General features: G+C 43.9%; 5 protein-coding genes and 1 long non-coding RNA gene across 25 annotated transcripts in view; 4 read left to right on the top strand and 2 right to left on the bottom strand.

The window, feature by feature from the left end:
• The window catches only part of rap1gapb (RAP1 GTPase activating protein b), a 122,813-nt gene extending 47,264 nt beyond the window's left edge, over positions 1 to 75,549 (top strand). For 2 of the 8 annotated variants that reach the window (XM_030418863.1, XM_030418859.1), the window contains 24 exons: positions 9,777 to 9,812; positions 35,583 to 35,676; positions 47,622 to 47,669; positions 49,663 to 49,701; positions 49,912 to 50,097; positions 51,057 to 51,160; positions 54,758 to 54,836; positions 54,925 to 54,978; positions 55,085 to 55,168; positions 55,276 to 55,376; positions 55,803 to 55,932; positions 59,951 to 60,106; positions 60,276 to 60,347; positions 60,456 to 60,542; positions 63,652 to 63,822; positions 65,493 to 65,624; positions 66,926 to 67,003; positions 67,880 to 67,989; positions 68,715 to 68,831; positions 70,474 to 70,603; positions 71,024 to 71,120; positions 71,576 to 71,682; positions 73,089 to 73,136; positions 73,249 to 75,549. In XM_030418863.1, the coding sequence (XP_030274723.1) occupies positions 47,631 to 47,669; positions 49,663 to 49,701; positions 49,912 to 50,097; positions 51,057 to 51,160; positions 54,758 to 54,836; positions 54,925 to 54,978; positions 55,085 to 55,168; positions 55,276 to 55,376; positions 55,803 to 55,932; positions 59,951 to 60,106; positions 60,276 to 60,347; positions 60,456 to 60,542; positions 63,652 to 63,822; positions 65,493 to 65,624; positions 66,926 to 67,003; positions 67,880 to 67,989; positions 68,715 to 68,831; positions 70,474 to 70,603; positions 71,024 to 71,120; positions 71,576 to 71,682; positions 73,089 to 73,097 (2,082 nt within the window). In that variant the 5' untranslated portion in view covers positions 9,777 to 9,812; positions 35,583 to 35,676; positions 47,622 to 47,630 and the 3' untranslated portion in view covers positions 73,098 to 73,136; positions 73,249 to 75,549. Of the gene's footprint in view, positions 1 to 9,776; positions 9,813 to 27,258; positions 27,509 to 35,582; positions 35,677 to 47,621; positions 47,670 to 49,662; positions 49,702 to 49,911; positions 50,098 to 51,056; positions 51,161 to 54,757; positions 54,837 to 54,924; positions 54,979 to 55,084; positions 55,169 to 55,275; positions 55,377 to 55,802; positions 55,933 to 59,950; positions 60,107 to 60,275; positions 60,348 to 60,455; positions 60,543 to 63,651; positions 63,823 to 65,492; positions 65,625 to 66,925; positions 67,004 to 67,879; positions 67,990 to 68,714; positions 68,832 to 70,473; positions 70,604 to 71,023; positions 71,121 to 71,575; positions 71,683 to 73,088; positions 73,137 to 73,248 lie in introns of those variants that run through there. The other 6 variants (XM_030418860.1, XM_030418864.1, XM_030418861.1 and 3 more) reach the window with 6 other exon arrangements.
• Positions 1,142 to 9,061, bottom strand: LOC115582725 (uncharacterized). 2 transcript variants are annotated; one of them, XR_003984245.1, is made up of 4 exons: positions 8,963 to 9,061; positions 6,600 to 6,794; positions 6,339 to 6,502; positions 1,142 to 1,336 (listed from the first exon to the last, which is right to left on the bottom strand). It is a non-coding gene; the product is annotated as an uncharacterized LOC115582725 (long non-coding RNA). The 2 variants fall into 2 exon arrangements; XR_003984244.1 differs by lacking the exon at positions 1,142 to 1,336 and having other exon boundaries at positions 4,611 to 6,502.
• Positions 74,922 to 89,204, bottom strand: padi2 (peptidyl arginine deiminase, type II). 2 transcript variants are annotated; one of them, XM_030418867.1, is made up of 16 exons: positions 89,021 to 89,204; positions 85,461 to 85,632; positions 84,379 to 84,448; positions 84,061 to 84,122; positions 83,527 to 83,644; positions 82,956 to 83,102; positions 82,639 to 82,829; positions 81,425 to 81,528; positions 80,995 to 81,106; positions 80,503 to 80,610; positions 79,602 to 79,753; positions 79,321 to 79,468; positions 77,904 to 77,997; positions 77,727 to 77,806; positions 76,169 to 76,312; positions 74,922 to 76,048 (listed from the first exon to the last, which is right to left on the bottom strand). In XM_030418867.1, exons 1-16 carry the CDS (start codon positions 89,173 to 89,175, stop codon positions 75,815 to 75,817), a joined length of 2,091 nt encoding a protein of 696 aa, XP_030274727.1. In that variant the 5' UTR covers positions 89,176 to 89,204; the 3' UTR covers positions 74,922 to 75,814. The 2 variants fall into 2 exon arrangements, with proteins under 2 accessions (XP_030274727.1, XP_030274728.1); XM_030418868.1 differs by lacking the exon at positions 89,021 to 89,204 and adding an exon at positions 88,128 to 88,478 and having other exon boundaries at positions 75,815 to 76,048.
• A 1,818-nt stretch (positions 89,205 to 91,022) lies between these two features.
• On the top strand, positions 91,023 to 109,634 carry lrig2 (leucine-rich repeats and immunoglobulin-like domains 2). The gene is made up of 18 exons (XM_030420778.1): positions 91,023 to 91,693; positions 92,884 to 92,958; positions 93,221 to 93,355; positions 93,723 to 93,866; positions 94,094 to 94,237; positions 94,512 to 94,655; positions 94,965 to 95,108; positions 97,644 to 97,724; positions 98,083 to 98,154; positions 98,354 to 98,422; positions 99,899 to 100,062; positions 100,394 to 100,705; positions 101,329 to 101,610; positions 102,002 to 102,442; positions 102,624 to 102,776; positions 104,109 to 104,249; positions 104,664 to 104,933; positions 106,345 to 109,634. The coding sequence occupies exons 1-18, from the start codon at positions 91,506 to 91,508 to the stop codon at positions 106,575 to 106,577; spliced, it is 3,192 nt and encodes a 1,063-aa protein (XP_030276638.1). The 5' UTR covers positions 91,023 to 91,505; the 3' UTR covers positions 106,578 to 109,634.
• Positions 109,635 to 113,388: 3,754 nt separating this feature from the next.
• On the top strand, positions 113,389 to 264,292 carry magi3b (membrane associated guanylate kinase, WW and PDZ domain containing 3b). 5 transcript variants are annotated; one of them, XM_030421053.1, is made up of 22 exons: positions 113,389 to 113,587; positions 113,682 to 114,781; positions 213,065 to 213,181; positions 225,096 to 225,215; positions 231,034 to 231,240; positions 234,607 to 234,775; positions 237,647 to 237,726; positions 238,601 to 238,658; positions 240,989 to 241,095; positions 246,612 to 246,803; positions 247,588 to 248,235; positions 250,916 to 250,947; positions 251,945 to 252,110; positions 252,201 to 252,319; positions 252,486 to 252,693; positions 253,205 to 253,387; positions 254,414 to 254,599; positions 254,931 to 255,027; positions 256,345 to 256,447; positions 257,326 to 257,463; positions 259,035 to 259,173; positions 260,750 to 264,292. In XM_030421053.1, exons 2-22 carry the CDS (start codon positions 114,475 to 114,477, stop codon positions 261,844 to 261,846), a joined length of 4,473 nt encoding a protein of 1,490 aa, XP_030276913.1. In that variant the 5' UTR covers positions 113,389 to 113,587; positions 113,682 to 114,474; the 3' UTR covers positions 261,847 to 264,292. The 5 variants fall into 5 exon arrangements, with proteins under 5 accessions (XP_030276913.1, XP_030276917.1, XP_030276916.1 ...); XM_030421057.1 differs by adding an exon at positions 260,529 to 260,618 and having other exon boundaries at positions 113,389 to 114,781; positions 252,225 to 252,319; positions 260,750 to 260,891; XM_030421056.1 differs by adding an exon at positions 260,529 to 260,618 and having other exon boundaries at positions 113,389 to 114,781; positions 260,750 to 260,891.
• A 6,579-nt stretch (positions 264,293 to 270,871) lies between these two features.
• Positions 270,872 to 282,108, top strand: im:7151449 (complement decay-accelerating factor transmembrane isoform). Of its 7 annotated transcripts, none has more exons than XM_030421273.1 (13): positions 270,872 to 271,121; positions 273,114 to 273,299; positions 273,415 to 273,514; positions 273,972 to 274,042; positions 274,286 to 274,468; positions 277,554 to 277,604; positions 277,724 to 277,804; positions 278,006 to 278,077; positions 279,897 to 279,935; positions 280,015 to 280,056; positions 280,157 to 280,208; positions 281,507 to 281,582; positions 281,783 to 282,108. In XM_030421273.1, the coding sequence occupies exons 1-12, from the start codon at positions 271,040 to 271,042 to the stop codon at positions 281,562 to 281,564; spliced, it is 1,017 nt and encodes a 338-aa protein (XP_030277133.1). In that variant the 5' UTR covers positions 270,872 to 271,039; the 3' UTR covers positions 281,565 to 281,582; positions 281,783 to 282,108. The 7 variants fall into 7 exon arrangements, with proteins under 7 accessions (XP_030277133.1, XP_030277131.1, XP_030277135.1 ...); XM_030421271.1 differs by having other exon boundaries at positions 277,706 to 277,804; XM_030421275.1 differs by lacking the exon at positions 277,554 to 277,604 and having other exon boundaries at positions 277,706 to 277,804.
• Positions 282,109 to 288,358: the final 6,250 nt, after the last annotated feature.

Below are 288,358 nucleotides of genomic sequence, written 5' to 3'. Positions count from 1 at the left end.
GTTTGTACAAAATTGCAAAAAAAAAAAAAGATGAGCTTAAAAAGCAACTGGAAATTAGACACCGCTGCAGCATCGATTTTACCATCTGCTGTGCCAAGTTCCCTTTTGATTTGACTTTCCTTTTTTTTTTTTTTTGTATTATGTAAATTCAGAGCCAGCAATTACGGGAAGTAGGCAAAATGATTCCAGAGATGGTTGACTGTGGGTGAAAAGCTGTTTTTTAACACTGTGTCCTTCGCGGATTTGCTGTCAACTTCTCTCTGTAAACCTCCCACTTGTATTTAAATCCATAAAGCGTGAGAACGAGCGGGCGAGGTCAGTGCCCCCTCATAAACACGAGCTTTTTGAGAGGTTGTGATGGCAAACTGAAGACTTTGGAGAAAGCCAGTTCGATGATGCTGGTGGTTTCGCAGGCTTTAGAATTACAGCTGGCTGGGTCTGTGCCGGTGAGTTAAGGCAGCTTTAAGCCTGAAGACAACTGGCAACAGTTCAGCCAAGTGAAGGATTAAAGGATTGTGCACATAACCCACTGCTCAGTCTCCCTCGCAGGTATCATACCTGGTGTTGAGGAGGAGGACGGAGCGGCTGTGCACCCAGTACACCTTCACTTTCAGGCATTTTAGCTGTGTGTTTTTGTTTTTTTTTGTTTTCATGGTTCTGATCTCATTTGAGGTGGTTGTTGACATCTGTATTGAAGCTGCGATAGTTAGTCAGACAGTAAATTAAATCAGCAGTGATTAATTTTTTTAAGGGTGCGTTGATTCTCTCAATTTATGTAGTTGTGGGAGTATTGGTTTGACAAAACGAGACATTTTTTAAATATGCGATTGATGAATTTATGCTTTTTTTTACGTTTAATGGACCATAAATCAATTAACTGAGAAAGTAATTAATTAAATCAATCTTTAGGGAAACAATTGTTAGTTTCAGCCTTAATCTACACGCTGATGATCAGAGATGTTATCATTTTGCGCCATGACCCTGAAATTCAAAGTCGAAGCCAAATGGAAACCTGTTGCATTGATCACATCTGTCCAGCTGAAGTTGACCCCTATAAGCGGATGATTATTACGACCAAATGTGTTTCTTTATTTCTCAAACAGTTTCTAGTTGACATTTGTATATTTTTCGTAGTGTCTCTCCAACCACGAGTATTTCTGTTGCAGCAGTCGTCTCTGCTGGATGTTTTTTTGGCAGTTCGTCTCAAGCTTTCCTTGAGGTAAACAGCGACTTTTATTTTACCTGTCATGATTTCAAAGTGCACGCAGCACCAGCCTCAGGTGCCCAGCTGGATGCATGTGGTTTACTGCTCAGCATAGAATCCTGGGAGTGAAATCTGAAATAAAAAAAAAAAAAAAAAGATTAAACTTACCTCAGTTTTTTCTAAATGTATGAAAAGACTACATGTAAAGCGGCTGATTGCTGTATTTCTATATTCATGAGTAAATCAGAAATATCCAATTTGAGAAAACATTTTGGTTGATTATTCATTTAGATTTTAACGCTGAACTCTTTCATCGGGACCGTGCAGGCTCAGTTTGATGAGACTTGATCGCCGGTTACTGAACCACCCACCGACTGTCACCAGATTCTGCTTTCAATCACAATGATTCCTGGTTGGTGCTTTAGCGTACGTGACATCGCCTTTTTTCCAATTGAGACACGTCCACTTTAAAAGTGCGCACACACAGAAATGTTATGATTGTGAGATAACTAGAAAGAACGAAGCTTTATTTTGCTCGTTCTTCCACTTTTTTTCTTTTTTTGGCTTGTCAGATTTTGCTTCCAGCCCCTGTTTCCGTCAATCCGGAACTTTTTTCCTGACACTTCACAGATTTGTTTTCCTCTTCTACCTCTGTACTTGGCACATCATCAGTAGCGTTGGCATTGTGCACCTTCACAGTTATGCCAAGCAATAAAGATGTTCAATTATATTAAGTCCAAACACATCAACATACAACAGACTTTCCAGCCCCCTCTGTCTTGTTAGTCACTTCCACTGACTTGACGGATACTTTCCGGACGGAGTTGATTGAAGGTCTGCGGCTTATTGAGAATCAGATGAGAGCGCAGGCCGGGTGGTGGAGCACAAATCAACGTTCTTGCAAAAAACTGATGAAGGCTCAGATGGATTCAGGCAGATCATCGGCTGTCTACAAAACAAAATGTCCATCATTTAACGGAAACAAACGTGACACTTGATTTTTGCAACTTGGCAAAAACATAGCTCTTTAAGGAACCTTTCATTTTCCGTCTCTTTCCATAACGACTCCTGTTTTTGTCGAGAGGCAGCTTCCACGCTGTTCATTGGTCCAAATACCATAGCGATGATTTACGCCGTTGACTCGTCTGCTCAGCTCTTTTTTTCACGTGCTTTTCGAGAAGATTTAAGCGTTCGCCGTTTGAATTATCAGTAAGTTGCCAACGCTGCGTCTCTCTTTTCCCAGCAACGCAGCCAAAAGCTGCCTTGTTTCCCCCTCCTCAAGGCTCGCTGCCTGTCGCTTCCACTAAATCTGCATTCAGTATAGTCCAATTATTCCAAAAAGTTCAACGGCGGCTCGAAAAATCAAATTAGCTGGTGAAACTCTGGTTCGCTGCCATCTCTGTGGACTTCATGTGAAAAATATGAAACGGGACTGAGGACTGTACATGTTGGAACCACACAGACTTGAGCTGAACAGATCACAGCAGCCTGTATTTATCAGGGGGGAGCAGAGGAAGAGTGCTGATGTGGGATAATTACTGAAGTGCTCTTGACCCTCTTGTTTTGAAGGCCGGCGCTCCCACTCAAGGAGGGCTTGATGAATACATTTAGCCGCATCTCGTATTGATTTCTCACATTTAACGTGATTCAAAGAGCTATCTCTGTCTGAATGGCTGAATCCGTCTATTGTGTCTTCTGCTGGCAGAGGAGGAAGAGGCATGCTGCGCTCTGAGTGAGAGGTTTGAATCTCTCGGCTCTCAGTGGAAGCCGTGCGACACGAAGATAGCGGTATCCAACCCGCCGAGGATTTTGCAGCTCTTTTAACGTCAAAGATATGATACAATGCAGGATAATTAAAGGGGCACTACGTAGTTTTGGGGAAGAAATTCAAACTCAGAATATAAATGAGGTAATAACAAAAACTCAGAGAAATATATATATTTTCCATAACTGAATAAACAAGCTGTTCTCAGAGGAAAATTAGGTCCCCAGAACACTGCTTGAAGCTAGAAAGGTGGCAGGGTCCGCCACATATAAACAAAGTAAAACAGCAAGAAACTGTGTCTTGAGAAAAGGTGGCAGGGTCCGCCACATGTAAACAAAGTAAAACAACAAGAAACTGTGTCTCAGGAAAAGGTGGCTGGGTCCGCCACATATAAACAAAGTAAAACAACAAGAAACTGTGTCTCAGGAAAAGGTGGCTGGGTCCGCCACATATAAACAAAGTAAAACCGCAAGAAACTGTGTCGTCCTTTAAGGTCAGTTTGTTTTTTAGCTTATTGGAAATGGAGAGAGTTTGTTTTTTGGTTTGCTTAGGCGTTAAAAATCTGTCTGAAGATCTTTATGACCTTTAAGCTGCTCGTAAGAACATTCAGACGTGTGGAAACCAACTCTAAATAGATGTTAACGTCTTGTTTTCACTTTTTGTTATTAGCAGTTCTTGGAAAAAAAAAAAAAGGCTCTGTGTTGAATGGCTTTTTAAATGTCATAACAGCCAAGCTTCTTTTTGTTACCTTCTACCTGTTTGTGTGTCCTCCCTTGACTGACTGTCACGTGCCTCCGCTGTGGATGGAGGTGTAGCTTATGTTTATATGACGGTCTGTTTCTCACCCCTGACTGTTAACACCAAAACAGTGTGTTGCCTGTGTCAGCAGGGGGATAATCACCATGCGTGTCGCTGACTGGCAAACTAATATTTCCATTCCCAACACCGGGCAGCGAAACACAGCAAACCAGCCGCGCCCTCAACCAGCAACACGCAGAATGTCACTGTTTGCACGGCAAATACATTTTTTTTGTAGTCAAAGGTGAGTTGTGTCTGATGACAGAGGCGAGTGCTGCGAGTGTGCGCTGCAGAACGGGTTGTGTAATAACATGTTTGATGTCAGACGCACTGCAGGGATACCGTTTCATTTTCTTACATCATCTCAGCTTCTCTCACACACTTCCATCCAATGTTTTTTACAGCAGACACAAGTGCTGGAATGGGAGACGGGCCGAGGGAAGACGAGTGGGGGGGGGCGGAGCGAGATAGAGATAGTCGTGGACTAGTGAGCCACAGAGCGGCCTCAGTCTGAAGATACTTACGTGCACAGAAACAAAGAAGAGACGGTCCTGGTGAGATGCCACTTAACTCTATCCTGTCACCCAGTGGTGTCAGCAGGCTACTGAATATTCCTCCCACTGATCCACAAACCTAAGAGGCGATCCAACAGGTGAATAACTGAAATACTTTTACGAACAGATATCACCATGAATCTTCCCCGGTTGATTGCTTACATTAAGAAATTTTGTTTTTTGTCCCCTGAAATAGAAAAATGAGGCATTGTCATGTGAAATATTCACTAGTTTGCACACATTTCCATAACATGAATCTGGATAGAACCAAGTTTAAAATCAACGTTGTTGACATGTAAGAAGTAAAGGGAAGGTTGGATACTTCTTTGTGCGACTCCATGAATCAGAAAATACTGTCTACAGCCATAACAATGTCTGTGTTTGGAGCAATAGCATGTTATATAAATCAGGTTATGGATGATTTATGAAAAAATCCCTCTTCAGAATAGAGAAAGAAACAAGTTTGTTGTATGTAGGTGCTTCTGAAGTGGAGATTTCTGTTCGAAGAAAATGATGAAAAGGCTTAAAAGACTTCATTACCACAGAACTCCTCTATTAAACAGACTTTTTATATTTCAAGATTTCTGATATTTTATGTTTTGAACATGCATATAAGTCATTTTCTTATTAATATGTGCTATTTCTTCCATACGTACAGAAATCCAAACAGGTCAAGGGGTTTTATCACTCTCTAAATCATAATGAAAATAATAATGTAATGAATAAGTAATGAAAAAAAATCAGGCTATGATTTGGTGTATGCAAGTACTACCAAAGCCAAAAACCTCATCTTGAGAGAACGTCATTCAAAGATCTGTTGCGTACAATTCTTATTCAAGGCGTTACATTGAGTCTTCGTGTCTTGTGTGATTAATTTCTGTTTTTTCATGTTAAATTATGCAAATGATGCATTTTCTAATTAAAAACACTAATTTGCATACATTTTAGACAGAAAATCAAGCTAAAAACATTCTAAATGTATATTTTGGACATTTCTGTTCCATTAGTAGTCAGAAAGAAGGTGTTTTCAGTATTGCATTTTTAGTTCCTTGTATGTCAAACTCCAAGAACGCCTGATCCTATATTTTTCCACAATGCAACTTGATAGCTTCTTTCATTAGACCCTCCTTGCCTCCCAAATTCTTTCAAACTCACACCTGCAGTCTGTAATGCAGCTTCTTCTTAATGCCGACATCACCAAGGTTATTTTTTTCAGCCTTTGGAAAAGCTCCCTCCAGGGCCACGGAGGACAAGATTGCAAAGATACAGATGTCTTTACAGGCTGACTTGTTCTCAGTGATTTATCGTCTGACATAAAATTGACCTGCGGCTATTTTAATTATTCCTTGCAGCCCTTTTTCAAGCAGAAATACAAACATTGACTGTGGCCAGCTGCTCAAAAATGTGAGGACTCACAGCTGTTACGTCCTGTTATTTTGTCTTTCCGATGTCACCTTGTGCTCTGGGATGATGAAAAAAAATCCTGTTGTCCATAGTGATCACTGCACCTTGGTTGCGCCATTTTAGGGAAAATCAAGATGTGCTGTATTTTAAAAACAATCAGCGGAAAGTATTTTGGGGGGTGATGAGTTGGAGCTGTGTGGCCGGGTTTGAATTCATCTTTCGAATGTGTGAAATGGGGCGGGTTCGAGTTGGAACAAGATTGCTCTTCAGCAGAAGAATCATGCAGTGTCAGACTGTGCTCTCCACACATTATCATACATCCCAAATTCCCCTCGGCATAAATAAATCATTTTAATACTGGATAAGATGCTGTTCTATTAATACTTTATGAATGTGATGGTAAATCGCGGGGATGGGCTGCGAGTGTTGACTTTCAGACTCTCCTTGGGTAAATCTGAAATGGCTGGCGACATTGCCGGGAAAATGTCATTTATCATTTTAAAACGTTCTTTATGAGATTGAGTCGGGGGAAAAAAAGGAATAATCCATTCACTGTCTTTCTGTCAATGTCAACAGACGTTGATGACAGACTGGAGGTGAACGGAAGGCTTACATCTTGGGTTTTGTAGCACTGGATGTCAACGTCACATAAGTTGTCGTGTCACTTCTTGAGGAGTCTTGGCAGAGATGAGAGCGGAGGTGTTTCTTTGAGCGTGAGTTGACTCAGATGACCCGGCAGTAACCCAGCATGGAGTTGAAACTGAATCCTCCTGGCACCTTTACATTGCAAAAAAATAAATCAATCAATCAATCAACAAAACTTGTTGCATTTTCCCTTTTTGAAGGACACTACTAGAAAAGTGGTTTCAATTACCTTCACGTTGTTTTTCTGATGAATAGACCGAGCGTCTGAGCCCGTTGGCATTGAATGACAATGGTAATTGTTTGATTGGCTTAGCCCGTGGGGAGGAAGGGATAAGCAGTGATTATCAGTAGATTGATTGTCCTCAACCAGCGTCTACTTGGTTGCTTCTTCAAACACTGATCCAGATGGGAGATGCAGGGTGTCCTGCGTCATTTGCATGCAGGGTAAATGAAGAAAGAGAGAAGCAGCTGCTCAAAAATCCTCTTAACAAAAAGGAAACAGCCAAATCCAACCCCCATCTCCAGAATAAATGTGACTTCTCTGCAAACCACAGATATGTTGCAACTTTACACGTTCAGTTTTCAACACTGTGTTTGTGGTCCGGTTAGGTTTAGGCACGAAAAACACTTGTCGAGCATCCAACATCTCCCCCACTGCACACACTTGAAAGTCAGCGCATATACATGTATGAGACATACATGTCTGAAATGTACGTGTGGTTTGGAGAAATGCACAATGCCATGTTCTTTCTGCCAGCATCATAACTTCTTTTCCTTCCCCCTTCTTCTTGTCTTCACATCTAGTTTTACCTTTAAATTAGCATTCTTCTTCTCTCTGTCATTAATTATGTCAACCGCAAGAGCACAATTCCTGTAATCAATTCTGTAGGTAGTTTATCTTCCACGCGCTTTGTCAGCTTTGCACGCTTCCTCCCCACTAAATTTACACATTTATCATATTTTTTTGTTTTATCATATATCACATTCCTAGACTCCATCAGTCTGCCTGCACATCTTCTCATCTTTGAGGCAAACCCACTGTGGTTGCACACAAGTGGCTGGCAGGCAGAGGAGTAGATAAAGGAAGTGGTGGGAAGAAAAGGGATCAGTGGAGGGAGGCGATGTGGATCATACTCATCAGGCTTCACGGAGCCTCACTGCGGTATATGTTGCTGAAAAGAATCGAAGCCGCACCGACCAGCGTTCTTTCATTAAGGATAAGATCAGTTTGTTTATTATCCAGAATTATCACCCAGCCCTGCAATTCATCTTATCTCTGTGGAGTGTTTCACTATCTGCCGTTGTGTTTCAGTGTCATTAGTGTTGTTTCCAGCCAGAACAGGCAGCTCATGCTCGTCATTAACTCAAGTTAGCAGCGAGTTGGGGAACATATTGGGAAATTGAGCAGCAAAAGAGCCCGAGGCTTCCCTCAGGAGCTGGTGGAGAGCGAGCAGAGCTTTAAGGAGATTGTTCTGACGTCGATCAGACAACTTAAGATGAACGCAAGCATTGCTCCGTGTTGCCTGCATCTGTCACCGGCAGCTGTTTAAGAGATTTAGCACATCAACTCTCTCAGGGTGACATGTTAATTGTGATAAAGTTGTTCTCAGACAGTTTTTAAACCAGTAGGAGGCGACTCTGCCGGTTTCAAATTTAATCCGACTGTATGTAAACCTATGAGAAAATAAACCTGCTTCTCACTTAATGAGAATGAGTTAATGGTCTCAAATGCTAGTTTTAAGACTTCTTCAAGACAGCATCATGTAAATTTTGTGATGTATGGTCCCATTAAGGGTCAATTAGAAGATAAAGAAGGGTATACTCTAGGGCGTGGCTACCTTATGAATCAAACAACACACCCTTAAATCCATGAATGACTGAATAGGTCAATAGCCAGTCGCTCCCAGTACGACACGACCTTTGCAGCGTACGATCGGCAGGCAGACCAGATCTCTATCAGGCGGCCGCAGTTTGGCTGGTTTAGGTAAGAAAACGACTTGGTTAGGTTTAGGGAAATACTGTGGTTTGAGTTAGAATTGCTATATTAATAACAGAACTGCCGTTACATGACATAACGAGTTGTATCAACTTGATTAAGTTTATAACTGTCAGGTCGGGGCGAGCAGGTGGTCGAGTGGTTAGAGCGCATGCCACATGTGCAGCTGACCCCGGTTCGATTCCGGCCGGAGGTCCTTTGCTGCATGTCACATCCCCCGCTCTCTCCTGTATTTCTCTGTCTACTGCTTAATAAAGGTGTCTATGCCAGAAAAAAATCTAAGAAAAATAAATAAATAAATAAATAACTGTCAGGTCGGGGTTTAAAGGGGAAGACTATGGAAAGGGGAGTTGGACCCAAACGCAGTTACTCACAGGAGGCAAGGATATGGGGAACAAAAGGCGAGCTTTTATTTCAAAGCTGAATGATGCAAGAACAAAAAGGAGCAAGACCAAAAACTAGGCAAAACGGACAAAAGCAAAATAGCAACCAAGACAGCTAAACAAAGTGCAAACAAAAGGACAAAGTACAAATCAAAAGCAAAGTTTAAATCAAAAAGGCAAAAATGCAAGAATCAAAATCCAAAGAACACATACCACGGGGTGACTGGAAGGACATGACAGGAACAGGAACGTGAACGCGAGCATGAGTGGAGGCAGACAGATACATACAGAATACAATGATCAGACAAGGAGTGAAGGGAAGACACAGACTAAATACACAGACGCTGATGAACAGACGAGGAACAGGTGAGGAGAGAGGAGGGAGGAGGCCAGGTGTGGTAACAAGGGGGAGGAGCACATGAGACAACATGAAGGGAACAATACAACAGACAGAGGGAGACAGAGGGGAGAACATAGGAGAAACTTAAAGGACACAGAGGGGCACGGAAAATCAAAACAAAGACACAACAAGACATGATACAAAGACATAAATTCAGAGTCATGACAATAACTCACTGTGACTTTTGCTTTTCACGCTGCACCTGAAATGCATTCTCTTGGCGACCATCCATCTCCGATCTCCTCCCTTGTACGTGCATGTCTCTCTTTATACTACCTCACCTGACTTCCTCCTTTTCTGCTGTAATAGTTACTACAGCCACAAGGGGTCCCTGCTTAACAAGAAATGTGAATATTGGCTGTAATCTCAGTCAAATTTAATCAGGATAGAGGCAACTTAACCTGTCCAAAATATGGTCACTTCTGCATCCAAAAGAATGAAACAGTGATGGATACTATGACAAACTCGAGGCCTCGTAGTGGTATGACTGGGTGGCACGTGTACTGTCAGTCTTAATAGAAAAACACCCATCGTCGATTAAGAATGCTGTTTCACATGTTTTTTTTGTTTCAGTAATCTTTAAGATGGGAACTAACATTCATCTCCCAACACTTTGTTTCTCTCTAGACTTGACAAGAGCTTCTCCAGGACCAGAACCTTGTGGTAAGTCCTCTCCTTTTTGAAAAACGTGATGCATCAAAAAAAAACACAAACTACTGCAGTTGTTAAGATTGGAGGCTACAGGACTGTTTTCTGATTCCACATGACCCACCACGACTTTGATTAGATATCTAAATATATACAGTATGTATTCCATTTGTTCCGCCCATGTTCACTGTCAGCAGGACTTTCTGTTTTGTGCCGCAGCAATAAACAAGACATTTTCCATCCTCTTACAGCCAGTTGAGTCAGCATGAGCGGCAGAGAGACAGACTTTGATTCGTCCACCATTTTCGTGCTTAGTCCGATGCTTGCAAGCTTTTTCACTTCAACATTCTCAAGCTGTGCCTTTTTTCAAAGAAAACTGGAGACAGTGTGATGACCTGAGCATGACACAGTTAAAGCCACGAGCAGACCTGTGCTCCTCTTAATCTCTTTCTCTCCCGGCTCAAAGCCAGATTCTCAATCACGCACTGAATTATTTTCTCGCTTGGAAAAAACCCGCGTGCGCTTATTGCCATAGGGCATCTGCATACGATCGAAAGAGGAGATAGCGGAGTTTGGAATGTTTCGCGGCTTGGCAGGTAGTCTCACAGCACGGAGACGGGAATGTGTGGCTGTAAATACAGGAGAGAGAGCAGATGGAGGGAGTCAGGGAGCACAAGTATCTGTGCAGAACCAGCTGGCCATGTATCGGGCACATGCTTCTGTGAACTCAACCATCAAGGGGCCACGGACCCATAGCACCTCTTACATGGATAATGATTTGCAATACCTTATTTATATTCTGCTGCAGTAATGAACCTGTGCACTCACCTGTTTGTTTGCTGTGAGTTATGTAACTGTGTAATATTTTATTCATATTGTTGTTATTATAGACTATTTGCTGTCCAGTAGAGCCCTCGTTAGTGTAATTGTGGTTCTTAAAATTTTACAGTTTTTTTACAAGTGAGTTGAGGTCAAGATTCAGCGTCCTCTCAAATAAAAAATGGCCCACAGGGAGCTGAAATCTGGCCACTCGTGGTTTTAAGTGGCCATCTGAATATTGAAGATATTATAGAGGGATACAGCATCCTCAATAACCTCTAAAACCACTCCAATACTCCTTTAATTGGCCAAGCAGTTGCTGTAATATAGTCCATTATAGATGATTATGCTAATTTATACTAATTCTACTGCAGTGTTTCCCACAGAATGACCCTGTAACTGAGGAGGACCCCGAGCCTCCGACTCAAAGTGGTGGTATTTGCCGACCTGAGACTCAGAAATCAGCCGTCTTTTTCAGAATCCCTTTCAGTGTGCCTCTGTTTAATTTGCCTCCTTTAATTTGCACAAACACTGGCCTGCCTCTCCTTTCTGTGTCTCTGTCCTCTGCTCTAAACTATCCGTCAAACAGCAGTATGTTTTAAATAGCTGCCTAAAATGAGTGCGTCTACAGGAGCGGTTTAATACCAGAGAACGTCTCCCTCACTCTCTCTGTTTCTCTGCAGAACATTGTGAGTAGACAGGCGGGCAGATTGTCCACGAGTTGATCGATCGTCGATGGCGGCTGTTACGTTGAGACCCAAACACAACACATGGCTGGTTCCAAAACCGAAATGCAAGTCACTGAAAGCAATCAAAAAAGCTGACAACAAAAGGCAACAACACCAGAAGAAGCAGGCAGATGGCAAATCTTAGAATAAAAGTACAAAAAGAATACAAAAACTAAATAAAGTGTAAACCAATGAGGCTCTGGGAACACAGGAGGGAACACGAGGAGTAAAAGGCTTAAACACACAGGGACTAATGATGCATTCTAGTGCGGAAATAGGAATTTCAGAGTTGGTTTTCCCAGCTTCCAAACTAAAAACATGCTCTGAAAAACATGGATGCTTGTTGGTTTTTATTTGTTCCGAGTACATTGGAAAGCACTGGCGATAGAAAAAAGACGGGAAAATTAGAGAAAGTAGAAAAGCATGACATGACACATGAGGGGAGATCTTACACAATTAATCAGGAAATGAATTAAAAAAAAACCCTGAACATGACAGGCATCTTCCTCTTTTAAAGTCTATGTGTGGGAAACACTTGCTAACTATGCAAACTGCCCGACAAGGCACTTTTTTTTAATACAAGCAGTTCTTATGTCATGGATTCAAATGTCATCATAAAAAGCTTGTTATTTAGCAGAACATTTCTGTTTTGCATCGACTGACGCCGGACACAGTCCACTCGTGGGTTGAATAGAATGGAAATGGAGAGAGAACAAAGAGACAGAGAAGACAATAGATTGTATTCTGTAATCAGAGGGGCTGTAGACCTGAGTCATGACTCTGGAAAAGACCTACAGGATGGTGTTCTGTGAAATTGAAAGTGCGAGAATGATTCAGGCTCATCAGTGGAGAAAACACCCTCATACCCTCACACACACACCCTCATACCCTCACACACACACACACACACACACACACACACGCAAGCTCAATTTCATTAAGAGGATTTGTGTTTCTGTGTCGCAAACGCGTCTGCAGCACATGCTAATGGCAGCTCAGGGCTGGGCTGTGCAGCTTTTGCGAGCCATCCACAGCAGAAGCTCTGTGATTATAATCATTGAGTCATTATGCCAATCGTGTATTCCATCGTTCACAGGCTGCACTCCGATTAAAAAGCCCAAGTATCAACATCATACTTACAATCCTGACACTAACTCCTCGCTTTTGCCCTGGGAGTTTTTTCTTTAAGAGTTACATTTTTTTTTTCATCCAGCAGGTTTTGTTCCGGTGTCAGACATGGTTGGATCACTTTTGAAAAAAGGTTTATGAATTAATTAGGACGTGTCTCATTTACGTCCACAGGGACTTTGTGTGTGGCTCCTTCAATCTCGGATATCTCGCCTCTCGCACAGCCATTGTGTAAGGAATGGCGGCGTGTCGGTGAGATTTAGGACAGCGGCTTCAAACCGTCGTTAAAAAACTGTCTTTTCTGGATCCTCCGCCATGTGCCACTGCCTCTAATCCATCACAACATTATCCCCAACCAGCCAGGTGTAGCTCTGTGTGAGTGTGAGTGAGTGAGAGTGTGAGTGTGTGTGTGTGTGTGTGTGTGTGTGTGTGTGTGTGTGTGTGTGGGCAACAAATCCACGGCGCCCACACTTCACTGTCACTCCTGCCGAGCAGCGCCTCCGTCATCTCGCCCTGGCACGCACACACTTTACTTCGCATGTGACTTAAGTAGCCCTGACTCATCTGGACAAGGGGCTGCCCCTCGTGAAAAGGTGGGAACACACTTATTTTACTGCGCTAAACTGCTCTCAGCAGAACGTTCCCAATTAAACACTTATTAACTTGATTGCTCTCGATAATGGCAGTGCTTATCAGCCTCAGTCTAAAGCTGCCGCCGTGCAGCGGAAAGGAGGCCAGAATAAATGCCGTGGCATTTCTGCAAGAATTGTCAATCTGGATGTGGACATTTTTGTCCCTAACAGCTCGGCTCCGCTCTAATGGAGGGGAAGCATTAGATTGGCATATTGCAATAAAATGAATGTCAAGTGACGCAGCAAAAAAAGAGGAACAACCTAATCAGCATTTCGGTTGTAATGCAAAGCAGTGTGTCGGTTCTGAGATGCAGACAAAGGACGCAAAACAAACGTCCAACATCCAGGGTTGTAGTCAAGACCACCTGAACTGGGACCAAGTCAAGAGAACTGTGAGAAAATAATCATAAGGCATTGCAGAATAAGCACAAATACAAACACGAAGGAGCTGAAATCAACTTTACCAATGTTATTTAGCACTTATCCATGTTTTACCATTGACCTTATACAATAGATTTTTTTGTGCAAACATCAGGTTCTGTGGGTGCCTCTTGTCTTCGTATACAAACCCTCATAAAGAATGTACCAAACCCTTATTCAGTGCAGTGATACGTGAAAAGACGGATCTCGGGGACTACAGCACCCTCCGAGTGCCTGTCCCTTCTTCTGCTTCATCACCAGTCCACTGCCACTGCTGCGTCACAGCTTCATCTCTTTAACTTTCACTTTTAACTCGACCGAAAACCAGAAAACTCTAATTCACCGCTCTTATCCTGTCACCAAAAGGACAAAAAAATGAGATGAATTTCCCCCCTCAAGTCAGACTCTCTCTCTTCTAGTCTCTAAAACTCAGGTTTTGTCAGAGCGTCGGACCGCGTCTCAGCTGCCTGCTTCTGTGAACTGACCCCTGCGCTCGACATGGTGCTTTTAATGGCTGCTCATAAATTACAAATGTTGTGTCACATTCCATTCACATCCGACTTCCCAGACTTTTCGCTGAAGGAGTTATACGCAGACTGGTCTTGTGGATCCATAGTGTTATTTACTTTTCTTTATTTACCAAATTGTAGTAACTTTAAATAAAATGAAGGATCGTTACACCCTTTAGTCTAACTATACATTTCCCTCATGTCTTAATTGACATGTTTGGTTCGGGACTTCCCTCGAGCGGTTCGTCTTTACGATAACGTCATATATAATGTACATGCACCGCTGGAGGCATGTCTGTTGCCTTGCAGCCATGTAGTCTGAGCTGCTTCAGGGCCAAGAGTGTGAGAAACCCTTTGACTGACACGAGGAGCCGGGTGGTAATGAAGTGCTCCTCAGTGCTGAATGATGAGAACGAGCGGGGCGAAGAGGCCTCTAATTGGCCATCCGTACCTCTTCAGATTGCCATCGATGGCCGCTCTCCCTCCCAGTATAGTGGTGAGTGTCATGAAGAGAAAGCAAACAGCGAAAGAGGAGAGAGCCAACTGGAGCTCGACGGTCAGATCGAGGCTCGTATCTCGAGCCGGGGGTGAGGTCTGACTGTCATGGGGGGAACAAACACGCTGTTTGCGTTCCACACGCAATATGAGCGAAACTACAAATGGAGCCCTCCTGATATTCTGCCTCGCAAACAGTCTGCACTCACGCCATCTAATCTCGCAGATGTTCAACTGGCCTGAGATCTGATGGCTGAGCGGGCCGCTGCATCAACCTGAATTTATTCTCGTGTTCGCTGAACCGCTCCTGGACAGTCTCAGCCGGCATTAGGAGGTACAACCCTGCTGCCAGGCTGTCCCGGGGCTCCAGGTGTAGCAGTGGGCACAACTGGGCTATGAAGACACACCCACCAGCTTTTATCTTCCTGCTGCAGGTGACACATAGCAACTCATGTGTGTGCTCCTCCCATCAGTGTATATCACAGCTCCTTATTGTACAAAGGTTCATTTCTTTAAAGAGCTGTGCGTGGCTCAGTGGATATCAGTCTCACTGGGGTTCAACAAGTTTAGGCTCTTCTCTGAGTCACTTGGTCGCGTAGACCGGGCGGTCATTTGGCCGGACCATCTGTTGCTCCGCACAGTTCATTTCAGCCTCTTCTGATCTCGCACTTCCCTTCATCATCTGCGCTGATTGAAGTGGAAAGCCACTGATGATATCAATTAGAAGCAGAGCCTTTTCGCCCGGAGATAATATGACTGGGTTTCGCTCAACGCAACTTCATCTTCCTTTGTCCCAACCCCCCACTATTAGTTTTTGTTTGTCTCACATCACAGAGTCCAGTCCATAAATTACATATATTAATCACAGATCACTCTGAGAGGGGAATCATCGCAGCTGCGTATAGCCATCGTGCTCATTAGTTCTGATGATGTGTTCATTTGAAGATGTCCGCAGACAGCCGCGGCTCATACATACAGGAATTACATGAGAACAATTTAAACCTATTCCACATATGAATGCAAATCACGTGTGGTGTCCACGCGGTATTATTTACAGAGGTTTGCTGCTCACATATGTTATCTACATGAGATTGCTTCGTCCTTTATGGTCAGTTTGTTTATTCAGCAATGAAAATGAAGACTTTGTTTAGTTTGTTTGGACATAAAACTACATAAGCTCCATTGTTTTGTCCATAAAGGATTAGCAGGGTGAGCAGCACTTATAAAACACAGTTAGTGTCTGTGGGAATGGTTCACAGACGCAGAGCAGCTGAATTTGAAAGCGCCGTGTGGCTTTGGCTTTTTTTTTTTTTTTATTTCGACTGCATCAGAACCAGGCGGGGGTAAAAGTGACCCCTGCTGTGATCCAGGCGGGTGTGTCCAGTTCCTCGGCGAGCTCGCAGGGGCAAACATTACGACCCAGTGCAGTTCTAACGCGGTCTGCTTTATGCAGCCGGTGCGTGGGGGCACAGTCGGAGAGAAGCGCAGTGATGTTGGAGGTTATTTTAGCAGATGGGGTTCGCCTGTTACTCAGTGCACCTGTTCAGTCAGATACAGACTGCAGCAGCGGCGGCGGTAGATGAGAAATGAGTCAGTTTGTTTTTGAAGTGCTGTCCACCCTCGTGCTACTTTAAACTGGATCCCTTAGAAGATCAAAATGTTCGGTTCTTAAAGACTCCGTCACAGTGGGATAATGTTGCTGCTGCGTATGGAAAGATGCAGATCATTTACATTTACATGCCGATTATTACGGTATATATTCCTGCCAGTTGTGCTTCATTAGGGCCTCCCCGCCGATGGAGACGTATTCAGCCGGTTAATTGAAAAGCTCGGACTTATCGAGGTGGGTAATGTTGCTTGCAGTTGTAGCCATTTAACATCATCAGGAGGTCGACTCCGTGTAATCAAGCTCTATTACATCTCAGTTCAGGAGACTCTCTTAAATGGGCACTTTACATACTTCACTGAGTAGGATGACAGAGAGCAGAAGGAGAGCGACGGTGGAGGAAATGAGGCGTTTCCAGCGTCACTCATGGAGTACAGAACAATTATTTCACTCGGGCTTGAACGTCATGGCATCTCCACATTAAAGAAGCCGTATGTAACATTTCGAAGACATTTATTCATCACGTCTTTATCGGCCACATGTGAGGGGATTGTGACGTGATGTGAAAGATTAGACCTTACCTGTGTCTCTCAGTCGCCTTTTACAAGCCTGTGCATGATTTGGTGATGCTGTTTAACGCTCCTGTTCTCGAGTGCCTCGTCTCAGTGCTGCTAACAGAGAGCAACATTACCTAACGTTAGCGTAGAAATGGCGTCCACTAACATGAACCAGTATCAGATGCCGTTGTGCCCACATCTTTGCGGTGACCTGTCTCCACCACGACATCGAGAGAGCGCACGACTGCAGCAGAAAGAGTAAAGGTGGACTCTGTGTTTACGTCATTGATGCTTTCTGCTCAAATGCAGTCAAAGCTGATGGACAGTGTTTACCTGATGTGGAACTTCTCACGCGAAGATGCCGACCATGTTATCATCACCATCTTGTCGCCTCGGTTTACAGTCACCCTGACTCGCAACAGTAGCAAACATTAGTTTAAAAAATGGCTTTCGCTGACTTAAACCAACAAGCGGCTTCCAGCACGTTTGCACAGAGCCCCTTTAAAAACAATAGACAGAAAGAAAGGAAGTGAGTGAACTTGACAAAACATGACCTTGTTTGTGAGCGATGGTTGCTGTTTAACAAGGGAGACAATGACTCCTATGATCACCCACTACTTTGCAACTACATCTTGTGCTTTCATTGTTTAGAGACCCCTAGCATCAGAAATTATATATCATATCATTCTTCCTGTGGAACAATGACGTATATGCAATTCACGTTGTCAGCGACATGTTTCTAACCCACATTCGTAGGTACAACTTGTCACCTTCTTTTGTCTGGAAAATGTTGACGATAATGTAACATTTGGTGATAAGATTTCCAAAATGACCGTTGCGGTTTGGCTTACAAACACTCGTTTTCAGTGTTTGCTGTTTTCCCACAGCAAAACAACTTTTAATTATCTAGGTATGCCGGATTTCAGGCTTTCACATTACAATATTGCAATTATTCCTCATCTGCATCTCAGTGTGCTTCAGTCTTTGTTTGGACACCTGTGTTGTTGTTGTTTTTTTCTCCTTTTTGTGCTCCTCACTCAGCAGCCGCCGTGCCCACCTGGAGCAGCCGCTGTCAGCTCTGCATGTCCACATAATGACTCTAATCACCCTATTAGTCACTGGGGCACTCAGAAACACTGCTGAGCGGGGTTAGGTTCAATCAACTCGCCGTACAATCAATCCAGGATGAGAAGAAGTACTGAACTGGAAATGGAGGTTGCACCTCAACAATCAGATTCTCAGAAGAGTTCAAAACACTAAATGCAGCAAGCACATTCGGAAGAATGTCGAGGGGAAAAAACCTCTAAAATGTCCAAGGATAGGAAAAATAATCACATTTTACTCTTTATATTTCTCACATCAACACACATAAACTTGTCTGTGTGAGAGTAAAATGTGAGTATTTTTACTTGGACATTTGAAACAAGGAAGTGAGTCAGACTTTCAATTACGGAAATGTTAAGTTTTGGAAAGCTCGCCTTAATCACTAGCAGACTGGGGAATTAAATCGCTGCAGATTTAATTATGTGTGTTGATAAATTGATTGAATACGCAGTTGTATTATGGTTTTCCCCGGGAGCTAAATCTAAGTTTAGCCCCCAATTAGTTATTTTTGACCCTCAGATTATTTTGAAATGAATGAATTTTTTTGTGCAATTTAGCCATGACGGTCATGCTGAGATCACGTCAAGACCGTGAATGGATCATAAAGCGACAATTAAGTCCGTTGCTAATCACCGTTGTGTATTTCATCCACGTTGAACACACATGTGAGTCTTCATTTGGTGGATCCACATACATTCAACACAAATAAGTGCACGAGACAAGACAACTGAACTGTGGATTAGCTGCTGTACAGTCGGTCTTCCATATGCTACCTGCCCACTTGCTCCTGTGGATTCACGCTCAGTTTGGGGCCAAGTATATCGCTGCCAAAATCAATGGAGAGGGCCACCCAAACACAAGGTAATTATGAGAGCCAGCAGGGCTCTGGGAGTGCTGACAACACTGTGTTTGTATTGAAGAACTGCTGCCTTTTCTTTCCACCCTTTTCAAGCCGCGAGAGGAATGAGAGCCGCGGCCAAGTCCTGCACCCGGAGGCTTACGCGTGATGATTACGTTTTGATGGACGGCCATCTTGTTCCTCTTTTCCTGCATTAGTTTAAAGGGGATCACACAACTATGGGATTTAATTTAATAACACATAGTAAAAGCACTCTGCCCCTAGAGAACTCAGCAGTGGCACATGATGCAGGTGCTGTACATGTGTGGGAATGTGCGTCTGAATACAATAAAAAAACCATTTGTAATCATCATCAGTTTCATTTTCTCCCACGCTGAATTACATGTCACCTTTTCTTTTAGCTAGCAGTTTGCTGATGTTTGCTAGCGATCCACAGTATTGTTTACCAGTGTTTCAGGGCTACAGGACGACTTTTGTTGGCCCCTCGTGAATTTTTTTTCCTCCAGAGTTGATATTAGATCTTCGCCCCTGGCTGGAGTGTTATTACCACCACCCGTTGCAGATCAGCAGAGTCGTGTGAAACCAAGTGTAGGAAGTAAAATGTGCCCCCACATGCTGTATGGATCCACTTGCGTCCCTTTGCTCGTGTATGATCGTATGAATAAAATGGAGACCCACTTAAAAAACTTTGGGCCTCATTCATGAACCGTTCTTACGAAAAAATTTGTTCTTAAGTCCCACTTATGAGGATTTTACGAAAATTTTGGCATTCATGAATTTTTTCTAATCTAGGACTTTTTCTTAGGCAAGAACAAATCCTACGAACACTCAGGAGTACTCTTACGCACATTTCAGTGCCGAAATGTTGGCATGGTCGTGTTTTCTTCTCTTGTGTAGTTCAATGAAATGCAATATTACAGTGATAATTCTGTCATATTTATTCATTTATTTATGTATTTCATATTTTTGGTAATTTACAAAGAATTTAAATTCTAAAATAAATTGAATGTGCCAATGATTTAAGATAAATCAAGTAAATTGGAAACATGCCATCAATAAGTAACCCCCCCACCCTATTTATACGTGGCATTTCTCCATCCAAGGCCCGCAAAACAATGGCATATATATTGCTCCTGCAGCTTTCATAAATGTAAGAACACAGCTGCAAACAATTCTGAGGCTTACGAACGAGTTGGTGAATCTGACTTAGGGTTTTCTTAAGGAACCTCTTAAGAACAACTTAAGAAAGAATCTAAGAAGATTCTTAAGAAGATATTGGTGAATGAGGCCCATTGTTCCACAGTGCTCATATTCAAAAACTCAATCTTAAGCTAACTCTTTCTGCAGCTCTGGTTGTGTTTCCATGTTCAGTTCTAGTCTCACTGGTCTTAAAGACTCAGAGAACATGATGTGAAAAAGAAGATTGGCTCTTTTAGCAATTTGATTTCATTTTCCCTCAGCCTGATTCTTTCGGCTTTGAACTGATGCTTGAAAGGGAAACCAGGACCAAAAGTAAAAAAAAAAAAAAGAAAAAAAGAAAAAACAAGACTCCCCTCCTTATCCAACATCTTGTAATTGTGCTCGCCTGTTGACTGCAGGGCGAGTCAATATCCCAAATCTAATTCCAGTGCGAAACCAACATTTACGCAAGATCTTTCTGCAACAACATGTTTGTGTGTGTGTGTGTGTGTGTGTGTGTGTGTGTGTGTGTGTGTGTTTTTCCCCCTAAATCTGCAAAAGTGTCATCCATCCATCCACAGGGCTGCTCCATCTTTGTCCGAGGAGCATTTTTACTCTCTGCCCCTCCTGATGTGATTTCATTTAATCACAGTTTCTAGATTTTCATACATGACTTACTTTATCTATGGAAGTTAAATCAAGTCATTAATCAAGAGCATAGATGTTCAGTTTGAGAGCATGATTTCATTCCTTTTCAGTGACACAGCTCCTTCGCGTGCTCAGATTTTTTCTCCTCATGCTCACATTTTGTTCTTGCATTTAAATTTCTTATGCTTTCTTTCAAAATGTCTGCGTTGGTAAAAAATCACATGCCTGTGCTCACATTTCTCCTTCTTGCAAACAAAAATGTCGCTCGCATTCAAATGTGCCCTCTGCGCGCTCAGATCTAAGTGCACGCGCTCAGAACACACACCTGCTCACAGGTCAAGTTCTGCTCTCGGATCTCTCCTCTGCTCACGGATTTTTCTTGTGTATCAACACTATCAACCAATAGAAGGCCGGCTACTGTTGACCAATCAGATTATACCCGCTTCTTTGCGGATGCGTTCGCTGTACTTCAAGGAGCGTCGCATACGGACGGGCACTGTTTCTACCGGGTTTATCTACTTCCGTCCTCCAGGCTGTTAAATGTGGTGGTTCCCTTTATTTTTTGACGACTTTTGGAATAAAATATCAGTTAATCAATACACGAGCGCCCGTGCTTGTCATTACAGTAGCTACATCAACATAAAGTAGAACAATAGCGACTCTACTTTCGCCATATTAGCCAATAGCCAGCTACCCAGGCAGCGGGATATGTTATATAGTATAAATACTGGAGGGTTAGTAAGTTTTGTGATGATAGTGCAGCGGTTAAGAATATCAGTTTATGCTGCTTTTTGCATCATGGGACGCTGGATCGCATCCCGGCCCGGCCGGAACCCTCGCTCGTGTAATGAATGAAAAATACTCTATCATCATAGCGTATTTTTCATTACACCTTTTTAATCACGTATGTTTACCCACCATCTCTTGTTAAGCGTTTGTTAGGGGGCCCATGAAGGAAGAAGAAGAAAAAAAGAAGAAAAAAAAAAACAGCTGTCCAGAATTGCCACAGGCCCTGTTTTTGTGAATGAAATATCTGGGGGCGGGTCAGTAAGGTAACGCTGAGTGGCCTTGATGCCTGTCAGTCATAATGAGTCACGTCTCGTCACCTCTCTGATGTGTCTGCAGCTGAGCACTGTGATGCGTCTCTCTCCCCGGCCGAGCGAGCTTTCATACCGTAAAATACCAAATAATAGCCGCGGCATTTATTTGTTTCAATCACTTAACAGACCAGGCGTTTATTTGGGACAGGCGTTTAATTCCTTCCTCTCAAAATCCGGAATGAAAATGTCACAAACTTCGCCAGCTTCTCGGTGAATTCTCTGGCATCCTCCTGCAAGTTGCGGCGGAGGAAACGATTCATCCAACTAGCACTCGCTGCAAACTCCTCATCTCTGCTGTCTGTCACTCACGGTTTTCCCGAGTTTTCCTCTGCATATTTTACGACAGAAAGTTTGAATTTCAAGTCATACTTTTTATTTTGTTGCTGCACCGGAGCCATGGCGATCATCAGTGTGATACTGACTGACAGAAAGCAGCACAACGCGTGAAAAAGGCGAAGAAGAAAAACGGGCAGTGTCAGTGGTCACGTCTTCTTCCTTGAATAAAAAAGAATAAATGAATTAGACCCGGCATTTATTTGGAACCAGCGGTTATTTATCAAAATATACACCTGCATTGGTGTTTAAAGGGACCCTGCGGTTAATTGACACGCTGCTATTATTTGGTAATATACGGTACATTTACACCCAACTCTGTGCGCCGGGCCGGGATGCGATCCAGCGTCCCATGATGCAAAAAGCAGCATAAACTGATATTCTTAACCGCTGCACTATCATCACAAAACTTACTAACCCTCCAGTATTTATACTATATAACATATCCCGCTGCCTGGGTAGCTGGCTATTGGCTAATATGGCGAAAGTAGAGTCGCTATTGTTCTACTTTATGTTGATGTAGCTACTGTAATGAAAAGCACGGGCGCTCGTGTATTGATTAATTGATATTTTATTCCAAAAGTCGTCAAAAAATAAAGGGAACCACCACATTTAACAGCCTGGAGGACGGAAGTAGATAAACCCAGTAGAAACAGTGCCCGTCCGTATGCGACGCTCCTTGAAGTACAGCGAACGCACCCGCAAAGAAGCGGGGCTAATCTGATTGGTCAACAGTAGCCGGCCTTCTATTGGTTGATAGTGTTGATACACAAGAAAAATCCCTGAGCAGAAGTGAGATTCGAGAGCAGAACTTGACCTGTGAGCGGGTGTGTGTCCTGAGCGCATGCACTTAGACCTGAGCGCGCAGAGGGCACATTTGAATGCGAGCGAAATTTTTGTGTGCAAGAAGGAGAAATGTGAACACGGGCATGTGATTTTTGAATTCAAGCAGACATTTTGAAAGTAAGCAGAAGAAATTTAAGTGCGAGGACAAAATGTGAGCATGAGGAGAAAAAATCTGAGCACGCGAAGGAGCTGTGTCACTGAAAAGGAATGAAATCATGCTCTCAAACTGAAAATCTATGCTCTTGATTAATGACCTGATTTAACTTCCATATTTATCTGGCTGTGTGACTACTCGCTGCTTCTTTGCTCTTTGCTCACGCTCCGCCACCATCACCGAAACTCATGTGCATGTTGCACGTTACATTTCACCAGCCAAGTTGGAACAGAACTTAGGGCCAGGGGTGATTCATTGTGCACTTCAAGAAAAAAGTCAAAATAGTCGAGAATAAAGTCAAAATACAATTTGGTGAATAAAGTCGAAATCTTGAGAATAAAGTCAACTCTTCTGGTCCCTCAAATCCAGTTTAGGGGAGCGATTGACAGCTACGCGAGCTGCCTGAGCATCCGATCTCCAACATTACTACATCCTCTCAATTCCAGTTTGCACGAATGCGGCCACCTCTTCCATGCTTGTGTGGTTTTTCCCTCCAGACAGACAAAGTTTTTGAGACAGTCTCTTCAGAGTCCTAACACTGACAACTACATTGTGTTAATGAGCTGAAAGAGAAATAATGTCTTTGTTATTAAAGCCGATTCTAAAGTACAGATTCACCAGTTCATCTACAACAAGGCATTTTGTTGTGGCAGTCATAAGCGCCGTTTAATGTCATCTCATAAAGTCGACTTTAATCTTGAAATGTCAAATTTATTCTCGACATTTGGACTTTTTTCTTGAAGTGCGGAATGAAAATCCTCCTGACACTTTTTTTTCTCACCGCTGGCCCTAATCCACCTCCGCAGAACGCAAAGACAAGTCAACACAAAATGTTACAAGAGTTCATGTAGAATTGGGTGTTGAATTTCTGATTATTATTTTTCTTCATAGAGATGTCATTTTCTCTTAATGTAATGAAAAATGCTCATATTATATATCTTTTTTTTTTTCCTCCACACACTACTGACAACAGTTTTGACAGTTTTGACCTTTGAACTGAGGTGTTCAGCAGCAGTATATGCAGTGTTGAAAAGATTTGAGCTGCACTCACAACACACAACATCACTCACCCTTAATTAATTGATTAATTGAATCAAAGTTAAAATCGCAGCTTTTTTTGTGATACAGCCGGAGTTCTGGCTGTGGATGAGGCAGGTTTTTAAAGTTTTTTAAGCAGTAGGACTTGTTTTTGTTGTACTCACGTTGTACATGATGTCCTGTTAAAATTTATGTTTTGCTGATTCTTCTTCTGAGCTTCTTCTGTGCTGTTTGGTGGTGTGTAAATGTTAAATTTAGTCTCAGCTGCCTCGGGAGGGGACTGTGAACAGAGTGGGAAGCAGACAGTCACAATGAGAGACAGAGTCAGAGAGGGGGATGAAACTAATGAAATGAGAAATGGGAGGGGGGGGAAATAAAAAGTCAGAAGAGTCTCAGCGTGACCCACATACAGTAGAAAATGCTCTTGAAATTGCACACCGTCTGATTAACTAGACAACTCCGAATTCCTATGTACTCACTTGGAATGAAACACTGATAATTTGTTTGTTCACGCTTCTCCTGACCTGGTTTGACTCTCATTTGTTCTGCCTCTGTGTAAGGCATGATCCTCTTTCATCTCCTGCTCCACCAGGCTGGCGGCACGGAGGCTTGAAACAGGCAGAAAGGTTTTGATTGTACTTAACCTGCATGCTTCATGCTCCTTCTCTGCCTGTTGGAGCTCAGCTATGTTCGTCCTGGCCTCCTTGGGGTAACACTATCCTCCCTGGGCGAGTGGTGGAGCAGGTTATCGTGGACCTCTACTGGAAAAAACCCACAATGTAGGTTATCCGTTGTAACCCAGACCCCTTCTTTAGTAGTGAATGAAAAGAAAACGGGCTTTGTGTGTTCCCTGTGTGTGTGTTCTGAGGCTAGCTCTGGGCTACCTGTAACTTTATACACACACGAGGGTGTGGACGAGCCAACATGCCGCCAGAAGGGCTTGGCTCACATCCCCTCATGGGTTCGTTTCAAGGGCCTGCAGCCTGCACTATCGATTGGCACTGCTACCATCGGATCTTCTGGATCTCTTGGCAGAACTGTTACTGTAACCGTAGCAAGCGGCTAAATCTGTTTTTTCAGAGGCGATGCTTCAGAGCAAAGACGCAGGACGAGGGAGAATGCGTACGAGATTGTGGAGAGCGAGCTTCTCTGAGGCTGTCTGCAGAAAGGTGCAGCACGTTTGGTAAAGTCACGTGTCTTTTATTGCATTTAGATCTCTTGAGACTTTGTCTTCACCTGCATGCTGTCATAACAATATTTTGCCTGCAACACTGACTTTAAGTATTTAGATTACATGTACATTTTATCATTTAACTTTATTACATAATTTGAAAGCATGTTGAGAGAATGGGATCACACTGAAAACTTAGTCTGGTTAGAATTAATTAATGCACATTTAAACATAAAGCTTTTGTGTTTATTCAGCTAATAAGTTAAGAGGAATTTCCACATAAACAAAATGTGTTTTTCAACTGTTATTAATCCAACAAGTATTAGAGGTAAAAGTAATGCATTTATGCAGTCTCCTGTAATAAAATTACACATATATATTTCATTTATTCACATTTACTCAACATCATAGGAAATGTTAGCATTACTCTCTGTGTTCAAGGGTTACATAGAGCCTACATGCTAACATCGGATTCAAATGTGACCCATTGGTATGAACTTATGAAATAGAATTACCTGGAAAATGTTCATTTAATCAAAGCTTTTCAAATTTCCCCAGCGTTTCTTTGCGGTATTATGGTTGATGCAAGTGCAACTTGGCTAACTGCCTGGTCACTGCCAAAAGCAAAAAAAAAACAACTGTGAGAATCTCAATTTGACCTTGAAATCAGAGATCTCAGTGCAGAGTGAAATATCCAGTTGTATTAATAAGTAGGCAGGTCTTATTACGTACTGATCTAGTAGAAAAAAACGGTTTTAACCGTCTCATGTCCCAGTGTTAAGAGGAAACACACTATGACGTAACAGCAGTGCTCGTCATCGAGTGAATGCCCGCCTGTTCACTCTCATTTTACCTCTGTGTCTCTCACTCTCCCTTTTCGCATTCTTTTCCTCCTCCATCAGCGGAGTTAGTCCTCTTTTGCAGTGTAGAGTTTCCACAGATATTTCACCTGTTCCAGCGTTACCTGGGGAAAGCAACCTGGAAAAAAAAACAACGCCAACTTCCTGTTCAGGTTTCACAACAGCAGATGCGCTTCTTTTGTGTCACAATGTTTTTTGTTTTTTTTGCAGTCTAGAGTTTCAACAGTTATTCTAGTTGTTCCACCGATACCTGGGAATAGTGACCAGGGGAAACAGTGCCTCTTCCTGGTACGGCAGACACACTTTTTGTGCCATGAGTTGACCTTTGTTTTTTCAAGTCCAAAAAACCAAGTCCAGTGATAGACTGAGTAGCATCAGCGTGAAAGCAAAGTTGAGAGGGAACCACTCTATACGTGGATGATGCTTTCCTTTATATTTCATATTAACCACAGAAGTGAGAAAGTTAAAAAGCTGTCTATTTCCAGTGTATAATACATTAAGACAATGTTTTAGCAAGTGGTACAAATTTAATCTGACATCTGTTGGAGCACATCTGTCTGTGAACTGCTTCCATCTACTTTCTACATGGAAATTGGGTGAATGCCTTTTGATGCGAGACTGCTTTGTTGTGACCATACGCGTAATGTGCGGCAATGTGTCGCGCTGTCTTATGCATGAGGATTAGGGAAATGTGATTACTCAGTGCTACACTGGACAACACTGACCTGTGCTTATTCCTCTGTGGGCTGAGCAAGTGATTTTTTCCCATTATGTGAGAGCGTGCTCCAAAAAATGTGCCACATTTGAGAGCCTCTCAGCTAACTGCCTGCTGCTAATGTGTCAAATGGACAATGGGATGGTTAGGCTAATTTCTGCAGAAGGGGTTTTATGATGTTGGAACAAGCTGTCAGAGCGAGGCGGATAATAGGATAGAGAGATTTGATGTCGCCTCTCGGATGAGGTAATGTCCCCTCTGTTTTGGAGGGGGGGGAAAACTTTGCTTTCAAGCCTACATCCGGCCACAGCGTTTGTTTTTGTCCTGTTGAATGAGCAGAATCTGTGATTAACAAGCAGACTCGCTGAGGCAAAATGCTAAAAGCAAAAGACAACACCCGCAGCTTGAATGGGCAGCTCTCTTGTCACAGACAGATCAAGAGAAAAAAAGATGGGAGGTGGAGATGGAAGGCGAACAAAGGGGGGGGGAGACATCGGAAGAGGAGAGCAAGGAGACGGAGAGAGTGAGGCGCCTGTGCTCATCTCAGAATAAAAACAGTTAATTGCACGCACGCAAGAGAGGAGGAAGGAGAAGGGAGGGAAAAACAGGGAGGTTCGGTCTGAGAGGGAGGATAGAGGGAGGGCTGCGCTCAGCATCATCTGACAGCAGAGAGGCTGAGCTCCGACAGCAGGTGTTGGCGGATAGAGAAGAACTGAGTCAGACGCTCACGGACGGGCGCGATACATAGAGGAGCACCAAGTTGTTGAAGGGAGGAGACTGAGCTGCGAGTGAGGGCAGCACCGAACACAGGTAAGGACGGACGGGGATGAGCGAGTGCGCCGCTGAAAGATAGATAAACTGAGAGGAAGAGGGTGTAAGTCAGCACGGGATGGACAGATAAGAGAGAGAAACTGACATATGCGATTCAAGCATCCAAAGAAGAGACTGCCGGTCTGTCTTTTCAGCTCCGGCTGATCCGTCCTGATCTCTTCATCCTTTCACACTCCAGACCCTGAACTTTCCCTCCGTCTCCCTCTCCCTTTCTCCCCCTCTCGCTCGCCCAGGAAGCGTCTGACTGTCCTCTCCAGTAAATGAGTCTGCTTTCATTGTGCATTAGCTGCTGTACTTGATTAGATTAGTTGCTCTCTACTAAGTGGACCTGCAAACCTTAGGGGTTCATGTGTACTTATCTCTCTCGGACTCAGTGTGTGTGTGTGTGTGTGTGTGTGTTTGTGAGTGTGGTGCTGGCAGAGGGAAAGATGCAGCCAAGCAAGACATTACTCTTAAAGCAAAAATACGATTCAAATATTATCTTTTTTTGCTCCGTATTTAACGTATCTCAGGAAACTCAAAGCCCGGAGCGAGAATTTAATCTATAATGCCACTGAAAGGCAAAAAAAAAAAGAAAGACAAAAAAAAAACCTGGAGCAGTTCCAGGCGAGATGAATTTGAGAGTAATGTTTTCGTCTCAGATCGCTTTGAGCTTTCAGATTCAGTTGAGCTACACTGACGTCAAACATTTTAAAGAAGAAAATGGGGCAGAAGTTTGTGCTTTGGGCTGCAGTTTGTCTTTTGGTGACATCAAGAAAGGAAACTGACTGGTGATAATGATGATGATGATGATGATGATGATGATGATAAGCCTTTATACTATTATAGAAATAGAGTTAGAGCATTACACCCTGCAAATTAGCTGTAAGCAAAGCAAGAAATAAGAGTCCCACAGTTAGCAGAGTCCTGGTCACAAAGGGCGAATCACTTACTCCATTCAGCCCAGTCTCCAGAGCAGTACGAGCCAACAGGCTGCAATTAACCTTGACAGGAAAGTATTGCTAATGATTGACTTTTACTAGAAGATAAACATGCTGTTTTCTCGTGCTATTTATGATGTCAGGGGGGATTATAGTGAAGGCATCTTACCTCTAAATATCTGTTTCTGTTAAAAGCACCTTCATATGTCGTCAGATCTGTAATTACAGAATCTCTAAACGAAACTAAACACTGACTCACTGGCATTCGTTGGGTTGAACAGAATTAGGGAGATCCTGAAAATCAGGAAAACGAGTTTGCATTATTGCACTTCTGTTTGCCTCATCTCCTGGGGAATGGGTTTTTGGCTTCCATCGTCAGTAGCTGGGAGCCGCTTTGTTACATCATCAAGCCAAATACATGTGCTGCTGTCACTGTCAGCAAGCAGCAGCAGACACAGTCACCACTGGTGCTGCTAGATCGCAGAACACAAAAATCTGATTAATCTTTAGTGTAGTATAAAGCTTAGTGTCGGTGACGTTGAAGTCTTCCGATGATTGCATTAACGCTTCAAAAATCCTGAAAGTGTTGTTCGTTCAAAACATGGAGGTATCGTAAACATTTCTATGCCACAGAGTGTATTTTCTTTAATAATCCATAATGTAAAACATTTTTAAAAAAAGGGAACATAGCCTTTTCAGTTGAAGGAACCAGATCCTCAGAGGATGCCGTATCTACTGCCCTCTATTCAGACTTCACAAATCTTGAAAATAACAACTACATCACAATGCTGTTTTTTGACCTCAGCTCATCTTTTGGCCAGGTCATCCCTGCTGCGCTCTATTACCCAAATGTTTTAAGATTTCTTTGCTTCGTGTATATAGAAGTCATCACGTTACCCATTTGAGATATACTGTAGTTACAAAGCGACGGATGGCACTTCTAATCTCATCAATAATGCATGATGCCCCAAGGTCTTTTTGCTTGTGTGCCTGGTTGTTGCAAAGGAGTTTCCTCCACCATCAATAGGCGAGGTTACTGCACCATGCCAGCACTCAATCCGGTGTTATCTGACTCTTCCTGTTGTGCCCATGGCTTTCTTTCTTTTTTTTTTTCCGCCAGTGCATCTGTTGAGCTGGCACGCATGCAGTAGTCATCTTCCGCCAGTATGTGGCCTGGGGTCAGCAGTATTAACCAGAGCCATTGTAGAGTTTTGCTGATGAGCCTCTGAGATGAACCTTGAGTTTAACCTTGTAACTTTTCATATTTTCCATTTCAGTTATTTGGCTTCATAACAGATCTCTATAATTTCCACTGCAGTGATGGATACTATTATGTGTACATTAGCTTGTGTGGTGCAATGTCAATGCCTTTATTTATATCTAAGGTATTTACTTACACATTATAATCAGCTTAGATGGTAGACACGCTGCATATCCACCTTGTGAATTGAACCAAATACTTTTGCTATGACCAACAGCATGCTAAGGATAATTGGTAATGACTAAGCATTAATCATCACACCATACAGTTGATGACAGATACATCTGTTGCTGTTTTTTTCCCCTCATATAGTCACTGAATTTTATTTTACAGTTTTTTAAGCTTTTTAAGGAAACCAAACATTTCACTTATTAAGTCTATAGCCCAAAAGTTACAACACCCACCACCAGAGGAAACACATATCTGATCGGTCAGCAGATTGTGTAGTTGATACATATGGTGATGATTCACATCCGACTGGCTTTAAAGGGCAACTCCACCAATTGTACACATTCAAGTGTGTTTACATGTCTTGAGGAGAGGAGTATGAAACCTTTTGTTATTTCAGAAGAAGCTGCGTGGTATCTAATAAACTGCCTGTGGTGATGTCACTCAGTGGCTAAGTTGCATTGTGGAAATATCTCAGCATCTGGATTTGAAAAGCAGTCCACTGGTCAAGCATTACAACCATGAACACTTTTAAGTGCTAAGTAAAGCTACATTAAGCAGAATTTGGCATTTTCTGCAGTGTGGCGCCCCCCACAGTTTCTGAACCACTTTCATCAATACAAATCCCAGCGCTGTAACAATTAGTTAGATGTAATGAAGGTGTTAACTCCAAATAAAGCACATTACGTCATAACAATGTTATATCTTGGAGTAAACATACGTACGTAACGTTGTGATCCTACCATCTCACTGAAGTTACATAATGCAGAAACAAGTGGTGGGGGTGCGGGGACACTTAAACACCAACATGATTTCAAGCTGTCGTTTTAAGGTATAAAAGTGACATCATGTCGCTTGAAAAATTTATTATCAAAATCGATACAGCAGAACAAGAGATATCACCTTTTTTTATTTCACACATTCTTCTTCCTCTTCTAAACCTGGTGCCTACATTACCCACAATGCACCAAGCCACTGAGTGACATCACATGAGGCAATTTATCACATTAGATGCAGTTTCCTCTGAAACCTTAAACGGCTTTATACAAGTTTTTTTCACATATGCAGTAATAAACACACTTTAATGTGTAAAACTGGTGGAGTTAACCTTTAAACCTCATTGCTCCACATCAAATTACAGGACCATCCTACTCAAATGTATGTTTTAAATTCTGTTTGCAGAGCATCCTGCGTTGCCCGGCTCATTTGTATTTGCAGGTGCTGCCCAGCCTGAACTGTCGTTGGTCTTTAGTCTTATTAGAGCTCACGACCCAGCAGACTGTGGAGGCGGCCGCTGGCAACACACAGGATTAATTGGCAGATTTACTCTCAGAATTATTTAAATAATTTTCTTTTTGAGAGAGAAATAAACATAAGAAAACAATTCTATCATGAAAACCGTCGTAATCTCGAAAAAAAGGGGCTTGGAGGAGAATGCCAGTTTGGCCATTTTTCTGATAAAGAATGTACTTTTTTACATTTACAATCCATCAGTGCAGAAGCGTAAATTGGTCAGCTTACCTTGGATGATAATAGTCGTCTAATATCCTTCATCTGCGTAATGTATTATACAAGTGTTACAGCAGAGGGTACAATGATGTGGTTAAACACTTGGAGGTCATCTTTTAAAGCATTAACTCCTGAACAGTCTCCCGAAAACAGCACATTCCTTTAAAACGACTCAGGAGTTAGGTAATAATTTTTTTTCGAGGGATAGGTAACGTTGCTAGGTGACACACATTTTATACGGATGCAGCTCGAACGAGAAATTTGACCACAATATGGGGAGAAAGAAACAGGGAGGAGCTTTGTGCAACATTGTGTCTCCCACAGAGCGAAAGGTGCTAGAACCTACGAGATGAAGAAGAGAAAAAAGAAAAACTGACAAAATAAACCACAAATGCAGTGACCACATAAACACTTATCTTTTATTGACAGTTCTCAGCGTCTCCTCTGGCCCTCTGCGTCCACACGACTGAAAGTAGTTAATCAGATGTGACTGAAGAATGAACCTTTTCACCTGGCATCATGTGTGAGCAGCCTGACAATAGGCAGCAGCCTAACTCATTGTTTAAGGCGGTGCCAATCATCCTGCCGTCGTGACACGGTGACCCTGCCACCTGGCTGCCGCTTTGCACGGGACCGACCTGTGCCAGTCGCAAAGTCCAGAGCTCATTAGGACGCGCCAGAGTTGGTTATCTATACAAAGTCCAGCTCACCGCGAGGAGGGAAAGGAAAAATACTGTGCTGCAATATACATAAGCTCATTAACACACCAGGGCTTTCTTGTGCATATAAGTTGCTTTTTATATATATATAAGTGATACCATTAAAAATGAAAATGGCTGATTTCCAATCAGGAATGCCTCCAGGCCGTAGTGCAGTGAGAGCTCGTGATTAAAAAAAACGACAGAAAAAGGTCGTAAATTACTGATAAAACAAAAGCTTTATGGGACTTGTCACGCTGTTTGACTTTAAAGAATATGCTGAAGTAGGTAAATATTGAATAATAGTGCATAATTTATACCAGGATCCTGTCAGCCATGATTCACAAACTCCCCACTCCGCTTTTAATCACACATCAAAGGATGGCAGATTTCGGACTTTTAAATTGAATAAATCTTTAGTAACCACCGTCAGTCCGGACTGTTCGGGAGTTCTTTTCTTCTTTACGCTGCTAATAATTTATGGAATACACCGGTGCATCTCAGGGCATTTTCCAGCAGATGATGAATAACAAAATATTTGACTTTGATTCGAGCGTTAGTAACCATATCTTACAGTGTCATCGTGTCATGTGTCAGGATGGTGGTATTTTGATAACGTGTGCTCGCCGTGGTCGTCAGAATATGCCAGCGTCAAATCTCTCCCCTGAGTCAAACTTAACATTTACCCTTTCACCAGATATTTCTGTTATCTGCCTTGTAAATTAATGCGGTGACGGTATAAACAGGCCCACACACACAAATACACACACACTCACACGTGGCACGGAAAATATATTCATCTTCTGTGATTAGAGCCACCAAGCATGCCATCCGTAGTGAAAGTGGCAGGCTGTCAGACGGCCTTCATCTTTCTCTCTGTCGAGTCTTCCTAATCAAGATTGATTTGCACCTTTGTGCTTTGCCTTTCATTCTGGTTATGGTTTGTCCCACATGGGAGGTTTGGGTTTAGCTGTCTGCACCCCGAGGCAGTGGGCAGGTGACTTAAAGGTCTCATTTTAATGCTCGTTTTCAGGGTCATACTTTTATTTTGGCAGTCTGCAAAATTTTGTTTACACACTTTAATATTGAAAAACGCATCATTTTTCTCATACTGAGTGTTTGATCTGTAACCCACGTCTCTCCTCCTCCTGCTCATGTGGTAAAAGAGAGAGGAAATGTTCTGGTATCCCTGCCCACTGTATCCAATCAGGACAGAGAACTCCATAAAGAGGCGGGCCTCCTGATTGCTGTTATTCTTGGTGTTTACTGCTAGAGGAGGGAGTGGATTGTGCTGCAAAAACAACGACAAGACTTTCAAAAGCTTTAAGCCCCTCCTCCCGAAAGGTCCAGTCTACTCTGATTGGTCAGTTCTCACAGGCCTGAGAAGGCACCGCCCACCATCTTTTCCCATCATCTCCGCCGATGTTTTGGCGACCACGGCCGTACTCTGGGTGTAGCTGTAGGCAGTGACTGTATAGTTGTGACATCACAACCTTTTGGAAGGTTTCTAAATGCAGACTGTATGATTTTCTGTGGATTGAGCATTTTGATGCTTTAACAGTATTTATATGGTCTTTCTGATATGGTTGTGTTAGTGTTGCCTCCCTTGGCGTGCAAAGCCAATGGAGATGCAGATGGAGTGGTAGGTAGAGAGACATAGTTTGAAGCTTAAGGCCACTGACCAATCTGCCATATTTGATTAGTTGGGAGTGAGAACATGTTAAAATATACCCTTTCACATCACTTAAAGCATGTTGCAGAGGATAAATTCTCGCATGTGAGTGTTTTTCTAGTCTCTGATCTCTCCATCATTGAGTTGAGATGCTGTGACATCACAAATACGTGATCTGTCAGTTTCAGTTATGTAATTATGATCTTCCCCGGAGCAACATCAACACAGCGATATTGAATCCTGCGTATCTAGCCTATACAGCACCTAGACGTTTTATTATTATAACAATAAAAAAAGCTTTCTACAATACCTTTGCATCAACTGTGCAAAGAGTAAAAATATGATCAAAGAACTACAAATTCAAAGGAAATCTTTTATATGTGTCATCCTAAAACAACACCTTCTAAATTAGTGTGATAATAACTGTGTGTTTCATTAATTTGTGTTTCAGGTTTGATAAGTCACCTTGCTACAGTCACTCTTCCCATGCGATGGTTAAACAAGGTGTCATCTCAGTGTGCAAAAGGCAGATTTGTGACTGAAGGGGCCCAGTAAGCCTGTCCTTTGTAGGCAGATTTTAGTGCATCACTCATGCCTGGAAGCAGCATTTGACATCACATTTTCATTGTGTTCCAGCTGCACCGTATGAAAGACGTAACAAAGTTCGCTCTCCGGAGGGATGTCAGTTCTGAGAAGCCGAGGATGCTGCAGGAAAGATCTGACAGCCTTGTTCAGTCATTTCCCAGGATTCAGCAGAGATCAGAGGCAACAAAGAGCAGTGTTCCTGTGCTTTGTTGCAAATAGATTTTCTAACCTCAACTCCAGGTCAGCGGTCTGTTGTCAGAAAAAAAGAGCAGCTCTGTTTACTCAGACTTACAGATGCAACCTGGTTGTAATAGGCGAGGCATTTTTGAATAGAGACAGCTGCAGTGTCTAGCAACGCAGGAGAGAGACCGTTCTTGCAAATGATCTTATTTCAGCCTCTCCACCTTTAAAATCATACGGTGCGTGCCAAGACGGCAGAATGGATGAAATATGTGTTAGCGTTCATGTCTCAATTCCCAATTCTCACTCCGTTCTCGACCAGAAAATCAGATTGTGCCATTGTTCTGTGTCTCTTTTGCTGTAAAAAGCCTGTGTTGCTTCCAAATGCCCTCTGCTGCAGGTCTGTGAACAGGTTGCATGCACAGACGGGCTGCCAGTTCTTGCAAATGGCTGTTGTGTGAGACAAAGTGTGAAGTAATATGCTGTGACCAGAACCCTGGTCAGAATAATTCACTCCAATCACACAGAGAAGAGGAGAGGAGAGAAGAGAAGAGGAGAGGCCGGGAGGAACAGAGACAGAGAGGCGAGGGTGGCGGGTTAAGAGATGAAAGCTGAGGGTCCTTTCTTCTTCCGCTTGTATCAATTTTCACTTTGTTCTCCCGTGATTCTACACTTCTCTGTTCCTCTGTGCAGCTGATCTCTAGCGTTTCACAATCGCTCCCCAATCGCACTCATCAAGTTGCTTTCAAACTCACTGATGCAAGAGCAGAAAACTGCACACACTCCAACGACACAAGCATCACATCCTGAATAAAGAAGAAACCCCTCCGGATGGTGGCATAATTTTGACACTCCACGTGGTCGCGATGTTGAATGATCGTCTTTGATGAGATTCAATTGTGTTCCAGACATTTCGCTGTGCTCTTAACTGCTTAAATGAGAAACTCAGCTCAAGGCAAGCCATAAACTCTGTCTTTCTTTTCTCTCTCTCTCTCTCTCTCTCCCTCTCTCTCTCTCTGTCTCTCTCCCCACCCACCCCTCCGTCCTCTCTGACTCACAGGAAACAAGATGGAAGGATTCCTCGTATCTCTGATGAAGTAGAGCCCTCGCGAGCACACTCCCACCCTCCATTTCCTCTTCCCATACTTTCAAAGGTAACGCAAGACTTCGACCTGCTGCTGCACTCGTCTTTAAGGGTGCAGTTGGAATCAGATACTGAGCCAAGTGCCAAGACTCTGATCTGACTTTTAACATGCCTGAAATCAAAAGAAAGATTTTTTTTCCACAATTGATCATTTTTACAGCAGACATTTTGACATGACCTCGCAGTAAGAGCACATGTATAATTCAGGACTCATTTTGTTTTGTTCATACTGGGAAGACAGAGATCTCATTTGCTCTTTGCGCTTCCAGTGGAGATGACGGCGAACTGCCACTACTACCCAGCCGCCAAAATGAATGTCAGCAATGTACATTTCTGCAAACCAAGGATATGTTGCAACTTCACATTTCTTTACATTCAATTCTTCATTTGATGTTGTGGCAACATGGTTTGGTTTAGGTACCAAAACCACTTAGTTAGTGTTGGGAAAACGTTGTCTGAACAGGTCCCAGCATCTTGTTAAACACACTGGCTTGGCGTCCTCGTCATCTACATGTAACTACACCACCACCCCCTCCACCCTACACACATGAAAGAAAAAGCTAATATGCATGTAAATTGAACGTGATAAGAGGAAGTGGTGTAGAATTTCAATATTGTACGTATGACACATGCAAATTAGCAAATGTGACTGGCTTGCAGAAATGTTAATTGCCTAGAGTTTATAATATATTCTGGGCAGAGAAGCGCCTGCACATGTGTGTCTGCAATCTTATGTTAGCTTGGTTCCTGCAACATCCATCCAATCCATGGATGGATGGAGGTGATTGAATGATTGATACATACACTTTATGTGCTTTTGATTACATCTGCCACTGATTATTTCAGACAGGGGTGCATGTTATCATCACTGTTCTTGTGCACTATCCGAGTATTTGGCCATTTTCTACTTGAGCGTATATAGATATGAGATATGTTTGCAACAAGCTACTCAGATCAGGTAGTGACAGGGACAGAATCCACAGTCCTCACTACATACTGAAATACATTCAAAGGTTTGTATGAAGGTAATGCGAGGCAGTAGAATAGACTAACCAACTGGGTACTGGAGCTTACTTATACATTTGAATGTCAAAGAAGAAATTAGATTCTTAATATAAATGTCTAATGTTATCCAAGGTCTGCCAAGTATATTAAACTTGACTAATGAGGGATTATGTAGAATAAAAATGTATTACAGTTATTCCATATCCGATCCATATTCTAAGTTGTTCATTTAAAGGGTAAGTCTGATGATATTCTATACTTTTCTGATTGTTCACACATTCCACAAATAGGCCAAAACCAACAACAAGTTATGTTGCTAACATTATGGCATTCCATTGACTACAGATGCTGTCCAAGAACTATTCTAATGATCTAATGATTGTTCGTGCAGGGACATGTCAACATACATGGCAGTCAATTTTAATATGTAGCTAATCTTGGTAGCTTTAATCTGGCTTTTTTAAAAGAATATAAAGTAATATATTTGTGTCCTTCAGTCGGAACGAGTGCCACAGACATCTTGTAGGGAATTCAAAAAGAATTGAGTAAATTTTTTTTCATTGGATTTGTGGACAGTACAGAAATAAAGAATGACGTCAGCCTAACCTCTCATAGCTACAGGTCAGATCAGTATTTGGCACTTGTGAGTCCAGTACAAGAAGTTACACCAAAATAGTGTGACTAGTCTGTATTTGAATTCCCTACTTCTCTGTTTTCCTTCCTGTTTTGTGCTCATCATAATCCTGTAGCCGTTACACACAGGTGAAAGGTTCCTCTAATGCCCCCACCCCGGGAGTCCGTTGGCAGGCTTTTGTCTCTTTTGACAGAAGAGTTTGTGCCCTCTGTCACTGGCTTCTGAGACAAATATAGATCTGCAGCAGTTGTTCCTCTCAGTACATACCATTGGAGGCACATTGATATTATTTTTGTCACGCCTGCAGTGGAAACACAATTAGCAAGGCATTAATACGGAGCTGCACAGAATAGATTTGCTGGGAAACGTTTCAAAATCTTCATGGGACACACATTCTCATTTATATGTTTTGTTGATTCAGATGGTACACCTGATTAATAAAAAATACCACACATTATATGGAATCCAGTGAGATTTCTATTTACTTGCAGTATGTTGCAACTGCCGGTGGACTCTGTGTCTGTAGCTGTAATTTTCTCCAGTACTTACAAAGGGTTATAGGTTGCAAACAGTAGGGTTGTTAAGGCCAAGTGGTTAAACAAGACGGCCACACTTTATAGTTTTATTGCTCTAAGAATTGCCAGTGGTTCAAGTTAAAAGCTTCTTAAGTAATTCAGCCAAGTGTTTCTGAGGACAACAGAACTCAGAGCAGAGCCTTGATCAGCGTTATAGCTCAGTGCTTTATCTCACTGATCGAGCCACACATTCTTATGAGGACCCCACACATTTGTTGCATGTCTGATTATCACAAATATTCACACATTCAGTTGGTTTTAGTGGGTAACTCCGACAATTTTACACTTCACAATCTGTTTACACGCTTGGGGAGTACTACTAGCACATGTGAAAAAGTTGTATAAAGCCTTGCGGCTTCAGAGAGAGCTTCACAAAGTCTGATAAATGGCCTCAAGTGATAACACTTGGCTGAGTTTGAAACTTAAATGAATCTGTGGCTTTGGAGTTGAAAAGAGTGGGCTTACAAGACCCCTGTAGCACGGTCCTCATCTGTGCTCGAGGCTACCGAGTCAAGCGGCCTCTGGCACAACACACCTCCGTCTGAATGAGCTGCTAATGGTCAAGTTGCCTTGAGGGTAATGTAGGCACCAGGTTTGAACAAGAAAGAGGAATGCGTGGAATTCAAAAGATAACATTTGGTTCTGCTGAATCCATTGTGAGTATAACAATGAATACACTGACATAGACAAAATATTCCAGTTTTAGAAGAAGAAGAAGAAGAAGAAGAAGAAGAAGAATCTTTATTTGATCACATATCACATATATAATAAACTTATAATCTGCATTTAACCCATACCGAAGGGACAGTGGGTATGGGTTAACCCTCGCATCTGGAGACTCCAGATCTTAGCCACTGCCTTTTGTCAAGGGTACTGACTGTGCATTTTTTGCCCCTTAGTCTGAAAAAAAGACTCCCTATTATTCCCACTATGCTGTTTAAATGGCTAATGAAAATCAATATTCTGCTAATATTCACATTCATATGCAGCTGCATGCATCAAATATCACAGCTAATTAAGGCAGCAAAAGCTGCAGTTATTAACTTGACAGGACAAAGGAAAGTCTGAGCGAACAAAATGAAACTTTTAGTTCTGCAATTAATATTTTTAGACAGCTCTGATGGAGCTCTGGATTTTTTAGGAGGATGGCTACTTCATGACCCTGGACTGTTTGTGACTGCTGTTTACATGACGTGTAGAAGTACTAAATTGGTGGTGTACTTTTCTAATAATTTCATACCCTCCTCTTCAAGTTGTTAAGTGATAGGGGATACTAATGGATCCATCAGATTTATGCTAGAAGATCAAGATGTTTGCTTTCCTAAGTCCTTGATAAGGCAGTTAGTCATAGTAACGCATTATACATGCTAATAACCAGGAGATGTTGATCAAAATGCAAGAGATGTTCTGTGTTACAGTGAGGGTTTACAGTGCCTCCTTGTCTTAAATGACTGTCCACTGCTTTTACCAGATTAAAGGCGGTAACAGCTCTGCATCAGCGTGCAGAAAACTGAGAAGCAGCTCTGCAGACCTCAACCTCTGTGGCAATCAACTAGCTCGTCTGAAGCGCTGATGAGGTGGAGGGGGCCATCTGTGTGAGCTAGCTTTGTGTCCCCCAGGCCCCGGTGGCCAAAGCAAGGTCACGCTCGTCTCAGGAGTGAGACCTGATGAATGGACCCCGATGGATTTTCTCTGGCTGAAATGATAGGCTTCTGTGCCCATTGATTGACTCCCTTTGAAGTTTAGTTTCCCATTTTACTGTATTGCCTTCGAGGATGCGGCTAACCCGCAGAGCATAAATGGAGGGTGGGGGAGTGAGCAGGCGAGGGGATATGGCTTTGGATGCAAATCATTGACAATTTGTCTGTCGAAATTCAAATGTGGCTCTGGTTGTTAGGAGTGCTGGAATCACAGCGTTACCCCTCAGCTTGGAAGAGTGAAGGTCCGAACTGCATGGTAAATGGATATTAATGTCCCTCATATGCATTCACTCACATACTGTGTTTTGACTCACTTAGCCATTCACCCAACCCAGTCAGTCGATCAATGAATCAGTTGATCACTCAGCCATCTACTCACTCGCCCATGCACTCCCTCTCTCTTAGGCACACACACACACAATTTCTGGTAATCAAGTCAGAGAAGAGCGAGATGCGTAGCTCTCAACCCCTCAGGCATTTAAGCAGTTATAGTGAATTCACAGCAGAGGCTCCGTATTGTCTCGGAGCGCTGCCGACGAAATGTGAGCATCTTAAAAAGACTAGAAGAAGGGAGGACAAGAAGTCTGAAAGTCCAGCAGAGACACTTCCAAGTGAAACCTGTGAATCTCTTCACTTGTCTGTTGCTGATCTTCTTCAGTACATATTGTACATAAGATCACACCCCGCGTCGGAGCCACCGAATCCAAGCAGGGCTCCGCTGTGACAGCTTGAGCTCGAGCTGAAATGTCGCACACACCAGCGCCGCTTTCACAATCAGTATGCTTTACAACTGAAACAATGTCAGTTCTCGTAGTGTCAGCATGAATAGTAATTAATATCCCCCCCCTCACACTTTGCATTCATGTAACAATTGTACATGATCATCAGGCGGGCTTGATTAGTATTCAGCTGTCCTCTGTGGATGTTCTCAAATCCTAGTTTGGCATTCAGCTAATGTCAGCTCGGACCCGAGTAAACAGATCACCAGTAATGAAAGTAACCGCGGGGTGAGGCGGTGTTTAAACCGCCGGCGCTTCATGGTGCAGTATCTTTCCACTGAGAGCTACCTCTGTCCGTATAAAATCCACATTTTATGCACTTTTCATTCAAACAGTGTTACCTCTCCGAATTGTGTGTACCTTCCATCGATTTTCCTCAAGGGAAATCAATGCAGGCGGTTAGCTGACTGTGTTTATCTGCCATTGCAAAATAAAAAAAAAAAAAAAACGCTTAACATATATGGGGATTATCTGTCCCCTTGAAAGCTTTCAGCAGTGTGTTTTTTTTTCTTTTCTTTTTAGAAGTAGGTCAGTGTTTGTTGATATCTGATGGAGAAAGCTGCACAGAACAGACTCTTCTTTCACAGTACGACAGCAGTCCCACAATGCCTCCCTCTGCTTCTTTATCTGCTTCTAACTCTGTCTTTAACCATCTCTTACGCTCTCGTATCGTACGAGTGTTTAGCTATGCACAGATGATTTGGGAGGTGCGAAGTCCTCCATCAGGCAGTGGCATCTACACATGAAGGGAACTGGGCTTGCTTTCCTATCTCGTCTGCTTCCCCGGTGGATGTGATAACATTTTCAAATTGATGCTTTCTAACCAAGAGCATGATGCAATGAAAAGTGCCTGATGCATTCCCATGTAGAGTCCACTGAGTGCACTGCTTTTTCTGTGTTTATGATGGCTTCTCAGTGGTATTAAAGGGTAACCTGGGTCCTATATTTACCTATTTTGGTGTGTAACTGATTCATATTTACAGAATGTTGTGGAATCGGTGTCAGCTGCAACACGGCTGCAATGTAATCTTTTGGGGCAACAACGACTGTCAAAGTTATGTCTATTAAAAGTGGGGTTTTTTGCCACTTACAGTCTGAGGTTATTAAAAGTGTCTGATAACAAGATCCTCCTTCCAACCAGAAACACAAGTCATGTTCAAGGAGAAGTCTCAAGAGGCATTGTTACAGATTTTGCTTCATCTTTGCCTCATAGTCAGCCATGACTCTGGAAATAAATACTTGGCTGGCAGATCCTCTACGTAAACTCCAAACTCCTCTCTCTAACTCTCTGACTGTCTAGCTGAGATCAAAGACGAGACGGTAGGCAGGAACATCAGCGGATGAAGTTTATTCAGGATCAACGGCAGGAACGGGCAAACATGGCATGATCAGGGTAACTCAACAGGCTAACAGGGGGATGAGGTGCAGGTGGAGTGAGTCAGAGAACAACAAGGCGAGGGTAATGACTGGAAAACACCAGGAACAAGAAAGGGATAATGAGACAGATGCAAGACAGGTGTGGAGAAAAAGGCAGGTTGGTGAGGAGCACAAGAACACGGGAAGAAAACAAAGCAGAAGACACTTCAGAGAGCAAGACACCGGCAAAAACAAGCGCTAATATAGGACGAAAACTTTGACAGTCATAGTTGCCCCAAAGGATTACATTGCAGCCATGCTGAGGCCGCCAGGTGAGGCAGTCTGCTGGATCAATTCCAAAACTTTTGGGAACTATGAATCATTTACTCACAAAAAACAATCAAATATAGGGCCAAGGTTTAACCGTACCGGAATTTCCCCCTTCAGAATTTATCGTTAACATATGTCAGCAAGAAAATGTTCCTTGTTGCTTGCACAGAAATAAAAGCATAATGAAAGCTCATAGCAGCTCTTTAAATTTATATGAGCACTGGAGGTATAATTAGCCTACTTCTGAACACGTGCTGTAAACATAAAATGCAAAATATATCGATGTTTCTCGGTTTGACCTGAATTACCGTAGAGGTAAAAGAAATGGCGACACTGACCTCTTTTCATTTTCATGTATGTCTGTCTGTATGTATGGAGCAGATAAGAAGTGTTTCCGAGAGGGAGGCTTGAGAAATATGAGATGAAAGAAAAGAGGAAGAGAATAGTCTCACACTGTGATATGTGTGTGTGTGTGTGTGTGTGTGTGTGTGTGTGTGTGTGCATGTGTGTGTGTGTGTGTTTGCATTGAAAAGAGAAGATAGCTGTGCAGAGCACACAGGGAGGGGAGAAACATTGTTCCTCCCTTCGTGTGACTTCCTGCTGAACAGCTGTGTGTCAATGGGAGGGTGGGGGACATAAAAAAAAAAGGGAAGGAAAGGAAATCTCACATTACAGTATGTGCTCTTACCACACACTCACGTATGGATTCTGATGGACAGCTATCAAGTTTTCTCTCCTAGTTTACTGCCGGAGCGACAGTGAGCGCGAAGTGTCTTTGTCAATCTCGCCTTTCTCCCCGTGGCTGACAGTGACATCAACACCCTCGCTCCTGTCAGCTCGCCGCCTGCATTCGTACTTGTGGAATGATGACTGAGCTCAGGATAGCAAAGAATGCCTTATTGGATGGGCTGCTCCACAGTCCCCCCAGTAAGCCTTTTCTCAAGAGACGATGCCTCAGCGATGTGAGTATTCTTCACTTGCTCGAAGTGAGAGATTCTTCTCGCTCCAGTTATTGTTGCTTGTTTAATTCTTAAGGTAGCTTAGAGACAGAGAGATGTGTGTGTTTGAAACTGCAGAACAGCACATTTTTGTACATTGTACAGATAGATACATGCTCCACTGCCCTGGGATCTGCTTTTTAGCCCCATACAGATAATCAACCTCTGCAGTACATGCTTTTTTTCAGTTTTAACCTAAAAATAACGTGGATAATTCAATTATAAAGTTCTGTAATGGTTCTATTTTAATGAGGAAATATGCCTACATAGCTATGGTTCACAGTCCGCTGCACTCGAAGTCCACAAGGCAGGAGTGCATTGCTTCCTTTCCTTCTCAGGAGAAATTTCACAGTGCATTTGGTTCACTGATAATCTGGTCAGCATAAGACAATGCTTGTTGATGTTTGTTTTACAGTTAGTAGAGCGACGTCTCTCTGAATATCATATGTCAGTGTTTATTTTCACATGCAACAACAGACTGAGGCTACACCTTGGGCTGTACTGGGTCAGGGTCAGGTGTGTGGGTGTGTGTGTGTGGGTGGTGATATGTGTACCTTTACGAGAATGTTTTAGTACATGCATGTGTGAAAACGTGCACGCAAGTGTGTGTGTGTGTGTGTGTGTGTGTGTGTGTGTGTTTTGCAAACCCTGCAGCGCCCCTCAGTAAATTTAAGCTGTCATGTGGAAACATCAGCTTGGCACTTCAGTCCACTTGTGTTACATGGTGAACAGAGGGCTCAACCCGCAACAAGCAGTGCCGTCAGGCCAGCTGCGATCCTCTTCATCTCAGGTTGGAGCTGTTTAAATCCATAACTTGACTGTGGAGATGAGAAATGCCTCCCTGAGGATACTCTAACCTGCACCAGTATCTCTACTAATTGGACAAAAGACTGAATTATGTGCTGTGGCAGTGCATGGTCGAGGTGTATAATTATAGATCCAGTAGCTGGACTGAAACCTCTTCTTCTAATAAGCAGTGCTGCTATCAGTACTCCACCTGAGCACACACTGATTAAAAAAAAAAACAGCAAAATTGTTCCAGCCCAGACAGCAGAACGTCTCTGTAAACCACTGATATGGTCACATTTGTACGTGTCATTCACACCATATTGACATTTCTACAAATCATATCACACACACGACATGTTTATGACCTGGTTGTCATATAGAGGTGGAGGGAAGACAGTTTAAGGGAAACCAGGACAATTTCTAGCTGTTTTTGGGGTGACAAAACTGATACTTTGACAAGAAGTTTATGGCGACCTAAGCAGCTGACTAGCATTTTTAGCTCCTGTCCCTTTAAGCCCTCCCCCCCTCCTGAATACCCAGTCTCCTCTGATTGGTCAGCTCACACACGCCTGACCCAGCACCACTAAAAACAACAGCAGAGCAGCTGTGTTAAACCAATTCTTAATTGCAGAACTAGCCACTAGACATTAATGATTCAAATGTGTGACATGTTGAGGTGATGTGATCTCACTAAGTCACAGGATTATAGGCGGGACTTCTGAAAGGCGTTTCGGGAGTGGTGTTTTCTGTGGGAGAGAAGCCTAACCCTGACTTGCGTTGTTGTGCCTAAACCTTAAAAAGACCACAAGCACATCCTCGTCACAAGTTCAAAAGTGAGCTATGAAACATAAAATCGAGACATGAAGAGATGTAAGGTTTCAACATATCCATAGCTAACAGAAACAGACGTTACAAACATTTAATCCAGTGACTGTGTTGACATGAAACCCAGATCACCTGCGTCGGTTTATTTTCTGTTCCTGCCCTGCACACTCCCTATCTGCCTCTCGCTCGATAGGTTGGTAGTGTGTCTCATTCACACATTAATGAGCGTCTGTGCTTCACACCATAATCAGCGTCTTCCAGCAGATTTGGCCATCGCACGCAGTCAGATGAGTTGTTGGCTGTAGCAACAGAGAGCAGCACTGTGGAGCTCTGCGGCTCATTTTCCCATCAGAGTTGCTTGTTTACAGTGTGCTTGTCTTCGAGCAGGGGGAGAACGGTTCTCCTGGAGAGCGCATCCTCAGTGAGACCGGCGTCAAGTGGGGTTAGGGAAGCATTAGGGATTGCTGTCATAGTGAACTAAAGAATTAGGAGGTGTCAGAGATTCCAGCAGGAGGTCTTGAGACTGCACAGCCAGTTTTTCACAATGGGCAGAGATGAAGGATGAGTGAGGACAGCGATATCAACACAACTGACAAAAACCCATGTCCCTTTTTGGATCTGTGTCAACTCTCTTCCCCAGACCTCGGACCTGTTTGCCATGATCGAGAGGATGCAGGTACTGTAAGTGGTCCCCAGGCTCTGCCTCTTGTGCCCGCCACACAAACCCGTCCGTTCTTCCTTTAATCAAAGCGCATCCTCAGAATTTCACTCGCTTCAGACACAAAACTTTACCTCTATTTCGAGACTCTGCTCTTCCTGCTACTTTTTGTATTCAAGATCACGACCTTGCTACTGCAACACTTTTATGTGCGTGTCCATGCATCCTTCTCGTTGCCATTTATGTGTTACATCTACAGCAGTGACAGCCCCGAGGCTCGCCTTTACAAACCTGATGCTTCTGAATGTGCTGAACACAACCTTTGTGTTTTTTTCTTCTTCGCAGCTGTGTCGTTGTTTCTGTGTCACCAGATGTGTGAAATGTTGATGTTTTTACAGTATGCCTAGATGGATTCGTAGGATGTCGTTTGTTTGTAGCCGGTGATGTTTGTCTCTTCACGTGGACAAGAAGCAAGAACAGTGGATTCTGAATGAGCTGTCGTGGAATGAGATCCACACAGATGGACAGATAATTACACCTAAGTCTGTCTTTGATGCAATAGAAACCCACAAATTGTCCCCTTATAATAAGGGATCATTTTTTCCTCACTTTTGGTATTTTTTACAGTCTTTAGTGGTCAAAGAAAGTATAAAACTGATCTTTTAGCTTTGGCATTCTAAACACTAGAAACACCATTTGAATCTGGAAAGTTTACTATAATGATATCTTTCATTCGAGCTCTAAAACATTATGTAGGGTTTGAATGTGTGAAAACACTTACACAACAATCTTTTCAGCTGGAACCAAAAAGAATCACATGTGTACAAAGCATGCGTCCTAGGCATGAAGATACCTATTAGTCATGCATTCATTTAACAGTCTCCCTGACCTAATTTGGAGATCTTTTGGAGGGATTCAAACCTATTTTTTTTTGGGTTGTTCATCACAGAAGCAGCACTGCCAAGATGCAGCAGCAGCAATTCAATTATTAGTAATGCATACTCTTCAACATAAAGGGAAAGAAGGAGGGGGAAGCAGTGGACTTGTCTTCAAAGAATGAATTTAATGAAAGCATTTCTAATTTCCATTTGATTCATCTTCTTTAGTCCTTAAAAAAAAGAAGTCATATTTGATACATTTTAGATCATGCTGCGGGGTTTTCTACGCAAAGAGGCCACTGATCAGGAATGCTGCGTTCCTCATCTCTTTCTGTGCTTTGGGATCTGTCAGCAGAGTCAGCAGAATAAGAATAGATGGAGGAGATGAAAAGCCTTTTTTTGGAACTGCGGTTTTAAAACAAAAGGAATTACGGTTAATGATGTTAGTCAAGGTATCCAGCAAACAATTCTTAGTCGTCCCGAGGCTCAGTTTGGGCGTCCATCTTCAATTTCAGGCAAAAAAATCGACATGACTCTTGAACAAGGGCTCACAAAATCAGATTTTCGCTTACAGGATTTTTGTGGCCAGATTAATTCACAGTAATGATATTACTGAAATATCTAGGGACATTTTTGAAACTAACTTTCTTTACCTTTGTTTATTGTGTGTCTTGTATCTTTTTTTGGCCTAAGAATTACCTTCAAAATAAGAGCCCAGGGAAGTAGAGAGAGTCTGTAACCATAACTGTAAAATAAGTGTATAAAAGGAACAATCAGCTGCTCAATGACTAGTGAAAAGACATCCCCGCTGAATTATTTATGTGTATTATTAACTGATTCAGTTATATCAATATTTTTTTTTTAACATCACAGTGGATCTCGTCATATTGAACTTCATCTAGAAAAACAAAATAAAAGTTCAGTGTAATGAGTAATTGATCAGTGTGATGTTTTTAACAAGTTCAGTATATTAAAACTCAAAACATAAGAAAATTGTCTGTATAATTTATGCTCGAATTCGTCCAAAATATCTGTCTACACGTTTACCAAAATATATGATGCAAAGAAAATTCTGGAATCAATGGAAATGGACAGTGATCAGGGGAAAATGAAGTTAAATTGGTCGTTGTATCTGCGGTAGCTCGGTGGAAACACCTTTTTCTCAGAGACCTCTGCTTATCTTTCTCACCCCGCTATCTCTCGTCTTTACTTCCTCTTTCTGTGGCCCATCTGGTGATTGAGCTTGTGTTATGTAAACGTGAGTTACTGTCACACTGAATTATCTCACACTCTGCTGCAGCACCATAAATGTAATGGAACTGGACAATCACAAATGTTCCATGTCGCTGTCTCTTTGCCTTTATCTCCGCACATGTTTGATATATTTCACCTGTAGCCGATCACGTTTTCCCCCCTCTGTCTCTACAGGGTTGCAGAATGGATGAGCAGAGATGTCCCCTCCCTCCCCCCCTCAAAGTGAGTCGCAAATCCTCTCGTCTCCTCGTAGACCACGGCCTGGTATAGCATCCGTAATGGCAGAGTTATAAACCTTTTCTTATCTGCTGTCAGACAGGCTTTAGGATGCTCACCGGCAGAGTTAGGAACTCAACGGGGGCTAAGACTGCAAAATCCTGAGCCGTCCTATTACCTAGACAGGCTAGTGCGGCTGGCATTGAAGACTTGAGGGATGCTCTCGGCAGGGTGCGTGAGGTCAAGTCAGAGAGGGCACGAAATAGATTGTAATCACCTGAGAGAAGAACATAAGAGCATTTATTGCTGTGACATAAATCAGGAACCATCAGGAAGGTGAGGGTCTGTTGTGTAATGGCTCCTATTCGAAAAAATAGTGTTGAAGTACAAAGTTCCACAGTCTTGTTGGCGTGAATAAGCAAAGATGTCATCCAATAAAAATCACACACAATGCCCAAAAGGTGTTGGATGTGTCTGAGGTTGAGGGGTTCGGTGTCGGAGAGTTAAGTTCCCCCAAGTCATCCTGCAGTTTATAGACATTTCGAAGCCTCAAGGTAACACGGCCGTCGCCATCTTGTTTTTGGGGGTTTTTTTTGCCAAACGTGACATATTTAGTCAAATGGGTGGAGCTGGGGAGGATACACATTGCTACACTCATGAGAACACACCATGGTAGCAGCTTGTCAATCACGAGGTAGCTCCGCCCTGAAGCATACCCTTGTTTACCGTCTATTTTACTCCAACCGTGACCATAATTTACAAAATGGACATCACGCTGTGTTGAAGAAAACTTGAAACTAGCGATTGAGACCATAAACTCATTGCTGAGGTAATACATCCAACGAGAAGTTGGGCCATTTTCCTCATAAGCTTACATACAATCAGACTGGGATTTTTTGCAACCAGTGGATTCATTCCTTTCTGGCCATTATACAGAATTCAGTCACCTCATGATTGGCTTAACTTTTCAGACCTAAAAGCTCTGTCCACCGTACTGTCTAAGGAACAGAACAGACTTTAACCGTATATTTAAATGTGGGTCAGTTTTGTTGTTTGCTGACATATTTTACTTATTTAATGTCAGTGACTGCACAAATGTTGAGCTGAACTGAAAATGACTGGCTTTTTCAGCAACCAGTGAAACAACCAGGCTTTGGCAACAGTTTCAGTCTAGACCTGGCATTTTTAGCCACAATAGCAGAACTATGGAGAGCGGTGTCAGACTGATGGTGAGCTGATCTGTTCACCACTTTGCCCTCACTGAAATATCTCAACAGCTATTCAATGAATTGCCATTAAACTTTGTAGAGACATTCTTGGGCCCCAGGTGATGTTAACCAGTGACTTTGGCACTTCAGCCATTTATAGCCTATAACTTCTAATGGAACAGGTTCAGGTGTACTCTGCTGGGTTTGTTGAGCGGCAGTCTTGGGAAATGGAGAAAATCTCTGCCTGGAGTTGAGGAAAAGTGGGTTCGCGAAAGAAGTAAATTGCCGGATGACAATCACAAAAATGGTTTCAGGAGTGTTCATCCTTATGTGATATCGAATCCTGTTTTATTTAAGACTGCATCACACCATCACGTGCATATCCAGCAGGAGTCAATACATTATCCTCTTCAAAGTGAAAGGTTGTTACCCCTTTTTTCATGTCACCACTGAGAGGTTCCAGCTCGATCTTTGAAGGTTACAAAATTTCAGCTTTTGGCAAATGACGGATTGAAGCTTCAGATAACTGCTACTTACTCACACAAGATGGGCTGTGTGTTCACCAGGGAACAACACAAGGCATTCGTCAAAAAGGCGGCTAATGTGGCCCTTTCTTGTTCGCAGGATAAGAAAAGTAACTCTGAAAAATGTAGAACTGTATGATACTGTAGTTAATATTCTGTCACAGTGTTTTTGCTCATCGTTATTTGCCTCAAAGAGCCCAAACTGAAAGTATGACTAGAAGCGGCTGTTTTGTCAGCTTGACTCATGTTCGTTTCCCCTCCCTGCAGACAGAAGAGGACTACATCCCTTATCCCAGCGTCCATGAGGTACATACAATTCACTGTCCACACGAATAACTCACACTGCACACTATGCATTTAAATATGTCATCATCTGTAAAGCTAAAAGTCTGAACAGATAAACCAAAGTCTACAAATGTTGCAAAAACCAAAGCAATGCATTGCTTGAAGCGAGACACGAACTTTAACTTCCCGATCAGTGTTCTCTTCAACATTGTCATCATCACTCTCTGTCAGGTTCTGGGTCGCACTAGCCCTTTTCCACTCATCCTGCTGCCGCAGTTTGGAGGCTACTGGATCGAGGGGACCAATCATGAGCCTAAAGACACACCAGAGGCTGATCAACCCCCAGGCTCTGCATCCCACATCAAACTGGAGACAAACAGCACTGCCAAGATCTACAGAAAGCAATTCATGGGCAAGGTGAGGATGGGGAGGAAGGGTCAGAGGAAAAATTGTGTATCGTGGTTTGATGTCTTAAATCACAGAATTGGGTTTGTGAAATGTCTCTTGGTTCCTCCACCTCCGCCTCCCGATATCACGTTTCAGTGGTAGAAGGGATCAGTGGTTTGTTAGCCGCAGACGTTTCATCCTGGCTCAATATGATACTGATTATAGTGATGATACTGGGTTAACTTTACCCAGTGAGATCTAATGGCTGCTGCGGCCATCGCGTTTGATTCACATCATTTTCATACTCTTAGAATTGTTCAGCGGACCGTTGTGCTCCACCACAAATGTTTCTTCAGAGGATACAGCATAACAGAGGGTTCAAAAGAGGATAGAGGTGATTAAAGCCAAGCCCCCATCCCCCCACCCCCCCACCCAACCTTAACAAGGTTTCTCAAATCATTCATTCAGACTTTTGCTTTGATTAGTCACATGTCTGCGTCTGAGGTCATGTGTTCGTCATCTATCACTCATTTACCTTTATAACTCGTCACAACATATTGGCCTTGCAAACGGATGAGGACACAGAACTGTTCCCCGTTACATTAAAATCAAAGTCCTCTTGATTCACTCTGGTGAAGTACACGTCACCCACAATGAGCTGTAAGATTCTAAACTGTGAAACAAATTGCCCTCTTTTGAATACAGCATATATATATATATATATATATATATATATATATATATATATATATATATATATGTATATCGTTCCAAAGATCTGTAAAAGTAGATGCACTGTACCTTGTTTAACACCTTTTCCTCAAGGGGAAGTTCAACTACTTCTCTTAATTAAATGACTGTTACTCTCTCTCTATTTCTCTCCATTTCTAATTTATGATAGCGTTTTATTATTATGAGTTCACCCACTGTCAGCTGCTGGAGGAGTATTCTTTCTTGCATTAAAGTAACTTCTGCTTTTCTGCCCGCAGGAACACTTTAATTATTACACCATGGATGCCGCCCTGGGCCACTTGATCTTTTCCATAAAGTACGATGTCATCGGGGATCAAGAGCATCTGCGCTTGATGCTTCGGTACAATTTCCCCATTATCTTTGTCTTTGACCTGTTTTCTCTCCCGCTTGTCCGTTCCTCTACAGTTGTTCTCCTTTCTCTTTCCGTTGCCCTTTTCTCACGTTGAACCTGCAACAATGCTTCAAGTATCTATGTTGTGCAGCGATGTTTAGCATTTGCTCATCTCTCTCCCACACAGAACCATTTCACAGAAACAATTTTTCACACATGGCTTGATCGTGTGGGATGCATTATGGGGTTGATGTATGTTTTTTTTTTTTTTTTTTTTAATAGCTCAAGGATAGTGTTAAGCGGAGCAAAAGAAAATGACACACAGGAAGAAAAGGCTCCTCAGCTCTCACAGGTTGCCTTAGTGATGAACTTAAAAATGTGTTTTCCGGCTCGGTTGCTGACAATAGGCAGTGCCAAGGAGAGGCTTTGCCCCGCTGTCGGAGGGAGCCAAATACATTTTCTCATCAATTTCATATTCAATTGAATACGACTTCAGACATCTTCTGCTCATTTCCCTCAGCGTCCGAGCCATTGTTAAAAGGATTGCTTCTTTTATGAATGTACTTGCCTCTCTTGTACTGCAGCTTTTTGTGTCCGACCCGTGTTTTGTTAATTAACTTTGATCTCAGGAAGGACTATCTCAGGGTAGGGTTACTACAAAATAGGTTTACATGATTAATGTTCAAAAAAACACATCAGTTTCCTCATTCTGTCCACTCCTGCAGCTTTGTATTCCACCACCGTCCAAAGCACTCAATTTTAGCTCTTGTCTCTTTAAGGCCCCGCCCCCCCAATACCCTCTCTCCCCTGATTGGTCAGCTCGCACAAGCCTGTGCCAGCACCGCTAACAACAGCGGAGCAGCCGTGCTAAATCAGTTCTTACTTGTATGACTCATGTGGTGTCAAGAAGTCACAGAGTTCAAGGCGAGACTACTGGCGAGGCATTCAGGAACAGTGTTTTCTGTGGGAGAGAGGAGCTTCTGCTGGGGCTGTTGGACTTTGCCCTTTTTACTGTCGAGATCTTTTAAATACACAAGAACCATAAAAAACTGAAGGAAAGGGAAAAAATGAAATAGGTTTCCAATGAACACTGTCTGCACACTAGATAATGCTCCCGTGAACATTTATAACCTCCCTCCCTCATTTTTTATGTGAAATGTGAAACTTATGTTGACAACTTGGCCGGGACCTCAAGGACTCCCTGGAAAAAAAGACTGTGTATCTCAAAGGTATCCTTCTGGCTAAATGAAGGATACTGCTCCTCATAACATACAGACAATAAATATCCCCAAATAACTGAATTTTTGTATTTTACTGAATAAATAACTACTATTAGCAGTTAAACTACTTCAATAATCAATGAATCTTTTCAAATAATAATCACAGAGTGGGAAAAAGTTCTGCTTTTGTGTCAACGAAACCCACGCCAAGGACGAACTGAGCTTTATGAAAGTATAAATAAAAGTGTTGAAGGATTTGCGTGGTTCAGCGTATACACTCACGTGTCTCTATAAATGTTGACTCAGAAAACTGTGCCACAAAGTACCCAACCATCCGCACACTATTCATCCCTGTTGTACAAGCGTAATGCCTTCCACCCACCATCGCCTGAAACTCGTGCTCACTCGCTGAAATCTTCTTCACATTCTCTGCTAAAGACAGACGAGGGGGAGCGAGGCAGAACACAAAATAACCTGTGAATTAATTTTAGCACCAGAGAGACTCCACTCCAGATTTTAATAGCTGCCTTCCCTCTTCGTTAATGGAGCTCTCGAGCGGATGAGTATGTTGCGAGGTAACGGCCGTTCAGCCCACAACATTTTTCACATCCTGTGGATGGGCACCACCCACAGTCAACCCTGTCGCCCCCCCCCAGTCAAATTCAGTCACAGGCAGTGACTCACAGTCCATATTTAAAGCATCTGTAAGAGATCTACATGATGTGTCATCATCGCTTTTTTTTATTTTGCTGCTAGAGTCCAACACACTATGAAAACACTAGCAAACATGAGGATAACAGGTTGTTAAGCTTTCTGTATTTTAGTGGTGTTAGTGCTGCATATTAGTGTAAACCAGCGACCCATTTTAAAACAAATGGAGCCTTTGTTTCAGACATAAGGAGAGAAAAAAAAGTTTCTCATTTCCAAGCAGCAATCGTTGATTTTACTAGCGAGCTAATTAAGGTGACGTTAGCTCACGTTATCAGTCAAAAGCACTGTCTCTGACCTCGCCCTCTGCTGACTCATTTAAAGCAACAAAATGTAACTTATGTTTACATTTTGTCATACATACATTCATACAGTGATGGCGGTGGCTGCCATGCAGGGTGCCGACCACAATCAGGAGCAGTTTAGGGTTCAGCATCTTGCCCAAGTTTCCTGGAGAAACTTGGTTGATTGTCGGGTCTGCTACTGCGGCTTTGGGTTTCTAAAGAGAGTTTTTGACTCTACATAGAGATTGTGTTAAAGCATGTGTTCCAATTCATTGCGATGAAACAGAAAGTCGTATCTCACATTGCCAGATGGCGCGTGGCTCTCAGGAAGGAGTGGACACCTCTGGAGAGTGTAACTTACTCACTGAGGAGAAAAGTGCTTTTCTTTTATGAAGTATGGCAACCCTTTATCAATTACACAGAGAATCCCCCCGTCTCGCATGATTGAGTGAACGTCTGCAGGGTCTCTCTGTCTTCATCGCATTAATGTTGTAAAAGACCATTATACTCTCTGGTGGAAGCTGAGTTATGTCTCCATCCATCGCTCCCATTTTAACCCCCGTAACTTTTAGCCGTACATTTTCATTTGCAATCGTTTGTGTGCCGATTCATGTTGTTTGTTATTTTAGTGTATGGTTAGTTTTTATTTATTTTTGTATCGCCGGTGATTCTTACTGTTTGGGTTTGTGTAGTATATGGAGAAAAAAAGCTGTATGTTCCAGACAAAAAGTCAATTTCCTCACCAGTTTATGAAGAGGGAGTAAATAAGCTAAGTAAATAAGCATGAGAAGATTTGGGATTTGTCTGGTTTTCCTTCTGACACAACCCTGTTTGGCTTCTTAACTAACATATTGATCCCATTTGGAATTTTAGGGCAAGAACCAAGCCACAAAATGCTGATAACTGACTGAAAGTATTCTTCAAATGTTCATTTTTAGAACACTTTTGGCTATTGCATCATAAAGCTTAAGAGGTAACGAGGATGTGAGTTGTTTTGTCACGTCCTGCACAATACAGTTAGTAACCGCTGCATAATTAATTTCAACATTACGTTGAGTGCGTCAAGGGGATGATTAACGTCCAGCGCTCGCTCTGTAGCACCCGTTCTGTGTAAAGTTTTTCTTTACTCTCTGAAAACTGTGAAAACTAGTGATTCTCATTTGACCCTCTCCCAGGCAATCTTGGCTCAAACACATCAAATGTAAAGATCATTATAAACCCAGCCACACACAGCATCTATAGGAAACGTCCCCTTAGAACCGGCACTTCGCTTGCATGAATGCAAAGCACCAACGGAAAAAAAAAAAAATCATTAAAGCAGCCGGGGGAGTTCTTTGGATTAGAAGCTGAACAGCGAGCATTCTGACTTTTCAAACTGTTTCTTTGCCTTTCAGCACAAAGTTTAAAACTTTCCATGACGTGATTCCCATTTCCTGCCTTACCGAGTTCCCCAACGTGGTTCAGATGGCCAAGGTATCACGCGGAATATATAGTTGAAATATATTTTTCTGTACATTTAAAAAATGAGAAAAGCTGATTGTACTTTTTTTTCCACTTCCAGCTTGTTTGTGAAGAAGTAAACGTGGATAGGTTTTATCCTGTCCTCTACCCGAAGGTAGGCAGCAGCACTTTACTGAGACTTTCTCAGTTATTACTTTCTCCACCGACACCACATCCGCTCCCAAAGAAATTCTGTAAACTCTCAATTCTCTCATCCTCAGGCATCAAGGCTCATTGTCACCTTTGATGAGCACGTGATCAGCAACAACTTCAAGTTTGGAGTCATTTATCAAAAGTTTGGCCAGGTGAGTGCGCCTCAGAGATACCGCTGCTAATCTTTCTTTTTTTTTTTGCTTTTGAAGTCATGTGTCACTCCTCCTGAAAAATGTCCTCTGCTTTTCCCTCCACGCAGACATCAGAGGAGGAGCTCTTTGGAAACATGGAAGAAAGTCCTGCCTTTGTTGAGTTCCTGGAGTTTCTGGGCCACAAGATTGAGCTTCACGACTTTAAAGGGTTCGGACAGTTTTTCGGTGAAACTCAGTTCGCTCGGCGGCAGATTTCAAGTCTCAGTGCCGCACGCCACCTCCTGTCTGTCGGGAGCAGGTCATCATTCACCTACCTATTGATCAGAGCTGGCTTTAAATCAATCCCTGAAAAAAGCGATTTGGAGTGTCCTGATATTTGCACTGCTGCTGACATTGTGATTGAGTAGGCAGAAGAAGTGCCCTTGGCATTCGCTCAATGATGGATGAGCGTGGAAGGACCGGGAGCACGCACTCGTGTTCCCCTCCTAACACTGCTTTGTTCGCCTCTCCTCTGTCTTCCTCTTGGCTGCTCACCTCAGTCCTCATTTTGCAATTACTTGACTTTCTTTTACTGTCTTTTTTCTCTACTTTTTCTTGCCTGTGCCCTAAAAACCCCTTCTTTCTGCTGCTCCAGATTTCGGGGTGGGCTGGACGTCACTCATGGCCAAACGGGGACAGAATCCGTCTACACAAGTTTCCATAATAAGGAGATTATGTTCCATGTGTCCACCAAGCTGCCTTACACAGAGGGAGACTCACAGCAGGTAAAGTGACATTCCACTGATTAATTATCAGGGGAACTAATTGGTGCTTTCAGGGCAATTCGCTTCACTAATTGATTTGTAACGGCCTCTTCTTGTGACTCCTTCACGTGTTGCACTGCAGCGGCAGCAGCAGCAGCTAATGGGTCAAGGCTGTGAAAGGCTTTTTTAAAATGACGCTAATTAGAATCAGCAAAAACTCAAATCAGTGGTTTGAAGATTTCTAATCCCTGAAAATACACTTACTGCCTTTATCGTTGAGAGTTAGATGAGAAGATTAATGCCGCTCTCAAATCTGTACGGTAAATGTTAAACTCGCCCGGCTATGAAAGGAAAACAAAATCTTTATACCAGCACCTCTTAACTCACTTATTAATACATGTTCGTTAAATAAGTAGGAATATCAGTGAATGTTTTACAGAAGTGCCGGACCGTTTCATGGCCCTATACTATCACAAGTTGTCATTTTTAACTCTGTTTTTTAACTCAGATAAAACAAACATGACATAACATGTTGAAGGTATACTGCACAGGATTTTTCTTAAAGCAAAGTATATATATCTCAATAATCGGATACCACGATGTGTCTGTATCTGCAGAGACCCTGCCCTCTGCCTATATAATCGTATTTTTTCTCAGTATTTTGCCGTGTTAGAGGCAGGAGTGTGTAGCCAGCTGGAAGAATTACTGGCTGTGGGACTCTATGAAAACATTGTAACCAGGCTACGTTGCTGTCTCCATCCCTCTGCTCTGCTCTCAGTCTGTCATGGTTGTGGAAAGAACTGCAGGTCGCTGTCTGTTTGACCGAGGGCAGGGCTGAGCTACACACTGACGGACACACACATATGGACCAGAGAGGCAAACACCAGACGGGGTGATGCGTGCATTCTGGCTGCATTCACACAAAATCCGCAGAGTTGCGCAGAGGTGTGGCTGTGTGTGTTTGTGCTTTACAACATAACTGCTGTAAAACAAACGTGTTTGTCTCTCTGATTCACTGCTCCGTTCTCGCTAGCATCTCTAGTTCGCTCGACTGCTGCTGCTCAAGAGTTTAGCTGGGGAGGACGGGCCAACTTTGAATAGTGTGTCTATAAACAGCAACAAACAAAACTAGCATAGTACACCTGTATTAGTGAGTTTTAGAGGTGTTGGTTGGCAGACAGAGCGAGGCTAGCTGGTAATCCTTGTCTCCAGTCCGTGTGCTACGCTAAGCTAACTGTCCTTCGGTGGTGCTTTCACATTTATTGTACCGGTATGAACGTGATGGTGATCCGTTCCTTTTTACTGTCAGCAAAAAGTAAAATGAGTTTCCCTCAGTGCTGAACAATTCTCTGATCGAATGAATTTCTAAAAAACTGTTTGTCTTGTGCTTCACAAATGCAGTGAGGATAGTGATGAGCATTTTTTGCAAAGAGTAAACTTTTGTTTGGGCTTCCAGGTTTGATGTCCTCCCTCCTCCGCTGTCCAAGAGAAATATCATTTTTTTCAGAGATCTAGCATTGCATTGTTCTCCCTACTGCCATTGAAGTTTCTCCCTCGTCGGACCCTGACTGGAGACTCTCGTCTCTTTGATGCCACGTTGCAGAAGGCTGCATTAGTCTTCAGCTGCCTCTTGAACTTTGTTACCACAGTAACCCCGCATCGCACACAGACTGTCCATATTGGCGAGGCATGATAGAGAGACAGAGGACATAAATAACACCCACATGGGATGATTCATGAGGGAGCTCGAGAGAGAGAGAGGGAGGCAAGGTGCAACTGTAATAACATAGCATTATTTCTGGGCGGAGGAACCGCAAGAATTAATGAAGCCAGATCTGACTGAATATGAGCCGGTTTGAACGGATATACCGGACAGTTTTTAAAGGTTTCAGATGTCTCAATCCAGCGTCCGTGCTTCCTGAGTTTGGCAGTCCGTATGCGCAGGGAAACTGGAGTGAATATCTTTCAGCTATCTGGGTTCAGAAAGCCCCCCGTGTGAGTAAATATTAAAGCTGACAGCTCATAAGCTCGGGGATGATGCAGTAGTAACCTGGCTGCCCTCCTTCTGCCCGCCGCATGGTTCCTGTTTCACTCTCACCCCCCGCTTCAGTCTTAGAAATACATCTTAACAACAGCCATTCTTGCACAGAGATCCAAAGAAACTGCTGCAATGAAGACTTGCTGGCTCTCCTTCCCCCCCCAGTGAGTGATTTTGGACAGCAATGCCGGCGTTCCTGAAGCAATAGAGGCATGACGTGTAGCACAACAGCGCGTGTAACAGCGTGTCACTCCTACTGCCGTCTTACCTGTTTAATACAGACATCCCCTCAGCTCTGTTACTACCTCCACTGATGACAAAAGGGCAGAACAACAGTGCCTCAGTCCTTGTCTGGATGTTTTATACATTACAGCAGGGGGGATGGAAACAACAGCGCAGCATTCACGCCTTGAACAAGCTACGTAAAAATGGCAAAAAACTCGAATTTCGTCTTTGAATCTGTCGAATAAGCTCCGGTTGTTTTTTCCCCATTAATGATAATGTTATATTAACGTTATTTCACACTGAAACTTGTGTCTAGAAGTGCAATTACAAGGAGAATTAGGTGTTTTTTTGATGATGAATTAAAGTCTTCACACAGTTGTACCATTTTGACAAATGCAGCTCGGGGTACTTTCTTTATATTCGTGGCTTTGTACGACATCAGCGAATTCCGAAAAAACATCGCCGGCGCCTGAAACAGATGGCTGATTGTTCTCATGTGGGACTTTTAACAGACTGGCTGTGAAGTAATTGGACTGATAAGCGAAAAAAGGAACCCTCTTAAATCCCAGAGTCAATATTTACAGTGCACACAATTAGACGACTCTTGAGACGTTTTATTGGAGCGCCGGCTACGACTGCAGCTGCTAAATTACAGCTGATCACAACAGGTGTGAAGCGGCTTCATTGAAAGTCTGTGCTTGAGTTTGTTGAATGACCCGGTGACTGACAGAGGGCTGTCAGCACAGCCATGTCTGCTTTCGCTGTGGAATAATTTGGGCTACACTGACTTTGATGATGAGCAATCAAGGGGCTGAACAGAATACATTTTGCCACTTTCATATCCGTTATTACTACTAGTAGTATTTTACTGTTTGATTGCTGAGAGAAAAACACTTCATCAACCCTATTCATCGCGCCTCAGACAGGAAATTTGCACCCAGCCACTGCAAAAATCCTAATCACACACATTTCGACATATTAAAAGTTAGATGAATTTTTCAGAGAGGAGGGTGAAAGTCATCTTCTCTGATATTTATGGGACCTTTGCGAGTTCCCAGCAAAAGACAAAGAGGCCGCGGGGGTTGAGTCACATTTCGACAGAGGAAAGCGGCGTCCCTGATGCTTGGCACCACCGAGGGTTTTAAAAGATATTGCTTGAATAGGAAATTGAAAACTCGGAGCAGAGTCACGCCGTCCTCCAAGCGTGCGGACGTCCTTTTGGCAACTTTTTAAAGCTTTTTGGCGACCGGGATGATACGGGTCACTAACTTCCAGCGACCTGCAGAATCATAAACCATTTGTGTTTGACTCTCCGTCCCGTATTCAGATGCATTAAACTCTACACCACCAACAGCCATTAAAACCTTGGACTTAAATTATTCTGACCTCGTCCTGGCTCCAACAGATTACCTTGATTTATGGGTTTTTCTAGGCCAGCACATGCCTCGCATTCACAGATGTTCTGCACACATACGAGTTTTACTACTTTTGTGTATGGATTTTCACTTTTGTGGCAACTTTAGAAATGGATTAAATCCTTAGCACAAGCTTCAAGAGAGATAACAGACACAATTGAATTTTTTTGGCTGGTGTAAAACTGGGCTATCTAAAGAATGGTTGATCGGAGTCGTGCCCACCTCTTCTGCTGCTGACTATATTTATTCCTTGTCAAGTCTTTCATTGTAAGTCCTGGAAGTGATCCCGTGTTTCCGACTCTCCAACCGGTCATTTGAGATGTTTCCGCTGCTGTTAATTTGGTTTATCCGTGCCGTCCAGCTGCAGAGGAAGAGGCACATAGGCAACGACATCGTGGCCATCGTGTTCCAGGAGGAGAATACGCCCTTTGTGCCCGACATGATCCAGTCCAACTTCCTGCACGCATACGTGGTGGTGCAGGTGGAGAACGCGTGCACGGACAACGTCACCTACAAGGTTGGTTTTCAAGGACGCCGAACGTATTAAGCGCGTTTGACACGCGGTGACCTGTAAAAACCCATTTCAGATTCACTCATTCGTTATTCAGGAAGCTCTCAATCTTCTGTGCAGCCTTAAAAAGAAGCACATGTATTAAAGACTGCGCTCACCTGCTTTTCGCCTCCAGGTGTCTGTCACAGCGCGGGATGATGTACCTTTCTTCGGGCCTGCTCTGCCTGACCCTGCCATCTTCAAAAAGGTCAGCAGTCACACAAAATTCCCAAACTCAATTCTCCTTTTACAAGCAGACATCATAAGCCTTCATACTCTCCGCCCCTCCTTCTCTCTCTCTATTTGCCTCCCTCAGGGACTCGACTTCCGCGAGTTCCTATTCACCAAGCTCATCAACGCGGAGTACGCCTGCTACAAGGCTGAGAAGTTCGCCAAGCTGGAGGTGAGAAGAGATGAACGCCTGCAGTGTGTTTGTGCGTGTGTGTACGCATGAGTGCGCGCCAGTTCGCACAGGTGTGCATCCTGCTGGCCGTGCTCTTGATAGTGATTGACACCATAGACGATTATACCACAATGCACAGGAGCTCCAAGTGCTGGGTCCATGATATATAAACCTCCTGAGGTTCAATCTTCAATATCCACAGTTTAGGATTTAGGATTTTTTTAGGATTTTTTTCACATGCAATTAGGAACAAATGGTATCTTATTTTTAAAGAATCATTAGGAACACTGGGTTCAGTCCTCAGTAATCAAAATTAAAAAATAATGATAATAACGATTTTAGCAGGTTATAGAAGCTATCACTGATGTTTGCCTGCTGGAGAGGCTAACACTAATGTGAGCCCGTTTTATAAGCTAACACTTACGTAAGCCCGCTTAAGAAGCTATCACCAGTGTTAGGTTGTTGAAGGAGGTAACACTACGGTAAGCCTGTTGGTGGAGCTTACACCAATGTCAGCCGGTCGGAGAAGCTATCACTAATGCTACCCTGTTGAAGTAGTTAACACAGATATTAGCCTGTTGGAGAAGCTAAAGCTGGTGTCAGCCTGTTGAAGAAGTTAACACTGATGTTCGCATGTTGGAGAAGCTAACATTGATGTTAGCATGTAGCCTGTTGGAGAAGCTAAAACTGATGTTAGCATGTTGGAGAAGTTAACATTGATGTTAGCATGTTGGAGAAGCTAACATTGATGTTAGCATGTTGGAGAAGTTAACATTGATGTTAGTATGTTGGAGGAGCTAAAGCTGGTGTCAGCCTGATGAATAAGTTAACATTGATGTTAGCATGTTGAAGAAGCTAAAACTGATGTTAGCATGTTGGAGGAGCTAAAGCTGGTGTCAGCCTGTTGAAGAAGTTAACACTGATGTTCGCATGTTGGAGAAGCTAACATTGATGTTAGCATGTAGCCTGTTGGAGAAGCTAAAACTGATGTTAGCATGTTGGAGAAGTTAACATTGATGTTAGCATGTTGGAGAAGCTAACATTGATGTTAGCATGTTGGAGAAGTTAACATTGATGTTAGTATGTTGGAGGAGCTAAAGCTGGTGTCAGCCTGATGAATAAGTTAACATTGATGTTAGCATGTTGGAGGAGCTAAAGCTGGTGTCAGCCTGTTGAAGAAGTTAACATTAGTGTTAGCATATTGGAGAAGCTAAAACTGATGTTAACCTGTTGGAGAAGCTAAAACTGATGTTAGCCTGTTGGAGAAGTTAACATTGATGTTAGCATGTTGAAGAAGCTAAAACTGATGTTAGCATGTTGGAGGAGCTAAAGCTGGTGTCAGCCTGTTGAAGAAGTTAACATTAGTGTTAGCATATTGGAGAAGCTAAAACTGATGTTAACCTGTTGGAGAAGCTAAAACTGATGTTAGCCTGTTGGAGAAGTTAACATTGATGTTAGCCTGTTGGAGAAGCTAAAACTGATGTTAGCCTGTTGGAGAAGCTAAAACTGATGTTAGCCTGTTGGAGAAGTTAACATTGATGTTAGCATGTTGAAGAAGCTAAAACTGATGTTAACCTGTTGGAGAAGCTAAAACTGATGTTAGCCTGTTGGAGAAGTTAACATTGATGTTAGCCTGTTGGAGAAGCTAAAACTGATGTTAGCCTGTTGGAGAAGCTAAAACTGATGTTAGCCTGTTGGAGAAGTTAACATTGATGTTAGCATGTTGGAGAAGCTAAAACTGATGTTAGCCTGTTGAAGAAGCTAACATTGATGTTAGCATGTTGAAGAAGCTAAAACTGATGTTAGCCTGTAGTAGAAGCAAACATCAATGTTAGCTTGTTGAAGAGGTTAACACTGGTATAAGCCTGTTGGAGGAGCTATCGTCGCTGTTAGCCTGTGGACGAAGCTTACATAGGCCTGATGGAGAATGTTGCCCTGCTGAAAAAACCAGCATAGACCAGCACGATTTCCATGCTGGTCTATGCTGGCATATACTGGTTAGTGCTGGTTTAGCTGGTGGACCAGCATGAAGAAGCTGGTCCACCAGCAAGGTCCCATTAATTATGATGGCCTACCAGCATAGTCTTGCTGGTGATGTTGCTGAGGAAGCTGGTGACCAGCATCCAATTACCAGCATCCCATGCTGGTGCTGGTATGCTTTCCCCAGCATCCCATGCACTAGCATGGGAAGTTTCCTGCCCATGCTGGTTCATGTTCAATCAGCATCTTGATTTGCCACACCTGTCAGCTGGATGGCTTATTTTATTGGATTTTAACAAATGTGTGCTCAACATCTGAAAGAAGAAATTATTTTGTGTACATACAAAAGAAAAACTTGATAAAATTGTTAACTTAAACTTGTGAGAGAAATGGAAGCAAAAAACAAAGTGTTGCATTTATAGTTTAGTTTGTTTCGGGTGCCCTCAAATGAGCCCAAAATCTTGCAGGTTTGAAGCTTGTATTCAATAAACTTGGTGTTCTGTGACAACCTCTCTGACTCTGTGCCCTGTATTGGATTTTCACAGCCAAATTCACTCCTCCTCATACTCTGCAATATGAAATAAGTTGTTAACACATCCCATGCTGGTGACCAGCATACCAGCACCAAAACACAACATATGCTGGTCTATGCTGGTTTTGAATGAAATGAAAGCCTGTTTGAGAAACTACCATCTTTGCTGTCAGCTGGAGAAGCTGATATTGATGTCAACCTGTCTTTTCATGACCATTAAACTAGCTAGCCAGAGACACGTGAAGTGAGACATCTGTTTTTTACGGATACAGGCATAGCAAAACCAGTGCCGACTGAAGATTTTTCAATTCTACTTAGGATGTCTTAGGATGAGATACGAGGTTTGCGCCACGAGTTTAGGAATTCCTTCTATAGACAGAGAGAAATGTTTTTTCTGTATCTCTGAAAGTAGGACGAGCTGTTAGGATATTTCTCTGTAGTAACGCCAGCGCCGCTGCTGTCTGTCACCCTGATGTGGTGCTGTCATACACATTTCATCAGTGTCACCCATATCCCTCAATTTTATGACGATGAACTAACTTGAATTGTTTTAGATTTCAAGGTGTGCAGAACTGACTCTGGCTGTGTTGTTGGCAGGAGCGCACCCGTTCGGCCCTGTTGGAGACTCTGTACGAGGAGCTGCACATAAACAGCCAGTCCATGATGGGTCTGGGTGGAGATGAAGATAAGCTGGAGAACGGGGGCGGCGGAGGGGCAGGAGGAGGAGGAGGAGGAGGTGGAGGAGGAGGCTTCTTTGAATCCTTTAAGGTACGGCAACCGTGCCTCGCTTGACACGACGCGCCATTAATCTGCGACTCCACATGCATGAGAGAGAATGGTTTCGACTGGATAAACTTTGAGGATGCTTTTTCTTTTCCCTCCCCTGTCTCTTGGCTGGGATTCTGGGTATTCACACATGAGAAAAAAAAAACAAAGCTTTGAAAAAAATGTGCAGTATATCTCAAAGGACCAGCCCCTGTGGCATTTGATTTTTTTTCCTCGAACTCGGTGTGTTTTCACGTGGCGGTGTGGTTTTGAGTGTCCTGTTGTGCATGAAAGGCGCTCCTCTGCTCCGACTGAGAGTGCTCCATCAATGACCATTAGGGTGGTGGAGCGTGGCCCAGCCGTCGAGGCACAGTGGCGGGAGCTGTGATTGTGTGTGCCTGATGAACGATTTAATGACCCCTCATTAGGGGGCTGATGATGCAGTTCGCATGTCTCCCCACAGGCAGCATTCCCTCGCTGTTTTCCTCCTCTCTCTGTGTCGCCAGCTACAGTCCTCAGCCATTTCTCTGTATTTCCATGCAGCTCCAGAGGAAATACATCCACACTCCTCTCAGCCTCTGTCGTCTCTTTAGATCCATCTCTCCTCCACATCTTCAAACAACGCATCCGTGCAAATGTGCCCTTGCCTGCAAATCCTGTCTTTTTCTACCTGTCGAGAGGCATCCCGGTGCCTCTCTTCCTCTCCCTCACACCTCCACCAATTACATCTGCAACGAGTTCCCCGCTCGGCCTTTCTCCCCCTTCTGCCTCCGTCTAGCTGTCTCTCCTACTTTCTTTCACCGCCCTCCTTTGCTCGCACTGTTTCATCGTCCCCCTCCCATGACACAGAGCCCCACTGTAGATGCCCCCCCTCCCCCGTTACATGATGACTTTGGAGAGAGAAGATGTGGCGTCATCCTCCTCCACCGCACAAAAAAAGCCTACACTCTCCTCGACCTCCCGTGAACCCACGTCCCCTTTCTTTTTTCCTTTTTTTAAACGCAGCCTCTCCCTCCTGCCTGTTGACCTGCACTGCCCCTAAGTGTTCAGAAATAGTCCTGCACACAAAACATTGCACAGACCGCTGTGAGTTCACATGCACACAGGAACGCACACACATCCATACATATATATATATATATATATATACAGAGACTCGTGCCCTCAGAGAATCATCAAATATATTCAAAAATATGTACATATATTAGCACTTTACAACAGGTTCATCATGTAGATATATTGTATTAGATTATTGGTGTTTTGTTTTTCCTATCGTCAATAAGATCATAATGATAATAGTAATAATAACACTACTTTGGCTTTGATGCCACACGCAACCTGCAGAGTAACAAGTAACTAAAGACATCTGATAAATGTAATGAACTAAATAGTACAATGTAGTGGAGTGGAAGTATAAAGTAGCAGAGGGTGGAAATACTCAAGTAAAGTAAAGTTTGGTACTTCCATCAGTTCCATCAATGATATTAGCAAAGAAATATACAAATATGTGCATCGTGCTCCAGTTTGGAAAGTGAATTAATCTGGAGTTAGTCTGAGTGTAGGCTCACATATACGTGGTTACATACTGCTCTGAACAATTGGGTCAGTGTGTTGCGGTTCCCCGTAGTATCCGAGTGGATCCACTGACAGTATCTCCTCGTTTCTCTCTGTAGCGGGTCATCCGCAGCAGAAGCCAGTCTATGGACGCCATGGGCCTCAGTAACAAGAAGTCACACACAGTCTCCACTAGTCACAGTGGCAGCTTTACCCACAATCCCGCAGAGAGCCCCAAAACCCCGGGGATTGTAAGTAGCCCGCTTTGGTCGACACGATGCCCACCTGACACACACACACACACACACACATTGAGGATACGGTATATTGGATAAATAAATACACCTACAGCAGGCTGGGAACCCCTTACTCTTCATTATGAGCAGCACTTTAGCAAATTGCACCTTTTGTCACGTTGCACTTTACTTCCATCAGTGTGTTACTATCGAAGCTTTTCACTCCTGACATTTTAAAAATCACTCTTGCTTTGTACTAAAGCAGCTTTTTCGTTGTTTTTTTCTTCTTTCCTTTTCCATGTACGCCTCGTAATGACTTTCTATTTTTTTTCTCTGTTTAGAAAATGAACACAACTCATTGTCAGCATCTCATTCATTCCTCATATGTTCAGAGAGTCGTCGTCACCGCATGGAGTGACGGTTTAGATATGTAGGATGATGGTTTAAAAATAGAGTCTCCATTGTGGGATGAATCCGATGGCTTTCTTCCTCGACGCAGGATGACTCAATTGCTTGCGAGCCCCGGTGTGGTCTCTATCCCGTGTCCTGAAGTGGAAGCTCGGTGTGGCGGCTGTATGATTACCCAGACTCCCTCCCTCCTTACCGTGCTATCTTCCTTTCTTCCCCGTTAATGTCACAACCTCTCTACGCAGCCTTTTTTTTTTTTTTTTTTTCCCCCATATTTGCATGTGTGGCTGCAGAGTACGCATGCCACCGAGCCATTTATGCAAAGGACGGCACACCGCACTCCCGTCCTGTTTGTGTTCTCTTTCAAAGATGGGGGCTAACTGTGTTTCAGACTCCCTTTTAATATTCCATGCAGATTCCGTTACAGGTAGTATTTTGACTTCAAACTTAACGAACCCCATCTCTGAAAGGACAAAGTGTTCTAAAAAAAAACAAAGCTGATCCCCCTTTTTGGATGTTGTCAACCCTCTTTGCCCTCTTTCCTCCTTCTGAATGCATCACTAAACCGACCTGTATCCCTTCAGGGCAGAAACTGCCGACATGCCTGCTACCCACCTACCTACCTCCGTGGCGCTCCCTCTCCCGCTGTGCCCTCCTGTGTCGGACCCCGGCCTGCTTTCTGCTCGATAAAAGCTTTCTCAATATTTCCTCAATATTATGTCTTTGTCTATTAAAGTCATGCTGCGAGCTTCCCTTTTTCAAGCTCCTGCTGCACCGTGCTGTTTAAATTCTTTGTTCTGTGCGCATGAGATCTTATGATGTGTTCTTTTTGTTCTTTTTTTCAATCTGCCATCTCCTCCCCCTCTTCTCTGTGCTCTCCCCCTTCGCCCTGTCTTGTGTCGGCCCAGTCATTGCTTGTTCCAGGGAAAAGTCCCAGTAAATATGGACGCCGAGGCAGTGCCATAGGGATAGGAACAATAGAAGAGGTTCATGTATATTTATCCCTTCTTGTTTACTGATTTTGTCTTTTTGCCTTTGCTTTGCTTTTGTCTTTTCTTTACCTAAGTTATCTCAAAATGTGCCTGTTTTAGCTCTGCCGGCTGTGAGAGGGTTTTCATATAAATTAGTGTCACGGGTCATAATGATATCTGATCAGTGAGGGTTGCAGTCATAATGACATCATTCGTTTCCATACGTACATTTGCTAATGGCGAAAAGGGTATGCTCCATCATAGCCCGAGGGATGCTACAGCTCATTTATCTGCACATGAATCTTTCCCCTGACGTCCTGAGTTTCCGCAGGTAGATGATCGCCTTTTTTCTCCTTTTGATTTATGTTCTGTATTCCACCGCAGCGGATCTCAGGGCATCGCGCACTTCATTTTACTTAAAGTTTTTTTTTTCTTTGCCCTGAACACCGCGAGAGAGAAAAAGTCAAACTCGTCAAAGAAAAGTGTAAACAGACTCCTCCTTATGTGCTCATACCCAGCCGCTCATTGATGAATCATACTGCTTCTTAAATTAGACGTGTTTACCAGACAAGTTAACTCTGCAGTCTGGACTCCAAACATACAAAAAAACTGAAAAGGACGCCCGACAGGAGGCTTCTTAGTCAGAAAGATGATGGAACCTTTCTTTTCATTAGATATAAGAGCTCTAAAAAGAGAATATAATGTGTCTAGAAATGTGTCATCGCATTATCAGGATTTATCAAGCCATCAGCTCATAATTCCCTCACAGCGTATTTCTACACGTAGATATGTTTCAGTGTATAGTACAACGTATGCTGTGGTTTGTGAAATGGTTATACGATCCCCATTGTGTGTGTCTGACTTTCCTCTCCCTACCCCCCTCGCTGTCAGTCATTGATCATTCCTGGAAAAAGCCCGACCAGGAAAAAGTCTGGGCCCTTCAGCTCCCGCCGCAGCAGCGCCATTGGCATCGAGAACATCCAGGAGGTCCAAGAGAGGAGGTGAGAGGAGCGAGCCCAGCCGGTCAGCAGGGAAGTGGGTAGTGAGGAGAGAGAGTAGTGTTGCAGCAGATGGAAGCAAGGACATTAGAATGAGGGAAAACAGCCATTAGAAGATACGCTGTCGAAGATACGCGCTCTCGTTGGATGGCTTTTTATCAGCGGATAAGATTCATAACGTGGGCCTCAGGCAGCGCTCACAGTTTCTCTTCATGACCTCGCAATTTGCTTTTCCCATCTGTGTGGGCGCTTTGTTGGCATTTCGTTGGAAATTGGGCCTAAGACTTTTTCGTTAAGAATAGATTTCTCAGAACCGCTTGTGTCACTTCGCTGCCAGTCTGGTGATTTCTGCTCTGCACCATCCGGACAAACAATATGATCTCCTGAAGAAGCGCCTCCATTTGTTGAGCTGTTGTTTTTCATGCTTCTCTGTGATTGTGACAAATAGTGGTGGACAATATGACCTAAAATTGATATCACAGCACTTTTTTTCTTGATTTATTTTGCAGTAATGGTATTATATCACAGTTTTACAAAAATTAAAGGGGCACTGCGCGATTGATGTCTTTACCTATAATGTAATATTTGATATACAGCAATTGATCCACTTGTGTTTAGATGTTATGGATATGTTATAACTGTCATCAAGGGTTTGTTGAAGGTCTTACCATATGCAATAAGTTTACTTACAGTGTTGTCATGTGTCACCCTCCATCTCTGTCCTGAAGCCGGGACGTGTCTCCCAACACCCAGAGGACACCGGACAGCGCCCACTTTTCGCAGGAGAACAGATCGGACAACTCGTCCAATCACAGCTCTCCAGAATTCCCTGCCACTAAGAATAGGTGACTATTCGCTTCATTCGATAACACATTTAGAAGTTACTTGTGATGACTGATCTGTCGGATGGTCGAAAGGGATTGAGGATGGAGGTGTGTAGTTTAGACAAAAAACAAGACGCAGTGTAAACCAAATATTCATAGTTTTGCAGTCTCAATAGCGCAGCGTACACAAGAAGTAGATCATTAAAACACGCATGCACTAAACCTGATATGAGACAAGATGTCATCTGGGATTCTGATTATGGTATTGGCATGATATAGCTTAAATAGTTTTTTGCTTAGGCTGTACTTCAACTCATTTTTGCTTGTTGTTGATATGTCAAAATCAGGGGGAATTGGATAAGTTACAACTGCTCCTTCTAAACCAGAAATGTTATAGTATAGAGAGATTATACGACAATATAAGTAGAAAAAGATAATAAGAAAACAGAGTAAGTAAGAATGAAATATATAAAATATGATATAAAAATTGTGCATTAAAACTACAATATTTACATTTTAGGGCGTTTATCAAATGTTTTTGTCCAAAGCAACTCAGTAGACAGTAATTTATACATGCATTCATACACTGATTGCAGTGGCTGCCATGCAAGGTGCCGACCAGCACATCAGGAGCAGTTTGGGGTTCAGTATCTTGCCCAAGGACACTTCAACATACAGACTAGGGTATTTGAACCAGCGACCTTCAGATAACAAGACGCTGGCTCTACCCCTGAGCCGCAGTCAATATGTTTGATACAAACTAGGTTCAAATACAGAAGAATAGAAATACTACAGTGTAGATAATATTGAGAAATTAGAGACTGCGATTAGTTATAATTGACTATAATTAAAGTCCAAATAAAAGCAACAACAACAGAATATTGCTCATGAGGAAGAAAAATTTAAGAAATTGGGTGAGTTGAAAAATTGCACAAAAATGATGCTGTGTATAACAGTTGATTGTTGTCAGTATTACAAAGGTGAAATATAGTTTTAAAGATAAAACAGTATACCAGTGATGTGTACGGGGGGGGGGGGGGCAGTCGCCCAATTGTTGAAAAACGTATGCTAAAGTGCCCTCCTGGGTACCAAAAAATCGTGCCAAAGTGCCCTCTTGTTTGGCAAAACACACCAAACTGCCCCCTTGGCTGCCCTTTTGGAAGCCAAAACGAGTGCTAAAGTGCCTTCTTGGAATTCTTGGAAGCCAAAAAGCGCTCTAAAGTGCCCACTTTGAATCCAAAACGCGCGCTAAAGAATCCTCTTGGGAGCCAAAAAGTGCGCTAAAGTGCCCTCTTGGGGGCCAAAATGCGTGCTAAAGTGCCCTATTGGGAGCCAAAATGTGCGCTAAAGTGCCCTTCTTTTTGCCTGTGCACGCCACTGCAGTATACTGTGAGTTTTGGGACACATTAGCAATCCTTAGATGGAGCTCATTTAGAGGGTTGCATCACCTCCAGCAGTTTAACAGATTAGTCTTCCTGACACATAAATAAACACACTGCCATCAGCTGCACTGCTTGAAGGTGCTACCTGGGGTGCTGTGAGTTGAAGACAATGAATTAATCAGATACCACAGACACAAAGCAAACAAATATAGAGAAAATAATTTATTTAATGTGTGGGAAAACACAGGTGATTGAGCGGTCAGAGTGACCCAGGTGTGTAGTCTGGCCATGTGTTGCAGGGCGGCGTCCATCCCCGAGGCGCAGGACCTTTCCCGCTCCTCCTCCAACGCCAGCAGCTTCGCCAGCGTCGTGGAGGAGCACGAGGCGGATGAGGAGTACGACACTGGACTGGTGGGTGGAGACAGGCAGTGTGGTGGCGCATAACGAACGTTCAGATATTTCAAGTCACATCCTCAAAACCTAAACAGGCGGCTTCTCGTAGCGGATTTATTAACATTTGTCTCTTTTTTTACCGTTGGGGAAAAATAATCTTTTTTTGTTTTTTAATCTGTTGCTTGCTGCCACCTAAAAATTGAAACAAAGGATGTGAGAAGGTTTGATGGATTTCACTATATCGCAGTAATGGCAGGTCTGAAAATGCATTGGATAGTAATACATATTAATGTGTTTATCCTTTCACTTGCACCATTTTGCAGCTTAAAAAAGAGACCAAAAATGCAAATACAATCATGGAGAAGAGACGTGGTTATGATTCTGCTGTCTTTGTTGTTCTTGTTATACATTGTCTAACTTTCTCCACCCCTCCTGCAGGAGAGTGCGTCTTGTGTTACGCCGCTGAAGAAAGACTCGTTTGTGTTCAGCTCGATGGAGGACAGTGCGTGCGGTAGCAGCCAGGGAAGTTTTCCAGGTGAGTTGAGGAGGAAAGGGGTTCACATTACTGGGTCAGCGATAGCCTGAAGTTACAAGAGGTCAACTGTTTCACTTACCCTGAGTGTCTAGGGAAAAAATCTAGATGGGGCAGATGTAAGAATAATGCCCCCTTCTTCCTGAGCAATTAATATCAGAGCGCCCTGGTGGTTCACCTCGGCTGCAGAGTGGAACAACAGAAGGCCCAGACTGTGGAAATTACCAAACTCTTGATTAATGAACAAAGTTTGCTTTGCCTAAAAGGTGCATTTGAAACTTATCTGCAGTTTCCACACGACTTCTGTTCTGCTGCTTTTTTTTCCCATCGTTTATGAATCACTCTGAACCATTAATCTTTTGCATGCTTATCCTAGTTTGGCTAGAACAGCTGGCAGCATTATATGCTTGAGTTTATTAACCATGACAGCCACACATCTGTCGCCTCCCTCCCTACAGCCTCTCATCCTCAACAGCAAGCTGAGGGAGTGAAGACATCCGAGCCGAAAGGGACAGACAGCCAGCCCAAGACAGAGCGACCCTCGCTGGAGCACAGGTCCTCATCGGTGAGACAAACAGCTCGGCATCGGTCATTAGGTGACACTCGGATGGTTTTTGCTCTGGGTTTTACAAAGTCACTGGAAAGAGTGTTCATCTCTGATTAATTGTTGAAGTGATCTGTTGAGCAAAAAGATCAAACGGTCACTACATCCATCTCAACTGGGTTTCAAAAGGTGTCACCTTGAGTTCTGGGAAATTGTTAATGGGCCGTTTTTCACTATTTATTGACCGAACAGTACAATGAAAAGTGTCTACAGTCGCAATTGTGCCTCTGTGAGCAGCTAAATTCTAACATACTGATTAGAAGTAAACACAAGTACAATAACAAGTACAGTATAGGCCGATGAGATTGTGAGTAGTTTTGCAGGTATTGTCTCATGAGGCAAAATATCGGACACATTAAGATTTTTCCCTGATGGCTCGACATCAGCAGTCACCAGCCTTTTTAACACTGGGAGCTCCCTCAAAGAGAGAGAGTAATACGTAGAGTGAGGGCAGATTGTGTACAAGTTACTAATCACTGATGGTGATCAGATGGTACTGGTGTGGAGTATATGTGTGGGAAACACTGCTATACCATTTAATAGGTTAAATGTTTGAGGAGACAGTCTGGGAGCTTCAGGGTGCTCTACGTACCATGTTGGCGACCATTGCTCAAGGCGAACATGTGAGGAATCACAAAATAGTTCACCCTGAGAGGCAGTCAGTGATTTGTTAGTTTTGAGCATGGGGTGGACCGGTGGGAGCAGCCAGCAACCGAGAGTGGCTAGCGTTTGTAATGGGATGGCCATGCCGCCCCCCCATACCCCCAGAAAGGCTCAATTATGCGGTGTGGGTACCTCAGCACCCTGGACATTGTTGTGGTTTCATCAATATACTGCACAGTCAGGGGCTGATATTTCAGAGCCACGGTGGGGGGCATAGACTCTAACTTGGACAAACCTCTGTCAGACAAAGGATCAATGAGTCAGGCAGCGTAGACTAACATATTTTACTAAACAACTGCTCTGCTCCTGCTCTGTTTCTCTGCTACCTGGGGGATAGGAGAGCAAGGTAGCAGGTAAACAAGCGGGATGCATTTTGGTCATTTTGCTAAGTATGGGGATGAAACCCGCCTCAGATCAGCTGAGACAGACAGGAGTGTATGTGCCAAATTCCATGGCAATACCATAGCCAACAGGATCCATATACTGGGAGACATGTCTGTAAAAAATCTGATTGTTGTTGAGATATTTCAGTCTGGACCAAAGTGGTAGACTCATAGGCAGACATGGTGTTGCCACACCACTAGCATGGCTAATAAGAGAATAAGCAGATTAATCAATAATGAAAATGATCATTAGTTGCAGCCCATCTCTGATAGTTTGTGTTGTTGTATTTAATTGTGATATCTCTCCATGTTTGTTTGCAGAATTGTTAGCCACACTCCTGTGATCACTACATAGATGTCCATTTTCAGGTAGGACATAATATTGACTCAGTCTTGGGGCCTTTTTACGTCTGTATGAAATAACCTCTCCTTCACCTGCCTCTCCCTTTTTACCAATCCCATTTCTTCTCCTTTGTCTCAGCATTCCCATAAGAGGCAGCTTTTTTGCCAAAAACAAGCCAAGGGCATGTGAACTCCACCCCAGATGCAGAAGAGGAGCAGAATTAGAAGCCAGATAAAGAGACTGACAGATCTTCCTTTGTGTGTTTGGCATGGATCTGCTGCCTGTCACGACAGACACCCAGTTCCATGGACAGGTACCTACCTATCGCCCTCATTCCAGCTTCATGTGGACCCTCCTTGAAAGCTCAAGGCGAAGGAAACCAGACCTCCACGCCCATGCAGGATCACTGCTGACTGCCATCGTGTCAGCTGGCTTAGCAGAGTCAGCCCGGCTGCCTGCTCATTCTTCCGGCCAGTAAGCTCTAAAAAAAAACAACCTGATTCTTACTGTCAACTTTGTGTGTGTCCTCGTTTAAAGATCAGGATCTGAAACAGGGTTTTTAATCTGGTGGTGTAAGACACGGAGACCGATCAAACGACTGTTGTTTGCTGAGCTTGTTAGACAGAAAAGTGGATTAACGGAGAGGAGAGATGCACCAGAGAGGAAAAAATGTTTTTGTTTTTTTTTCTGTAAACCTCACATCCCACTGTGATATTGTACATGGGTTAAACTTTGATGTACCGGGTGTGTGTGTGTGTGTGTGTGTGTGTGTGTGTGTGTGTCAGAGCACTTTTTTTGTGTTTTATCGATGATCTATTCTTCTTCTGAGTATTCTGCAGTGGATATTTGTCGCGTTTTTATGACAGCTCTGGTAAATATGTCCTATTTTTTCATGGAGGGTACTTCTGTGATGCTGTTGTTGGTGGCTGTAATACCATTTAGTCACCTTTCTCCTCTTGGAAGGTGACATATACCACAGAAAATGCGTCTGCAATTTTTAAATTAAGACACTTGTTTAAGTCTTTAGAAGAAAATCAATGTTTTAACACTGATGTAGACTCTATTGATGCGATCAAATTAAGAGTAAAAACATTATTACTGTCGTGCCCCAACCAGCAACATGCATCCCCAGTCCACACTTCAAGGTACTGCTGTTTAGTCCTGTGTCTCCGGATACTCTTCGTCACACACCACTTGCCGATTCGATGTCCGTGTATGGGTGTGTGTATACAACAGTACTGTGCATGGTGTAAAATCTGCTTGCCAAAAAAAAAAAAGAAAAAAACCTCTCTTCTGTACACTGGTGCCATGCTTGACATAGAGATGTTGTCCCTGTGATTTGTGTTTTTATTGAAAACCAGCCAGCATCTCCGGATGCAGCGCACATTGCTGATAGAGAGCCAAATGCCAGTTTCCTACTTTATTTGTAAAATGTTATATATGAACGTGACCCCGGCACTACATTTTTCAGTTATTTTCTGAAAATGCTGACCTTTTGAAAAAAAAAAAAAAACACATTTGTTTGCTGAATAAGAATTACACTGTGACTCGTCTTGAAGTTGCCTTTCTAATGATTGTGTCGCTGTGGGCTGCTTTGAGGGCAGGGTCGCATTAAAAGGCACTGCGTTGCGAGCTGGCAACTGAATGTAAAAAAAACCTGGCAGATACGTGTTTATCTGCTCCAGTCAATGGTGGTACTGTGTTGACTCCTGGTCACGGTAAACTCGAGTCCGAGGCCGTTTACCTCTCCCGTGGGCGGAGAAGCTTTTTCCCCGTCTTTGAGTTTGTTAAGAAGGAAGGCACTGATGCAGTTTGAGCTGAGTCGTTTTATTTCGGTAATATGACTGAAGCAGACATGCGGTTTATTGTCTATAGTGAATTAAAGACAGCATTTATAGTTTTATGAAAGTAGAAATGATTTAAGACACTGGACCAAATGCAAAACTGCCTACAAACTGTATTCATCAAGCTGGTAGTAGCTACAAAACACTGGACAAAGTGACAGTTTGCATTTGGCTCTACAAAAAAAGAAAATGGCATTAGAAACAAAAATATTCAGACTTTCTGTAACAAGTACACATTTGTGTATTACAGCCTTTATGAAAAGAGATGATTTCAAATGATTTTCCTCTGAACTTTGGAAATGCTTGAGTAGATGAAGTGCGCCCTCTCGTGGCTCTGTATTATTATAGCACATCACTATGTGGTACCATTCATCTCGCTGTGCTTGCACTGTGGGCCGACAGCCGGCCCGAACCACAACAAGATTGGGAGTGAATCCTCTATGTGCTTGATTCAAACGATTGTATTTCTCGTATTTGGGTTCTTGTCTGCTTAAGCCCTTGTTCAAAATACTTTGTTTGTAAATATTGCTTTTCATCCTTTTTTTGTAAATAAAGCCAACAAAAATGTTTAATAAAGATGAAGATGCATACGGGAGATTGGACCTCTGTGGTCGTCCTTCCTGTGTAAATGCTGATGGTAGCTGTGCTATTGTCGTCGGAAAATGAGGCACGTGTTACTCAGAAAGAAAGTGGCACATATTGAAAAAGTGATTGCTCGGAAAAAAGGGTTGTTTTGTGATTTTAAGACAGAAAATAATGTAAGGCCTCTTCTCTTCCTAGCCAACTGGGAGCTAACTCAAGGGTGCTTTTTTTCAGTCGTTCGGCGCCTGTGAACCATCTCCATCTGCTGTCAAGTGTGTTCACATCTCCAGGTTCCACCACTTGTAGTCAAACGGTTCCCTGAGGACGTTGGAGCCACAGTGCACCTCTCCCAGCAGCTTGTGGTAGGAGGCGAAGTCGTCGATGAACGTGCAGCTGAGGCCCAGGCCCTCCAGCAGGGAGAGCATCTCCGTCTCCAGGGCGCAGCTCCCGTTCACCTTGGGGCCATAGGGCTTGGGGATGCCCAGGTTTTTCCCCAAGACGATCATGTTCACCTGGAAACAGATGTGACAGATCATGAGACTCATTTACTTACATTTTATGTATCACTTACCAGTGCATTCGTGTCTTTTACATTGGAAACAACCATCACAGCGAAGGATGTCTGAACGTACCATGTCAGGGTAGTAAGCCACAGCTCTGCACTCTTCCTCGTCCTCCCTCGCCTCTAACTTGAAGAGGATTGGCAGGTCGATGATGTCCTCATCATCCAGGGCCAGCTCTCTCTTCAGGACGTCCCTGTTCCAGTCAATGCAGTGCTGACAGAGAGCAGACGGTACAACGACTTCATCCGCCAAACATTCTTTCACCACGGTCTCTTATTCACATAGAAGTCCTCAAAACCAACGTTATGAGGTGCTTGACACATCATTTAACAGTAAGATATCTAACCTCTATGCTTCTTTTGCTGCAAACCACGTGTGGCAAAATGTATGTGGACACTAATAACCAGTTACAGCTGCCTCAGACATTGATGAAAGGTCCATTAAAACAAGCTTGAAAGTCATCTCTGTTGAAACACGTTTGGTCCCACTGAAGAGCTCGGTAACTCAGTCAAGATGAGCAGACGCACAACACTTTATCTTTACAAAGCTTCATCTCTTTTCTGTGGTGCAGGGACTCTAACTCCAGTAAACAAACAGTGAGTTCCCACGCACACGTTTCACTGCATTTCACCGCATATTAATAACAATCAAGGATTCACTGATGATGTCTTGAGAAAGGTTTTTGTGGCCAAAACGTCGACCTCTTTTCAGCAATTCTATCAGTAAAAAGGTGAAAAGTGTGTGTGGGAATTTACTTTCCATCATCGGATGCTGCCTTTCCTGTCCGTTTTCAAATGCAAGCGACGGCAGGCGGGCTTATCAGTTGTGGAACTTCATTCCAAAACTTCCTTCAACCCGTTTCCCTCATCTGCCCGGAAATAAGAGGGCAGGGAAGGAGTTTCTATCGAGGAGTTGAAACAGCTAGAGACAGTGTTGCAGTGGTGCGCAAGAGCTCAGAGAACATGCAGACACATAGTGTGTATAAAAAAAAATGTTTGGAACTTGGTAATGACGGAAGAAAATGGCCTGGTGGGAAACAAGACTAAGATTAGAAATGCCAAATGTCAGCTTGGGTGTCGCCATTGAAATCTAGAGCCGTGGAAGCATGTTGACTGACATGATGAAACCTTTCACAACTTCGCCTGCTGATTGACAAATCACAGTTTGGCTGGCTGCCTGGAGAACAGTGCTGCCTGAGTGCAATGGTGCCAACTGTAAAGTTTGGTGGAGGAGGACTAATGATCCGGGCCTAAATCGTCATTCACGATTCAGGCTTAGCTGCTTCGTTCCAGTGAGGTGGATATCATCCTGATCTTACCCACATCTGTCACCTTTGGGATGAACTGAAACGCTGACGGTGTGCCAGACCTTATCTACCAACATCAGTGCCCGCGGCTCACTAATGCTCTCTTGGCTGAATGGGAGCAAAAATCCCTGCAGCCAGGCTTTTCAAATCCCGTGGGAAGCCTTCAGGGTCAAGGCTGTAGCAGCGAATTAAAAAGGGTGTCCACATACCTCTAAACCAAACGGCGCAGATTACAGTACATCCCCATGCAAGAACCCACATATTGTGTTTGGATTTTCACGGATTGAGCCAGTCTTTCATCACCCTTTCTGTCTCACTCACCTGCACGTAGCTATTATGAGCTCGGAGGATCTCATTATCGAGTATCTTGTCCACTGTAATTGGTTCTTCATCTTCCAGACCTTTTAGGAAGCATTGTTCAGAGTGTTAAGAGTTACACGATAAGTTTGTAGATTACAGCAAATTTTATGCGGATAGTATTATCAAAGATGAGCGTACCCTCGAACAGTTTGGCTTGTCCGTGTCCATCCCTCTGCAGGCCTCTGAATAGTTTATAGCCTGCGTCTGGGCTGGCCAGCAGCAGCCGGAAGCCCTGCGCACAGAAACACAAGAGACAAAGATAACACTGGCTAATGCGATCTCACAATGGACGCAGCATTTTACTATCACATCCTCTCTGCTCACTAATTGATTCTTCGTTTAAGCAGTTTCTGCTTTAAGGCAAACTATGCAGGAGTTTGACAAAACAATCAATATTATCATAAAGAAGAATTCCCTCTCAGTCATTATTCATGACGTGTGTGGTGTGTCTGCATCTCCAGAGACACTGCGCCTCCACGTTTACTTTATTAGTATTTGGTTGTATTCAGGACCCAACGCAATTTTCACAGGAGCAGCTGGTCAATAAGCAAACAACGGGTCATGGGATTGCTAGCTAACTGGTGTTAATGCGGTCATTTTCCGCCTTTTTTTGACAGCTGGTCCGTGGGAGTAATGCAACTTGAAGGAGCTGTAGGTGACGGGCTGCATGTCAGAGTGGTAACTACCTTCTCTTTAATAGCGTTAATTTGTATGTATGTATTGGCAGTAACTGAATTATTGCCGAACAGGTGCTTTTGCTTTTTGCTTTGACAATAAATCAATTGAAACTTTGTATGTTGTGTATGAAGTGTGCAAAAGTCCCAATATACAACTCACTTTCACTGCCCTAACGACAGGTATGGATGCCTTTCATTAATATCAAACACTGTGTTTTCGGGAGAAGTCACAAAATCAATGGAACTATTGTGTGGGAGTGAATGTTAAGGATGTTTGCGGGTGTGGGCCGAAGTGGACACACACATCCAGGGGACGGGCGGAAGCGGACCACACAGCACGCAGGAGCTGGTGGTAATGGTCAGAAATTCAGTGGAAGCAGGATGAAGTAAAACCCTCCCACGCAGGGCCCTAGTGTGAAACCCCGAGCCAATAACGGCATATGGTCCATTTCGGGGACTGTATAACAACACAGCGACCCGGGGAAGCTGTTGTCTCTTTTTGCCTGCTCTCTATCACGGATGCATAAACAGCTGCAGGTCTGTGACTGTTTGACTGCGGGCGGGGCTGAGCTACACACACACAGACTGAGCAGGCGGACCGGACACACTTGTGCAAAATCCGGAGGGGTGTTTTGGGGGTTCTGACAGCCTTGAAACAATCAGAAGATAACATTTAATTCCTCTGATCCACTGCTCTGATCTTGCTTATAACGCTCTCTCTTAAATCTCTCTCTAGTTAGCCTGACCACTGCTGCTCTCTCTCTTTCTCTCAGCTTTGCCATTTGAGCCAGAGATGAGGGGGGCCAATTTTGAAATGTGTGTTTACCAACAGCAACTGATGAATCCTTCATAGTATGTCTTTAAAAGGGAATATTTACCTTTCTGTCAGGTGCAGGAACGAAAGTCATGAATTCATCTATGTGGCCAACGTAGAGCCAGTCAGAAAACAAGGCAACGGGCTCCTGAACCTTCTGAGCCCACAGGAAGTCCTGAACGACTTTGGTCATGTTCCGTCCTTTAGTTGCCCTTCAAGAAAGAGAGAGATGCACGTATCGTCACCAATAAACTGGATGTATAAATTACATGAATGTGCTCTTATATGAATGATTCATGTTCTTCATGGGTCATGGGTTCATCTCTGGGTCTCTTGCACACTCACGTGGGGAAGGCCACTCCGATGAGGATCCTGCCCAGGGGGTAGTTTTTCCCGTTCACGGTGACGGGAGGACTAACCTCCAGATTACCGAATGAGTCCAGGCTGCTCACATCTTTTCTTTCAGCCACCCTCGTCACATAGCCAAAGTCGGGACCCTGAGGACATGAAGGAGGTTAAGGATCAACTCCAGACGCGTTTTAAAATCATATGGAAATTCTCTGCATTGGACAAGAGTTTGTCCAAGAATCTATTATCTATGAATTTGCATATATTCTTAATTTCAAAAGTTTATCTGTCGGGTGTAAGATGTCTCAACAAAAGATTGTTTTGTGTCAGTGATTGTTCACCAGACCTCAAACCTTTAACAGATTTAAGGCACGCCAGACAAACCTTCCCCCTTCAGCAGCTTAATGTGAGAACAGCCTTCTACTGTTCAACTCTGCACATGCTGCACATCATCCTGCACAGTAAAGCTGAGCTATCCAGATGAAAAAACAAAGTGCAAAACACATTTTTGGGTCAGCAGGGACTTTAAAGCAGCAAAGGAAGAACACTTCACTTCACTTTTGTTGATCTTGGCAGCCCCGCTGGACGAAGGAGAGATGAGCACCGCCGCCTCCTCTTTTAAAGACCTTGTTTTGTACGCTTGTGCAAGAAAGACCCCTTAATTCATCAATATCATTTGGGCCTTGTCATGGCTTAATTCGACAGAACATCTTAAGGCTGACAGGAAACTATATAAGGTGGGAGAGTTGGACAAGCTCTACCAACTGAGCGCCCCTGGTCCTACTATTTTTAAGGATCAGTGCAGGACGCATAGCAATGGGGTAATGTGTCTATTTGCGGCTATCTGAGGATAATAACTATATGACGCCAGTGGAACAAGTTTGAGTCCGTCTCTCACCAGTAGTTCTTCATATGGAAAGTCCTCGAGATTTCCATCTCGAGGGGAATCCAGGACGACAGGAAAGCGATGATGCGGTGCGTCGATGTAACCAAACTCCAGCTCATCCTGAAGAGTAGATGTAATATGAGTTATTATTATATTTAGTTGTCCTCAGAGGATTTTAGTAACAAAAAATATGTTGCTCGTCGTTTCTGTGTGATTGTTGACAGTGTGCGTGACCGTTCCCAAATTTCGAGGAAGCCTAACCCTTTCCCATGAAGTCTTTTTTGTTTAAACTCATTCTTCCTCTTTAGTTTCACAATAATGCGATGAAGTAACCCACGTCTGTGGCTGTTACTGGAGAGGATGCAACAAGCGTTCCTAAGAATAACCTCCAGACACTGACACCTCAGACATACTTCCCATAAACAGCACAGATGTGAAAGTGAAACAAGTGTCAAGTGACTGCTGGCGACAGGTGTGACACATTTTCCTAGCTAGTTTTCCTACCTGCATCCAGCGATCTCCTCTGTTCATGTACTCGTGGCAAATCTTCAGCTTATACCCGCTCTTTATGACGAGGTTCCTCATGCCTTTCAGGAACTGGTAGTTGTCCTTTGTGCTGAGAAGGTAAACGCAGACAAGAGAAGAGGTTTTCACAACAGCAATAACACGCAACGCTCGTCTGGCTTTTCACATCTTCTAATTCCCCCAATAACCAACATCGTTATTCAGACTCTCTGAGATAAAACAAACAAAACGAATCCAAAATGAAATATCTTTGAAACTCAGGGACAGTGGTGTTGCTGTGAATCATTGCCTGCGTGTGTCATTTTTCTTGGTAGCGTGAGTTCAAATGAAGAGGAGCGTGTAACACTAACATCCTTTTTGACAGGACTATCGTCACCGTCAGCTCTATCATTCACTCGTGCGCTCTTACCTGCAGACAAACACCTCTATGGGCTTGAGGGTGTTCGGGGTCATGATCCAGGGTGCCACTCTGAAGACGACTTTGTCCGTGAAAATAGGCGTCTCAGGGAGAGCCTGTCAAAACATGAGAGGCTGCTGAGTAGTGTCAGCTGTACTCTCTTTACGTCGAGTGATTTGACTTGAGAAAAATCTAAAAGATATATATATAAACCTAAGCTTTTTTTCCAGTGAATTCAATTAACAAAATGTACGAGTTGTAATGTTGTTCTTGAGAATGGGCCTTTGACTGGAAACATTCTTATCACAAGCTCCACGTGCAAGCTTTGTTGGAAGCAAGATGTGGTGGAAAGCACTGGATAAACAGTTAGAGGTGGCGCAGGTGATTATGGAGAAAAAGGTTGTTGGTTGTTGACTCAAATGCTGCAATCCATCGCGAGTCGGACGTCGATATACGATGATGTTGCACCCGAAATGAGACGGGAGGAGTTCGGCTCGTGCTGCATGCTCGCAGATACTTCTGTAACTCGTAAATCAGCTGAGTGGAAATGAAAATGGCAACTCCAAATATGTTGTTTCAGCATCTTTCACAGCACAAACAAGTGCTGAAAAGATTGAGGGTTATGTGTTCATTACGTGCGTCGCAACGCTGCTGTGGCCTCATCTTTATTTATGCTGGTGGAGTCATTGTAGCATAATTCCCAGGTCGTCAAACACCAACACTTCGGTCCAAACCATAAACCAACAGTATCTGACGCCGTGGAAATGAGACTACACAATCATCTACCCTTCTCCAGAATCACCTAATCCACCTTCAAGATCTTTAGTATTTTTTTTTTTTTACCATTTCATGATTAACTGTAGAGTAAAAAGATGATTAAACAGCATAAGGCTGGAGATCGTTGTTGTCGAAAATATCGCTTAATAACAATTTGGAATATCTGAAACTGTTTCCAAAATCATTTTCCGCAGTATTGACACTGATACAACTTGTCACGCTCACAGCGAGTCCGCACACAATCCGCTGCTGTGTCCCCGAAGGCCCGCCTCTGAAATAGTCAAATTATTAGTCAAATTGTGCTATATTTACGTCCAAACACGTAACGCCCTCAAACGAATGTGGTGTCAAATATCAATATCTTTTAAGGTGTTGTATCGGAAATGTCTGTGTCGTGACAACACTCGTGGGAGATGAAGTGGAGACTGTTGACATGCTGAAGGTCTTACTGAATTGATGGGCTCCAACAGACTGAGGCTGATGCTGACGAGCCCATCGAAGTCTCTGTCGGGGAAACGGAGGCCCTCCACGTAAAACTTCATCTCCGCGTCGCCTCCGAGGTAAGGCACCTCGTTGGACAGGACCTCATTGCTCAGAACAATCGGGTAGTTCTTCACGAAGATGTTCAGGAATCTCCCCGCTGGAGTGGGAACGACATGCAAGCACGGTTCAAACACTGAGGCGCTTCATTGTGAAAAAAGACAAAAAAACAAAACATCTGAATTACACGTATGTTACATCATCATCACCCTTCATCATTACTCACCCAGGCTATCATTCGCAGAGTCTCCGGGCCTGAAGACCCTGACGCTCTCTGCGTCGCTCTGAGAGATGTGCATGGTGAGCTTGTAGCCCTCTGGGAGTTTGGCGGGTCCTTTGGTCCGCAGCACCATGACGGACATGTCCTTCAGATCTGCACATCCAACACAGAGTCACGTAAATGTCGCCCACGTGTGCTGCGTGTTCTTAGATTTCGAAGCGCACATGTAACAGACACATGACATAAATGTGCCTGTGTTCCCTTTTTTTTTTTTTTTTTTTACTTTCAACTCTGGATACTAATATCAATGTGGGGTTGTATTCATTATAGCTACAAGGACGTGAGACAAACCAAGTACTATCAGATTTCAGCTCTACTGGTTTGTCGACTGCAAAGTCATCCCCAGCGGCCTCTTTTATCAACACGCCCTCTACACCCACACAGTATTGTTAAACTAATTTACCTTATCGTCTCGTTAATCTGCTGACTTTGCAAAAGCAAATATGATCGACTCCGGTGCCAACATGAAAAAGCTAATAGTCCAGATGCGGTGAACAAGATGTCGTGCCGTTTTTACCTGACACTTTGGCCACGAAGCTCTTGTCGTGGTCCGGCTTCTTCCAGTAGGTTTGCTCTGAGTCACAGTTGACCAGCAGGACGGCTCCGTGCCCATCAGAACCCCATTTCCACGACCCCTAACAGGTTTTCAACAAAACCCGACGTGAATTAATTTGACTCACAGTTTGCTGGAAGATGTTTTGCGCAACAGTTAAACTTCTGTATTTCTGCCATTTATCAAAGGTCAGAGGAGGAATTTTAGTTAACTGAGAAGTTCGACAGCATGTCAAGGCAAAGCTGGAGCTTTGCCTGAATACAGCCTGTTCAGGCGTATACAGAGGAGGCAGCATTCAGAAATCTAAATAGGAAGCAGGAACACTTTGAAATGATTAATCTGCAGCGCTGAGTTCATTCCATAAATAGAGGCCCATTCAGTGTGTTACACCTGGCATGTTATTGTTTATCGGAAAATGAAAGGAGGAGAAAATATCTCCTCCATTAGGTGTCACGCTGTGTCTGCACCGTCATCTTAACCCGACACCTCTGAGCTCACCTTGTTAGGGTTGTTTTTCTCCACCACGCCGTCTCTGTCAGCATCCACATCCAGAGAGATCTCTGCGTGACAGACACATTTGTTTATCCCAAAGCGCCTTCGCCCGGCCAAAATATGCCAGACAGTGTTTCATATCACTGTTCAGCTGATGTTTCTAAAAAGGCTGTGTTGAAACCCACATATAAACCCTTTCAGTAAATATATGAGTCATGTTTGGATTTGGATAAACCTATGGTTAAAAGGTCAAACACATAATTAGTTGTATTAAATCCTTATTAATCCTTCATAAAAATGTATTGTTATTGTGCTTTAACTTACCAACAGCTGTCAGATGCAGGATTGCTGTGCCCAATACTGTTTTGTTCTCATCATAGTACCTGACAGACAGCTTACAAAACAAAGCCACATGTTATTGTTACGTACAAGGCGACAGTTTACAATTGTGAAATCTTAACAAACTGCTAACAGTCTAAACTGGTTATGCTGATACCTCTATATAAGTGTGTGTGCCTGGTGTGCCGTAGGATTTTGTTACAGCCATATTAAACTGTACACAATTACAGTATCCAAATTCAGGCAAATTCTAGAACCTAAATCCTTTAAAAACCTTCCAGGGAACCAAAAATATATGTGCAGAGTGATTAGATAACAAGATAGAGAGGCTATCTTCCAAGGATAGACTGTCACCGGGTCACGTCATAAAATTAAACTATTTTATTCAGTGAATTGTAGGACCCTCAGGTAAGAAGCTGCTCTTTCATCTGGTGTCACAATATGACTAAAAAAACGAAACAAAAAAAGTAAATTTCTTTCACCGCCTCCACAAATGCCGAAAGAATCAGGAAAAAATGTTCCCCCCAATACCGATTATGCTCTGATTGGTCAGCCCACACATGCCTGAGACAGCTCTGCTTACGTTGTCTCCGCTTGGCTTTGTCGTTTTTCAGTCTTGTCGTTTTTTAATACAGGCACAAACCATGCAAATGTGCGACATGAGGACATAGTTTGATGTCAACAAGATACCAAAAATCATAGGCGGGACTACTGACGAGGCGTTTCAGGAGCAGTGTTTTCTGTGGGAGAGAGGAGCTCCAGTTGTAGTGTGGACTTTTTAACTTTCTTTTTTTTTTTTACTTTTTACGTCTCCTTTCAAGAGGCATGAATGAACATTTTTTATTTGCACTGTCCAGTAAATTGCAAAGCAAAAAGCTTTTGAGCTACGTTCAATATGATGCAACTCCTCTGGTTATTTGAAAACTGATAGATCATCAAAAGATATTGCCACACTGTTCCATGGAAGTTGCGAACCACAAAAACCACTTATAGTACTTAAATGGAAGCACTCCCATGTGACTTACAGCTTTGTTGCATCAGCGTCACGCACTTCCATCCTACTTTACCTTGTTATCGTTTTCAGTCTCGCTGGCCTGGCTCATGCTGATGAGCAGCACTGGGCTTCCACTGAGAGGGATGGGAGAGAGGTGGGCCGTCTCCCGGGGCTGTGGGCTGATGTTGTACCGAACATTGGGAGTGCACTTCACAGAGAAGAACACGGAGCTGGGAGGGGCACTCCTGCAAACCAAGACAAGCGGGGACATTTTGGAAAGCAGGTTAGAGCCTGTTTAAACAACACAAACATACTGTAAAGTAAGGATGAGAGCATATATCTGTGTGCATGCGCGTCAGGACGAGCGGCGGCGCGCACAGCGGAGGCACGAGCTCGGATTTCAACATGGTTCAACAGGTGGCATGCCAAAGTAGCAGCTGAAGTCATATATAAGAGTTATTCAGTAGATACAGAAGATGACAAGGTGAGATAAATGGTTGGAACATGTACAACTGTTTTTATTAAAATAACTAGTTGTTTCGGTGTGTTGCAGATAGAAACTGCAGAGGAAGTTAAAGGTCGCAGAGGTTCCCACTATGCCTAACTTCCAGAGTATGATAACACTGACAAGAAGCCTCCATGAGAAAAAAAGGGTCTTTTTGTCTCCACATTTCTTTGGAACATGGATCTTTTGGTGATATGAGGCCAGGTGAGGACACGCCTGTATTCTGCCTAAGGACGAAACCGGAGAGTCTCACGCTATACCACCACTAGATCTCAGGTTTCACATGTGTCAGCTATTCCGCAGTGTGTCATCATTACCACGTATTTATTGATGCGTTGGCACTGTACGGGCAACTGAACTTACACAGGCCAGTGATTTTTTTCACAAACAATAATCACATGCCCGTGTGCACGTTAAAGATTTCTCAGTTGCTGCAGCTGTTCCACACGTCTGCACTGTGAAGAGATCCATACCAAATGCGATTCCATTCGTAAATGATGGGGCACAGAAGTCCCTTTGAGGGCAAGAAACCACTCATAAAAAGTGAATTTTATGCAAAATAGACTGTAACATTGGAAGATATCCACTCACTTGAACTCTTCAAACCCTGTGTTAACTTTGCATTTTGCACAGAGCTGGAATGGGATCTCCTCATGGCAAGATAAGACCGGAGGGATAAAAAGATCCACCGATAAGGAGCATTGCTTTACTATCAATGTGAATCTGTCTTCAGGATTTGAAAACAAAGCCTTTTTACAAGACAAGGCCTCTAGTGTGAGTGTCCTTTCAAATTGTTATCACACTTTCACTTTTAGATATTCCCATAACCCCTCAGCAGCCCCGGGTGTCGTGGCTGTGTGCCAGTCACACACTCGGCCCAGTACAATCTACACTCGCTCTGTTCTGTCGTGTAGGAAGACGTTTGGCCGAAAGTCGAGCCCACATTTCTGCGGGGATAACAACGTCTCTCCTGTTGGGCAGCAACAACAGAGGATTGTTGTGTTTTTCCTCAGAACAAAAGACCGTCGGGGCCGTCATCACCAGGATCTGCATACAAATGACACCGTCTCCTGCTGCTCTTGTGATGTTTGCTGAAAATGGAGTTACTATACACTCCGTAGCCGGTTTATTAGATACAAGTACAAAGTCCAAATGAACATAAAACTGAACATAAAACTAAAAGATTTAAAACAAAAACTGATCGCTATCAAATTCAAGGTGTCCGGATTTACTGCAGGACTGAGTTTTATACAGATGTAACTAATACACCTGCAACTTGAGTGTATGTTTTATAAAAGTGGGAATCTCTACTTTATGCTTTTACATTGATGCATAAGTAATTGTAGTAAGTACTGTACATATTATGTATATACTAAGTACATACAATCCTATTTCTATGTCTTTCCTTTTTATCATATTGTTTATTTTTACTATTATTATTGCTTATTGTGATATTACTCTGTCCTTTGGCTGCTTTGACACAGAAATGTCCCAGTTTGCGGGACAAATGAAGGAATTCTGATTCTGATAATACAACTCTAATGACATAACATGTAGCAGTATAACAGTCACACTGGACATATTCAGCAGTGCGTATAGCCACTGATGGAACGTAACTAAGTAAAGGTACTCTGTACTTAAATACACATTTGAAGGACTTGTACTTTACTTGAGTATTCCCATTTCCTGGTACTTCAGCTGAATGATGTAGCCTACTTTTTTCCCCACATTCATTTTGATCCGTCGACCCGCAGTGTGATTTAAATACTTAAATGTGATGATCAGCTTTAATGGCAGTTACTGCCTGAAAAATATATTCACTATGAGATACTAAAACACTTTTACTCAAGTGCTACTTGTATGGCTGACTTTCACTTTCACCAAAGTCATATTTAAGATTGATATCTTGAATTTGGGGCGCTTTTCACAGCGCTGCTACAGACTGAAGCCACTTACACAAAGACAGTGGTAACCAAGGTAACGAATAGAACAATGGAGAGAATAGAAGAGAAAAGAATAGGATAAAATAGAAAAGAAAAGAATAGAATAGTCACTAACATAACGACAGTGGTAACCAAGGTAACGAATAGAATAGAATAGAATAGAATATTTCGAGATTAAACATCACAAAATCACCAAACAACTCGCAACACAGATATTGTAGACGGATTCGTGTGTATGTGTGTGTGTGTGTGTGTATGTCTTTATTCATCAACGGGTCGAACATGATCTTACCTGCTCAGGTTCACATTGAGCTCCGAACCGACCACGCACACAACCTTTGCGGTCCTGTCATAATCTACACTGAGCGTCCGGGGGTGCATCATGGCTGCAGGTCCTCTCCGCTCCTGACAGACTGGCTCTGAACGCACAGCTACTGTTGTGTAGCAGGAAGCGACAACACGCAGACGCTCTGACCGACACACACTGTCTGGTGCGACGGCGACAGGAGATTATAAAGGCTGCAGGTGCCTAAGGTCCAAGCCTGTCGCTGATTGGTCGGCCAGCCCGCCCATGTCACGTCTCTCTATCTCTCTGTCCCTTCCGTCTCCTCTGTTTACTCAGCCCCTCAGCACGCCTCTGCTCCCCTGAGGCTATTTATTTAGACATGCACTTAGTCCGGGACACATCTACTAATAATCTACTACATCCTTAGTATTAACACTGAGGTAGCTTTTGTCTTTTACATCACTATACACTATGTGAAATAATTTGGGGTATATGTTGTGACATGAGCGCATATAAAAGTCAAATTAGCCTACATCGTTTGTGGGGCGCAGAAATATTCACACGACGAGAAAACAACTTCAAAATTCACATTTGTCACAGAATAAACATTCAAGACCCTAAAAGACACCTGAAAAACATCCCTAACCAATTCAAAGTGGTGTATTGCTGTGGTTTTATTATCCACGAGCGCACGCATGCGCAGTAGTAATGAATCAGTTTTCCCATACACGCAAAAGGCGTAATATCTCCAGTGCTGCACACATTAGATTTAAAGTAAGTTAACGAACTTAACAGCTCCCTAATTATGCCATACCTAATCACCATTAATAACATGCAACATACATGCAGCAGGTCTACTCTGCTGGGTGTGTCGTGCCCTCCTCTCCACTCGATCTTACCTGTTCAGGTTCGCCTCCAAAGAGCTGCCAAGAGCATGAATAATACTTTGCGGCTGATCTGGTTCAAGACGACATGTCCGACGAAATAGTGGAGTTACTTTTCTCCTTTTTTGCAGGAATGCAGGAACCTCGGTTTGTGAGACTTGTTGAAACATGGTTGATGGTGGGTCGCCTCAGACAGACTGACAGACTGATGCAGGGCGAACAGTGTAGTGTGGTGGCACATTAGTGCTGGAATGTGATCCCACTGTGTAATTTGAGACCAACTTTGCCCTTTATGCACGTATCCGCAGTGTGGGATTTGGGATTGGATGATTGCACAGGTGATGCCTTTGTATTACACCAGCACCTCCCATCTTTCATTTGGAAATGCCCACCGGCAGCTGCTTGGTAAGATTCTGTCTCTGAGAGATGGTCAGGTTGTGGTTAAGGGAGTATTCAGATTACTAAAGTGGAAAAACCGCACTGATAAATACTGTGTTGCAAGTAAATCCCTGCTGCTGTGTATAAGTGTGTTAGTAAAGCAGGAAAATGCACTGCACGTATTCAAAGCAGGCTTTAGTTGTAAAAAGCACCCAAAAGTCATACTTGAGTAAAATTCTTCAATAAAAGTGAAAGTCACCTACACTATTAGTTGTAGAATTTTTTCTGCCTAATCAAACCCGATACACCAACTGTTGTTGTATTCATGACTCAATAAACTGAATAAACAAACTGCCCTTAAAGGACAACACAATTTCACACTGTTTTGTTTATATGTGGCGGACCCTGCCACCTCTCTAGCTTCTAGTGTTTCTGGGGAGCATATATTCTTCTGAGAACAGCTTGTTTATTCACATATGGAAAAAGTAAGTTTGAATTTCTTAATTTTGAATAGTGCATTTTGCAGGAAAATGAAAGATTATGAAAATGGTTATCCATACATTTTCAGTTGACTGTTTAATTTATTGACTTAAACTACTGACTGTGGGGTAGTTTCATTTATAATGATTATCTCTTCATATGTTTTGCATGCAAAAATCTTGATTTATAGCCAGTTGGTGATGTTGTCAACTATTGTAGTGGAGTAATAAATACAGTATTTTCCTCTGAAGTGCACTGAATTAGAAATAGGCATAAAAAAATTAGTACCTAAGATTTGTAGTCTACACTACTTTACTACACTACTAATATACTTAGTTACATTTCACGATTGAAGGCAAAACCATTATGTTGATATTGATGATGTTATTAAGTGGAAACAGTACTGCAGCTCACACAGTCGCACCACTTCACTAGCTGAACTTGAAACCCCATTTTGACCTCGGGGCAATTAAAACATATTATCCAAAAACAGGTGTTACAGCACAAACACAATACTTATTATATTGCCATGATTTACAAATAACAATGATAATCAACAAAACGTGAAAAAACCTATTATACTTATGATACAGTAATCAAAGAAGATATTCTAAAATGTTATTATATAAATGTAATCTGATTTAGGTGTATTTATTTTATTTTACTCTCTTTTATTGTATTTTATCATGGTGCATTTTATTCAGTTTAATTTTCTTGACTTTTTTCTGCGTTGCTGATATGTTTCCATCTTTTTTCTTTTCAATATTAAGCACGTTGTAAGCACTTTGTGTAAAAAGATTCTGTTTAAAAACTTTACAATTCTTATTACTACTACTTTGCTTCCCATCCAAATTAAAGCTTGTCCTGCAGGCGCATGTTGCATAACTTTATTTATGTAAGTTCTATTTTACCCTAAGAGACGTGACTACAAAGACTCCTTAATTGTACATGAAATAATTAAAAGGGAGAGAGCTGAAATTACCACCAATAAACACAAGGATGTGAAACACCAATTCATACAGGAGCAAAACTTTTTACTGTGTACAGTGGGCTACCATAAAAACATATTGGACTGACATCCAATCAAATCGCAGCAAATGTTTGACAAGCGTAAGCACGGACCAATAGAAAAACAGTAAGTATGCTGGAAAGGGGCGGGGTGTAGGATATCCTATGTCATCAACTCAAGGCGCTTTGTTGTTCTTTCGGGATAGAAAGACGGAGGAAAATACTGTTAGTACACTGTAAACATTCAAGCCGAGCAAGGATTATACTTCAATTGGCTCAATGTAATCCAGCGACAACTAAGTGTGGAGTTAAACCGATGTCGTCCGGTGGAAAGTGGCGCATTTGTGGGACCAAATCACTTCAGCGTTAACGTTAGCAACTCCGGGAGGGTGTCCAGATCGGAGCGGAAGGAATTCCAGGCACTGGGAAGAAGGGGGAGAAATCCGCTGCGATGCCTCAAGCATGTCGGATAAAAACTGCCTGGAATAATGGCACTTTAAACCTGAAGTATGTGTTCGTTTGACTGATATCCAATCGCAGGAGCAATTTAATGGTGATTTTGTAACTGTTAACGTGCCAGTTTTAGCGAGTTAGCCACGTAGCTACGTAGCCTTCCAGTAGGAAGTCATTTAAAATGGCGGAAGGTTGGCCCATTCCTTCGGCCCTTGTCTTCATGCTGTTGAGTTTGAGTGCCTGGGCTCTGGAGTCTTGTCCTGCTCCTTGCTCCTGCTCCAAAGGACAAGATGAGGTTTATATACTGGACTGTAACAGGAAAAGGCTGTCGACGGCTCCCCAGGACCCACCAGACGGGATATCCCAAGTGTAAGTACACAACCGGATAGACACAAGTGTGTTGAAGTTAGTCCTGTTCTGGATCCACAGCACTGAACCAAGGCATGCACCATAACATACCAAGAAAACCCATTTAGATAGTTGACTCTCTCTTGATAACATTGTGTTTGTGTTTTGGTTTGTTTAAAGACACAGACTTTGTGCATATTTTCCAATGTTCCCTTATTTTTTATGAAGGTATTAAGACAGTAAAATAATGATCATTACTCGTGTTGTCACAAAGCCTGCTATTCTTGCATAAGATATTGGCATAGAAATAATTGCGAAAAAATATATTTTTTGGTAATTTCCAGATTACAAATAATGTATAACAACAATACATAATAGTATTGTATTGAGAGCACACCCTTTTAAAGATCAGTTGAATTTTGATTCTTAAGAATATTCTGACATTGGAATTGTATTGTGAAACATTAAATATTCCACATAAATAGAATCAAACCATAATACCAAAACAATAAATTGATAGGACTCCTATTGACAATAATGGCTTGTAAACACAACAGGCAATGTTAGAATTAGTTAAATGTAAAGATGGCTTGTATGTATGTTGATGAGACGTGAACAAAAAGCTAAAATGTATTTTGTCGCGACGGGCCTCTTTTATCTCAAGTCACTGTATAAAGTGTGACTGGCATATAAACCAAAAGATTATTTGCACTCATAACAGTTTATTAGTGCATCTCTCTAAAACCAATGCAGTCGAAATCTTAACATGACTGATGTTATAACAGGTTTTTAAACCGCTATAGAGTGGTGTTTACTGTCACTTTGGAGGTTGTAGTTATGGTGTTGAGTTTTATTAATATCTATATGGTCTTTCCAAATGACCACATCTTTTTATAATGGTTTAAAAATAAAGAAGCATAATGATACTCATGATGATAGCATTTGCCTGTCTTTTCTGTGCTGTATTGAAGTGTCTTAGTTACAGCTAGTTGTATCTGATAAACTGAAAACTGAGAGCGATATGAAGTCAGGGTGGACTTGAGTTAATTACTCAGAATTTCTATTACTTTTGGAAAGAAGCCCTGTGAGCGGTGATCTGACTGATGCAACAAATGTAAATCTTAATCATTTATTGTGCCCACTTCAATTCGCACAGTTTTTTCAACAGCCTTTTTGATATGATACTAATATTATGTTGAATTTCATTTCAGTACCATGAATCATAACGAGCTGACCAGTCTTCCCTATCTTGGAGATGTTTCCCCAAATATCACCTCCCTGTCATTGTAAGTATAGAATCTCCTTCAGGTTTCCATGTCTCTTCTTTCACTCTTTTAACCAAATACTCAATATAAGCCTTTGGTTTATTTATGTTGAGTTATTTTTATGCTGTTTTGATGCCTTATTGTGTCTCTAGAGTTATACCAAAACATTAGCATGTATCTCGTCTTGATGGTGGGGTTTGAGTATGCCATAGACAGACATAGGTTGTATCAGTAATCAGTGCAATTATGAAAACTAATACTTGATTGTTTTTGTATGTTTAAGAGTCCACAATCGGATCTCGGAGCTGCTGATGCATCAGCTGCAGCCATACGTTTCCTTGGAGACTCTGGACCTGACCTCCAACTCCATCTCTGAGCTCAAAGCTGGATCCTTCCCCTCCATGCAGTTGAAATATCTGTAAGCAACAAAGCTTATTTAAATCATCTTCAGTTCACTTATCTACAGAGGATGCAAAATACCATTTTTAAAGTAACTAACATCATGAGAAGGTAGAATGAGCTCTGTATAATACAACAGTAACATAATGTGGTATTTATGGCTGTTCAAAGTATTACAGAAAACATATTAAGCAAAGTAGTACTGTTCAATTAAGGACATTAAGGTATCCTTATTATGTCAAAACACATCATCTTGTTGTAGACCAACTGACTTTGTGGTGCCTCCTTCTATGGATATTCACATACACAAGAGGTGTAACTATGGAGCAAACTTTATTCTCCTTCTTGATTTTTACCTCTGATGTTTCTGCTCTTTTATCTCATAGGAATTTGAGTAATAACAGGATCAGCGTCCTCGAGCCCGGCTGCTTTGAAAACATCTCCAGCTCCCTGCTGGTGCTGAAGCTGAACAGGAACAGATTAGTTATGCTGCCATCCAAAGTCTTCAAACTTCCGCAGCTTCAGTTCCTGTGAGTATCACATGATATGCTTTAGTGTAGAACTAAAATCACTGGTTAAAAAAATGGAATGCCTGATAGCTTGCAGACAAAAATGTGGATTTTCATTCTGTCGTAGCAACTCGGAGTGAAGTACTCAGCTGAGTTACTGTAAATCCAGTCCAAAAATATTCGAGCAGCCCTGCTTCTGTGTATGAGTGCAAATGGTTGAAATAAACGGATTCTCGCCCTCCTTGTAGTGAAATGAAGCGTAACAAGATCAAGATTGTGGACAGCCTGACATTCAAAGGGATGGACTCACTGAGGTCACTGAAGATGCAGAGGAATGGCATCACTAAGCTCATGGATGGAGCCTTTTTTGGGCTTAACAACATTGAAGAACTGTGAGGACACATTTCACACTACTTTCAACACTTTTAATGGAGTAAATGGTGCATACAATGTAAAACATTTTACAGTAGCAAAAGAGGTCTGCAAATGCACAAAGATAGGTGGGGAAAACGAACACCTCATCGCTTATTCTGTATCTTTCGAGAACAAATTGCTGGTTATGTTGTCAGCCGTATTTGCTCTGTTAGATTTTTTATGAGAGCAAATCAATTGACATTATGACAGTTTTTGTTAATGCTGTTCTGGTTTCCCCCATCTGTCTCTCAGAGAGCTGGAGCACAATAACCTAACCGAGGTCAACAAAGGTTGGCTGTATGGCCTTCGCATGCTGCGTGTGCTGCGGGTCAGCCAGAATGCTGTCGGCATCATCCGACCAGACGCCTGGGAGTTTTGCCAAAAGCTGGAGGAACTGTGAGTGTGTCTGCTTCATAGCTAAAATCCTAAGAGTCCCCACTTTCTTTCATCAGCCCTGGGCTCTGAAATTCATTCTGTGTGCTCAGAAGAGTTGCTGTTATCTTGCTGCAGTACTGTTGGCTGTCTGGAGCTGACTCAGCCTGTCTCGCCTTTGGCGGATGTAGGATACATCTGAACAATTTTCTGAAAATGTCTTAATTTTGGAGTATCATCTTTAAATGTGGTATCACATTAACATACGAGACTGCTGTTCAAATACAAAGTGTTAGAACTAATCCCTATCATATTTGTGGTTGTTTTGTGCAGAGACTTGTCCTTCAATCATCTGACTAGACTTGAGGAGACGGCGTTTGTGGGATTGGGTCTCCTGGAGAGCCTGAACCTGGGAGAAAACTCCATCAGTCATTTGGGAGAGGGAGTGTTCAGTGGCCTGGCAAGCTTGCGCACCCTGTAAGTGCTATCATCAATACATCTGTCTAGAATCTGTGGTACATTTTTGATCTAAGAAGCCAAATGAACCTTGGTATGCAAAATGTAACCAAGTCCTGGCATGTTCTTGGCTCTGTGCATTCTCTTGAAGGCTGCTGACAAAAGTAGGTTTTCTTGTTTCACCCTTTATGTGTAGTACTTGTCCCGTCTTGAGTACACTTTCCGAGTAATCTTAAGTGTTAAGGAAAAAATAACATTAGAAATTAGCAGCATATTTGGTCTTTAGCTTCTAATATCATCTTTGTTGAGTTCTAATCCTGCTTGTCAAGAGTCATCTGTTGTGTTTAGTCTTAGATCCAACCACCCAATGTGTAATTTGCATAGAATCCTGCTCTCTTGGTTTTGTGTCTTCTGTCCTTTCATCCCCTATTTGCATCATGTGGATTTTGGAAGTCGTGGCTTGAACTTGAATCTTTAAGCATTTGTGTTAAGGCATAAACCGGTTAACATACAAAAAAAAGCAGGGGGCAGACAGAAAAAGCAATACTGTTCAATATGTGACCGTGAAACCATCGGCTGGTGGCAATATGTGTAAACAGAGGCTTACTTGGCTAAAACAAGATAGTCTTGACAAGGATATAACATTACAAGGGTGTTTACTGACGTATTAGTCTACAACTCATCTGTGGACGTCAGCTACAGGTTTTGGGGTCAGCGAGGCAGTGTTTGACAGATCTGACATATTGAAACTTAATGAATCAACCGTTCCAAGCAATTGTTGTGTTCAAAGTAAGGGGGTTATCTAAAGATCTAAGTACATGCTCTACAGAATATGATTTTATTTATTTTTGTTAACTGGTAGGAAAATGTCCTTGCTGCGTCATCCCTATTGATGTGAACCGTATACTGTGTAAAGGTTGAAGCAATATTGCGCCGGGGAGGGAGAGTGTCGGTCTCAGCGCTGTAGCTTAGCCAAAGGCCAAGAGATGACGGTTGATCGAAATCTTTGCAGAGTGTAGGTAGACCAAGACTTGCACTGCTCTGGGATATGAGTTTGTTTGCTGTTTAATATTTCATCAAGCAGGGATGATATAATATCGACATGTAATATGCTCAACATTTCAGTGTCTACGGAGTATATCAACAAATAACAAAGCAGCTCTGGCCTTTTCAGGGAGAGAAAATGGGACATGCTTTCTTTGGGTGTTGAATATAATAAATTGTTACGCACTGCTCTGTTTATCAAGTTAATGGAAGTTTTTTGTAACAGTATGTGTGCTCCTGCATTTATGCTTACTACATCAGTGCCACACAATGCATTACTTGGTTTGAATAGGGTACAAGTCTGCTGCCTTTACACACTAATTCTATTCACAAAATGTGTGTGTTTGCAGAATATTAAACCCCTGTTGCACTGGATAAAACACTCACTAAGGCACACCACCGCATGGTTTCTGTCTTTAGGCGAAAACCAAACAATCTGCATTCATTCCGGGGTCATATGATTCTGCTGTAGTGCCAGGTGTTTATAAAGTGTGATGGAAACATGACATTTGAGTGGGCACACTCATTTTCATGTTTCATTTTCATTTTTTTTTTTTTCTGGTGTGATGTCATAACATACACTGAAGTTCCAGACATTGGCCTTCAAATGCTTTTCTGTTCGTATCCATTCAAGTAGCGCTCAAACATCACTTAGTCGGCATTGAGTTTAAAAGAGAGATGGAAGTAACTGCTTAAGAAGTAACTTAATATTGTCACCAGCCTCCTTGTTGCCTCCTTCTGTTCCCTGGTTTCAGGCACATTTGTGACGTCAAATGCGACGCACCAGAAAAAACAAAACGGAAAGACAAACTTGTCTTCTGGCAGCGGAAAAGGATTTAATTGCCTATTTGTTGCCTGTTTACCCACATAAAAAAACCCTGTATCTACGCACTCTTTTTTGTGTAATGTTAACACCACCACAAAAGCTTGAAAATACTCTAGCTGTGGGTAAAAAATATCATCCTAATTTAGAAAGCACATCTTCTTCATCATACATTAATCTGTATCCAGGAAGTGTTGAGAAGAGAGCGAGTTGTGAACTCATTATTCGCCACACAGAGTTCTGCGAAAGCCACTGAGCTGTAAAGAGAACATATTTGGGAGCTTGACCGTCCTGGGAGCTTTCATGGGAGAGGGGAACTGGAAAGTGCCGAAGTCCTTTCAGAGGTGGCCAGGCATGAGCAAAGAGAGACAAAAGAGCCCATGACCCATCCTGTAAACACAAGGACTATCTGGGTTTCCAGCGGACCCATGAACTGTCCCAGTGCTAAACAGAGCCAATTAATTTCCCCTCATCGGAACAGCGGGGGCAGCGAACTGTGACACACTGTGGAAGTATGGTGTCTCAGATTGTTAGTGTCCTAACTGAGAGTCACTGCTGCTGACAGCCACAGTGGAGATAATGTGCCCTCTCTGCGGTCTTAAAAAAAAAACGTTTGCAGGAGGAGTCATTACATCTCCAGTCTCTGTGGAGAGTGTTTAAGGTCTAAAATGTGACTCTTTGTTTTTCAGTGATATCCGCAATAACGAAATCTCCTGGGCCATTGAAGACTCCATTGGTGTCTTTGATGGCATGAAGAAGCTGAACACACTGTGAGCACTTTAAGATTTTACACATTTAGATTCAGATGAGAACATAGACAGATTTAGATTTATTACATTATGCATGTTTATAAATTATCTTGCATTTAGAAAATTTAAATTGTTCCAGAGATTTGACTGTATACAACCTTGGAGGGAGAAAATAAAGCTTTTTTTGTTACTTGACAGGTTTTATTTTGCTGTGAAGTTGTTTCTCAGGTTTTTTTTAAGGCTGGTCAAATGTCTTCATTTAGTTTCAATGAAAAGATGCTGACACAGCGGTCCCAGTGTGCAATAAAAAGTTACCCAGCAGCACGTTTTATTGCCAGCCCTCTTACTGAACACAATATAAAATCTTTTTATTTTCCAGGATCCTACAGCGGAACAAAATCAAATCAATCACTAAGAAAGCGTTTGAAGGCCTGGAGGAGCTGGAGCACCTGTGAGTAAAGCCGCTGCACACTCTTGTTTTTCTACACAGTTAAACTCCAGTCTCGGAAGGATCAGTTATTAATGTTGAATGATTAAAGATAGCAGGGGGCTTTTATTACACTGTGATGTTGTTGTCTTGTGCTTGTGAAATGCCATTTTGATCAAATGGCGTCATATGTGTCTGATCCATATTTCTTTCCTCTCTGCAGGGACCTCAGTAAGAATGGCATCATGTCGATACACCCGGAGGCGTTGTCCCATACGAAGCTCAAAGTCTTGTAAGTAGACACAAAATGAGTCTTCCAGCTCTCATAAGCACATTTCGAAGCCACCTAGTCCCTGTGTTAATATTGCTTATGTGACTGAATTACTCTTATTGCTTTCATTAAAAACTAATTATGATGATTAAGTGTCACTGCAATTACCGGGCATGATTGGGATTTTTAAATCAGCATTGTGTAGTCGTTTGAAGAAGGTGTTAGGCTCTGGAAGTTGTTGACTGATTGTAACTTCAGTAATAAAAGGATGAAAGAGCAGTGCCACCTAAGTATGTTTGGTGATCACTTTAAAAATGTTTATAGTTCTTAAGTCATTAGATGGTTGTCTTAATAAAACCACACATGTATTGGCTGAGTCGGACAAGCAGCGATTTTCCGATTCAGCTTTTGAGCTGTAGCGTCATCGTCTGCACTGTTTGGGCGGTTGTCTCTCCTGCCTGTGAGGGGAGACAGTGGAAATGTTAAGTCTCTTGCCTTTTTGAGGTTTTGATTTTAGGAGTGTCTCTCTCAGGCAGTGGCTAACAAATGTATCATGACAGTATTCATATCCTGCGATTAATTAGTCTGCTGCTCTAATAGAATATAGCACTCTTTTCTTGATGAGTGGATAAAGTGGCTTTTGCTCACTAACCTAGCTACAGGAACATAATGGCAACACCCTTGTAATTAAGATTTATTTTAGGATAAAGTGCGTTAAAACATGGTGTTGTGAGCAGTGAATCAATTTTCCTGACTTGATAAAGATTCTTTAAACTGTAATTTGGTTCCTATGTTTGGTTGCCTTTTGATGTCTCCTGCCGACTAGTTTAAAAATATGACCATGGTAATGGTTACGCCTTTCAATAACCTCTTTCCATAAACAGATTTTGACCATTCACAACAGTTTTATGTGGCTGTTTATCACTGTTTGTTTTCTGAATTGTGTTTTTTTTAGTCGCCTAGTGGGATTGCTTTTTTTTCTGTATATATGAACTGCTATAAAAGTTGCCTCAAGTGACATTAAAGTTTTATGAATGTCTTTTATCAACCAAGACTTGCCTTTGGGGGTTCAGATAAGCGAGGCTATTTTAGCAAGAATCATCAGTCATTGTTAAAGAGCCAACAGAGCTCTGTTTTCATGATAGTGGGTATAATAAAATACAGCTACTTCTTGCTTGCCTGCTAACTGTTACTCAGTTGCAAGCAGCCCTGGACTTATTATTGTTATTTTGTCAGAGGGAATAACAACCCTCTTTGAATTATTCAGATAATTTTAACCTTAATTTTAAGCAAGTAAATGCAGGTTTGCTTTTTCCAAAAAGGGTACATTACAAAGCACTTTCTCAAATGTTCACAAACAAATCCCGGAAATCCCAAATTCACATTCCTGTTCTCAGCGGGTACATCTCATTCTTTTATCTCTGCAGTAATTTGATGATTCAAACTAATTTTACAATGACTCATCTCACGCTTCCTCCATTACCTTTCTGTTCTCAGTGTCCTGAATACGAGCAGCCTGCTGTGTGACTGCCACATGCAGTGGCTGGGGCCTTGGTTGACTGACAGCCAGTTCCAGCAGTCTGTCTCCGCTATCTGTGCTCATCCTGCCAGCCTTCTTGGCCGCAGTGTCCTGTCCATCAGCGCGGAAGAGTTTGTTTGTGGTCAGTCCAATTTTTTTTTTCCTTTTTCTTTTCATTTTTTATACTGTTCCCAGTCGGATCCAATGCTGGTGGTCTCTAGTGAGCTCAATCTAAAATTGCTGGCATCATCTGGAAAAGAGCATTGAGTTTTATTTCTTAGTTCCACACGCTAGCATATTGTGTCAAAAGTTTACTTTCAACAGGTTTGATAAACAAAATGTCCAAAACAGTTTGGGAAAAACTGTTGTCCGGTTCTAATAGATTGGAGCCGACTGTTTTATTGCTGATCCTGAACTTGCATGCTAAATTTAAAATGCAGAGTTTCACATTTTCTCTCCCTGCTCCTCCACAGACGATTTCCCCAAACCTCATATCACAACTCACCCAGAGACGTGTGTGGCATTGCGGGGAAACAATGTGACTCTGAGCTGCATTGCATCCAGCAGCAGTGATTCGCCAATGAGCACAGCTTGGCGGAAGGATGGGGAGGTGCTGTATGATGCAGAAGTCCAAAACTACGCCAGGTACCAGGAGGGAGAGCTGATCTACACCACTGTGCTTCACCTCCTAAACGTCAACTTCACTGATGAGGGGCGCTACCAGTGCGTGGTCTCCAATCACTTCGGCGCCAATTATTCCAACAGGGCCAAGCTTACTGTCAATGGTGAGGATGTTTGTCAAAGACTGTGATTAATGACTGTCTGTTATGTCTATTATGCTGCTCATCCACCAAAATTAGCAGGTCTACACAGGTTTTTTTTTTTTTTTTTGATGCAAGTACACTGGCTAAAAATTGGGTATCGACTCCATCCCCAGTCCCTGCAGGCAAAGCAGCCCGTCTCTTATCTGAAACAGTTGTTACAGATAAGAAAACAATAGACTCATTGTGAAAGAAGCGCATGTAAAATAGTGGATCAATTCTTTTGAGAGCCACAACCCCTGCGAAATTACTCTTTTCACTTTCATAATTTGAGCCATTCAGTCTTGAAAGTCAAGAAGCGCCTCATGATTAAATAATTTCATCCCCATTCAAGTTAGCCGTAAAATGTCTTTGAAAAGATGGCATCCCAAATTCCCTCCTTTATCGTTACACAATTATCATTTTATAGCAGAGGGAAAAGTTTCTTGTATGTGAGTTTTATTGCTTATTGAGTGAGTGAATGCAATATATTTAAGATGACAGAACCCTTAGATTTAATTGTGGCAGTTATTTTATCTCTAATCTCTGATAGAGATGCGTCTCGCCTTCAATGTCCCACCCTCGACCTTCTGCTCTGTATCTTTTAGAGCTGCCATCCTTTCTTAAAACTCCCATGGATCTGACAATCCGGACTGGAACCATGGCCAGGCTTGAGTGCGCTGCTGAAGGTCATCCATCACCCCAAATTGCTTGGCAGAAGGACGGGGGCACTGACTTCCCCGCTGCCAGAGAGCGCAGGATGCATGTAATGCCAGACGATGACATCTTCTTCATTGCTAATGTGAAGACAGAAGACATGGGAGTGTACAGCTGCACGGCTCAAAACGCAGCTGGCAGTCTGTCTGCAAACGCTACTCTCACTGTTCTGGGTGAGTCACCCACCTGATTAACAGAGCACATTACTGCTGGGTCATTTCAGCTGAATCACTGTGCTTAAATTGGCCGCTGATTTGTGTCTGTCATTCATTACACATCTTTGTTTTTGTGTTTCCTCCTCAGCAATTTTATATAATGAAGAAGTAAATACAAACCTTGTTAGATTGCTGTGGGGAGTACTTGAATCAGGCTGTGTGGAGCCTCTGAATCAACTGTTAGCTTACATTTCTTAATGAATATGAGTCTGAGATCTGATTTACGATGTGCGTTGGTGTATAATCAATAACTTTTTCTAATTCGAAGAATAAAAAACTTATGTCCTAACACAGATCCATCTGACAGAACTGCCGCAGGGATAATCCTTATTAAATCAATCTCTTTCAGAAACACCATCCTTCATGCGACCGCTGGAGGACCGAACAGTGGCCCGAGGTGAAACTGCTGTGCTCCAGTGTATAGCTGGAGGCAGCCCCGCCCCTCGTCTCAACTGGACCAAAGATGACGGGCCTCTGGTACTCACCGAGCGCCACTTCTTTGCCGCAGCCAACCAGCTCCTTATCATAGTTGATGCTGGCCCTGCTGATGCCGGGAAATACACCTGCATCATGTCAAATACTCTGGGAACAGAACGTGGCCATATCTACCTGAGCGTCTCGCCATCACCAAACTGTGATACCGGCACGGGATATGACCAGGACGGCTGGACCACCGTGGGCATCGTGGTGATTGTGGTGGTGTGTTGTGTGGTTGGAACCTCGCTGGTGTGGGTCATTGTCATCTATCACATGCGCAGGAAGAGCGAGGACTACAGCATCACCAACACAGGTCAGCAGTTTAGACACATAACCATCTGTGACATATTTATCCTTATTTGAAGCTTAATCCGATAGGGATGGCTGTTTGAAAGCCATGAAATGTGTCTGTGGGGACAGCACTTTGTTGTGAGGATGAGACTGTTTCAGAGAACTCGATACAGTGTAACAAAATATGTCTCTGTCTGTTCCAGATGAGATGAATTTGCCAGCCGACATCCCCAGCTACCTGTCCTCTCAGGGTACTTTGTCAGAGCCGCAGGAAGGCTACAGCAACTCCGAGGCTGGCAGCCACCAGCAGCTCATGCCTCCGCTCTCCAATGGATACGTCCATAAGGGCACAGATGGTGAGTAATCTCTCTCATGGATTTGGTGAGGGTTTCCTGCCATGCTTGACAAACCCTTTGTCTCAGCGCCATGAAAGATGCTATTTTTACTCTGTTGTTTTCTGGTTATCCAGAATAATCATTTTGTGGTATCTATGACACAGGCTTTGATTTATCACAACGATAACAATGATTATGTCACGAGATTGATTTAACAAGTGTGGGTTTCTTTTGCATGACATAAGCACACACAGAATTTGTTATAGTTATCATCGATGAACTGCACATATAAGGAAAGTTTATATACACACTAGTTTTCCACTATTATTCAGAATATGATACGTATTAGGTAAACAACAGATTCCATTATACTATTCTGAATTATTCCTTTTTAGGAATGTAGCATTTTCCGATTTAAACATGTGGGATATGCAGATATTAGTCAGGTTTTAGGAGACTTCTTTGGACGTGTAAAGAGTGCTTTGGAAGTTTGCTTCTCAGTTTGAGTGTCAAGCGGAGTTAAACACACACAGCCTCACGACTGTTTACAATCAGCTCTGTGTGTTGCAAAGCCAAGAGTTTGCAAGGCGGGTATAGAAACACAAAAAGGAAACCACATTTCTGGTTGGAAGGACAAACACATGCTCAAATATCCCTTTTTAAAGAAGGTGGTTGAACTAATAAAATATGAAGTATGCAGGGCTGGGTGCGAACAGGAATATTCATGGAATAATCCTTTTCATTAGCCGTGCAAACAGTTTAGCAGAATATTGTCTTTTTTGGGCAAAAAACAGAATATTTTCTGCATGTAAACATTGTTACTTGTGCCTCTTGGAGCTGGAACCCAGTAAAAACTTGGTATAAAACAAATTATGCCATTTTATTTTTTCCTAAAATTAAACAACAGGCCCTGATGGTCTACCTGTGGTACTCAGTGATTCATTGGTTTACAGTGTAGTAATACCAAGTAGTGACCGACTCATATCTGCTGCACATATTCTCATCTAACGCGATGGGTTATGTCATCATTGTGATCACAAGAAAACAAGAGTTTGTCATGTCAACATCATCAAGATTATGGGATTATTGAGTGTCCACAAGAAATAAAACACGCACAGATGCACTGCTACCTCTCCTGCTGTCCACTGAATTGCTTTTGACACCAAAAAAAACAAACAAAAGCCTATCCCGAGAAAAATTTATTTAAATGACATAGAGCTTACGCAATGTCCTTTTCAGGATCCAAAGGTTTTTGGACCCTCCCGTTCACATTAGGTTCTCGTTTCTGCGTTTGTCTCTCGGATCAGATCCTTGTTGAAACATGACACTGAATAATTATCATGTTTGTCCCAGGTGTGTGTTATGGAGACACAGGCAGCGAGGTGGAAACTGAGGGGAACGGCATGCTGCAATGCAGGGTTGGCTCTCTGTTCACTGGCCGCAACAGTTTCCACCCTGGAGAGCCCCGTGAGGGAATAGCTGGACTCCCCACAGGTTGGTCTCATCTACACACAAATTGTTATTAGGTTTCTATTCATTTTTTTAAGGATCAGATTATTTCCGTTTTGTTATTACATTTTTCTTGTGTAAGGGATTTTAAAACAACTATATCTATGCATTCCACTGGGCCCCAAGCTTGTGTAATAATAAGTCAAAGCATTCGCATTAAGGTGAATTGAAGGTCTGCCAATATGTATTTGTATATGTTTCCATTTCATTTTATTCTAACACTATTTGAACTACTCAAATAAGGGAAAATGCCCACTTCTCCAAATAATCAGGTCAGGCACAGCTACTGTCTGGACACAGCAAACTGACCGAAGATGAAACCAAGCTCAGGAACGGGCTTGTAAACAAACAAACATATGGAAAGTAAGTCTTATCAAGGTGCTTCTTCTGTCTTGCCAGGTGGTGCAGGTCCGCTGGTCATCTGCTCCGACTGCTACGACAACGCCAACATCTACTCTCGCACTCGGGAGTACTGCCCATACGCCTATATGGGGGAGGACGACACACTGGATAAGAGTCTACCGGGCCTGAAGGAGAGCTTCAGTGAGCATGCACAGCACAAGGACGCAGCTCTGGAGAGCCTCATTAGCAACCAGGACTCCTCCATCTTTCTCACCTCGCACGATAAAAGGCTCAGCAGCCACTCTCCCCCGGAGCACTATGCTAATGGTGAGGCAGAAATTCCAGTTTTACCTTTTTAGAGCAGGATGGTGTCTTCATCCTTTGTCTAGGTGCAAACTATGATGACCTATGTGCGGAGGTTCTTTTGGGGAAACATGTTGAATTTTCAAGGTGCAGCTACTGTAAAAGGGTAAAAAACATGATTCTGAAAATAATGTCCTCGCCTTTTGCTGCTGGGCTGTTAAATCTTGCAGATTTTCTGGCAAGTTTGCTCTTGGCTTTCCATTATATATGATATAAACACTGAGGTCATTGATTCACCGAAGACTGCTTTTTACAGACTGAGAGGGCTCCCATGCAACTGGTAAACTCAGGACTGTATTTAATACTTATTGATTTTCCAGATATGACCTGTTTTAGATGGATGGAGGCTTGTTATGAAGGTTGTCCAGGTGATTAGAGAATTGCAGACTACATCCAACATTATATTCTCTGTGGAGATTAGATGACAAACAACTGTGTGAATAATTTGAACAAACCAAAAATTAGATGCTTGAATGCCGTTCCATCATTAATCCAAAGGTCTACTGTTGCAATTGACTATTTCTTCAATGCCGATTAATCCGTTAAATATGTCCTTGAATAATCAATGGTTGTTTGGTTCATAAAATATCACAAAGTGGTGAAAATGTTTCCAAAAGCCCATGATGAGATCCGACATACATAAAGATATTATGTAGTTTACTGTCACAGAGAAATGATGAACCTACAAAATACTCACATTCTGAAGACTCATTGATGAAATCAGAATTTTTTACTTTTTCGTTTTTACTTAAACGTTACTGGAACTGATTGAAATTGTGAATTGAGACTATAGTTGACAACTTAACCCTAACTGATCAATCAATGAATCTTTGCAGCTCTTGTTTTTAATTAATAGAAAAATAGTAATTATTATTGTTGATCTTGCAATGATGTTTTGATTAACAACAACATTCTTTAAAATGTCAAACAGTGAAAAATACCATTCACATTCCAGCCCACACTCCAAAATCTAAAGCTGTTCAAGGTAATAAAAGATTGAAACACTACACATCCTCACTTTTAAGAAGCGTGAAACGGATCATTGAGGGTTTTCCTTAATACGTTACTTACTATGAAAGTATGTTGTAGAGGTGTGAGATCTGATAATGCAACAGGTATTATAGCGAGCAGCATAGCTGATGAGGAGGTTGTACCAAAAAAACAACTGTCTTTAACGCAATACTGTATTTCAATGTGGCTACTTCAATCTGGCTATTTTCTACAGAGCATTTCAACATTGATAGCAAATGTGATTGCATTTAAACAACATGATATGTTCTTTTGGAAGGATCATCCTCCCCTAGTAAGCGTTTTGGAATCAGGTAGTTGGAGATAATGTGCTGGCTGCTAAATGCTATGTGTTACTGTCTTGCAGATTCCCTTAGTCGGTCCTTCTGGGGAAAAGGGGAAGATCCGTCCTCGAAACCCCAACCAGGCGCGTCCCAGCACCCAGTGACTGTTCATAGGACACCTCCTCTGGCTTCCACTGCCAACGGGGCAGAGGGACAGAGCGAAGCAGAGGTGGACTGTTTTCCCAGCCAATGCACAAAGGCCCACAGAAGTGCCTCTAATAGGACTAACCCTCAGGAGCATCCTGCTCCCACATAGGTCCTTACACTCCACCCACGTTCTGCCTCTGATTCCTGATTGCTGCACCCCCGCCCTCTTCACCCACTACCTCCAAAGAGACTCCTCACACTCTGCCAAAGATGCTCTCTTGTATGTTTACATTCCCCTTTCACTCAAGAGGACATGCTAACGTTCTCCACTGTGGAAAGACTGCTGTGTCAGGCTGGAGAAAAATGGACCAGTGATTAAAATGACCTCTTCTTGACACCTCCACCTCTGCAGGACCCCCCTCTCTCCCACATCCTCCACTCTTCTTTGTTCTCTTTCAAGAGAAAGCTATGAATGTATGCTTTAAAGAGCCATGTCGGATGCTGCCACGAGAGAAACCAAGATATGGTTTGAGTCTCCATAGGCTCTCTGTCCTCCGTCCCTGCTGCTTAGGGGCTGAAATTTGTCTCATCATTCCCGGTACTTATTGGAGCAGCCTGCGAGACTTTGGGAGAAATTACTAACCACCTTTTCCCAAATGTGGGACAAATGGGGTTCAAACAAGGGACACATGTAGCTCCCTGACCAGCAGTCTGTGGTTGTTGATACAGGAAAGAACATTGAAAACATGCTTCCCACATTCCCACAAGCATCCCGACTGACTCTAAACTATGCTATCTGGTATCCTGTTATGCAAATCCCAGAGACAGTGACACCAAAATGTGGTGTATATTATGAATATATATGAATATATCCTATATCATCTTTATCTGATCTTGTTTTTGTCCTATGTCAAAACGCAGTTGTTTTATTCCTTTATTTTATGTCTTTGTAATGATGAGCAGTTCGGGGAGGAAGCATACAGTTTTTTTTTGTTTTTTTTTTTGCACATGTGACAATCATGGTTTAGCTGGCTATTTTCTAATGGTTGTCTATCGGATGGCCTTTTCTCACAAGCATTCTCAGTAACCTCGATCAGGTGACGACATTATGGTTTATGTGTACAGTATGCACTGATTTGTTTTTCCCTTTTTAGCATATCTTACAGGCACTTAATTTAATGGTGGTAAACTTTATGATGCAGTGTGCATGCTGGTTTTAAATTGTGATGGTTTATCGTCACAGTTTTATCTCAAAAGGTTCACGATTCTTCCGTAGATATTGATTAAGCCTAGGTTCTCACTTGGGACTGTGAAAAATGAGAATGTATTGTTTTATTTTATAAATGTATGTGTACATAAGGATAGTAATCTATTAAATTCTGTGTCCTACTAGTCCATACTGAGGTTTTGAGACTTAAGCTGCAGTAATTTGAAGCCTTTATCGCCCCAGAAGTTGTTGTTTTTTTACCTGTCTGTTCAGGTAACAAGATGGAAACATGTTTTCTTGAGAAGTGTGTGTTGTTCTCCTTAGAAAAACTTTAAAAGACTGCTATCAGACAGCTGCCAACTTCAACAGACTGTACTGTTTCCAAATGTCAGCTATGAAATTGCTTTGAGATGCCTCTCGTGTAAAAGAAATGGTGTTTTGTCTCATCATGTTAGTTGTCCTTAAAAAAGAAAACCTCTTGATAATTGCACTTCAGAGTTGCGCAGATGTAATAAGCTTTGTTTTGTGACTTAGGAAAAAAACACATTTGCTCAACACATTAGGCGAATCACACTCAGCTGCCTGTTTATTACACACACCTAGCTCGAAGCAGTGCCGTCTAATCCCAGCGGTTGTGCAGTGCATCCAGCCTCCGGCGTTAGCTAGCATTAGTTTTAGCGAGGTGTAGCTAATAAACTGGCAACTGAGTGTATGTCGTAATCTTTCTTCCCAAATATGTCCGACAGCATATTTTAAATTATTTCCGTTACGTTGATGATCAGTACTGCTACATTTTATTTTGGAACAAGAAAAGGATCTGCCATGTTCCTGTTCTCTCGCTGGTGTCGGGGTTCACCGAGTGTTCAATGGTACTGAGATCGAACACTACAAATCCATAATGCTGACAGTGAAATTGTACGATGCTGTGTTTTCTATGTTTTGGATGTATTGTCACAAAGTGTTGCATATAAATTATTATGACTTCTTATCAATAGTTAATTGATTACAGTTGTTATTACCTGGGCCTGATCAGACAGTGTGGTTTGCAAATTGCCTTTTTTGTTGAAGCCTACAATTCAGGCAACCACTAAATTACCTGTAACTGTGATTGGGGTGTGAAGTAAACCTGCAGATCTGTATCGTTTATTTTGGCTTGCTTGAAGTGTTTGACTTCAGAAATGACGTCAGGCGCTTTTGTGCTCTGAATTGGAAGTTTTCTCAACTCAACTTTCTCAGACGTAAGGTGCTCCAGGCATCTGAAAATGCTGACTGCCAATAGAAAACAAATTGGGGAAGAAAAAAAAAAAATGCCCCTCACTACAAAATATCGCACTCTGTCTGACCGGGCCCTTAAGCGGTAAATGACACCGGTTCGCCTCCTCCTTCTCAGCGGTACTTGCAGATGTGATTTCCATGTCAGTCACTCTTTTAGTTCTCACTTGTTGTCATGCGCTGAAAGGCTCATGCTCGCCTTCAGTTGCCAGATCAGCACTTTCCGAGCCTTTTTCCTGCGAATGTGGCGTTACCTGGAAAGTTGAAGATTGACTGGTATTATTTTTCTCAAGCCAGGTGGAATTTTCCTCACCCATCGAAGCAGATTTGTGTTTTGTTTTTTCTCTTGTTTTTCTGTTGGCTAAGGTCAATTTCATGCCCCCCCCCCCTTTTATTTTTAAATGAAAAATTGCAGTTGACAACTCATTGAAACGGAGCCACATGTTAGAGGGGATGTACATCGACACTTTGTTCAATATTCTTTTTTTTGCCAACGCAGCGTAACATAATGTGCTTTTGTGTTGTTTCATTCTCTGAACGTCCTTTTTCTGACTTTATACCAAAGTTTAGCAGTAACTGCTGTGGCAATATCCAATGCTGCTTTTTTTTTTTTTTTTGTATTGTCGAAGTTTTGTTTTTTAATTGTATTTTTGAAACCTTGTTTGCCTGTACATTCTGTAAAGCATGTCTAAAGAGCCTTTTTTGTTACGTAGCCATTACTCAAACATTAAACATGAATTCTGATAATTGTGTTTGTGTTTGGATCATAAGTGTCTGCCTCAACACTTCTATTAGGGAGTAATAGGATCCATTTTTAAATGAATTATTAAAATATTGATTGTTTTCTTCCCCATGGTGACGTATTTAAAATGTTTTGTTCGTCCGACATCCAAAGATATTGAATTTTCGAGGATAAACAACAAAGAAAGGCAGGAAGTGCTCACATTTTTAAGCTCAAACATGCTAATGTTGCTTTTAAACTGCCCAAGACATTTCATCAAGTAATTTATTTCTGATTTCTGTGGCTGTCTCTTCTGACAGCAGGAGGGCTTAAAGAAAAATGAGAGAAAATGTTCTCCAAGGATTTGCTTTAAGGTTCCATGTAAGTCCAGGCACAGGGGTCTCAACCACAACATGATTTTTCTGGGCGCACCGTGGAACAATTTTAAAAGGCCAAGCCATCCATAATCTGGATTTAGTCATGTCAAGCCAACGCAAAGCCAGCTAATATGGTCCACCCGTGGTTTTGACGTTAAGAAAAAGACCTCTTTTTTTTTTTTTTAAAGTCCCTCCCTCATAAATCCAGCAGAGTCCACGCAGGAAAACACTGGCTTTACAAGCTGAATGTGAAAGACTGCATTTCGTTCCCCATCAAAGACGTGATGGCACTGTTAGTCATCCTCTACAAGGCCATGAATTATTCAGCACAAATGTTCGGGGTGGCAAGTCTGTATTTAAGCGCAGGCTTTTAAATGCATCACACCCGGAGAACAGGAAACCACTGCTGCCGCTTCACTAACACTACAGAAAGCGTGTTCACTCCTTCCTCTCCACGCATCCAATTAGAACGTCAGTTAACCCGCTGACACGCGACCGTCAAGTGAGTCGACGCTGCCCCCAAACTGACAGAAAGTCCATTACGCCGTATTTGGAAAAGGTTTTGTTAAAAGCAAACTGCATCGTTTAGAACACGCTGTGAAGCACGACGAGAGACAAAGTGACATTTACTGAGCTGAATTAACTTCAACAGCTGCTCTTCAACACCTCCTAGGTCCTGCAGCATCTTGTGTTTTTGAAACACTTGTGCTGAAACCAACATTTAAAGACAAAAGAGCGGTTGTGTCTCACGGTCTTGTCAAAACATCAGGATTACAGATGTGTATCGATGCTGAATACTTCAGCATCTACGTGCTTGTGCTCAGCGGTGGAAGCAACTGATTGCAGCTTCACAAATTACTGTAATTAAGTCCTTTTTGGGGCTACTGGGTACCTTTACTCGTAGGTACCTTTACCCCTATTTCTTGTTTAGCTGTCCTCGTAAATAGACCCTTCACTAAAACCTCCTCCATTTGTGCTGATTTCTTTTGGTTGGGTGATTATGAAACACTTGAGCTGTGCTTCAGGAAGAGACCCTATTTAAAAAAAAAAAAAAGCAAAAAAAAAGCAGATAGTCTTTGTTGAGCTCTGAAGAAGAGGCAGAATATTTCGCTTAAGACGGAGCTGCGGAATAATTTGTAACTTCATGATGAAATGAAATGTAATGAGTGCGGCGCAACTGTGTTTTTTTTTCGGTTGTCTTGTGAAACACACGAGGGCTGGGCGCTCCGTGCGCATGACGTGACATTAAAAACTCTTTCAATCAATCATTCATGTGTTGGAATCTACCTGGTAACTCAACATATAGACAAAAAAACAACAACATGAAACTGTGCAACAGGTGCACAGAAAGAGAAACCTCTTTGATTACACACATTACTTTAATAGCTGTCGTTTTACTTACTTACTAACTGCACTTGCACTCGGGGACAGATTTTCCTCGCTCTCTCCACCTCTGCTGGTGCCGGCTGTGACTTCTTACACATCTCCTCTCCGACAATAAGGTGACACATGCGACGCTGCAGTGCACACACAGACCTCCTCCTCCCTCCACTCTGACTGTAGTCAGGAGGAAATGAACTCTGATGACCCACAGCACACATGCCTTGTCGGACCTATCCTTGTCAAATTTGATGCCAAAATATCAGTAGTTTTCAAGGTATCGTATCAAAGTTAGAGATGCCAGCATCGTGTCAACACTACTACGAGCACTAATAAATCATTTAACTTATACAGCACTTTTCTAAACACTCAAAGACGCTTCACAAAAGGAACCAACAAAACAAAAACAGACCTATACAGAGAAATATCAAAACAGGGGGTTAAAAGTTGTAGGCAGTGTTAGAGAGGTGAGTTTTGAGGGATTTCTTGAATGTGGTCAGTGAGCAGGAGTCTCTGAGGATGGGAGCAGCCGGAGGGAGGGTGCCTCGTGTGGAGGAGCTCAGGCAGGCAGGAGGTGGGCAGCCAGGTTGTGGAGGGCTTTCATAGGTGAGGAGGAGAGGTCTGAAGTGGGACAGGAAGCCAGGTGGGATCCCTGGGCTCGTCTCTCTGCAACGAGACGGTCCCACCTAGGGTTGATGGGAGATAACGGCACCCGAGGTGTGCTCCTTATATCCTTATATCTACTCCAACTTTTGTTTTTGTGGCTGCAGAAAACCTCGCTTCACAAAGATGTGATGAGGGAAATGAAAAGCTGTGTTTTCATTGCTTTTGTGGAGATCTCTGGATACTCTGCACTGTTTTTTTTAATCCTAAACGCTGGTGGATTTTTGCAGTTGACCCGAACATACTTTTCAGTGACACCTTCATTTGCAATGTCATGCAGTGGATCCTCTTCCAGCTCGGACATGCTCGATGCTCCAGGCATGTTTACAAACCGGTCGTGGATCATTTGTCTTCGGGAAGTAACGCTCGAACTCTTTTGAAAGCAGAGACAGGTGATCTGGCACCAGGTGAGGGAATGGAGGAACAAACGGATGTTATTAAAACAGAATCCGGGTTTTCAGAATAAAACATCTTTCAGCGTGTGATCGTCAATAAAAATGGAAATAAAATGTATTATTTCTTTCTGTGTGGCCCGGTACCAAATGACCCCTGGAACCGGTAACAGTACCGGTCAGCGGCCCGGTGGTTGGGGACCACTGCCATAGAGGACACTCCTGCAGTAATCTAGTTAATGTCTCATGAACTAAGAGGCAGCGTACATGTGATGGGATTACTTAATTAGGATGCCAAAAAAAAAGGTATTCCGTTACAGTTACAGAAAAAGACGTGTAATTAGATTACATTCATTCATTCAGCATAAAAGATGATTACTCACGGGATTACACCTCACCAGTCTGACACAACAGCACTCTGGTCTCGACTGAAACCGAATACACACTCAAGTTTAAATAAAAATTAAAAAATCATCTTATTAATAAAATCTCTTTTCTCTAGTCTGAATTTGCATGTGTTTGGTTTGGAGGTAATCCAAAAGTTACATTACTCTCACTGACCCGGTAATAAGTGACCCTCCCAACTGCTGTGAACTAGTTGCTACGAGCACACATTACGCATGAGTTCATGCTCCGGGGCCACGAGGCGTGTGGGCCGTGGATCCAGGTGGGAGTGCAGCTTCTCCCTCCAGTCAAAGGTCAGAGTCTCAACACTGAACCCACTTTAAAGATGGTAATTTATGCATTACCGCAGTGTGAGGTGACTGCGAGCGTGTTCCGTGTGCGCACAGTGGGGGAAACAACGCTGTGATGATAATGATTAAATCAACCCACAGGTCATGCGTGGAGAAATGCACTCGGAGGCAGCGGAGTGTTGTTTTCATGCAGGTATGTGGACGAACCTGACGGGGGGGGCGGGGGCGCACGTTCTCAGGTCGCGTCGGTAGGTGGCGCTGTGGAGACGCTTATTAGATGAAGCCGAACATCCTTCCCAGAGAGCACTCACCTCGCTCTGTGCAAATTAAGCGTCTTAATTAGGTGTAATTTGTTTTTGCACGCTTGATATTAGGATTACATGCTCCGCGTGTTTTGGAGTCGGTGCTTGTGCGTCACGCCCACCGTGCCAAGCACCCGAGGACGCGCTCCTACATGTTCAAAGAAACGCAGGTAAACGTAGATTGAAGACACGGGGCTGTGAGACAGTAAGTTACGGCGAGCGCTACTGGACTCACACAGTTTTCATTTTATTTCTGTCGTTTAGTACCGCGGCACACCGGAGGATGGAGCCAGCATGAGCGTCTGGGAGAGCCGCCGCCGCCGCCGCCGAGCGTAAAAAAGGGGCGTTCCGGAGCTTGGCAACATCTCTGTTGGCGGCGCCAGGTGTGTTCAAACCTGTGGCAGACGAACGCTCGCAGATGTCTCCCGGCTCAGTCACCGTGGGCTGGATCTCAACCGCCTCGACCGCCTACCGGTGATCGCTGCCGCCCGCCCGCCTGCGTTTTTACAGCCTGCCCACAGGTATGAGGGATTTCTCGTTGACGCACTACATTTCAGCGACAGACGCTCCACAATCCGCCGCCGAGTGAGTAAAAAATAAATAAAATAAAATCCTCTGTTTACATTCGCTTTTGGCGTCGGGAGGCTCGTCCAGAGGAAGAAAAAGGCGCGGATAATGTTTTCCAGAGTAGCGATGGAGAGCGTCCAACCCGAATATTCTCCCTTTTAACCATCTCGCCGCGGATCAACTCTCCTGCTTTTTACGCGCAGGGAGCGCTTGGAATTATTGCAGCCCGGGCGGCTGTGCGCACACCGGAGCGCCGGTCCGTGGGATGACAGAGCGCAGCGGCACGTCCACGGGGGTGAGAACCAGCCTCCTGACATGTCAGGAAGATGAAATCCTCAGCAGGTCGGGAGAAGAACTCCGGAGGGTTTATTAGGCCGCGTCACTTCGCCTGCGTTTAGCAACAGCGAGCCGAGGCCACCGCAACCAGTCCGATCTCGAGTATAGTTGTTGGGGGGAAGAGCAAAAAAAAAAAAAAAAAAAGGGAGTAACCATGTCCAGGACGCTGAAGAAGAAGAAACACTGGTCCAGCAAGGTGGTGGAGTGCGCGGTGTCATGGGGGAACCTGGGGGACTTCGGCTCCGTGGTGGAGGTGCTGGGAGGAGCAGAGCTGGGACAGTTCCCCTACCTGGGCCAGATGAAGCTGGACGTGCTGGTGTGTCACGTCGGGAAGCTGCCCTACTACGGGGACGTGTTGCTGGAGGTGAACGGGACGCCTGTCAGTGGACTTACAAACCGCGACACCCTGGCTGTCATCCGCCACTTTCGGGAGCCGATTCGCCTGAAGACGGTCAAACCAGGTGCGTCCTCCGCGCTTTTGCTTTTCCTCTCTTCACACCCGAGCCGTTTGTGAGATGAACACAACACAGCAACAGTCATGCTCACACACACCCAGCGTTAAACACTGGCGCCTTAAGCTGCCACTCATCTCATGACACGCATCCTCAAATATCATTAATGTTCAGAGTTATCCACACAGATTGCATCATATGTGACTTGGGATATGTTCATAAGCCTCTTTGTGACGTGTGGGTGTGTACATGTTGACTAAACCTCTCCAAAAACGGGGTGAAAGGGAGAGCAAAGTGAGAAGCACACACTTCTCCCAAAGGACGCCCAGGACTTGTTCTGCAAACCTCCTGCTGTCCCATCTAACATCTAATTGGCCCATTCTCTCCTCACTTTGTCAGCAAGATCCACTAGTGATAATGGTGGTAATGGCATGTAGCCCAGTCGGAGCCTTCCGGGGCTAAGTGCACTTACATGCATAGAAATAAGGCCTTATTACATCCTCCATTATTCCGGCAACCCTGCTGCTGCTGCTGCCGCTGGCCCGCACAGGGGAGCACCGGAGTGGTGAGCCGGGTTTGTATCTCGTCGTCTCATCATTCTGCATCCGGCTCTCCAGAAAGGAAGAAAAGGGGAGAAAAAAAAATGAAAGAGAAAAGAAAAGGATGCTGGCTGCAACATCCAAACACTCCACTGATAATGAGGACTAATGCTGCCGGGTTCTCAGGTGAAAAGGTTGCGTGATTGTTGGCGAGGCACGTTGGCCTTATTTTGCACATGGCATGCTGTTGAAAAGGTTACATCAGCATCAGCAGCAGCAGCAGCAGAAGCAGCAGCAGAGTCTCAGGGCCCTCAGGCCAGGATCCCTGAAGATCAGCTGCGTGGCGTGCACATGCGTACTCGCGCTGTGTGTCAGTTGCAGAAGGAGTTTCCTCGCATTTTTATTAATATTTTATTGATTTTCATATCTTTTTCTTTGCGAGCAAACAAGGAGAGGTGAGCGGGAGAATGTTTGCCTCCATTTGTGAGCCCCGGTGCCTGTTAGTGTGCGAGCATGCACAAACACATGAAGGTGTGTGTGTGTGTGTGTGTGTGCGTGTGTGTGTGTGTGTGTGTTTCATGGCTCTAGAATCCCAGGAGCTCCCAACAACACGCTCTCTGACCCACTAACCAAGGATGATTAATAAAGGGCAGAGAGCGAGGGAAGGGAGAGAGAGGGGGAGAGACACAAAGATGCAGCGGGGGAGAGAAAATGGGGAAGGGAATGAGCTCTGCCTCCGGCTCCAGGCTCGACTCCCACACGAGGCTGTTTCTGCTCTTTAAATCTCACCGGGAAGTAATACGTGGCAAGGGTGGCAAAATTCCTCAGCACCTATTTCGTCAGCGTCACTCGCACCCGTCCGGGGCCCCGCGTGTCAGGGTCGCTCCCCTTTTTCTCAAGGTTACCGGCGGCTCCTCGGCGCTCTGTGTGCACAGAGGGGCCCCCGCGAAAGCCCCCTCTGGCGTCAGCCTACAGATGGGGTTGTGATATTGCACGATTATGTATTGTGCATGTGTGTGTATACATTCCTGTGTGGTAGCCTCATGTTTAATTCACACCTCTTGCATAATTGAGTCAGCGAGTGGATTTTCTCCACTCTGATGGAGGCGGCGGGCCTGGAGGATCAGCTGTGAGCAGGAGGCCCGGGACGAAAAGCTGGCGATGACACGGCGGCGGCCGGCAGCGACGGGCAGCCCTCTCTCTCTCTCTCTCTCTCTCTCTGGGTCTACCAGATGTTTCCCCCCCCGTGCTCTCTCCCAAGACCCTCTTTGTGTGCGCCGCCTGACTTTGCCCTCTGGAGCTGGTGGGCTTCCTGTGCTGCATGCTTGACAGCTGGGGTGGAGCTGGGAGGGAAGAGATGGAGCTGGGAGACGAAGAGATGGGCAGAGGGCGGCGCAGAGACCCAGATATAAAATAGCAGAAATGGGGATTTTGAGGCGAGGGTAGAGAAGGATGCAAGTCTCCATGGAGGCTATTATCTATCTGAGCCATTGATCGAGGAGAGTGTAAGCCGAAAGAGTCGCACAGTCACACAGCACTTCACTGACTTTTCTATTCTGCGCTCTGGTGCATCACATGTTCTCCGGGGACCGTCAGGAAAAAGAGCCGTCTCTCCGCATGCATACATCCCTCGCACGGGGCTTGTGTGTTTTAACGCTTTGAAATGAGGGAAGTTCACACTAAGCCGGCGCCAAGGTTTTTTTTTCTCCTCATGCACCGTGAGTCGTATGTGCCCATTCTCCTGGTGTCTTTGATTAAGCCGGGAGATGCCTCTATTAAAAGCACCGCCGCGCTTTCGCTACGGGAATCTATTTCTGCCAGTACCCCCAGCTAAAGGATCGGGAAAGAGATATCTGATGAAAAAGCTCCGTGAATGGCGTCCCAGAAATTTCCTGCTGCTCAGTTGTTGTGGTTTTTTTTTCCCCGCCGCGCCTCCTATATGTTTGCAGCTTCAATCACGGTGTGATCAAAACACACGCACAACCTGTGGCCATTTATATGCGGCTGAATGGATGATGACTCCGACATCAAATGAATAATTTCTCAGAGCAGCGAGTGCGAAAAAGCCCCCCTTCTATCGCGTGGATGATTAATATTAGCTGTGCGAAACGTAGGAAACGCATGCATGCAAGAAGCCCCGCTGAAGAACTGATGCACTCTGCCTCTGCAGCTCTTTGTGTCTCAGTCAGAGAGTTCGAATCAGCTTTATGACATTTAATAAAGTCGTTAAATTAAACCAGACTGCAGGTGTGTTTAAACTAAACGGTTGTACATTTAAATCCAATGAAACACAGTTCGCGTGGGAACGGCAGCGTCGTGATTGGAAGATAGTTGTTTGATCTTTATGCTTTTTAATACTTGATAATTGTCGGCGTGATAATGAGAACGTGTCAACTCTGCAGAACAGCGCAAATCTGTTTCCCGAGGTTCCAGAGGATGTTTTTCGTTCCTTCATTATCGGCTGAGTTATCAAGAGAAGTTTGCATAATCAGCCGCTGGTATTGGTAACAATTTAGCCTAGATTACGCTTGGAGTCGTCTGCCTCTGCTCACACGGCAACATATTTTTCCATTACCTGCCGATCACGCCAATAGAGAAGAATACAGAGTGACATGAGCCCCTAAGCCCCTGTATCAAACAGCAATAGTGAGTGTGGGTTAATCACATTAATGCACCTCTCATATCAGGAAGTGCCTCTCAATGGAATCATCCTCTTGACAGGCGATGCTTTGTCACAGCAAAGAGATTTGCAGTCGGCTGCCTAAAAAGAAAAAAAGAAAAAAATAGAAGGGGGGGGGGGGGGGATTGAGAGTGAGAGTGAGAGTGGGAATACAGCGGCTCAGAGAGCCTGGTCAAATAACTAGAGACATCTGTTCTCGCCTGAGAGATGTTTCTGACAATCAGCTGAATGGAGCAGGAGAGCCATCACATACGCCTCTCCTCTGGCACGGAACTCATAACAGAGTCATTTAAGGCTCAACGAGCTCTTTCTTAGTGATTCTAAAGTGATTACGGGTGTTTTTTATGCAGATTTATGAAGACACGGGCTGTGACGTGTTTTTTTTTTTTTTTAAGAGCTGATCCTGCTGCCACGCTATCGGATTATTGGCTGTTCGGTGCTTACGTAGCTAAGTTTGTGCTTCTTTGTAGTTTTTTGAATGGCACCGGTGCCAAGTATGCATGTTACTGTAAGTTATGTCCAACTGTCTTGGTGTTGCTTTCTAGGCCAGGCGTCCCTCGTAAAAAAAAAAAAAAAAGAAAGAAATTCTTAATCTCATTGGTGCCAACTGTCTCGATGAAGGCTGAATGAACAAACGGACCCATGGACAGAATGATTACTGTACACACAATAAACTGTAGTGGAGGTGGCTGTGAATTCTCATGTGCCTCATTAGTAATACAACATGTTGTGAACACAGAATATTATAAAAATGAAACTTGGCAAATCTCTCCTTGACGCTGATGTTAAATGTAAGCAGAACGGTTTGCGTCAGCTGCTCTCCTGCTGCTTCATTCACCGAACCGCCGCCGCTCTGATGCGCTCCCATATAGGAGAACCTAAAGGACCATACAAATGTGTTCTCGCGGGTTTCAGCCCATTAGCTGCAAATATCTATATAGTGAACATTTTCTTAAGCTCATTGTAGTGTTTTTTAGATTGCACAATGTGTTTTTAATGCCTCCCAGGCCTTGACTGTTTTCAATATGGAAAAACATTCATTCATTTAGGTTTATCCATCACAGCGAGCACAATGTCTCGTTGTCAGCTTGTGGCCGTGAAGCACAGATTTCCCACACGATGACGACGTGACCTTGACAACAGTGAAAAGCACAACGATGGATTGTGATGGACTGACTGAGCTGAACGTACCTCCGCCAGTGTCCCAACGGTCTCCTTCATCCGCATCCAATCGAACTCACTCGTAGATACTTGGCCACCTAAATCTGCCAGTCTTTGTCATGTACATCCATTAACGGATCCCTCGGAAATGAACAAGAATGTTGAAAAACATCGTATCTGGCAATGTTTAAGAACCGAGAAATGAAAAATCCACAATCTGTCTCTTTATCCAGATACATGCCGGTTGTGATGGGGATCATTCTGGGCTGGGACCCATCCTCCATCCAGGTATCCGTCAAAATCCGCTCAGTAGTTTTTATGCAATCCTGCCGACAAACCAACAAACCACCAGCTTCCTTGGTGGATGTAATGACTACCTGAAAGCTGGTAAACATACATCTGACAAGTTTAAAATACTGTAAATGGTGGGCAGTAAAGTAAAGTCTGTATTATTTGCAGACAGTTGTATAGATGTTGTGTAGACGCCAAGCTTTTGGTGTAGTTTGACAAAAACGGTCCCAACTCAAGTTCCATTTACTCTCTCTTTATGAAGTTTTCCACGTTACTAAAGGGTCTCCAACTCAAACAGTGGACCTGGTCATACGTTTATTCATGAACCAAAGTATTGTACACGTTTACTTTTTGTCATGGTGCCAAATTTCGCTCAAAATCGTACAACACGGATGTTTGTACGATCCACTGAAAGGTCGTTAACATATTTCAGACCTGGACCAGTAGGCCGACGCCGCCGTCCTGAGAGCCCTCTGTCTCTAGTCGAGTGTTAAATATCATTCACTTTAAAATCAAATGAACCCATTTGGAAATCTCACTCTTGGTGTCAACGAGCTCATCTGAAGGAGCTCTGCGGATGCATTGAACAAAAAGAAGCTCAGGACCCGCCGCTCTTACGGTCCGCCCAGGTGCTTATGAGTTGACCGTCATGCTGCTTAACCTCCAGCAGCGTTGGAGAGGAGAAGCACGGCGGCAAACACTCGATCACGAGCCCTCCTGTTTTGTCGGCGCCACCGGGCCCGCCGGCGTGTCCCCGCGCTCTTTGGGGGAGCGCTGGTTGAGTTCGTGCTGCACGGAGACACTCGAGCAGGACTTGTCAAGCTGCAAGTGCAAGGCGATTTCCGCAGTGCCAAGGCACGACAATTAGCAGGAGTGTTGTTCCATCGCCTGTTCTCAACCTTCTAACCTCGCCTCATTAATGTCTTACTAACTTTCGGCGCTGCCTCTCTCGGCGCTCCCTCCTCTGTTCTCTGTGAATCACAGGGATTAACGCTGCGGCGGTGATTCAGATCGTCTGCTGGATGTCTTGCGATGACTGTGATGCATTTTGTTGACACATTTTGTCGTGCAGAATACATGTCACGCCTTTAATTAAATTCAATCAAAAATATCTTTCTCTTTATAGCTCTCCAGGTGCCCCGAATAACCCGGGTCACTCAGGGCCGTTATCCAGCGCCATAACTGAGGCACAGACGTGGAGGTTGCAGCCATATTTCACACGTGGTTGGATTCTGAATCGGTGAATCTTGGGTGTCTACATCCATTTGTAACTTCTTTACAAGGAATTTGACTGTTTTTTGTTTCTCTCAGTGAAGTCTCTCAAAGCAGACCTGCAGCATTAATCCAACATAAGTTTGATGTGATTGTGATTGTCTATTAACCCAATCGTCAGAATAAATGCTAGCTAAGAACGCGTCTGCAAAACCACCAACTTACAATTGAAGTTCCCTTTATGTTGCAAATTGATGTTTGTTTAGGTCTCAACCCGGTCGCACTGGTTAGGTTTAGGCACAAAAACCACTTGGTTAGGGTTAGGAAAACAACAAGGGTTAGCCTAAAATACCTGTTTTGATCGCCACGATCATGGATGGAGCTGATCCGACTTCCTGTGAAAAATAGCAGGTATCAGTCCCCACAAAGAACACTGTAAACGTCCATGGGTCTACTTTTCAAACGATCCAGTGGCGTGACCTTAACTCTGGTCGGCCCTTTTGCAGCCTCGCTGGTATGTGATGACGCCACCCTCCACCTCCCGACCATGAAACGCCTAGTTGGTGCAGATGTCCATCTTGCACGTGTCGGTGGTTTGCATTTATGTAAACTGCTAACGTTCCATCCTGACGAATGGCCCGTGCAGTTGCAATGTGATTAAACTCCTACAGTCCTCTGGGAAAAATTCCCTGGAATCACAGTAGGGATAAACTTGACTAGAATTGGCGACTCTGGGGTTTTTTTTTCCAGTCAAGTACTTACCTTAAACTAGGTGAAAGGAGGATATTTATATTTCTCCATCCTTGTTATTTATGTCTCTGTAAGCGCTCGTTGCTTTTTATGTCTGTTTGGCCTCTCGCTATATCATCCGGCAGAGCATTTTGTTGATGTACAGCTTGTTTGTCCTCTGTGACTGTCATCGCGCATCTCCCGTATGTGCCCGAGGCAGCTGTCAGACTTTTTAGTGAAGTGCTGCTGTCTAACCACACTCACACACACACACACACACACAAAGAGGGAGAGAGATCTTAAGTGCAAAATGTCCGTCTCTCGACACATAATTTCAATTAGAACTGAGGCCCAAAATCAATTTTTCCGCCTAAAGAACTGCTGACTAACTAAAATACAGATTACAAACTATGATTTCGGACATAACGATAAAAGAAAGGCGAAAAAAAGTCAAATTAATCAAATTAGATGAATCAAATTCCGGATGTTAATCTCACTTTTTTTTCTTCTTTTGGCCGAATTAACATATCAAGACTGAATAGCAGGAGCGCTGTATTGTTTTTGTTTTTTACTGCAGTGCAACACTGTATCAGTTTCCCCATAAAACTGCTGCAAAGCAGAGCTGCCAACACCCCGAAGCATCCTCGTTGAGATCCTACTCTCTCTCTCTCTCTCTCTCTCTCTCTCTCATGCCTGGCAGAGTGTCGGTGGGGGGTGGGGGTCGGGGGGGGAGTGGGTGGGGTTGGGAGGCGTAATGCGAATACAAAACAAACGAGCGTAAAGTTGCTTCCAACCCTTACTCCAGGTCCTCAATAATTCATCAATACTAGAGCCGGATTCTCCACTCGTGTGTGTGTGTGTGTGTGTGTGCGTGTGTGTGTGTGCGCACGTGCTCGACGACTGGTGATATCAGAGTAAAGGCTACAGTGAGTAAAGCGTGGCATGGCTCCCTCTGTACCGCAGCACGCTCTCATTATTCCCACTTTGATCAAATTGGCGCAGCACCTGCAGCGGCCGCAGCGTAAACAGCATGCTTGATGAGACGCTCTGGAGCCGGAACTGTGCATTTGAAAAATAAATAAATAAATAAATTGATGATCAGAGGGTGTCACGCGTGGAGGTGAAATGTATGTGCTGTGTCACGTCAAGGGTGTCGCTTCGGCTTATGTGCAGCGACACAGAGGAGGCTGAAGCGCCCGTGAATTTCTGGTCGGGTTTCAACAACCGCTGTAACAATGTAGGGATTGCATTTTTTTTTTTTTAGCTTTCAAGCTTTAACTTCTTTAAGTCGCTCATCATGTCTCTCTGTAATCAGGTCTGTTTATCGCCGCGGCGTTCTGCAAACAAGCGAAAGGAAAGATGGTAAAAGTGAGCGTGAATGGGTTTTATTCTCCTGACTCCCGTTTTATATGAGTGATTACATGATTGCGATGTAAATATGCAAGAGGGTCCTTTTTAAGTGTTTTTTAAAAAAGAAACTGTAAATTGTGGAGTTTTAAAAAAACATGTGAGGACTGACTGAAAGTTGTGCTCACATTTTACATTCAAGGGCATTTAGCAGACACTTTTGCCCAAAGTAACTTACAGTAATTCACACACTGATGGCGGTGGCTGCCGTGCAAGGTGCCCACCAGCACATCAGGAGCAGTTTGGGGTTCAGTGTCTTGCCCAAGGTCACTGTCGACATGCAGACCAGGGAATCGAACCAGCGACCTGAGAGGCTGGCTCAGTTTGCATTGTAAACCTTTATTTTTGTGCCCGACCTTTGTCTTGCTGACATCACATACCAGGGGGCTCAGGGCGGTGGACACAGATCACAGCGGCGGTGTTTCATGACCAAGCTGTGTGTGTGTGTGTGTGTGTGTGTGTGTGTGTGTGTGTGTGCTGAGGGAATGGACGGGGTCAAACCAGTACAATCAAACTATGTAATCGCTCCATCTACACTACTCGGGGAAAAGCCCCTGATGGGAAGTTGCATCTCCATCACGGGAGAATTATCTCTCTAATTGCTTCGTCTATAGTAGCTTACAGTGGCGTCGGTCATGAAGCTGTAAAGCGCACAAATAGCATTCGAGTGTTTACAGTATGCTGAATTTCCTCTGGGATGTATATTATTTTCAATCATCGGGTGCTTCTGGGGGATTTCAGTTCCACCGTGCCTTCAGTCCCCGTTCCAATTAAACACTCGGTTGTCGTCCTAAATGCCTGTTAGCGCTCGTACTGCGATATATAATGACTAACTCTAATCCTGGCCCAGTAAATACGTATTTATTAGAGGTTCATTTGTTACATCATTTTCATTGAATACAGGGAGGCAATTTTGGCCATTGGGAGTGGGTTTCACCACTGAGGAGTGATGGGTATTGGAAGTGGTTGTTTTTTTTGCTTCGACCTGCATCCTATCTGCCCCCCATTACCTACTGTTGTTTCCTGCCCGGCTTTGTGGAGAGCTCTGTTTTTCCATCTGCTCCTCTCTGACCCACAGTCGTGATATACATCCGTGCAGTATATATTCTCTCCCCGCGACACGAATGTGCCCTTTTTCTAAATGCATCCACGGAGTAGATGTCCAGATACGCGGCGTACAAACCCCCGCAGCTGGTTGTATCACACCTTTTTCTGGATTTAGCGGTATCATTTTATCCCCTGGCAACCGCAGAAACCCCCTAAATATGTAACGGTCCGAATAGGATCATAACAGGAGCTCAAAATCCCCGAAAGATGCTTGTATGTGATAAAGCAAGTGTTCATCCCTAATGTGATTATTTTTTCCCCCCCTCCTGTTTTTTCCCTGGCGCCTCACTCCTCAGACTGCATCAGTCACATCCCGCACACGTGAAACAGAATTGGGGATGGGTTGGAGGTGGGGGTCGGGGGCCGTCTTTTGGTGGAGCCTCGTCTCCGTCAGTGTCTGAGAGCAGATCGGAGGGGACGGCTGGTGAGGAGTCACTCCTCTGAGAGTCTTGTTTATTTTACCGGAGGCGCGGCAGCCATACGGCGGCTGACTGACCCGGCACTGTCATGAAGGACGTTATCTTTATGCAACAATGATTGCTACACGCCATTGCCCCCCCCTCCCCCCTCCCCCACTTCAGCTGCGTCCAGCGAATTGCACACTTGGCCGGCGCGTCGCTAGCCACTTTCCCATTATCCAGATGTGCATTATCCTCCAACTGGTGTTTATCACGGCGAGATAGGGGCTGGGGTCACCTCTAGACAGCTCACAGGTAATGGGCCTTGACATCTGAATTAGTCTGCTCTTTCAAAGGGTGATTAGCAAGCAGCTTAGGATTCTGAGGGGATGTCGATAGGCAGACATAAACTGGCCGGGGCGACGGGGCCGGTGGGGTGCTGCCTCTCTGCGGTTCTTGATGGGAGGCTTGCCAGTAATACGGCTCATCATGAGGTGGTCACGGTGTGGTTCTGCAGACGAGGGAGGGAGGGGGGGAGGGAGGGGGGTTGACTGGGGCAAGTGCGATTATGCGTTTGCACTGGTGATTTAGCCACTTGAAGTATATAATTTTCATTAGCTGATGCTGCAGAGTGAACAGTGAACCAATCTGCCGCCCTCATAAACTTAATGAATAGCAGAGCTTCCAAATTTTATCCCAAAAATCTTTCTCCTGTCTCCGTGTCTTGGCCGTGTGGCTCGCTGGCCCAGCTGTTACGCTCATCCCCGGCTCTTTTATTATTCCTTGGCTGTGTGATTCGCTGTGTGCTTGTGGCGGCAGGGGAACGGCTGGCTTTGTAGAATCTTAATAGCGGAGAGCTGGCGCCAAGCCTTCCATTCGCCCGCTTGCTGCAGGCGTGTGACTGAATGCCAATGAGACATTAGGGCTGAGGCAGGATGGATCAGGCCAGGCTGTGGCAGGCGAGGTCTGAGTGGCTGTAGAGCCCTTAACCAGGTGAGGGGCGCACATGAGGCGGCACAGCAAGAGGCGCTCTGCGTGTCGGGGGGGTTATCTCAGCGCACCTAATCACCAGGATGCGCCCTCTCCTGCGCTTCTCTGTCAAGAGGGAGATAATCTAAGTGCATTCTGTTCGACTTTGACTTTGCGCAGCTTCCTTTTGTAACACACTGCCCCAGAAAGTGAGGGTGTTAGATTAGACCTGTTAGATTCTGATTCAGGAATGACACAATGATAAAGGACGCTAAAGAGAGAGACGTAGTGTAGAGACTCTGCTGAATCTACAGAGGTATTCTGGATGACCATTTACCGCTTCTCAACTCTCCCCTTCCCTCCTCTCACCTTGCCTACTTTCCTTTCGTTTTCCTTTCCTTTCCTTTCCTCTTCTCCTCTCCCCTTCCCTCCTCTCCTCTCTTCCACTCTCCCCTCTTCTTATCTCCCCTCCCCCTTCCCCTCCCTTCCCTCCTCTTCTCTCCTCTCCCCTTCTCTCCTTTCCTTTCCTTTCCTCTGCTCCTCTCCCCTTCCATCCTCTCCTCTCTTCCGCTCTCCCCTCTTCTCCTCTCCCCTTCCCTTCCCTCTTCTCCTCTCTTCCGCTCTCCCCTCTTGGCATCTCCCCTCCCCCTTCCCTCCTCTTCTCTCCTCTCCCCTTCTCTCCTTTCCTTTCCTTTTTTTTCCTTTCCTTTCCTCTTCTCCTCTCCCCTTCCCTCCTCTCCTCTCTTCTGCTCTCCCCGTTCCTCCTCTTCTCTCTTCCACTCTCCCCTCTTCTCATCTCCCCTTCCCTCCTCTCCTCTCTTCTCCTCTCCCCTCTTCTCATGTTCCCTTCTCTTCCCTTCTCTCCTCTCCCGTTATGTAATCTCCTCTCCTCCTTTGGGTCAGGCTGGGTGATAAAAATATGTTATTTTTCTTAATTTCCAGTCTACAACAGTATTTTGAAGACATTTTTTTTCTCTCTCTGTTGAAAATGCATTAATGTGATTTCTTAATTAAGCCTCCCTTGTAATAACACTGATTACACCGCAGTGTTTAATTCAATATAATCTCCTCTTGTTAGCTTATCGCCACAAATTATTTATCACTGCGTCCTTGCGATTTCATGTCGACTGTATAAGGGAACATACCACTGAAGGCTGTAGGTTTCCAGCTGCAACGCGGCGCGCGTCAGCCAAGGAATGACTGAACTGTGTCTGAATGCGAGCGTTGTGTCACATCTCGAGCGTGAATTCTCCCTTAATTCTGTAGGTGACTCAGACAACGCAGGACCTGTTAGCGTAAAACAAACGGAGAGCTCCTGTACACACTGGCGCGCGCACACACACACACACACACACACACACATCAGCGCATTAATCCGTCTCCTCCACAGCTTGCACATGGTTCTCCACATGACGCAGATGTTGCTAACAGTGGGATGGAGCCATGGGTGGATGCAGAAGCCCCAGTCACCCAGTCACTGCCTAATCTGATTACAGGCGGCTTCACACAGACTGATGAGGAGAGGGGGCATCAGGGAGCGGACAGATGGACGAGTCATGGTTGTTAACAGCTGTGGTTAACGCTGTTGTGTAATATACAGTTGCGGTGTCCAGGAAGAGGAGGGCATGCGAAAGCCGCTCGCAAGAGTCCACCAAGGCTGCATGTTGTGACACAGAAATCCTCCTATATGCATCCGTCTGTCTGTCTGTCTCCAATTTATATTACATTTAGGGCATTTACGTACACGTTTGTCCAAAGCGACAGTAATTCATACATACATTCACTGATGGCGGTGGCTGCCGTGCAAGGTGCCGACCAGCTCATCAGGAGCAGTTTGGGGTTCAGTATCTTGCCCAAGGACACTTTGACATGCAGATCAAGGGAATCAAACCAGCAACCTTCCGATGGAACATGACGATGGAGTCCCCTGAAGTTTACACTGACCACAGAGCTGATCCCCACCTCCTGCCTTACATTATCCCAAATTTTCCCAACAATGTCCAAACCCACAGAAATCCAGATGTTCGCTCAGGGTGATGGTGCCTTTCATTAGATCACAATGAAGGACATCTGCATCTATTGGGACTAAATAGTAACATGTATACATTTTTTAAACTTCAGACAGTAGGTTCTCATCAGCAACTAGCCAACATTGGCCGCAAGATTTCCTCCCTTCCCTCCCTCTCCTCTCGTTAACGTCTCTTTAATGAGGTAAAACACATTTTTAAAAGCTGCAGTCCACAGTCAACGTCACAGCGCATTCACACCAAAATCACCTCCGCCGATCGCTGCCACAGTCAGGTTGATAAACAGGAGCGAGGTTAATTTTTGAATGTCGAAAGTTAAGCCCTCACCTGTTTTGTAAACGGCTCAGAGTCGGAGCAGAATTGGGTGTGATCGAGGTGTTTATTCCTCCATGAGGGTCTGGCTCTGCACCCGACTGAGCTGGCTGCTGGCTTATAGAGAAACCCCTAGTAGCAGAAATTACATTTTTTTTTTTTTGTTTTTTGCGTTTAAGCGTCCTTGGGTAGGTCACTAAACTTGTGGCGTGGAAATAAGTCAGAGTGTCTGCGTGAATTGCTGACTGAGAAGCAAAAAACCTTGTGAAGCACTTTGGATAAAAGTGTTCTATTTGAAATAAATGTGGCAATTCACCACTTACATTTTACCATAATTCTCCCATGCAGTAGGGTCTGGCATTCGTCTTGACTTCTAGTGTGAGGCTGTCAGCAGCAGATGTGATCCATAATTTGAACGTCCAACACATCACAGAGAGAGAGAGAGAGGGAGAGAGAGAGAGAGAGAGAGAGAGAGAGAGAGAGAGAGAGAGAGAATGTGAGGAAGTGTGTTTATATTAGATTGCATACAGCACAAATTATTCAGCATTGATTAATTAAGCTAAACAAAATCAAGACGCGCAGTGGCTCGCGTTGATTAAGATCACGTTCATCATGTGATGTTTTTTCTTTCAGCCGCTCCCCCCCAACCCCTCAAAAACAAGACTTCACAGGAGTTTGTAGAGTTTCAGCCAGAGTTGAGTGTTGGCAGCTGGTGCTCGACGAGCTCGCTGTTAGATCTGCAGATCTGAGGCTATTTTCTCTTTTCAGTTTTTTGTTATATAAATTTAGGAAATACGGGTCAGTTACACCAGCAGATCAGTTAGGATTTTTTTTTCATCATAACCGCTCATTTGTCTCTTTAACTTTGCTGCTACACTCACATCTGGCACGCTGGACTACGCAGCTGCAACATATAACCAACAATCAATTCAGAAAGCCAGCAATGATCTGCCCACTCCTGACCTGCTGTAACATGGCAACACCTGCTGCTACCTTCGCTCCCCCCCCTATAGAATTACATGAGCAAACCTGCCCGACAACAGTCCGATCATATCGTTTCCCGTGGCTTTCTTGACCAAAAAAATTTCCTCTGTCCTCTGCTGCTGCCGGCAGCTCAGGACCGACGGCCTCCTCTTCCCAGAGGAGTTCATTCCCCTGAGAGTGCAGATGCCGGGAATCACAGCTACACTTCATCAAATTAAAAAAGATTTGCTGCGCGTGCTAATATACATAATGCGAGTCGATGTCTTGGCTTTGTTCAGCCTGCGTTTGTGTGTCTGGCAAACATCAGTTAGCTAACGGTGCGAGGTTTGTAGCAGATCTTGTGGGCCATGTCATCGCCGCCTGGTAATTACTCGTCTTATGCCGCCGCCGGTGATGCGCAATTAATTTGAATTGATATTAATGATGAATTAATTCATTTTTCGTGGATTATCTTATTTATTTTTTCCTTTTTGTTGTGCGATGTGCCTTATGATGCTTTTGATGCTGTTAATTTAGGTAGATGAGATACTTCCCGAGGATTATGAACGGAGCCCGAACTGGATTAAGACGTATTTCTTCCCAGGGTGTTGTTCTCGCTCGGGAAAAAAAAACAAAATTCGGTAGTAATACTCCCAAAAAAAAAAGCGAGGTTATACAACAGTGTGATAAAACTGATTCGTCTGAGGTCAATTCCCTGCAGTCTGTTTTAAAATGCAATGTTAAACCGTGATTCATTTCTCACGTATAAAGAATTCATTCTTATGATGATGAGCTTTTCTTTATTAGACTTTTCCGCTCTGTTGAATGATTTGAAAGAAAGAGAAAGAAGAAGCGTTTTGAACTTGAACATGATAACGCTGCTCGGAACACTTCCCTCTTGAATACGTTTTAGAAACATGCCAGCAGCACAGAAAGCTGCACGCTGGCATAAAGTAAAACATGTTAAGCAGCGACTTTAAAAAAAAAATAAAAACAGGATTAAAACGCTTCACAGCATAAAGTGCAGCGTGCATTAAAGGCTAACAAACTCTGTCCATCACGGGAGCTTTTCTTCCTGTGTTAAAAACAGTCAGCAACAATGAATCCTGGTACTCAGGCTATCTCGGGCTCCACATTTCTGACTAATTTAGACTCATAAATATGAAGGAAGCTTTTCCTAAAGTGGCCTTTATAAATAATAATACAGCAGTGACAAAGCCCCGGCGTGTCCAGAGGAAGCGGGCCGGGCCTTGGTACAGTGATGACTCAGGTATTTACAATTTCTTTAAAAAAAAAAAAAATGGTCGCTCAGAGCGCCACGCTAAACAACAGCTGACATCAAAAGCATCTGTGCTGATGCAAACAAATTCCCATGATCAAGTAAAGCAGGTTTAAAAGACAACATGAGAGCGCGCCACATTAAAGTTTGTTTGAGAGGTAAAAAAAAACAAAAAACCTACAAGGAGCCTTTTGAAAAAGTTTCCATACTGTGGATTAAAAGAGAGACAGCAGTCAATTAAAACCCAGTTTGACACCAGGCTGCTGCTCCGGCGTACACTATGTGAGAGCTTTGAAGGTTTGTTTTCTCACGCAGAAATGCAGCTTCTTTGATTTACCCGCGATTCAGAACCAACTTGAGATCGTATAGCTGGCACTGAATATAAAACGTCTCTAAATTAAAACGTGTCTGTGTGTGCTCATACGAGCAGGTGTTGCTGACAGGCTTTTATCCCGTCTGAGCTGCAAAGTGGCCAATAAGATTTAACAACCGCGCGCTCTCCTCTGCCGGCTTCTCCCCGCATTGTTCAAGGACTTGCTGTTCTCTGCTCTGTTGCACTCCGGTCTGCAATTGTCGTATGGGACGCCAGTGATGCGTTCACAAATCGTGGTTTTACCTCTGAAATTTTGATACAGATCCCGTTGACTCTGCCTGCGCTTCCCTTTCTTCGGCCTGACCTCACGTCCTCCGTGCAAGTCGAGGCCTGTTGTGTTGCGCTGCAGAGGAATTTAGCGAGCAGTCGAGCTGTCTCACCTAACTGCTGCCTTCAGTTGGTTATCTGAACTCCATTTTAAAGCCAACAGAGAGCCGTCTTCCCTGACCCCATATACAGAGTAACACAACAGTGGCAGGTTTTTATGGCTGCAGTTGATTTCACGTCAGAGAAAAGTCAAATAAAATGAACATTTCCTAAAATCCAGTATGAAATAGTCACTGGTTTTTGTCCATCCTAAAATGTAATGGTGGGCCACAGTCCAGAGGTAAATGAGTCTTGTGTTGTACTTCCACGAGGCAAAAATGTAACTAGAATCTGAAAAGTACCCTTAGTTGACTGACTTACAGTTTTGGGATTGCCGATTACATTTCTGTTGATCAGCTAATCACTTGACTGATAAAACAGATATGCAGCATACATATGTGAAAAAAACGTTTGCCTGTATTTTACCAGTTAAAGGAGACGTATGCTCATTTTCCACTTCCTGATTTTTATTTTGGATTACTGCTAGAGTAAGTTTACATGGTTTAATGCTCAGTGAACACCGTTTTCTCATAATGAACACTGCAGTAGATTAGATAAGGTTTTACATTTTAGCTCTGTTTATCCCACAACGGGGGAAATTGACGTGTTATAATAGCTCAAATTCGCAAGTAGCACCGCACTCTGTCTAAAACGCTCTGTTTTAGCTCCTGCCTCTTTCAGGACTTATATATACACATATAACATAGTCTGAAATAGCATGATAAGTCCACTTCTGAGTTGTTGTGTAAGATCTAATCAAAGACATCAACTGTTGTTTTTCTTGCGGGAGCCGAACCTTAAACATACTTACTTGCCACGCTCAACAGATTTGTCTGTATTTTCCGGGCCGTGCTTTGGCGCTCCGGGCTGGATGATGCAGCGCGGCATCATGATCTCTCCTCTGATTCATTACGGACTCAGCCAGTTTGTGTTTTGACATGGCCCGCTCTGACCCCCCCGAGCCCCGGTCTGTCTGCGTGGCTGTTTTTATACCTGGCTGAGCGGAGCCGCCATTGGCGTTCACCCACACGTGGACGTTACCTACAGACAGAAATCCAAAAAGACACGATTGCGTGTGCACACATGGACAGGGCTGTTGGCTTGAACCGAGGCGAGGGTGGAAGTCGGTGAGAGTCGGTCCGGCTGTCCATCAGGCTGAGGTTTATTTCCAGGTAGTTTGTGTGGGATGATTTCACTTTGAAAATTAGACATCAAAGACTGACATTAGCGATATTAATTTCACTATGGCGGACGTGATTGTGGCTGTCTGCCGGTTGACATTTGCACAGTTAATAAAACAGGAAAGGTTTCAGTGGGCAGACTATTGCCAAGGCGTGCGGAGACGGCGTTTCTCAAAGTTAATTTAAAATACGGAACGAAGAAGATGATGAAAATGACATCTTTAGCTCCGTCCAATATTGTGAAACGGGTGTTCGCGCCCCCCCTCCTCCTTGTTTGGTGCTGTCGTTTTCAATAATGCACGGAATTACTTATCGGGATACATTTGTGCACATTATTGAATTAAGAACGGGAAATACAATCTCGCACACTGGTGAATCCCGTGAATTACGGACTCTTCTCTCTGCTGTGTTTTTTACACTTCATATGATATCCAATTAACAAAAAAAAGAAAGAAAAAAAAAGAACGAGTCGGAGAGCTCGTATTGTTTCCGCGCTCCTCCAAAACACAGCGGCGGGGCCTTGCTTGAGGAGTCCCGCTGTCTATTGTCTCTCAGCGTTGTTCTCATGAATGCACTTAAAATTACATCATTGTCGCTCGCCTTTCTCTGCAGACAAACATGAATTATGAAAACCTCTGACTCTCTCGGCGTACGCAGTTTTGCATCTGGACGTGTCAGGGACGGGGCCGACGGCTTTTAAAAGCACGTTCATACACTTGGAACCTCTCTGACGGACCAAACACTCCCCCGCAAAACAAAACAAAACAAAACACAACAAAACAATTTACTTGAGGAAAGATTTGTGAGAGCAAAAAAAAAAGAAGAGAAATCCAATTTCTGTATTGATAAAAATCCCATTTGCGGTCCGGCCTCGCAGACTTATATTTCTCTATCGGTGAGTCAGATGGCCTGGAAGGACCTTTGCCGTTTTGTATTTTTGAGATTGTATTAACAGTAAAAGGATGCAAACACTGAAGGAACAATGCGTCCCGGGAAAACAGTGCGTTTGGCGAGCTCTCCCCTTCACAATGTCCGCCGCTCGCAAGCCTACGTGGCAAACCAATTTTGTTCCTCCGGCACATAGAAACAGAAATTGATCTGCGTAAATGGGCTGGATTGCTGTTGCTCTGAAGGAAGCACAGGCGAATATATCCACTTATCCATCCATCCATCCATCCATCCATGTGTCCGCTCACCCATCCAGCCAGACGTCGGTTTCCCTGACAGGGATGCTGCTTGCCGTGACAGCCTTACTGACAGGCCAGAAAAGGAGCTGGGGATTATGGCGACTAGAGGACGCCACGAGTGCTTGTCAGGCTGATGCGGAGGGATAAAGCTCACGCGCCGTCCAAAGAACGAACACACCTCTGTGGCATGCGCGGAATCCGTGTGGCTGCGCCCTCACCGGAGAGAACAGCCGCCTGACGAAAACCAGTGGAACCAGCGGCACCTGCGGACTCGCTCGCTCGCTGCTCTTATTTATCTGTCTCGCTCAGGACGGGGGTAGATGTATGGGAGTTGATTTAATTGCGTCGCTGACCTTTTTAAAAAGAGGAAAGAAAAAAGCCATTAAATTAATTCATTTCATGGTCTAGCTGGTAAGCCGCTGAGGAAAAAAAAAAAAAAAACCCTCCTATGTACATAAAGTATTTATTGTATCAAAGCTTTGTCGGTAAAGCTCTGCTTTAAATGGCAGCAGAAGTGGATCGTTCTTCATCAAGGTAGAAATTGAAAGTCGGGGGGGGAATGAATCTTCTTTAGTAGTTTGCGGTATAAGTGGAAGTCAGCACTAGCAGATGAATTCGCAGGTTTAAATGTTGGCATTATAAATTGGACCGTTTATTTTCATTGCAGTTCAAGGAGGGTCAGGAACGGATCACATCTAGAGGAATAGCCTTCACTGAATCACCTGTTTTCTAATCCTACTTGTGATATTTGCTTACAGATGATTCGAAGCTTCACCTTGACAGCTGAAATTCCTGTGAAATGACACAGATGATGTGGAGGCGTGCGCATTATGAGCCGCGTGACATCATTTTTTACCCAGTCGTGACGCAAATCCGTCCGTTCGCCAGCAGCACGTTTAATGCATTCTTTCGAAAATATGTCAGCTTTGACAAATACGCGTTTTAAAAAAAATAAAATAAATAGTTTTAAGTCGGACGTTTCAAGCATGCTGTTGACCGGGACATGGATGAGTGATCACGTTACGTTTCATCTCCCCCCTCCGGGACATTGAAGTCCAACCTGACACTACGTATGACTTGCAACATGGAGGACAGAGTCCGCCCCGGGGCCGTTTGTCAATTCTAATGTTCGCATGCGAGCGGACACTTCTGCACATTCGTATGTATGCGGCAGCCGGCGGAAACATCGGCTCAGGTCTGCGCCTTCGGTGTTTTCACAGGATTCTCACGTCTGATCTCTTCACGTCAGTAATTGGGCGCACATCTGGATGAGGACACCTTTTCCCAAATGGGCAGGCTGGGGAAGGCAGGTGTGGATAAAGAGACTGGATTTGTTCTGTGACGGTTTATCCTGATTGTTGAATTCCAGGACGCGTCTGAAACACAGGTGTGGAGACGGGAGAGCTGCCACTACAAGGCCCTGCCCTGCCTTTGTGCACAGATTGAGTTGAATCATCCTGTTTTGTAAAGCCAGTGATTAAGGCATTGGTATTCAGATCCACCCAGCCACGCCGGCGATGCTCCCGTGCTTTATGTTTGAACTGCACCCTCCCACAACAGCTTTAATCCCTCCCGCACCGTCTTCCCCTCAAACACAGCCGTGTTAAAAAGCCTCCAAACAATAAAAGCAATCCAAAAACAACATCATTTTTATATATTTGGAGGGCCATTCAGCGGGATGTGCAAATTCCACAGGCACATTGTGGCGGTGGATTTCACACTGTGAGGTATTTTTTTCTAGTTTATGTCTGAAAAGCAATTGTAGCCGCGATAGAGCTGGATTTCATTTTCCAGCGGCAGCCATTGCCCTCTTATCGCTCCTTTCACTTTGACGCCTATTATAATAGCTTTACACAGACACGGGAAGAATCCCAGCAGCCTATTACCCCTACCTGCATTCAATTTACGTCAGCTCTCCCTGAAATGCTAACCCCACCCTGCCCCATGCTACATTGCACTGCTTCTTCTTCTTTTTTTTTTTTAAACCTGTTTGATGAGATGAAAGGGTGAAGAGGAGAAAACAGTCTGAAGAGCAGAGTGTACATGCATGCATGTAAAATGTAAACCTGGTCGATACGCTGACAGCTCAGAACAGAACATAGAACATCTGCAGAGAGCATTTCTATACAACGCTGAAGCCTTTAAGAGATTACAGCGCGACAGGCTGAACTCCTGGGCCCAAACAAGCGAAAGCATTCGACGTGTAAAGAGTTACATCGCTCGCGGTACTTTTCCGCATCTCTCGAGTGCTGTTATTGGTCGAGAACCGCTCCTCGACTTCACCACTGTGTTCAGGCTGGAGATGGAGAGAGGCCGTCCGCCCCGCCACAACACCCTCTTCGCAGAAAATGCAGAATGCTAAAGGGATGCTATAAAGATAGGAGACCTGCGATGAAGGTTGTCTTTTTCTCAAAGTGTTTTAACTTTCAACACCATTCACTGCGCTTACGAGCCGCGACTTCAGGTCAATGGGAAACAGCCGCACAAGCAGAGAGAAGTCATGAAGTCAGCAAATTTCTATAAGACAACAATAACTTGGTAGTCGGTGAACAATAGTAGACGTAATTCACCACAAGCTGTTAGGCCTTGCTTTAAGGTGACGTTGTGTAAAAATTAGTATTTTTGCGCAATTTGGCGTCGATGAGCGCAACACAACCGTTGTACGTACAACACACTGGCACATCAGAACAACGTAATGTCTCGAAAACTGGTGTATTCAACCTCAAGATGTTTTGCTCGTCGAATTACAACTCAGAACATTAACAGCATGCCGAGCGAACGTAACCTGATTCAGAGACTGGAACACCCGGCTGTTACATGCTACCAGATACCAACCATAGTTGAGACAGGCTGACTTGGCTCATGATCAAAAACTAGCAAGTTGACAACTTGGCAAACAAGGCCAAACAACACGGAAGTGCAAAGACACAAGACAAATAGCAACTTAGAACGCCAGCTAATATTTAACTGTTACTCAGCAGCCACTCTGCGTCTGTCTGCAGCCGGTCATCAAGCGAAGATGTTGCCAACAACTAAAAGCCAGTCTGAGATTTATTCTCGTCTTTCCTGTGTCACCTGGTCACCGTCCCCCTTTTTCTCTTAGCTTCCTTACAGTGTCTTCTTCGTTTTTTTTTTTTTTTTACTTCAGCTCTGTCCGTACGGCTGCTGGGCGTGCGATCCAGCTGCCGGCTCGCCTGACTCTGGTTCTGTTGGCCTTTTTCTGCCCCAGGACCTGAAAATCCTCATCCTCCTTAAAGCTCCTCGTGATGACTGCATAAACAAATACCAACCCTCCCGGCGGTGCTCGGAGCAGGTCACAGTCTCACAGAGAGTCGCGCAGAGTTCAGGCAGAGCGGCCGGAGGACATCTCAGAGACGACGATCCCTGAAGTTGCATAGTGCAGAAACAAGCGACACCCTGTTCCAAGTCACTGTACCATCAAAATGATTTTCAAGCTCTTACTCAAGGAAAAATAGTTGCATAATGTTGTTTAAATGTACCATCTGGAGTTTCGGACCGCTGCCACCGCTGCCGAGCACTTTGTTTGAGTCCCTGTATTTTTTTTTGCCTCGAGCACAAGGATGCATTTGCAAACAATGATGCGATCCTGCCAAAGATGACATGTTCTCCCAGAGATCCGAAAGGTTTGAAACAATGTGCCGGCCGGCGGACGTGAATGTGAACAATGCAGGTTTCCAAAAGTGTTCAAAAGGTCGACTTTGCAAATGTTTTGGTGACGCCGGCTGCAAAAAATAACTTGTTTTTTTGTAATCATCTCCACAGGGCAGCTTTAAAGCAGAGCCATTCTTCTGTTAGACAGATTTAAATTGCTTCGCCAACTTTAATGCCGGCTTTTCTGCAGCCCTAATTATGCCCTCTGCTGCTGTGTTGTGTTGGGCAAAAATGCCCTTTATTCCTGAGACGTTTAGATGGATGATTGCATGAGATGCGTTTTAGGAAGTACACCCTTTTTGTTTGTGGCAGATTTTGTTTGCAGGGCCCGGGACTGGAGACAAAGTGCTCTCTGCGATGTAAAGTAGGAAAGTTATGTTCATGCTGGACATTTTGAGGAAAGTATTACCCAATTACGAAATAAAAGATAATATTGGATTGCACGTATTGACCGATACTCATAGTGGCTAGAGCAATAAAAGGACATTTTTTGACTTTGAATCATGTAATGCTCAGGGTAGCAGTCATTTCAAAGAGAAGCCCCTGGTTACGGGACTCCAGACCTGGTGGGACATCTGATAATCCGTCACATAAACATGCATTTTTGTTATGTAGTCTCCTTATCCGAGAAAACTCTTTGCGTACGACCCTCGGCAGCTGCATCAGCAACACATTTAGAAACAAAGCACGTGCCCTATAAAAGACACAGGGCTAAAAGGGTAAAATTAGTCATCTTGGACAATAAGTCTAGACTCAAGGTAAGAGTTGCCATGGTAACAGTATTGAAACCCCAAAAAAAGAAAAGTTAACCAGTCTCGGCTGAGATAAGTCAGATCTCATACAGGTTTCTGCTCGGCGCTCCATGTCCGCCTCAGCCCCTGAGATGGGTCGCTGTCGCGGAGACGGTTGACCCCTCGCTACCCTCTGCCATACTTACGCATCAGCTCGCATTCTGGAGCTCCTCCCCTTCATCCGGGGCGTTCATGCCCGAACATTTCTATTATTGGGCTCTCCTGCATTCATCTGTCAGCGGATGCTCCGTGATACGAGGTGGCAGGCCGCAGAGGCACTGAAGCATTTCCGCTCCAAGTGCCCTCTCTCCCCATTTCCCCTCTTCTCCTTCTCCTTCTCCTTCTTCTCTTTTTGCCATCGTCCTTTTTTATTTAGCCCAGTTCTTCTCTTTTGCCCATCTGGCCCCTTCCACAGACAAGTGCATGTAGACACACACATACTGTACATCTTTTGTACACACACACACACGCACACTTGGATTGCCATAGGGAGCTGGGCTAAGATATGTGTCTGTGTGGAGCCACTTGCCCCGGAGTCAAGGAGTAGATCACTCAAGCATTGCCTGTAAAGAGGAAAACACTCTTTCCTTTTTTTACCCGTAGCTCCTAATGCATGCTTACATTGTGCCTCCATAGATGGAATCAAGAGCTGCGAGCGTGCATGTGTGTGTGTGTGTGTGTTTGTGTAGGTGGGTGAATGAACATGCCCACATGTGTCCTGGGAGCTGACATAGAGAGAGAGAGAGAGAGAGAGGGGGTTTAGATAAATAGTCCATTGTCTGCTGCAGAGCTGGACGGGAGTGCTCTGCTCTTGTTGCTGGAGTGGAAAGCAGAGGTGGATGACTGGATGTGCCTGCCGCGCTGTTGATTTAGAGGGAGGCTGTTAGCCACCGCTGGCTAGTTTCTGCTCCTCTCCGAGCCGGTCTTTCCTGATCCGAGGCGTGTCGTTTAAGAGGAAAGACATGTGAGCCGCCACGTGCTGTCTTGTGTTTGTGTACACAGGAGCGGCAGTGCAGGAAGTCTTTCTGCAAAGGCAGCTGCAAGGAACTTTCATTTTCTTTATTGAGCCCGGTGGCCCCTGTGGACAAAAAAACTGTATGAGCACCACCCGCCTCGTATCATAAAGATGCTGATCTGGCTAGCTGAGCGTTTTACTTGAAAGCGAGTTAAAGAAAGATGCACCATAATTTTGAACACAGCTCGGCCCGTGTGCAGTCATCTAACCACATATGCACAGCAGCACCAGACCACAGAGCAGCAACAACTATAATATCTGCAGTATATAGTAATAGCCAGCCTCCGCGCTGATGGTCCTGGCCATTGCTTATGTCGCTCAGAGGCCTCAGTATAAAACTGTGACTGCTCTCTAACCAGTTAAAGTTCCTCGCAGTCCCTTTATGCTACACAAGACAGTTGTTGAGGATGAGTTCAGGAGTCTCACAGCCTGAGGAACGAAGCTGCACTTTGACTGCAGTGGGCGGTGTCTTTTAATATCCTTAAAGAATCTGCTTGATATATCAAAGTTAAATGACTTTATCGTTGTTGTTATTATTATTATTAGCAGTAGTAAAAGTATGTTGGATTATTCTTGCAAATGTATTAATTTAATCAACAATTTGTTCCTTAAAATTGTGACAAGTTACCTGCAAAACATGCACCACTAAGTTCCAGATCCCAAAGTGATTAAACTGACAAAGTTGTTTAGTTAACTGTCATATAAGAGGAAGCAACCCTGGAAGTATTATTTTAGATGCCACAACCAGGAAGTTGTTTCTTTAAAAATGCCAAAAAAATAATAATTATTACAATGATAAAGCTCTATTATCACAGATGCATTAACGTGTAGGTAGCATTTGAATGTTTTTTTGCTATTTTTTTTAAACACATTTTTATACTTTTGGATATTTTCATTTGATACCCGAACATTTAGTTTGTTCTCTAGGAGCTTTTATTTATTTTGTTGTGTAATGCACCTTTAAGTGTCTTGAAAAGCGCTGCATCATTAATATGCATTGTTACCTTCACTACTGTTAGAGGCTCATTAGAGGCTTTTGTATGCAAGATGTTAATATGCAGAGTCACTGTAGGTGTCAGAGTAGGAGTTAAAGCATAATGTTGCCTTGTGAAATGTTGTGCAAAAGTACAATGGAAGCGCTGCGATAGGGAACATATACCTTGAAGTTGTACTCGAGTACAGTAATCGAGTAAACGTCCCACAGCTGCTTCCCGGGACCGAATGTAAAGACGTTCAGCAGAGTGAGGGCGGTTTTTTTCTTGGTTCGTCTCAGGTTGTTGATCAGCATCGTCACGTGAACATATTCAACGAATACAGTCCGTTACGTAAGGCCACGTGTACGTATAATTAGATGTGTGTCGCCCTTTTTAGAGCGAGATCTTCTGTGTGAAAGCTTGGCATGATCCCCCTGATGGATGACAGAGACGGAGATAACTACATCACATACACATTCAGGTCAATAGTCAGGAGTATTACTGCACTACTCTGAGCTCATACATTAAATAATCAAATACAGCCCAGTTGTTCGGGACCTGAGTGGATTTGTATTTGAAAATATATGTGGCGCTTTATTTTTAGACCGCTCTGTTACTGCAGTGAATGTTTCCCTTTATGAAAGGAAACGCGTGTGCTCCCGGAGACGTATAAAACCAGAGGATGCTGCTTTGAACTGACTGTCATGTGAGAGGTGCATTTTCACTGAGCCGCAGCAATTATCAGGATTTACATATAAACAGGTGCGATGTGAAAGATCAGGGTTTAGATAACATCTTATCCAATATGGATCCAGTATCGAATCAGATTATCTAATTTATTAAATCTTATATCAGATCTTTTGAGATGAAGCTGTTAAAGGGAGAGACGAGTTTTAAGATTTAATAACAGATTTGCGTTTAATGAACTGAGGCATTTTATTAACTTTTATTGGATTTTGAACCGAACCCTGCTGACATGTCAAACACCCGCACCCCACAGATTCTACAACAAGGCAACGAATGAAAGTCGTGTTCAAACTTTCTGTTAAAGTCCCACGTTAGCTAGCAAGCATTAGCTAACATTAACTTTGCTAACACTGGCTAACCCTAGCTTTGCTAAAGCTAGCCTGGGCAGCACTGTGGGCTGGGAACTCATCCATACTTTTTATTCCCACAAACTGGCAACCACCAGGTTTGATTGCTGACAAATCACAGATACCACCTGATACCGACGGCTGGCGAACCTTGTTTGAAGCTGAACCAGCTGTCAGTTCATTGGCGACAGATTCTTACACAGAGATGAAAAAAACAAACAAACTCTTTTAGAGTTATTGATTCACAATCACACAAATGTTTTTAAGGAACAGACGTGTATTCTGCAGCTTTCTGTAAACTCTGTAGATGTGATATTTTTAAGAAATGACTCATCAACATGCACACCTTTTATACCTGTACTAAACTCTTTTTTCTTTATTAGATTGAATACTTCCTGACAAGCTTCTGCTTATAAACATGTTGCGCCATGACTAAAATTCAGAAAGTCTCATTAATGTTGATAAGCGTCTTATACAGACTTATGAAGGCCTTATTACCTCCGAACTAATTCTGATGACGGGGATCTTAATATGAAGCGTTAGCTACCATTCTTAAATTAAGTATGTTTTCCTGATTCGGACTGAGTTGTTGTGCAGCAGTTAAACTGCTTCCTTCAAACAAAACTGCACTGAAACATTTCAAATCTATGACCCACTTTGGATGCATACATCATAAGAATGCATCCTCAAATGTCAGCCTCAGCAGAGTTTTTTCAGAGGGAAGATATTTTTCACAAAGTTTGCTAGTTATCAGATATATCCTTCAGTGATGAAAAATCTCATTTCCATCTGCTCCGTCAGGCTGCTAAGATCCGGCTGTAGATTTCACGTCACGTACAATCAGCGCGCTCTGAGCCACCGGCTCACATTCAGTCTTTTGAAGTAGTCTGCTTTTCCCTCTCCCGGTCCCTTCTCCCATGCCAATACTCTACCTCCCTCAAAGCTGTGTTCCCATCGGTCCCCGCTCATAACTGGGGCATGGTTGCAATTGTTGTGCAGCGTTTTCTACTGAATAGTGCTGAGTATTGTGGTAAATGCATACATCAGGGTTTCCTCTTATGTGTGCAGTTTTAAATCTCGCCATGATGCCTGCGTGTGCATGCAGGCAAAAAAGAAGAAGAGAGAAAGCGCTCTCGGTGATACAAACAGCGTTCACTGCTGCCTCTGCACGCAGAGATGTGTAACGTCAGTATGCATATATCCTCGGCCTGAGCCCGACAGACTCTCTGTGTACATGTGAGGGATCGTGAATTTGGTTTGGCTCCTGTGAAGGGCTCCTCGCGTGGAGCGCTTAAACGCAATTGATCTGTTTACCTCGCCCTCGAACTCAGAACCGGTTCAATCAGAGGTCGAGCTGACGGAAGATGTCAGAGTCAGTTGCACAGAAAAATGAAAATCACTAACCAGTTAAGACTCACCCATGATGGATGATTGAACGACTTCTGTCAACAACCTTTTTAATGTAAAATCATTACCTATGCAGATCGTTCAGGAATTATATATATATTTATAGGCAGTTGTTGTTTTTAAACACAGTACAAGGAACCTTGTGAAACAAGCCTGTATGTGACCTACATGAGCAAACAAGACCATCAGCGAGAGGACCGGTTATTTCTAATTACTGTAGTTACTCTGAAGGCCTGTCAGCGGGTCGGATTCTGACTTATCTGGGGTAGATAAGTCATAAAATGTACACAGTGTTTAGTGCTGAGGATGAACTGAATTGTCTCGCAGCCAGAGTGAAGAAGCTGCTCTGTCTGGGATTAAAACACAGTTTTCTTTGTTTCATTCTCTTCATCTTTTGTACAAAGTGTCCAACAGAGTCAACAAACACCGAAAGTCCCTTGTAGTAGCTTTAGACGATTTTTTTTTTCAAGCAAACACGCCAAACGTGTCCTCAGTCGAGCCTCTGAAATGTGAGATTTTTTTACTTTTCCCTGAAGGATATGCAGAAGAAGCATGTTGGCTTCATTTTGACAGATATTACAATTGTGATCAGTCATGATTTTAGTGGAAATGGGATCTTTTTTTCTTTTTTTTAGCATTTCATTTTCACTGCCAAAGTGATTTTTGGGGTCCGTACCAATCAAGCTTGTTCCCCCGAACGTCTGGAGAATATGATAATCTGTAGGCTGGAAATGCTTATTCATGTGGGGAATGTGACTGGTTGCAGGTTTGCAGCCTCCTCATATTGAGATAGCTTCTCTTTTTGATCAAACTAGTATTTTTGAAGTATTCTTTTCTGATTTTTCCGGCTCCTGCGATTTGGATGTTCCGCCTGGCCATATTTGGATTTCAGTAATATCAAGTTGAACTGTTCAGCTCTAATGTTCATTGAATTCCTTTTGATTTTAGAAATAAAGCCCTTGGCTCCTAGAAACTGTCATGGTCATTTTTCCTGACATTTCTTTTCTCACTTTCTTCTCTGATCACCAAATTATTATTTGATTAATAAAAACCAAATAAGAGGCAGAACAGCAGCTACAGAGCTTGGCGATGTATTGTTGTTGTATCATAATTGTGACATGAGACGCATTACAATGTGGATATTGTCATATCATGATGACATGAGCAGTAAAGTTATGTCATTTTCTGAACTTCCCAACTCCACTTGCCTCTTCCCCCTTAGTCACTATACCCAATCTTAAGTGCCATTAGTCAGCCCTACAGTATGTCCTAACATTGATTTTGAGGTATTTGTTGAAAATATATTGTGTAGTCCTGGCATTTATGAAGTGCTTTTTAGCATATTTCAAAATATCAACATACAAACATGAAATAACAACTTAGAAATACTGCTTTATTATTTTAAGATCATATATCAGCCATGTGTCCCTAAGCAGTGATTTTTTTTTCTTTAATACACGAGTGAACATCGACTCATTTCATCAATACCCAAAAGTCCAGCCTTAATCAGACCCAATTTAACGTTCCACCGTCGTAATCTGGCCATCTAAATCAAAGCCGGCCTGTTAGAGCCACTCATCTGTCCTGGCGGACGCCCCGCTTATTGACTTGTGAGACTCAGTACATGACTCGCATAGCATACGTGTCTAATAGATTTGCAGGGAATCATTTCCGGCCCCGGCTGAAATAATTAAGTTGACATTCTCTCCCCAATGCAATTAACAATGAGCGCGGTCCAATCTGTGACCTGGTAGATGTTTGATTTCATGGACTGCGTCTAACATTACGAGCCCGAGACGCAGAGCGCTCCGTAGCAGGAGGCAGGCATGTGAAACTCATCAGGGAAACATGGTGTTAAGAGGACGCTGCCTGTGAGGCATATCTGGTTCACTTAGCTAATTTTCTTGAGGTGTTGTGAGCTTTGCTTGCTTGTGTGCAAATTACTGTCACGTTGCCGTGCTGTTGGCGCGAGTTAGCCGGCCTGCGCGGATAGATTGTGCTTTTGAATGTCTTTGTGGGATTTGATTCGTCGTGTGAGTGAACGACTTCTTAAAAACAAAAAACGCGCCTCTAATTCGCTGTAAAAAATATCTGCGTGTGCGAATGTTTCCACTCTGTTTCTTTCTTTTTGTTGTTTCGATTAAGTGCATCCATGTTCCTCCGTGCATCTGTGACAGTTACTGTGTGTGCGCCCGCGTGCCTTTTGTGCACATGCGTTACCTTGATGTACAGTAGATCAAGCAGCTCCTCAGATCAGATTGAGTGGCTGCGAGCAGGATGCTGTGAAATTCAGATGCACCATGTGCTGGAAGGGAGGCAGCCTCTGATGTATTTTTAGACGGGCTAAATAATGAATGCCTGAAAAGACTGCTAGGACCCCAGCTGCCAAACCTTCCCCCTTTTTTTTTTCCTCCGCGCTCACCTGTTCTTCTTGTACGCTCCTTGAGAAGGAGGGTGAGGAGGAGGGCGTCTCCGCCTCCACCGAAGCAACCTGCTGCCTCCGTCGCCGGCTGTCACTGAGAATGGCAAAAGATTCACTAACACGTCTCATCAGGATTCAGACGGCCGATGAGCCGAGGAAATGTGTGAGACCTGGGTGAGATTACTGTACATCACCTGCATTCAGGAGAAGAAGGAGAAGAAGAAGAAGCTTCCTTTATATCATATATTTCATCATAAAGATCTCCTGCAGACCTCTTTTAACACGTATCAAACACTGTGCTTCGACCAGTAATGTGTTTTTGATACGGGGCTTCAACAAAACAAGGCTTCACACTCCTCCTTTATTTAAATAAAAACCCTGAATCTTTGATTATGCAAATATATGCCATTTAAGAAGTGTAGCATCTTTACAGGAGATGTCTCCTACGTCACTTTACGGTCCTTTCTCACTGCAGCTGCGATGGAGGCTTCAAGTTTCCACTTGAATATCGGAGCAGGATCGACTTCCAGACCATTTGTGATGTCACAAATCATGCTCGTAGGCCCCGCCTCTAAAACCCAGCACAGAGAACACTGAATGTGAAAACAGCCGTCCAGCGTCAAAGTCGGCACCAGCACTGTTGTACACAGTGCAGCCAAAACAAGAAGGAAAAAAAACACTGGATTTAAACTTAACTGCCTTAAATTAGGAAATGAAGGCAGCTGGACCACCTGGTTTTTATTTATTTAGTGTAGTTTTATTAGTAATCAGTGGAGTCATTTCATCCAGGCACTTTTATCAGAGTTTAAAAGACAAAAGAAGATGAGCAGATGTCACCGTTTAAAATAAGATTGTCTGATGTATGAGAGCATGTTGTTTTCACTCAGTGCTGAAATTATCAGATGATATTTTTTTTTTGTGTTTTTCTGATAATTGATTTACGTCATTGAGAGTCTTTAACTATCTTGATTCCAACTTTCTCGAATATCGGCTTTTCTCTGTTTAATATCTTTGCAAATTGAACTTCCTTGAGGTTCTGGACAGCTGGTTGGACAAAACAAGTCACTTGATGTTTAATATTCATGAGCTATCAAAAAATTGCGATGGGCATTTATCACAATTTTCTGATATTTTATACACAAAATGATTAATCATTTAAGTATTAAAACTAGAATGGCCCTCAGTACCTTAGCCAAGCCTAAACAGTCCGATCTGATCCGATTCAGCCAGCTGAATTACCTTATGCTGTAAGATCCATGAGAAAAGAGCAAAAATATGGACAATCGCTCAATTTCTCACAATATTAAAGAAGTGAGAAAAAAAAAGAATTCTTGGATCCGATCCTGCATCTGGACCTGCACCAGAAGTTAAGTGGATCCGCTCTGGGCCAAGACACATCCTGCGTCCAAGTTTTCTGGAAATGTGCTCAGTAGTTTTCGTGTAATTCTGCTGACAAACCAACCAACGGACAGGCGGACACGGGTAAAACATGACCGCCTTGCCCGAGGTCATGAGGTCAGTCGATGATGATAACAAATGCGACCCTATTGTTGGTTATCAGATGGTGCAGTTTCACCTCATGCGTTGTGTTTTTGCACCATCGCAGTTCCCCCTTAACACTCCTCTTTAAAACGACCCTGGATGAGATGAGCAGTTATTTACGGGAGTAATTGAAATTTTATTATTGATTATATTTACCCCCAAAGCATGTGAGTAGTTTTTGTCTGTGTCAGCCGAGCTATTTTTGGATACAAACTTGTCAAGTAATTCCAATCAATCAAGCTGCGCCGCCCCTCTCGCGCCAGCCGCCGCGTGATGGAGGATGAGATTATAGAGACGCCGTAGGCCTCCGGGCACGGCGAGGGGAAGATCCGTGAAGAGATGATGATTAAGGAAGAATTGATGGGAGAGCGGGAGCGACGGTACAGCGCGAGTGTATACGAGCAAAATGGGGTGTGTATCAGATGGCAAGTGGCAAAACTGGGCCCAGAGAGGAGAAACTCTGCCGAGCTTCACCAACTAAACGTCTTAAATTCCGCTCTGTATGTGCTTTGGGTCCCGATTAAAGGGATGATTACACAGGCAGGAGGGCACTCATTAAAATATACGGCGGATAACAATGGCGGTGTCACCGTCTATACTCCAACCGCTGTATCACCACCAATTTATGGTTAAATATAGAAAGTATGAAGCTGCTGGCGTGTGAAAAAAATGTCCTGCCTTCACAGTAACCTGTGTTTGTTGCCATGACATCGCCACAAGCTTATGTTTTTATTATTATTTCCTCCATTTTGCTCCCCTTCAGTAACGCGCTGAGCCTGGATGTGAGGATCCCCGGGCTCGCGGGGTTCAACCCTGAGTTTCTCGGCTGTGAAGCACGAGCCGAGATTTGGCGGATCTCTCATCATGAGCTCGTTAGTCAACGTCGGAGGAGAAAAAGATCAGAGATGTTTTTTTCCGCGGCGCTGCGGGAGACCCGGAGGTGCGTACGTCTGCCGATGCGAGCGTGTGGGCCGCCGCGCTTGTCAGTCACAACAACTCGCCTCGCGTTGGCATTCTGAGCGAGGATTCTCTCTTTACCTTCCTATGAACGTGTTAAGAGGAAGTCGTTCACGCCTTCGTAATAACGCACCTGTGGCGTCTGCTGCACCTGAGGATCCGCGTTGAGCTTGTTTGTAAGTTTATTTTTATTTTTTAATTGCTCATTAGAATTCGGTCTCACACACGCATTCCAGTCTCTGGCGTCTCAAAACGATTGTGTTTCTTTACAATAACTGGGAACAGGAAAGAGAGCCCACACATGGATTTTTGCTTGCCAAACAGTAACTAGACTTCTAATAGTCTAGTTATAAAACAAGATCACAGTTAGAGGCGCGTGGGGCTTTTCTTAGCTTGGCTATCTCTGTCCAGCATATAATGAAACTGAGGCACCCCGCGGTGTCTAATCTTTGTCACTAGACAGTCTGAACCTCCTCACATCCTCGGCAGAGTCGCTCAAAGGCTTGGCTAACTGTGACAATACAGATACAGACATTTGTGTTCCCCCAAATGCATTTTTGTACCCAAATGATCAACTTTTGACTTTCATCGGTGCATTTTCTAGGAGTCACAACACTTAAAGGGTAGAGCCAACTTTTCTTTCGAGTCCCTCTAAAAGCGAGTCCCACATGAACATCGAAAGAGTCGCTGGTTTGCTTCCGCCGGTCTATAAAGACTGTGATGAACCCATGGTGCTCTCTAAAAGCACAATTGGATGCTATCCTAGGGCTCAGGGGTAGAGCCAGCGTCTTGTTATCGGAAGGTTGCGTGTCGGAGTGTCCTCGGGCGAGATTCTGAACCTCGTCTGTAGTAGTTTTTAAGTTTAGTCAATACTTAACTGTCCTTTCTCCTTCTTATTCCTCTCCCAAGATCTACATAGACTTAAAAAGCGAGTTAAGACCTAAAAGTGTCATTAAAGGTGCAATACGTTTGAATTGGAGTCCCAAGGAAGCCACTGGAACATCGAAGCACCTGGGGAGTGTTGGCACGGGAGCTTTGGACTGGGACAGGAAGGGGCTCGCTGGTTAGCATAGTGACGTCAGCAGATTTCTCCACGGCAAAACACAAAAATGCCATTCTGTCAAATCTGTCATTTCTTCACATTCCAGTCATAACTTTAGTTTCAACTAGAATCCTTCCGTGTTGCACCTTTTTAAGCGAGTGTAGCTCATTAAAACTATGATCACAACGGGAGTGGAGGTATTTTGTGACATGTCGCGCAATACTTTTAAAAGCTGAATTTGTTTTCGTCTCAAGTTTGCAGTTAATACCTCCAGTGCGTTGTTTTCTTTATAAAAATGCTGTTTCTAAATGCGGTGTGGAATATGCAACACTTGACACTTTGTTTTCTTTTGCACCCTGAGGTCTAATAAAGAGAGATGCCTCTATATTTAAACTGTAAAAGTAAACAGACATTGTTTTCTTATTAAGAAATTAATGGTAATGTTCCCGAGTTACCGGGGAAGTTTTTCGCACGACTCCCACTGTGTTGTTATATTAAGAAAATAATTGAATCTTTACAACGTAGCTTACACGATACAATATAAACATGGCTGCATCAGAATAACACACAAGCACTCGCACAAATAGTTGATAGATGCCGATCGTGATGTATTGCAGGTCAGTACAATCAGTCCATACAGTGAGCATTTAAAGGTTATAGGAAGGCTGTGTGGTTTTTGAGAGACGCTGCACGACTGAGATAACAGTTTTAACGTCCTGCCAGCCGAAACTGAACAGAAAATGAAGCCACCGTTGTGCACAAAACCAGAACGAGGCAAACGGGAGCCGTAAAAAATATAATCTCTCGGCTGAAAGGCGCTCAGGTTGGCGGATGAAGCGCACGATGTTCGGGAAACATTCAGAGAACGTGGCAGCTGCTCTCTGAATCAATATGTTCAGTGTCGTGTCGGCTCTGCGGCTCGGGGGGAAAAAACAGACTCATCAGCCTTTTCCTTGTTTTACTTTTATCAGTGTGGCTTCCTTGATCTTTGTTTCTTTTTTTTTTTTGGAGCCACATCTTTGAGGTCGGCCGTTCTCCTCGTTATCTCCGTGTCGGCGCTTCCTCTTGATGTAGTGGAGGAGGCCGCATACGTGTCCGGAGGGCTCTGTCCAACTTTTGAGCCTCACTAGTCAAAGCTAAACACCTGTCACTTCCACGCTCGACTTCCGTCCCCTTGTCACCGGCAGCGCAGGGGCTTTTGATGGGCCTTGTCCCGGCTGTTTAGTATCAAAGTATATGAAACGGGAAAGACTTGCCCCTTCTTTTCCCTTTAATACAAGAGCACACAATCAGATTCCCCCCCCCCGTGTCGAGCTGTATCAGGCTCACTTTCAGGGCTCTGCTCGGTTCGGTGGTGTCTTGCCGCACTAACTGATCTGAATCTAATTTTGTTTTTCCTGATTTGTTGGGGTGGGGTAATCAAGACAGCTCTCCCCCCTTTTTTCTAATAATTCTTAAAGAAATTAGCTTCAAGAGAGCAGAAAACAAGTTCTCTCCATCAGAGAGTCGAGGGCTCTGCAGCTGTGCCGCAGTGATTGCTCTGATGACGGTTTCAGCTGGAGGAAATTGCATCATGAAAATAACCACCTTGTGCCGTGCATGCTTTAATGCACATAAGGATATTTGGGGCTATAATCTGCTTATCCCATGATAACATCCCCGGAGTAGCCGGCTACTGAGTTAGCGTCTTAATACCATAAGAGGAGATTTCCTCGCCTGGGTTACAGTGACCAACTTTTAGCTGGAAAACCTCTTTTCCTCTGGCTGCAGTATCTTTGGAGTGAGGATGGAAAAATCTTTTTTTTTTTTTGTTTTTGCTAAATATTACTGCTTCTCTCCCTGGTATTTGAGCCAAACTGTTGTACTTTGTCCTATCAGTTTTACACAGAGGGGAATTCTAAATCATGCGAGACCAAATCAGTGATATCCAAGAGCTTTGTTGGCATTCAACAAAGAGCACGGAAAACAGTTGGAATGCATCCCGACATCTCCTCATGATACCGCAACACGTGTCATCACACACAGAGCGAAGTCGGGGGCAGGAAGGTGGAATGGCCTCTTTGTTTTTTGAGGCTGCATCTCCTTTACTGGTGTCCTTAAATTTAGCTTTAAAAAAAAACAAAAAAAAAACAACGCTGTGTTCTTGTCCCTGCTTGCTGCGGTTGCCATGGATACCCAACATGCCCTACAGGACGAAGACAACGCTCGCAGAAAATGTGTGTACACCAGGCTGGTTCCATAAGAGCAGGATAACGGCTTCATCAAACACAACAGCACATGGCTGGAAAAAAAACCCACCAGCGGAGCGCTGAAGCACTGAGAGAGCAACTGCCTCGACTGAGAGGCTCTCAGACGTTTATTACATCATAGTTTGGACATTTTTTGTCAGCCGGAGCAGCTCAAAGCGTTGACAGACGAGCGAGCCCGGGAAGCAGATGTTGCAAGCGAGCAGCATAGAACGGAGTTAACCAAAAAAGTCATCGCGGCCTGAACCACAAAAAAAGTGATTTTCAAAAGTGTTGCTGACGCTTTTTTGTCAGCGAAAGAAAAGAGGAAGGATGTTTTGAAATGCATGAATCGCTCCTTTACCCTCCGAGCCTCGCCGGGCTACAGTCTACGTTTGATTGACAGCCGTGCCCGGGAGCACCACCAAGACACAACGTAAACAGACTCCTGCTGCAACTGCAGCTCACGAGCCGAGGAGCGTTTTGTTAGCAGTTGTACAGGCCAAGGAAACGGGTGAATCAATACCTACAGAATTTTAATGACAGATACGAACGTCAGCAGGAATTATATAAAAGAAATTATAAAAAAAAAAACTGAGAAACATTAACTCTCTACTTCTTCCTCATGTATTCAGTGTTGCCCCTCCGCTGCTGTTGTGTGTGTGCGTGTGTGCGTGCGTGTGCAGCGATCACCTCATTAGAGATCACAAAATCAACATTTGTTTAAAGGCCGTTAAAGGCTGTTTGTGTTTGAACATGCATGAAAAGAAGCCTAATGAATATTCACCACATAGATTATAACGCGTGGCTTCCTACTATATAACACGACATCAGCTACTTTCATAGTAAAAAAAAAAAGTACCCATCAGACAGGATTCAATTAACAGCACCGGCCCATTTAACATTTAAACAAACCCATCTTTACATTTTTTTATTTCATCTTAACAAACTGTTAACTTGCTCTGTGCATTTCAGCCGAGCACTTTTCACCCAGCTGCAACGTTTGCATCGCTGCTCATTCAGTGAGCAAGAGTGCAGGATGGGAAATGCTTGAAGATGAAACGTGGACATGATATGTGACATGCGGATGGCTGCAGGGTCACTGTCACATTAGAACAGAGCAGCCGTGATGCTGCTTCATGCACGTACAGTTCAAATGTCCAGATTTGCAGCACAGTCGCGAGAATAAAGGGTTGGGGATAAAGAACACATTTGTTTTTCAACTGTTATTTTCTCAGCTTTGTCGCTGAAACACGTATTGCCCGTGGCTGAAGAAAGCGCAGGTTTTCGATTAAGAGCCTCAGCGATTACTGAATCCAACGTGACCATCCGGACCGCCCTAGGACCGGCTGATGTCCAGTGTAGGGAAATGAAATGGATGAAATTGAACTAACGTTGGCCTTACAGCAAGATCTCACAGACTATTCTTGTGCCAACATCGTCTCCACAACAACATCCAGGATCAAGCTATTCATTCGACAGGCGGGCCATGTTTTGATCGGAAGCAGCACAGATGCGGGAGAGCTGGACTCTGTGTTTACATCAGTGATGCTCGCTGCTCAAAGACAGTCAAAGATGATGGACAGGATTTACCTGATGTCGGACTTTTATTGTGAAGATGCCGACCACATTATCATCACCATCAAGGCAACCTTTTTGAAAACACCACAGAATTATTAACTGGGTGTATACATGTTTAAGTATTTATATTCAGGGTTTCCTCTACATGTAATTGACTGTGGCGCACCGCCACGGCAAAATAAAAGCCGCCACACCTTAAAAATTCAGGCATAAATAAATCCAGTGTTAGAGAAATGAAATATTTTACCGTCGTCTTCCACCGCAGTCTTTGACGTTAACTAGCATGTTGGATATTTATATGGTCACTTAGAGCAGAGTCCTGCACGGGTCACCGCATCCGACCCGTTTTCTGACAGTAGCACAAATTACATTCCGTACCCAAACCGACCCGCTATAAATTGATACCGACGCCCGAAGGAAAATTGGACGGACACAGTTTTTAAAAGTGAAAGTAAGCCAGCGTGGGGAATGGGAGTTCAGGGAGGGCGCAAGCACGCATGAATGAGCTCATATGAAATATAAATGCTTATCATTTGTGTCGCTAATAATGACTGAACCAACCCCCCTGGCGCCACAGTCTCAAAAAATACTAGAGGAAACACTATATATTTAAATCCTAGACAAATATGTTTTTTTGTAGCTTGAAGGAGTTAACAACCATGTCACCATGTCAGTATGCAACCCTGTGATGTAAAATGACAAATAAAGTTTAACCTATATGAGCTGACTTTCTTATCAGAAGGTGACAGTGTTACAGCTGGGCGAGACGGCTGCAAAGCGAGAGCCCACTGTTCAAGAACGCCGTATTTTCCGTTCCAGTTGACAAAAAACAGGTAATTTTAGAAACCACTGGGACATTTTTAAGCCGTGATTCTAGCTTCTAACTCAAGTATTTTTATCCAAACCATGATCTTTTCACAACTCTTAAATGTGTTTTTTTTTTTTTTTGCTTGAATCCAACCAGACTGTACGAACAGCGCCGTGGCAATATAACATTTAGCTGTCAGTCAGATTTTCTGAATGAAATCAGTCGCATAATTTTTTAAAAGACATACAAATACTGTCAACAGAATTTCTATTTTTTTTTTATTATTCCTGTCAGTCTCACTTTCTGAGAGAATCCGGGAGGAAAATGCAGTCGACTCTCACTTTATTCATCATTCCAGCAGCTCTCTCTCCTCGTGTACGTCACAGAGACAGCAGCAGTAGCAGTGGCGGTGTTGTGTCAGGCTATCTGTCTCTCCCAGACAGACTAGCCATGCATGCAGCTCAGAATAGAGCAGCTGGGCTGGCTCTTAGACTCGGGCAGTGAGTGCTGTCTGTGGTCAAAGAAGAGCAGGCAGAGATATGCCCTGTTAAGCTGAAGCCAGACACGGCCCTGCTGAGAGCCTGTATCAGCTATTCAGCAAAGCCGGAGCTGTGAGAGGCACCGGGGGAGTGAGGGACGGAGGGAGAAGCAGCCGCCGGACGGAGAAACCTGGACGGAGAACGTGACTGACAGCTCTCAGAACACGTCCCGGTCGTTATGCTTCTCTCAATGCGTCGTCTAACGCGTCCTCACATACTCGGACTCATCGAAAATACATGTTTTTTGACACACGATCATTCTACACCCCCTGCGTATCTCCGATTTAGCAACCATGCGGCGCATCTTTCTGGAGGCACCGGTTTGAGTTTGAATCTCTGCAGGAGTTCTGGGCCAGCTCGCCGCACCAGAGCGCCGGGCCACAGGTGTCCTGCCAACAACACAGGCTTGATCGATCAATTAGGGGGAATAAATAATCCTCCAAAAAAAACTGGGCCCCGGCTCGTTCGCTCTGTGATTGATTCTCCACATGCGTCCGATACTTGGAACGGATTATTGGGGCGATTATTTGAGGAGCCGCGACCATTTGTTCCGCAAAATCCAACACTACATCCAAAATAACGCGTACGTAGAACTGGATATATTGATCGGCCGGGCTGTTATTCTGTCTGACAGAGTTATTAAAGTGGAGTCGAGTTATGATGGCGCTGTCGGAAGATGGAGGAGTCAGTCAGCGATGTTCTGCTTCAGCCCCTGTCTTTGATCTGAAGGAGCTTTTCTTTTCCCTGTGTCTCCCTTCAACACATCCGATGACTTTTGCTCGCTCCGTCTTCCCATTTCGCTTCCTTATCCGTCACATCTATTTCTGTTCCCAGTGATCTCTTTGTTTCGGCTCGGTTACTCAACATAACTGGAATGGAAAAAAAAAAAAAAAGCTTTTCCGATGTCTCTCCAAAAGACTTTTAAATACCTCAAATAAAGGCTCATCGGCGTGAAAGAGCCGCCCAAATCTGTCTCTGTCTCGGAGAGAAAGGGCCGAGGGACTTCAAAAACTTTTTCAATTACAGCATTGATCGGTGCAACCTTATTTGATTGAAAATGCTCAGTGGTTCGCTAATTGCCTCGAAAACTGACGTGGCTTTGTTTGTCCAATCTTTTATGTATGAGCCGCCTTTTCTGGACAGGAGTCAAACCAATTTACGCGGGGGAGGGACGCGAAGAGGAAGCAGCATTTGTGGGCGTGAAAAGCGCGTTTAAAAAGGCCCCTGTGTCGGAAAAAATGAAAGAATCTGTTTTTCACAGTGTTTGTTCAATAGATGTGCACGAGTGACTGAGTGCTTTCCCGCTCATTAAACACAAACCCCACACGGGAGTTTAAACGCAAGTAGCATTTAGGAGCAACTTATTGACGCACCCATCAGCTGCTCTCTCCCCCGACGCTGATTTTTAAATCTCAGGCGCCTGATATACTGATCCAATACCAGACGTCTTCTCTTTTTTTCAATTTAAAATCCGTATCCTTCAGTGCCGTCTTGGTTGGAATGACTTGTTCCGCTGGTATTTAAGGTGGCTGTCGAGGGCGAAATGAGCTGCATCTTCAAGGTGCGGTACGTGAGAATGTTAGTTTTCTGAAAAAATGACTCAAAAACTCAGAATGTGAAGAAATAAGTTTTGATGTAATGTCAAGATGTACCTAGTTGCAGGGATAACAACTCAAGCTGGCGTGCTAACCTATCCGACCGCTAACTGCGCGACCAACTGAGCTAACTAACCAATGGCAGCTACGTGAGTAGTTAGCGGTTACTCTGATATGGTATACTGACCCCCACGTGTTGGGTATGAATGTAGTGAAACATTCTTACATATTGCTCCTTTAAAGCGAAACTCTCGCCAAAATGCAACCTAGGCTTTTTTTGTGAATGTACCCGAGTCTCAACTTCGCGTAAAAGCATAATTACGACGAAAGAGGCACTTTTAATATTTACTGTATTTTCATTTTTGGGTCAAACTCATTTTCAATGGGAGTGCTATGGGCACTTTAGCATGAAAATCGCTATTTTTAAAACACTAAGAAGGATTGACACAATATGAAACTTTGCTCGCAGTATCACCAGGGTCTCTACACATGAACACGAGCATTGAGAATATTGTTTGTGCACACGGTGTTTACTAAAAAGAGAGTTTTTGAACAACTCACTTTAGCAGTTGCTTGTTCCGCTGGCCGGCATCCTGCCAGCCAGAAGTATCGATCTCAGAATGCAATGTAATATGGACAAGAGTTGGTGATACTATGAGCAAAGTTTCATGTTGTGTCGAGCCTTGTGAGTGTTTTAAAAATAGTGATTTTGATGCTATCACTAAAGTGCCCGTAGCACTCCATTGAAAATTAGTTTGACCCGAAAACGAAAATACGGTAAATCTTAAAAGTGCCTCTTTTGTCGTATTTATGCTTTTACACGAGGGTTTGACTCATATACATCCACAAAAAAAGCAGAGGTTGCATTTTGGCGTGTTTCACCATAAGAAAACACACACGTCCCAAAGACAAACCACGAGCAAATAAAGAAAACATCTTCAGCAATTTGAGAACACGTGCGCAGTGTTTCACAAGCGCACTGCAAATACTCACAATGCAACCGATTGCATGGGCGTGCTAAAACGGCCCGAAGGATTTCCATTAGGAGAAACGTGCAAATACAGAAGCGACGCAATGTCAGAAACACACACACACACACACACACACACACACACAGAAAACAAATACGAAAAGGAAAACACTGTATGTCCAGTCGACTGGACAGATGTTCTCCAGGCCTCGCGGGGGAGCTCTAAGTGGATCTAGTCTTGTTTTACACTGATTCAATATTGATCCAGCACTGCCCGGGGCACTCTCACTTCACCATCGTCAGGCTTAAAAAGGTAGCTCCACCAATTTCCCACATCAAAGTGTGTTTACAGGTCTTGTGGTGTACTACTGCATATGTGAACATAGTAGTACAGAGCCTTTTGTGGCTCAGCCTGATAAATTGCCTCGTGATACAGCAGAACCAGAGATATCGCCATTTTACAAAAAAAAATCCTTTTTACTGCTTTTGTCACATGCAGCAACACTTCCCAAGACCTGTAAACACACTTTAATGTTAGGCGAAGTTACCCTTCGAGACGGCTGCTCACATGTCTGGAGAATGCACTGACTTTCCTGCAAATTGACATTTGTCGAGGCAGCGGCGTGCTATTTAAGGAATAACTTAATTGAAGAAAAAAAAATCCCTCTTTTACTGACTTGTCAAGACATAATTGGTAAACCTGGGTTCCTTTTTAAAAAGGATGACTGTACTACTTTAAATGTAAATGCTCCACAGGACAGAGCTATTTTTCTGTATTTGTTCGGCCGGGTTAAGTGTCCCTCCCTCCCACCTGCAGACCAAATGGAGTCTGCCACTGTTAATTCAGAGTGGAGTCTCTCTGTACAGCCTTTCATTACATCAACAGAAATAGAACTGAGCTCTCTCTCCTTCTCTCTCTCTCTCTCTCCCTCTCTCCGGTAACCTTGACCACTCTGACCAGTCGCGTCGTAAACAGGCTCTCCCCTTTTCTTTGTTATTACTATCGAGGCTGACACACTCAAGTAATAACATCAGAGCTGTGCTGACTGTCTCTCTTTGGGGCAGACAGCAGACTAATTGGTCCCATCTCCTCTTGAGTAGATGTTCCAGGAGCTGGGCGTAATCTCATTAGGCAGAGGCGATCAGCGACTGCCGGGGCTGTGTGGGGAGGAAGAGGAAGTCCCCTCGTCCGTGTTGAGCTGGGCAGAAATCCTCCTATGGAGACCGCTGGGCATATTGAAACTGTGTCAGCTAGGACTTGTCAGGATAACAGCTCCTTGTGTGCGTGTGTGTGTGTGCAAGTATGCATTTATGTGAATGTAAGAGCCAGAACTGAATGTTATTCTCCTGGATAAGAGCGTCTCCTTATGAATAGCAAAGGTGCAGCTGAGGCCTGTTGTTGCCACAGTGACTGGCTTCGCTACCAGCTATAAGTATCCCTCCCCCTCCTCTTTAAAAACTACAGGTGCCAGGCGGCTGAGTGATGCACGGCGCGTCTCAGAAATTACCGTGGCCATCCAAAGGTTAGCGTCGCAGCTCAGCCAAATTCCTCCTTACAATAATTGTACTTGAAAAACAACCCGCTAAAAGGCTCCTTTTTTTTTACTTGGCATCTCTTGCGCTGGAACATTTCATTAGGATTTAGATGTGACAGCCTATTTTGGTCACCGAGTTTAATTAAGGCAGGGAGTGTTTCAGAGGGGATGTTAAAAAAAAAAAAAAAAGAAAAATTTCTTCTGGTGAAGAAAACAGATTTATTTTGGGGCTTTTTTTGTTTTGCTAACTTGTGAATCAAGTTTAATGCTGTTTAAAAAGAAAAAAAAAAACATGCCACAATCTATCTACAGAAAGATCGCAGTGTGTTCTGGCACCAGCAGCTCGCCGAATATCAACTCAAGGTGACAGCGCTCGTTTCTCGTGCATGTTAAAGTCTTTCCGGACATGCGTTACGTCTATACAAATTATAAAAGCGCCGCCTGCACTGTCATGTACGTCTTTGCCGTCTCCCCTCCGCGTAAGTGCAGGAGATAAAGCAGCAGCAGACTTGAGTGGCAAGTACCTTCACCATTGAGACATCACGGAGAGGCTCTGACACGACTGAGTGCAGACAGGTCTTCAATTTACGGCGTAAAGATGCGGGGAAGCTTTTCCACCGAGCCCAGGAACTGCTTTGCACAAATCTCCTCCTTTTTTTTTTTTTTTTAACTTCCTCAGAAATTCTTCAGTGTATTCATTGTTGGTTCTGCCGCCGTAAACACTCTCTTAGTTTTTCCATCAATTATTAATAAATGTGTTTTGCAAAGAGCGCGCTCTTCAATTTTCGGCCCGGAGTCCTGTCGCAACCGATCATTTGGAGATATAGCGCGATCGCCCATTCTTATTTTCTAATAAGGCTCCTCTGCATCTCCCGCCCTTATATCTAAAGTTATGGCAATGTCAGACAGCAACCCATCATCATCACTAATGATTCTCTCGGCCAGCAGGTCTGACTAAGTACTTAGTCGAAGCTATTAGGGTACTTGTCAACAGCACTTTCCAGAGTGTGCTGCCGTTGGCATCCAATCTAATCAGACCTGATAAGAGCCTACCGACACCACGCAGGATATCTCCTCTTCACCTCCAGCTCATCATACGAGGGCATTCAGCGTCTGTTTATCATCACCTGCTTGCGCGATAAGACATGAACCTAGCCTTACGTGTTCATCTTCTTTTTAATTGATTGGGCCCTTATAGGAGGAGAGAAGCTAAGGAGTTCCAGATGTCTTCGGCTTCCTTAGAGTCACCTCCCTCATTAGACTTCTCTTCATCCGACAGCGAGGACGGACAGGTAGCTCTGCCCTATTTCAGCAGAGATGAAAAGGCAACTATAGCATCAGATTACAAACAGGATTTCCTGCAGTCCTCCTCACTCGGCCTTCCGTCAGAGCTGCTGCCAAAGCAATGGCACTTTAATGCCTCTTATCAATCTCATAGCCAACGATAGTCAAGTTCACAGCGAGGTTCTTCCGCTGTTCCCTCGTTCTACCTTCCTGCTGTCGATCTCCTTGACTCACTCCTAATCCTCCAGACAACGTGCCGTCATAATAAATTCAAGCAGCCGCACTCACTCCAGCCCGAGGAATTCCACTCATGAGTCGAACTTTTTGAGTGGGAGGAGTAGGATAGCTTTTCTTTGATTTATCTCAGTTCGTAGCCAAGTTTGGAATAAGATCATTAATAAAAACAATCGGGCAGTAGAGCCGGGCGGGTAGCCATGGATGGATGGATGGATGGATGGATGGGTGGGTGCAGATTTGGTTCAAAAAGAGGTAGGGGAGAAGGAAACAGAGTGCAAGTCTCCGTGTTGCCCGTAGTAACTGGCAGAGACCACTCAGCCAATTAGAGAAGGTGTACTAAAATGCCACCGAGGCTTTTTACAAGATTGCAGCGCTCATAATAACACACAAGGACTTTTATTGCTCTGCATAGTCACATTTTGTTGCCTTGTCTTTTGTTTGTCGGTGACAAGAAACAGCCTTTGCATGCGGCTTGTTACACAGAGTTCACCAGACTTCTGTATCTGTTCATGCAAACATTTACATGCACGCATCCAGAATCCTACTAAAAACAATCCCGAAGCTCATTTCTGCAGCGCTTAACACTCAACATTTGATGACTAATTTGCCCGCTCCCGATTAAATTAACAACTCATGATATTTGCATTAAAGATGAGTGCTCGTTTAATACACGAGACCCGGCGAGCAGATTCTTTACCATAACTAAACGCGTCATTTAAATGAACATCTCGGTCACAGTTGTGGTTAATGTGCCGGCTTTTTGTGTGTCACGTCATCTGGAAATTAATCAACACGCCGCAATACAAAAAAACGTCCTTTATTAGCTGCACTTCTTTTATCCTATAGGAGGCTGCTGTCAGAGATGGGGGGACGGGGGGAGACGAGCCTCCTTCCTTCCTTCCACTCCACATCTGAAGAAGTGTGTTGTTACCATGGCAACCGCACAGCCCTTATCACTCCGGCATGAGCATAATTTAAGCTGCCAACGTTTATTAGGAAGAAATGCAGAGTTTGAAAGTGCAAGTGTAAGTCAGAGGAAACTTGTCGAGGTTTCGGAAGAGTTAATTACACTTCAGCATGATTTTCGCCCCGTGTGCGTCGCGCGCTGCGGCCAAAGCTCTTTCCTAAACGTGAGGAGGAGTCCAACAAATGGGCCGCGCGCTATCCAATTTCAGCAGCTCAAGATATTGAATGTAAGTAGTTGTGTGTGAATTTAAAAAAAAAAAAAGTCAGTATTGTGAAATAGAATATCATGCAATTATAAGAATATCAGGGAAAAGGACTGTGTGAGGCTTCGACACGTGTGCAAAATGAGATCATAAACAAACAGATCTGCAGGGACACGTACTGTACATGCATTATGTATGATGTGGGCATATATGGTAAAATGCACACGTCTTACATCTATAAATAATCAACAGGACATGAGACTGAGATACCACGCTGTAAATACTCAAAGAGGGCCATGTTGCTGTCTTTTCAAATGATCACTCTGACAGTGAAATTATGAACACTATTACAGAAGTGTTGATGGTAAACCTTTTGATAATGAACGTTTAAACATCGATGCTTTATATGTAGTTGAATGGTACAAAAAGATGGACGATGATACGGATCCCACGATCCCACACAAGCTTAAAAAAAAATCACATCTCTGAATCTTGCTCACTCTCTCTGAAGTGTGTTCCTCTCATATTCTGAAGACATTTCTTCATCAGAAGTTACACAGAGTCGATATCTTGGAGGCTTTAGTGTGTTTCTCCATGCATCTCTCATAGACTTCAATACAGCCGTCGCCACAGTCTGGCACCAAAGCGAGATTCAGTGACGTAATGACCCTTAATGGCTCCTTGTGTACGGTCGGGAAACATGGAACCAATCACAGCATCTGTAAACGCTAACTTCCTGCATCACACATTCGCTCACATCTAATTTATTCTTAAATACGTGTTTGATGCTTTCATATCTCATTAATAACAATTACTAAAGTTAAGTTGGAGACCTGATTTACCTGATTTGATAACAGACTTGAATGGATGACAGGCTGTTATATTCTCACTGAGCAGATGTGCACATATGTGAAAGATGACCCTGAAATGATTATCACAGCGTTTCTTTGTGTGGAGACAAAAAAAAAAAAAAACTTGAAAAACAACCGTTCTGATGCAGTTATGTTGACGCCTCAGAAGTCCTTCATGTTGCCTACTTAAGAATTCACTGTAACACAGATGCCGACAATGTTTGAAGAGGAATTATGGATAGTTACACTACAAAAGTCAAAGATGAAAAGATTCACCCAGCGAGGTAATTCTTCTGAGAGCTCGTACAATAATGAAAGATGGCCCTTTTCCCGAATCGTGTTGTTTCCTGTTGTTTTTTAAGAATTAATACTCTTAATTAGCGTCTACAAGAGCAGGTCTTTCCAGTTTACTGATTCGATTTCCAAGCACAAGGAAACCAGTTAGATTGTGCTGCAGACACACTTAACTCTCTCGGCTGCACAGTATACACAAGGGAGGCGGAGAGCTTAACTGCAGCAGGTAAATCAATAAGTGGCAGGTGCTATGGATTTGGAGTTAATATGACCAGCTGACAGGTGGGATGAACTTTACCTGAGCAGCAGTGAGTCAAGTCAACAGCACAATGACTGGAGGATTAATTGCAGAGTTAGGCGACAGGTTACTGCAAGCTCCGGTTGCAGAAAGTCACATGAAGAGGGGTTTGTCCGGATGCCTGCGTGCGCTCTGGAGAGTTTTCTGGTTGGAGGAGTTTGTTTTTTTTTTTTTTTGAGCCTCAGTCTTAAGAGATTTGTTGAGGGTTGACTCATGTAAGTCGTGTCCACTTTTTTTTTGCTTTTTTGAGAAGGGAGTGTTCGTAATGATTTGGTCTTGATGTGTTGCGGCCCATCGCGAGCGTCTCAGGGTCGAGTCAGCCCCTCTGCTGTCTTCTGATGGCAAAATGTAACGTTTAATAAATGACAGCATGGCAATCCATTGTATCGTTTCCTCTTGCAATACGATTATGAAGACACCGGCCCCCAAATATTGATATTTTTAATGAAGCATGAACGCGCTCTCAACAGATTCCCCGACAGTTTGACTTAACGGAGTCCCGACTTCATGACCGCCTGTGGTGTGAACTTCTGTGAACTTACACAGATTGAGGGGGATTTAGTGAGGCACAGTCTTTTTCTCCCTTTAAAGGTTTCACTTCCGAAACTGTTCTACTTTCCGGCAGTTCAGCCTTTTTTTTTGCCAGGTTATGGTGATTTTACACCGGAGTGATGGCAAAAGTGGACAGTTTGCTGTCAGTGTGTGTGATGAACTGAGACAAGTCTCTTTCACATTGCACTTTCTTTTCTTTGATTCATCTCTGTTCATGTCTAATGTTGTGAACAGACACAATAATGCAGCGAATAAACACATAGTTCCTGCACTTTGCCTCCATAAGTTGGACAAATATGGTGAAGCCACATTAGGTGTTTGTCTCGCGTTGTATCGCAAAATGTCTGTATTGTGATATTGTGATCATAAGCGTGGACATTGTCAATCGTATCTTATCACGAGAAAGATTAGCAACTTTAGCCAAAAAGACACGTATGGAAGCCATTATGGGTCTAAAAGATAGGTGCAAAATGTGAACTTGAAAATGAAAAACTAAAATTAAAAAATGAAAATGGAGAAGTTGTTTGACATTTAATTGTCAGAAATGTTAATTAATACTCAAAAGTAAATTCAAAATTGAAAAATTAAGCTTTTCCATTTTCCACAGAGCCCCCATGCAAGCACGCAGAAATGATAATACAAATAGAATTACCTCGTTCTAATTTTAACTTTTACTCTACACTAAGACTAATTTTGGAATTACATTATAACTTTCAACTTTAATTAAGACCCCGCCGGGCTTCCATATACACGTGTATTTTCCTGAACGTTGTTGTTTTTTGTGTGGAGCTTGTGTGTCTGTGTGTCACTGGGGCATAGAGTTTGCTGTGCAGTGAGTCTGGTTGCTGTTTTCTCTCCTTGACTAATTGTTGCGAGGCTGCGTTCGTGGAGCCTGGCACTCACTCGTGTGTTTTGGAGCAACACTGAAAACACAACTCAACTAATTCCACCTTGTGAAGGGGCTCGTTGCATGGGCGAAATATAGTCTTGATAGAAAAAGATAGATAAATATCAAATGCAAAAACAATCCAAGGCACACAAATTGAAATGTGTTTATTTTGCATGGTTACTTGTGCAATGTGAAGAACGTGAAGAGCGAGTGCTTTATAAATATTTGAACAATGCTGATTAGAGCCTGAAACTATCGCTCGAATTGAGCAGAAAACAAATCAATTTCCTGGATGTGAAAATCACAAAAGCGATTGCTGAGGACCACAACTCTTATTATTATCGCATACATCCTTCAGTGTGGATGTTTGGATTGTTTCTGAATATATTTTTTTTATCAAGACTATGTCTCACCCACGCAGAGTTCACCAAAGAACAGCTGTTTGCAATCACCATGGATTCCATTGTCTTCATGATGCAGCTAATGTTCGACTGTAAGCATCAGACGTCTGTACATCGGAGGGCGGCTCTGCCCTGCTGTCCGCTGGTCTCCCGGGACACAACAGGGGTGAAGTTATCTTAACGCTGGTTTCGCTGGTTGTCCGGTGACATGTCGGCCAGCATCACAGACCGCCGATGCTTATTTGCTTTTTGAACGTGCGAAAGGATTGTGGCAACATCCGGATTCAGCCTTTATCATCACTCAGCCAGCATTAGAGCCAACGTCTCCGTAGGCAGAACGCTAAAAGCATTGTTGCCGTGACTGAATACATGCAGATAATCCATTTATATGAACGTGATAAATATGAAATGTACATCCTCTCGGTGAAAATCGATTTAATTAGACAGCGCGTTGACCTCGTCCTGAACCTAAGCTGTCCGTCTCAGTAATGGATGACTCCTGTTGTATTCTCGTCAGGGCCGGGGGACGATTCAGTGTCATACGATTCACTTTGAGTTTGGCTTGCTGTGGTATTCAGCATTCCTGGTCTCACTCCAATCACATTAATTGCCCGCCGCCCCCCACTGTTGTTTCGCTTTTGGAAAAAAAAAAAAAAAATCAATACTTGGTCGGACGACAGACGCTCCGATTATAAACTGAAAGCGTCTCCTCGGTGCAGCTGCAGCAAAAGACTGGCAGCACAGGGGAGCAGGAGTCATCAGGGGATAAGAGTTGAGGCTAGATGACTGACATAATGATGGCGGAGGATTCTGTTGGCAGTATTTCAGAACTAAACCAAATGCTAATGGGGAATCTGGTAGCGATAATGAGGGAGAGGGAGTTTGTTACTTCGCCGAGAAGTTGGAGGTGTGTTAACGGAGGCTGCTCCTTGTTCCCTTCCTCCCACAGACTCAATAAAACTGCTCTCTGACATATTTAAAACCGATCGGGAGCCAAATAACCCCCCAAAACGGCGTGTTTTTGAAACGGGAGGAGTGAGTGCTGAACTCACTAAACACATATCCAGTGAAGAGCCTATTTCAAGTAAAAAAAAAATCAACTTGTGGTTTTAACTGTGACGGAAAACACAAAATGTGATATTGTTTCAACCACATCACTATGCCTCCGTCTGTGTGTGCTCACACTCTTCATGGCACCAGTTTCCCCGCTGTAGCTTTGTACCAGAGCTCAGTCCCGGGATTGAGCGGACATCTCGGAGGGTGTCGCTCGATGTCCTATCTCTTCATATTAGCCGTGAGCTCCCTGGTCCCCCTCTGGGGCTGTTTGAGTACCTTGTCAGGAATCTGTTTTAGCTGCTTGTTGGACCAATTTGTGGCCAACATTAGGGCTTTCATTACAGGCCTCCCAGTGCACGCACGCACACCTTGTAAGATGGGACTTAATTAAGTTTATGCTTTCGCTGGCAGACCCAGGGGCCGGCTGCCTGCTTGTGCTGCCGATTGTTGATTTATGTTGAGTCCTCAAGGACAATCTGCTTCCCCCTGCCACGGAGCAGGACGGAAAACAAACGCTGGTTCGCGCCAGCTGTTTGGGGATCGCGCCTCCCAAATACCATCTCAATATTCCATTTTTCATCTCGACTTGTTTCTCTTTTGAAGAACGAGGTTTGCAGACATAATTGAAGTCATAAACACTTGATCTTCAGGTTTGTTGTTAAGCGCTCTTCGTCTTTTCTCTCTCAAGTGCCTTTCAGACGCTTTAGAAGACACTCCTGCCAGCCACTCGCTGACGTGTGTTTATGTCTTCTTCTCATGTGTCTGAGCCGAGCAGGCGGCGCGCCAACGCAATTAATGTATCTCTGTTTGTGTCGCTGCATGAGCCATCCGCACAAAGGACGTGTTCGGCTCCTCCCTCGAGCCTGGAGGCCGTCAAACTCTCGAGGGCGGAATCTCAACCGGATCTCAGCCCGAGTTTTGCGACTCTTTGGTCTCGGTAACTCGGAAATATGAATGCAACGTACGGCTCCGTCTTGATTGACAGAAAGTCTCGCAAACAACAACATCCGCAGTCGATGGTGCAAAGGGTTTGGTTCCTCTTCGAGAAAACCAGAATGGCAATCAGCAGAATGCCTTTTAATGTGATGATAGAGATTGAATGGCCTGTTCTTGTGGGCGCGTTGTCTCTGCCCTGTATCTGTTTGGCTTCGGCGTTTTTCACAAGAGGACCTGCTTCTCATTCATTATGAGGGGAAAAAAAAAGACATTTGTCTGTGCTGGGCTCCTCTTTGATGTGCACTTCCCTCGCTGTCAGCCGCAATAAATGAGATTCATCTGAGAAGCCGAGCAAGACAAATAAATCCAATAAGGTTTTGTCACTCACTCTGTGTGTCCTTTGGTGACACCCTCTCCTCCCCTTCTCTCCCTTTGTGTTCCTCCCTCCCTCTCGTTCTCCCAAATCTGCTTTCTTTTTATACACTCCCTGCCACTCCCCAGTGAAGCACGGCAATTGTTTACCCTTTTTTTTCGGTCGGAAAGGCGTCGCTCGGTTTAATAAACAAATGTACCCTCCGCTCCCCCCCCGCCGCCTCGGGGGAATCTTAAAGAAAGGCTGCTTTGCATTTTCAGCTGTTTGGGAAAGGTGCTGATGCCTGCGCAGCGCAAAGCCCCAAAAGAGTGACAGAGGAGCAGGATAAGGTCTGCCAGGCACCACACGCCTGAAACAACGGCACATCCATCATCTGCCTTCCCCGACACGTCTACCGTGCCCAGGTTCCTTCGCTGAGGCTTGGCAGGCGGCGGGCTCCTCGCAGGTTGTTAATGTGCCACGTGACGCCGGGCACGCTTACAAAAAGACGGCCGCTGGCATGGAATCCGCAGCCGCGTCCGATTCGACTGTGACATGCTCATGCCGCGTTCAAGCGCAACCCTGGCACGGGCTCAGGGAGCAGGAACAGACCTGTAGATGCACCAGGGAAGCAAGGCAATGAGGAGAGAGTTGGGTCCGTGCCCAGAAGACTCTTTGTTCCTGTCACCGGGTCACTCGCGCAACACGCTCTCACGCGCCACAGAGGAGGGAGGGGAGAGCGCGACAGGTTACAAGTATTGGTGTGCAAACTTGGAGCCCATCTGTGATTAGAAAACGCTTTCTGACACTAATTAGATGTGCTGATGAGAACGCAGCTGGGACAAGACTTGGAGGAGCGGGAGCTTCCCTACAAGCAGCTAATCCGCCACCGGTGCAGCTGAGAGGTGAAGCGACCGGAGCTTGCTGTATCACACAGCGGCACAAACAACACCCCGAACACATCTGTAGGAGTCTGACTGAACCGTCGTCCCCCCAGCAGAGCGTTTTTATCTGACTAATTAGCTTTGAAGCTCTCAAGCAGAGTCCAAACTGCTTTTAGCTGTTTGTAAGGGGCCGCTGTTTGGTTTTAAACGTGGCGCCTGGTGCCGCTGAGGCTGGCGCCGGGCCCCCGAATACAAAGACATTACAGACATTGTTGTTTTGAAAATGCTTCGCACTTATCTGTGACCAGCTGTTGGGACTGACGATGAAAGTACAGCATAGTTCGGGATACTTGCTGCCTAGTTCAAGCGGTTCCTGCGGGAGTGGATGGAGCGATGAAACAAACCACATCCTTTAATTAATCTGTTTTCTGAGTTTGCTCAGTCTGATAAAGGAGGCTGTCGAACTTCAGTCCCAAAGTGCTGAAGAATCACTTTTCTCGGTTAAAGAACGTCAATGTTTTTCACCCCCCCAAAAAAAATCATGAGCCATGATCTAAACTATTAAAAAAAAAAAAAGGAATATTGCGTATGCGGCATTAAAACCGAGCATGGAGGCTGGCGTCGTGCGATCGCTGGGAGCTTTGTAAAAACTCAGTGTAATGAGCCTAAGAAGTTTCTGTTTGAGGTGAAAACACTGCAGGCTGTAATGATATTAGAATTATAAATAATCTCAATTGAAACGGCAGAAAGTTCTTCAAGCGTGTGTGCACAGGAAAGTCACATTGATTTTGTGATTAGCTGCGGGTGTCGAATGTGGATTTTTAGCCTCCCCCCCCCCCCCCCCTCGGCTCAGTGAGCAAACCAGATGCCACGTCTCGGTACAACGGTGAGAAAGCCCCCGCGAAACATATCAGGGAGACACAACGCCGAGAGAATTAGGATCCATTAATCAGCCCAAATGAATATGCAACAGGGGCTGCTGGGATGCAGACTGCCGCCTGTCTGGCTAACAAGGCTGGCATCCTGCAGCTTCCCTCTGAAAGGAAGATGTATCTTTTTCAGTGGACTGAGCTCTGAGCAGCAGCAGGCGTATGTGCTGTCGCTGCCTGTTAGCCGTCTCCCCTCACTCGCCCCTGCCTGCGTCTCTCATGCCGCCTCTTTATCTAAAGCTGATGCTCGCGCTGCTCATTTATTCATTCACTCACTCACTCACTCACTCACCAACAGCATCTCTGACTATCAACAGTGAAATATCCTTTTGGTGCTACAAGACGGGGATTATGTTTGTGTTTACACGCTCCTCTGTGCAGAGGACCGGTTGGAAGAGCACATAAAAAAAAAAAAGCCCTGGTGTTGAATGAAAAGAACCGAGAGGACGATGAGAGTGGGTTGTTTTCATGTTTTAGCCCAGTTACCACACATCACAGCAGCCCGTGTTGCAGACCAGCGATTTAGATTTTTAGGTTGTTTTTTTTTCCGCTACACGCTCGCCAGCGTTTGGTTTCCATTCATTCCATAAGGATTAAGCATTGTAGCTGTTGAAACTTGAGTTGTATCATCCATCAAAGTGATCGTCAAGATGGCCAACATGGCTTCATTGTGGCGGGGTGATGTAGTTTAAAGGTGCACTGTGTAGTTTTGTGTCAGACATTTTAATCAGGAGAGAAAGATCTTCATTGATTGTTTTTTTAATGCTTAAACAAAATAAATAAACAAACTGAGCTTAAAGGACATCACAATTTCACACTGTTTTACTTTGTTTATATGTGGCGGACCCTGCCATCTTTCTAACAGTGTTCTGGGGACTTTATTTACCTCTGAGAACAGCTTGTTTGTTCACTGATGGGGAAAAAAAAACACACATTTCTGAGTTTTGTATTATTACCGCATTGGATTTTTTATGAAAAGCATTTACTGCATTCTGTGAAACTCTACTTTACTGCACATATGGTACAGTAAAATCAAATGATAGATAGATAGATAGATAGATAGATAGATAGATAGATAGATAGATAGATAGATAGATACCTTTAGTAATCCCTGAAGGGAAATTAGGTTATCGTAGCAGGGGGTACATTCAATACAGTTAAAATCAAAATACAGGGGCAAATATAGGAACAATAAATAAATACTATATACTATATAAAAAAAACAATAAAACACTTTATACACTACAATGCTTAAGTAGCTATGAGATAAAATACTGAGTAAGAAGAGAAAAGGTAAGAGAAACATAAGGTGCAGTAATAATCATGATAATTGATCATAACATAAGAAGGCAGTGCTGGTAAACCCACAAACCAGGATTCTGTCACAACACTTTCTATCTCGCAGCTAGAATGTTTTCAGAAACATATCTCAGCGTACTCTTTACCTGCCATTTAGAACATTTTTGGACAAGAAGTGGCCGCCATGTTGTTTCTGTTCCGTAAAAAAAACAAGGCGTCGCTGATCAGATGAACCAGGATCCTGCTCATTAAGGTGATGATGCCACGGTGCAGTTGCATCTTTCAAAATGGACGGCAAGCCAAAACAAATCGCTGTGCAGCCCACTGTACGCCGTCAGAACCTGTCGGTAGGTCGTTGCAGGTTTTCTACAAAGGAGATGCCGCTTCCTTAATTTGTCTTTTCTCTCAGGTCACACGGCACCAATTTGAAAAAAAATAAAAAATTCTCTACCGCAAAGTCAGCCCCAGTTTTATGCAAAAGCTGTCTTTCCAGCGGTGAAATATTTCTTTAATGATGTGACCTCATAGGCTAATATATATGCTTCCGCTAATTATCTTGAACTTGACTTATTCTGTCTTTCATTTCCCTCATTACTCCGGGTCGTGACCCCAGCAACAGTGTGGAGATTTTTTTCAACGGAAGCAGGTCATTTGTACTGTGGAAACCAGTCCATAATTACCTTTCAAGAGTTATTTTAACACGCAGAAAAAGGTTTGAAACTCCTGGATGATTTGACGGCCATGAGCTCTGATGAAGTAGTTTCAAAGAATAAAGTTAAACATTCACTGTTTCATGTGAAGAAGTGTGAGGGTTTACTGCTTCTCTGTGTTTTTGTATGATTGTAAATGGAGTTTTCTTTTTCTCTCGCGCGTCCTGAAGGTCACTTTGCAGCCCGGTCACCAGGATGAAATCTCGGCAGTTAATGTTTCTATGTTGCAAACCACAAATACAGTCAGAATAGTGCTCGTCATCGGCCAGCACACCATATTAACATTCCCACAGACGTATACTGATATCGCATTCGCTCGACATGACTTGCGTATCGGTGGGGCTGGAGGGGTTGGTGTTGGAGATGCAGGCAAGAGGGCTGCCGAGTCAGTGACATTTGTAAGCGTGCAACAACCGGATATTTTGAAGGAGACATCGGGACAAATGCCAGGCGCGTTTTATAACGACCAAAACAGGGACTTTTAGCCAAAACGTGATATTTTCCAGGATGGGTCTGTGCCTAAACCTAACCAGAGCTTCAGCACGTCGCACGACGGACTAAAAAATGTCACCTTAATACACGTAAAGTTTCAAAAAACATTTATCATGGTTACTGAGTTGCACTTTTCAGTATTTTGGGATATTTTCAGATGAATCAAAACAATTTTGTTCAGCTGAGTTGAACAAAATCATCACTATTTAAAAAAACAAAAAAAAAACTTAATTCTCTCCAAGGAAAGAAAAAAACCTTAAGGACACTCTTTCTCTTTCCCCTTTTCTCTAAACTCTCTTTCATATATTAATAACACTTGTTTGTATTTAAAAAAGAATGTGACCCAGTTCATGTGTACTACACTCGAACCTTAGCCGGATCAAATGCACTGAATGGAGCCTCGGCACAAGAAGATCAGGCTTTGTATCGAGCTTCAGGCTACGCTCTGCAGATGATGCTTCTGTAGATGCCGGCGACCTTTCTGCCCTTAATGTGCTAGTTGTCCAGACAGATAACAGTCATTCCACATCCGTTACATCTGTTGCAGCAGCACCGATTCAGAGATGCGACGTGGAGAGGGGCCAGCGAGAGGTCGCCACTGTGCAATAATAAACGTTGGATATGGCTTTAATTGCCGGCATCAGTCAAGACAGTATTAACCTGGTTAGAGGGAACAGTCATAAAGCAGAATCTGAGCTTCTTTCATACACCAGCTTATGAGGACTCGGTCTCCCGGGTGCTCCGAGGAATGCTCCTTTTTCAGCCGCGGGGCTTTTCTTGTGTTGAGGACTGCAAAACCTGTGTTATTGAAAAAAAAAAAACAAACCAAAAAAAAAAAAACGCTATCATCTTTCTCCTGCCTCTGGAGCCTGAGTCACATGACAACACATAAGCCTTGGCTTTCCATGTAAATCGCAGAGGATTACATTCAAAGTGACACAGAGTGATGATCAATATGCCTGTGTTTGTCCTCCTCCCGACTGTCTCACAAAATGCAGGCTCTTGTAAGTTCATCACTTCGCTTTTCACTCTCCCCCCCCGAAAAAAAAAGTGACCTACTTAAAGTTGATTCTGAATTTTTTCCTCGCTCTTTCTGGGAGGGAGAAGGGGGAATCTGGGGGTGGGCAACTGCAGAGCTCATCTCCCATGCATTTGTGTTTCAAGTGCAGTCTCTGCAAACCTAGAAGTGGCACATTTCTTTCTTTTTTTTTTTTTTTTTCTGTGCTCACGTTCTGTGATGTGCTCCTGCCTCCAAATGAAATGAATCAGAGTTAAAGCAGCTGGTACTTTTTTTTTTCTTTTACCTTCATACTGCAGCTGCTGGCTTTTAGTAAAAAATCTGCTCATTTACCTGCACGCTCGTCGTTCATGTTTGACCAGCCTCACTTTGAAAATGTGCAGAGAGAACTTTCTCTCCCTTTGTGCGCAGAACGGGAGACGATGGGCGAATGTGATTTTTTTTTTCTTGATTTTGATCCATGCCGTCATTGTTACATCACATTTGCCAGATGGGGGCAAACCGCATAGCGGAAAACAGCAGCAGGCAGGTGACAGGATCACCCATTAAGACTCCGGGTCCTCTTCGACAGCGAAGAAGCGCCATGACATGAGGGACGGTGCTGTCATCGGGGAGCGCGATCGTGTTATAATAGAGAAGCTCTCAAAACAAAAAAAAAACAAAAAAAGACGACTGTCACAGAGTCTGACATGCAGCCTTTAGGTGAGACGTCATCCTTTATGATGCTGAATTTAAAAATCTGGATGGAAACCGGTGAGGATGTGAGGTTGTAGGACGGCTCGTGCTCATCCGTCAGGATGTGTAAAAATCACATAATCTGCGAGCGGACGACGCGCAGACATTCATCACCGCGCGGTAGTATCCCATCTATTATGGCAGATGGAGTGAGTCTCACTTTTCTCCATAGACATCTGCTATAGGGAGCGACCGCGTGCACCGTGTGAAATCCAACGCATCCTCTGGCTGTGATGAATCAGACGATGAAGAATGTGTTGGTCAGTTCGGAGACAACAGGTTTTAACCCTGCCCTGCATCATAACCACCGCAGGGACAGTGAGCCATCCGTCTGCATTATATCGCAAACACACCGTGTGGGAGGGCTGAGGCCGGCGCAGAAACGCCGCGAGCTGCAGGTCCTCTGATGATTGGCTGCCAGGAAGATTGCTATAGTTGTAAGTTGGTATTAAAGTCACTTGTCTTCATGTTCGGAGGAGATTTTAAGGGTTAATTTCCCAAAACACGATTTGTCTTTTAAATATCAGAATTGGCTTCGTTGGCCAACGATGTACGTACACAGTTTGACTCCGTCTATTCGCCATACGTGAGCAGATTGTAATCCAATGTGACAAATGAGAACGTTCCCTCGTCCCCTGTCTATGCAGGCCTTGTTTAGGTTGTTAAATGCTGCTGGACTGTGGGTTTTTTTTCTGAAAGACTCTCACTTTGCTGTTTTGTCTGCCACTGAGCAGGAAATCTCTCGGGGAACATGAGGGCTGTCTGGTGATCCGGTCAGGCACCGTCTCTGTCTGCTTTTTTTGTCCTGTGTTGTCGGTTCGCTGCCACTCTGAGGAATGGCACTTGGGAAAATGAGGGAGGGCGAAGTTTTCACTTTAAACTCAACAATTCAACATTAACACATCATAATGTGTAATCATTGGAAACCTTGGAATCGTGATTTGAACCTAAACAGATTTATTGGTTGGTTGGTTCAGGATGGGAAAAGTGCGTTCTGGAGGATCCTTATTTGACTGACAGGTGTCTCAGCCTATCACAGTCTGCCTCCACTCCCTCCACCTCGCAACTTCTGTTTTTTTGCAACCATCTGGATTTTCCTGGCTATGACATGACAAAATCATAAATTCAGTCTTTTAAGCTTGGAGGTTGTTCTGGACCTAGTCAACAGGAAGGACCTCTGGCCAGATGTCAGTTGACCGTAGCCTCTATCTGCAGCCATCGCCGTTCCCTCCGGCGGTGCTGCCAAAAACGGTAAAACTGCGCGGAGAGCTGGCAAGTCTTTGGCGGCAAATTTGTGAATTTTGCAGGCTTCAGTGCTCGTTAGTTATGAGCTGAGAGCGAGAGGTGCTGCTTCAGCTCAGTCAGCCATGACAGCGCTCCCCCTTTCTTATTTCCTTGCTTTGTACAAATAGATGCCACACATTTTGTTCTTGTCATTTCTCCATTTGTCGGAGACATTCAGCAAAAAGGTAATGGAGTCCCCGCGGAGGCCGGCAGCCGATATGGCTCTCCTGTGGGGAGAGTTATACTGGATGGATAATGTCACGGACCACTGCTTAGAGAGAGGGAGAGGAGGGGGGGGGGGGGTACGAGGAGGTGGAGGAGTGAAAAGGAGATAGAGATGGGTGGAAATGAGCAGGTACGGGAGTGTGGGGACTGCAGGTAGCAATCATAAAAGAGGCGTCGTTGCCGTACATATACCTGCTGTACATTCACACACACTACCTCTGTCTTTTACCTGTCAAATATCCCCCAGTGCTCAGGTGGCAAGGATTAAATTAAGCAGGACTGTCAGTGTCGCATGCTGTCACCGGCACAGAATGTGCTTATTAAACCTCAATGTGCATTAATCGCCCTCTCGGTGACAAGGGGATTTTTACCTGGAGATTGATTTCTTTATTCAACTTAACATCAACCCGAAATTAAACAGCTCAGTCACGGTTAATGATCTTTTTATATTACGCGCCGCAAATCAAAGCTCAGGCTGATTTCTGGGGACAATTCTAAAGATTCTGATATTGATATATCGGCAAAAATACGCAAATTTTTTACGGATATTTGACAGTTTATCAATTAACTTTATTGCCTCATACAAGAGACCATACAAGACCATACAAGAGACCATCTTGCACCAGCCTGTTAACTTGTTGACTTTGTGACTCAACTCTGTTGTCATAACCACTTTATTACATGAGTGCTCGGTACTCGTTGGGCGGTTAATGTTTCAAAATGAATGTGGACCGGGGGGGGGGGGGGTGGTAAGTGTGACTAATTTCAGAATCAGAAACAGAATCAGAATTCCTTTATTTGTCCCACAAATAGGGAAATTTCTTCATCACAGCAGCCAAAGGACAGTAGTATTGTAATAAACAGTAACAAAAGTAAAAGAATAAGCAATACAATAAAAAAGTAAGAATTTTGCCCCCCTTGCTCGGACACCACCCATCTTTGAGACACACCTCTGTGAAGTTTCACGACTGTCGGGTCTCTGATGCTGTCATGCTCGCAAAAACAGGCTTGGGAAGTAATGAAATACATGTAATGGGATTAAATAATCAGGCCAAAAAACAAGGAAACTGCATTTCAGTAAAGTATGGAAAGGAAAATATAATTAGATTACAGATATATTCAGTAAAACAGTGATTACTAACAGGATTTTTATATTTTAAAACTATGAACGATATAATATTCTGTATGCAGGCACATGACATCACACTGGTCTCAAGTGAAGCCAAATACACAAGTGTGAATTTTTACAGAACGCACACTTGTTCCTATTGATCCTATTGATAGTTCTTCACTCTGGTCTAGTTCGGTTTTGAGGTAATCCAAAAGTAGTGGAAAGTCATCCAGTCACATAACAATAATACTGTGATTAATGACCTGATTACTGGAGCACATTTTTAAAGGAACCTTCCACATAAACAACTGGCAGAAAAACTCAAAACAGCTTCTGTGGTAGTTCAGTAGCTACCACTAAGTACTTTTGTGGTGCTAACATGTCTCCAGGATCACATTTAGCTACGATGACACACACACACACACTCTGACTCACAAGGTGGAAACGTTCCCACCCAAAGCCGGTTGTTGCGGCCTGTTATGACATCAGTGCGACAGCAAGTTCACTGGGAAATCAGTGGAATTATTAATAACCTCGACCATCATTTTCTGCATTGTAATCTGAAATTTTTATGAGTCAGGCTCTACATATGGTCGAGTACGTAAGTGGCTCTATAGTGTTCCAGGGCTCAGTTTGGATCCTGAGGTCAAAGAAAACAATTCAGTTTCTCTTCCCGTCTTATTCTCTTTCTTCTTTTCGCTCACAAGGAAGCCCTGAATTCATCATAATGATTGTTAGTGAAGAAAAATGTGGGTGACAGGCAAGCGAGAAAGCTTTGATGGCAATATTTGGTGCTCATTCCCCCCCCGTATGTGTGTCTGTGTGTTGTGTGGGTGTTTGGGAATATGTGTGTGTGTGCATGTGTATTAGTCTCAGGAGAGACCTCGCAGCAGCTGCATACCTCCCAGGGAGCGCAGAGAAAACGGGGGCGGCGTGCATGTACTTGTTCTCCTTTCACAGATGGGGAAAACATCAGCAGTCTACAGGTGACGCACAGCAAAGCCACACCTTACTGTAGTGGCAGTTGGCAGTGTGGATATGTGTGTCTGTCCGTGTGTGAATAAGTAGGTCATGCATCCAGAGTGAGAAAATAATAGATTCATATTCAACTTAAGTCACAGAAAATGAGTTGGGACTCTATCCCCGCTACGAGAAGTGGTTTTCAATTACAACAAGGAGCGAGCAGCGTGACTCACGCCGAGTGACGGCTTTCGGGTCGTGCTCGCGTTTGTATGCAGATGCAGGCAGATGTTTGCGTGCGTCTCTCCGTGTACATCTGGTGTTCAGTGAATCAGCCCTGGCCAATGGTTGGAAATCTTTTTTTTTTTTTTTTTTTTTTTTTTTTTAGTGGTTTTCATGGCAAAGGTCCTCCGGGGGCGGAGGGAGGACAAGGTATGCGGCTCTGATTTTTAAAGGCTCAATTTTCACATATAACGAGTTGCTGGAAATCACAGAAATACAGAACTGAGTGGAGGAGACGTTGCAGAGAAGGCATAACCTTTTAAGGCACTGTGGTGATGATGAGGACTAAAGCGTATTACTGTGTGTGTGTGTGTGTGTGTGTGTTTGTGTGTGTGTGTGTGTGGACATAGAAATCAAAATGGGAAGTCGGACTTGGAACACATAATGTTAATGCTACTAGTTTAATCTGCTCCTAGTGTTGGATATAGGTCAGACAAACAGTCGATACTGAACTATAATATGATCTTTTGTAAAGTGCTGTTGACTCACGTGACCCCGATATTAATATAACTGTACGTTCCCTCGTGATATTAAGGCGGTAGATGTGCCCCGTTCTGGCAGTTGAGCTTATTGCTGTGTTTGTGCTCTTTGACCTCTGGATGAAACAGCCTGAGACACTTTGCACTCTGATAAATCTCAGATGTCTATCATCTTAGAGGGAATGTGAAGCTCTCCTTGTGTTGAACACACAAGCTGCAGCTACTGTGATGTTAAATGAGATCATCTCATTGTTATGATTTAAAGTGGATGGCTGATTCTCAGTCCTGTGCTTTAGGTGGGCCAAAATGTTTGTCTGTCTATTCTGCAGTTTCTCGATTTCTGTTGTAACATTGTTGTTGTCACTGTTGCGGTGCATGCATGTTATAGTTTTTGGCAGTCATGAACTCTTGGTTTCATACTAAGGTTTCTGACATAATGAAAATTCCTACATACTGTCTTGTAGTGTGCTGAACAGCAGGTTTAGCAGGGATTGCAGTTGCAGCCAGTGGCTGAGTTTTGGCTAATGCCAGTAGAAAGATAATACGATAACATGAACACTGGAAAAAAGCCCAGCAGTAACAAATCCAACCAGCTAATTAATTGCAAAAAGATGTTGATGAGGTTGTCGATGCCTCATTGAAGGTTTTTGCCGTACACGGCGGGCTTTAACTCTCCGTTAACGCGGTTAGCACCGCGCTGGCTGCAGGCGCGCCGCGGGGGAACTTGGCTTTCAGGCTGTCAAACACAGAACACTCCTGAGCTTTTATACCGTGTGTCTGACCAGGTTTTTCCTCGGGTTACTCGCCCGGGCCAGCTTTGCCTTTCACATTACAAATCATGCAGCAATCATGAGTGTTGGCCCTGACTCACTGTGACTACTTGCAGGAGTGTCGTCTTACAAGCTGTCTTCCTTTCCAGACTCTCAGGTACCAAAATTTGGCACAGATTGATTTAATGTGACATGGATCAGCACTTAGTAGTACCAACTTCATTCAGTCGGCACCCTTAAAAGTACCAAGCTATCAACCCCTCACTTGCATCATACTTGGGTGTGGTCACAAGATGCTCAAACATTGCTTTTTTTTTTCACCTCACATCATTTAGCTGATCCTCACCATCACCACAGAGCTGCTCGGTTTAGCCTCACTGAGAGAGAAAGACTGCAGGGGAGCCTGACAGACCTGACATCGTTTGATCGGCAGAACGAGCCACACAGCTGCGAACGTAGCCTTGAATATTCTGTAACGAGAAACTATGCAAAAGATGAGACCCACTCGGCTGAGGTTAAGTGAAACAGCCACGGTGAAGATCTCTTATATTCGCAAGTGCCGAAGAAGCCGTCCTGGTTTAAACGTACGACGCGTTGTTCAAAGAAGAAGAAGTGTCCCTCGTTATGAGAAGTAGTGGAGTGAGTAAGATGCAGCTCGGAGGGTGTCATGTCTCGTCTGGTGACAATCCGCTGTTAAATGAGTTTTCCCTCTGTCAGAACAGTTTGTAGTATTGTTAGAAAAAGCCTTTAGGCGCTGCTGAATATATTCGGCGTGATTTTCATGCAGTTCCTTTTTTGTCAAGCTACGCCCGGCAGCTATTCCACGTAAACGAGAACCGCCGTGCGCGCGCGCGCGTGTGTGTGTGTGTGTGTTGACACCGATTCTCGTTGTAAGCAATGCGTTCTCACCTTTCATTAAAAAAAAAAAATGCGGGAAGGATTTTGTTTTATTCGACGAGCGTAGGCGAGGGTTTCAATTAAAACGCGTCTAATAATTGCGAGTGCATGGCTGTTGTGGAGAATCAAAGGGCTGAAAAAAAAGAAAGTGCGTGGGAGCCTGTTCACAAAAAATTCCAATAGTGGTGTATGAAAGGTTGGATCCCTGAGTGATGCTCCGGGATTGTTAAAAAATAAATAAATAAAAGTAAAACGTTGCAGAAGAGGAAAAGTTGAACAGTGGCATCGGCTCTCCCTCTGTTGCTGCGACTGCCGGTTTTTATGTTTCGTACTTTTTGTTTATACTTTTCTTCCCACCGGAGAGATTTTTTCAGGTGCTTGTTCAGATTGTAGCACAGAATCTGTTAAACCACTCGGTATAAAGATATTTTCAGGAAAATATAAACACTTTTCCTACGTTAGATATTCATAAACGCTCTTAAAGGAAGAATTGGTGGATTGGTGGTGTGTGAGTGTATTTACCTGCAGTGGATGTCGGTCGGCTCGCCTCCAGTTTGGAGAAGCAGCAGGAGCGCCAGTGTGGGAAGCTGAACGGTGTACTGGTGTGGAATGGGGTCAGATGCAAAACGTATTTCAATTCAGTATCAGTTTAAGAGGATGCTATATTTAGAATATTATCACCACGTTGCCTTCCTGTCAGACAGCCCCCTTCTCTAAGGCGGTGTATTCCATCAACTGTAAAACGATACTCCATGTGCAAAAAATTGAGAGATTGAGACTGTGTTTGCAGTCGTCATGTTTCTGAAAAGGGGATTTTTCGTAAAACCGCCACCGATTAAGACAGATAGGAACTTGTTAAAGAGCGAAACTGCTCCCCAACCATCGATTTTCAAATCCCCTCAACAGCTCTTCTTAAGACCGACGGCAAAATCAAATAACACAATTAAATTCTTTTCTAACCAGGTATGTCAGTATCAATGTTGTGACAGTGTTACAGGGATGACTGCTGGTGCTGTCACAACAAGCTATTAACACAATGAGATAAACAATCAATAGTGATGTAATAACCAGAGGCTGCAAACGACACACACTCTTTACTCAAGCAGAAGTGCAGGTACTTGATAAAAACTTATTTACTCTTGTAAAAATAATAAAGTACAGGCTCTGAAATATACTCAGAGTATAAAAGTATCCTTTTGAAGGACATTTGAACCGGCCATTAATGTGCAAAGCACAGTGAACCTCATGTCATGTTATTATAATTCAAAGACTATTAAACTTTAAGGTGTAATCGATGGAATTTGCGTCCCGAGCACAGAAAAACTAAAGGAACCGTTAAAAAAATAAATATTTGTATTAAAATGTAAAGGTGAAAAGTTGTCTGAAAGTAAACCTGAAATGCCTGAAAAATCGACTTAAATACGATGACCTATTGAAGTATTTGTACTTACTGTTACTCCCCACCTCTGCTGAATGAACGTATTAAAACAAGCAGAACAGTCTGCTCAGTTCAGACAGTCACAACACTTTATAACACAGCCTATGAAATAGGGGTGTACCAAAATATTGATACTACGATATATTGCGATATCTCGTCTTGAGGTACGTTATCGATACACTGGCGCCAAATATCTCTATTTAAGTTGCGGTCAGTGTGTGTGTTAAGAAGAGCCACTGTGCAGTATACACTTTGTTTTACTTGGCTTTCATTCATGGGAAATCGATTGACAGTGTTTTGTAATTCCTGTGAAATGGATTCAGTGCAGTTGATAAATTCTGAATTTCATCAGTGACACAGATATCGTGATGTATCGTGGATGAAATTTCTCGCAATATATCGATTATCGCAGAATAGCTGTATCGTGATATTATCGCTATCGTGGGCAAAATATTGTGATAGTATCGTATCGCGAGGTACCTGGTGATACCCAGCCCTACTATAAAACCAAGTAAAGTTAACACTTATGCTAAATCTTGATATATTGAATCCAAAACAAAGACGATACACAGTCCCACATCACGTCAATGATATAAAACTGACGTATTGCCATGCAGGACTGCAAATAGATGCCAAACAACTTACCAAACGCCCTCTAAAGCACAAAAGTTCCCCCCGTCTCTGTACACTGTGTCATCAAGCTGTCCTCTCGTCTCCTGCAGTGAACGACATTTTGTTGTGGCTGTCGTAATCGCTCAATTTTAGTTTCTTCTTTTTATGCCGTCTGCACCGCAAACTGCTGAAACTTGGATCCCAAAAAAAGAAAAAGCTGATCTGCTGAGTATGCGGCATTCATGAGAAAATATTAAGTTCTAGTGTTGAGAGAAATATAATGTACTGCCAAAGGAAAAGGGCCGTCTGGCAACAGCGGGGTGGAGTGATGAAAATATTCTCGACATGGCATCCATGTGAACTCGTATGGATTTTCTTTTACGTGACCCTGTCTACATATGACTTCCTCCTGCTTCTCCAAACTGGGAGTGTGCCCCCCCCCGGGACATAGACTGTATGCAATACACTGGTTATGATAAAGTACCTCAAAACCTCCAGACTATCCCTTTAGTTTAATGCTGCTCATTAGTGCCCATCTCGTATCTCAGCAATACCGCATTTGTGAGATGGAGGGCCCAGCGTTTTTTTTTTCCAGAATGAGCTACGGTTTGTATAAACAATTAAGTCTCCATTCTGTACGTTTTTTATTGGCTCCATTCACTGTAAAGTGGATGTTTAGGCAAATCCGCCGTGTTATTGAGAACACAATTCATGCTCTTTATGTCTCCCCGAGTCCGTTTAATTAGGAGAAAATCACACAGTTTTATCGCTTCTCCCCGCTCAAGTTTGATTCTCCGCTTATGATAAATGTTGTTTGGAGAGCATCGATACCTCCGCTGTGAGCCAGATCAGCGCGTTGTACCAGAGATGTGATTTTCTCTCTGCCTACAACGTCCTCTGTGTTCTTAGTGCAGAGAAGTGTAATTGATTGAGAGCTCAACTGTGCTGGAGAGAAAACTGCACGCATCGCTACTTCAAAAACTTTTGGTGCCTAGAAGTGAAATGATTGAGCCTGGACGTAGCTGCCAGACGTCGCTCTGGTTTTTATGGGGAGCATCCGCGGCGTGAAACCTGCGGTGGAAGTCTTGTGTTTTCGTGACGTCGCTGTAAGCTTCAGAAAGCTCTTTTTGTCTTAGTTTGTCCACTGGCGAGAAGAACATGTCGTGTTGGAACGTGAAGGCCGTGGGTGCCCGGCCCTTTTTCAGCCAGTATCAACCAGTTAACACCTTAGTCGGACTTAAAGGTCACCTCCTTTACAAATCTCCTCATACATATTCATCCCTGCTCCTCTTCGAGACTTTGCTGAGCGAGAGCTTAAGCGTTTCTTTTATCCCCTCATTCCTTCCCCTTAACTGGAGGAAACCAGCCTCTAGTTCATATCCTCCTTCTTCAGGGCCCTTCTCATCTCAGGCTGACTTAGCACCCTCGTATAGTAGGGAAAAAAATGCCCGTTTGGCCTCCAGGAAGAGGCAAAAAGCAAAGACACGAAGACGGAGCTGAAAGTGAGCTGCTGAGCACGCTGGCGATGAAGCAGCGATCCACTCCGAGCCCTCTCTCTGCCCTCAACATTACTTCAGCAACAGAAAAACTATCCCCTAATTAGCAAGTAATCTATTATGGATGAACCTCTAATGCATCTGTAGAAATAGCTGCGCGGTCGTGCCTTGCGTCGGTGTTTGTGGGTTTGGGGTGGAGATACTCCATCACGCTGCATCAACCGATGCGTGTTGCCGCGGGGGGCAAAGCGGCAACACCCGGCACGCGCGTGTGTTATCGTGTTTGCGCGCATGCGGTTCCAAGCTGTTGGATGCCGCCGTCAGCGTTAGTATCTGGTGCTGCCCGGCTCATTAAAAGCACCCTGCACTCAAACCACGGGCAAGAACAGAACAGTAGTGGATTATCTCATGAAAAATGTAGGGGAGCAGCAGCCTTATCTCTCGGGCCTTGCGCTGGGGCGGTTTGTGTGCGGCTCCAGCCCTTTGATGTAGTCCATTGATCTCCCCTTGCTGACATGTTCTCCCAGGCCCGTGGCTGCACCAGCCAGAGGGGTGATTAGCCTTATTAGTGTAATGGAGGGGAGTAAAGGGCTTTAGAGGTGGAGAGGATGGAGGAGAGAGTGAAGGAGGAGGAGGAGGAGGAGGAGGAGGGTAGTTTGGCCATCGCAGGAGATGATGATCAAGCTTGAGCCCGTAAAGTTTTCTTTGCCTGTAATCAAGGCGAGAGAGGAAAGGGAGGAGGCCGGCTGCAGCAGCGCGAGCCGCTCTGTGACTGCGTCGGGTTAAAGTGCAGCACTGCGGTCCTTTGTTGTACTGCATGCTTCACTGCCGTGATTTATCGTCTGTCTCGCAGGATGAGCACTACTGTAGAATGCAGAATTGGTTTTGACTTTCAAGGAGGGGTCGAGGGGATTTGGCTACGTTCATGCTGAAAACCACGATAAACACTGGAGCACTGTCGGGTTTTGGCTTAGCCTGCCAGCTGGTGCCTCTGAGAGCAGCGTGCCACGGCAGACATCATTTAATATGAGGCGATGGGTCAGCGGCGGGAAACCAAGTGAATGACAGCAGAGCACCGCGGGGGGTTTGCCAGTGGTCCCGCGGTGGCGTCAGCGTTTCGTTGGCGGTGCCGAGTTCTATTTAGGCGTGCGGCGAGGAATAAACGTCAGGAACTATTGAATCACAGGTATTAACTTCTGCAGTGAGAAGCTGTCAAGTGCCAAATGTGGCAAGATTATTTCAGATGGCAGACTCTCCTCTTAAGTAAGAGGCCGGCTTGAATAATTTCCTCTGGGCCACGACAAGGCTGACCACTCCTTCCCCATGACTTACCCATCATTCACTGCACAAGCACGTCAACAATGAATGTGATTTACTGCCGCGCATTACACCGGCAATCCGGCTGGAGTAGCCGGTCTTAGTGAATTCCATTAAGGCGCTTTGGTTACAGTGAGAAAGGCGAGCGGTTCAATATCCACGCTTTTTTCCAGACACTATCACACGGAGACACTCCATCACATCTGAGAGAGAGAGAGAGAGAGAGAGAGAGAGAGAGAGAGAGAGAGAGAGAGAGAGAGGGAGTGGGAGGGAGAGGGAGGGAGGGGGAGAAGGTTGTGGTGGAGGGGGGGAGCAGAGGTTTTTAAGGGAAGGGGAGGTCGTTTGCCGTCGAGGTTGAAAGTAAACAGTCCAGAGGGGCTGGGAGGAAGTTTGACAGACCACCATTGAGTATTCATATTTGTCCTTTATTCCCTTCGCCTGCTTGTCATCTCCTCCCTCTTCTTCTGCAGCCATGTTTTTTTGGCAGCTGCTTGGGGCTCTACCAAGCTGTGTTTGTATTTGTGTGTGTGTGTGTGTGTGTGTGTGTGTGTGAGTGTGTGTGTGTGTTTGTGCCGTGTCCCGTGTCCCTACGAGCGGACATGGACGCGCCACCCTGCCAATAGTAGGGGTGCATTGCCGGGCAGCAGAGGGGACAGAGGTCGTGTCTGTCGGAGTCAAGTAGCCTGTCGCTCACACCGTCGGCTTCCTCTCCAAAGTCGACCTCAGGCCCGTCTGACCTCACAGAGCGGCTCAGCACCGACCTGAAGCCTCCGCGCAAACACCAGAGCTGTTGAACTGCAACACGGGATGAGACATCGTTATGTTTTGTGGGCAAAAACTCTTTCATGATATTGTGAATATTTTTTATACAAATTACAACAACTTTGCAACTTTGAAAAACTGTACTCACATCCAAACATCCAAAATAAAGATAAAAAAAATAAATGACTCAATAGATTTGATCATATGCCGTTAAATGCACCAAAAATTATAGAAAAATGGCATTGATTAATTTATAAAATGTGACCCAAATTGATATTTATTTTTTAATTTGCTTTTGTATTTGTTATCTTTGTACTAATCAGCCTATTAGTCCACTTTCCAAATTATTTTTTGGATTATTTATTTAATTTATTTGTTAATTTTCTTGTCGCATTTTCTCTTTTTTATTTTCCTCAACTCATTTCTTTTCTGCATTTTATTTTTTACATTTCTACTTCAATATGAAAGTAAGTCATTTTTCACACTTTTTCTGTGCATAAATGCACATGTACACGCCATGTTTTGTGTCACTTTTAATGGCATGTTGATTATATTATTCGTTAAATTCTTTATTATATCTTGGCAGGACCTCTAGTCCTCCGTCGAGCTGTACCAGCACATGTGCATCTGATTCAATACAAATTCCTGCCATTCCTGTTTTAAAAATATTTCAAGGAAAAAGTCTTTTTTTATGAGCGAAGAAAAATGCATTCAACACATTTGCTCGGCCTCGAGGGTCTCGGCCGTCATTTGTGCGGCTGAAGACTGAAAGTTTCCACACAGCACCTTCAACATCTCCTTCACCATAAGAGCAACCTTCAGTGCAGCTGTTTAAAGTATGACCAGCAAATATGAGGAGTTATCTATGAGAAACTTGAAGGCAGGAAACACGTCACAACTGCGACCTGTTCACTTCTCTTAAAATCGAATTTCGACACTGAAAGAGCCGGTGGTTCATTTTCCAGACTTTCCAGGGGTCAGTAGCTGCTCTTGTCATCGGCGTTGCTTTGCTAATTTTTTCAGTCACACACTCACACTCACATATTCCTCTGGTCACGGCCTTGGAACTGGTCGTTTGATGGACTGCGAAAAAAACAAGGGTGTTTTACTGACATTTTTAAAAATCAGCTGCTTCAAGGACCGGGCGGTAATGATTCATGTCTGTGGGGTGGAGGTTGCGGGGTGCCTTCATTTCATCGTCTCATGAAACCAGCAGATTACTTTTTTTACTTACTTTTTTTTTTTAATAACACACCGTGGATGGAAAAGTTCGGAACACGAATTCGACAAACCCGCTCTCAACCCGTAACAACGGCGACACTCGGGCTCGCGCTGCATCACAACAGCCGGCGCATGAAGTATTCAAGAGGAACATCTGCTGTTGTGCTGTCATTAAATGCAACACGATGACCAGTTTTTCCAAATATAATTTCTGAAAGGAAAAAAACAAAACAAAAACATATTATAATTAGGCCGAAACATAATGATCAACCGGCGCTGACTGCTGTGTGTGCTCATTTTCAAAGCCTCCTCCTCCCTCCTCTCCCTCCGTCAGATGCTGCGTCTGCCTCCCTCTCGCAGCCACACATTCACAGATGATGACACGGTGTTAGAATAAACAAGTCTTCTTCTCTCGCTCGTTTTCGCTCTTTCTCTCTGCCCAGTCATGGCCCAACACACACACACACACACACACACACAGACAAACGCACCCACATGGACACACATCTTGTCGCCCATGTTGCTCTATCGCCAATAGACCGTGAAGAGAGGCCTTTTTTTTTTTTTTTCCTTCTTCTTCTTCTTTAATGAACACAGTAAACACTAACAGGACGACAATCTGTCTCTGCTGGGGACCTTTCTCTTTCTCCAGCAGGCTGTCGGGCCCTCGCTGTATCACACCTCAATAATCTCAGGTCAATTGCTTTGACCACAGCACCTGCTGGCTGCGAGATTGCCCGCTATCGTTTTAATGGATCGGCACTCCAGATACACTTTAATTATGTCTCACTCCTGACACATCGCGCGGAACGTCAGTCTTTTTTTTTAAACGGTTCAAGTGCGAGATATGCAGGAAGTTGAAAAAGAGGGCGCTCCTTCTTCTTCTCCTCCTTCTTCTCCTTCTTACTCCCCCCCCCTCCCCTCTTTAAATCTGCATCCGACCCGATGCAGCGCCGGGGAGCAAATATTTGCTAACCATGACATCTTGTTTCGTCTCCCGCAGCTATTTTCTCAGAGAGCGGCGGGGCTCTTGCTGTGACAAGATGACAAGCTGTGTCACGGCCCTGTAGCGGGCCATGATTTACACACGCACTCGTGGGGACAGCGACATGCAAAGGCCGCATGTTGAAAATGCACGCGCGTACAGTGAACGCACACAAAGATCTCCCCCACTTCTGTGTGTTTGTGACCGGCGTCACATACCAGCGCCCCATACCCAACACCCACAAGTAGCGGTGGCACACATCACATCAGGCACTGTGGCAACCTCCCCCCACGTCTGTTTGCCAGCATCAGCACCACAGTGGGCGAAAACACGGGTGGTCTTTTGCTCAGCTGGTATGAATCTCCCTCCTACACCCCCTCTTGTTCCGGCTGCAGGAGTGCCGGGAGACGCTTCAATCCGACCAAAAGTGTCCACTGTCTCCACACAGAAGCACTGACTCATTTGGTTTTATTGTAAGCCGGTGTGTGTTTGTTGTTGGAACCACTGCAGGGTAACATGAGTTCAAGTGCCAATAATCTGTTTTATTTATACGCCTGGCAAACATGTAGGCGGGCGGGCGGGGGGGGGGGGGGGGGGGGATTTTAACAGCACCTCGTGTTCAATATTTACTTCCACTTCCCTCCTTTTGTTTTATATTTATGAGGGGGGGGGGGGGGGGTTTACAGGCTGCTTTTAATGCTGCGCCATCAATGCTAAGTCAACTGTAAAAGAGACAGAGGTCTGGTTTACGAGACGCCATGTCTAATGAATCCCGGAGCCATTTACATACTGTCGGGCGGCGAGCGGATCGGAGCAGAGCAGGAGAGCTCTGAGTTGTCTCCTAGGAAATTTACGGTTATAACGTGGAAGACAAACACCGAAAGGGGGCCAGGATGTCTCGATAACAGCAGATCATCCCTCCACCCCGAACAATGCTCGAGAGTCACCCAGCCGCAGCCGAGCGGCGGCGTTATTTCTACGTTGGAGTTTGCATGTCATTGGCAGCGTGGAGTAATGAGCGAAATAATGCCAAAGTTGGGGGTTTTTTTGTGTTGACATAAGGGAACAGGCTGCGTGGTAGCGATACGCTCTCATATCGCATTCTGCCCGAGCGAACGGCTGTCATCCAAGGCAGATCAGGAAGACTAATTCAAAGGGCTTATGCATGCTTAACAGCACTCTGCTTGGTTTTAGCAGTTTATTTACACACTGTATCTGTGCGCATAAAACTCCCCCTTTTTTTTTTCCCTTTTTCTAGGCGACCTTCAGACTGAAAGAGGGGAATGTTTGTTCGACTTGTACGAAAATGGTTCTTTTAACCACTTTGCATTGCTTTCAGAATGTTTATGATAGTTGTTACTGGGCTGAAAAAGGGACATTCACATTTCAGAATGATACATTTTGGGTCTTTATCGGGAGCGATGAGCGAGCTGGAGAGCGAAGCGCGCCTCTGAAGGACACTCCCCGCAGAATCAAGTTGAGCGGCCGCTACGACTGCAACAAAGCGGCGAGAAGAAGATGTTTTTCAGTGAGATGAAGTATGTGGAGGGCATACTTGATAGCATTCTGTTTTTCTTTTTGGCTTGTTACGGCAACACCCTGCCTCCTCGCAGGCTCGGCTTAGATTCAATTCGCACACTGCTTGAACTTTGGCTGCCGGGTCACAACGCAGCGCCCGGCGGAGCTGAACGGGAGAAAAAAACAACAGCTAAGCAACAGAAAGCAAGAAAACTCTGCATGACTCCTCATCTTCATCACTCAGGATTCACGTGCGGCTGAAAGCAGACCTCCAGAAGACTTTTTGGAATGAGCCTCGTCAGCTTGGAGTTCTGCCCGGCTGTTCCTCCCTCTTGTCTGGAGACGGAAAGACTGTTAGCCGAAATTAAGAGTTGATTTTTAAAGTTTGATTAGTCATACGGGAAGTGGAAATGTCGCTTTCAGGCTTCCCACACGCCGAAAATACCAACATGGGGGCTGAGTCGGAGGCGCGCGCGTTGCAATCTCTTCCTCATGACTGTGTAACCTTGAATATTTTAAAACCTTTTGAAGCGCTTCCAGTGAGGATGATGGATTCTGAAGGTGTGAATTGGACTTTTAAAGCGGTGCTACTCCCGGAAAGTGATAAATGAGCCCGTATGACACGCAACACCCCGGGGACAATCAGGTCCTTAATTGCGAGGAGGGAGAGCCAGGCCGGCGTGCTAAAAAAAAAAACAAGAGTGGTGTTGATTGCACAATACACAGCATGCAATCATGTGACGCAGAGATCATTATCTCAGAGTATTATAATTAATTATAACCGGCAAAAATCATTACGGCTCTACTTAAGAACTCGGAAAAACATCAATGTAATCTCTTCCTGCGCCGCATTCACGTCTCTTTGACCCTCGTTGAACTTCTAATTCTTTGTGTGGCGATGTCGTCCACGTCATTTCCTTTGAAACCGAAAGAAAGCTGTGCTAAAGCTCCGCTGGATGGATGGATGGATGGCTGGAAAGAAAGCGGCTGATGGAAGAGGAGGGGTTGTGGCCGGAGAGCGCCCTGGCAGTGGAGGACGGCGATTTGGCAAACACGGCCGTTGAGCCGCCTCCCTCTGATCCCCTCTCTCTAATTCTGTCTTCCCGCGACAGAGAGCGCCCGGCCCCAGTCTTGCATCCATTATGCATGGATGAGCTTTATTGCATTATGTTTTTTTAGGCTAACACACTTAGCAAGCTTGTAGCATGCACAACCCCTCTCCACCAACTCAGTGAATAATTCAAGGCCAGGGCATTAGGCTTGGAATAGAGGAGCTTAATCAAAGGCTACAGCTTTCAGTGCGGCTCAGCGCCGCCCCATTGGCAGTCGTAACCTCGAGCTCGGCACAACATAGATTTTAAAAAGGAAGTTGAATTATCAGGCCAGAGGCGGACTTTTGAGAACTGTGAGAGCTTTGAGAGACTCTCGAGACTGCGATGTAATTCAGAAAACCTGTATTCAGCAGACGTCCTTAGCTTTTATTGTGGGCTGTCAGGACTCCTCGTCCTGTACAATCTGCCGCCATAAAGGCCGTGCAGCTCCGCACCACCCGCATTCATTTTCAACTCGACTCCGCAGTTCTGATTTATGCTTCATTTTTTTTTTCCCCTTTCTTTTTTCCTGAAGATCTTTTGCCTATAAGCACTCTGTGGGAATATTTGCCCACTATTGTGAATTTTTGAATATTATTTAATAATATGGCTTAATTTCATGCAGCTGCTGGGCTGCTGGAACTTAATGTTGCCGTGAGATGAAAACGTTTTTTCCACTCGTTTTTCAGAGTTGAAGCGTTCTTTCATAATTCAACGAGGGTTTAGACATGACGAGGCGATTCCCGCACCGAGGTGGAAAAAAAAAACAAAAAAAATTTCAGGTCAAGTCAGAATACACCAAAACACAAAACTGCATTCAAGAAACACTTTCTGGAACATTTGTGACCCAGTTTGATCTGAACCACCACGAACCAAAGAGACTTTTCTGGGGGTCCGACCCTGAAAAACTTGAGATTCAAGGACTGTGTTTCCTGCATTTTGCTGACATTTAAATAATGGATATTAGTAATTCATCCTCCAGCGTAAACTCAAGTAATATTTATCACTATTCACCCTCCCATTTATTGTGTGCCCCTGCCCTCTGTGATAATAACTAAAAGAGTGAGAGAGAATCAAGAGGAGTGAGGAAGACTTGTGACCCTCAGAGGAAACCAGAAGAGGGTGATTAAAAATGGGAGTGTCCTAGGAAAATCTGGAGGGTTGGACCCTACAACCCTGATCCCCATAAAGTAGGGACGCTGTGCAAAATGCAAATAAAACCAGAAGTCTATCACTTGCAATCGAAATGTGTTTACCCAGATGATTAAGGACGTGTTGCAGATCCCATGTAGTAATGTCTTTCATACAGCACCCGGTCCTTGCTGGAGAATGACTGAGCCTTTGGAGGATGCCCCCTTTTTCATACCCAGTCATGATGCCATCAAACCAAGCAGCTCAGCTCAGGTCCATTTTGGGATTAAAGTGAAACTAAATCTGAAATAGTGTCACTTCCCCGCCCCAGATTATGAACTCATGACCTTCATCCCTCACCAAAACTGTTGATGCACAAGTAATAAGTTCTTGTTTTTTTTCTATCAGCGTCCATCAATCCCTTCTCCCCTTTTTCCTGGTCCTTTTATTTTATCTTAGCCTCGACCATTTATAAACTGTAACTAATCTATCTTAATGCTGTTTCCAGTCACTTCTCTCTCCCCCTCATGTAACCCTTCCCTTCATTCTTTCCTCCATTCTTGCTCTATTTCCCTCTCCTCCCTATATCTCCCCCTCTGTGTCTTAGCTCCGTTTATTCCTTTTCTCTCTCTCTCTCTCCCGCTCTCTCTCTTCCTCCTCCTGCAAAACTGCATCCAGGCTTCCCTCGGGGGCTAATCCTGTTGGAAACGTTTCAGGGAAAGCGGATTATCTGTCGGAGCGGCATGATTTTTGGAGAAAGTTCACTCACACTTGATTAAATTAATCATTGTCCTCCAAAACCCCTTATGGTTTTTTTCCTCGTGGATATTGGTAGAGATAAATAAGCGTCCTCAGACGGCATAATTTTGCTCTAATTGATTCGGTGGTGGTGCGCTCTTGTCTTTAGGTGGAGGGGTGGGTCGGGCGGTTTGTGCGTTTTTGCCGTTGAACCACAGAGGAGTGGGTGGAAGAGCTGTCTGGAGAGCATCGGCGTAGCGTTTGTTCGGCGCAGAAACAATTCTAATCTGGCAATTTGCAGGTCGATGCAAAAAAATCTCCGACAGCTTGATTTATCCTCCCTTTTCAATTCGCCATCGGGCTGCTTGAAGGTGGCCCCCGGTGTGCTTTTGTTAGAGCCGCACAGAGAGTGATGCCTGATTTGGTCCGTGCTTTCATAATTTATGTAGAGGTGTCAGCATGCGTCATGGTGCCACGGCAGAGATTTGCTGCAGAACACATTAGGAGGGAGGAATTAGTGTGTAAGTACAGGTGTGTGCGCGTGTGTGTGTGTGTGGGGCCAGCAGGCAATTGTTAGCTTGTTGTTTATAGCCCATGAAGAGCAGTATGGTCAATGGAGCTTCACAGGTGGATGGGATGCAACATAACCTTGAAATGACGATAAACTTTCCACTGCTTTGCTCGCAGCCATATCCCTCCCACCCGCCCGTTATCTCTCCCTCTTTTTTTTTCTCCTCCTCTCCTGCACTCTTTCAAGCCAATGCCACCCCCTTTCAAGGGAAAAGCCTGCCGAGGCTCCATTTAACAAGAATATCCCCTCATTACACAACTGCAAAACCTTAAAAGTTACCATCCGCTAAGTGGTTTAATTTAAGGCAATGAAAAATTCCCTTTCAAAGGAAATAATTACAGCTGGTTCTTCAGGGGGGCATGTAGCAACAGTGTTTATGGAGGATAATTACTATGCAGAGCAATTACTCTACAGCAACAATTGGTAGCTTTACCCCACATGAGTATGGGGATTAGAGCTGTGATCATCCTGGGTGTCGAGCACTCGTCTGGGTATGATTATTGGAAAGGTCCAAGGTTTGGAGTGAATCAGGATGGAGGATTTTCTGTCTGCCCTCGGTGCACCACAGCTATAGTATGAGCAAGGTGTGTGTGTGTTTGTGTGTGTGTGTGTGTGTTTGCATTGTGCGAGGGATGCTGCTGTGAATGCGACTGTTACCGAGGATGTCTGCAGACATAACCTTTGAGATGTATTTTGGATTTTCAGTACTATTACCTTCACCGGGGAGGTTGTGTATTTGTGTGTGTGTCAGTCTGTTGGTTTGTTGGTTTGTGAGCAGGATAACACAAAAATTACTGAAGAAATTACCAGGAAACTTGGATGGAGGATGGGTTTTGGCCCAGAATAGAGCCCGTTAACTTTTGGTGTAGATCCAGATAAATGAACAGAACTTTTTTGTTAAATTCTCAGAGAGTAAAGCATCGATCTTACCAAAAAAAAATCAGATGTGTTTAGGTGACCATGTATCTATCTATGAGCTATAACTGTACTTTGTAAAGTAATAGTGCCTTAAAGGTGCTATATGTAAGACTTTGCCCCTTTAGAATTCATATTCCAAATATATGGGGGGCAGCATATCACCAGAGTAACAGCTAACAGCTGCTACAGTAACTGTAGCTGCTGTTAGCTAGTTTGCTCAGTTAGCCGTGCAGCTAGCAGTCGTCACTTTAAGCTCAGAGTTGTATTATGAGAATGGATGGACTGGGGCTAGCATGCTATCGTTAGTCGATATCTCTGCAACACACAGACGTCTTCGACATAATGTCAAAACTCTCATTTCTTCACATTCGGTTGATCATTTCAGTAAATTTTCCAATGTTTTAAACTTGAATTCTTATGTGATGCACCTTTAACAGGTTGAGATTATTGCTGTAACATATACTGTATCTGTAGTGTAAGATTATTTGATAATGTGGACCTGAGGTGGTTTGATTGTTGCCAAGGTAACAGGGATCCAAATAAACAATAATCCCAAAATACACAGAATACAATAGAGGATGCATGCTGAAAATGTGACTCAAGAGAAAACACGCGTGCATTCCTAACATTTGCATGTGGTTTCATATACTGTATACTGTGCATGAATGTATCTGCAGCGCCATGTCTGACAAGCCTCCCCGCTGCGGTACAGGTTGCTGTCTGACAAACGGCAGCCCCCTAACATCCTCACTCGGTGTCTCCTCCGAGATTCATCACGTTACATCATGATCCACTTGCTCAGCAGACATCCTGCCTGAAATGCCTTTCAGGTTTGACTCCTCAGGTCTGGATACCATCGTCTGTCTGTTACATAATTTGTCTGCAGGAAAGATGTGGTCTAATTTTTTTTTCTTTTATTTTTTTTTCCCCCTGCTGCTTTCAACTCGGCGCTCATACCTGAGGTTGTCTGTCTCCCGGAATCAATGTATCCGTTGCAGATTTCACTGTGAACTACGGGGAAGGGATTCAGACTGCGATGGATTTGCATGCTTTTTTTTTAACTGGGCCATGTGCAAATGGGGGGTAAAAAATAGATTCCGGTGTCTTGTGCACATCCGCTGGTTTCGGAGAGGTTATGAAAACACATTGTTTCTACTTCGCAGATCGCTGATGCGAGCTGCCTCATTTGTGCCTCGTGTAGGGAATTTGTGTACGTGTGTGTGTGTGTGTGTGTGTGGGGGCAGATGCTTGAACACATATTAAAAATGTATGTGTAGTGCACATATGTGTGGTGGATGTATGTATGTACAGGAGGAATATCATTTATCAAGGGTAAAACGTGACATTTTCACAATAAGAGAGATCTTTGTTAACTCCGTGGAGGTTATTTTTTCACCTGCGTCTATTTGTTGGATTGTCACCAGGATTTCACAAGTGGTCTTGGTTTTGGTGCGGATCCTGACTTTCTCAGAGAATAATGCATGGATCTTGATGGAAACATTCAGGAGTATTTACGAGTGAGCTACTGACGAAGAGTTTAAATTATGCTTCAGCAGTTGTGGGTGGTCTGTAACTTTGAGCGATACAGGGCTGTGCGGTTTGACATTGGATTAGGCTTCAGGGAAATAAAGTGAACTTTTGGGCCGGGGCGAAGGTATGCGCTCTACTGTGTGTGTTCAAGTTATATATTTTTGTTGAGATGTGGACTTACATTATCTCAAAGGTTTCAAATTATGTTCAAAAGAGGTTTGGTCCTCAGAGGTGAGGAAGGAAGTCGTGAATGTGATAAAAAATGATGTGAATTCAGCGTTAATACATGTTGGTTATGTAACAATGAAGAAAGCAGCTGCCATGATTTCACAACGTCATCACGACCCAACAGCGGCATGAAATACATGTTGTACATTTCACTGAACAGCTGATCAACTGAAATATTATCAACACAGTTTTGATAACCTTCAATAGTGATCATGAAAACAATTTTTCAAGCCAAAATTCCTGACAGAAATAGTTTTTTCATTGTCGGTTTTGGACAGAACCAGCAATTAAAAGACAGAGCCGAGCTTTTTATACAGATTTATTATCAAAGCTGTGCGCATGTGTGCGGTTCAGAGGCCGTTGTCCTCTGGAGGAATCAGCACGTGCTCCTGAAACGGCGACAAAAGGACTTATTTAGTCCGCCTGAGACATGACCCATCATGCGACATGTTCACGTTGGCTGTGCTGCAGATATGCCAACAGAATTTGCTTCGCAGTAAAAATGCAGTAATAGGTATTTTATGGGCGTCTGTTTTTCTCCAGCTGTTACATTTTGAGCGACATTTATGGTCTCGCCATTTAATCTCCTCCCGTATTTACCGTCAGCTTTGACAATAAAGTTGCACTGTAAAATCTCCAGACATCTTTATCACATCGCTCAGATTTTGAAGATCTCTTTTCTCCCCTGAATGTTTTTTGTTTGTGATGCACCAGATTTATTTTTTTTTTTTACTACAGTTAATTCTGAGCTTGTTGGGACATGAAAAGCCTCATCAACATGGTTGTGTTCATCCGAGCTCTCCACGCTCATGCCGAATCCCCAGCAACCTATGTGACATTACTCACGGGTCACTACGTGCACCTGAGCCGGGGTTGTCATGGCGTCGTCGTGGGGACCGTCGAACCTCCCCGGCCACCGCTAACGACGTCTCCTCTCCTGACCTCCTCACGTGTTACCTCCTCCTCCATTCAACTCCGGGCTGTGCTGACTCACTCTCCCCGTCTGTCCTGACAGCGCTGGAGTGTGTCTGAGAGCTAACTTTCCCCTAAGCCACAGACACGTCAAAGCTTTACCCTCCATGCTTGTCTCCATTGACTTCTCGCCCAGGAAGTGTCAAACACATCTGGCAGAAAATCCCTCAGCCTCCGAAGCAGGCTTTTCTCCGTCTCTCTGGCCGCTCCAGCCCCTCCGTCCTCCTCCCCTCTCGTCCTCCCTCGGAGCGCATGGCCGAGATCCCTGTGCTGCTCCTCCCTCGTCAGAAACATGAAGTCCCTCTCCCGGGCCGAGAACCTGCAGTCGTAGGAGCCCAGTCATTGTGAGCTGAAGGTTAACGGGATTTCTGAGAACTCTCTTCTCTTCTCTTCTCTTCTCTTGTAGATCATGTTGAATTATTTTCTTTAATTAGAGACGATTATTCTCACATATCTCCTTCTTTTTAAAGCAAAACAATTACAGATCCGGTCTTACGTAATACCGAAGCGAATATATTCGGATGTTTGGACCGTTACATAAGCAATCTGAAAATATCACGTTCGGGGAATTGTGTTAGACAGCTTTCACAGTTTTATCCATTTAAATTTTTATTTATTTTCATATTTTGCAGCAGGAGGATTAATATATAGAAAATATTTGGCAGACGAATCTGTGATCAAAATATTTGCGGGTGTTGCGGCCTAAGCTCCGATGTCCCTTTCAAATATAATAAAGTTGCTTAAAATTTTTAGGAGCATCATCGAAGCCAAACTTTGTATCAGTTTGGATCGAATGTTTTCTTGACTAGACGGTAAAACAAACACAGCTGTACCCTGATTACAAACCACATACCCAGACACATGAGGCCTTGTTAAAGCCAAAATATACCACACTGTGACACAAATCATACTTCTCTTATACACTATAAGAACCAAAGAATATCTTGTTATTATGTGCCGGCACAGTAAGCAAACGAAACTGAATGAAGTCTTAATTCGTGTCCAATCCATGATAATTGAAACAAATCACAAGATTATACTGATACTCTCCTTTTTTTCATTCAGCAACAGAAGCTCTTGAAAGTTGAATGTTGTCTGAACACAAGCAGCCATCAGAAGCTTCCTGATCAGTAAAGACAAACATGAGCAGGACAGTGAGGCACATTTTGATAAATACTAACAAAGTATTGAGCTTCAGCAACTCAAATGTACCGTCACATATCTCGGTTGCATCTTAAACAACAGCTTAACTCTGACTTTGTCTGCACAGTCACCAGCGAATACACTGAAATCGTGTCTCTACCTGAATACATACATAAATACATACATAATGTAGAAGCATCGTTTCTGTTGGGAGGACTGGAGGTAGCCTGGCACAGTTCCAGCCGTACGGCTTCCTTTTTTTTTTTTTGGTTCACAGAAACTATATTTCAGAGAGCCACCAACGGAGCCTCTCTCTCCTTCAGCACCCAAATCCTGCAATCACTCAAACTCTCTCAGCCTTTTTTCCCAATTAGGAGCGCCGCGCATTCTGTTTTCCAGCCGTTTCCCTGCAGACTCCCTGGCTGTAAATGGTAGTTATAGCCAATATGGCCTCATGATGGGGGTGAGCGGTTAATCCCCGGCTGCAGATACACAAACACGCCTCCGCAGTCTCACCACCAGCGCAGGCTGCTCTCACCTGTGACGCAATTGCCGCGTTATTTTCCGCTGCGTCTGTGAACTGTCCCGCCGCGATGACGACGCGTTGTTCATCCGTTTGCCGCGCGGGAGGTCAAGGTCTAATTAGAAGCATCCTAATCTGTGTGTGTGGGGGGGGAGGGACTGAATTTTGAGAGCAAAATCAGTCAGCAAACCAAACTTTTTCATGCTGTCGGCATAAATAAACGTGAGGCAGGCTGATGCAGGGACTTAATGGCAGCTCAGCTATGTCGCACTTGCTATTCACCTGGTGTCAGAGCTGATGTAATTTGGGTGTCCTGTCATAAACACGGCGGGGATGTATCTGGCGCTGTCCTTTTTATTACTCGCATTGTTATAAACGGCTCTCCGGGCCCTCTCAGTCAGCAGGATTAGAGCCCAGGATTAAGATTCTGCACAGTGACTGAGTGGCGGTGCAGCGAGGGAGGTGAGTTATTGGAATTGCCATCATTATCCTTTTGGATATCTCATCATGAACTCCTCACCTCAGTGCTCCTTCAGCCCCGCATCACACGCTGCATTTGCTGAATGCTCACATCTGCGCAGAGTTAAACGTACAGATGCTCAAGAGGTTCCACTTTTCACCGCTCGCTCTTGCTGGAGTAATTGCAGCACCTTTTTGTGTTTTTTTTTAATCGCTCCTCATATTCTGAATTTTAGCTGAAAATGTTCTCTTAAAGGACCAGAATGGTGGATTAAGTAGCATGGCCCTCATCTCATCCTCATCCTTTTTTTAGTCCATTAGTGTTAGGTTTGTCCGCTCTGGGCTACTGTAGAAACACAGTGGTGCATAATGGCAGACTCGGGCGGACACGCTCCCTCTGCAGATATGAAAGACTCATTCCGAGGTAGCGAAACAAAAAAGGTCTTGTTTCAGGTGATTATATGCTAATGAAGATATTACAGATGCACCCAGAGAGACTGGAATCGACCAGTTTTCAACAGGATCGGTCACGATCAGTCCCAGTTACATCCAGTTCTCTACCAGTCAACGTTACACAAATCTGTTCTAGGTTAGCAGTCTTTCTGTTTCACTCACATGTCAATCGCAGCGCATTACAGACTCTTTCACAATAAAAGTCCCAGATTTAAGGGGATACAATGCATTAATGCCAGTAATGGAGCACTTTATTTTGAGATTTGTTTGTGCCAGAGTGAAAGGAGGTCTTGTAACCTGGAGCAGATTTGGAGAAAATGTAAAGAGTTATTTAATAGTCAGTACGTTATAATAAATATATAAATTAATCTTCCATTAAAGAAAGTTTGGAATCATCAGGTCAGACTTCGGAGTCGGCCAAAAGAATTGTTGAATGTTATATTTGATATTTCTGCCAGTGGATTTTCCTGAATGCTTCACACTGGATCTTCAAGTCTTTGTTTGGCCTCGTGTTCACGATTTCATGAAGTGGGATGTGTACAGTCGATAATACTGAGAACATACCAGTATACCAAGATATTATATGTACAGTGCGATGTCTGTAATATGCTTTGCACTGTGGTGGAGTACTGTGGACCTTTGCAAAGGGATAGCGAGGTCAACCTGAGGTATTGCAAAATGACAGAATTGTTTGTTTTTCTGAGTCTGCTCCAATCGTTGCTTTTCTCAGTGTCCATGTCTTGTGTATATTTTTAGTTATTTGTGTATCTCAAAAAAGGGATCGCTCTTTGATTAAACTGCTTACAACTCAGACAAATTGACTCTGGATTTGTGTTAAAGGGCAGCGCAGCTTGGCAAAGGAATCATATTGTGATTAACTCGACAGATAATTTTCACTAAGAAAAATATCAAAAAGATGATGTGATTTTTTTTTTTTTCTTTCTCGCGTCTGTTCCCTGGACTAATGGAGGCCAAGGCTTCTCTGTAGCACCATGATATTTTCCTGAACTTTTCAATTGTCAGTTGCAAAAAAATCAAAACACAGTAAATCACTGCTCTATGGCTTTTAATTTGGTCAGTGAAATAAGGCTTGTTGTCTGTGTTGTTGTGACTGTTGGATAGAACCAGTGGTAGTCTGATGTCTGATGGGACAGTGTGTATGTGTGTGTGTGTGTGTGTGGGTGTACGAGCTGAAACCTGTGTGTGCATCAACCTCTCTTAGCACAATGCACTTTCATAAGCTGCCCCGTTGGCCCCGGGATGCTCTTTGCTCACTCAACAATGAAATGCATGGTATTGGAGGCGATGGACTGGCATTTCAGGCGGCACGGAAACGACCTTAGTCCTCCGCGAGGAGCCGCGATGATGAAAAGAGAAAGTGGAAGAGGACCGTTAGCCCGGAGAGCAGAATTAGGCGGTGAGCTGCCCCTTTTGTCGAGCCTTTGTGTGATGACAAACACGTCCGGATCGACTCGTCCTTCAGTCCAGACCTCGGGAAGTTGCTTTTAATAACAGCGTACTGTAATGATCTACATAATGGAGGGCCACAGAGTGCTGAGTGACACACACATTTTCACCCTCTCAGCTCTGGCACACACACACACACACACACACACACGCACTGTCTTGCTCCCTTTCGCTTCCTTCCTCTGCAAAATCTGGCGAGGCGGCTGCTGTCTGAAAACAACGAGGCTAGCACATCTCATCACCACAGCAACAATTACAGTTCTATTTCAAGCTTATCTTCGCCCGGGTGTGCGTGTCGTTGAATTAATAATATGATCCTCCTCTGTCAATCTGTCAGTCACTTAAACGCCTCACACGGAGACAGAGACTGAGAGAGGAAAAACAAAAAAAACCATGAGCCGGAGATCTCCCTGATTCCCGTCCTCTGCCCCCCCCCGAGCTGTTTCTTCATTAACGGCCACTTTGTACTGTAGTTTGACTCCCATCTGCCGCCGCCGAGGACGATGACTGCGATAGCCCACATTTCTGTCATCATTCCCCGACGGCTGGCAGAATTAATGGCAGACTCACTCGACAGGTTAAGGATGACTCAGCCCTCGTTGCCCGTCGTAGACTCATTAAAGATCAGAAGGAATGCCCGCTGAGCTCGGCGGTTGAAATAATGCACAGAATTTGTTATGCGGTAAACAGCATTTTTAAAAGTGGTCCTCTGTGCTACTGCATTTCCCACTTTAGAGTGCCTGCTAGTGTGCTTCCCGGCGCACATTGTGAGATACTTGTGTTTACAGTACCGCGGTGTGACATTTTAAAGGGAGAAACAGAGTGTGCCATTAGGTCTGAGGCAGATGTAAGTGGCGGTGGGAGATTTAAGGACCAGGCTTCTGCCTCGTGTTCCCCCGACTGCCTGAGCATGTTGGTTCTGCTTCCGCCTCATTTCGGTGGCTAATACGTTCTCTCTCTTACTGTTTTTTCTCCAGCCCCTTCAATAATTGAACACGTCTGGCCGAGTCCTTACTCCACAAAAAACATGACTTCACTTTTATGGAGACATGATTTGACAACAAGCTCGGGATAAGACGGACCCTCCCACAAGCGTAGAAACAACACAGCTCGCTTGAGTCGCACTTGTTTTGTTTTTTTGTTTTTCTTTTTATGCAACTTGGAAATTCGTTCCTCTGCAGCAGGAACGGTGTTTGCATGCATTTGTGCCAGATGTAGTTTTGCATGTGAAACAGGTAAGAGCGGGAGAGAGAAAAAAAAGAGAGAGGGGGGGGGGGGAGCTAACAAGAAATGCACGTCAGGGTTACACCGGCGGTTTCCAAGCTGAGCCGCATGGAGCCGGGAGGATGCGCATGACTGGAGGGGGGAAACGTGGATTGGAATTAAAGCTGAATGAATCTGATTCACTCGGAAACAGTAAACAAACACGAGCGCTCCGGTGCCAGGGAGGCTGTCAGGATTCAGTTTTGCAAGATTATCCAGACATTTAAAACATGTCAAGTACAAGAGAGACACATTTTTGACTGGGGGGAAATAAACAACCTGGTGATGCACATTGATAAAACATGTCATTTAGAATATGTAAATGCTCACCTTTCTCCCCAAGGCCATTGCGGCAGGAGAATCCTGTGTGTTTTGTTGTCTACTGCGTCTGGCAGTGACGGTTCAATATGCGTTTTTTAGCCATGCAGGAATATTTTAGCAATTATCTGATTACCTTGCGAGGCAGATGGATTTGTGAAATCACGTGATCTAGCAAAGCCCTCTTGCCAGGCTTTAAGCTACGAACTTGTGGTCCAGACCACAGGGGTTTAGGTGTGACGACTAGCCAGGAGATTGTTAAAAAACAACAGTGGTGGCTCTTCAGGGGGTGGAGATACTGCTATAGCGTTTGTCATATCAGAACTTAAAGTTTATGAAATGGAAAAAGGAGCAAAAAATGGCACCGAAGGCTTTTCTCAATGGAAAAGAGGGATTTTATCTGCTGGTGGTAGCGTGCTCCCACTGTTGATCTGGTTTGTTCAAACTTATAGACAGATGGTTCGACGGTTCATTCTAAGTCTTTCTGTATGAGGATGAATCCTGCTGATCCTTCTCCTCTAGAACCGCCGTGAGGTTCACATCTGTGTTTGTGAGTGAAACGTCTCAACAGCTATCGGATGGATTACCGTGAAATTTGGTCCAAACACTCATGCTGCCTTCAGGATGAATTGTAAGCTGATATCAGACTTTTCATCCAGTGTGACCAGAGTGTCGACATTTTTTACTTTTTCAAATACTTAAAAAAAATGCCTCCATGAGAACTGATGACATCGGCCTCGGGCGTCAACCCAATACTGTTTAGTGCTGGTTAGCAAAGGCTGACACACTAGTATTACACTGTAGATAACGTCTGCTAAACATAAGCATGTTTGCATTGTCATGTGAGAATGATGATGTTAGCATTAAGCTATGTTAATTTGCTCGTTTTGTTGCTTGTTTTCCCAGTAATGTCCCCAGCTGACCGAAACTCAGCTGACAGGAGGCTGTAAGCTGTCCTGAGCTCTCATCTGATGCAACCAGCCGGTCAACATTTTCACTTTGTCCGGTACTTGTCCAGCAAAATACCTCCAGATCTGATGACATTACCCTCAGGCCAAAGCCTAACATGGCTTTAAGTATCATTTAGCAAATGTTAGCATGCTAATCTAAGACAGTGACATGGCAGACATAACCTCTGCTTAACTTTAGCATTGTCGCTGTGAGCATGCTGATGCTAGCATTCAGCTCAAACTGTTATTTGGCTCTTTTTGTCGCTCGTTTTCCCAAATAATGTCTCCGGCTGACAAAACTCCAGCTGACTGTCAAGTCCGAGGTGTGAAGTTTGTGTAATGGTCAAACTTGTTGCCCTCAGGACGAACGGTATGCTGGTGACTGACATTTGTATTCAGTGGAACCAGCAGGTCAACATTTTCGCTTTTTACAACACTCGAGGCAAAATACCTCCAGAGCTGACGACATAAGCCTCTTTGTGTTTGGTGCTAATTAGCAAATATTAGCATTCTAACTCGCTAATCAACAACGGTGGAGCCAAGCAGACAACGCATCTGCTAAACATTGGAACTGTTGTTGTGAACATGCTGGTGCAAAATGTCATCCGGCTCCCTCCGCTGCTAGTTTGACAACAATTCAGCCGACCGACATGTCGTGAGATTTGCATCACGCACGCCGCGAGAGAGGTCAAAGGTCAGATTTTACTGTCCGCGTCGTGCACACGTCGGTCGGAGATAAATGCTCTCTTATTATGTGGGTTTTTTTTTTTGCAGACGTGTCGTCTGAGCCAGATGCTGATTTGGGACCCACATGGGAAGTAAAGTGCGCGCGTGTGTTTGTGTGCCTGTGAGTTCATTCTCCAGCTGTCTCGTTCTGCACAGACCACATTAATGATACAACAGAGGCATGGGCCGTAGACTGCTCATTAAAGGCAGAGCGGAGGACGAAATGTGAAATGGAGGCAGAGGCAGGCTGAAGAGGAGTATGAGGCGGCAGGAAGGGAGAACCAGAACTGAGGAGTTGAGAAACAAAACAAGTGACGGAACGCAGAAAAGAAAAAAAAGGAAAAAAAAAACAGCGCGGAACAGAGCAACAACATGACTCAGCACCTGCAGGGCAACACTCCTCCTTCCTCTCGCCACCTCTTCTCGAACTTTCCTCCTCCTCCCTGTCTTCTTTTGCTCTCCCCTCCTGATCTCTCTCTGTCTCTCTGGGACCAGGACTTGTTCTTCCCCCTCACATTATCACAGCAGCTCTGGCACGCTCGCTGTCGATGCTGCTGTTAATTCACACGTCCTCCCGCCTCTTCACCCCTGCAGTTCTGCTGAGCTGGTCCGATCTCGTCTTTTACCTTACACCGGGAAGGTCGTCCGTCCATTCCCCGAGCGGTGATGGACGGAGGAGGGGGGAGGAGGTGGAGGGCAGAGGACAGGAGAAGGGAGCATATGGTTAGTTAACTTTAATGTGGGGGCAGATGTTCCTCTGTGTGTGCTTGTGAGATCAGTGGGCTGAAAAAAACATCATGCTATGATCATATGAGGGAATATTTGTAGTTTTTATCGTCTGGAGGCTGCGGCTCTGACTCTGCACATCTGGCCTGCAGTGTTGGTAGAGAGGGATTTAAGCTTTTCTGATACTGTTGCCTTTATTATCATGATACTCAAAGCATATTTGATATTTCACCTAAGCTATCCTTTATTGATTCCCAAAGGAAAAACGTAACCCATCCTGAATATCAGCGCAGCGGGCCGCACTTGTTCAGTGCTGTGGATCAACTCTCAGTTCTTTGGCAAAGGGCGCTGACGGGGGATTTCACCTGGCATATGTGTTTTTGACGGTGGGGGAAAACAGGAGCACCCAGAGGAGACACACACATGGAGAACATGCAATCTCCACACGGAAAAAGGCTCTTCCAAGGCCGGGAATTAGTTTAGTCAAAGTATTGCATCACACTTCATTTTTTGCGAAGTCATCACAACAGTGTCTGTGTACTTGTCATTCAGCGTACCCATAATGCTTTCATTTTAAAATGCTCTAACTCTGCAGACTTTCTCAAGAATCCTCTCAAGGTGCACTAACGTTGTTCTGGGGAGGAAGTTTTAATCAGGAGAGAAAGATTGTCATTGACTGATTTTTCTTTACGCCTAAACAAACTAGATACTGAAAGAAAATGACCTTAAAGGACAACACAGCTTCATACTGTTTTAGGTTGTTCATATGTGGTGGACCCTGCCACCTTTCTAGCTTCAAACAGTGTTCCGGGGACCTTATTTTCCTCTGAGAACAGCTTGTTTACTCAGTTATGGAGAAGGTGAATATGTCTGAGTTTGTATTATTACCTCATTGATATTGTAAATCTAAATATTTCAGTTCGAATGTAATCTCCAAAACCACATATTGCTCCTTTAAGAGAGGTTCTTTATTGAACCAGTTGGGTCAACAAATAACTGTCTTGAAAATTGTCCCTAAATGTACCATTTTTTTTTGTAAAGGGTTGTACAAATCAAGGTTTACGGTGCCTAATGGATCAGTCTTTTGATGGGTCGTCAATGTTGGAGATCTTGTGGACCATTTTCAGTGTGGAGTAATATTATAATTAAAGGAGCGACAGTGCCACACACTCTCTGTCTACACACTGCCTTTGTGTGTGTGTGTGTGTGTGTGTGTGTGTGTGTGTGTGTGTGTGTGTGTGTGCGTGTGTGTCTCCCTCTCACAAAGACACACAGTAAGAAATAATTAAAATAATTGCCTTGTAATACTTAAATTTGCAGAAGCCGTGCCAACATCAGAATCACAAATCTAATCACCTCGCAGGATTTGTATTATGCCTTGTTGTACCCTCCCTTTTGAGAATTTTTTTTTTAAGAGTTCATCCTTTTAAAGCTGCTTACTCCAGGCCTCTGGCCCCCGCTGCTGAAACGAGGTGAAATGACAGAGCGTGCGCAGAGAGGCCGGGGCGCGTGAGACCACTGCCTGTTTAACTTTGCATGGCTCTGCAGCCGAGCAGACGGGCTGGAAACGCGGCAACGCGGCAGGCCGCTCTGCTCCTCTAATGCAACGTCCTCCAGCCTGTAGTAACACTCCACATGCCAGTTATATAAGTGAAGAGAATTCATTTGACGGTGCTGCGTGAGGTGTGAGATTATAAACCCGGCTTATGGCACAACACTCACACTCTTTGCTTCCCTCAGCAGAGTCAGCGAGGTGCCCCGCGATCCCAGCCTCGCATGCAGCTCTCTGAAAAATTGAGCGGACGCCCCGGTATAAACCCTCCCGCTCAAAGGTGTCCCGAGGCAATTTTGTCCCCTAAAATGGCCACAGGAAGCGTCAAGGTTAGAGCAGGATGGAGGAGGCTGGTGGAAGGCGGGGGGGCGGTGCTGTCAGGCCAGGAGAGTGATGAGAGGAGCCCAAGCAGAGGTCTTGCAGGTGCTGGAGCCCTTAGCAGGCCACCGTTTGACTGAGTGCCACAGGGGAAGAGGAGAGCCTGATGAAGAGGATGTGGGTGACCTGTCATACAGCGCATGATGGATGGAGAGGGAGGCCAAGATTGAAGGGTGGAGGGTGGGGGGTGGGGGGGGGGGGGGTGACTGTGGCAACAGTGGCATCTGTCTGCCTGCGAGTATGAGTGAAGGAGAGCATTAGAGAGAGAGAGAGGGATTTAAAAGCACAGAGTGTAAGAAACACCTCGGGGTAAAATGAAGCCGGAAACATACAAAGAAGCAGAGCGGGACGGAAAAAAAAAGAAAAAAACGCTAAAAATATACTGCAGCTGCCCCGTTGTTTTGGGTAGTTCTTTACAGTGCTTGCATTACATTTTTATCATGTTTATTTACCAAATGCATTGGTTTGCAGTTGTTGCTTAAATGTGTGGTCGCTGTTAATTTTCTCACACCATCTGACAGTATTGTGTATTATAGATCAGCCACCTCCAGTTTATTACACAAGCAGTGTAGTTAAACCCTCTAACTATAATTTATTTTTATATCACAGTATTGCGAGGACACTCTCACTGCTCTCTTCCTGCACCAAGACTGGTGGGTGTAGTAGTTGTATCATCAGGGATATTCTGCTCCGCCTGCACAAACCGGCTACTCGCAAGTCTGTCAGCCTGTGTTTGTGCTTCCTCTGGTTTCAACGCTGTTTGATTTTGTTCTGTTAACCTTTACGTGCGTAGTTTTTAGTTACAGCTCAGGTGCGGTCACGCCTCTAGTGCTGTACTTAAGTTACTATCACTCTATACTTCCACTCCACCTTTACTTACTCTACTTAAGTCCTTCTAATATCAAATACTTTAAAATATTTACCCATGTACTATTTGTACCAGTGACCTTTACTTCAGCCAAACTAATATTTTAATACAAGTCTTTACTTTTGCTCATGTGTGACTTTTGGGTTCTCTTTACAACACTGTATATATGAACACTACATGAGCAATGCGATATATACAAAGCAATATAATACAATAATTATAAAATCTAATGAGGAAGTGTATATGGATAGAATAATGAGAAAGGAAAATGTGTTTTTGGTGAATCTTACAGGCAAATCAGGATTCTTGATGCAAAAAGTTGATACTATAAATGAAACCAGCTCAAAGATGTGCAACTTTGCTGCAATGCAAGCAGTCTAAACGTAGAAACAGAACTGAAATATCTCTAACGGGTGATTGAAGCCGAGTGATGTTTACACATATGAGAAATTAAATATTCAAGACTCGATTTTTCCATCGTTTTCCACGCATGTTCCCACAATTCAGCTGGATATATTTGGCCTCTTTGGAAACCTGAGGACTTCCGCCCAAAATTTCCTGTGGGTTTGAAGAATACTCAAGAGGTTGTCCTGTCTGGAAATCGTCCGGGCAAACAATGTCTCAGGCAACATCCGACCAAGGGCGACAGATGTTGATGTAACTGACAAAGCCCTCTAGTGGCCACAGGTATTTTGAGTCTCCTCCACTGGAGGCAAAGGAGCAAAGTATTGTGATGTTGTAACGGAGCCACAATGTCTGCAGAGGCAGGAGGTGGGCTCGGTCGGATGGATAAACAAAACTTCAAATGGACTCTGTAAACATTCGCTTCAGTTTCTTGTAACCACGGCCACAATCATCGTTATGTAATCCAGAACTTCATCTCTCACGAACCGTAAACAGGTTTGTTTTGTGGCCGGTCCCAAGCAGACCATAACCAGAGCCTTGTCAGATTGGAAAGTCCACTTTTTGTTTGATTTATTTGACGTGCTGATATTTAGGTACTGTAAGTTTGGTGATGGCTGATCCACCAACAGGTCGGTGAGGTTTACAGCTTGAGAAATAGTGAGTTTGTAGAATAACCAGCTACTTTTACTACAAAATAACAAAGCAACAAACCCCTTTTATAAAGTAAATCCTGTCAGAGCTGTTCCTCAAATATAGATGTTTTGATCAAAGCACACTGTACGTAGCAAGCGAGTCCCACGTGGATCTATTAGAGAGAAGAAGATGAAATGTGTTACATGGGAAAAACAGAGATTGCGGTCGTTTGCCTACGCATTCCAGGCATACATGTCGACCGCGTGTCCTTTTCCAAATGTCTCGGGGCAAAATATGTAGAATTCCTGCTTTTGGTTTCTCTCTAAGAGATGAACCAGTGCGCTGAGAGAGGTGTCAGGGAACAGCTCCAAACCTGATGACATATTCCCTGTTCAGAGGACTGTTAATTAAGCGACAGTCAGACAACAGAGATAATGACCTCCCAGTGGACGTCCTGCATGCCTCCGGGGGGGGGGGGGGGCTCAGAATGAAAATGTCGTAATACACACAAGGTGTTTGTTTGTTCACATTTCTGCCAGGGGAAGAAAAAAGATCCATCAAGAGGAAACACATATTGCTGCTCCTATTTTCTTTCTGACTGAGAGTTAGTGAGAAGATTGATACCACCCTCAGTGTCTATACAGTGAATGTGAAGCTACAGACAGCACACGGTTAGCTTAGTTTAGTTTAGCATAAAGTATCTGTCCAGCACATAAGACGCCAACATGTCCGCCTTACACATTAGCATCTGTACTGATTACAAGCAAGATATGATAAGCTAATAAGTGAACTTTGAAGGTGCATTACATTAAATTTGTGTTAACCGATCGAGACGTCACCCGCTCTCGTCTGAAGTCAGAGGACATGCTGTGGTAGCAGCTTGTCAGTCACAAGGTAGAATTGCTCCAAAGCGTAAAAAAATTTCATCGAGCTGTATTGGAGAAGAGTTGAAATGAGTGATTGAGATCATGAACTCTTTAGGGAACTTACTCTCTGTTCACTGAAGTAGTAAAACAAGTGAGAAGTCAGGTCATTTTCTCATAAGCTTACATACAAACAGACTTCTTTTTGAAACCGGTGGAGTCGCCACCTGCCGGCCATTAGAAATACTGCAGGTTACACAAGGCTAGCTGTTTGCCTCTGTATACATTCTTTGTGCTAGGCTATGATAACGGGCCACAGGTGGTGGCTTGCATGTAGAGATTGTATCTAGTTTCTCATTTAAAGGTGCATTACGTAAGAATTTTAGCTTAAAACATTCAAAAGTGACCTAAAACTAAACTAAAAAAATATCGGCTTTGAAGTTATGACAATGACTATGTATTGTTTTGCAGTGATGTCTACTTAAGTCAGCATGCTAACAAGCTAGCCCCAGCCAGTCCATTTCTCCTCATATGACTCCAAACTCCAAAAACAAGAAAGTTTTAAAAAAGCATTTCCAAAAATGTTGAACTGTTTCTTTAAGTCTTGTGTGTTTCTCTTTGGTTTCTCTAGGAAACATGCTGTGGGTGTAATTTTCTATTCATTTTCACTCTCACTTATAATCCAGCGGTTGCATCAGCATTACATAATGAGAGAGAGTATGCAGTTTTGATGAATAAAATGAAAATTGATTTGCACCTACAAGGCAAAGTGATATTACAAATTCAAAACAGCAAAGTTAAACCTCCTCGCTGTGAGTTCAGGAAATCTAACAAGATTTCTGACTCATTTAAAAGCAAATGAGTCCATTTTAAAGAGAGAGAAAGTTAGAGCACCACCCCAAAAAGTTAAATTGCAGCACTTCATCACAAGTGAGCTAATGGATTGAAACCAGCATCACTAAAATAACCGATGTTAGATTTCTTTCCTGTATTGCTTACTGTGCTCTCAGTACTTCAGCTCAAAAAGTGGCGTGATGTGTTTTCACACATTCTGTTCTCACAAAGTGAGCCAGTGCATTTTTTAAATAAGATTAAAAAAAAGGACAGAACAAATCTCAGATGCCTGACATGTGCTCGTGTGTGAGACAGTTATGCCTTGAGCTCGGAGTGTTAATCTAATTCTGTGGCCTCTGCGCAAGGTGTTGTTCTAAGTGAGGATGTTAACAGGCTGTCGCTTCGTTAGGGGTGCCAGGCACGGCTTCCGTCGCTGCGGATATTTTGTCCGAGGCTCTGTTTTTTCTTGAGAGGACGACTTCTGCTGACGCTAGGTGAAATGGCAACATGGTGCGGGAGGATTCCCGCGGGTGACCTTGCTCTTTTCTGACACATCCTCTGCCAGCGCTTCGTGCAAAAATGACAAGGTACAGTAGCAGAGGAGAGCAGAGGATCTCTGGAGGTGTCGAGTCTGGAGCTTCCTCTAAAGGAATCGGTTGGATTAATCCAATTTCGAGGATACCTGAGAACACGGCATCTGATACAAGCGACGGGAAATACATTTGGGACAATTTTCTGAGGAGGGAATTGTGTAAATTGGATCAGAAATTGTTCAAGTTGAGAAAAGGGAGAAACCCAAGAGAATTTTAAAAGGAAACAAATGAGACAAAATTCCCCACTTAACGATTTTCTTTTGTTGAAAGACAGTTACAGTACGCTCATCTTCCTGGCTGGCTGTGGGGAAATAACTCACAAGTTAGTGGATGGCTGATTGGGCACAATGGAGCCCATTGAGTCCTCATCATGCAGAGAATAAGGCCTGCCACAATAGCGGCGTTATCTGTGGGAAGGAGAAATGAGGAACTCTGATGTGACAGCCTCACTAACGGTCTCTGACAGGACCCAGGAAGCCACAAAGACCGCACTGTACTTGCACCGCAATGAACAGACCGGAGCAGTATGTGTGTTTCTCTCTGTGTGTGTGTGTGTGTGTGTGTGCATGCTTTTTTCCTTTTGTTTATCCAGTGAAGTGTGGCTGAGCGTGCTTGCTCTGCTGTGTCACAGTCAAACACACGCAGTCCACACCTGGTGGCTCTGCTGTAGTCTACTGCTGAGGACTGACGGCCACCAATCGTTAAGGCATGATGTCTTCGTTTGAGTTTCAGTGAGAGAACTTAATTTCTGCAAGAAGATGGTGTCATTCTTTCATCATCAAAGAGAGAGTTTCATCAGCGCAAATGCAAAGTTTATGGCCAACAATTAAGGGTTCAGTGTGCAGAGTAATATTTGATGTGAATGGCTCGCGCTGAGTGCGATTTTTGAGAGCGGGGGAAGATCAAAAAACGTGTCGAGTTTTGTTTGTAAAGCCCAAAGACAGTCCTCACGTGCCTCAAGTGCCGACGGGCTTTAAAGGCCCACGACATCAATGATTCCTGACCCAGCAAGAGCTCTCGAACAAGACGAGGAAAACAGTTTAAAAACATCCGAGTGAACTTCAGGAAGGGAAAGAAAAAGACAGCACCTCAGGGAGGCGCAGATCCAAGATTTAGAAAAGGAAGTGACATGTCAGTCAAAGGAAACTTTAGCAGCATGGTAGCTATTCAATCTGACTTCTGGTTTGTAGTTGCAGCCACGCTCCCATCGCTTTGTCGTGGCCCAGGATTTGCTATTTGTGGAGTTGTCTGCCTCCTATCAGATGCGGAAATAGCTGCGTCCATGCAAGGAGTCCGGAGAGGCAGTTTCAACCAATCGACTGTATCCAGGTTTCAGAAGAGCTGCTCGAAGCCGTAAGGCAGGAGCTGCTCGCCGTTGTAGTCTCTAGTCACCGCTGACAGCTACCTCCAGCTGTTCCATCCAGCCAAGACAACTATCTCCTGTCCTCCATATCTCACATCTCTGCCGGGAGAGCTGCTGTCATACATCCTCCGTGCCGGGTTTGAATTGGTCTTCGTCTTCGCTCCACATTTCCCCTTGGACTTAATGATAAACAGGACGTGGAGACGCAGTGCTTTGACCGGCGACAACAACCCATCAGACACTTGAATTCTTTGTGCTCTTTGGCGGAGCGGTTGGACGGCCTTGTAACTCATAAAGTAACAATGGTCTACTGTAGGCTTGACTTTGGTGCTCTTGCTGTTTACTGACTATCATTGTTGCTGTACTGACAGCAAATATTATGTCTCGGTACAGTCTGAACATCACTGCAAAAGGTTTGTTTAGCTTTGAGTGAACTCACTGTAACCAACAGATTGATGATGTCAAACATGTCTTATTTATTGTGGGTGAAGCTGCCAGAAGGTTGCCGTGTTGTGGTTTTTAGAGGAAGCTTGTTTGCCTGATCCAGAGCCGTCTTTGATGAATCTCCCTTTGGAAAGCCATGTCACTCATTGAGAAAAGCATATGGAGCACATGTAGTTTGCTGAAACGGACTTGTTTCCCCATTTATCCCCTTGTGTGCGGGCTGAACGTGAACAGAAAGGATATTCTGGGATAGTTTTGAGATGAAGTTGCCAGATTGGGCCTTGGTTCCCCAGCCTCAGTCTGTTTATCTCCTAGACCAGCTGTGATGCAGCCCTCTTTGGAGAGGCAGACGGAGAACATGCAACCTTTATTCTGAAAAGCCAGGCCCGCCGGGATGACGGCTCCTAAAACAGAGTCAGATGGAAGCGAGGAGCGTGGACATGAGGGGCATTTTGATGTGAGTCAACAACAGCCTCCGAAACTCGAAGCGAGAGTAAGTTTAGAACGCAGAATAACGACGATTGCTGGGCCGTCACAATAACGGCCCGTGTTGGTTTCTGTCGCGAGCTGAGCAGGAAAAGAGGATTTGAGGGTTGAGAAAGCGTTGCTGAAATATTCCCAGAGCTCATCATTATTCTATCGCCCCTCCGAGTCAAGTACATCCCCCCTCTCTATTAGTACATACAGTACTTCTACAGTAGCATGATCACATCTTTAGTCCTGCTGATTGGTATTCATAGCGATGCAGAAAAAGAGTCCTGCTGAGCAGAGTTTGGTCTGTGTGTGCAGCAGAGAGGGAAAAGACAGACGTGGAGAGAATAAGCGAGAGAAATGGGGGGTAAAAGTGATTACTTCTCTGTAGTCAGACTGTTTCAAAGCCCGCTCCCCTCTCTGTCAAGACATGTGGCTCACACTGAATCTGAGGGCACACAGACACCGAAGATCTCATCCTGTTTTTCCAAACTCCTCATCATGTTCTTTCAGAGGAGAAACTTTTTTTCTCCCCGCTTGTGTGTGTGACGACTCTGAAGTCTTCCCTCTGCCGCAAACTTTGCATGAACTTCCTTTGTTTTTACAAACGCTTCTGGGAGTTGAGAGCAAAGGCGAAATCGTTTTTTTTTTTTTTCTTTTCAGATTTTTCTTATGAAAATCTCCGCCGCTTCACTTTTGAGGCTGTGGCATCGTGCATCTTTGGTGGAAAGTTTTTTTGGTTTTTTTTTTAGGCTTGTAGAAAACTGTAAAGACAGTCGAGGCATGAGCTCGGCATCCGTCATCCGTCACTTAGCAGTTTGGATTTCAGACTCGTTTCTTGGGAGGAACAAAGGCGGTGATGACAATGTGTTCGGCCCGGTCCGGTTGGTTCCTGGTATTTATTAACAGGCTGTCTTCCCTCAGAACTCCAAATACTCAGAAAAGCAATCTAGTGCAGCTTTGTGCTCCCTTTGCACGCCAGAGTTTCTAAGCCGGACGACCCTCTGTAACCTCTCTTGTACCCTAAATCCATTTACCTTTTAACGATTGAAGTGGATTTAACAGAAGGGATCAGAGTTTAAAAATCTGTTTAACCTTCGTCCTCCTCCTCAGCTACAATCTGACCCTCGGTGATCAAACTGGAATTAAAAAGTGAATCAATGGGGATTTAAGCTCTCAGCTAGAAATAACAGGTGCTCGTACTGTACATGCTGCGCCGCGTGTACGCGATGCGGATAATATTGCAACTGTGAGTGAAAAAACCTTGTCGAGCATAACATACATTCTGACCAGGAATCAGCTCAGAGTGTATCCAGAGGGCTTCATTAATCTGACCTCATCCAATCAGGAAGGTGCTTAAAGGCAACCTGGTGTCAAACCATCTGAAAAAAAACCCCTACACACACACTCGCACTCAGAGCAATACATTTTTGATTAGAAAGGTTTCAACACTGGATAACCGTGACCTGCTGACAGTCACCGCTGACCTCTGGCACCAGAGCTGCAATGATTAGTCAATTAATCCATCAATCCGTGTGTTGTTGGTTGGACAAAATAAGTAATTTGAAGATGTCGCACTGGGCTTTTTTATCATGGAATCTTTGATTTTCTTTTATAGGCTAAATGCTATACAGTACCTGGCCGTACACAATATGGGGCCAACATTATTTGATTTTCGTGTTAAAGTGTGTAGGATCTCGGGGGAATCAATGAGCAGAAATTCAATTTGATATTCACAATCATGTTTTCATTAATGTGTCATCACCCGAAGACTGGTTGTCACCTTGGAATGAGCCTTTATACATCTACAGAGGTAGCGGCTTCTCTTCCACACAACCATGTTGCACTGATAATATCTACGGCGGCCCAGAACAGACAAATCAAACAAGGGAAGCCCTAAACAGTCACACGTCGAACATGTTATCTCCTCTGTTAACAAAATGATTTCCTCGAGATGTCAAGGAAGTGAGCTTTGTTATCCCAAGATAACGCAATAAATTCATCCATTATTTTGCCTAATGCGTATTAGTTTTGCCAAGAGTAGCATCTGTTGAATGTCAGAACAAAGAGTAACCGTTATTAATGGCAAAAATTCATGAAAAGGTTTCCTTTGAGATGCCTAAAACCCCCCCCATAGAGCAGCATGTATGTAACGGTCCGCTCTAAATTACTGAATGAATTTTACGAAGGCGTAGTCTTGTGATAAACACTGGCTCAAGAGAGGACCTTACATGTTTTTTATCGGCCACTTTGGGGGAGAATGAGACGAGGGGTGTTCAGTTGGTTTTTCGATCTGCATCCTCACTGCTAAGTGTTGTCTGCAATATGTATTCTAGCTGAGTTCAACCGAATTTGTTGTGGAATTTCCTCGGAACGGAATCTATTACACGATGTTAAACACTCAATGTCTGTGAAAGTGCTGGAAAATCAAACGCGTATGCCATAACTGCTTTGTCAAGTTGTCGAACGGTGTTATAGATCGCTTTGTGAGCTGTCACTTGAACAGATTTTGTTGTAGACACAAGCCTTCAAAGAGTGCACCGCTATGCTTTTATTGACCCTCCGTGCCTTTGCCTCTATTGTTGCAGGTAAAGTATTGAACACGGACCTGCGCCACTACCTCAGCCTGCAGTTTCAGAAGGGCTCTCTGGACCACAAGCTCCAACAGATCATACGGGACAACCTCTACCTACGCACCATCCCCTGTAAGTACACCATACGCAGCAGGACTGCTACGTAACTCCCATTCAGTGCACTCAGAAGCACCTGCAAGCCAGGAATGTACGGCATGACCTACTTTCGGAGCATATATGCTTTAATCCGGTGCACCTTATGGTAACAATGAGGATGAGGATGTTTCCTGTGCGCATCACACAGCTGGATATCCGACCCGCAAGAAGCAGCGTTAATGTGTTTTCTTCCTGTTAAGCGACGAACACACACAATACTGTACGCGCTGCACTCACACCTCGTCGCCATCCTCTCCCAGCTCCCTCTGTCACACACACACACACACAAACACACACTTTTCAATGTCACCATAGCAACCCGACCAAGGACATCTCTCCTAACCCTCATGTAACTTATTTACTTCTGTACGGTATCATCGCAGCGATCAAAGTCATATTCTTTCCATAAATAACCTCGCGGTTTTTTTTTCCCCCTCCACTGCTCTCGCTCCTCGGTGACGTTCTGCACAGCGGAGCCGACGCCAACTATTATCCTTTGCTGAAATCAGTAATGGATTTGGTAAATCAAAAGGTTGGGTGCCGTGGACTGCCAAGAGCCACTGCGCACAACAGCAGCTGTTTACATTTTTAGAGGCGCGGTAACTCATACCCGATGAAGACGTCCATTGATTGGAGGGGTTTTTGTTTTTTTAATGAGACATTAATACTGAGAAACAGCTTTTTGATCTGATCGTCTGTAGAAGCCGCTGCATAAAAACAGCACCGCTCCATCCTTCTAGAGAGATGTTTCATAATGTCACCGGTATTTCTTGGAGGATAAGCGGCGCACAATTTGCTTCTGCTTTGTGGATATAAACCTTGTGCCTGTAAAATGTCACTTTCCAAGACCCAAGGGGGGGAAAAAGCACCTTTCTTTAGCCCGACGCCCCTGTATGTCGCGATCTTTTCCCTCACCGGGCTTTACAGGCTCGAATATTGTAATCTTTTAAGTGGAAGCATGAAAATGACAGAAATTAGAGTGACAAGGTTGTTAGTACAATAAAAGGTGCAAATTAATATCCTGATTAAGGTTTGCGTGGGTTGAAGGGATGCAGGTCGCTCGCTCTAATGTGGTTCATGCCTCCAGATTTAGAAAAATACAGATACAGTTTTTTTTTTTTTCAAGTAAAACAGCATCTGGGGGCTGCTACTGTAATTCAAACTGTGAATTTCTGTTCACACGCTAAGATGATTTTTCCACTTGAAAAGGAAAGGCAATTTCCTTTTTCATTTATTATAGAATAGGGCTTGGAAATCTAACAATGTCGTATCGTTATCATGGTACTTTGGATTTTGGATATTGTGATATGGTACAAGTGTTGCCTTCTCCTGGTTTTAAAGGCTGGATTACAGTAAAGTGATGTCATTTTCTGAACTTGTTCTAATATTTGCCTTTACCCCCTTTAGTTGTTATAACCACATCACTGACATGCCAATAGTCAGCCTAGTTGGCAGGATATGTAGCAGTTCAAGTTCCTCAAACTACAGATGTGTCAGTTTGGTGTAGCATAGTCTTTGCACGATACTGACATTTATACTAAACGTACCTGTGAGCTGGGGACCATTCCAACCATGTTTGTGGCTGCCTAAACCAGATATTATAAATGGAGGGTCTGGCCATCTCCAGCTGTGTTTGTCGTGACCATAATAGGTGTTTTAACCCAAGCCATGATGTTTTTACTAACCATAACCAAGGGGCTTTTGTGCCTAAATCTAACCAGAGACTGACCACAGCATTGTGAAAAGAGAGAAACAGAAAATTGAAACCGAAGCAAATGTAATGTTGCAGCATGAGGGAACCTACAACTCGAGCTTATCCGTGGTTCTGAACCTACTTAGCTGACAATTATTCAGGCAGTTGGGTTACAGTATTGCTGCAATATCAATACCAAGGAATTTGGTTTGTGATATTTGATTGTGTCGCCTAATCCTGTTTTTAATGAAGGGATTTTGAGGAGCTTTCAAAATATCAAGATGTAGATATCCTGATGTAGCACGGCAATATTATTTTTAAGCCACGTCTCCCTGCCCTGTTATTGTGAGCTGAATATGTAACTGAATTTAATCCGTCTCCTCTCCGACACCTTCCGTCCTGAAGTGATGTCGCTCGATGTGAAAAGAGATATCGCCCTGTGTTTGGTTAAGCGCCAGATGCTGGCGAAAGTGAAATTCGCTTCGACAGGAGACGCGACTTTTCGACGAGCTACCTGGAAGTCGGATCCTGTGATGATGTTGATGCGGATGCTTTGCCCTAAATATTTACCACGTCCTGTCGAAGACTCACTCTTCTCCGAGGAGCGCCATAATTGAGTGTAGTCAAGGTTTTGGTCCCATGCAGAGCGACTGCTCCTGAGGCGACGACAGACTCTCAGGCACAGCACTGTCACAAACAAGCAGCATCTCTGCTCTCTACCCCCGGGGCTGCAAGTGGCTTGTTCACAGGGGACTCGCCTGCACAAGTGTGACATTTTTTTTAGGAAGTAAGCTGCTTACCTTTCATGTATATTTAATCAGTGTGTTTGTTTGATTGTTTCCAGGAGGGTGGAAATCTTTTTCTTACTCCACCACCTCCTTTTCTTTTCCTTCTTCTTCTTCTTCTACTTCTTTTTTTAGTCTGTTTTGTTGTCGCTGTCATTCAGTAATTCATTCACCCGTTAACGTCTTCATATATTTTCAAACATCGGATGCACTGCGAGTGTCTCAGGTCAGCCGCAGCAGAGGATGATTACAGAGCTGGGTGGTGATTTCTCCTCGATGGACACTACAGCCTGTCATTCCCTCCACACACACACACACACACACACACACACACAGACAGACACAGGCTCCTGATCACATTCACCTGCACACGCACCTCAACCTTAACTACCACTGTGAACACGGCTTTTTCTCTATTTTTCTCATGTACGATAGCGGCGGTCGTTGAGGCTTTACGGCCCGTAACCGCCATTCATCACGAGCAGCCAGTGGGCTCGCTGCATGAGTCTGACTCTCTAATCCCCGGCTTGAATTACTGTCTTAATGAGCAAGAGACCAGGACTCGCACAGTGACGGCACCTCCATCATTCACTCGCTCGCTTTCAGTCTCCCATCCTTCACCCTCTCTGTTTCACTCTCGCTCTTCCTCTGTTTCAATTACTCCTGGCTGCCTTTTTTTTCTTTAAAAAAAAAAAAACCCTTGGTTTTCATTTTTGTTTGCAGCCTTCTACAGTATATTTTGATTGTGCATCAGGTATAAAAAGAGGAATTAAATAGAAAAGCAATAGGAATGAACACAGTCGTTATGAAATAATCTCAAATCTGCAATTCTTGTGCATTCAAGATTTATATATTTGAATTCAAAACCTACATTGGAATTTATTCACACCTCAGTATCCTGTGCACTTAAAATGGTCCATAAGGATTTCACCTGATTCGGAGCAGTTGTTGGTCTCAGACTGATCCCTAACAATAATCACATTAATATGCAGTATGGACATAATCCCAGCAATAGAATGTGAGATTTACTCAACTACTGTAATTAACTACCATTTTGAGGTATTTGTATTTCCATTTTCTGCTACTTTATACTTTCACTCAACTGTGATTTTCTAATTTATTTATTTTATCTGCAGTCAGATTGAAAAAACTGATTCCAATAATCAGAAAGGTGCTGAAACTGGATCCAGTAACATCCCAGAGTTTATACATATACATGTGAATATAGATATCATATACTTTAACTTCTACTTTTGATACTTTTTTGTCTTAACCTTATCATTCTGAATGCACAGTGCTGTGCACAGTGATTGACACCATCCGCATAGAGATTGGTTCCCCATAAACCTCACTTTCACTGTGCCGTTCAGTCAGACAACAGGGTTGATTTTCTAACTGAAAAACAAAGGCTTGAAGTATGACATGAAGGAAGTGTGTCTGCCGTTGCACGAGCAAAAACAGGAAGAGGCATTGTTTTCCCCGGTCGCTTTCCCCAGGTAACGGTGGAACGACTGGAGCAACTGTGGAAACTCTGCACTGCAAGAGAGGAGCAATCTGCTGATGGAGGAGAGGGAGAGTGAAGTGACGGGTGTTGTCAAAATACGTTCCTCCATTGACACGTGTCTTACTACCGGGAATGGAGACTGTTCAGATCATGCCTATTTAATACTACATGCCTTTTTTATGGCACTGAGACCGAGGTTTCTTGGACAAAGTGGGCTTCTTCGGGTTGCTTTTGCTTCGGACCACAGCCAGGCTGCTAGCGGGAGCCATGTTGCCAACACTTTGCACCAACAGTAACATCACAGGGAAGAAGGCGTCTATTCCCCGCATTACTTACATTTAATATCAGATACTTAAGATTGATACTCAGGTTGGGGTTATATTTGCATGGGTGTCTTTCACCTGCAAAGTCATATTTTAACACCATATCCTTACTTTAACTATATCATGAATTTTTTGGGTATGTTAAACAACACTGCATATATATAGATATACATATATATATACACATATATATAGACATATATACACATATATACACACATATATATGTATATATATAAAAATATATATATATATATATATATATATATATATACACATACATATATATATATATATATATATATATGTATACACTCTAAAATATTTAAGATGTTTACAACATGCTAAGTTAAAAATCCAAATGTTAGCTCTAGTTGGGGGCATCAAGAATTGCAAATCAGAATTTGATATGCTTTCCCAGATCCGTTTTGTATTTTTATGCTTACTTCTGCAGACAACTGGCTAAACTCCCATTAACCACAGCGGACCACGGTGCAACACAGACACAAGACGAGGTGCATGCTGACTAATGGGCTTGTCTGCTGCTTTCCCTCAACTCCCAAAGCTCGCCCCATCTCCCACCCTCACTGCAGTTATTGTGCCGGAGCAGCTTCACCCTGCAGACGTGCCGCACATTCCTGACTCCTCATCTTTTTTGGCACTCACACTTGAGGAGTTATTCTCTCAAAGTTGGAAATCAATACTTGATACGAGGCTGTACGGGGAAGGTAGTGGTGGTGGGTGCGCGGCTAGAATGATAAATCACCATACAAGAACAGTTTCTCAGATGTGTTAAATGTCACAAATAAGCGTGTCTGAGGAAATGTGCGTAACAGTCATGCAGACAGCACGAGGATTAGCAGGGGCAGCCTGTGTCACTGTGCCAGCGGTCCACTTTACCGAACCACCAGCTGCAGCACCACAGGGTCAAAATTCATCTGAGCTGCTGCACGTCGAGGCCATGATGAAAGTATTAAATTCTGCTTTTTTGGCCAGTCGGGAAACCTAAAGCAGAAATGTTCAAATTAAAAAAAAAAAAAAAAGGAGGAGATGAAAGACAGGCAGGGAGTTTGATATGTAATGGAGAGGTGGGAGGAAAAAGTGAGCAGCGAAGAGACAAAGAGAGAGAAAGAGGTCTTTGCTGTCCGCGTGTGGTTAAATCCCTGAGTCCCCCTTCGCTGGGTCTTGGGACGGGCTCCATCTCATTTGGACTCTTACGAAAACATTGGAAGAGGCGCCTCAAGAGGTCTGGAGAGGACAAGGGAGGGAGGAGGATTTTTCCAAGAGCTCAGGGTCACACGCAGTCCTTCAGCTCCCCGCTGAGATCAGAGATGGGCAGAAAGAGTTTGATCTCACACAATCTTACTCTTTGCACAAAAGCACACACACACGCTGCACTAGTGTCGATGCGCACAAAGGCAGGAACAAATTCGCACATGTCACAGACACACACAGTTTGACTCTGTGACCTTTCCGCCTGCTTAGTCGCGGACGTTCCAGCAGCAGAGTCTTTCTTCTCCCTCTCATCCCTCTCCTCCTCGTTTGATTGTGATTAATTTCAGTATGAAAACCAAGTTGCTTTTGTCTCTCTGCTTAAACGGTCGTCGCTTTACTCTGTTTCACCACATGACAAAACCAGAGTAAGCTGCATGACAGCGCTTGCCTCAGCTGTGTCTTAAAAGTGAACGCTCCACAAACAGAACCCCGGGAAAAAAAAAGAAGGACTTTGGCTTTGTAATGATCCTCCTTCTCTTTCTTGTTCCCTCAGACTTTCTCGCCGTTTCAACAGCACAGCCCTGAGCCATCTTCTTTTTTGAAGTGCCAACATAAAACTATGCACGAAATCACCATGTTAAATTTATGGCCTGCCATTTCTGACTGACTACCTCTGATGTTCCCGACGTGACATCCTCGCGAAAAAATGGGTCTCTGCAGTGCACAGGCGTGAGACCTCGCAGGACCTTAGTGACAATTTGTTTCAGTCCGGCATGGGTACAAAATTAATGGAATTGGTTTAACACTTTGGAATGACACAAGAGGATGAATACCCCTGCTGTATCCGTCTGGTTAAAGCTACAGCAATTGATGCAGTGGACAAGACTGGAAACAGACTGTGTCCACATGTAACAAAACAGCACCTCAAGCTTCCTAATCAGAGCAAAACATCGAATTTGCTAATTTGCTGAAACAAAAGTGTGACAGAAGCTGCGTTAACATGGAGCCTAACATTCCAATTATAATTGGTTTGAAAGGCCAAACAGAAGAAACACCTCAGTCAGAATATACAGTCAGTCGGTTACAGACGAGTAGCTCAAACCTTTTCATGAGCAGATCAAAATAAAGATTGTCCAATGTTAACAATTCGGCCACGTTTTTCCTGCACATGCCCACCGTCTTGACGTGACATAAGGTAAAATGGTCTACCTGTAGATTTTAATACTGCTCAGGGAACTGGACATGGATGATGATGGAAACACGCTCCAAAAGAGATAAAATGTCCAACATGGAAGAGGAATGCAGGAAGCAACATCACTTTTGCACACGCCACACAGCCGTTCTGGTTAAATTCATCGTTGCGTGTGAACAACAGACCCTATTAATCCCGTCCCATGTGAACAGCTGACCCGAAATCTTCAATCAGAATCATATCAGCGCTCCATTCCGTCCCTCTCTCGCACACCGATGTGATGCGAGGTGGAGTTAATCCCTCAGACCGCTGGTTGGTCAATCGGAGCGGCCAGAGTCGCCTGGTTGTCTGCGCCCTGATGTCGGATTTCCCCACACTCTCCTGTTTGTATGCTGCCTTTGCTCTCCCGGCCTGCTGCCTGTTCTCAAACAAAGCTGGTCTCCTCGCAGTAACAAACAAACGCAGAACCTGGGTGCCATGTGTGGGGAGTATATGATGGAGCGAGTGAGGAAGAAAAGGGACGGTGAATGTGAACCCGGCAGAGGAAAAGGTTGGCAGCAGGTTGTCAGTCTGGCGGTAAATGAACAGTATAGGTCACACTGTGTCAGTTAATAAATGCAGCAGCTTCTCCAGACCGAGGAAAATCGCGTCCGTTGTTTCCCGACAGCTCGAGAAGTGAAACCTTGGCAGTAATCTAGCCTACATTTAAAGGGTAACTCCACCACTCTTGCACGTCGAGGTGTGTTTACAGGTCTTGCAGAGTACTACTCGATGTCACCCAGTGGCTGAGTTGAATTGTGGGTAAAGCATCGGTCTAGGATTGCACTCCTATGACACAGTTTATATTCCACACATCCTTCTTCTTTTTCAAAACCCGGCGCCTACATCGCCCACAATGCAAGTTAGCCCCTGATTGACATCACTAGAGGCAAGTTATCAGTTAACATGCAGCTTCCTGTGGAGCTCTAAACGGCTTTATATGACCGTTTTTTTCACATATTAAAGGATTATGGTACATTTATCAGCATTACATGCAGGTCCCAAGGGTGTTTACTGAACTACTTTGGTGCAATTGTAAATAAGTCGACTCACTGACTCTGGAGTGCTGTCATAATTATAATAGTGCCAGGCAACCAGCAGAAACTCTGAATAGTCCTTTATATTTAAAGGTGCTGGTGCGTGGGTTTTACCTGTTTCCGGTCGTTAAGCTATGCAGAGCTGCTGCTAGCTGTCGCTTCATATTTACTGTTCAGACGTGAGGGTGGCATCCTTTGATACATCTCACGGCAAGAAAAAAGATCAAGTATATTTCCCAAAATATTTCTAATTCCGCAGCATACTCTTCCCTTCCAACACGGCACACTACAAATGCGTTCCCCCATGTATAAACCGACAGTGTGCATGAATTTGTATTCTGACACAAAATCTTTCTTCTCTTTGATAAAGTCTCACTCCTGCCTTGTCTGGTTCAATTAACGCAGTGCCGACTGCACCTTTTTTTTTTTTTTTTTTTTGGAGCGTCTTGTTTGAGAGACCCAGCCTCCAACAGTGTATTTGAAGTGTCAGCGCCTTTATCGAAGAAAGGAAAAGTACAACACGATGTTACAAAGTTCTGTTTGAGAAAAAAAAAAAAGATTTGCTGCTTCCATTCAGATGTACCCTCAAAAGCTCAGCGAGCCCTCATTATATCGCCGGGGTCTGATCCACAATAGGGGGGCTTATGGTATATATCAGTGTGACATCCAGGATGGTGGCTTGGGGAGATACTTGGCAGGTACATGACTGTGGCTCAAGTAATTGGGCTACAGGGGACATTTCTGAGTGACCAAAGCCGGCGGCGGCGGCGGGCAAGACATGTTGGTAATGAGAAGCAGCAGAGTCTCCATTTCTCACACACGATGCAATGTCAGCCGCTTTTGGTAACATAAACTGTGGTATCAAGGCACACTGTGGGAGGAAGCCTTCCTGATTGTTTTTTTTGTTTTTTTTTCCCCTCTCAAACTGTGCTTTTACTCCTCTGCCCGGCTGCAGAAAAACCGTCACAGTCCAATTAAGGGAGTAAATATAAGAGTGAGAAAACAAAAGAAATGGCAACATGAAGCTACTTAAAAGGTCATTGGGCCGCCGCAATCTGCACGGCGGCTTCACTGCTAATTAGCGCAGCTTCTACAAGTGTCAAGAAAAATACTACCCAGAAGCTGCAACAATTTATTTCACTGAGTTCCTATAATAGTTGTAGTAGAATGCGGTAATTAGGGCGATTTCAGTGCAACATACATACACGTGTATACTATTGCAGATCAGTAAATGTCCTCCGTGTATAATTTAAAGTCTAGATTATAAGGTTTAGGTGGATCTATTGGCAGAAATGGATAATAATATGCATAGTTAAGGTTTAATTAGCGTATAATTAACAAAAAAAAAGACAAGAAGTGGTTTGTTTTAATTACCTTAGAATGAGTCCTCTTCCACTGTGTTGCACCTTTAGGTTTCTATACAAAAGCCCAGAACAGACGAACCAAAGCCTTGCTCTGGAAACAATCTTTGATGTTTCTTCTATTTTTAGTGGCCACGTAAGGGAGGTTAAGCCAACCTGCTAACGTAAGAGTGCAGGGAAGAAGACGAGCTAGTGAAACGGGACGCAAATGTCAACGAAGGAAAAGGTCTCGCACCGACATGAGTGAAATTTGTGAACGTGTTTCTTCTTCTCGGGACCCGTTTCAGCCACTTTCAGGAGAAATCTGAGAGATTCATGTCAGGCGGGGTTGTTTTTTGCACATTCACCTCTATCTCTTGGTTGGGTTACATGAGGGGTACTCAGTTGGTCTGCAGCCTCACTGCTGGATGGCACTTAGTCTCATTCAGCAACAACATTAGGAGCACTAAAAGGTGAAGAGGAATCTTTTCTTTATCGCTGATAAACTGGTTCCCTGCATCTGATTCATCACGAGAAAGCAGCAGGCAGCCAACGTGAGGCACCCGGAGGCCGACTCCACATCTGATCCAGCGCCTTGGTCCAGAGCACTGACCAGAAATTAACCGAGTATACAGGTTTAAACATTGTAACATTGATTAACATCGATCATTTTGCTATAAAGCAAAGGCCTTGTTGGGTCAGAGCCATGTCCGACTCACAATTGGGCATTCTTGAAGTTGACTCGTTCCAGGACGTCCCTTAGATGCTCAGTCAGATTGGGAGTTAGGGGAATTTAGAAGCCAAGCTGACGCTTTGAGCTCTTTGTCATGTTTCTTTGGCCATTACTGAGCAGTTTTTGCAGTGTGGCAGGATGCATTGTCCAGCTTGGGGGGGGCTGCTGCCATCAGGGAGTGCGGTTGCACTGAGGGGGTGTCCCTGGTCTGCAGCTGTGTTTGGGTGGTTGGCCCGTGTCAGTCCACATGACGACCCAAGGGTTTTCCCGGCAGAACATGTAACAAGACGATCGGTGTAATTCACTTCATCTGTCGGTCCTCTCTGTGTTGTGGCTTATCGGATAATTAATGCCAAACACTGCTGCTGTTTGTTGTCAGCGGTTAAAATCGAGGGTCATATCGCTTTAATGTAGGAAAGACTGTTCAGTCATTAAACTCTGATCCTGATACACATTCTGCTTCTGACTCATCTCACAGCGAGACATTCCTGGCTTCGCTTGATAATCTTTTCAGTGTGGCATTTGTATCTCCTCTCCCCGCTGCTGCAGGGCTCCTCCGTGTGCGCTCATACCCTCCGACATTGAAGTCAGGTTGAATTGAAATTTTAAATTGCCTGTTTCTATGAATGTAAATGACTATTTATTTTGGCCCCTGCAATTGACTGGTGGCCTGCCCGGGTGTTTGTCAACCTCCCGCCTACCCTCGCCCCGCTGTCCTCCCTCCTCTCCCCGCGACCCTGAAAAGGACTCTCATCTGAAGAATGACTCCGCTCCGTAAGCGTGGGGCGACAGTAAATTTAGGTGACAGAGATTGCGGTGGAATGTTCCGCTGATGATTGGCTCATGCTGTGCGCTTTGTTCAGCCTCCCATGCAATAAATAACTGCCCTGCCTCCCGTTCAGCTGAGGTTACTTCTACGGAGTTTACACGTTTGGTGACATGCCACCTAATTAGCCTCCAGCGCAATAGTGGCACAGTCCTGTTTATTTATTCATGAATGTGGTCTACTTAATCCTGATGGTAATGTAATCATTTGGTGTCCGTTTGTGTCTTGTGGATATTCATCTTGGAGAGCAACGAAAACTGCCGTCAGTATTGAAATAGACCGTGGCTTCACCGCAGGAGCGAAATCTGCACTCAGATTGGTCGCCTGTCATTTCCACTGACGCTGCCCTCTGTGGGATTGAGCGAGCCTAACCCACACCGGGAGGTTACACAACACATCGCTTCCATCATATTTCATAAACGTGATTTACTCAGCTGTTTCTTCATTTCGGCTGTAGCCAGTAGGCTACATACGTCAAGAACCTCCCAATAATAACTTGTTAGCAGACGCTGCAGTTACTCATGGAGGATTAAATGAATTACGCCCCTCAGTGCTCCACGGCCCTTCATCAATTATCAATCTCTCACTGGATGGCACCAAGGTCTTTTGGGGTTTTTCGTTTCCAAAATGAGATCTCGACCCTTTCGGAAAAAAAAAAAAAAAAGTGCTGCAGTCTTACACAGAGTTGGCTCACAAAAAACTCTGTTGCGAACCAGATCTTCTGTATCTTATGAATCCCGAACGAGGAAAGTCAGTCACAGGTTGTTCTCAAAAAATGTAAGTAAAGAGTAAAGTACATCTTTTTATTCATGAGCTCATCAGCCACACTCATTATGTATACACATCCTGTCGCTATGCTGGAAGAGAGAAAGAATGTGTTTGATAGAAAGAAAAAGAACTAGAGCTGGAGTGGTATTTCGCTTTTAACGTGTGAAAACCTTGAAAGTGTTTGAATTCCACATTCAGAAAACCTGCGAGCTTAGAAAACTCTCAAAGTCTATTCGAAAGCATTGCATCATACAACATCATTAACTGACAAACAGCTTGTTTCTCGGCTCCCCAAACCTTGTTATCTCTGTCCAACTTTGACATTTTCTACACTCTTGTTAGATCTACACTCGTCTACACTTCTCTCTCTTATCTTACATGTTTTGCTTATGCATTTTTTCATTTCTCTCTGTCCATCCCCCCCCCCCCCCCCAGGCACCACACGGCTTCCTCGAGACGGGGAGGTGCCAGGAGTGGACTACAACTTCATCAGTGTCGGAGACTTCAGGATCCTGGAGGAGAGTGGACTTCTACTGGAGAGCGGGACCTATGATGGTAGGTATCACAACTGTGTTAAAAAATATGACAAATCCCTGTATGTGTGTGTGTGTGTAAGTGTGAGTGTGTGCCTGAATGCACTCATGTCCACAGTTCACACTGACAGCTCCACATAATGGAGAGAGTATGAGCTCGATATCCACAGTCATTATGACTTACAGCCCGCCTTAGTGAAATGTGACAAGCGGGACGAAATGTATTGATCAGTGAAACATGATTAAGGACTTGCTGGATGTGACAGTCAGATTAGCGGCGATACTCGCAGCCCTCCAGATGAACTGTTCACTTTCTCCACACTGTGTGTAGAACGTCCCGGCGAGCGGTGAAGTGTGCAGACTTTATATTTGAATAGAAATGTAATATCTGTAGAGGCAGGGGCGTGGGTTTACTAATGTCAAACAGATACAGTATCTGCATATATGCTTCTCACGGTGTCAGAAAGCGGCTTCTAGATGAACTAAAGGTTCAGTATGTCACGATTAGCCACCTGTTGTATTCAGACTCAAAACAAACAGTGCATCACCAGAGTGACCGCTAAATGCTGTTAACTGTAGCTGCTGTTTGCTAGTTAGCTCAGTTAGCGACGCAGCTAGCAGTCTGAACTGATAGCACGGAGCACAGCAAAGTATGAATTCAACAGGTTGTAACAATTGTCACATGTTGTACCTTTTTAATTTATCAGTTTTTATTAGCCAGAACATTTTCTCAAACTTCATTATCTTGTCTCAAGTTGCTAATTAGAGCATGAACAAGACTTGTGCACGGACGAGGGCGTCTTGTCCGGATATACGTCAGCTGGATGTCCGCCGGCTACACCGGAAACACTGGCCAGTACTCCCCGAGGCTCAATCTTCATGAGACATTAGCCAAAAGAGACTGAGGGTCTAACCTCTGTAGCCAGCAGGAAAACATCTCACATTTATCAAAGAGGGAATGTTTTACCAGCCCACTTTTTTAGAAGCAGACATAATCAGCAGATGATAAGAAACAAGAAATATGCATATGTCTTATTTCATTGCAGGCAAGAGGCTGATCAGTGAACTACAAGGCCATAGCTGTCATATGTGTGGTATTGTAAGTGTAAAAGCGCGACCAACTACATCTTGAACCATGCAAAAGAATAAAAAGGAATGATTTCTACCTGTTGCCTTTATATTAAGCCTCTTAAAAATAAACATAAATCCGTTAGATCATGGAATGAGCCGATTATTCTTCTCGAATCTTTTATTTTTGCTGCATCATTAGCAGCAGTCCACTTACACGCGGACGTCTCCGGCTCTGCCTTCCTAAATTCGCCCGCCGCGTCTGTTCCCGTCCTCGCCCGTATACGAAACACATTCGCACATTAGAGCCGGAGCATGCGAGCAGCTGTAGCACCTGATGGTGACCTTATGTAAACCAGTCAACCTGCTGATCCCGCCGGCTGGCTGCACAGTCACACATCAGGAGGTCCCACTTGTGTTCTTACTCTCAAGTCATGCTTTATTCATAGGATAAACCAGCCTCCTGCTTTTTTTCCCCCCCTCCTTCTCTCAGATACAGCCGGTAAGCCTCCGCTCATCACAAGCATCCAGAACTTGAACTTAAAGTACATAACCTCCTTTCATCCCTCTTGACTCATAACTGCTTTTTTTAAACGCTCACTTGACGGCACCTGACTGCCGTAAACATGTCGGTGGCAACTGATATTTTACGAGCAGACAAGCGCGGTCGTGTTCTTTCTACCGAGGAGTTTACACAGCGAGGGGAAATTTCAGCTTGGCGAACAGCTGAAGTATTTACCATTTCTAACACCTTATGCTTACAATGGAGCATAAGCCCTCGCCCCGCATTGAGAGGGTCTTGGAAAAGTCAGACGGTCGCACTGTATTTGTGTCATGAGAGGATTGGAACGGGAGGATTTCTCTCACATTGCGCCATGATTATGGCAATAACATGATAATCTGCCCGCTCTCTTTAAGCTCATTCTTTCTTACTGCAAATCCAGGCTGCTGTGAAATGGGAGAGGATTTTTTTTTTTTCTAAATGCTTCAGGGGCGACCTCTGGTAGCGTGAATGGACCTCTGCTGCACCATTCTCTCAGTCACATTCAGCTGTGTGTCGTGCGCTTTAGAATTAAAAGATAAAAGTCGAGTCCTCAGCCAGAGAGGAAGGGCCTCATGGCTGGGAGAGCAGCTTTTTTTTCTTTTTTTTTCTGTGTGTTCGTTTATGTTTGTTTGTGTTGGTGAAGTGGAGATTTTAACCTGTGATGGGTCTGCTGGGGCAGGTTCTTCCAACAGTCTCCGATCCCTGTGATACGGCATCAGTCCTCGTCTCCGCCCTTTCATTTTTCGTTGCGCGTTCGCAGCCGAGACGTTCACGCAATACTTGCATGAGCACAAACTTGCACACGGGGCAAATCCCGTTCCGTCCTTGTGACGGGATAGATCATCTAAGGGCTGGAGGATCAGGTTTCAGGAGCTGCCAAGTCGCCCACGAGCTGTCCTTCATCTCTGAGCCGCAGCCAAGCGGGATTTACACCTTTCATAGAGAGGTTGACCGTGGGTAGAGAGGGAAGAAATGGAGAGCAAACTCGGGAAGAGCATTTAACAGAAAGTGAGAGAGAGAGAGAGAGAGAGGGAGAGAGAGAGAGTAGATACAGCGGCGTGCTGAGCTCTTCAGCTCCCGACGGAAACCCCCTTTGCAGCGGAAGCAGAGCAGGGCTGCCTTGGCTGCGCACAGTTGTGTGGATTAGCCTCTCAAAAGTTGGAAGTTTCAGTATGCTATATGCCTGAAGAGAGAGAGAGAGAGAGACAGAGAGAGACTCCCCCCCACCCCCAACCCCCTCACTTCTTTTCTTCCCCTAAAACCCAGTCAGCACAAACGCTGCATGGCGACTGTGGCAGAGGGCTGCTGATCTCTCAGCAGCACCGTCACGTCAAAGAGGAGCTGGAAGTAATTGGATTGAGGAGTGGGATTTACTCCATTTGGTTGTGCTTGAAGTGCAGCCCTTTTCTTTTTTCTTTTCTTTTTTTTTTCCCTTTGCAGAGAGGAAAATAAACAAGGTCAGGCATCCTCTCGCGTGGGTCACATGGGTCGAATTCCTTCAGTGAAGCGCTCATGAATTGCCTTCAGTTTATAAGTGCACAGTAAGTGAGTTGTGCTCAAGGTACTGAGCTAATGGGATTCTTACCTAATCATAATGGTCTTACTAATAGTCCCAAATGACTTGCCTGAATGCTCATTATGGTAATGGTTCATGTATAACGGGTTTTTCTCTACCTAGAAAATATGCAGTGGGAGTAATTTAATGTATTGTACTATCGATACCATCTTAAACAACCTCTCCTCGACTCTTTGGCGATCGTCATGCCGACCTGGACCACGTGAATCCCTGACCTCCTCTCAATCGGCGGTCAGGACACAACACACACAAGCACGCTGGACAGTGTAAGAGTTTCTGAGGGCTTTGTGTGATCGGTACAGTGCATGCTGGCTGCTCTGTGTAGGTCCGCAGGGTCCCAGGTCGCCTGCCAAGCAGACACATCAGCCATCTGCGCCAAGCGCTGAGAGCGAGCCTTTCTGGGCTTTTTCGGTCCCTCCTCAGTCTCGGCGCCTCTGAGGTTCAGGTTGGGTCACTCTCTCTCTTTCTGAGAGCAGAGAAAGAGCTGCAGGACGAGAACCGAACAGTCCAGCGCAGCGAAGTGCACGGCTGGACGGACAGCTGCCAGGAAAAATGTAATTCTGCGCGAAGAGAGTTTTACTTTTTTGACAAATGACATCTCTAATCTGCTACCAGGGATAGAAAAAATAAATAAATAAAAAAATCTGTCATCCACTTTAAAATCTGTTGTTTTGGGATCCCCATTGTGATAATGAGTCAGATCCAAACGAGGATGGGACAACAGATTATAAAACGGATATGAGCGCAGGATTCGCGAATTAGTAGCAGTGTGTGGCGTGGCGTGGTGGGAGGACGGCTGCGTGGGGGCCTGTCTCTTCATGATCCCGGGTAGATGAAAAGTGCGCTCGTGACCTTGCGCAGCTTACGCGTCTCGCCCTTGACAACAGGAGTCTTTTCATTACCGGTGGCTGATTCCGCCCGCCATGAAATTGCCTGCGCGCACTTTGAAAGAAGGGCGGCTCACTCTTCCCGGCTCATCAACCCTGTGACACGCGGATCACAAGTAACGTCGGACAGGCTCCCCTGCTCATCAGCTTATGAGGCTTCCCTCCATTTATAATGGCAAATGGTGCCACAAATCTTCACTGACACGCCGCTTTCACACACCCCGCTATCTGCGACGCACATTTATCAGGGGCCAGGAGACATGTTTGTAAGTAATTAATCACGGGGGTAGCGTCTGGCTGATGAATGTCAGCGTGTGGCAGGAGACAGGCGGGGATTAGCCAACAGACCCAATCTCTCCTTGCTATCGTCGCGCCGCCCCTGTTAATGAAGCCATCGCTGACAAATGCGGATGAGTGTCGCTTAGTAAACACGGAGCGGAGCGACAAGGTGGAGGGTGGAGGAGGGCCTTGCTTCTATCCAGCCCCCTTCTCCTCCTCGGCGTCCTCCGCGGCTTTTGAGGATGACGAGCGTAGCCGCATTAACCCAGTTTGCTGTGTATTACAGCAGGGACGTCGTGGATTGGGGGGGGGGTTGGTGGACGAGGCCGAAAAAAAAAAAAAAGCTGTCGTGGTGTTACTGTAAAGCTGCTGGAACGACTGCTGTGTGTTCCTCAGAGCCCTCTGTTCCTTTCCTGGCATGGCACGCCGTCGTCAGCTCTCTCCCCCCCCCTCTTTGTACCGAGCTATAAAAAGATCTGGGGCTGATAAACGCTGCTCTTACAGCGCTGCATTTGTGATGTCTGCATGTTCACGCTTAAGTACATCAAAGGTTCATAATACCACGGTCCCATATGCAGCTGGGTCCAAATGAAAGTAAGATCAAGTTTGTGGAGGCTAATTAATTTGCTGAAAAATCCCCGTCTCCCAGCGGTGACTCTCCCCTTTTTTCTTTAATTAATCTAATTATGAATCACGATGTAGCCGAGCGGGCTCCGTCTGACGATCGCTTTATTGTTAAGAGCCGGGTAAATATTTGACCTGACAAATGGATTGCCGAAAAAAATTGATTTGATATTGTTGCGTAAACACATCCGACTGAGCAGCGTTTAGCAAACAAATAATCATAACAAATGGTCCGGGTAGAAATTAGTATACACATTATTTATAATCCTAAAAAGAGATGGATAATTATTCCCCCCCCCCGAACTGAGCTCCACACGCTATACGTAGATGGATCGCCCCACGAGCTAAATGAGCATATCATTTAACAAAGTTTTGCACTCTATCCCCTCTCTCTTTACGGAGGGGCTGTTATCCTACTGAATATTTATAATCCGTAACACAAGGTTTTTTTTTTTCATTAGGAAGAAAGGCAAGCTGAGAGATAGATAATTGCTGTATTCAATGATCAGTGTAATTAGTTGCTGGCAAATTCCAAGCGAAGTGATTTTAACGTTACACGAGTCATGACAGCCCTGTGGCGCAGTTACCGAGGGGAAACAGCGCGGGGGGGCTGGGAGACGTGGAGATCATGCAGAGGGAGCAGAACCCCTGAAACTTGTAAATACTCAACCTTGAGCGCTGGCGTGTGACATTTCGAGAGTTTCATTTTTGATTCAAATCCGGCGAGTGATGTTTCGACATGGTGGATGATCTCTGAGCGCGTCTCCTTCCCCTCACTCTAAAAAATCCCACTACTGTACTTTTTACCACCTCCTGCTTCCATTAGTCTTTCTTCTTCTCTGCTCCTTTTTTACTCTTCAAGGTAACTACTATGGGACCCCGAAGCCTCCAGCAGAGCCCAACCTCGTGCAGCCTGATCTGGTGGATCAGGTGCTGTTTGACGAAGACTACGGCGGCGAGGTCCCCAGGAAACGCACCACCTCGGTCAGCAAGATGGACAGGAAGGATAGCGCCGTCCCCGAGGAGGAAGACGACGACGAGAGGCCACCGCTGGTCAACGGATTGCCTGGTCAGTAAATGTCACACAGACACAGAATGTCACGTTAAATAACGGAGATTCTGATGTTAGCGCCTGGTTCTCTTTTAAGAAGTAAAGACTTGTGCTCGTCGCAGATGGTGAACAGATTTATGAGCCCGGTGGGTGTTTGTGGGTGACGATACAAAAGCGCCAACACCTCGATCTGCCGCATAAAACGGCATTAAGAGATTGTTTGACTACTATCCTCCCGAGCTGCTCTCATCCCATCCGCTCCTCATTCATTCGTCAGCCAAGGTTGTTGGATTTTACGCAACCAGATCAAGCGGTGAAGGAGATTTGTTCCACAAGAAATTTAACCAGTGGTGCAATCTCTTTGAAACCCTATTTTAAGTTAGACTGAAAAGATATGACCTGCAAAAAAACTGTTTTATATTATTACTGAAAGTTACTGTAGCACTGGTGTCAAGGAATGCAAAAAGTTTGGGTTTTTATATGTCCATGTTTTTGAATATCCGTCTGTGTCTGTCCGAGGGAGTTTTGTTTGTAGTGCCATCAATTGAAGGAGATCCAAAACGTTGGACCTGATAGAAAACACGCCTGAAACTGCATGAATTAATTTCCCAACAAAGAAACCAACCAGTTTAAATCCCCGGCAATTTAGATCCAATCCAGAAGCAGTTGGCAGCATCTCTGACCCAAGTACTCTGAATGTGATAGATCAGGTCTCAGTAACCTGCAGGTCACAGCACTGAAAAGTCATCAGCAGCATCTGCAGATACAGTGATTCTGGATTAGAGGGGGTAAGTCGATAGACAGTTAATTGGTGACAATTTGAAAAATGACTCAATCGCTTTTCATTTCCAAGCAAAAGCGCCAGCCCATGTGTCGGTTCCAGCTTCTTAACTGCGAGGATTTGATGCTTTTTCTTGCATTAAATGGTGAAAAAAAATAATAAGCAGATGAGACAATAATGAAAGTAATCTCCACGGACAGGAGAACAGTCCTTGTTGAGAGCGAAGGAGGTGGAAAACATCTCGTAACTCACAATGTTTCATCATCTAATTAGCTTTTTTTTTAAAAAAAATTGTGCATTAAAGGGGCTCTGTTAACAGTTTGTTGAAATATACCTGTATTAATCACGTTTTTATTAGCCGATGGTAACGTGACTTGACAAATTAGACCTTCCCCGTCTCTCTCAGTTGCCTAAACGAGCCTGTGGACGATTTGTTTAAGCTATTTAATGCCGGTGGACTCTGGATTTCTTCGTGAAGGACGCGGAGGCACTTTACTGTGTAGATACCAGTTAATAAAGATTAGCCAGAATGTTGGCAAAAACACCCAAAAAACACTGTGTTAACGTTGCTATCAAAGTCGCTAATTGGATTGTGTTCATTGACCAGCATACAGAAAAAGGGAACTCCTGGCCTGGATATCCATTAACCACTATCTAAAATCAGCTGACTACCAGAAGCCCCGGTACATTTGCAGTTGCCCCCAGAGGCTTAATGGTCATCAGACATAATTGTAACAAATGTACTCATTAGCCGTATCTCTTCCGAGGATAACCTATTGACCTCGCTGTCAGCAGCTATATCTCAAGACTAAACATATCCGCACGCCTCGATACCACAAAAGTGTGCAAACAAGCCGTTTAATACCATCTGCTGCTCAGCCGCATTTACTGCCTAACACGGCTGACACGCCGCCTCCAACGTGACAGTTTTCACACAAATATTCAAATGAGCCGGCTGCACTGGCTCACAAATTGTCCCGCTGGCAAAATACTGTTACCTGATAATAAACTGTGCCACGGGTCACCTTGAGGAAGTCTCATCCAGAGAGCAGGAGACCGTGTACGTGATCAATCAGGACAACTCCTCAGCTCTCGGAGGAGAAAATCTGTCCTTAAATGCTCACAAGGAGAGCAGCCCCGCAACAGAAATAGGTCACATCCTGAGCACCATACCTGGGTTTTTATAGCAGGAGAATCGGGGTTAACACACTGAGGCAAGTCCGGGCTGAAAATGGTAATTTATTATTTTTTTTTTTTACAGAATGAAACATTGTTTTGACAGTCACGGCTCAAACACTGCTTGCTCAGCTGTACAAAGGATTCACAGAAATCCAAAGTCTGTTTACCCAACCGCTCTGTCATATTGAAAATCAAACACACAATGATGCCCAGACATCCAGGAGCTCTTTTTATGGAGAGGGGAACCAGTCACAAATGACTGCCTCTGCTCATAGCCCACAGCTGTGGCAGGGGAAAGTCTCAGTCCGGCCATAGATGGGCAGAGTTATGGTCGAGCGAAAAAAAGAAAAGAAAAGAAGGTTAATGGAAAATGTGAGCTCTAAGTCTCTGAACTCTTGACTGCAGCTTTCCTTCCATCTTTGCTCAGGCCGTCTTATCACACGCCACCCTTCCCTTCCTGCTCCTTCGCGGCCCGTCTCTAACCCATCTGACTCACATCGTCAAGTGGGCCTTCACCCGTCTCTTAACCCGAGGACCTCGGCTCTCCCTCCAGGCTCTGCCCTCGGGCGGCTTCAGCACCTTCAAACACATGCGCCTCTTCCCCGCGTGTTTGCCTTTTTAAATGTGAAGCGCGTGTTTTTTGATCATCGAGACGAAAGAAGAAAGTGCGCTCTAAGATGATGCAAACAACTAACGCGTTGACGCCGCTGAGGGGCTGCGTTGTTACGGCCTCAATCTGAAATTCAGATTGCATGATATTTAGGTGATGCAGCCCCCAGAAATGCTTCTTTGTAGTGCGCCTAACATCGTCTCGCATCATCCTCTGTTGTGAGGCGGTTAGCTTCCGTATGAAAAGAATGGGATGAATAGCACTTGTGTTTCATCCCTTTATAACCATCTTCTGAGGGGAAGGCATGAAGTGCTAAGTGAATTAGGAGGGTGTCTTTGTTGTAGGGTTTCATGTTCATTGTAGGAGCAGTTTCTCATTAAAGGGGGAGTGTCTGCAAAACGCAACAGAATACATGTGCTAAAGTATTATCATTCAGGAGCCGCCCCGGGGCTCAAATGGCCCTTTCTTAAGTGAATCCCTGCCTCCATCATCTCGCCCCCCCCCCAAACTGGGAATGTACACATACACGTTGGCATAAGCATTAACACTGTGTGCACATGCAAATGAAAAACAGCCCTCTGGCGAACACACACACGCACGCGCACACGTTCGCTCGCATGCAAATCCTGTGAGTGACATCAGCCCTCCCTCCGATTCCCCTGCAGCAGGCGAGAAACAGGAAGGCAGAGGTGATCCTGCAGCCCGACTTTCCACTTTGTCCGCTCTGTTTACTCCCTGTTTTTTTTTGTTTTTTTTTCTCCCCCTTTGACCTCTGACCCCTCCGTCTTTCCATCTCCATCCCTTCTCTTCGCAGAGCACAAAGAGGGGGCAGACTGGAGGAAAGCGGTGCCCAGCTACACCCAGTCCAGCAGCACCATGGACTTCCGCACCTGGAGCTCCCTCCCTCGCGATGACAGCCTGGAGCCCCTGCCCCTCAACTGGGAGATGGCTTACACTGAGACCGGCATGGTCTACTTCATAGAGTGAGTAAAGGACACGAACCCCACGAGTCATGTGACCGTTGAGCGTGGAAAGAATGAGTCAGACAGCTAATTGATGGGCTAATTCATTTTATCTGAGCAATTGACTCATTTTATATGATTTATGAAATGGAATTGCTAACGTTTGCATCTGAGGAATTGTAGCTTTTTCCTGTGTTATTATTATTATTATTATTATCATTATTATTATTAACGTTGGGGTCTCTAACTGCCTGTGAGGGAGGTAAAAGGGAAAGCCCTCTGAGGCCCGGCAAATCTCTGAGCTCATCCTTTATTTAAGCGATGATAATGAACATTTCTTTGCACCAAAATGCTCACCAATACTTTTTCAAACACAGCAAAAAAATGCTTTTAATATATATTCAATAACATCAAAACATGAGAAGAACACTACGGGCGCCACACGACCTGTAAAACTGTACTGACCATTAGCTGTTGGAGTGAATTTCATTGCTCTGCCAAAAACCTGCACATAATCTGGGATGCCAGAAAAGAAAAGGAGGATAAAAAGAGGGAGCCTGCAATGGTGTTTAGACCCAGAGAATAACGTAGGGCCTCGGAGGGCAACATTACAACACATCCTCGTATCCTAAACAGCAGTACGGGTCAACAGCCAGCGACTCCCAAAAACAACAGATATTACATTCCGCAAAACAGCACCGCTGTCGACAGGCGTCATACTGTCGCACTTAAGGTTTAGGCGAGAACAACACTGTGGTTTGGCTTTCAAAAAGCTACGTAACAGCTCGTGTTTTGTACACAGCATTATCTATGCGACGTACGGTAAGATAACCCAGTTGTGAGCAAGAGGATGATGTTGATACTAGATGTTCTGCAAGCTTTTCTGTCAGAATGAGAGCGGATGCATGTGTTGGAATGAGTGAAGCAGGTGTGGAGAGGGCCTGCGTCAAAGCTGTAATCATTTTATAGACTAAACAGTCAATAAAAAACAAAAAACAAATCTGTAGTTTAATTGATGATGAAAATAAACATAAATGTCTTTGTGAGTTTAATGCAAATGTTTAAATCAGAATTTGACAAACACATGCTACCATTGCCAAAATGTCAGACAGTCATGTGCTGTTTACTACTGTTACATCTGTTTCAAGTGCAGCAAGCCTGATAGAAAAATTGCATTCTGGGACATTGACAGCTGCCAGCTTATTAAGCACTCCTAGTGACGGCCCTGCAATACATTTAGATGATTTGTCTGTCGGAATCTGAACTTTAAACATAAAGTCTTTTTCTTCTCTGTCATGTAGCCTAACCCTATTGATAAGAATGGGGTGGACAAAATAATAGAAACCCCTATCAGTATATCTAGTCGTTCTCGACCAAGCAATCTCACTGATGCTTTGGCGGGAACTACATTTGTTGTGCGCGCAATTGACGTTAAAGCTCCCCCCACTCAGGTCATATTGTTTAAATAAGCACAACACAAACTGCATCCGACACAGAGCTGAATAAACGCCTCCCTCAAAACCTCCAAGACTGAACGTTTTAACCTTCAGGACGGCAAGGGTATATTTTGCAGCTTGATGTATTAGAGTGTGTTTGTGTGGCCAAAGCTTGTTAGCCTGTTGCCAGAATCTAATAAAAAAATCAACGAGCCGAAACACTTGGGTGAAAAATTACATCGCTGCCTTGAACAAACCCCCCCCCCGATGAATGTAAATTGCTCCTGTTTGAGAGAATCTAGTTGGTGGAAATATATAAAATAAGAGAAGCTGTGCGGTGAAATGCAGCTAGAGGCGAGTGTGGTATTAGCCTGATCAGGTGGAGTACAGGCTGTGCGCTGGGTGATGACAGCGGAAATTTAGGGCAGCTGACGACTTGAGAGATGTTCTCGTTGTTGAACACGTCGTCTTACAAGCGCAGCGAGGTATGTTGCGAGACGCGGTGTTAAAAAATGAAAGTGTTGTTTGTATATCTGATGTCACGCAGCGTCGTATTTACCGCCGTCTTCTTTTAATGCATAATTCAGCGCGGATAAGTGTCTCTGCCAGTATCTAATCACGCCGACAGTAGGGCTAGGTTTGATCCCGAGTGTGTAATGATGGGTTTGTGATCTTCAAGTCACATCATCTCTCATCACTAAATGATTCAGGGGAGAAAAAAAAAATTGGAGGGGCTCGACAACAAAAGCACACTCGCGCAGAAAAGGGAACGAAAGAGCAGGTCGGATAAGATATACACATAATGAGCCTTCAAACCTGACTGATGGGCATTCGAATGATCGGAGGCCCCCGCGATAAATAAAGCCAAGAGCTTCGGGAAGGTTTAAATACTCGGATGTATTCCTCCCACTGTTGTTTCTTTACCTTACATAAGGACATGTCAGGCTCTCCATATAAGCCAATCGATACTTTGATTTTAAAGCAGCCGCGTTAACAAACCTCTCTCGGTTGGCCTGCGTGTGTGTGTGTGTGGAAGCCTGTGTGCTTTTATTCATATTTGGCTCTGAGCCACTTGTCTCTGAAGATATCAGAAGACCATTGTGAATTTCCTCCTGATTACACACCCCAGTTGTTTAACACATTTGAGGATAAACGAGTTTGTCGTGTTTCACATTCAGAGGGGTTTTTTTTTTCTCCCCCCCCCCCCTCTGAAAAGGCCACCTAACCATGAACACGGTGAAAGTGACAGCTGAATGAAGCCCAGCGGATGAGATGTTTGTTGATGACTCCGGTAACCTCCTGTGCATGAGGGCACGCAGCACAGGAAGAATATGGCCGTGGCTCATCCTTTTTTGTTGGCCACTTGTGCCTCAGCGGCGGCTGTGGTTTTTTTCTTCTTCCCGGCACAGGTCTTTGTTGTTGATATTTACTGGCTCCCACTTTGTGCTCTCCACAGCCACAATACCAAGACGACCACGTGGTTGGACCCCCGCTTGGCAAAGAAGGCGAAGCCCCCGGAGAAGTGCGAGGACGGAGGTATGTGTGTGGACCTCGCCACTCAAGCATACAGCCAATTCCATTAACCGCTGCACGTGCATTTACATAAGGCCGCACCTCTGCTCTATATGCTCCACATTACATGATCCATCACTTCACATGCTTCCACATGTTTAATTAAAAATAAACCAACCGGTGGTGGAACACAAGCGTGTGACTTTCTCTCTGAAATGACGCGTCACCTAAGAGTAACCTGAGGCATCGCACTCACGTGTGCCTCGTCTTTCGGATCTCCAGAGCCGGGGTTATACTTTGAGGAATTCCAGACTTGTTTTTGTATCCCCAGGATGCTAATGTAGGCTTAAGTGCAAGCGAAGACGAAGAGAGCGGCCACGGCTGAAAGAGTGGGACCCCTTGGAGCCGGGTTTTAATGGATTTTTTACAGGCGGACAGAAAAGCCAGTTGGTGTGTTGCTTCTGAAAAGCAACTCCAAAGCTCTCTCTTGCGTGAAGAGCCCTTTTCTCTCTCTCTCTCTCTCTCTATCTCTCTCTCTCTCCCTCTTTTATTCTCTCCCTCTGTCTGATATGTTCATCAGGGCATGACGTGCATCAGCCATTCCGGCCGGCCTGCTCGTCGAAAAAAAACCACGGAAATGTTCACTAAAATTATTGTAGCCTATTTTCATGGCCACTTTCTTATGCTAAACATCCCAGTGAGCGGGAAAAATACACTAGTAACCGCTGTTGTACCTCAGCGCCACGTTGAGCGAGTTACAACTCCCACATGATTGTCTACTAAATATTGTGCCTGCTCTTCCGCTCCTGTCTCCCATTCTGTTATCTGAATGCGTGCTCCCCCTATTTGCATCCACTCACAACACAATGGCACTCTGTTTTTTTTTTCTCTTCCGCAGAGTTACCTTACGGCTGGGAGGAAATTGACGACCCACAGTACGGCACATACTATGTGGAGTAAGTTTTATTGATTTATTGATATGTGCAATTTCCAAGCACTCCAGCTGCCGATGCCAGTGCAAATAGTTTTTTTTTATCACGCTTGTTTTACCCCTCAGATGCACGTACAACACAAACGCCTTCCACCAGAGGGATCGGGCAGCACAAGTGCATATTACACTGCTTAGTGTACATTAGAGGCATACTGGCATGAATCAATACGGTCTAAAAATAAACAAATGGATGTTGCACACGGCTCATGAGAGCTCAGGAGAGCAGTTGAAGATTCTGATCAGGACTGTCTCATTGTTTATCAGTGTGTGGTAAAATGAAGCTCTGTGGGTAACATGGCAGTGACCTGTATGTGAACACAACGCTGATTGTGCTCTCGCAGTGCCCTGCCAGCGTTTGTGTAACAAGCGTGTTTGCACAGAATGCGAGCTCGCATCCACAGTATGTCTCTACATATTGTTTGTATATTTCTGCACAGTGGGCTTTTGTGCGCACGAGCCCAGCAGGAAATCAGTGACACACGGCCGTCGTAGCAGCGGCGGGGACTGAGCGGGGAGATTTTCAAACTAGAATGCATCGAGTGAGGATGGAGTGGGGGCGGGAGGGAGAGGTGGCAATCTGTTGTGATGAAAAGAAAATGGGAACGCTCGCTTTGTTTTATTGCTCAGGCCGCTGAAGGATCCCTCCTAGGTAGAAGTGACACGCGAGAGAAACCCGCGCTGTTTGGACAAGGAGAGTCAGCGGCGTATAGATGGAGCTCGTGGCTGCCAGCTTGAAATGATGACTGTGAAACAATGGCTGGGGTTCTATGCCAGGGGGACAACAGGCTGTTTACCTTGTTGTAGAGGAACAGGATGTTGCTGGCAGTCGGGAAGTTCATTTCCTACAATATTAAATTGCTAAAAGCCATAGTAGTTTCCCCCCCCACCGCCCACCCACCACACATGAAGAGGAGGCGAGCCAGCCTTCACTGTACATGTGCAGTGTTTATGAATACATTTATAATGGCGCCACTATAGCATCCTTCTATTAGAAAGTCATGGTTCCTCTATAGGGAAGGTGAATACATAATTGATAGCAGAAAAATGGTACAGTAAGCTCAATACGTTGGAGGTGTGTGTGTGTGTGTGTGTGTGTGTGTGCACAGCGGTGGAATATAACTACGTACGTTTACCTCAAGGACAGTACTTAAAGGCGCACTGTGTAGTTTTGGGGAAGAAATTGTCATAAGAAGGGAAAAATCTTTATGCCTAAACAAACAAAAATAAACTAACTCTCTTTGTTTTCATGTCTGAATAAACTGAATAAACAAACTGACCTTAGAGGACGACACAATTTCATACTGTTTTACTTTGTTTATATGTGGCGGACCCTGCCACATTTCTATTTTAAAACAGTGTTTTAGGGACCTTATTTACCTCTGAGAACAGCTTGTTTATTCAGTTATGGAAACACATTTTGAAAGGAATGGAAAAGAAAAGAAAAGAAAAGAGTAATTGTAATATTAATATTGCAATTTTTTAAAATTCTGAGTTTAATTTCCTCTCCAAAGCTACGTAGTGCCCCTTTAAATACAATCAGGAGATTCTTGGGTATTCCCATTTTATGCAACTTTATACTTCTACTCCACCACAGAAAGTGTGCCATTGACTCCACTAAATTTACAGATTTAGTTCACTCACACAAAATGTAATCAAGGAATACATGCAAAGTAGTATCACCCACCTACAATGCAGTACTGAGTTCTCTCCCCAGACAGCTTAACAACTATTCACACCTGGGCTCACCTGGCCCTGGAAACCCACAACGACTCTGAAACTCAGATCTCACGCGCGTCCGTAACGACTCTGTACGAACACACCCGCACAGGGTTTAAAAGCCTGCCGACTCCCCTCCAGTGAGTTAGAAACTGAAGAAGTCTCTTGGATGAGAGGGGTCCAGTTGCCTACAATGCAGCACCTAGATGTACCATGACCTGGATGAGTGAGAAACTTCATTGAAATGTAATATTATGGCTCAAGATAAAACTTGTGTGATCTCTAATTGGAAATGTACAAGTTACTTAGTAAGCTCTCCCCTCTTAGTTACTGTCAACCACCTTTAACAGCTTTAAAATCAGATGCGAACAAAATAATACATCAATAAAGATGCAATATGCAAGAAGTGGTCACCTGTCGAATTCCTACTCCAAAGCAATAGGGGGCAACATATCACCAGGGTAACCATTAACTGCTGCTAGCGTGGTATATAGTTTAAATACATAACATTGTGTGATGGTGTGTGTTTTTCAAGTCTCTCCTCTCAAATCTGAGCTGCTTTTTTTTTTTTTTTTGCAGCCACATCAACCAGAAAACCCAGTTTGAGAACCCCGTCCTGGAGGCAAAGAAGAAGCTGAGCCAGGAGACGGCTGCCGTCCAACAAGCCGCCGCAGCACCTCCCCAAGGTCACGACAGCCATCTTCACTGTCCTCTGTATGGACTGTTAGGAGAGAAAAATGGTTTTGTTCGAGCACGTCCAAACCACAGAGGAGTGGTGTGAAGGACACATGGAATGAGGTTTTTTTTCGCGCACATGGCACTTGTGACTGCCACACCGCTGCTGACGGCGACCAGCACAAACGTCATGAGATATTGCTTTGCTGTCTTGTGGGTTTCCTGAAGTCTCCCTCGGGTTTATAAGACATGCTAATACATGAATATCTATAATTACCTTCACCAGCTTCTGTCCTCCAGTCATTGTGTGTGTGTGTGTGTGTGGGTAAAAACAACGAGCAACAAGAAATTCCAGTCGGACTCAAGTCCTCGAAAATGATGAATCTCTTTGAATACTCGGCCTTTCATTTTTTTTCACGTCCTCTTATTAATTAACCAGGCACTTCCATTATGTATGACATTCAGTATCAACAGGAGTAGTTTGGGCTTTATTTGAGTCGTGTGAATTTTCCCTGGTCTATTTCCGCACTCGCTGTAAATCACCTGGGACGTGAGCATCAGCTAATTGTCTAAAATATAATTGTGGTTTAATTACTTTGCCTGGTGCTCTGTGGAGAGGGCAACCCTTTTTCCCCTCAGTCGGTGTGATGTGATAAATATGTTTTCTGGGAATAGAAAGCCGCCGCCGTTTCATGCAAGGTCAGCTGAACGTGTCAACCTTCAAGTAGCCTCAAACAATAATAGATTGTCAAATGAGCCTTTTCTCATTGTGAAGCTTTTTTTTTGTTCTGTCAGCGCTGCAGTAACGCTCTGTTCTTTAGGTTGACAAGCCATTTTTTCCTCCCGCAGTAAACATTATGAATTAAGCATGTTTTCATTACAATGGATGTATAATAGATTACGGTGGAAACAGACAGGCTCGCAGCGCTGGCGGGGTTTCAGGGAGCGGGGGTGGGGGGGGAGAAGAGAGGGAGGCCTGCTTTTAGCGTTGCATGTGGCAACAGCTGGTGGAGCACAGCGCGTCGCAAGGACCAGGCATAATCAGACATTCCTCTGCTCAGGTGTGCGGGGACTGAGGAAACCGTCATCTCACCCCCTGATTACAGATTACACAACCGAGCGAGCTGTCAGAAGGGTTGCTGTGATGAAACGGTTGCACCTCGAGCCAGAATTCAGATTTTCCGAGGTGGATTCCCAGCGAGATTACGTCATGGGAAAAACTACTGACATCTAAGTATATGCTTACGAACAGTTACCCTATAAATGAACTGCCACACTGTGAAATAATTCAGTAAATTATTAAATATCAACTAATATTTTATTAAGCGTATCGGATTGCACTTCTTGGATCCCCTCATTTCGAACGGGTATAATCATTCTTATTTTCACAGCAACAGATTGACTTTACATCTTAATTCTGAAACCCCGATTCCAGTAACACTGAGAATACAATTTAAAGGGCAACTCCACCAATTGTACACCTAAAAGTGTGTTTACAGGTCTTGGGGAGTATTAATGAATATGTGGGGGGACAAAAAGCACTTTTACCCCGCAAGACCTTTAGACACAGTTTAATGTGGTAGCTTTTTAAATTCTAGGCAACCACAATAAGCACAACAAGTACATCTAAACAGGGGGCGCCACCATCTTCTCAACAAGCAAATTAAATCTCCTCATTCTGCACATTCCAAATGAGGGTATCCAAGACAAGCATCCGATTCACTTCCGGTCTGGAAAAGGATTCCTCTCCATGGCGTCTTCACTGCCTCAGTGTCCGTGCAGCTAAACCTGCAAAACAGACAATGCTGCGGTTTCTGTAAGCCAGCCAACATACCAGACTTTGTGTCCCCACGTGTTCACCGTCTGCTTGGCTCTGATAGGCTGAGCGCATTGCACGCTCGGTACTTTCCTCGTTAGTCACGTCTCGGCCCCGCAGTGACACCGTTTTTTTTTTATAAACCGAGCTTGTTTAAAGGTGCATTCTTGCAAACAGCAGCGGATGTTTCTCCATTTCAGCAGTAAGAAAGACGTCTCCCCAATTAGGCTGCATGATGTCACTTTTGATTCACAAACACATTTGAGTCACACACGAGAAATCAAAAACCGCGGCTGTTTGATGCGTCGGATCTGATGGTTTTTTTTCTCGTGTCTGCCTCTGGCTTTCAAACTCTGCCCACAAACACTGGCACCGAGACCTTCCTTGGACGCTCCCACACATGTACGGGCTGGCACGCGGCGCGCTCATTTCCTCCCTCCATTACATCTGTCTGTCTCTTCACACACAAGCGTGCAGCGGAATGGTTATTTCAGCTCTCAGCAGGGGGAAGCCGAAGAAGAAACATCCCATGTTGAGTTTATCAAGCAATTTGAATGTGATTATGTAAATGAGCTTTGCTTGATCCGTGCGACAGTGCGGACATCTGGAGTCCACACTGGCTGTGATAAGTTCCACTCATACACAGCCGTTCACGTCTGCGGCGGATGTTTGTGACTGCTGAACCGTTCGACTGTGTGAGGGTGCCCGCATTTAAATTCCTCGCACACGCGCCCGAAAGTTAGAGTGTTGTTTTTTTTTTGAACCGAAGGAAATGAGAGGGAAAATGTGCAGGTGCTGTTATCCAGCCAAACTAGAAGAGCTGCTGCTGTTGTGATCTTGAAAGGGGAGACATTGAAACGGGCACATTGTGATTGGAAGTCACTGTTGAATCACCACAATGTGCATGAAGGAGGTAGAATGAGAGCTTTCGATTTACACACACAGTGCAGCTGTTTGTTTCCCATCTTGTAAAATTTTAGCCGAAGATCTCAATAGCCAGATAAACGTGGCGAGTGTAAATAAAGCCATTTTACTCCATGTTATACCAGTCACCTTAAAGGATACGTCTCCTGATATCCTATGATGTTCTTGCCTTCAATAAAAATGCTGTGAAAAGACCAAAACCAACAACACATTTATCTCTCTAACAAGTTTTGTCTGTGTAGCTTGAGCTTAATATCGCTTATTCCTCTGGGGGCACAGACCTCCACCATTAAAAACACATGATTAAGCCACACTGTTGCACCGGGTGACGTGTTCCTTGGTTACCATGAAAACAGTGTATTTTGAGTGAATCCCACATATCCCGTTCTGCTGGCGTAAATACTCATTAGCGCAGCGATTGTGGCTGAAAATAGTCCCCAATAAATGCACTGTTTACCCCATAAGAGCTGTTTTTTGCTGTAGCGAGCAGATGTTGAAGGATTTTTAGTTTTTTTTTTTTTATCCCTCGTTAATAAATAAAACAGTGAGCTTGTTTAAAAAAAGATTTACATCTTCAGTAGGAATGAATAGGCTCGGGAATACGGACTAAAGCATTGTTTGTTTTGGTGTCTGTGTGTAATTAGTTTGCAATATTAAAAACGTAGAATGCAGGATCCTTCCAGTATATTGGTGAACAGTCTAATTGAGTCAGTTGTGCCCTGTCATAACAGGACGACGGTCTGCTGTCGGCCATCGTGGAGCGCATGTGGCCCTCACTGTAGGCACTAATCTGCAGGTATGCAGCCGACTGAGTGCTTAGTGTTGAGCCTGTCGTCGACAGACATCACTCTCAGTGGCTGTTCAGTGGCTAAGCAAAGCAGTGCTTGAGAATAGAAAAGGAAAGCCCATTGAGCCTGTCACTGTAGTTTCCATGTATCGTCCTGTTTCTCCCTATTTTCCTTTCTCCCTTCTTTCACAACGGAGCCCCAAGCTAGTTGTCGTCGGTTGTGGTCTTTGCGGTGTGTCCAAGTGGAACTTTTTTGGCAGAAACACAGCTGATGCCTCTCGTTGATGCCAGTTGGTGCGTCTGGGCCCTCACGCGTCTTTGACTAGTACGTTGACGGTAAAAGTCTGATTTGGGCGGTGTTATTGTTTCTTGGAGGAGATGTCGCCTCGAGTTTTCGTGACCTCATGGTGTTCCATCCTCATGATAACGAGATCTCAGAAACGTATTGAGGGAATTTCTTCAAATTACACAAACGTCCACTTGGATTGGAGGATGAATCAATTCGATTGCGGTGGTCATTACTCACCAATTCAAATCGAAACTACCACAAAATCTTAGTAGGATATCTAATGGGATAAAATGATGAAGTCTATATCCAAAGGTCAAAGGTCAACTTCACTTTGCCAGCACAGTATTCTGCAAATACTGTTCTAGTCATTATTTGACGCCTTGGCTCAGGAGAAGCAACTCGACTGGTGCACGGAGGCACGCGGTGGCAACGTGAGACGGGAATTCCAGTTTAAAATGCACGAAATCAATAAAAGCAGCGAATAAGCTTGTGTAATGCGTGTTTTTCTCACGGGTTGTTTAGCTTCATTTCATCCAGCTTAAAATATAGACCTGTAGCTTCTTTAAAAATAACACAAACCATTTTCTATACATACAATTATATTCCTGGCATCCCAGAGACAGACAGCCACATCGCATTCTTTCACTATTCAGCACAGGCGCTGGAATGCGCCTCATTTGTCACCGCTGGCTTCAGTTTTACTCTCTCTTGAGCCGGAGCTATAACGCTTGTCCAGGCCAGAACTCATCAGGCTGCGAGGGGGGGAAAAAAAATGGTGTGTCCGTGATCTGAAATGCTGATACCACAGTAATGCCAGATAGGGAGGCTGCTCAGTTTAATGCAGTGTGACCCTGACAGTCGGTTATCTGGCGTATTGCGAATGCCACAGCCAGGCCGCTGGTCCATATTGATGTTGCCACTGACCTTAAGTTGTACCCTACTCGAGTTATAAAAAGTCTGACAAACTGATGGCAGCGCGGAGGGGGGATGAGACGGGACATCGTGCTGAATCGGACGCTGTCGGGAGAGTTCGATCGCAGTTTTGCTGTGTAGTTTTGTGACGGGAAGAAGCACGTAACAGTCAACAAGTAAACTCAATTTAAAAGCCAACTGAAAGGTACTGAAAGGTCTCCATCGAGGTGTCTATCTAATTTAGGCATGTTCTATACCATGCCAGTTAATCAAGAAATGTCTAATTAACGTGTTTACCCTCAGCACATAATGCGCATAATTGACACTCAATGTCGGCGTGGATGGATTTTGCTGTCTTTCAAGACGGATGCAAAATAATGAATGTGTTGTGTGTTTGATGTCGAGCTCTGTTCCGAGGTTTTGACAGGGCTTGTCATTCACTCTGTGCTTTCTCTCCACCCGTCTCCGCCCACTCTCTTCTCACATCCCCGCACATACGCTCACATGTACACTGCCATGGTTTCTTCGCATGTAATAAGTCACTCTACTCCAAACACTTTCTTTACGTTTGTTTCTTACATTCATTTCGTTTCTTCGTTGCTTGCAGTCGAGAGCCGTCACTCAGCCGCGTCTTCCTGCTGCTGACCGCACTGGATTCTATTAATTGGCCTGGGCAGCCACAAGCCATTTGCTGCTACATTCCCCCTTGCTGCCCTTTCCTTCCTGTAGGCGGAATTCATTTCTCTAAAAAACAAAACAAAACAAAACCGGTTCTAACGCTCACTTTGTTTGTTTGCAGGTAAGGGAGGTGCGTCGGGCTTCACTGCAGACCCCAGCCAACTGAAGGGCGAGATGTACCACACGGCGCTGAAGAAGAGCGCCCAGGGATTCGGGTTCACCATCATCGGAGGCGACCGCACCGACGAGTTCCTGCAGGTGAAAAACGTGCTGAGCGACGGCCCCGCTGCCCACGACAACAAGATGGCGTCTGGTGAGCGAAACCTCCGCGCATGCACGCGCTCCGTGTTTCAAGAGCATTCCTGTTCAGATGGTCCGTGAGTTTAAAGCTGCTAATTTCTGCCACGTTTCGGAAAAAAATATTATTATAAAATAATAGCAGCCAACTTGTGCACATTGCGCTGCACCAGCAAAGCACCTGGAGGTATTAATTTGAGTTCTGTAGCGCTCACTTAACCTAACGCTGTCCCCTGAGCTCTACGAGGCAATAACAACAACTCCAGCTCTGTCAGGGGCTCAGTTTTATAGCAGACGGTCTGATTATGGTGGGTGTGAAGCCATCGAGCAGCCTTGTTTTTTTTTGTTTGTTTCTGATCTTGCCATCGCCTTGTGGCTGTCTTTAGAAACCTACAGCTGTGAGTTCCACAAGTGTGTGTGTGTGTGTGTGTGTGTGTGTGTGAGACGGCGTGATGGTTACCATTGCGCAGAGTGACAGAAATCCACACCCGTCTCCGCTCCGAGTGGTTGTAGCTGTTCAGGTCTGTTCAACAATGGAGCGAGTGAAGGAGGAACAGGAATAAAGTAGGAATGAATGGTAGGCTGAAGATAAAGGGGAAGAGGAACAGGTTCAGGGAGCTGCCAAAATGAGAAATACGAGAGCGCAGTGAAGAGGAAAGGGACATTTTAGAGGAAAGATCCGTCTGACACAGGAAAAAGGAGTAAGTGCTTTCCAAAGAAATGTAGAGAAGTGATGTCTATATGAAGTGCCAGCAGAGGAAAGTCCCCCCCGTCACTGTTCCCTTCTCCCTCTGTTGTAGGTGACGTGATCGTTGAGATCAACGGGATGTCTGTGCTGGGGAAAACCCATCCGGAGGTGGTGCAGATGTTCCAGTCCATCCCCATCAACCAGTACGTGGACATGGTTCTTTGCCGCGGCTACGCGCTCCCTCCGGATGTGGATCTAAACAGCGACGACCCTCTCCCACCTCCTCCTCCCCCGCCGGCCAACCAGCCCCAGCAGGCCCTGCATGGCGGCGAGGTGGTGACGGCTGTACCCCTCATCAACGGGCAGCCGCTGCTCGTGAAGGGAGACGTCCTCCACGGCTCCTCTCAGGAGCTCCACTACGTCACTATGGACGCCAGCGGCCGGCCCGTCGTGGCCGCCATGCCCAACGGGAGGCAGGGGGAGCGGGGAGAGGTGGCCACCGCCATGCTGCAGCCAGAGCTGGTGAGCGTGCCGCTGGTCAAGGGGCCCGGAGGATTCGGGTTTGCCATCGCCGACTGCCCGCTGGGCCAGAAGGTGAAGATGATCCTGGATGCCCAGTGGTGTCGCGGCCTGCAGAAGGGAGACGTCATCAAGGAGATCAACAGGCAAAATGTCCAAACGCTCAGCCACGCCCAAGTGGTAGACATTCTCAAAGACCTACCCGTGGGCAGCGAGGTCAACGTGCTCGTGCTGCGAGGAGGTGAGAGACATCTCTGTGTTTGTCCGTCTGCCTGTCTTTCTTCCTGCCTGTCCTTGTATCTATGCAATAGAGGTGGGCAATCTGGCTAAAAATGAATATCATTCAATATCTATTCAAACAATATCATCATCCACAATCTGATCTTTTTTCTCTATTTTGAAATGTCCTGTAGACTATAGCTTGATGCGAAATAGCCAATGACTTATCGATAATCGCCATTATAGAAGAATATTGCATTAAATATACTCCTTATTCGCCATGTGGCCGGCTAGAATTCACAGGTCTTAGGTCTTACTTGGTATTTCACACAGGTGGGTGTGGATTGTGGATTGTGGAACGTAGCGGTGCGCACTCCAGAAAGCTCTGTGGTCTCAGCCCGTGTTTGGGGTGCACGCTGCTTTTGTAATGGGCACAGAAAGTGCTAACAAGACTTGTAAGACTTGGGCAGTTATATAAGAAGTGCTCTGCTCGAAGCATTAACCGGTGATGCGGCGAAAACTTTATACACAGCAAGTCGTGTTGGTTGAATAGATGTTGCATGTGATTATCATCTGCTTGACATGGAGTTCATGTCCTGCGTGTGGTCTGAGGTTTTTACCTCGCAGTTTGGAATTTATTGTTTGGAGGTGTTTAGAAGAATATTTCCAGTCTTCAGTCACAGTTCTCACCAAACGCAAGTTGACGAGGTCGCGATCAGGTACACAGCGTGTGTTTGTGAAGCAGGACGCAAGGCGCCACCCTGAGCAATGTTTTTGAGAAGTCTCTACAACTCAGGTTGCATTAATTACAATGTATCGCCAAAGAGAAGCCACACAAAGTAATTAGTCCACTCTGCTTAGTCATGTAGTCGGCTGCATCGCTTTATCGGTTCGCTCAGGTAGCACAGATCTGCTAATCAACATGTTGTTTGTGGACGGATCTCGATCTAAAATTGCCAGATCTTCCACCCCTACCACGTGTGTATGTATTTATCTGGGCGACTGATTGGCTGAATATCTGTGTCATTCTATTCATCCTTTATTCTCATGCTTTCATGCCTTCTCCTGTGTGACGTATTTTGCCGTTGCTGTCGATACAATTCCAACAGTGCCCATGGGAGGCGAGGTCAGCGTGCTGATACTGACAGGAGGTGAGGTGGTGTTATGGCCTGTTGGGGCGGGGGGGGGGACATCGACTGACCGCACACTGTTGTTCTGTAGAAGCCTGGGTGATGCCACTGTGCCTGTGGCCCCGGAGAAGGTCACCACAACAGAGACTGCTGCCTGTTTTAGCTGAATAGACCCACCTGCACCTCCCGTTGCACACAATGATCGGCCTCGATCCGACCGAGCGCCATTTCTCGGGTCGCCGCTATTTGTGATGACTCTCGTTGAGGCGTAATGCAGTCTGTTACAAGTGTGAGAGCGGGAATTACATAAGTGTGGGAATGTGCTCGATTCAAAGGGAGAGAGAGAGGGGAGGAGGGTAGGCAGGCACCCTTCAAATGTCTCCTACATCATCTCCAGCCGCCCCGGGGATCCACTGCGTAAGTCGATGCACCCCGGATTGGCTTTGATCATCAGCAGAGCGCAGGCGATTTCTGCATGCCTCTACATCCATGGCCCCTTAAAGAGCCGTGGCTAAACGTCTATAGAGGGAAGGTCCCCAGGGGCCTCCTCCCTTTAGCCGCGCCCATACGCGCTCCTTTTTTTTCTCTCCGAAGCACCCACGCTACCCACCCTCACTGCTGCGCCACCACCACCGCCACGTCCTCCTCCACTGATGCACTGCATGGCCCCCGCAGTCTAAGCAGGAGCCGGGCTCAGCTTCAGCCATCCTGCCCAAACGGAGAGCTAATGCCAGCTTTAACCCTCATTAGACAATGACCGTTGGCTTGGAAGAGGATCCCTATGTGTGTGTGTGTGTGTGTGTGACAGTGGAATTGTGTAGCGGGGCATCACTTAACAGAAGAAGAGCGGAGCTTAGTAAAAAAGGATGGAAGGGAAAGCGTGGCGTGCTTCAGGTGTGCGCGCGCAGTGAACTTGCCTTATTTACGACCGTGTTGCTTGTGTTGGGAAGCCGCCGCGTCTCCACGTCCACCCCAGGCTCCATTAACCCCTCATCAAGCCAAGCGTTGGTCCGGCCCCCACAGGGCTGCAGGCTCCAGAGGAGTGTTTGTTAATCCAGTTTATGCGGGGAGCTGAGTCGAGGGGGAAGAGGAGGAGGAGGAGGGGGAGGGGGGAGGGGGGCTGCGAGAGATGATCTGTAGGGAACAATCTGAGCGCTCGAGATGGAACGTGTGGGTGTACTGTACGGCGAACCGAGATAGGGAAAGAGAATTATCGGTCATTGAATTACATGCATGAATCTCTGATGCCCTCACCCGCTTTCCCCCGGGCCCCGCAGTGGGCTTCCATGTAGTCAGCACTCCAGCACATGTACTACCTTTATACTCCCCTATGTATCTTTAATCGCACACGGATGTATATTCCCCTAATGGAGCATTCTTCTTAGTAAGTACACCTCTTGAGTTTAGAGCAGCTCACTGGTTTATTTTTATGCACCCCGCTGCCGTCTCACACTCAGAGAGGCAGTGCCATCTAGTGGCTCCGCCGATTGTTTCCTTTTTTTTTTTTTTTTTGTTCCGACTCGATCTGCATTTCTCACCACATTCCTGTTGTCTCTCCGTGTCTTTCCATAGGTCAAACATCCCCCGTGAAGAGTCTGAAGCCTGTGAGTGCAAACATATCTTTTTTTTTTTTTCTTCCTATTTCCTCACTATTGTTTCCCCGCTGGGACTTATCCAGCAATTTAATTTCAAAGCTTTTTGTCCTTCAGCTTAACCAGTAAGCCTCTGTTGCATCGAATTAAATGATAGCAATAAATTTGAATATTGATTATGTTCCTGGGCGCCCCCTTTTGTTTGCTCTGAAAAACGGTCTTAATTACTTCCTTTCAGTATTTGTATTCTTAGGGCTATTGTCAGGGGATTGCAATGGTAATGAAGCATGGATGAGCCTCTTTAGATATGGTGGTATTATTAATACAATGCAGTTTCAGATAAAAAAGTTGCCCTTTCTGCCTTGAATGGACTCGTCGCAGCCACGGGGAGATCTGTAGTTTTTTTTTTCTCTCCCATAGATGTGATATTACTTTTAAGTCCAACCATTTAGCCTCTCAAAATAATCAGAGGCATGTAAAGTAAAAAAAAAAAGAGAGAGACAGTGAAGTGACCTTTAGTGCTTTTGGTAATCTATCACAATTAGATGCTCAGCCACTTGTCTGGGATAATGAGCTGTGGAGACTTTCAATAAAATATGTCCTTCATAGGTGAATACCAAAGGAGCTCATGTAAATCTAACATTGAAATTGTAATTGTTACGTAATTGGTTTTCAACTTCAAACTTTATTGGTTGTTTGGCGAGTCTTTAAAATGTCAGAGAATTAAAGATAAATGCTCATCACCATTTCCTTGAGCTTTTTTTTTTTTTTTTTTGGGTCCAGAAACACAAAGACTCTTCATTTACTGTCACAAAAGACCGAAAAAACTCAGCAAATCCTCAAAAATGAAGAAACCAGAACATGTTTGCTCGCTCGCTTGAGAAATGACGAGCACAAGTGATCAAGTTATCAAACCGATGGCGATTAACTGGCCACACCCATCGACTATTCCGTTAATTGAATAATTGTCGCAGCTATGGTGCCGACGGTCCATGTATTTCAATTCCAGAGACAGGAAATGACGGCCAGTACGGAGACTTTGGACACCGTCGCAGACTCGGCCCCCCAGGCCCTGCCTTACCACTCCAACACGAGCACCCTGCGCTCCGTCGACTCCCCCAAACGGGACGCCACCGAGCTGTACCTGAAGTCAAAAGCCCTGCTGGAGAGCAGACGTAAGTGTGGCCTCGCGCATCATGATTTGTTCTCAGGAGTTGTTTTTAACCTGGTCTTTGCTTGAAAACCTTGAACCCCTCACTCAATAGTGAAAGAGTATGACTCATCCGCAGAGCCGCACACCAAAGACATTGACGTTTTTCTGAAGAGAGACATAGAAACGGGCTTCGGTTTCCGTGTTCTTGGAGGAGAAGGTCCACAACAGCCAGTGAGTATTTATAAAACTCTTGTACGCACATTCTTGGTATTTTAATCTCTATTATGGAAAGATTATAGTCTGCTAGAGAAGAAAAGAAGCCGATGTGCAAGTCTAAAATGAAAAGCTTTAGTCATTCTCAGAAGGTTATCTCTCTGTTATACTAACCCCCTTTCAGAATGTCTTTCCCCAGGTGTACATCGGGGCCATCGTGCCCAGTGGGGCCGCCGAGAAGGACGGGCGCCTGAGGGCGGGAGACGAGCTCATCGGCATCGACGGCGTGATGGTGAAGGGTCGTTCGCACAAGCAGGTCCTGGATCTGATGACCAACGCCGCCCGCAACGGTCAAGTGATGCTGACCGTACGCAGGAAGGTCATCTACAGAGGTGAGTAACAATCAGACCGGCACCTCAGACAGTTTGGGTGAAAACCAAATGTCTAATGGGGCTTTGAAGAGAAAGCTGCTCTTACAAACAGGAAGTGATGCAACATGTATTTTAAAGAGACAACAGCAGCTCGATGGTTAAAAACAGACAGCCACTGAATGACCGACATAACGAGCGCGAGTCAGGGGATACACTGCAGAAAATGTATTCCTCCAGTCTCTAGTTCAAATATTTGGTATCACATTATATGAGATAGAAGTAATATTTCTCTGAATGTATTGCACAGAATGTCAACATCCTCACACACATAATGCTGCTCCACTGTGACTGTTTATAATATCCGCTTGCAAAACACGGCTTCATTACTTTCAGACGTGTTTTTCTTGCACCTGAGCACACAGAAACTCCAGACTGTGCCGTTAAAAAAGAAAAAACAACAACCCAGGAATGCACACGCCCACGCACGCAAACACAGACTTGAGTATGTGCACCTGTATATTTCGTTTCACAGAAGCAACAGAGGAGGAGGCTCAGGAAATGGCCCCAGTGCTGGTGAACGGCTCCCCCAAGCTACCTCGCCTGCCGATGCCCAGCGCTCTGGACCACGAGTCTTTCGACATCACGCTCCACCGCAAAGACATCGAGGGCTTCGGCTTCGTCATCCTCACCTCCAAGAGCAAACCGCCGTACGGAGGTGAGACCGTGGACTCTTAACCCTTTCATGCATGAATTATTAAACCACACGTTTATTTTTGTATTTAATTTTTTTGTACAATATATGTCTTGTTAAAGGAGTTACTTAAATGAATCAATGCAAGAGGCGATTCAGGAATAACTTTTAAATCCTTTTATTCTCAGAGAACCAAACAACATTTTCAACGAAAGAGGATGTTAGAATAAATGTTAGAAATACTTTTAGCCAGATTTTAGTAACATTTTCCTGTACATCTTTAATTCAGGGCCTAAAAATACATCCCTCCATTCCAGTTGACGTAACACATGGAAGGGTATATTCTGTGTATATAGATCAAATTAGAGGACTTTTTCATTACTCATGAAACTGAAGTAGTCAGAATTATGGAAACCCTTTGGTGCATAAAGTCCGCTGGAGTGGACAGATATATTTTCATTCACAAAAATGAATGTTTAGTTGAATAATGTATTTTTTTTTACCTGTGTGGTTTTCTGAGAGTCACAGTTTTTTGACAGTTATCCGGGAGGCACTTGATGCCTCTCATCTTTCCTCCGCATTCTTTAATTCATGATGGCATGTCTCAAATTGACAAAGAGATACCAGGATGACATTTAAACGGGATTGTGAACAAGGCTTTGGGGATCTGCCACCTTGTGAGATGGGACAGCTTCAGCAGCTTAAAAATGGCTTCAAATGGAGATCACAACAACCTCATTTTTTTTATTTATTTTTTTTAATAAAATGGTCAAGAGAATGCCGCAGTGTATACACATTACAGACTATAAGACAAAAGGCTTATCGATCACTTGATATCTGGCGTCTTGCAAATTACAGTATAGTTTAGATTTCTGTTACCTGCTGCATATTTAATGGCATAACCCAATATTTCAAGACCCATAGAAGAAAGAGTGATGTTTTTCTCTTTTCAGGCTGATCTTAACTTTGCATTATGTTGACTTTCTGGATATATCTCAACATCCCGTCTGGTTCTCAATTGTTCGTTTGTCCTTGTCACCGCTCTTTCAGTCATTCCGCACAAAATCGGCCGAATCATCGAGGGCAGTCCCACCGACCGCTGCGGCCTGCTGCACGTCGGAGATCGCATCTCGGCGGTCAACGGGCGCTCCATCATCGAGCTCTCCCACAACGACATCGTCCAGCTGATCAAAGAAGCAGGCAATGTAGTCACCCTCACTGTGGTTCCCGAGGACGGTGAGCGCCCCGCGGTTATTACAGTAGTCTGTTTGTCACCGTGATCATTTCACATCCAGTACGATTTTCAACTTTATTATTATCTAGGGGGTATTTTCAGCCAGGCAATCAAAGCAATCAACCATGCACATAATAAGAACATATGAATATTTTAGTAGCAGCATTAATAATTTAGATCTAAATTGAGGTATAACAAATTTGAAAGAGGGGGAGTTCATCTAGAAGGATATCTGAGTCGGATGCTAATGCTTATAAGCTTTCTTCAGTTCGCTAAAGAAAACCGGACGATGAAGTGAATTTATTGTCGCTGTAATGTCAAAATGTGTTTTAGAATACAAAGGTCCTCCGTCTGGAGCCAGCTCAGCGAAACAGAGTCCGGCTCTTCAGCACAGAGCCACGGGGCAGCGGACAGCACTGCAGGACGAACGGTAAGGGTCCACGCTCAGCACTTGATCTATCTCTATCTATCTTTATCTCTAACCCCCCACGAAAAATCTAATTCAAGGTAAAAAAAAAGAGTAGAGACTTGAGACTTGAGAAAGCTCTTTGTGACCGAAATGTCAGCCTTTTTAAATAAATCAATAAACGCAGAGGTGAAGAGTGTGTGTGCGAGCGTTTACTCTTTCATCACTGATGGGATCTACACTCGCACAGAGGGAAAAGAATAAAAGCAAAAAAAAAAAACAACAAAGCTTTCAGTCAGTGGCAGAAAAGAAGAGGCCTTTGAAGCGGTCCAAACAGCTTGTGTGCATACCGGAGTTTAACTCCAACTATACTCTGACTCATTAGTGTCATTTCCACAGAGGACCCCTGGGACACGGCCCTAACACTTTTTGAAATGGCTGATCACTTCTTCAAAAGTGCAATTTGTTTAAAGCAAATAGCTCGGACCACCAAAACTTAACTAACAACAGAGCCTGCAGTAGGCTCTGGCTGCTGCTGGTTCTGGTGTGAACATACGACAGAATTTACTTTCGGTTTAGTTACCTGCTGTACTTTTCGATGATTAAGCTCCCTGTCGTGTCCCCTAGTCGAGTAGATTGACAGGGGTGGGTCATTTGTTTCTAATCGTGTGAAATGTGTGACCTTATTGGTTCATGATTGGTCGAATATGGCGCCCTTGCTCTGAATACAGTGGCTTCCCAGTGCATAGCATAGAAAAGCATAGAAGTTCATTAAGGTCATTAAGCTAGCTAGTCAGTTTTTGAACTCTCGCACACTTTTGAACCAAAGTCACCGAAACCTACCTTTACAATCATGTCACATTAGACACTACACAAAATGATGTAGTGCTTTTTTCTCCTCTGAATATCTACGACCAGCTCCTCCCTCACTGTTTTGCGCTCTGACTTATTGTTCCCACCCCCACGTTTGGCCCGAGGAGAGTACATGTAGAAGTAGATCGTAAATGCAAAAGGGAACTCCTCTGGAAGTGAAGATAAATCATACTGTGGTGCACTGCTGTGTTGCTACCTGTGCCGACAAATTCTAATGAAACCAAAATATGATATGCATGAGTGTGTGGGTGAGGAAGGATTGCACTCTGTTGTAATAAACATTAAGGTGTATAAGATTATAATGTGTACATATACAGGGCACATTCAAATAAATTAAAGTGTGAAAAACAATGCAGAATTCCCACTGTTAAATTAGATTTTAAGTTTTGCATAAAGGCGTTTAGTTGCCTGCAGCGTGCCGTTGACGGCCTGAATGACTGAAAACATACCTGTTGTTGTTTGTTGTAGTTACAACCTGGATATGGAGGAGAAAAGGGACGCAGTCAACTGGTCCGACCACAAGAGTCTTTCACTTGAGCAGGGAACGATGTGTGTGACGGGACCCAACCAGGTAAGAAACAATCCTCTTATTCCTTCAATGACATGATGTCTATGCAACTATCTGAAGGTTCAGCTCAAGGCACAAGTTCTCAACATACTGTAATAGGCATGCACGCTCCAGTCTTATATATATATATATATATATATATATATATATATATATATATATATATATATATATTGGAAACAAAAAGAAATATCATGCATAACATTTGCCAAATTTACAAGAAGGCCCAAATAGTTAAGAAATTTGCATTTCCTCACTCAACAACTCACAAAATTGCAGCCAATACAGGCAAACGTTGTCTATATTGGTTACTGCTTATTGTGTTTGTAATATTTGACATGTTTTACTGTCAATAAAAGGTTTCATAAATGTAGTGTGAACAGGGTGTTCAAACAGCTGCTAAATGTTGGCAGGTAAGATGTACTCAAGACACAGAAGCAGACAGGCGGGTACATCGATGCAACGCTTTAACTGAGAAAAAGAAAACCTTAATGTTTATTTTTCCGAAAATGTGCTGAGTTTGTCCTCACGCAGCATCTTCTAAAAAATCACACGATCTGTTGAGAGTCTGCTGATGCTGCAGTTACTAGTTTAATGGTTAGTTGAACATCAGCTGGTAAAGAGAGCCCAAACACGCAATTTATCCATTCTGCCCGTTGTTGCTGATTCTTCTCGTTACGCTAAGGACGCCAGTTGAGTGGACGGCCCTCCACTGCGGGCCCGGACCACCTCCCAGTGGTCGGATCTCAAATGTGTCCTCGGTGGCGTTCACACCCGAGCTTACAGCTGTCAGCTTGTGATCGGATCACTCAGGACGGATGTTGATTTCAAAGTGTTGAACGGGGCCGATGACTGATGAGTGTTATCTCCATGCTGTGTAGGGTTGTCTGACAGTGGAGCTGGAGAGGGGCCCCAGGGGCTTTGGTTTTAGTCTGCGAGGGGGAACAGAGTATAACATGGGCCTGTACATCCTGAGACTGGCTGAGGATGGACCGGCTCAGCTTGACGGAAGGATCCACGTGAGTGCTCTTTTATCATAACGTTCCTTCTGTGAAGGGTTATTTTTTTTTCTCCATGTCAACTCTGAAGTTTGGAAGATTTCAACTGAGGTTAGAGACACTCTGAAGGGACCTTGTGATGTTCTTTGTAATATCTGTTACTGTTTTCATTTTTATATCTGGTTAGAAAATGTTGATCAGTGCCATCCTTGACATTTGGAGTCGCCTTCTGTGGCAGGATGATACTGCATGAAAATGTAAAAAGCTCTACTAATGGCGCCTGGAGGCAGAAGTATTTGTTAGGAGCCACAGTCCTCAGCGTTGGATGGAGAGAACATACAGCTATTTTTTTTCTTCTATTCTTAGAATCTTTTCTGGTGGGACTGGAAGCGTAAAATTTGCCCTCAGGGTGGTGCATGAAAAGAAAGGTCACAAGGTCGTTTTATATGTAAGGTCATTATCCCAAAGGGTTTATGAGTGAGCTTGAAGTTAGTGTATGAGATAATGAGATAAAAGAAAGTTCACGGACTTTCTGCAAATTGTGGTGAGGGCTACGAGAAAAGGCAGAGGAGGCAGAAATGTTGAGAAGTCTCGCTTTGAACTGAATATTCGGACCGACAGACGCGGCCATCAGCTGAGAGTCGATTTAATAAAAGTCCCGGGAAGTTAATTTGGCGACACATAATATTGTTGGATACGGTTTTTATATGCTGTTATATCGACCATTACATTGCTGAAATCCAATTCAGCACATTTCCGGGTAAAATCTCTGCTCTCGTGTGCCGAATACACCAACGATTACACAAGGGAATTATGTTTAAACAACTGCCGGTAATGCCGGTTTATGGGGAATGAATGTTGTAAATGCATCAGCTGTGATGTGTTTGCAGTTTCCATTCAGCAACGTCACACAAACTCTCTACGCGGCAGATGGAAAGAGATTCAGTTTGGAATCTATTCTGTAGATATTTAGAGTTTTTGTTTCCTACCTCCTGCACATCCTTGAGGTGTCTGTCTATCCATCCACGTCAGCAAGCATCCATCCCTTCGTCGGCGTCCTTTCGGTATGACAGTGATCATTTCCAGGAAGGTCACTCTGTAACTGACTCTGTACTTTTTCTGTCGATGGAGTCCCCACGGGGATTAGAATTATCACATTATTATTAGTGTTATTATTAGGATGAGAGGAAAGATGTCGCTGCGGGGGAACAGAAGAGACGCTCCGAGCGGGAATCAATCTTAGACTTGCCAGACTGTGGTCTCTGGGCATGACTTTGCCTATCCAAGGGTGGAAAAAGAATGTCAACACTGATTAGATCCTAACAGACTGACGTGTTTACACGCTTTATCCTGAGTTATTTTGTCATCTCCAATAATAGATGGTACCTCCGGGGTATTACGAGACGCCCCGTCTGTGCGGCATGAAATTTAGATTCTTTGATTATTATGCGCGTTTGTGTACAAGCATACTGCTTCCGTATGTTTGATTGAAGGTGCATATGCATGGAGAGCGTGTGGCAAGAGTATGCTAAGCTTTCCGAAAGGTGTGTTTCTGTTTAGTAATTGCATTTTTTTGTGTGTTTTGCTGACAGGTTGGAGATGAGATTGTGGAGATTAACGGCGAGGCGGCGCGCGGCATTTCTCACACACGGGCTATTGAGCTGATCCAGGCTGGAGGAAACAAAGTGGTACTGCTGCTGAGACCCGGGGCGGGCCTGGCTCAGGACGGCAGTAAGTATTGTATTCACACAGTGTAGTTTCCATGGACAGTAGAGACCAATTTGAATTTTCCTCAAGAGTTTTAGTTTATTTAAATTGCCTTTGTGCCCAGGAAGTTATTGCTAAATTCATAAGCTTTTCTTGTACTTTTATCATAAGCTCCCATATAAGAATATCTTGGAAAGTACACTTTGTCATTTTAAAGCAAAAAAGATAAATATCACTCTTAGATCTTATTAAATATGAACCTACAGCCAACAGGCTCTTTTTTCTAGCCCCCATGATACCTCGCTCGCCTTCCAGCTAGTTCTGCCACTTAACCAGAATTGTTTCCATGGTAACGGGTCGCTAATCTTCATTCTTAAAGCGATTGGTACGAGATGACGTTCATTCATGAGGATCTAGGTTAGCCATTTTACTAATGCTATTAATGCTACACTCCCAAAGCCTCGGAAGTGCCACCGGTCCATCAGTTATAATGATAATTGTTAATTCCGAGGAGCCCCGGAAGTATCACCCGTAATCGTTTCCCCAGTGAGCGCTCCATGAAACTCGTAGATTAGCTTATCTTGGCATAAAGAGTGAAAGCAGGAGGCACCTTCATAGTTGAACATCTTCGTTTGGTCCGTGCAAAGAGCTAAGAGTAAAAACGACAAGGTGCAGTGGTAACTTACCTGGCAATTTTTCCTGGCGGGGAGCAACAAACTTCCTGGAGCCTGGTCGGTTACCTTGCAATGAGATTCCAGGACGTCACTGCAAGCCCCTGGAAAAGTCCGGCTCATAGCTACTGTACAATAAAAGACTACCATAACTTGTTGTTTTTACATTCCAGTTGTTGCAGGGATGAAACTAAGGAGATATGTGTTATTTTTTTAAGTTAAATAGCTGCTGGTAGTCAGCTTTTGTTAGCTTTGGACAGAGGCTAGCTCTTTTCCCTCTCTTTTTCTGCCTTAATGCTAAGCTAAGCTAACCGCCTCTTGGCTGTATCGTATCAAATTTAGAGCAGGGATGTAAGCGTGGTATCAATCTTGTCATCTAACTGCTTCATTACATTTTGCGGCATCATTTCCTGTTTGATAGATGTTACAAAAAAAAAAAAAACCTTAGCCTGCGACTGGATTACATTTATTTTCCCAAATCTGTTTACTGGTGTACAAGGAGGGGGACGCTGTGTAGTTAAAGACATGCTGGATCCATAAATCCACCCATCGTCTAGCCAAAGATAATGAGTCCACCTCGTTTGTTAAATGATGGAGCCGTTTTTGGAATGCTGCCCCGTATTGATTTCAATGTACTGTCTTTATTTATTCATTTAACCTCTAACCGATTTCTTCCTCTTGGGCTCTTTTCTCTTGCCTCTGACGCAGGTAGTACAGCTTCCTCTACTGTGTGCTACTACACTGAGCACCAACACTAACATCTTCACTGCTTTTAGTGGCCTCTTCTCTTTTACCTTGGTAACTCTTTTCTCTTTCTCTGATAAACACCTCGCAATAAAACATTTATCGACCCTTTTCCTCTCTAAAAATCTAATTTCTGTGTTTCTCAAACAGTGTTTTCATGTCAAATTTTGTGCTTCTCTTTACAGGTCAACATGATCAAAAACTCATTTCACCCACAAGCTATTCCGGAGAGGTGTTTCTCTCCGACACATCACCCCTGTCCTCTCCATATCCCACTGGGGCTTCCATCTTCGTTTCCTCTCCCCTCTCCGGCAAACTGAAACATTCCCGCAGCTGGAGCACCTTATCCCCACCGGGCCTCAAGCCCAGCAGCAGCAGCAGCAGCAGGGGTTTAAGCTCAGTGGAGGAGAGCGGTGAGTGGGCTGACAAGGAGGTAGCAAGGCTCTCTCCTGCCTCCCCTGAGTCGATGAAATTCTACAAGAGGACCAGGCCCCCGAAAGACCCCAGAGAGCTAAGCAGCCCAAAGATAACGGGGGAGACATTTTCTAAAGCCAAAGAGCAACATCACACTCCCAAAAGGACCGAGAGTCGGGCACAGGAAGCGACGTCGAGCAGGAACAGGACATCTCAGACAACACAGGCGAAAACGGGGTCCACGAGCCCCAGGAAGTCTCCTCAAGTGGCTCCGACCCCGCAGCACACGGGGCATCAACAAGCCCCTCCGAGATTAAAAGACTCTCCCAGCAGAGAGAGCTTGGATCACGAAAAGAAAAATGGCAAAGGGGGGACCCTCGAGGTCAGACAACACGCACAAGCAAGGGAGCTGGAAGGGAGGGTAGCGCGGACCGGGCCTGGCCAGGAGCAGGAAAGTTTCAAAAGAAGGGTGGCGGGACGGTCTCGCCCCCAGAGGACATCTCTTCATACAGTAAGGGAGAGCGAGAAAGGCGCAGGCAAAGACTCGAGGCAGAGAGACACCAACGGGAAATCCACAGAGGACAGGCATACGAGTAAAGAGACTCTCAGCAAAAGAGATTCGCTGCTGTCTTTCAAAGACATGTGGAGCAGAAAAGGTTCCGTAGTTTCACCGAGAGAGGCGAAAGGAAGGGGAGACGCGCTTTCTTACTCCAAAGAAGTCAGTAGTAAGGAAGACATTGTGGCCTCTATACACAGTATTCCAGGGACCCAGCAGAGCCCAAAGGGACCTCTTAGCCCCGGCCCTTGGAAAGTGCCCAGCTCAGCCAAAATCCTCACCGAGGCAGAGGTCCTCCGCGACCCTTTGTGATGGAATATTGAATCACCCAGACTCGAGCTGTGCCATGGAATATTAATCCGTAACCCTCAGTGGATTGTTTTTTCTGAGTTCTTCCATAAACAAAAAAAAAAACGGAGAAGTGCAACACAGTGCCACTTTTAGTACGTTCCGGACCCAGATTTGTCTTTTCGACGAGGTTTCTTTTTATCGGGAGTCCTGCGTCATCACACATGGCATGTAGCAGCTCTCCCCCTTCTGCCTTGTCCGCTGCTTAAGCGTCGTCGGGCGTCGGGGCGGACTCAAAGCATGTCGCCCGGCATGCTTGGGAGGGGGGGGGGCCTTGCCAGACGAGACATTTCGAAATGTGAATATGTGCCAATCCTGTGGGAGCCTCCTGAGGAACAACAACCAACGACTACCAACAGCGCTTCACTCATTACAATGCAATGACCCATATGCAAAGAAAAAAAAAGGAGATAGGCCCCTCGCCTCTCGCCTGTAGTACACACACCACACATGACTGTCATCGTAGGGGTTTAATTTAGCTCTCGGTCTCATCGTGGGATGTTTTGACTTTGTCTGTTTTTTCTTAAAAAAAAGTTTGCTCAGCTGCATGCAGTCGGTTCCTTCTGTTTGTTTTTTACTGCACGCGTTCTGCACATCACCGAGGATGATCCCGTTTTAATCGTTTCTACTCCTCATTCTCGACACCAGGCAGATTTCTAACACAATCCAGCAAAGCGTTCACTTTTACCCGGGGACTCTAGACTGTTCTACGCTTCTAGACGTGACTCTCCCGCACACGAACAGTATCGTTAAAAAGACCAGAAACTTGTGGTTTGAGAAACTTGTTTACCATGTGTATGATAACCAACCTGTGTGTAATTTATTGAGATACTAGATGATTACGTGTATATGTAGCCGTCCCAAGCCATTCCACATTTTGATATAGACTTCAGACGACCCCGTCCCGTGTTATCTGAGCTCTCACCATCCTCCCAGCGTACTTCAGTGGTAGGGAAAATTACCATGGAATCCTTTTTTCTCGTAGTTCAATGAAATGTATAGGGAGCGCGCAAACCGCCGTACGGAAAAAACGTTTGCAATCGCTCAAAACGTGTCTCATTGTGAAATATTATATAATATATATATTTGAATGTGTCATGTTTTTGCAGATTCTAACTTTTAAAAATATCTATTGAACTCCATTGCACTGCATCTGCCCTCGTAGCATAACAGAATGACCATGAGTTGTATTTAATTCGTGTTGTTTGACTCGCTACCAATGCATCGCCATTTTATGATATTGTTCTCCTTATTTTATAAAGATGTTTGTTTGTTTCTTTTTTTTTTCTAAAAAGGGTTCACTGTCTAAGGCCAAAAGGGCAACATTTATATAATACTGTGCAAGTTCTGAGTCGTGAACCTGATGGTTTTACCTTTGCCCATTAGAGGGGGAAACAAAAAAGAAAAAAAGAGGGTTTTAAATATACGTATTTGTGGAATCCTGCTGTGTGATTATGTGCCAGGGTAGCTTTGAAGGATCATGGAGCTTGGAGAGAGTGATTTTGTGAGTTATTGAGCGCGCTGCTGATGTAAGACAGGTATTAAGAGACGCCGGCTTCTTGCATATTTCAAGGGTGGTTAGGCTTGGCGGGTATAAGAAAAAAAGTCTAATGTCACTGTTACTTTACAACATTTTTTTGAAGCTTCTGCTGTCGAAAAACCGGAAAACGAAATACGCTCAACATAGCTGCGACTTTTAAGAGATTGAGGCGTACTCAGACGAGCTCAGGGAATGCAGTATAGTAGCAAAACGTGTGATAAAAGTCGTTGTCACTGACAAAAGTCAAAAGGGTGGTTCAGGTCTGGGAGTGACTGTGATAAGAGCTTGTGATTGTATAAGGGAGATTTCAGGTTACACATTACTAGATGGTGTGCTCTGAGCCAATCAGTGGTAGGTTTCTGTGCAATAGTTTGGTTGGTTGAGCGAGTAAATCCAACCCTGAGTTGTCAGGTACAGGCCGTTCAGCCCGGTGAATCATATAACGCCCCTTTTTATTGCCCCCACCGCACTGTTGTTACCCCCTTTTACCCCTTTATTTTGACCGTTTTGTATCTCATCTCTGTATCATACTGTGGCCTTGCATCGCTTCATTAGAGAAAAAAAAACAAAAAACAATCCTCGTGGTATCTTCTACATTCTGTAGGAACAGTAGATGTAAATGTTTGTACATTGTACAGCACCTTTATAAATACTTGCTGAGTGCTCTTTCTGGGGGATCTAAAAAAAAAAAGAAAAATAAGAAAAAAAAGAAATAGAGGTATATTCAAATTGCTCCATTATTTTTTTATGTAAAAAAAAAAAGAGAGAGAGAGAGAGAAAATATTTAAAAATGGATTGACAAAGGATAGACTATGACCTTGACATGGTGTTCCGTTCATGCACTGAAAAATAAAGTTTTACTGAAAACACCTTCTGGACTTCTTGTACTGAGAAATGAAATGCACATACATAATAATATTTATGCTCTGGTATTTATGAACTATATGTCACTGTACCGCCAATGCAGTCGGGATTGACAGAATAATCAACCGGGGGTCATGTTTAGATTCATTTCTTTCACGTATAGTCCAACAACGGATCCTTTTCGTACGACAAAGCAGCAGAAGCCTCTGTTACTATGGCAGACTTCCAGTTGTCATGGCAGCCGACTGCTTTCCCTCCGCCGAGCTCGGGGAGAGAGCCTCGACTGCTCGGAGAAGATGCTTTTTCAATGACAAGAAAAAAGCTCAGAGGCATCTTACGCCAACGTATGCGCTGTGTCCATTAGATATTTCTTAGAAGGTATGAATCGCGGCGGCCGACTTTTGAGCGAGAAACGCAAATGAAATTTCTCCAGAGAGGATTTCTTTTAAATCATCAATGAAATTCCAGCTGTAGGAGAGATATGAGGATTATATATAAAAATAAATAATAAAATATAAGCTATGAATGTGGTTTAAGCACCCTACTGTATACGTCACGCAAAAGCTGCGGCACGTGAATGAATCGCGCGTACTGAATCTGAAATAACTCGACCGGGTGTGACTGCAAAACAGTCATTAAAAAAGCCGTTTGCCAAAAAGGCTCTGTGGCGCGGATCCGTTCTTGGCGGTCACCCTCGTTTTGCTGGACGCTGCGAGAAATCACGACTGTCGCATGTTTACTTTGAAATCACGAAACGTTGCTGAATTACCGTCGAGCAACACGACACACTCACCGTTCTACTTCGCACACGTGTGACGATCCTCTGACGCGCTTTCACACCTGAGACGTCTGATGGCGCCTGCAGCTGATCACCGACCAGCTCCAGCAGGGCAGAACAGTAATTTTTTTTTAACGCCTTATTGATGTGAACTACAATTTATCTGTTAATGACTGCGAAAGGCTCTCCGCAGCTCCATTATGTTATCGACTCTGACCCCGCTTCCTGATGAGGCCTGCTCAGTCGTTCGGAGCTTGATCTGGCAGTAGAAGAGCCGCCTTAATGACTATAGAACGACTGGTAATTGCATGTGGTGTGATAATTGACTAAATTGCCCGAGAATGGCTGTAATGTGACATTTGTCAAGTTCTATTTCAGGTACGAGCATCAAATGATGTGTGGAACTGGATTGTACGGACAATTTGATAGCGGAGGTAAATGTTCCGCCCGGACCTTTTGTCTTTGACCTTCCTTTTTTTTCAGGGAATTTGACATTGTTTAACGGAAATAACAAGTTGGTTTCTGTTGTCCTTTTTATGTCTTGAGACAGTCACATTCATTAGTACGGAACAAAAGATCAGAAGCGGTTCAAATTTTGCATAAAGGATAATTTTTCTTGGGTCTGCTCAGTGCAACTATAAACTATGAAGGTAAGAAAAAGGTGCTGGATAGATTTCTGTAATGTGGAAATATGTTTGTACATGAATAAGTAACTTCTGTGTCTTCATCATATTTGCACTCTTCACCAGATGCCGGTTCACCACCCAACACACATACAAAGCCAGGGATGGAATGTATGCAAGTAGATTTACTGAAGTATTGTACTCAAGTCCAGCTTTGATGATCACCAGCTGAGGAATGTTAATCTCACAGTATTTCATATCAGAACTGATATGCAATGAAATCCTAGTTACACAAAAATGTATTCAAGTACATTTACTTTAAGTGAAACTCTCTCCAAAAAGCAATATAGGCTTTATTTGTGATTGTATATGAGACAAAGCTTCGTGTAGAAGCATCATTACGACGAAATAGGCACTGTTGGACTCGAACTCCTTTACCTTCGCTCCGGTCTATGTGTCAGCTGAGTCCTGCGTGAACTTTTAATGAAGCAATAGGAGAAGATGTTCGGTAATCAATCAGTGTATTTATTAAGCAGTAAATGAACAAAGCTTACGGAGCTCTGGGTCGAGATCTTCCTTTCCCTGACAAGCAACAGGTTGTGGGTCAGTTCACGAAGTCTGACAACCTATCTTGTCCCTGACCCAGACCTTTATACTATACAAAGTTGAATAGTGCATGAATGTGTTCCTCCACTGGATTGGTCCGCTGGCCTTGATCTTTATTCGGATTGGCTCATTGATCTGACTTTCATCTTTTCTCTTGTCCCTATCTGACTCCAGGTGTCCTTGGATACAGCTGCTTCCGGTGGTTGTTTCCCCTTATCTCTGGAAAAAGAGCAGAGCCTACACTTTCCAGTTCCTATGTCTTAACTGTCAAAACTGCAACCCTTTTCCTGACCTGCCATATGTTAAACAGATGCACTCTTAATGACCTCTTGGTTGTTGCAAGTTGCCCTTTCCTGTGAACTATAATGTAGATACTCCCAATACCTCTTGTGGAGCAAACACAGACAATGTACCTTCAACTTCTATCTCTTGCGATTCTCACTTCTTTATATTTCTTGCTTATTATCACACTTCTGCATTACTCATGTCCTGACCTGCCCGTGACCTTGATTACATCTTGTTTCTTTAATGCATCTTACAGATCAACAACTGCTGCTATATGTTCGACTTATAAAATGAGCATCAAAGCATATTTTATTTACAGCACTTTTAAGATTTACCGTAGTGTCGTTTTTGGGCAAGCTAATTTTCAATGGAGTGCTACGGGCACTCTTGCGCTAGCATTAAAAATCGCTATTTTTAAAACACTAAGAAGGCTCGACACAACATGAAACTTTGCTCGTATTATCTCCAGGGTCTCTACACATGAACATGCGCATTGAGAACATTGTGTACACAGAGTTTACTAAAAAGAAAGTTTTTGAACAGCTCACATTAGTGGCTGCATCTCCGGCGCGCCGCCGTCATGGCAGACAAGAAGTGTTGATCCCCCAGTGCGACCTAACAGGAGGGAGAGTAATGGTGGAGTGCTCCTCCAGCCTTCATGTTATTTGATTTTTAATTTTTTTTATACTATTTGTAATCCCGCAAGGGGAAATTCTTTTTCCCACTCACATTACACACACAAGCGTGCACACACACACACATGCAGTGTAGAGGAGATGAGTGAAAGGACTGCCACACGTGCTACGGCGACCAACAAGCAGTTTTAGGGGTCTGTGCCTTGCTCAAGGGCACCCCAGCAATGCCCAGGATGTGAACTAGCATTCGAGTATTTATATGTTCTGCTACTTTGTACTTGTATTCCACTACACTTTGGAGGCAAATATTGTACTTTTTACTCATTATTTGTATTTGGTCACTTGAGTTACATGCTGCATCAGAACCCAATCCGGCCATTTTTATTTGTATTTATTTATCTAACAATAATCCGGTCTTTAAAAAAAAAAATGGTTTTCAAAAAATGCTGAAAATTAGATCTGATAATCAGTCTGGCTGCCAATCAAAGTTCATTTGCAAACAATATATACATACAGCTAAATATGTTTCATTTACTTTTACTTGTACTTTTGATACTTAAATACATGTAATATCAAAAACTTTAGGACTTTTGCTCAAGTGTTATTCATATGGGTGACTTTCACTTATATCAAAGTAATATTTTAACTTTACATGTTTACTTTTTACTTCACAGTGTCTTGAAATGATGCAAAAGGAATCAAGTTACTGTTGTGAAAAACAATATATATGTGTGTGTGTGTGTGTGTGTGTGTTTCTGAGCAGAACTCATGTACATATGGGTACATTTTCTCTTTTTTGCAAGAAAACATGAACTTATTTTTGTATTATTGCATCATGATCTCCAGTCAAAGCTTTTAAATGTGTTTTACTGCAGTTCACCTTCAGCACCAGTAGATGTCACCAATACTCAGTGGGGTGCGTTCGGTGCTCACGGCTGGAGAAGAAAAAGGGCGCACATTTTTCGAGGATTAGGGGTAATTATTGTCTGGGTTCAGGATTTGGGTTTGAAGTTGTTATCGTGGGAATGCGTTGGACAGAATGTGCACCACTTGAGCTTTGTCTCGCGAAAAAAAAAAAAAAAATAGAACTATCTGGAATCATGAAGCACCTTTGACTCGTGTGAACGATGTGAAGTCTGTGCAGCAACATCTAGAGATAGAGATATAAACGTATGAAGATGTTCAGTTTGTATGGGGTGAAATCATCCTGGCCCGGCCCGGCCCGTCCCTAGAATCGTTTCAAGCGTGAGAAAGGCAGGTGAACTATGCAGCAGTAGACAGATATTAATGTTTGGGTGGCAGCCTCTCTGCTCCATTATCACACTTGAGGAGAAGCAGATGCATTCTTCTGCTTGTTGAGAAGGGAGGTGTCTTAACTGTTCACTCGGAAAGGGTGTTCGGAGAGATAAGACACAGCTCAGCTCTCGGAGGCTTTGAACATGAGTTACCAGCCAATGCAGGTTTTTCCCCCCCCCAACGCCCTAAAAGGACATGAGGTGTACCGAAAAGGAGACATTTTATTGGCTCTGCGTCAGCTCCAGTGTTTTCCAATGACGTCTCAAACTTTATCTCACTTTTCCTGGTGATGTCACATGCAACATCCCGTATCCCGGTGCGTCCACACTTGTTTCACAAAGAAAGGAGTTCACGTAGGCTTTACTCGGCTTTATTAGTTCCTTGTTGCCAGGTTTCTGTGTGGGTTTCTGAGGCAACTGTGGGTGGAGGAGGGAGCCGGCCCCTGTCAACAAACGCCTGTGGTTGTAGAGTGAACTCCTTGGAATTCACCCCAAGACTGCGTGCGTGAGGCAATGAGGGCTCGGTCCTCAGCTGTGGAATGTATCCATGACAATAACACAAACCCCACAAAGTGACTCAGGCTCTGCACGGACTGTAAACTGTCACTACTTACTGAGGCATATATTGAAATGTGATTACTCTGAGATTGATCGTGTTGTCTTGGTGAGACTCTACAAACTAGTGGGGTGAGTCATAACAGAGGAGAGAAATAAGGACTCCCACTAAAAGAGGAACCACAGAGGGAATACCCCCTTCTTTTTTCCAGGACACACCCCATTATGTTTCCACTTTCTCTGTGGCAACACTTGTGGAGACATCTCCACCTCTGAGGAGGAAACCACAGAGCTGCAACAACCGGCTGACAGACTGTGAGTTTGTGTTATTTCACTGGTCATTAGGATGACACTCACCTCCTTTAATGAACTTCCCCAAATGTCATCGATTGTGTCCACTCGTCTTTGACGTGTTCACCCTGAAACTTTTGTCTGCTGTGCCTGCTGGTGTCAGCCGTGACGCGTCCGACAGCTTTAACGGCGAAACTTCCTCCCCAGCCTTTCAAAATAAGATGCTTTGTTTCACAGAATTAGTAGACAGTTGGAAATAAAATTCTCTCCTCCAGGCTAATAATAAAATGTGTAAAACAAAATTTCACTGAGGTAGAATTAGAACATTTGATAGTGAAAGTAAATTAAAGGTCCCTTCTACATGTTTTTAGACTCATAAAAATGATCTAATGTGTGTCAGACATAGTTTTTGAGGGGGAAATAAAAGTACAATGGTGGTTACTCTTTCTCTGGAATAATATAATATAATATTCTAGCCCATTTCACAAGTTTAGCTGCTGCACACAGGATGTCCAACGCTTCACTTTCAAGTCCATTCTCAGTCTCAGGCTTCAAGTTTCTACATCACACTTGTCATATAATTTTATATGATATAATTCTTTATATACGTTACTTGTTTAAGACATTCTTTCAATTAGATTTGGAAACTGTAATTTTGTCTTTTTGTTCTCCTCTGTGGTTCTTCCTGGGGTTTCTTCAATCCCTTTTTACCCTGTTAATGGGTTTATTTTTTTCCATTATGGCACGCTTTCCCTCACTCAACTCGAGGGTCTAAGGACAGAGGATGTTGTTCCCTGTATACACTGAAAAGCCCCCAGAGGCAATGAAATTGTGATTTTGGGCTATATAAATAAAACATTCGATTTGAGTTGATTGGGCCAGGTTTGGCTCCCAGACTGTGATGTCACAAATCATGCTTGTCGGCTCGCATCCAATGAATCTGTTTTTAAATAAGCGCAGTGAAAAACATACATTTTTATTAATGAATATGAATTCAGGTTTCTAATGTTTCACCTCTGTACATGCATCATTCTACACAGCTCAAATATTTCACTGTAGGAACAAGAGGGATAACACATATCAGACTTTAAACAGAACGTATGATGCTTTAATAGTGCCTGCGACTGGTGTAAATAGTGAGAAAATGAATAAACTGCAATGTAAGCAAGTTAGAACCAGTTATGGATAAGAAGTGGATGTAGACAGGTAATGCACTTAAAGGTATGTACTGTGATGGTTTAACAACTTGTGAAAAGTCGAAAATAAATATCAAATGTATATATAAAGATAGAAAATTGCAGCGTCTATAAGGCTTTTAATTTTAGTCTACATCCACATAATATAAGCTACAAGAATGCAAAATACCAGTTGGTGCAGGCCAGACTCTAGTGATATCATTGGTCAGTAATGTGTGCTGATATTTATGATTAAATATCAACAACCTGTTCCTTTTAGCGTAAAAAACAAATATGTGCTTTTATTATGAAGGCGGTATTTTCTCACTTCCTGGTTATTGAAGTTAATTTGACAGACATCACTGATAGTCGTGGTGCGTTCAGGGGCAGGATCAGTGTTTGCCGGCAGCGCAGCGAGTCGCGTGTATCCGCCGCCTCTTAGGAGAAGTGTGACGGACTGAAGGAGGAACAACCCCGGGATCTTTTTCTGTCCCATCTCTGCGGCCCGGCATGGAAGTTCTACTGGACACCTGTGGACGGCTACGAGTCAGACCTCTGCTGTTAATGTACCTCTTTGTCCTGAAGGCAGCAGGTCAGTGATAACGCATCATCCCCTCACACGGCTCACAGTCTGCTTAATGAGATAATATTTATCAACGCTCCGAGTCACATGAGAGCTGCAGCGAGAAAGAGGCAGACTGTCAGCGCCTCAGAAAAATAACTGTAAACGAGCTTCTTTACTATTCGAACCTCACGTTTATAATTTTATAACTTTTTTTTTTTATTAAAGAGTAGGGAATAAGATCATTTTATACAAACTGGACATTAAAAATACACATTTTTCCATGTGAAACGTGTGTAAAACAAAGGAAATGTAGATTTGAAACACTTTTTTAAGAACACTTGTACAGTCTAATGCAATCCAAGACATGTGCTTGTACTTTAATGTTCAGTTGTTTCTGTTCGCACTGTCATAGAGGTGTTAACATGTCTGAGCAGTGAGGTTCTAGTTGAAGCTGGCGTTGCACTACAGGTGTTTCTAATATTCCTCCCAACTCATGGTTATGAATGAGCACGGGAGCCCAAATTAGAAACAGCTCTCAGTATAATGCAGTCCAGCTCAAACACCAGCTTTTAACTAAAAGCTCATTTATAAACAAACACATTGTGCAGATGTGCTGAACAGAGTGGAAGCTGTAAACACACCATCATATTTTCTCGTCCGTGTGTCAAAACTTCTGAAGTTGTTGGGTTTTTTTGTTAGATAAAGTGCCAGGACGAGACATAAATCCTCTACTATGTGGTTCACTCCTCTGCGTGTTTGAGAAATATTGCTGTGATTTCCACAGAGACAGAATAATTCCGTTGAGTGCGCAGACGCCAATATCAACTGCAGACTGTGCTAAAAGTTCTCTGCTCGCCCGCAGAGACACCACCTACTTCTTTTTTTGGAACAGAAAGCTGGAGGAGTTATTATTTTTTTTGGCACCACTTTCTGAGATAAGCCACCGTTTACAGGTTTTATTCATTGTACCAGGCTTTATTATTTGTTTGTGAATAGTGATTTATAGATATTTTAAAAGCCTTCAGAATTGTATGGAAAACTTCTTGACTGGTTGAACCACTTCCTTGGACCAAAGATGACTAAAAGTGTAAGACTTAATGGATTAACCGCTGTTTATTAATGACTTATTAACAATTATGGCTGCTGAATTGTGACCTATTAAAAACTGAGCAATCCAAAAGTACTTTTAATGGATAACCAACATTTATAACTGGACTATAACCAATTAGAAACACTCTTTGATAGTGTAAAAGCTTCAGTGGTCACAGAGGTGAGACGCAGACAGAGGAGGCGGCTGGACGACTTCAGTGATTTACTGATGAACTTAACGTACAGGGTCAGAGAGAAGAAACCAGCAAAGCGACTCAGATGACCCTGACGAGGGGTTAATTAAAATGGGCTGGTTGAACTGAGGAGAGGAGTGGGGACAGGTGGGCAGGGAAGGTCGGCTGATAAGGAAGGGAGGGAACGTTGGAGAGCATCTGGAGGGTGAATGGAAAAAAGGAGGGGTGGGAACAGGGAATGTGGCTGCAGGGGAACGACGGAGACACTAACTTTGACAGTCTTTTTTCTTTTTTTTTTTTAAGATCCGGTCCTTTTTCTGTCTCCAAAGAACATGGAAACTGTTCGTTCACGCATTCAATCACGTCGGGTTTAGATAACTGTAACTCACTGTACTCATGCTTAAGCAAACACAACCTTTCCACACTCTGATAGTTTAAAATGCCGCCGCCAGACTATTCACAAGTTCAGGCAAAAGGAGTACATACTGTGTAACCCAGATACTAGCTTCATTATGCTGGCTATCTGCACAAGTCAGAATATATTTTAAGATTTGGATTATCACTTTTAAGGCTTGAATGGGACATAAAGACGTTATAAATGGTTAAGTCATTTTCTCACATCTCTAGACTGTATATCAGCTTTCTTTCTTTCCTACTTCATGACATTAAAGGCTGTCACATTTCCTGTTTTTTTCTTTTTACAAAAGCTGAGTGATTTCTCCTGTTTTCTCTCCAGCTGACTGTCCCAAACCTCACGGAGGAGAAAACATCGTCCTATCCAATGCAGCACTTCTTATGAACCAGTTTCCGGAAGGTTTGGATGTGACGTTAGAGTGCGCCAACGGATATGTTAAAGAAAGTGGCTCTGGGGTCACGACCTGCGCTGATACTAAGTGGACTGAGCCAGATCTCGTATGCAAAAGTGAGTCCTGGATACTTTTCACTGTAACTCCGCTGACACTTTTATCAAACATTATTATTCTGTCGTCTCATATAGGTCCAGCGTCAACATTGTCCTGTTTGTTTTTATGTCACAGAGAAGGACTGTGGGACTCCTAAATTGCTGCCGCATATGATCTTTGATTCCAGTCAGGGTACCCTGTTTGGTGCTACAATAAGGATAACATGTGAAACGGGGTGAGTCCAACTGTTAACGGTCGGAAATCTGTCCATGTAATTGCGATCTGCTCGAATTACACCTTAGTTCGTTTAGAGGAGCAAGTGGCGACATGAGGCAAATCCAAAGACAACGCGCGCACAGGGAGCCTTCAGTAGATCGTGACGTCTCTGTGGTCGCAGTCAGTTGTCTACCAGACAGTGCTGCTGGCGGATACACCTAGAACCACCGATGTTGAGGTGGATTTTGCTGATGGAAAACATGTGGTGGTCTTGAGAGACGAAACAGAGCAGCGGCCAGAAAGTGTTACATCAGAGTTTCGCTGATCAGAAACTTGGCTCTTCGCACTGAGGGAGCCGTTGATGCATAGTTCAAGAATAAACTCTTGTCAGAATTTGGTTTCAGCGCTGAAAATTCCTCTCCGCTGCATTACACCATCATGACTCTTACGGTATCTGTTCCGCCCTAAATAAACAGGTACCAGGTTACTGGGAACAGCTACAAACAGTGCTTCGCAACAGGGTGGACCGGAAGAGCAAAGTGTGAACGTACGTGTGTTGTACTTTGTATTTCTTATTTCCAATGTTTGGTACAATCCTAAAAACTAAAGGGTTTGTTTCAAAAGTCCGCTTCTTTTTCTCTTCTCTTACACAAGCTGTTTATGCAGCGGCAGTTTTGTTTTTCGTCTTTGTGAAGCAGTTCGTCTTCCTCTGTTTCACCCTTCACTGTTATCATTTTTGTTCATAAGAATGTGTGAAAACACCCGTTTGTCTGTCTGTTTGATTCCTCAGTTGTAACATGCGATATACCTGCCGAAGTGGCCAACGGCAAACGCTTATGGGAGTCAGCAGACTACCCCTCATATGGACAAGTCATACAATACACCTGTGATGACGGATACACCCTCTTTGGGAACGATACACTTGTGTGCAACGACATTGGTGAATACGATTCTGAGCCTCCTGAATGCAAAAGTAAGTACACTCCATCCTTCCATGGGTTTGACTTGCTCCTCTTTAAACCGATGAGTCAGAGGCAGGCTGCGGTAGACAAAGCTTCATGAATATCAAGTACTGTTTAAGTTATTTGAAGACCACATGAGGTTTTGCATGTTTGAACCCTCATAAAGCTCTAGATTACGGGTATGTTTATAGTGAAGAGAGGGCACATTATCACTGTTTGTGCACCTGAAGGGCACCCTACAAGGCACTTCGGCATGTTTTGTCTACAATAGCGGCATTCAAGAGGGCACTTTCACTGCACTACACAAGTAGAAGTAAATGAGTACATGTGTAGATAGATCTCCAGCTGATGGAATGGAACTTGTTCACTCAAGAGCCATTTTTCTCCAACGTCAGGTTCAGGGTTGGACGCTCAAATGTCGCACTGTTTTTGCCTTCCAGGTTGAAAGCTGTGCAAATGTAGGGAATCTTACAGTTTGACTGCTTCCCCATTGATCAGCGCTGAAAATCGCTGGCTAGCAAAAATCTAACCAGACTTTGGGCTTGTTTTAAAGGTAAAACAACATATTTTAGAACTCATTATTGACTGTTAGACAGCAGCTAACGTTAGCATTCAAAAACTTTGCAGCTAACGTTACTGTTTCGTAGTGTAACACGATAAAATTGGAGGAAAGACGTCAACTGATTCTGAAACATCATTGCACATCTTGGGACGGTACGGTAATGGTTGAAAGCTAGCGTCAGCTGCTGTCTAACGTTAGCTAATTTGTTACCAAGTACGTTGTTCTCTCTTGAATTGTGTCCTGATGTCCTGCTGGATTTTGAAGATCCGCCGTCTTTTCAGTTGCAGTCAAATAACAGTGATTTGTCAGATTCCCTATTCTTATACGACTCGCAGTCCAGGTCACAGCAGTGAGTCACTCAGAGCCTGACGTCAGACGAAAAAGGCCGCTGCGTCAAAATGGTCTATTCTTTGCACAGCGATATGGAAATCAGCTCTCCGGCACTGACACAGATAAAGCAGCAGTCAGCAAACTTTTCCCAACTGTCCGAGCTGGTGTGTTCAAGGACATTTACACATCAAATATGTGAGTCAGGCAGATAAAAGCATTGCATTCATCAGCTGAGGTACATTGTACTGTTGTGAAGTCAGTGTTCAAACAGCGGCTGCCTGGAATGTAATAAATCAGTCGGAGAACCGTTGTTGTTCAATCAAATGTCGGCTTGTAATGTTGTGCATGGTTTGTAGTTAATGGGTTAAAACATGCAAAACCACAGACGCGGTCTCGTTACATCTAACCGATACCGCATGCTGAGAAGCAACTTCACGGTGCGCTGCCATGCACCCCATTGTAGTACTCATCTGTAGCGTACTGCATTCAGCTAAAGAGCACATACTGTAGGCGTTGCTATGGTGTCACAGAGGACACGCGGCTTTAAACACACTGCTGGCAAGTTTTGAACATCATCACTTCAACACACTCCCTATGAAGCAGTATTCAATCTTCACAGCATTTTTCTAATCACCACTCATGTGTGCGCTCACCCCGAGCTGTTTGTTTGTTTACTAACTGCCACACTCACATTCTCATTAACATTGACTTAAGAGCATCCTCTCATTAAAAACTCAGTCATTGGTCAAAAACACTACACTGAGTACAGTTTCCTACAAGGTGAGGTTTGAACGTGTCATTTGTAGACGCAGAACTTTATAATCAGCATACAAATCATATACATAAGTAATGCTTAACTAATGCCTGACTAGTGATGACTTAATGCATGAATACATGAATTCCTGTTGACCATTAATAAATAATCAGGTCATAAGATTTAAATGATTCGTTCACATTTAATAGATCATCAGTTGAGGAATGTTAATCACTGTGAGTCCATGCATGTATTGATATGCGACCGAATGAGCTTGACTCCAGTTACATAAAACTTTATTTCAGATCCACGTATTTGCTCTTTGAAAGCACAACAGGACCTGTTCTTATGAAAATATTATGCTGGTGTTTTTTTAGATTATCAAACTCAAACAAAACTTGGGCTGCGCAGTTTATGTAAATGTTTTTGAAATCGGAACATGGCCAAGTGCAATATCCAGAGGCCCCGACCTACAAATTCTGATCTCCAGATGTAAGGGATTTTTATTCTTCTTTTCTTTTATTTTGTGGTGCACACCCCACCAGTTTTTACACCATCATGATGAGATAACCTGATGAAGGTCTAAGTACCGAAACGTTGTTGTCAGTAAACTTAACTGCAAGTGAAGTGGGCGGTGTGATTGTTTTTCCTGATATCACCACAGTTAAAACTTTTTCCATCATTTCCACTAACCCTGAGTCATGTAGCAGTTGTCAAAATAATCCCAGTTTGATATTTTTTACCATATAAAGCAAAATACAGCCACAAAAATAAACTTTTATCCAACTAAAATCCAGCTCACTTAAACAGATGTCAAACCACATATGAAATAACTGAGATTAAACATTGCTTCAAGGTGCAATATGTAAGAACTGGCCGACTGTTGAGGTCACACTCGGAACCAATAGGGGCCGACATATCAGGAAAGTAACCGCTAACTGTTGCTAGGTAGTTAGCTCAGTTAGCCGCACCAGTAGCATTCTGAACCGAGAGCTTAGAGCAGCGGGAGAGTCATAGTGTTTTGCTTTGGAGGCTAGCTGGTAAGCATGCTATCTGCAATAGAAAAAACATCAACATCAAAAGTTATTTCTTCTCTTTCGGTTGGTATTTTTTGTCAATTCTTTAATGTTTTCAACCAAAAATTTTACATATTGCCCCTTTAACAGATGACGTGTGAACTAATCACGTTAACTTTTAATGAGCTTATCATTTGTTAATCGCGAGACACTGAAATTCTTGAAATATCCTACATGAATTCATGCATTAAATCATCAGTAACGATGCATTAGTGAAGCATTAAGAATATGATGTGTACCCTTATTTCAAAGCGTTGCTCATTCTGCATGTAAAATCAAATCTGTTCGCATGCTCCACCACATTGAAACAGTTAAACAGTTATTTCAACGGCAGATAAACTCAGTAGTGTTTTTATTCATATGTGTCACAACAGAAAAAATTACAACAACAGTGGTCACGTCAACACCTACACCTCCAGCACAAGGTATAGAAATCATTCGAATATTTACATACTGAAGATAAATAACCGTAACTGCAAGAATCACCAAGCATCTTTGAGAACAATGGCTATTTTCCGTGTCACAGAGGCGTCCACTCCCACAGATTCACCTGCCACGACCACAGCTCACAGAGTTAAAGCTAACACAGCGAGTGCATCATCAGCTGTGTCACCTTCACTACCAGGTATAGAAAAATGTCTCAAAACTCAGAAGATCAGCATGTAATTAAACTGTAAATCTTTTAGGCACAGCACTTAGTAGCATGAATGGATTATGTGCACGCTGCATGCTTTTTTGGGGGAATGGATTCTCAGCTTTATGAGCTACTTCTATCCTGCTTAAACCAGAGAGGAACTAGAAATCATTGTGATCATTCTGTTTAAAGGTGTTAGACACTCTTTGCCGGCTGAGGATAAAGCTACTACAGCCAGTGAAACATCAACAACATCATTTCAAGGTATTGAACAATTTAATGAAAAAGCAGTCCAGCTTGAATCTCCTTTACCTTTGCAAGTTTTGTGATTACAAGCTTAAATTTAATAACTTCTGCGCAGTGGATTTTAAATTAAACTGCGCTCCCAATGAACCGATGCTTCCCTTAACTTTGTGTGATTTATTTGTATTTAGATTGTGATTTGTTATTTCAGTTAAATTACCTGGTTGTTTCAGTGGAGGGAAGAAACACAAGTAAAATATAATGATGTCAGGCCTTGATTTTCTTTTAAGGGAACTGAAATGGATCCGTGCGTCAAAAAAACTAGAGATAATACTTAGAAGATGGCCCTTAATGAGAAAGTAATGGTCTTGTTTTGGAAAACAGCACAGCAGAATAAAATATAATGACTCCTGTGCAACACACGGATACACAAAACCATTTACAAGGAGAACAAAAGTTATCGTCAGTGTGGAAAACCGAAATTAAAGCTTTAGAGGGTCCAGCAAGGGCTTATGTGCTCAGAGCTCACTGAATGGGATTTTTTAGTTATTTTGTTGCCTTTTTAGACACAAACTGGGACTAACAAGGTTGACTAATTTTGGGAAATAGGCTTATTGGCTTTCTGGTTTAAAACTTTCTGTTTTATGGGGAGTAATGTGCCAGGCAACCATCAGAGATCCCCAGAAAGCAACAGCCAAGATACAATATGGCACATAACCGCACTGTAAAATGAAAAACTGTGGACATACTATGCAAGATTTGTTGGTTTCTGCTCTATTCAAAGTTGGCGCCTCCTACCCGACTTGACGGGTGCGAGAGCAGTGATGGTTGACCAAGCTAGGGAGTGAATGTAGAGAGGGGGGTGGTGTTGGCGAGGACAAAGCAGTGACTCAGATAAACATGCCCACGCCTCCACACAACCCTTCGGATTTTCTATGAATGCAGGATTCCCCTCCGCTCTGCGTGTCTGTGTGTGTGTAGCTCAGCCCTACCCTTGGTCAAACAGACACACAGACCTGAAGCTTTGTCCATGACAAAGAGCAGAGCAGAGGAGGGAGGATAAACATTTTTTTTTCTTCTTTTTTTATTGAGTTACTACTTTAAGATATAATTGGCTGAGTGCTTCACACCACCGCCCAAAGGGTGACACCCATAAATGTCCTGAATACAACAAAATATTATGGAAATAAAATAATACGGGCACAGGGTGGGGTCTCCGCGGATACAGACACCACTACAGACTTCTACTGGGTCATAAGTGACGATTGAGAAGGAGTCTTTTTAAAAAAAAACAAATTAGGAATATCCTGCATAGTATACCTTTCAAACAAACCAGATACAGCATGTTAATAAGCGAGAGTGTCTGGGACTGTTTCTAGTCTTTTTGTTAAGATGCTAATGCTAATGGCTGCATATTTAACCACCATACATGAGTCTGGTCTCAATCTTCCCAAATAACTCTTCACCACAAAGTCAATAAGCACATTTCCCAAATTGTCGGACTGCTCGTATAACACTAGATTTACGACTCCATGTTCTTTCCTCTTGTAATTTTAATTGTTTGCATAACAAACAATAATGGTTTTTAATTTACTGACCGAAGAGAGCTGTCATTTAACATCCTCAGACACGTCTCCCTCCCTCTGCCCCCCGTCCCAGCTAATATGTTCTTCCCTTCACTGACCCGACATGGAGAAACATACATAACCAGCAAAATCAGTAGACACATACTCTAATCAATATTTAATCAGTAAATGAGTTTGTAACGGCCCTTCTTGGAGGTTCTGGTGATGTAGTCAGTCCTGTTGACCAAACTGATAATACTGTTTTATACTTGCAGACATGCGTGATGATGCTGTCGATACCAGCAGGGATATTGGTGAGTTATTGAGTCTCATCAGAATGTGAACGTGGGTGATTATCTATGTTCTGCATTTAACTCTGCTTGTGTCTTTCAGGATATATACCTGTTATAGTCAGTGTTGTGTGCGTTTTAGTAGGTAATGTACAGTTTTTCTCTTTTGACTTCACGATTTCACAAAATTTGAATACGAAAACAAATAAATCTCTCTCTTTTTGTCTTCTTTCTTTTGTTCACAGTTGCTTGTATAGTTGTTGTGTTTATACACAAGTTCCTTCTGAGGAGAAAAGGGTGAGGCCCGTTGTTTTTTCTCTCAACACTTCAATGCATGAGTCATATTTGATTGTGCCTTCAAATTCCATTGCTTGTTGTTTTGTTTTGTTTTTTCACTTCTCTGCCTTTAATTGTAACGCACGGATCAATTACAGCACACGTTTCTGTAAAAACAAATACAGCATGCAGTGAATGATATGCAGTAACTTCCAAGTAACTAACTCTGCAGCAGGTTCAGATTCTTGATCTTTCTTGTTCTTGAGTGTTTGAGCTGTTTAAGGAAACCTAGATGTCTGCGTGTTTTTGGACTTGCTCTGAGGAACGAGGGAAGTCAACAGGAAATCCTTTAATAAAACAGGCTGTGACATAGAAATCAGCATCGGGAAAAAAACTCCCTCAGGCTGGAATGAATCAGGATACCTTTGAAAATCAAGTCAGTACAGGAATTAACAAATTCAGAACAATACAGAACCAGGGACATATTTCTTGACTCAGATGACAACCATTTTGTTGACATTCCCGTGGGCTAAATTTGAGAAGAAGAAAAACAATCACAGATGGAGACTGAACCCCTTCAAGGAGACCTATTGTGCTTTTTCGTTTTTTTATCCTTTCCGTCAGTGTGTTGTAGAGCTCCTCTCTCCCACAGAAAACATAGTGCCTGAACTGCCTCGTCCGTAGCCCCACCTTCAATTCTGTGACTTTGTGACATCACGCTACGTCACCATGTTGCACAGTTGCATAATCTATGCCAATATTCACAGTAGAAGTGGAAATAGATAGAAGCTGAAATAACAGCAGAGCCGACTGGACACACGGTGAAAGGTGCGGGGTCAGGCGTGTGTATCTGACCAATCAGAAGAGGGGGGGGTCCTTAAAGAGACAGGCACTACAACAGAGTATTTAAGACAGACGGGGGAGACTGTGCTGCAGCGAGTAAACTGAGCATTAAAGGATGTAAACCTGTTCTTGGAGTGTCCCAAAATAAAACGATGAACCTGAAAATGAGCATAATATGTCTCCTTGGACAATTTTGATAAACTTAATCAGCACAGTGCAACTTTCCTTAAACATGAACCTCTTATTAACAACATAATCACATGAAACCTTCACATACTGCATTAAACCAAGGTTAAGGCTAACTTTACAAAACTACATTATTCTCTCAAGGTGGCAGTGACTAACACTAACATTGCGGAATGCTAATTAAATATGCATTGAAACAACAACATTTGGTGAACTAATCAAATTTTAACATACAATTAACATAACTGAAGACAAATCTGACACAGATTCCTTATTTGATGACACTATAGCTCATATGACACCGGAGAAGACCTGAAGCCGGAGTTATTACAGTTCCAAAATCTTTAGGTTGCACGTCCGACTGAGGTACCTGTCACTTCCTGTGTATTTACTCTTACCAAGTACAGAAAACAACCGAAATACCTCTGAACAGCCATGTTGAAGAAATGTTTACTTGCTTGAGTTTTTAAGTGGAAGCATGTGGCAGACAAATCCAAATAATTCTGCTGTGCGAATGAAGCTCAACCTGAACATTTCTCCTCTTCATTTCTTCTCATCAACACCAGCTTTGCAAATGGAACCAGTCCGATCTGATAAACAGCCTCTGGGAGCCGACCGGGACGTGCCAACACACTGCAGCGGTGCCTCTCTGAGACGATGGAGAAAAACTCACTTTAATGTTAATGCACTTAAAACGGCAGATAATCAAATGTATAAGTAACATAATTTAAATCTAAGGATGAAAAGCACTTTTTTTTTACGATGTATTTTTTTAATGCCACATTATTTTAACAATTGTAAATAGCTCGTGCCACCATAGTATTACTATTTTGTACATTATTTATGTTGTAAACTGAAATTAAAACACTTTAACATTGCCTCCTTGTGTGAATAAGTATTCCGGTATTTGCTGTATGCAGCGTAGATTATTCAAGACATCTTAAAGGCATAACTTTACGCTTTAATAATGTGCTGTTTTGTTAGAACAGACTGGTGAAAAATGGGGATTCAAGAAGGCACACAATGTGGTTAATTCAGTTCGCGGATTGACATGGCGGCTGATGATAAAGATACAATCAGCTACATTCTTCGCCTCCTGACGTTCTTTTCGTCATTGTCTATTGTTTCGTGAGCTGGCTGAGCAAAATAATGGGAAACCTTTTTTCAAGACTGAAGACAATGCAGTGGAGTACCGGCCATCAATGAACCGTGTAACACAAACTGCTGTATCACTCGTGAGGGGACATTCTCAGGGAAGTGATCAGAATGTTTTTGATCTTGAATGAATGGGCCAACGGAGCAGAAACCTGTCCACGCTTGTTCACCATCCACTTGGATGAAGCGGGTTTGCTTCATACATTGCTAAAGATAAAATGTTCTGTATTAAACTGCATCTGTAAGATTTTAGCTAGAAAATGTCAAACACGACATAAAGACTAAAGCATTCCATTTGAAAGAGTTAGACGTCGAGGTTTTGTTCTCACTTAAATACGTTTTTGTACCTCAAAGGAGAAAAAAAAATTCAATGTTTGCATTCAAAGTCAGGGCAGCATTGAAGGACCAGGCCATTATCCTGGCAGGGGTGTGGACCAGTACAGAGAAAAAACCCCATAATAGAATGTGGCTCCACTGTTTCTTTGTACTCTGGTCTGCTGTCGTGCCAGAGGCCTGACTGTGCCTTTCTTGCCATCAAAAGACAGGGTTTCTTGTGTCTACTTCAAAAGAACTTGCATGTTTCAGTAAATCATTTTTGTAGACTTATTATTTTTTTACAAGTTCCTTCATTGTATATGATTTTGAAAAAACACTTTTAAGTGGATTGAAAAGATCCTTTTATTGACTTGTGAAATCTTCTGGAAGAACAGAAGAGCATGGCCGTAAACAGGATATGCACTCATCCTGGTAGTTATTCGTCTTAGTTATGTGGACAGATAGTGCATTATGGGAGAGGAGTTGGGGGGTTGCCTTTAACGCTCAGAGAAATGTCCACAACAGTGGCGGTGTTTGTGGAGGTCATCAACCATCCTCCATAGCCAGCTCCCGGAAAGAAGGAGAAAAAAAAAGAAAAGAGGAAAGCTTTAATGGTGTTGCTCACTTGTTCCACGTTGGAGCCACTATTAAAAAAAGCATCACTGAGATACACTGTTGCAGCAGATTACATGTTCCTTGATTACAATGACCGCAGACACAATTTTTTTTTCAAGTCAAATGCATGTAGACTAAACCATCTTGGTGACCATCTATGAAAATAGTTCACCCAGAAAGACACAATTTACTCTAGTCTAAGTTGTAGCGCTAAAAACATAAAGTGCCAATCTGTTTTGAGAAATGATTAGCTTATGTGCAAGTCTATATTTGCGTTTTTGAGTATTTATATCATGGGATGAATTGGCTGGAGACTGGGAACGAGTGTTAAAAACTGAGAGACAGCTAACACAGTGGAGAAAGACTATGAGTCTACATCAGTGCTTGTGGCTCCGTGACATGATCTGATATCGCCATGTTGGTGTTGTTCCTAGTACATCATAATTAATGTTGTTCCAGCACCATCATTGAAACTAACTATTAACATTGTGTAGGTCATAGCTTTGCAACTAAGGGACAAAAGACCAAAAAAATATGCAGTTTTCCTGTGAAAAGCTATTTGTATTTTGACCAAAACCATGTTTTCCTCAAACTAACCACATATTTTAGTTCCTTAAATCTAACCAGACAGCAACAGAAAACTGTAAATAAAATGAAAACAAATTGAAAGTCGTTACCCGGTCAACTACAATAACACACTCCAGATTTAGATTCCGTTGCTGTTTTGGTTACATTAAGTTGAAATTAAATGACAGAGGTGCTTTGAGCAGAGTGCTAACACGCCTCTGTGCTTAGGTTTAGCTTGTTAGCATGCTACCGTTTGCGAATTAGCACTGAACAAAAACTACAGCTGAGGATGAGAATGTCATTAGTTTTACAGTCAATTTGTCAATAAAGATGTCGGCCTGGGGATGATAGGCGAAGAGTAAAGGAATCACCAAAGTATTGCAGTATATTTTTTTGAGCAAACATCGTTGAGGCCTGTAAGGAATGTCATTGCAACCCATCACTTGTTGAGACTTCACAGTTGAGGAAACATAAATCCACCTCATGTTGCCTCATTTCATCGTCGAGGATAATCCAGAGGATCACCAAAGTCTGGAGGATTCATCATTCAGTTATTGGGGCTTATGAAACTTTTTTCAGGGACAAGTTTACACTTTGTAAAGTGCCTGAATGATTCAGTGTCAAACAAGTCGAAACAATAAAACTTTATGTTTGGGAGATAAACAATAAGGCAGTGCAATACAGTTTGAGCCATGGCGGGTGTGGCGCTGAGATGGTGCAATGGGGAAAATGGTTTTAAAAGAGGAGGAGGAATCAATGCTGTTTTTTGTGAATCAGAATCAATCAAATAGCTCTTACCATCTATAGCTCCTTCCAACTGACATCGCTACATCAGCAGAAAAAGGTTTTATCACCAGCTTCATCCTTGAAATAGAACCTCACAACAAAAGGGATCAAGCATGTAAATAATACATTACAGGACAACCCTTCCAAGTGCGTAATCACTCCTGAGTCATTATGGTAACTTCTGCTTCAATACACGCCACCCTCTGGGTCAGTGAAACAGCTTTGCAACCCTGGTGTACGAGACAATGTACGTATAAACACGTCAGTGTGGTGTCAGAATAGTATCATGACTAACCAGCTCTACTGGTCCTCTCCTGTAGCCTCAGTCAGTCATTAGTCAGATGCGGCCTCACCACAGGAAATGAAAGACAAGTGAAGAGTGATAGCAGGATGTATGCTTGGTGTCCTCCCTGTCTCAGCAAGTCGGTTTTCCACTCACAGACTGAAGGCATTAATTCCTCCTTCTCTTTCAAACGCTGTTTTTCCAATGAACTACAGCACCACACCCTTCCTGACTGGAATCATCACGGTCTGAAAACATGTATCTCCAAATCGTCCGGTTTAAAGAACTTGTTGTAATGCTGAATGCCATTCAGGTATTTTTGAAAGGACTTTCACAGGCCTTTGTTCAACATAACTAAATTATGAGAATCACCACAAGTGGAGTTATGTACGGAAGCCAAGAACGGCCATGGATTTGTATTTTTTTTATGCACTGTTACCTCATGACAACGACTTATTAAGTCGTTATCTCGATATAACAAAGGTTGTTTTCTCGTGATAACGAAATTAATTATTTAGTTTTCTTCATATAACAAAGATTGTTTTCTCGTGATAACAAATTAAGTAATAATGTGTTCGTCCTGATTTTAACCTACAAGCACTGCCACGAACGGCTTCCGTATATCGATCACCGCGTCACATATCTTTTCAATCAAGGCCTGACAGGCTGTAATAGCATTATGCCTTGCTATGACAGATAATATTCACATTAATGTGTGTAAGGCTTAGCAAGGCCTCACCTATATATCGGCGGCGCAATCTAAGTGAGCCTGATGCCGTCGTTGTATCATCCCCAGCTGGATGATGGTCAGACTCTCTAACTGATGGTCCAAGGAGTTTATTACAGGAACCTTGTGCACTCGAACACGCCTTCGGTCACACCGTAAGAGCTTGTGCCCTTTATCAGCTAAGGTGCTAAGTAAATCATTTTCATCACGTTCAGCAAAAAACATGCAGGCACACTTCCAACACGCAGACACACACGATTCACAAGAACACGGGTGTTCTCGGTTCACAGCGAGACGTTTTTTCAAAATAAAAGTCCTGCATTTAGCGTCTAATATAATTAATGAAATAATAACCTGGCTTCAAAATATCAGTAAACTAAATGAAAACAAGATGTTCTTATAAACAATTATCATAAAGGTCATTTACAGTCATTACACTAACTGACTGACTCATCCCCCCCCATACACACACAATTATATCGTTATCACAAGAAAGCAATCTTTGTTATATCGAGATAACGAGATAATAAGTCGTTATCACGAGCAAACACCCTTTGTTATATCGAGATAACCAGATAATGAGTCGTTATCACGAGATAACAGTGCATAAATCCATAAAAATCCATGGCCGTTCTCGGCTTCCGTAGTTATGAGATCTTTACATGACAACAAAAAGATGTCAGCCAACACCTGCTGGTTTTCCACTGGACCTCCATGAGTCCCCATCCTGTTTGTGAAGGACAGGAACACAATAATGAAATGTCTGTCCACCCTCTTTGTGGAGATCCTATTACAGGAATTCCCTTTTTGCACTTGCATAACATAACACGATGGGATATAACATGCTTTAAGATGGCATATGCTTTAAATGGTGCGCAGTAAAATAGTCGAAAAACACCAAAGTGTTGTTTTAAAAGCTTTTTTTGCACATAAATCAAAGGGGGAATGTGTAAGAATCTTATTTGAAAATGTAAAAAAATTACCTCAAATTATCAACAGAATGTTAAGAAAAATCAGTTTTTCATGTTATTCTTTAAAATGTGTTGCAGAGATATTTATTCAGGTTAGCATGCTAACCAGCTAGCCTCAGCCAGCCTGGTCCAAACATTCACCTGGTCCCCGAGCTCCCCGTACGAGCCACTACCTGCACTTCCAACTGAGCTAACCAGTTATGGATAGCTACAGATAACAGCAGTTCGCGGTCACTGCTGATGCTCTACCTTCTTTCTGTTTTGAATTTGAAAGGTGGCCCATTCTTACATGTTGCACCCTTTAAATATACTAAAATGTGACACGAGGTCGTAAATAACTCTTTCTCGGGATATTGCCACAATGTCGCCTCTTTTGTGTACATTCCTGCTCATGTCGCCTCTCTGCCCCCCTTCAGCCATATTTGCCCTTTCCCAGACCCCTCTCCCCTCAGACTTTCCTCCCAGCGATCCCACTCCCCCGGGCTTCCCTTCCCATGCACCTGCACGTCACTCCCTCATCAGCCAATCACATATACCTGCACCACATCCATTGGCCTGCAAGTTGCAAACATCTGTATTCTCTTCCCTGCAGTAATCTGTATTTTGACCTGCTTACTGTTTATCACCAGCCCACCTGCCTTGCTTTGCCCCTCTGGATTTGTTTTCCTGTTCGGACTTCCTTCCTGGTGTTGACCCTTGCCTGCCTCACCATTCTATGAGTCCACACTGTATACACACTATACCGTCCTTGCTGCGATCAATCATTGTACTCTGCCAGTCAGTCCGCATTTGGGACCTTTCCCTTGTTTCCGCGCACACAACAGCTGCGACAGATATTGATGACAGAAGACCGGACGAGGCTGGAAGGGAGCTGGAAGCTTCTCATCATGACAGAAATGAACAGTGATTCAGCGCCGAGGGAAACACAAGCATACGGCATCAAATCTAACGCTTGATGCTTCCCTAATAGATGCATCTCCATCTTGTCTGCTGATCAAGTGCGTTGCTAAAAAACGCAGGAAGCTATCCACAAATCACAAATCACCCTCCTGTAATAAGAGAAATTCCTTCAATGTGCTTATGTGTCAATACATCCAACATAGAGATTGACGGTGCATATTAAAATGTATTTAAAAAGTGTCACGGGGTTGGATAAATCGGAAGTCATTACGAGGATGACTATCAACTGTTCTCTTTCAGGAAGTTTTCAATCAAACGCAGTACATCACAGCTGGACTTTTTAGCCGTCTCCCATGACACCAACTGCTCGAGATCGTGATCCCATTATCAGTCTTGATAGTGTGTCAGAGCACAAAGAGGAGGAAATTCTTCCGACCGGCCCCGCATGAGACCCTCCGGTTCAGCCCGTTCCAGCCACGAGCTCGAGCGTTCGCCACAGGGGAGGGAAATCTCAGAGGAAGTGATGCAGTTTTACACGCGAGCTTCAACAATAAAATGAATCACACCACACACGCACACACACAGGCTAACTCGTGTTTATGTGGCATCGCGGAGTAAACCTGGAAACCCGACCGGAGCCCCCTTCTGTGGCATACTGTTCGTGATTCACGTGATTTTTTTTTTTTTATAAACCCTTGACATGGTTACATGTAATGTGGTCGGTGTGGTGAGAGCGGTTATGACACAACAGACTTTGCTGTGGGGGAGAAAAAACGGTAAACTATAAGACTTGAAGCTCGTCTTTAGAGATGTTCTCATAAGT

The sequence above is a fragment of the Sparus aurata genome, chromosome 6 (genome assembly GCF_900880675.1).
Source record: "Sparus aurata chromosome 6, fSpaAur1.1, whole genome shotgun sequence".
NCBI lineage: Eukaryota > Metazoa > Chordata > Actinopteri > Spariformes > Sparidae > Sparus > Sparus aurata.
Note: the sequence above shows the minus strand (reverse complement) of the source record. Positions and strands in the feature narration are given on the sequence as shown.

Excerpts from the sequence above, each read along its gene's own strand:
- magi3b (XM_030421053.1), top strand. The coding sequence starts at position 114,475 with ATGTCCAGGACGCTGAAGAAGAAGAAACACTGGTCCAGCAAGGTGGTG. Across the intron at positions 237,727-238,600 it reads GGAGAAGTGCGAGGACGGAG|AGTTACCTTACGGCTGGGAG; the intron begins GTATGTGTGTGG and ends TCTCTTCCGCAG. Across the intron at positions 256,448-257,325 it reads GTGTGACGGGACCCAACCAG|GGTTGTCTGACAGTGGAGCT; the intron begins GTAAGAAACAAT and ends CATGCTGTGTAG.
- padi2 (XM_030418867.1), bottom strand. The coding sequence starts at position 89,175 with ATGTTTCAACAAGTCTCACAAACCGAGGTTCCTGCATTCCTGCAAAAA. Across the intron at positions 85,633-89,020 it reads TTGGAGGCGAACCTGAACAG|GAGTGCCCCTCCCAGCTCCG; the intron begins GTAAGATCGAGT and ends CTTGGTTTGCAG. Across the intron at positions 76,313-77,726 it reads CTCATAATAGCTACGTGCAG|CACTGCATTGACTGGAACAG; the intron begins GTGAGTGAGACA and ends GCTCTCTGTCAG.
- im:7151449 (XM_030421271.1), top strand. The coding sequence starts at position 271,040 with ATGGAAGTTCTACTGGACACCTGTGGACGGCTACGAGTCAGACCTCTG. Across the intron at positions 273,515-273,971 it reads AGGATAACATGTGAAACGGG|GTACCAGGTTACTGGGAACA; the intron begins GTGAGTCCAACT and ends CTAAATAAACAG. Across the intron at positions 277,805-278,005 it reads TGTGTCACCTTCACTACCAG|GTGTTAGACACTCTTTGCCG; the intron begins GTATAGAAAAAT and ends TTCTGTTTAAAG.
- lrig2 (XM_030420778.1), top strand. The coding sequence starts at position 91,506 with ATGGCGGAAGGTTGGCCCATTCCTTCGGCCCTTGTCTTCATGCTGTTG. Across the intron at positions 93,356-93,722 it reads TCCATGCAGTTGAAATATCT|GAATTTGAGTAATAACAGGA; the intron begins GTAAGCAACAAA and ends TTTATCTCATAG. Across the intron at positions 100,706-101,328 it reads GGCCAAGCTTACTGTCAATG|AGCTGCCATCCTTTCTTAAA; the intron begins GTGAGGATGTTT and ends TGTATCTTTTAG.